At 40.7% G+C, this 288,358-nt stretch overlaps 1 protein-coding gene, 2 long non-coding RNA genes and 1 other non-coding gene across 15 annotated transcripts; 3 read left to right on the plus strand and 1 right to left on the minus strand.

Annotated features, from left to right (window-relative positions):
• The first annotated feature begins 3,981 nt into the window (after positions 1-3,981).
• Positions 3,982-6,215, plus strand: LOC126108714 (uncharacterized). 2 transcript variants are annotated; one of them, XR_007523611.1, is made up of 3 exons: positions 3,982-5,612; positions 5,774-5,856; positions 6,034-6,215. It is a non-coding gene; the product is annotated as an uncharacterized LOC126108714 (long non-coding RNA). The 2 variants fall into 2 exon arrangements; XR_007523612.1 differs by having other exon boundaries at positions 3,982-5,565.
• A 2,460-nt stretch (positions 6,216-8,675) lies between these two features.
• LOC126108463 (myoneurin-like) lies at positions 8,676-140,450 on the plus strand. Of its 11 annotated transcripts, none has more exons than XM_049913694.1 (12): positions 11,602-11,749; positions 23,148-23,397; positions 29,915-29,965; positions 49,533-49,657; positions 87,775-87,855; positions 91,171-91,245; positions 91,328-91,447; positions 107,588-107,668; positions 111,903-111,977; positions 112,060-112,191; positions 118,153-118,190; positions 133,678-140,450. In XM_049913694.1, exons 4-12 carry the CDS (start codon positions 49,595-49,597, stop codon positions 134,504-134,506), a joined length of 1,494 nt encoding a protein of 497 aa, XP_049769651.1. In that variant the 5' UTR covers positions 11,602-11,749; positions 23,148-23,397; positions 29,915-29,965; positions 49,533-49,594; the 3' UTR covers positions 134,507-140,450. The 11 variants fall into 11 exon arrangements, with proteins under 11 accessions (XP_049769655.1, XP_049769657.1, XP_049769652.1 ...); XM_049913696.1 differs by lacking the exon at positions 23,148-23,397 and adding an exon at positions 28,473-28,634; XM_049913697.1 differs by lacking the exons at positions 11,602-11,749; positions 23,148-23,397 and adding exons at positions 28,047-28,341; positions 28,473-28,634.
• A 77,767-nt stretch (positions 140,451-218,217) lies between these two features.
• On the minus strand, positions 218,218-218,292 carry Trnas-uga (transfer RNA serine (anticodon UGA)). Its single transcript has one exon. It is a non-coding gene; the product is annotated as a tRNA-Ser (tRNA).
• Positions 218,293-274,171: 55,879 nt separating this feature from the next.
• On the plus strand, positions 274,172-274,863 carry LOC126108560 (uncharacterized). The gene is made up of 3 exons (XR_007523551.1): positions 274,172-274,350; positions 274,509-274,619; positions 274,791-274,863. It is a non-coding gene; the product is annotated as an uncharacterized LOC126108560 (long non-coding RNA).
• Positions 274,864-288,358: the final 13,495 nt, after the last annotated feature.

The following is a 288,358-nucleotide window of genomic DNA, read 5'->3' on the forward strand; positions in this document are numbered from 1 at the left end:
AACTTGACTAGAAGAAGGGATCGGTTGGTAGGACATGTTTTAAGGCATCAAGGGATCACCAGTTTAGTACTGGAGGGCATTGTGGAAGGTAAAAATCGTAGAGGGAGACCAAGAGATGAATACACTAAGCAAATTCAGAAGGATGTAGGTTGCAGTAGGTACTGGGAGATGAAGCAGCTTGCACTGAATAGAGTAGCATGGAGAGCTGCATCAAACCAGTCTCTGGACTGAAGACCACAACACCACCACCACGCATGAAATATTTCTGAAATAACAAAATAGAGGTGATTTGTTGTCAGGTTGCTACATAAAAATGTACCCCGGTGCGGACACACTGACAATTATTAAAATGTTTGCACAGTATATCCAGATGTTACCATATTTAGGAAATCCACTATTAATCTGCAGTACAACTCGGGCCCTCAGGCCTTATTTAATAAAAATCTCTCCATAACGGTGTACAAAATGAAATTTATTTAAACATTCGTATTACGGAGATATTCGATTTAGGATACTATTTCTGTACAAGTGAAAGACTTTTGTAATTAACAAGACCTCGTGTATTTCAAACTCACTTATCACTACAATACTTCGTCTGCTGGTTGTTGACAGTTATTTGACCTCACAACACTGCACATTCAACCCATTTATGGAGTTGTTTTAAAAAATGGTTCAAATTGCTCCGAGCACTATGGGACTTAACATCTGAGGTCATCAGTCCCCTAGAACTTAGAACTACTTAAACCTAATTACCTTAAGGACACCACACACATCCATGCCCGAGGCAGGATTCAAACGTGCGGCTGTAGCGGTCGCGCGGTTCCAGACTGAAGCGTCTAGAACCGCTCGGCCACACGGCCGGCGAGTTGTTTTATTTAGATATTCCAGCAGATGGTGCAATTTGAAAGAAAGTGACAGTATGAACGTGTTCTAAAAATTTCAGGATGGTATCTACACTACTTTGTGAGACATTGTTTCGGGATTTATACTTCTGTTGTTCGCCGTAATGCTTATTTTCCTTTTGATTTGCATATAGTCATGCACGAACCTTGATCAGTGTTGTAACTGTTCCACATAAAAATTAAAATTTTTGTATACAAGGCATGAAAAGTATTACCTATTTTGAGAGGTTGTAGCATGGATGAAAACCAGAAAAAAGTTAGTAAACGAGCTCTGAAAAGCATAACTTACGAGCTGTGACCACTTTTTCATCTTCTCTACTGTGAAACACACCTCTTCTACTGTAAGCTCTTCGCCAATCCTTAAGACATATCTTTAGAACGAAGTAAACAATTGACACATCCCTCGATTATTTTGCATGGATACGGCCATGCAGTACACTCATTAGCGTCATTACTGTAAACTGTATTCGTGGTTCTCAGTAAGTGCAGTGCGTATATTAGTTCTAATGGAACAGGTTTGTGTTTCCACTGTGCTGGAAATTCAGAGATGAAATAAGGTGTAAAAGCTTTTCACAAACTTATCAAAACACAAACTGGTTTCATTAGACCAGTTGTTCTGATACTTTCTGGGAATTCCCGCTAGACGAGATCGTGTAGAACCCAATACCCTCAACAGAGTTTATCAAATAACAAGTCTGGATTGGGAAAACATTTTTTTGACGACCCCTATTTTTAAAATTAATGAGAAATGCATAATATCTCATTAATGTTCTTGATTCTTAATGCTTTTGCTTTGCTACCCCAATTTTAGTTCCTGCTTTGTCCATGGGTGACTGGACACAAACTTATGGGGATCTAACAGCGTTTACATACGACCAGAATTTCTTTGTAAGAAAATGAAACGGCTACCTCCGTCCTTGTGATCTCAGGCCTATTTATTGTGTAGCTACCAGTTTCGGCACTTCTATGTACAATCCATCTTCAGGCCTTATGGGTGCTGAAGGGATTATCACAAACCATATACAGGGTGACTGCAGGTATTTTGAAGTGTTATTCTGCATGCAAAACTAAAGAAAAAATTTCAATAAATATAGCTCCGCAGTTGTTTAGTTACGAAGTTATGGCTAATAAAAGATTTTGTCTGAAATTTAGCAACTTCGCTAATGTGAAGCCATTGCAAAACTCTATTTTGTTATTGGTCTGGTGAATCTAATCAAACATGACCCAGAAGTGTATCTGCAGAAGTTTTCCAGAACATTCATAGAAACAAACACTATTGTACAAGTAAGTTTGTTTAATTTCCGTTAAGAATGTAGAAACGTCTATGTCATTGTTGGGAACAGTTGGAGTTGTTTAAGAAGTTTCTCAATCTTGAAACGAGTAGAGTTTTCTGTATTGTTCAATGAAAGAACATAACAAAAGTGTGTTTAAGTGAAACCATATAATAACTGTTGTTTGTCTCACGTGTGCCATGGTATTGATAAAAGCAGATTATCTGACACATCCATACAGTTTCTGTTAACGTTATTGCCATCATTTTTCCAAAATTAAATTCTCTACAGCTTCTGTTGAAAACTTTGTGCAGTTGTCTGGAATTTGAAAAGCAGATTGGGCCAAGTAGATAGTGAATTAAAAATTTTACCAAATTACTTTTTTGCTTCTCTGGATGTTCTGGAAAAAGTACTGCAGATACACGTTTGAGATAAGTTTTATTAGATTCACTAAAACAATAACAACAAAATAAATGGAAATCGTGCTTTACTTTACCCTAGTACAGTTTTGCAACGGCTTCATTTTAGTGAAGTTGCTAAATTTCGGGCAAAAATATTTTATTAGTCGTAACTTCGTAACAAAACACTTGCGCACTTATGTTTATATGAAATTTTCTTTAGTTGTTTTTTTTTTTAGTGGTAGCCTAACAACGTGAATCGCCCTCTATCGCTCGCATCAGTGAGTGGCCAACATAACTGGTTTCGCAGACTGTGTGCAGCTGTGGTATCACCCATCATCTACCACGAGTTTTTAGCCAATCGGCAGCACATGTGTAGAGCTACCAGTCAATCCCGAGGGCAGCGTTTACGAACAGGCCAAGGAACCGAACCGCACATGTCAGCATTGCCAGGGAAATAGAGAAGTGAAGGAGGTAGTGATGCAATTTGCATGCCGCCGGCAGTGTTCTGCCGTCTGAGTAGTGCTAAACACGACAGACAGATGGCACGGCGCGCAGTGACTCACTTGCTTGACGCCACCTCTTCCAGTGCTCTGCTCTCCTACTACCCGCACCGGCTCGGCGAATTCGTCACCGTCAAATTGACAGGTGTTAAATGGGCGCGCGCTCAAACACATCAGTGCTGTGATGGTCCCAGTAACTACGTTTTCTCAAGTGCGGGAATTTCCCGCAACGTGCTGCGTAAAACGCGTGCAGTCGCACAATGTAAACAAGCCAGACGGTTTTCCCAGGGGGCGGACGTACAAGGATGCGCCGCTGCGGGCTCCTTCGGTTGTATCCGGTTTTTTGTTGTTTTTTTTTTCCTCCACAAGTTTAATCTGACCGTTAAAACCGCTTAAAGTAACCAGTTTGTGAAATAACCGAGCTTCGATTTTTGATTCCTATTGTTTCCTGTAAGACACGTAGAAATCGAACAAAATTTGAAAAAAAAAAATATGGTTCTTTTAGTTTCAAGATTATACAGAAGTATCAAAGTATTAAATTAAATAGGCAAATAAACGAAAATTTAGTCCTCCACCGTTCGCTGCTTTCCTTGAAAAGTGACAACGTGTTTGCATAGTACTAAAAAAGTATTCGATTGATCCTAAGTTTTTGAGACGGTGCTCAAAAATCATATTGTAATTGTGTATCATACCGTTCTTGGGGCATTACAAATAGTCAGTGCTGAAGGGTGAAACGTGAAGTCGAACTGTTTATCGTGTTATAAGTTCGAAGGCTTCCACGCCCGGTGTCAATTTGAATAAAACAATGTAGGGTATTCGGCCGCGTCAAGGTAAGCAGTTCACGATGACCCAAAATTATTTTATCGAAAATGTTTTTCATGTTAATTTGTCAGTCTGGGCTACAAGCAAACAGAAGGCGTATTATGTAGACAGCAGTTCAGTTACTTTTCATTTTTAGTGTATACTTTCAATCAGTTGTTGTTAACAATCAGTTTTTGATGTTATACAATAATTTTTAAATCAACACACTGCCAATTGTCTGTATTGTTGTTTATTTAGTTAAGACTCAAGTTTCGGCTTTTTTTCCAAATTTCAAGCTACTGAGTTTATCATTAACATATATTGCAGGACATCAGGCCAATTTTGAGCTTCATATCCTGCAATGTACGAGCATGTTAATAACATAAACTCAATTACTTGAGAGTGGCACAAATTTTCACTGTCACCATTATCGTAAACAGCCTAAGGTAGTCCACATTCCTAACTGCAAGCGCATTTCATCAGAAATTATCGTGTTCACGAAGTGTTTCAATTTGCGAATGACCACTGAGTTGAGACGGGCATTCGTATGGAAAAAGGAAAAAAAAAATTACGCTTACATAGGCGGCGGCACCAGGAACTGAGAAAACCGCGCAACAGATGTCAGATCGTTCTGCTGTTTTACAGCCCAAAAATGTGATTAAAACCTCAGAAATGGAGCTTCCCACGACTGTAAGAAGTTTGGTTGAAGATTTCTGCCAAATGCCAAAGCTCTAAAACAAGTGTCTCTGATTCCACATCCATAATGTTCTTGCAGTTCGTGAGTGGATGTGTTTCCCAAATCCGTTCCATCCTCACTGTGGCGTTAAGATTTTTCTTAGCTTTGTTCATTCCGGTAACGTGGCGCGTAACAAAAGTACCTCAATACTCAAAACTACGAGGAACGTTCAGCAAGTAATGAAACACTTTTTTTCTGAAACCATGGACCGCAATGTGATGCTAAAGTTCACTTGAGGTAATACGAAATAATCGTAAGAAAGAAAAGAAATAGCTCGCAAAATCATTATAGACACGGAAACAGTTGAAAAAGTCTTCCAGACCATATAATACTGGTTTCGTACGTGTTACCATACGTATCGCTCAAACAGAACTTCCAGCCATCTGGCGACCATCTAGGGAAACGGGGCAAATAGTTCCTCACGCAGCCGCTGTTGAGCGCTGCATGTATGTGCGTTTTACACCTGATGTGAAAAGAAGCTGGAAATTAAATCATAAGCGAGACATCGCTTTATCAACTTCTCATTGTAGCAGTAATCTTAATTTTAATTGTTTTTCGGGTAATTGATTTTATTACTGACGCCAATCAAACTGTCAGTGACAGGACGTTCTCACTTTGTGTTTTATCACATCGAAGTAATATTAACCAGAGTGCGACTTTGAATTTATTTTCAGCACAAGATTAAGACCACCAAAAGCAGCAACATTTTTATCAATTTTTGACGGCATTGCTGGTAAACCAGCAATGCTCATATATCAGTAAAAATTGTACCTCAGGAAGTGATAATCTGAACTGCGATTTTCCGATGTCAGTGAAGTGCGAATGCTAACGTTCAGTATCTGATATTCTTAATCGTGATTTGTCGCAGGCAGCACCACCTATAGAGGATCCAGGTCGTGTATCCCTCCGCACTCTACCACTGCGATTTCTGTGACTTACCACCGTATGAAAAAGGTAAATCTGTCCACACAGAAAATTGCATCTCAACAAAACTGTCATTAGTGAGTATGTTTTACGTTTGTTCTTCCGTTGGCTTTAATTTTGTATTAAAGAAACAACTGTGAAAATATTAATAGTGTAATTAATATGTATTAATTAGCCACACAGTATCGTAATAGTTCGTGTTTAGAAAATGAATTCTGACATATAGTTATGTTCACAGGTACCCGAACTTCATTTCAGTCACTCATTGTCAACAGATCTGCAGAAATTGCCACCCTGTAGACTGTCTTCGTCAAACAAGAGGTTAGTTTCTAAGTGTTTCGATAAACTCAATTACTTAAGCGAGATTGTTCTTGCAAATGTGAAATATACCCCATTGAGTGGCTTTCATTACAGCAAATATTAGCAATCTACTCTGTCAATTACATTGCTTGTAATTTGTGACAGCAAAAATGTTTGATAATCCTTGTGATTTTGCAGACGCAGTTCTGACTCTGATTACTGGTTACTGTACGTATCTATCCATATCAAGGCTCTTGAGAGAGAATCGTGAAGATTCACGACAGCTCTTAGAGGATTTGCAGCTTAAAAGTGCCATAATTATGAAATAAGTGTGCAAAATGAGTGAGTGAACTGTGTTGTATTGAAGTTGTTATGCGATTTTAAAGGAATAATAAATATTCAATACAGTGAGTGAATAATGAAAATCTCATTTTTCTCATATTAAGCCGTCCTATACCCGTAAATTTTCCGCCATTTATTTACTGGTAAACACTTGTTGGAGAATGACATGCTCCCCCCCCCCCCCCCCCCCCCTCCCCCACAATATTGGTGTGACACTGACCTGTAACATATCCCGAAGTCTGGAATATGTATTTTGAGGCTGTTGATATGAAAGTGGCAAGTACAGATTTTTCTGTTAAATCGGGAATAGTTTAAGTGCATTACTTGAAAGTAGCACAGGAAAAGCTTTCTTTATGTAGGTGGTGGTAGTGTCGGCAAAAAGTTCTTGTGTGTGATGTTGCCATGTAGGACACCAGGTGTAAAACTTTTCTACAGCGACTTGAACTGTGTAGGAAGAAAAGTGAGGTGTTCATATGACTGAGTACTACTGTTTTCATTTCACTACACTTACAAAGATGTCTGAGTTCTGCTGTGTTAACATAGCAAAGTCCTGTAGGCATGTGGAGCATTAACCAAAACTGTCATATTGGAAGCAGAATCAAACACATTTTTTTAGGTTACTTGATATTTTCAGGAGAAAAAGGCAATGTTTCTTATTATTCAGAGAAGGGAAGTCAACAAAAACAGCATCAACAGATATAATTGAGCACATTCTTAATTTACTTGACAGGCAACAAAAGACTAGTGGGATTTTTGTGGACCTATCTAAGGCATTTGATTGTGTGAACCACTCAAATTAATGATGAAATTATATCAGTATGGAATCAGAGGAAAATGCTATGACATACTTAAATCATACATTACAAATAGGAAACAATGTACAGAAATCAGACATACTAGTGGGGGAAATATAACAAACTACAGATCAGAATTACAATCAGTTAAACACGGTGTGCCGCAAGGGTCTGTGCTTGGGCCAATACTATTTATACTCTACGTAAATGACTTCCCTAGCTATATAAATCGGAAACTTATAATGTATGCTGATGACACACAATCATTTGCACAGCTGACACAAAGGAGGAGCTTGAGAAGGAAGCACTCCTGACTATCGAAAATGCAAATAAATATTTAACACAAAACAACCTGTTTATGAATCAGTCTAAAACAATGAATGTAGTATTTCAGACCAAGCATAGTGAAAATTATAATATAAATGGAAAGACTATTAAAGAAGTAACCAGCACAAATTTTCTAGGAACTATAATAAACATTTGGCATGGGGGGAGCACATTGATGCACTGTGTAAAAAGATAAACAAACAGATCTTCATCATGCATAAAAAGCTAAGACTGTGGATGATAAAGTCCTCAGATCAATGTATTATGGACTTGTCTTCCCACATTTGTCTTATTCAGTTCATATATGGGGAAGTGCAGAAGCTGGCTACCTAAAAAGAATATTCACAATTCAGAAAAGGGCAGTGAGATGCATTGCAAAAATACCACCAAGACAGACCTGTAGGCAAGCTTTTGTATACTATAATATTATGACAGTATATTCACTGCACATATACCAAAGCATAATGGCGGTAAGGTCAAGTGATAAATACCTCCTAAATAAAGATGTACACAAACACGGTACAAGAGGAAATGAAAATTACTACATGATAAACAGAAATCTAAAACTGTCTATGACTGCCCCAGAAGAAGCAGGCAAAAGGTTTTTTAGTAAACTCCCCAAAATCATTAAAAAAGAAACAGACCTAAAATGTTTTAAAAATCATTTGAAACTATATCTCACAGAGAAATCTATATATGGTTTGAGTGAATACTAAGATGGTGTTTAATATGTTATATCATTACTGAAATGTATCTTTTAAAATTATCATGTATGTTGTTTGGATTTGTGTGTACATATAATGTGAAACATGTAATACCTTTGTATGGTTATGGACTATTTCTGTTTAATCATTTGTTTCATTTATATATAATGAAAGCAAGTTTGATGTTAATAGCCTATTGTATGACACACCCAATACTCTCAGCTGGATTTTCAGCTGGAGTCCATGGGCAAAGAATAAATAAATATTACATTCAGAGTTACAGCTGTGTTTGACCAACCATAACTGATGCTGAATGTGCATGCCGTCATATAATATGAAGGGCTTGTTTCAATAGTGGTACAAATCCATTACCTCCACCCTTCTGTCTATAATGCTTCTGAAATTAATGATCCAAACAAACAGAATGAAAGGTTCATCTCTAGTAAGACGCCATAAGCTTGAATATTTCAGGTATCTCAACTGCAGATTTTTCGGCGCTCATTTAACTTTAGGACTCTGTATCTCAAAATGAACAAAACTAGCCTTGTACCACTATTGAAATAAGCCCTTCATATGAACACACGGCATATCGATCTCGTGAGGCACAAGGCTCTCAGGGAAGTACGTACGTCGGTCAACAGATGGCACTGCGCTCTTTAGTTGCTACTTGCGACTTCTAGCCGCGACTTGTCACTGAACTCGCAGCTAATTCCATAGAATGACGCCAAGTTTACAGAAAGCAGTACGAAATCTGGCCAACAGATGGTAAATGTGATATCCGTGACTTTTCAATCAGTGTGATTTCTAATAGATACGCGATTTCCCGCCCACCACTACCTGAAAGCTTTCAGTTTCATTTGGTTAGTGGGAGAGCGTAACGATAAATTAATGTTATGTAATTGCAATAAATGAAGTTTCCTCGGAATCTTAGCTAAATGGACGTCAACGGTTTTGTTAGTTCTTGGGATAGGGTGGTAATATAGTGCGTGTGGGTTAATTACAGCCGATCACGAATTTAACAGAGCGCGTTAAAGGTATTTTCTGTTTGTTTTAATTGTGATCCCGGGTGACTGTAAATTGACGAACCCATCGAAGTATTGTCAAGAGGATTATTTTCACACATTCGTTGAGTACTTTGTTCTCCATGTTATTGATGATGCCAATCAGACGAGTGTCTGCTGGTTCAATGTTTCCGCGACTGTAATTATGTGTATGCCATCATTTCGCAATGATGTCATTAGTGTATTTTTGAATGAATAAAAATTAAATTCATGAAGTTTTTTTCAATTAATGCGACTCTGTGGGTCGTGAGAGGAATAAAGGTAATTTTGAAAATGTTTTGAGCTGTGATACTTTGCGGCCATCTTTGTTCTGTCACCATCATGTAAGAAACAGATTGCCCGATCGCTTGGTCTAGCAGGCAACCCTTGTCAGGGAACGGCCACCAGGCGGCAACAGCGTCACACCCTTACTTGTGGAATCAACCACTAGACGGCACTCCGTTCTGTGAAATATGTGGCAACATCGGCCGAACGCGTGCAGCTTTCCACTATTTGGCGACTGTGAAGTACAGCTGTTTCTGACATACCGGTGGTAGTGAAACGAGTCATCATGCCGAGGGCCTGCGAGTATATCAACTGTAGGAGTAGTAGACGAACAAATCCTGAATTAAAAATGTTCAGATTTCCTGTCAAAGGTAAAGAAAGGTTACACGAGTGGATTTTAATTTCAGGTAAATCAATAAATTAGTTACGAGTAAGAACTGATAAAGAGCCCTTAGCATTCGATCCTATCTAAATTTTGTCGATCTTATATTCTGATATAACGTGGCAGCCCTTCCTGTACAAGAATCATATCATATAATTTTTAAATGAAATCTTTGCTGCGATTTGGACTTTTTTAAACTGTTTATTCACTTCACTATCGTAATTTTGGCTGTAGAGGCATCTTTGTGTGCAATGTGAAAACTGAAACCAATATAAGATATGGATAACAAAATGCAAAGCATAGTGTGGTGACATTTGGTAAACAATTTAAGAAGCATTACCTTACAAGACCTTTCCCTTGGCACTTTAAAATGGCTCTAGAGCTGAAATCGCAACAGTGGAATAAATGAATAATAGCGATCATCTAACTGCTAGGTCATCGGTCCCTCTAAATCCTGGTATATACTAGAGCGAACGAAGGGAACGAGTGTAAAACCTCGTTTACACTGCTGCAAAAGAATATTCATAGATAATTCGCCAATGTTCACTGCCATTCGTTTGTACTTGTGAACAAGCGTTTATACTGGAATGAAGGGAGGAGAATAGAAGAGAACGAGCATAACATGCAAACTATAGACGCTGCCTATTTTAATTGTTTTTATCTGTGCGCTAATAATCCTCACACAGCTTTCACTCGAAAACAACACTACTTACAGTAACAGGTCTGCGCGAGTGCGGATATCCCTAGTAGTAACTGCGTTGCAGATAAAAGCGTACGTCTGTTGCGGATATTTGAGGGTTATCTTTAAACTGTACAAAGTAAATTTTTAACGTAATTATGGTTTGCCGTCTGTGGCTCTTCAAAGTTGACACCGTCAAAATATGTTCTAAAAACACGCTTTCATTTGTATATTACCGCGTTTGCAGCCCCCTTTCAACAACAATCCAAAATTCTTCGTTTTGTGCCACTCTTATATCATTTACCATAAGTTACATGCAAAGTAAAAGAATTTAAATTTGAAATGACTGTCACTGAAATATGTCAAGCCTTAATTCGCATCACAACCGAGTGCGGACATCAGCAGACAAAAATTCAGGCCAGGCACAAGTCTCTTTTCAGAGCAGTGGTGGGTTAAACTGCGTTACAAAACGTTAATATCTCAGAATATGGATAAGCAACTTGGCAGGTGTGGATAATGATCTTGTGGATGCGGTGCACATACGGACGGCGGCATTTTTCCTGTCCGCACAGACTTCTAGTTACAGCTACGATGTAAATCTTTGATACTGAGATAAGATTATTTTGCCCGCTGGTTTTGACATAGCAAACAAATGGCGCAGGAAAATAATTATGTTGGTAACGTCAGGACGCGAAACCCACTGCTCAGTGCAATATTTGTCAGTAAATTAACGAATTATATTTCAAAGACGTTGAGAAGATTTTGAAAATTTTCTAGTGTTAACCTGCACGTGGAGATCTTTTTTACCACCTAATCCGTATCAGAAGAGCTGTATAACAACGAGGAAAGGAAGGCGAGTGTAAAACCTATGCGACTGCAGTACAGTCTGCATTTAAACAGAGAATTATTTGTGTGTTACTTTCCATTTATTTCATTTCGCATATGATTGTGAGAAGTATCCCTACAGTAGAAATGAACTTGGTTTGTAGAATTACAGGAGCTAATCTACATTCTTCGATTGAAAACTCGGGAAAAACCATAGCCGATCATGGTCTACAGTCAGCTGTGTGACGAATGTAATTCGCGCGCAGCGCTCTATCCGAACACAAATCAGCGTCATTCACGTCACCGAAGATACAGCGTTGCCAATTCCGCGACATGGACAAGTCAGTTAGCATTGTAGCGTCGCCCGCGACATCTATTGACCGACGGGAAAACTATTTTTACGGTTGCCTGTTCCGTCGTAAGGACGGTCAATCTGTTTCTTACGTGATCCGGGATACTGCCATAGTATTTAATTTATAAATGTACTTGGCTGCGTCGGCGTTATTCATATGACACGTCAATATTTTTACCTGTTGGTAAGTTTTTTGGTCCCTGCAGACTGTTGTGTTGTTTGTCTTCAGTAGTTGACGCTATTAGTGTTTTACGAAATCATGATTTATGTCCAAGCTGAATGTGACAAGAATTTAATGAAGCATTTAAGGTTTTGGATATGCGCAACTACAATGACTGCAGTGGAACATATTGCATTGTATGCACCCACACAGGATCTGTATTGGTAGTTTATTGTATAGCAGTGGATCGTATTTGAAAAAATTTAAAGCGAGGGAAATACACGTACTGTAAACAGATTATTTATTAACGTCATTACGGTAATTCATCTGTAGGCAATTTTCGCCGTATAGATGCAGTCAGGGCATACAGTTTCAATTGTATTTATGCGTATGTATAACACAACACTGACATATCTAGTTTAATCAGTACTTAAATTTAATCGGCCTTGTACAAATGCGTGATTTCTTTAACTTATGTTGGATGACGTTTCAAAAATGTCATATTACCACCTTGCGCTGCTGGTAAACTGCGTTATTTACTCACCCAGTTTGTTGCTTGACCATCATGAGGTAGGCCTACATAAAATTATTCACAGAATCATGTTAGACGAAATGTAAAATCATGAATAATAATAATAATAATAATAATACACTATTGTTTCATAACAGAAATTACTGTGCTAGGTTGCGTGCTCATTCATCTTACAACTGTGATAGATGTTACGACCATTATACAATAGTGTATAATGCATGATTTTATATTTCGCCTATGAAACTGGTTGTGTAATAAAGTCTTGCATCAGCAGCTGAAGGTGGTAATGGCATGTTTCAAATTAAGAACTATGGAGCCACCACCTCCTGAAAATCAGGTGGATGAGATAAAAACATGAAATGTAAGCCCTTAATGTCGACACAAATTGACCCACTTATTTTCACAGTTTTGCACTTCCACCATTTCACTTTTGTAATGTACATCATGCACCCATTAAACTTCTATCTTGCAATCTGGCAGTGTCACCTTGTCATGCCTTGTCTGTCTATGGTACTCGGAGCAAACAAAAAGAACGATCAGCAGCAGGATAATTGGCCTAAATCTTTCATAGTTAACTTGAATGGCCTGTTATGTAGACAGTAACCATCCGTATTTCTCATATTCTAATTTTGTATGTGTATTTAAATGCACATTATCATATGCTTTTAAGTGCATACTATTGTTGCAAATATATGTAGTGAATGACAGTTATGATATTAAGCTCTCTATTTATGCTGGATTATCTTAGGGTCAAATTTGTAACTCATCTAACAGTCTTGTTTTGAAAGCACAAGTGGGTTATTTCATGTTAAGTGGCCTAAACTCCCCACTCGACCATCTCCAATTTCGATGAAATTTTTACAGGATGTACATATAGACGTTACGTGAAGCACTGCCAAATTACAGCTTCATAAGTAGTATGGTGGGACCGCTAGTCACATTTTCGTAAAGGCTCGTTTTTTACCATTGCAACTGAAATGAGTAAATGATCAATTTTGTTTTACCATTGTTGAGGATCTAAGAGACCTGTTGTGCTGAAACTTTGTGATCCTGTTCAACTTTTTTGGGTACAGTATCTTAGCTGTAAAACAAAAGGTCAAACTGTGGTAAATTCATCATAGTGTGCTATCAAAGTGGCCCATAAATCTTGTCGTACCAAATAAACTTACATTTATATTACATTAAAAAATACACGTACCAGTCTTACTCTTTATGGTTCCCAAGCCAAATATTTCAGTTCTTATTAATTCATTTGCTAAAATTTGTTACTAATAGCAATTATAGTTGATTCGAACAAGCTACAATATCGGTCCATTCTTGTTGCTGGTGGAGCTGGAATGACAGAAATAATGTATTTGTTTGGAATCCAACAAGCATCCTTCCTAGCTGGCCAATAGAATGAATGTATAGGTCCATTATGGTGCATGAAACCGACTAAAACATCATTTTCTTCTTCTGAAACTTCAGACACATTACCAATCCACCATTTTCCATCATATAGGCCTATATAGGCAATGTATTGGCTCAGTTGTAAGGCTGTAATACTTCTGAATGAAGCTGTTGCTTGACTTTGGTCAACATTTGCCACAAAAAAATTAATTTGTATCATTGGATACTATTCTAATACAAACTTGCTTTTCATTTAATGGCACAAAATGGTGATTCTCTCTTGTTCCTGATACTGTGCATCCATTTTTGAACTTTGCTTTCTGCTCAGTTTTTAATGTTTCAGTTTCTTCTTTTAAAACAAAAATTAATTGGATTCCTCTGATATTCTTTGTACAGTATTTAAACAAATCAGTTGGTGTCAAAATCTGGTCCTCAGATGGTCTTTGAAGGCTTGCTCTTGCTGCCAGGCACTTTACAGTTCCTCCAATTTCATTACATGGATATTTTCCATGGCTTGTAGCAAAAAAGTTCCAAAGTCATTTTGATTGTGGCAGAGATTCAGAAAATTTTTGAAGTTTTTGTGCTGTGCTGCTGACCCATCACTGAAGAAGTAAATGTGTGTGATTTTTCCAAGGAGACACTTTAGATCTACCATTAATTACACTATAAAAGCAAGTACAGTAGTTGGATCACGTTTCAGGCTGTCGCTTATTATACAGTAGCTGATGCCGCTGATGTCCAAGTTATTTCTGAAGTACACGACAAATGGGTGAAAAGTTCCTTGGCTGTTATTCCAGTGAAAACTTCATCCTGGAAAACTGCATCCTGGACAATGAAGGAATAATTGTCAGTAAAGTCCATTAATATGTCAGTTCAGTCGGCTTACAGCTTTCTTTTATGCATTTTAGGTGCTTGCTCTGGTGCTTTGCAGACATAATGATAAGTGGAAAGTTTGTCAGTTTTTGAAATCAGATCTTCAATAAAATCCTCCGTGGTCATCTGCTCGGTTTCTAATGTATCTCTATCAGTGTGCACACCACTGTTCTAAGTCCCATAGTGCTCAGAGAGCACACCACTGTTTGAACAGGATTTAACCTAGCTTCCTACTTCTGCAGAGTAGATATGGATGGAGGAGGAGTTGCTACATTTATTAAAAACTGCCATAAATTCAAGAACATTGACATTAATAAATTCTGTTTAGAGCAGCATCTAGAAGCATGTGCAACAGAAGTAGAGTTCCATAACAGATCCTATATAATAGTAACTATTTACCGAGCACCTGCAGGAAATTATAATCTATTCATAAATCATCTAGAAGCTCTTTCGGGTTATTTAACAGGAAGAAACAAAGAAATTTTGATTGCTGGTGACTTTAATACAGATCTTCTAATGCAATCTTCCAGTAAACATTTACTGCAGTTAGTAATGTTGTCTTCCAATCTAACTCACACTGTAAACTTTCCAACTAGGATCACTAAATCCTCAAGGACAGCCATTGATAACATTTTTATAGACAAATCAAAGGAACCAAATCATATCATAAAACCTGTAATAAATGGACCATCAGATCATGCCATGCAGCTCCTTGTTTTAGATGTAAATTCTAAGCAGATTATCCAGACTGCTAAATCTGAGTACAGGAGAGTATTCAATCAACCAAAAGTTGAGTGTTTTAGAAAACTGCCCAAAGATATGAACTGGAAAGATGTTTATAGTGCTCATGACATGAATGAAAAATACAACACATTCATGACCAATGTCAGTACCATGTTTGAAAACTATTTTCCTCTAAAAGTTACTCAAATTAAACAGAAGTCTATAATAAAACCATGAATCACACAAGGAATAAAGATTTCCTGTAAGACAAAAAGGAAAATGTATCTGTCGACCAAGAATAGCTCCAATGCTGATGATTTAGCTAAATACAAGGAATACTGTAAAATATTTAAAAAAGTAATTCAGACATCTAAGCAAATACACTACGAGAAGAAGATAGCAATGACAGGGAACAAAATAAAAACAATATGGGATAGAGTGAAAGAGGAGACTGGTAGAACCAGAAAGGAACAGGAGCAAATAGCACTAAGGGTAGATGACGCATTAGTAACTGATGGGCATAGTGTGGCAAATCTATTTAACAAGTACTTTATATCCGTTAGTGATAGAATGGGATTGTCAGCATCAGTAAATAATGCCCTTGAATATCTGAGACTAGCCTTTACAAATAGCTTCAGCTACATGAATATGTCACTCACTTCACCAAAAGAAATAACTTCCATAATAAAATCTTTAAAAACAAAGCATTCTAGTGGCTACGATGAAATATCAACAATGTTAATTAAGGCATGTTCTTGTGAGTTTAGTACAATTCTAACTTACTTGCGTGACCAGTCAATTATAACTGGGACATTTCCTGACTGGCTGAAATATGCAGATGTTAAGCCTCTATTAAGAAAGGGGATAAAGAGATGCCATCAAACTACAGACCGATTTCACTTTTGCCAGCATTCTCAAAAATTTTAGAAAAAGTAATGTACAGGCAGCTTCTCAACCATCTGACCACAAATAACATATCAAGAACACAGTTTGAATTTCTGAAGGGTTCTGATACCGAAAAGGCTATTTACACCTACAGTGAAAATGTACTTAATTCATTAAATAACAAGTTACAAGCAGCAGGTATTTTCTGTGATTTGTCGAAGACATTCGATTGTGTAAACCACAACATCCTTTTAAATAAATTAGAATTCTATGGTGTCACGGGCAGTGCTGCAAAATGGCTCAAGTCATACCTAGCTAACAGGAAACAAAGGGTGTCAGTGCAAGGGACTAGTGAATTAAGTCATCTGTCATCATCAGAATGGGAATAAATTACATGTGGTGTCCCACAAGGATCCATCTTAGGGCCATTGCTTTCCCTTGTGTACATTAATGATCTCTCATCAGTTACACTGCCAGAAGCTGAGTTCGTTTTGTTTGCAGATGACACAAGTATTGCAATAAATAGTATGTCGAGTGTAGTTCTAGAAAGATCTACTAATGATATTTTCATGGATATTAATAAATAGTTTAAAGCCAACTCACTGACATTAAACTTCGAAAAGACTCACTATATGCAATTCAGAACCTGTAAGAGGTTTCCATCCAGCATAGGCATAAAGTACAAAGAAGAGCAGATAGAAGAGGTTGACAGTCTTAAATTCCTGGGATTACAACTTGATAATAAATTCAGTTGGGAGGAGCACACTACAGAACTGCAGAAACGCCTTAACAAATCTGTATTTGCAATTCGAGTGTTAGCAGACATAGGCGACATAAAAGTGAAAAAGCTTGCATACTTTGCCTACTTTCATTCTGTAATGTCATATGGTATAATATTTTGGGGTAACTTTTCCAAGTCAAACAAAAGTTTTCAGAGTCCAAAACCGTGTAATACGTATTATTTATGGAGTAAACTCACGGACGTCTTGTAGAAACTTCTTCAAAGAACTGGGTATACTAACTACTGCCTCTCAGTATATTTACTCCTTAATGAAATTTGTCCTAAATAATATATCTCTTTTTCCAACAAACAGCTCAGTTCATCCATACAATACCAGGAACAAAAATGATCTGCACAAGGACTTAAAAGCACTTACTTTAGTTCAAAAAGGGGTCAACTACTCAGGAACACTCATCTTCAATAACTTGCCAGCAAACATAAAAAATTTAGTTACAAATAAAGATCAGTTTAAAAGGAGCCTGAAAGACTTACTAGTGGCCAACTCCTTCTACTCCATTGACGAATTTTTTAATAGAAACAAATGATGTATTGTATATATTCATACTATTAGTATTGTTATTTCAGCTTAAAAAAAATTTGACTTGTTCCACATCCACGAGGATCTCCTCAACACGGATCTATGGAACGAAAAACTAATCTAATCTAGTCTCATCTCAGTCGCATCATCTGGATCACTGTCTTCAAAACTACGTTCTAAAAACTGTTCCAGTAGTTCTTTTCCCGGACAGATTTCACAGTGATGAAGCGTGCAGTCTTTGGATTCCAAATTGTATGCTGTTTTAGCAATCAGATCCTTATTATCTTCTTTAATGGGAGTGCTTGCAAGCATCAGTGGTGCACCATTTTGGACTCAGTTCGCAAAATTTGGAAAATCCAATTTCAGGCCCATGCTGAAGATGAGGTGCAGCAAACATTTCTTTCGAATTATTCAGAAGGTATTTTTGCATCAAAACTTTCCTTCCTTCTACTCTAATTGATACAGTCTTTCTTTTACCTGGACAAATTCAGCTAAATTCTTCGTTCTGAAAAAATGTTACCAATCTTTCTTTTACAGCACCTTTAATCTTCTTGTCACACTTACTCTTTGGCAGAGCTAATACACCATTTGGAAATACGGAAGCGTCCGATCCCGCCCATCTGCTTTGACCCATGACGTCACAAATATGGCGGAAACAACCATAAACCACAATACCAATATGGCGCATATAATATCGTTACGTACTCATTATGAGGACGAAAATACATCGAAAAACAAACACACGCACACGTTCCACAAAAAGCCTAATGACACTTAATGGGACAAGCACGGGACATGAGGGTTTTTGGGTGGGGACAAACTAAATATAAACAAATGTCTGCTTGTGTCTTTGTGTGTGTGTGTGTGTGTGTGTGTGTGTGTGTGTGTGTGTGTGTGTGTGCATACCTGTCCTTTTTTCCCCCTAAGGTAAGTCTTTCCGCTCCCGGGATTGGAATGACTCCTTACCCTCTCCCTTAAAACTCGAAACAAAGGTGGTCCATTGTAATATGAGACACAATTTAGGTCGAATGAATGACGATACAGCTACAGTAGTTTGGTTCGAGTCGTAAGCTTAGCAGTTAAGCTTCACCAGGTAGCCAGTGCTATGCGTCAGGCGCTCCGTCCGTATTTATACGGGTACCCTTCCTTTTTCACGTGCTTCGTCTGGTTTGAATCGATTGCTTATTTTTCTTTGATCTGATAAGTGCTGTTTTCTTTGTTATAGGTGTTTGCGTCACTCTAAGCTGAAAATGCATTACTGTACTGTGTCACGCATTGTTTGTCGCATTCTGATAGTGCGTGTTAACGGCCTGTCGCCGCTCGCGGCATGGCTTGCTTTTGTGCGCGCTACCGCCGCTTACAATAAAAAAAAAAAAAAAAAAAAGAGAGGAATCGTCTCATTAGCGAAACAATGGCAAGAGACTGGTATTTGTTGTTACTTACACTGCTGCTTTCTTTGATAATGATCAACAAGAATCAAATAACAGACTGCGTATGATAGAACATGTTCTGAACGAGAGTTAGGCGAAAATGTTTCTCCGTTTGAAAATCTTTGCGGCCGCTTCTTTAGTACATCAAATTCTGCACAGAAATTAGAGTCATCTTAGAATTAAAAATCTAGTCAGTTGCCGTGCTTCATTTCTGACTGTATCACTATTAGGCATAAGAATATAAACATGACACGATACGTATATTCTTCCGCGTTTGCTGTTGTCTCATTCTAGTTTCGTAGTTTATTAAGCAGGCAGGATTTAAATGAGATAGCAGCAAACACGAAAGAATACATGACAAAATGTTGATATTCGTAGTATTCTTATGGTGAAGAGAATACTGCATGTGATTCACATTTCATCAGGTTCCTATTAGCAACCATCTCTTCTCACAGGTAGGAAAAAATTCAGAAAGTAGAGTTGGCCATATTGACAAACATCCCAAACAGTCTTGCATGTCGGATTTTCATAGTACATCGAAATTCTGCTACATTCGAAGATGAACAATACGGAATTCGTATTTAATTCGTTGGATAATGTATGAAAATGCAGTGGTCGAAACTCGGGGCGGAGAAAAAAAGCTCGTCTTCCACCTTTTTTTTTTTTTTAATTTATTTACTGACGCGGAGGTTTTGGCGCCAGTTTTTATGTTTGTGCCTACAAAGCATGCCTGTGTAGCGCTACATATATTCGACGGCAGAAGTTAGTTGTGGTGGAACCTACCAACATTTTTCAGAACTTCCACTTGCTTTGCACTCGATTCTAAGCCGCAGGCGGCTTTTTGGATTACAAAAACCGGAAAAAAAGTGCGGCTTAGATTCGAGTAAATACGGTATCTCTATCAACATAACAACACTTTCGTTTGGTAAGTTACATCATCTTTGTTTTTAGATATAAATATAAACAACTTTAGACACCCACCACCATACAAAACCACGCAAAATGACGAAAAAAACAGACACCACAAAACTCCCCAAATACCTCTATACACAATATCATCTGGAATCGGACACTTCCCTTGACCTATATAGCTCAACAGCAGCTCTCGATCCCATAAGTTAGGATCAAACACTTCCCTTGCCCTATATAGCTCAAAAACATATCCCAATACCAATACCAACATGCACAGCCACACATTAGGATCGAACACTTCCATTGACCTGCACACTGTTAATTTTATCCGTCGTATCCATTCCTGAACATAAACAACAACCGATTAATTTTACTAAAATTACCACACGATGTAAAGCGAACAACACTAAATTAACCTTTACACAAAGTCATTAACTCACTGAAACGAATTCCACTACAAACACAGCCGACACTCTAAAAATTCTGGATAATGAGCAAAAGCAAACTGAGCCCATTACACCACACAAACGAAAAGCTTGAACATACCACCAGAGAGCACAACAAACCACAACACGACGACATCTACAAACACGCCACACTCGCAAACCAAACTCCGCGCCGTCATGAGTGACGTCACACAAGACAACACCCTTACGTCACGGGTCAAAGCCGATGCGTGGGATCGGACGCTTCTGTCAACCCCAATCTGTAAACCCTTTTTAACAGAATGGTTCTTTGCACCAAAAGGATTACAAGATCTCTTTAGAAAGTCATATTTGTCCACAAGTATTGCTTTGTGATGAAAGCATATTTGTGCATTTTCAGTAAGACATATCTCGCTTCGCTGCTTTATTAATTCCTGTTGCGCTACTGAAAATTCTTTGATTGGAATGAAGCCTTGTTGATGATATGTGTGTATGTTTTCAGATGACATGCAGAATTATCTGCAAGGCCAATTAAGTATGGTACCGAAACCTTGTGGATATCCGTTACATTACAATTAAATTTATGCTTCCAATTGCCGTTTGTTTCAGTATTAGATAAAGTAGAAGTAGTGCATATTTCCAACTGAAAAATATTAAACAATCATAGATAATGGGAACTTCCTTGAGAATACAACAGAAAAAAATTAAATAACCTGATAAACATTTCTAGAGTGTCATCCCGTACCTCGAAATAATGTTTACTTACCGAAAAAAGATGTTTATCCAGTAATGACAACACACTTTACATAATTTAAAAAGGCACACACAACATCTGAACACCTCTTCACTGCACAACAGTGTGCTTCAGACTCATTGTTGAAGCATGTTACCAAACTCCATCGTTTACACTAAAATTGTCTGCCTGCAAAATAAAAACAACTTTTTCTGATCGGACAAGGTGAGCTCAGATAACTCAGTTATTATTTGAGCAATCTGGATGCCACTTGCAGAACTTTGACATGCTGACAGGTTGCGGATAACTAAAGTATTAGCTTCAGAAAGTTACTCTTTCAGTAGATACAATGCAATAAAATATAGCCAAAATTTGGTACAACAAGATTTATGAGCCACTTTGATAGCACACTATGATGAATTTACCATAGTTTGACCTTTTGTACTACAACTGAGCTATTGTACCCTAAAAGTTGAACAGTATCACAAAATTTCAGCACAACAGGTCTCTTAGATCCTGAACAGCGGTAAAACAAAGTTGATCATTTATTCATTTCAGTCGCAATGTCAAAAACGAGCCTTTACGAAAAGGTGGCTAGTGGCCCAACCATACTACTTATGACGCTGTAATTTGGCAGTGTTTCATGTAAGTCTATATGTACATCCTGTAAAAATTTCATCGAAATTGGAGATGGTCGAGTGGGGAGTTTAGGCCACTTGATATGGAATGACCCCCTAATTTTTTTCCTTATTTCTTTGGACTGTAATGCAATATAAGTGGGAGTAGATGATGTCATAGTATATTAACTGCGTGTCTGTCTATACTGTTCTAAATAGCTCTCTCGTGAAGAATGTGTAGTACTTGTTTTTGAACATACTTTGCTAGTATGGTCCTACCATATCAAAGGTTTATCAACAATAACACCCAGGAATTAGTAATTCCCGGCCTGCCCCCAGTAGCTGAGTGGTCAGCGTGACGGACTGTCAGTCCCGAGGGCCCGGGTTCGATTCCCAGCTGGGTCGGAGATTTTCTCCGCTCGGGGATGCGCGAGTCGCCGAAGTGGTGTCAAATTGAAAGACTTGCACCCGGCGAGTGGTCTACCCGACGGGAGGCCCTCGTCACGTGACGTTATTATAGTAATTCCCTATTTGACTGAGATCTGAGTTACATAATTCTAGACATACATTGCTAGCGTTTGTAGTTTTATTTGCTTGTAATTGTATCTAATCTAATCTTATTTGCACTTACAAAGAAGTTGTTTTGCGATTACTGGAGACTGGGATACCATCTGTCAGCTCTGACCGATAATGTCATCACAGTGGCGAAAACCCCTGTTTCGAGCATATCCGACACGGAAACCGAAACGTAGATCGTAATGCCTGCAAATACAAATGCTGTGCGAACCAATATGCAGACTAAAGCCAATTAATTTAGTGGGGCACCCATGGGAAAAGGTTTTCTCTGGGGACAGACTAAAAATTCAATAATAATAAAACACCATTCGAGACCCGACACAAGCAAACGACGAAACAATCTAAACTGCCAAAAAAATAAAATCTAACAAAACTATACTAAACACACCATAAGATAATGGTATCCGAATCCCCAGTTCTGCTATATAGCTCAACCGTAGAGTGAAAGTGCAGTTGCAGTGTTAGTGGCTTTTCTGTTGCATACTGCAGTCATGCATGGTGTATGATGGGAAGTGAATGTGATGAGTAGGATAGAACAAAGAAACCCGTGAGAAAATAGTTTTGAATAATCTTTGTAATTGGATCAGTGTTTATTAATGATAGTCACATGTTTGATATATTAAGAAACATTTATCCACATACGTTCTCCCATGATTTAAATAAAAAGTGATCCACTCACTCAGTGGTGTGCTACCATGTAATTTCACACACTTTGGCACATCGTGATGACTGTAGCACACCAAATGACACAATAACGTTCCTCACACACACATCGCCACCACGTAATTAAACTGCTAGAACACACCAGCTTTTCATACACAACATTATTTCACTTCCACTCTGAAACACACACAACGTGACTTGATAATGTCACACAAAACCTCGCATCACGCCACAAGTACGTCAACGGTCAGAGCAGACGGGTGGTGCCTCACAACCGGTATGCCCGCTGTTTTCACTGAAATATTTATAAACCTGCCTCGGATTCTCAGAGATGCACGATTCCAGGTCTTCTGCTGGGTCACTTTTTCCTGTGGCTGAAGTATCGTATGCAGACCTGCTCGAACAGCCGTGAATGTTAAAGTACCGCTTCCGGGATGGGGAGGTGTACTGGCCCCGGATCGAATCTGCCTGTCGGATTAATGACGGGGAGCGGTGTGTCGGTCAGCCCGGGTCCTGGATACGGTTTTTAGGTGGTTCCCCACATCCCACTAGGCTACAACTGATAATGCTTCAGGCACTCGAAACTTTACTGGCCGTAAGTTATAGTATTTGTTTACGGAGTTCCATTTATTTTATGCTTTACTTCTACACACTGCTATCTGTTTTCCACAAATGATGATATGTCATCTGATTTTCCCCGTATACTGTAAGTTTAGTTTGTGTATTTGTCTGTAGTGACACGCACAATCGGTGCCTTTGGAAGGTCCAGGAAAACTACACAGGCTCTTCTTTGCTCATCTAATGCCCCAATAACATAAGCTGCAATGTTAGCTGTGACTGTAATGGTAGCTTTACAGCTTCTAAAGCCGTGATGTGCCTCATTGATAGCGTTACTCTTCTCTATATAAAGCAATATTGTATTTTATTCTGTTCATCTTATATCATACATTTTGCAGATAAGCTGATCATATTGTACACAAAGCATGTCGGCTGTTCTCTTATGGTGTACATAATTACTTAATTCTCTAATGTTATTTTTTGAAGCACAGCTACATTAAATTGTTTTTCTTATAATGTACGAGCACTAGGTATCTAAATTTCCTGGACATCAAACATTCACTCTGTTCAAATGATCATCCTATTATTCATAAATTCCTCCATTGAATAGTAGCATTTTTCCACCAGAAGATCATGTAGTTTCCTTGTCAGTGAACCCCGTCTCCATGTCCAGTACATCCCTACCCTCAAGTTTATTATAGATTTTCAGTCTCATGTACTGGTGTGTGTGTGTGTTTTTTTTTTTTTTTTTTAGTTTCAGGTGGTGTTTTGGAAGCATGAAATCTCCTTTGTGTCCGGTGTTGAACGTATGTTTGAAATGATTTTCTGCAGTTATGACTGCTGGTGATTTGACAGGTCAACGTATGGGCAGGGATTGCACTGTTTCCACCTCCTAGCAAAAGTTGCAGTATGTGCACACACATGCTATGCGCTTGAAGAAAGTGTGCATCCTAAAATTATTTCCTTCACTCACGTATGTAGAATTTATGACTTAGCACGACAATCGGAGATGACAACTTGCAACAGATGGAATAGAAATTCACCAAATAATGTGCTACGATCACATTTAATGCTTACATTGGCAGTGACATTCACAGCAGATTGCGTTGAACACTACTGAATGCTCATCGGCTGTCAGAAAATGCTTGACGTACATGCAGAGAACAAGCCTTAAGGGGACCACAGCCTGCCTATCTAACCCATGTTAATTTAGGCAAGTATATGACCCATTTCCGAAAAAACTATTTGATGCAGGACCTTAATATTTTTACTGTATGTTACATGATGCTAATAGAGTCAACTGTACTAAAATCTACTTTATTCTTTTTATAGTTGTTAAGAAATACTTTTTTAAATTTATTAACAAAAGATATTAAGTTTTCTCTACAGAAAATATTTTTTTTTTTGTGGACTTCCTAATGGGGTAATATTAATGAATGTAGTACCTGAGGTGGCTTTTTATGTTATGCAGAGTCTCTGAAAATTTCATTCATTTGTCTATGATACTTTCTGATATAATGGGCATATGTACTGAAAATTTTAGTTTGTGGTAAATTCACTTAAAAGAAAAAACTTTTTAAATTTGTTACTTACAGTTAATTAAAACTGTCCTGTTGCATATGATGGTCCTTCTTTGGCCTCTAGCAGGTATTCCAGCTTCTTTTTCACCTTCCTCGATGTCTGTCTTGCTTTCTTGGCCATATTAGATGCAGACCTGTCTGCATCGTCCTCATTTTATCACAATGTTGCAGCTCAGTGATCATATTTTTGCCAGGATTAATTCCCAGCTTTTTCAGTACCCAACACTTACCAATATTACCGCAGTTGAATGTAACAACAGAATCATGAACTCCTAGTTTCATTGTATGCATGCCTACAAAATACAGTTTTAGGAAGGCAGTTCCAAATTATGCTGTTGAAACATTCATTTGGGTTCTATGTCTGCCCATGCAGACATTTCCTTAGGAGGTCAGGATGAGCCAAGTCTATGAAAACAGGTTTAACTGCTGTAATAACAGCAGCAGGAAGAGAATACTGGTGAGAATAAGATTCTCTAGTTGCCTGAGCCCTATTGTATTTGCACCCCGGATTTTCTCCTGATGGACACAATCCGTGACATGGTTTATCATCAGTAGAGGACGTATGGAAGAATATGGCTCAATCATCTCTCTTCATTGCCTCCAGATTTACTTTATTTTTCCTAATTGCCTGCCCCTTGAACAAAACTAACCTCGTGTTTGAAAGCATGTTATTTGCAAACAGGAGAAACAAAAAAATACCGACCGTTGCATTCCAAGGATAGTCAACACACTCGGGAATCCCTAACATGTAATGTAGGGGATATAAAGATTTAAAATATATGTAGAAAAGTGGGCGAGGCACATAAACACACGTGGTAAGAAAATGCTCTTTAAATGCTCAAAAAAAAAAAAAAATTCATCATATCCTTTCCAGAGTACTTAAATAAAACCTTAATCTATCGAAATATGATGAAAACTGAAAATAGATTTTTTCGACCTGAACCACAGTGTGGTCCCCTTAACTTGATCGCCATTGTTCGCTGCTCCAATTACAGCTGGGAATTACTGTGTAAAAACAATGATCGTCTGAAATGCGAACAACACAGATACGTGTAATATTTTTATGTTCTTGAAAATTGGTCTACAGGATGTTTTTAGAGAGATATTACACGTATTTCTAATGATTCTTCTTCGAAGTGGCAGGATTCGTGATGTGACATGAATTCCCCCCAAAAATTAAACCATATCTAATGATGGCTTCAGAAGTTACTGTTGTACATCACTTCCTTACTGCAGACAGTATGCACATTGCAAAAGCAAGGCTGTCTAATTTAGTAGCTAAATAATCTGAGTGTTTGCCAGCATAGCATTTTTGTCAAAGTTTAGTCCCAAGGATTTGATGGACTGAGCTGCTCCCATAACTTGATTTTTATGTAGGGTACTGATGTCACCGATATGTGATTGTTTGGTTTTAAATTGTGTAGAGTGTCTTTGAGATGTTAAGTTTAAGATTGTCCTATTGAAGCTGTGCACTTAGATTGTTTAGTGTGTTTGACACTGTACAGAATTTCTCCCCCATTTTCTTATTCAATAAGTAATGCGGTATTGTTGGCAAATGTGAGTGGTCGGACAGGTAACTCGTTTCTGTTAGAGGAACAAGATTGGCTCTGAGAGATAGAGCCCTAAGGAACTCTGTGAAATTGTATTCCACTGATTTATAATTGAAGACTTGAAATAAAAAAGGGCTGTAAGTGCCAAAATCATGAATTTGAGGAAAATGAGTTTTAAGTATGCTAGATAATTATTGGTCATAATTGTAATACCCTGTTAATGTATTTTATTTGGAAGTTTAGTGTGATATGGATTTAGTTTCCAAAGGAAGTTACAAACCTTGTATTATAAAAGTATGGAAAAACATTCTGAAAGTAGAAATGCAATGAGAAGCTCTTAAGTGCCACAGTTCAGTATTCAGCAAAAAGATTGTAAAAGTTCATTCCGATTTTATAAAACAGTGTATGGTAATTATTTGTCAGGTGCGGCATCATTTCAGTCAAATATTTCTTCTTTTCTCTGCAGATGTGGCTTGTACATCCAGGGCAGGTAGTTCCAGTTTTTCGACGTCTTGCAGTCGTTCGACTTGTCTCAAAATAGGGATGTCTTCCCGAGCCTCACTTTCACTTAAGCTTCTCCTGGTCTTAACTGCATGTGCCTTATGTTTGTCTAACTGCAGCCACTGTACTTTAAATATTTTTAGATTGCTGTGTTTGTGCAATATGCTGCTATCTAGGAATATAAGAAATCAGATTACTTTATTTTACTGACGATAAATGGTATCGTGCTCTTTACGTCTTCTGGAACAATATATTTGTTATCTCAAGAATTAACATTCTGTCCAGTTATTGTAAGTGTAAGTTAGTGATTAATAATGGGACTTACCTTCTGTGCTGTGTGAGCTTTTGCAGGAATACATTTATTACGTTGACTTATGAATTCATTCCATCCCTCGATTTTTCACCTTTTTCCTCATTGCTGTGACAGTTCTTTCTCCTTTATACATCTTTCCTGTCCACTCAAACTGTTACAAACATCCACTGTCTCTGTCATTTTATCTAGCACAGAGGAGTAAACGCATAGACCGTAGAGCCTGTCATATGTTAACAGCAGTGGCTGTTAAACCCATACCATCTGTTGATTGCATTTGGTACTACTTTTTCAATGTGGCAGCGAGCTTTTTATATGTTATTGAGTTTGAAATGTCCCACTTCACACTAAACTTCAAAATCCCTTATTATGGCACTTGGTGCCTGTTATTTAAATTCTTCAAGCTGCAGTATCAGATTATATTCGATTAGTGCTTGTTCCATAGATCATGAATACGACACTTCGTAATGATGTGGAACATGTCAGGTTAATAAAAGGTGTCTATACAAGATATTACATTACACAAAATATTACACGACACTTAATATTTTAATTGTTCTGAGGCACCAAGGGATCACCAATTTAGTATTGGAGGGCAGCGTGGAGGGTAAAAATTGTAGAGGGAGACCAAGAGATGAATGCACTAAGCAGATTCAGAAGAATGTAGGTTGCAGTAGGTACTGGGAGATGAAGAAGCTTGCACAGGATAGAGTAGCATGGAGAGCTGCATCAAACCAGTCTGTGGACTGAAGACCACAACAACAACAACAACAACAACAACAACAACCCAATACAACTACTGCCTGATACCAGAACGGATCTTATATGTGTTCTTGCCAGTATACATCTGTTCATTGCATTTTTCTATTACAGTTCAGTGCACTTAAACAACCGTACACATTTCTAAGACTCAAAATGCTGTGTGGGCAACACAACAGCTAACGGTATTGTATAAGTCTGCAGCTGCTGTGAAACATTTTGTCAAGTTTTAGAGCATTAAATCTGTTCTTGGAGCATGTACTTACAGCCCACTCATAAATGTAAGTACGCAATTGATTCACAAACTGCATTCGTACTGACAACCTACAGAATTGCACTTTTTCCATATCTTTGTAATTTCATTGCCCTAAAGTGGCTAGCAGGTAGGAGCCTCAGATTTTCCCTTTCACAGTAGTGCAGTCCGCAAGATGCGTTACAGATGTCTGAGGAGCCCAGTCACTGAGCATCGAGCCCTGTCTCGTGCGTCACGTCAAAATGTTCCACGGTGGGTCGTGTGAATAAACGTGAGAGTATTATCCGGAAGAGACTCTCAGGGCAAAAGAACATTCTCAGAGTAAGTTTTTAATTTCGTACAAATAAAAAGTTCGGAGCATATTTTCTGACTAGGGAGTGCTTCTTCATTTCGAGTCAGTTCTCAGCGAGGTGATTAAAATCTGACCTCTTTGGTTCTCATGTTGTTTGCATTTGTATGCCTTAAGTTTGTTGTGATTGTTTGTGAAGTGAAAGTGTGTGTTGTGTTCACAAGTTGGAGGACTCGGAATTGCACTGGTTAGCATAATAAAAGATTATCCAGTTATTGTCCCCAAATCTCAAATGCCTATTGCTAGGAAAAAGGAAAATCTGATAGCTTTACATAAATTCAATGATGACACGTGTCAATTAAATGAAACAACAAGTTCACTGTTACCAGTCACCGTTTTATTTATTTCCACGACGCGTTTCGAAGGTTTAAACCTCCATCATCGGGTGGATTTACATTAGTAAGTATTACATTTGTGTGTGTGTTGTGCTACGATTTTTGGAGGAACTTGTGGCACTGCCTTCAGTGATCACAGGTTCCTTTTGCTGTCGTAACACATAACATGTATACTGCCACATTTGTAAACAAATATATTTGACATTACAGATAGTCACATATTTTTTTAAAAAAAGTGCACAGCATGGAGCATGATTTAAGTGTAAAATGGATTCAAAGAAGACAAGGAATGTGAAATAATATTAAAAAAGTGGGAGGACTTTTTTGATGGGATTGACTGCAACCCTACGATATACCGTTAGCATTCCTGATAAGTTCTTCCCCCCCACCCCTCATTTATTATTATGTGCTTAACACATTTTTATTATAAATTAGCAAACTATTTGTTTTTATTCTGCATAAGTGAAATGACATTTGGTAAAAGTTGACAATCTGTGATGAGGGTTAACAATCTGCATCACACCTAATCTTCGAATGCATGGCACTGGAGAGCAAAAGATACAGAATCTTCGGTACAACTAGACCTGAAGAAATTGTGTCTAACAAAAAACTGGTAAAGGGGCTCCTTGCACAATTTGAGGGCATTGGTTGGCTTTACCGGATATACAGGGAGCAATACCGCACAATAAACTCAGTTTCAGTGTGGGCAGTGGCAGGTTACACCTAAGCTGTTTTAGCTTCCCTGTCAAAATCAAATCAAAAGTTGACTATATTTTCAGTAAACCTAGTGCATTGGAGCATGCATGAAATTGGACAGACCCCTCCCATGTTCTGCATAATCCTGCTTGCTACATGTACTCATTTCAAAAAAAGTTGTGACACACACTACTACTGTTTTCCTTTTTTGTTTGTTTCAGGGGCTTTTGCAGTAGGGGCATCGTCATTGAAAAGTGTGCCGTACCCAGATGGTAATTTCAACGTTGTGGTATCCCACAATTCTGATACTATTTTCTTTGATCCGCACTCATTTTTACAAGTGTCACCAATTGTAGTTGAAGATCTGTCAGATGTAGTGGGCTCTGAGGTGACAGCCATTGCTTTTTCTCCTCTTTTGGCTACAAAATGATGGTTATTAACTACAGAGACTGAGAAACCCAAAAATTTATCAGATGTAGAACTATGGAGACTGGTTTTCTCTACCTGCTCGATGTTTTAAATCGAAAACAATGAAAATTCATGTGAGAGGAAGAAAAAGAGAAATAGTGGTTTTCATTTCCTTATGTAACAAAGAACAATTTTATTTTCTTCACATCTGATATTTTGTTATGTAGTATTTATAAAATTAAAAATTAATTTTTAAGTTAAATGTTCGTTGTACATCGTCATAAATCTGTATCCTCGTGCAGAAATGATTTGAGTTCAAATTTCTTTTCACTGACGCCATAAGAATAACATGTTCCATATTGAAATGTTAAAAGTTAAATGATTTGTGCTTTTATTTACTGTGATTTCTAACAATTACATTCACCACACCTTTGAAACAATTTATGGTAAAGTAGAACAAAAAGAGTAATATGTTTCTGTCTGAAATATTAATTAAAGGTTAAACAGTTTGTACAATTATTTACTGTAGTATTTGGTAAATACCTTCACCATACCCTTGACACAATTTTTGGCAAAGTAGAACTGTAAGAATAACATGTACCTGTTGGAGAGGTTACAGCTTCAACAATTTTTGATGAAAGTAAAATAAGTGAGAGAGGAGGAAGAAAACACTAAATTGCATATTCTTATGTGAGAGCAGAACTCTATTTTTTTATTTCCATGAAAATGGTATTTTGTTGTATTTGAAGAAGTAAAAATTATTTTATTTACAAAAAACACATGGATTATTTTTATTTGTACAATGTTTGGAACAAACTCCCGCACGCTACAGTTGACATATTACACTAATAATTTCCAGTTTTCTGTTAGTATTGTGTACATGTATGATTGCTGTTTTCTCTTCTCCCTGTAATGAAAGATTATCTTCACTAAGTGCCTCAGTATTATCATCCCCAGTTTGTTTTGCTACAGTGTGCAAAACAAAACACGCTATGATCGCTTTGGATTTTTGTTTGGGCAACACTTGTTTTGTTTTGCAGACCTGGGAATGCCTTTTCAGCTGTCCAAAGCACCAGTCAGTTATCACCCTTCCCGTAGAGTGTAGTCTGTTGTATGCCCTCTCATCAGATGTTTCAGGATTTTGGAGTGGTGTCATAAACCACAGTGCTGCACCATATCCTTCAGCTCCTAAAAGTAAACCATTGCACATTTTCTCATGAGGAATACATCTGAGTTTCTTATTTTTACAAGCATCATGTACTGTGTCAGGTCATGAAGCAGCAACACTAGTGAACATTTCACTATAACCACGTGTCACCTGCACGTTTATGGAAGGAAAACCTTTTCAATTAAGGTGACATTGTATGTCCTATGCCGCCAGTGTTAAGTTATCGAATTTTGTGACCCATTATCTTGGAAACTTTTTAAGACACCAACTTACAATTTTCCATAATTATTGAATGCACCTTTCTAGATACACTGAACTAGAATTATTACTAAAGTTGTCTCACCATCTGTGACATGGTTGCGTATACAAACAGTGATCCAATACTGTCAAATGTTTTTTATTCCAGTCTTTGATCACAATATGAATTCTTTAGACAATGACCGGTTTCAGTCCTTAATGACAATCCTCAGATATTTTTTACGCCATGTCCTAAAGTGATAAGGCCATAATGGCTTCGTCAAAACGTGTATATATAATCGGCATAGTATAGTCTCGTAGATCTAAAATAAGGTGTAGAATAGGCTGCATCGTCCACACAGTCATTATTGCAACTGCAATAATGACTTGCAATAATGACTGTGTGGACGATGCGGCCTTTCTACACCTTATTTTAGATCTGTATGACGGTGCTATGCCGATTATATGTTTTGACGATGCCATTATGGCCTTATCACTTTAGGACGTGGCGTGAAAAAGATCTGAGGACGGTCATTACGGACTGAAACCGGTCATCGTCTAAAGAATTCATATTGTGATCAAAGACTGGAATAAAAAACATTTTACTGAAATTGTATTGTGAGGTACGTTATCTTTTTTTCAAACACTCAACTTTTTGACAGAATTTTGTAAATAAATGAACACGAAAACAAAACAACTCGGGATACTTCAATTATTGTAGTTCCATATGTGTTGAATCTCGCACTTGGCATGCTGTGAAAATTTCACGTCTCTACTATCGATACCTTTTTACAAAATAGGTCATATATTGCAAAAAATTTATTTCAGAGATATTGAGGTTTAAAACTCTTTTATTACAAGTTCTTACACAGACGTACATTTCTGCGTCTTTTATGCACTAGAATTGCCCCAGTCCATAGTCTGTGTCACAACAGCCCAGTGTTTGCCTCCTCCTTTTCTTTGTTGCTTCTTCTGTCATTTGCTGAGCAGCTAACTCTGCTTCACGTACATGGAGCTCATCTAGTTCCCGCAGTCCTTTAGCTGTGTTTTGTCCAAATCTTACCCCTAACTTCTCCACAACCTCAAGTCTTTCACAGTTCCCACCATTAAAATTTATTACTGCATCAGACACTGCTACCTTTAGAGTCACAAGGCCAACAAGTATATTTTTAGGCACATGCCACCACACATTATTGAAGGTCTCATTCACATTCTGTCTCTTCCCATGAAAACACCTGTTTTGTAGCTCAGGATTTGCCAGATCTCTGTAAATAGATTTTATTGCCTCCATTACTGCCAAAGGAAGAGAATGTTTGTGTGTAAATTCATGCAGAGTGCCAGAAAATCCAGCTTGCCTGTATTTACATCAAGTGTTTGGTGGAGGTGGACACAAAGTATGACATGGCTTTTCATCGGTTATATTCGATGAAGGAAAGTGCTCCACACAGTTCTTTTCATCTTCTCCGAATTGTCACAGTTATCTCTAATGGCCTTCCCATAATATTCCTGTAATTTGTCAATTACTTTGTCCGTTAGTCTTCCAGCACATTTCATTGTCTTGCCATCAGACAGTTTTGTGTTACCCAGCTTGGTTTTTAGGTTATGCAGACGTGTTCCCATCCTTTCCTTGACATGTTCTACACACTCAAGTTTTTGTACGAGGTGCATTCAAGTTCTAAGGCCTCCGATTTTTTTTCTATTTAACTACTCACCCAAAATCGATGAAACTGGTGTTACTTCTTGACATAATCGCCCTGCAGACGTACACATTTTTCACGACGCTGACGCCACGATTCCGTGGCAGTGGTGAAGGCTACTTTAGGAGTCTGTTTTGACCACTGGAAAATCGCTGAGGCAATAGCAGCACGGCTGGTGAATGTGTGGCCATGGAGAGTGTCTTTCATTGTTGGAAAAAGCCAAAAGTCACTAGGAGCCAGGTCAGGTGAGTAGGGAGCATGAGGAATCACTTCAAAATTGTTATCATGAAGAAACTGTTGCGTAACGTTAGCTCGATGTGCGGGTGCGTTGTCTCGGTGAAACAGCACACGCGCAGCCCGTCCCAGACTTTTTGTTGCAGTGCAGGAAGGAATTTGTTCTTCAAAACATTTTCGTAGGATGCACCTGTTACCGTAGTGCCCTTTGGAACGCAATGGGTAAGGATTATACCCTCGCTGTCCCAGAACATGGACACCATCATTTTTTCAGCACTGGCGGTTACCCGAAATTTTTTTGGTGGCGCTGAATCTGTGTGCTTCCATTGAGCTGACTGGCGCTTTGTTTCTGGATTGAAAAATGGCATCCACGTCTCATCCATTGTCACAACCGACGAAAAGAAAGTCCCATTCGTACTGTCGTTGCGCGTCAACATTGCTCGGCAACGTGCCACACGGGCAGCCGTGTGGTCGTCCGTCAGCATTCGTGGCACCCACCTGGATGACACTTTTCGCATTTTCTGGTCGTCGTGCAGCATTGTGTGCACAGAACCCACAGAAATGCCAACTCTGGAGGCGATCTGTTCGACAGTCATTCGGCGATCCCCCAAAACAATCCTCTCCACTTTCTCGATCGTGTCGTCAGACCAGCTTGTGCGAGCCCGAGGTTGTTTCAGTTTGTTGTCACACGATGTTCTGCCTTCATTAAACTGTCGCACCCACAAACACACTTTCGACACATCCGTAAGTCCATCACCACATGTCTCCTTCAACTGTCGATGAATTTCAGTTGGTTTCACACCACACAAATTCAGAAAACGAATGATTGCACGCTGTTCAAGTAAGGAAAACGTCGCCATTTTAAGTATTTAAAACAGTTCTCATTCTCGCCGCTGAGCGGTAAAATTCCATCTGCCGTACGGTGCTGCTATCTCTGGGACGTATTGACAATGAACGCGGCCTCATTTTAAAACAATGCGCATGTTTCTATCTCTTTCCAGTCCGGAGAAAAACAATCGTAGGCCTTAGAACTTGAATGCACCTCGTATAGGAACATCATATGGCTTAGTGTTTTGTACTGCAATGAAAGCCTTGCTGTCTCCATCATCTAAGCAATTCCCACATTTGACACCCCTCTCCTTCTGCGAATGCTGGAAAATATTCACTGCTCCTTGTACCTCTATTCCTCCACTTGTGCCATCATAATTTATTATACACTGCTGCTTATGAAGTAATCTGTTCTGCTTCACTGTACAACCTTGGCAGTACTTGCTGAGAACTTCAAAATCCAAAACTTTTCCAGTGTCGATACTTACTGCAGATGATTTTTAGAACTAAACCCATGCTTTTTCCAGAATCCGTCCACAGCATTGCTGATGTCTGTGTCACCTTCATTTTGTTAAACAGCTTCTGATGTAGCAGCGACCTTCTAGAATCTGTAGTTCCCAAGATATGACTGCTCAACTGTGGCAGTCTACGCGTAGCTGCAAAATTTGACAGTCGCACATCAACATTCAAAATATTATTTGGAGGTCTCACAATTGTGTGACTTTAATGTATTATATACCAAAATGTTCAGGAAAGTCCAAAGTACATTATGGAGTAGAAAACAGAAAATATCAAATTTCTACAAATTTCACGTACAATGTCCCCTTAATTTATTAACCTCCAAGTGCAGAAGGTTTTATTATTGGTACGTTGTGCCCCCACCACCCGTGGAAACTGCCGCTTAACTTTTGCTGTTTTTAGTTCGTTTACGTTTCTCTGAAATTGGATCTGCAACAGGGTTTTTTCTGTTAATTTTGCTGAAGAACATATGAAAATGTTAGCCACACAGTTGTCTAGTGTGTTCCTAAGTCTTCTACACAAGTCTGAAAACTCAGGTCTGCTAAATAGCACAAAAATGTTTTCATTTTACATTCGTTGGAAAGGCACACCTTTTTTCGTGATTTTCATATAGAAAGTGATTTGTGAATCGAATAAAGTTTTCACTGTCAAATCTGTATAAACTACAGTTTTTTTCTTCTGTGTTCCTTTGTGCTGTGTGTGTGTATGTGTGTAAATTTTTTTTTTTTTTTTTTTTTGAGCACCATAAAGTTTGCTGTTTTCACTAAAAACACTTGGTAACACTTAAACAAAACATAACTTACTCAGCTCGAAGTATGCTATGCGACTCACGTCAGAAAAATGGAGAATGTTCTCCACTTGTGAGAAACTTTTGTAGTTTTATTCATATGAAATTGGAGAATGATCTCAATGTTGAGCAACTTCCCCCCCCCCCCACCCCCACCCCACCCTTTTACTCGAGCTGAGAACGTTCTCGGGTGGAGTATATTTGCAGACTCACTTTATTTGTGCAAACCTAAGAATATTCTCTGAAATTCAGAGTATAAAGTATATTCTCTGTTTTATTCGTGTGACCCGATGTATTTCAAGTAGCAGTTTCATAGAAGATTTGACCAAAAGGAATATAAATTCTTTTCGTCAGAAAGGGTTGTGCAGATCCAGTGATACCAGTACAGATTACTGAAGACTTTTTGTATCATTTCAACTGTTGGCATTGCATGTTTTGGTCCAGATATTCAAGCACAGAACAGTTGAATGCATTGGAACTTTATTGTGAATTATCCAGTCAGATGACCTCTTTTTTTTTTTTTGTTTTGTTTTGTGACTGAGCTGGCTGTGGATTTAAATATCGTCACCTAGAATGTATTTAATGCTGTAGGACCTCTGCAAGTGTTTCATAATGGACTTGTGGAAAATGCTACGTTTATAAACAGCTCGGTGATATTTTACATCCTATAGGCGAAAGGCCTCAGATACGACCGACCGATTTGGCTCGTATTTGGCAGGTGACTTGTGCACAACCTAAAATAGAAGACTCAAAGATATTTTGGCTGAACAGCTGCATTTTTTTTATTAAACTGCACTCGGAGCTCGTGATGCGTGATCGACTCAGAACTGACAGGATAAGTAGATAATAGACTACTGAGCATTTTTCATCACCATATACACTGACAGAAAAAGCGTCGCAACATCAAAAAATGTAGAGTAATGAAATTTCAGGAATACATTTGTGTAGGTAACATCTGTAAGTGATCAACGTTGCAAGAGCACACGTTAATGTAAGCACAATATAAACCACTGTAAATGTGAATTCCTGGTACATTAATAACAGGTTTAACCGCCAAAATTTTGAATGTGAGAATGCAAACGTGCATGCGTCGTGTTGTTCAGGTGCCGGATGTCAATTTGTGGGCTGGAGTTCCACGCCTGTTGCACTCGATCGGTTGATGTAGGGACGGTTTGTGCCAGTTGTCGACCACTCTGGAGTCGTCGTCTGATGACGTACCATATTTGTTCCATTGGAGACAGATCTGGGGTCGAGCAGGCCAAGGCGACATGCTGACACACTGCAGACCGTGTCGGTGTCGCACATAGCGGTATGTTGGTGATATCGTGTCGTATAACAGCCCCTGTAATGCTGTTCACGAATGTCTATATCCACATCTATACTCTGCAAGCCACTGTGAGGTGCACGTCAGAGGGTATGTCCCATTGTACCGGTTATTTGGATTTCTCCCTGCTCCATTCATGTATCCTCACGATCGTTGTGTGTGCGATACATAGAGGTTTGTAAAATATTCCTAGAGTAATTAAAATTGCTACACCAACAAGAAATGCAGATGATAAATGGATTTCAATTGGACAAATATATGAAACTAGAACCGACATGTGATTACATTTTCACGCAATTTGGGTGCATAGATCCTGAGAAATCAGTACCCAGAACAACCACCTCTGGCCGTAATAACGACCTCTATGCGCCTGGTCATTGAGTCAGACAGAGCTCGGATGGCGTGTACAGGTACAGCTGCCTGTGCAGCTTCAACACGATACCACAGTTCATCAAGAGTAGTGACTGGCGTTTGGTGACGAGCCAGTTGTTCAGCCACCATTGACCAGACGTTGTAAATTGGTGAGAGGTCTGGAGAATGTGCTGGCCAGGACAGCAGTCTAATATTTTCTGTATCCAGAAAGGCCCGTACAGGACCTGCAACATGCAGTCATGCATTATCCTGCTGAAATGTAGCTTTTCGCAGGGATCGAATGAATGGTAGAGCCACGGGTCGTCATACATCTGAAATGCAACGTCCACTGTTCAAAGTGCCGTCAATGCGAACAAGAGGTGACCGAGACGTGTAACCGATGGCACCCCATCCATCACGCCGGGTGATACGCCAGTATGGCAATGACGAATACACGCTTCCAATGTGCATTCACCGTGATGTCGCCAAACATGGATGCGAACATCGTGATACTGTAAACAGAACCTGGATTCATCCGAGAAAATGACGTTTTGCCATTCGTGCACCCAGGTCTGTCGTCGAGTACAGCATCGCAGGCACTCCTGTCTGTGATGCAGCGTCAAAGGTAACCGCAGCCATGGTCTCTGAGCAGATAGTCCGTGCTGCTGCAAACGTCATCGAACTGTTCGCGCAGATGGTTGTCGTCTTGCAAACGTCCCCATCTGTTGACTCGGGACTCAAGACGTAGCTGCACGATCCGTTACAGCTGTGCGGATAAGATGCCTGTCATCTTGACTACTAGTGATACGAGGCCATTGGGATCCAGCACGACGTTTCGTATTACCCTCCTGAACCCACTGATTCCATATTCTGCTGACAGTCATCGGATCTCGACCAACGTGAGCAGCAATGTCGCGATACGATAAACCACAATCGCGATAGGCTACAATCCGACCTTTATCAAAGTCGGAAATGTGATGGTACACATTTCTCCTCCTTACACTTGGCATCACAACAACATTTCACCAGGCAACGCCGGTCAACTGCTGTTTGTGTACGAGAAATGGGTTGGAAACTTTCCTCGTGTCAGCACGTTGTAGGTCGCGCCACCGGCGCCAACCTTGTTTGAATGCTCTGAAAAGGTAATCATTTACATATCACAGCATCCTCTTCCTGTCAGTTAAATTTCATGTCTGTAGCACGTCATCTTCGTGGTGTAGCAATTTTAGTGGCCAGTAGTGTATTTCAAGCCGTTTCTTGAAACTTGGTTAACAGGCACTCTCGGGATAGTTTGTCTATCTTCAGGGATCTTCCATTTAAGTTCCCTCAGTATCTCTGTGACACTTTCCCACGGATGAAACAAACCTGTAACTATTCGTGCTGCCCTTCTCTGTATACGTTCAATATCTCCCGTTAGTCCTATCTGGTATGGTTCCCGCTCATTTCAGCAACATTCTAGAACCACTTGCACGAGTGATTTGTAAGAAGTCTCCTGTGAAAACTGATTGCACTTTCACAATATTCTACCAGTAAACCAGAGGCTACCACCCGCTTTTCTCACGACTGAACCTATGTGATCATTCAATTTCATATCCCTACAAAGTGTTTCACACAGGTATTTGTATGGGCTGGCAGATTCAAACTCGTCGATATTATAGCTGTAGGATACTACTTTTTTTGTTTTGTGAAGTGCAAAATTTTACATTTCTGCACATTTAGAGCAAGATGCCAATCTCTGCACCACGTTGAAATCTTATCAAGATCCGACTGAATGTTTATGCAGCTTCTCTCAGATAGTACTCCATTATAGATAACTGCATCATCTGCAAATAGCCTGATTATACTGTTAAGATAGTCTGCAGTGTGATTAACACATAACACGAACAGCAAGTGTCCCAACACACTACCCTGGGGCGCACCTGAAGTTACTTCATCCGACACTTACACTCCATCCGAGATGACACGCTGCATCCTCCCTACCAAAAAGTCCTCAGTCCAGCCACAAATTTCACACGGTATGCCATATGATTGTATTTTTGACAATAAGTATTGGTTTGGTACCGTGTCAAATGCTTTCCAGAAGTCAAGAAATACTGCATCAATGCGGTTGCCGTGAGCCGAAGATTTCTGTGTCACGTGAGAAAAGTGCAAGTTGGGATTCACACGATCAGTGTTTTTGAAATCCGTGCTGGTTGTCATTGAGAAGGTATTTCTGTTCAAGATACCTCATTATGTTTGAACTCAGAAAATGTTCTAAGATTCTACAACAAATCTATGTCAAGGATATTGTAGACGGGTGCGACCCTCTTTTGTTTGAGGGATCTACGCTAGATTATATTTAGAAGAGGGGCTAACTGGTCTGCAAATTCAGTATAGAGACTGACTGGGATTTCATTTGTACCTGGAGCTTCATTCAAGTTTAACGACTTCAATAGTTCCCCAACACCAGTGACAGTAATAGTGAGGGCCCATTCTCCTGGGTTTTCCTTTGTAAAGCAACATTTGAAAACGGAGTTAAACATTTCTCCTTCTGCTTTTGCTTTGCTACCCACAATTTTAGTTCCTGTCTCATTCATAGGGACGGCACACTAAGTTTGGTGCCACTAACAGTTTTTAAGTAGGAGTGAAATTGCCCGCCCCATTAGCCGTGCGGTCTAACGCACTGCTTTCTGCGCGGGAAGGCCGGTCCCCGGCACAAATCTGCCTGGCAGAGTAGTGGCGAGGTCCGGTGTGCCGGCCAGTCTGCGGATGGCTTTTAAGGCGGTTTTCCATCTACCTCGGCGAATGCGGGCCGGTTCCCCTTATTCCCCCTCAGTTACACTATGTCGGCGATTGCTGTGCAAACACTTTCTCCACGTATGCGTACACCGTTATTACTCTACCACGCAAACACTGGGGTTACATTCGTCTGGTGTGAGATGTTGCCAGAGGGGGGGGGGGTGTGCACTGGGGGCCGAACCGCACAATAACCCTGGGTTCGGTGTGGGACGGCGGTGGGGTGAGTGGACTGTCGTAGCCTGTCGTGCGGATGTGAACCACTGAGGGCTATGGCAGGGACAAAGCCTCTCCGTCGTTTCTAGGTCCCCAGTTCCGTGCAATACAATATAATGACTGGTATTTATTTGGGTTCTGTGAAAGATCACTTGACAGTATTATGCTACGGTAGTTATGAAGATATCACACATTTCACCCTTGACAGCCAAATGTGATTCATTTAGCTTGTCTCTATCTATTGCCTTATGCTTCCTTTTACACGTATCGTGCAGTAATCTCAGTTTCCTCAGAAGTTTCTTTACAGTGACAGTATACCGTGGAGGTTCCTTCACATTATGAACTCTTCTACTGGGTACATACCTGTCCAGTGCACGATGAACTATTCTGTTAAACTCGAGCCAGAGCTCCTGTCCTCCGCTGAAAGTTTCTAGTTACTTGTTGAAATATGACACTACTGACTTTTTATCTAGTTTTATGAACATACCTTTCCGATTCTTTTAGCCATCCTTTGTACTGTGGTAATCATTGTTGCCACAGCTGCGTCACGGTCACCGATACCAATTTCGATGTGGACTCCTCGACGAGGGCAGGTCTCCAGAATGAGATTTTCACTTTGCGGCGGAGTGTCCGCTGATATGGAACTTCGTGGCCGATTAAAACTGTCTGTCGGACCGAGACTCGAACTCGGGACCTTTGCCTTTCGTGAGCAAGTGCTCTACCATCTGAGCTACCCAAGCACGACTTACGCCCCGTCCTCACAGCTTTACTTCCACCAGTACCTCGTCTCCTACTTTCCAAACTTCACAGAAGCTTTCCTGCGAACCTTGCAGAACTAGCACCCCTGAAAGAAAGGATATAGCGGAGACATGGCTTAGCCACAGTCTGGGGGATGTTTCCAGAATGAGATTTTCACTCTGCAGCGGAGTGTGTGCCGATATGAAACTTCCTGGCAGATTAAAACTGTGTGCCGGAACGAGACTGAAACTCGGGACCTTCGCTTTTCGCGGGCACGTGCTCTACCACGCACACGCCCGCAAAAGGCAAAGGTCTCGAGTTCGAGTCTTGGTCCGGCACACAGTTTTAATCTGCCAGGAAGTTTCATATGAGGGCAGGTCTATTTATCGCCATTAGATTCAGTATATTTCCATCATGAGTGGGTTCCTATCAGTTACAGATAGTTTCTGGGCAGGCATTTAGTAATGTTTCACAGAATGACTTGTCACACCCACCTCTGCCAAAACTGCAGTTTTCCCCAGTAATTGTTGGATGATTAAAGTCTCCGTCAATGTTTACTGTATGATGGGAACTTACATGCAAGTGAACTGAGCTTCTCTGTAAAGTTTTCGGTTACATCAGAAAATGAATCTATTGAGATATGAGGTTCCAATTATCATTTTATGGTCACCTGTGATACTGAGTCTTGTCCAAACACTGTCACATGTAGCTTCAACTTCTACCTTGGTGGTTTGATTTTCTTGTCTCCTGTGACAAATACACCACCTCTATTCCACACCTCCCTATCCTGTCGATATACACTTAAAATTTTCCCAAAAATCTCACTGCTGTCAGTTTCAGGATTCAACCAGACGGCAGCACAACAGCTCGAATCATCAGACTGGTGTACAAATTTGCAGTCAGGGTGTATGAGATAATGACGAGAACATTCCAGCTGTCGTACGAAATCGCACCCTAGACGGGGCGCAGGTCCGACGTGTCGAGCAGGCAGACAGGTCGGCTGCAGGCCTTCCCTGACCGACAGTAGGCTATTACTGACGCCGAGGCAAAACTGGCTCCGATCCGAAAACACGACAGACCCCCTGCCTGCCCTCTAATGGGTTCTTACTTGATGCTACTGAAGTATAGACAGTGGGTGCGACCACTTCTGACACCAAATCTGTTGGCGGTGGGCACGACCACTTCTGACACCAAATCTGTTGGCGGTAGGCACGACCACTTCTGACACCAAATCTGTAGGCCCGGTCGCCTACGGTGGACTGGATGGCCGAGCAGTGACCTCTACAGTTGTCAGGATGCTAGGAAATGTCTGTAGAAGCGTCAGAAACGCCAAAGAAACATTATAATTCCTAACACCTTTATTTCTGCCGAGTACAATGTGGCTTGGTGATATCGATATCGACGACCTTCCCCGAGTCCTCGCTGACTCGTAGCGATGACACCAGATCCGGGCCGCACCAGTCTCGCTAGCGCAGCGCCGCGTGCCGTGACGTAGGGGAGGAATGTCCTCACTCAGGCCGCGCGTGGCTGGCGGTACGCGGCTGGCCGGCCCGCTCAGCGGCGGACGGCAAGTGGCTCCGGATTGGAGTCCCGGTGCTGTCTGCACGAGAGGCGTTCTCGTAGTGCGGAGTGTACTCCGTCCCACCCCGTCTTCTTCCCTGCTCCTCCCGGTGGCTCGTCCGCGGTGGACGGGCGGAACGGGCCGCAGTCCTCCGGCGTCGTCGGCTCACCCGGTCGAGACGGCGGATGCACGGGGCCTAGGCCCCGCACGATCTCGACGACGGCTCACCGGTGTGGTCGGCATTGGCGGCGAACGAGTCTGCCGCGATGTCTGCTAATCCCGGGTCGACGATTGACGGCGGAGCAGAGAGGACCGGAGCTGGTACTGTCCCCTCACGTCTGCTGCCGGACGGGCCGCCCTTACTGCAACATCTGCTTAATAAAGATTAACATCTCGATTACCGAGCTTATGCAGCGACCCGGTACACATCTAACTGCAAGTCTAGCTGCGAGTGCGAGTGCCTCATTACTATCCGAGCTGGCGTATTTAAAGGAAGCACGAGCGACATCCTGACGTCGTGCTCGTTTGTAATGACCGCATTCGTTCCCACTCATACTGCCGATTCATCTGTCGTACTCGCCCCTCAGGTGTTCTCGCGACAGAGTCACGTGTTGTTATGGCAGAGTTACGCGAAGTTGTGAAATGCAGTACAGCTGACGCTATACCTCTGCCTTGCACTCTACGAAAGTCTCCGTCTAACACGGACCCGCGCGCTAAGCAATTCTCTCTCGCCTGTCGTGTGTAACCGGGCCGTTGCCCCTGCGTGACGACACATTCCGATATATGTGAAATCCTCCTACCTCTTCCCTAACTTACTGCCTCTGGCTCTCGGCATAGGCAACGAAACTTTGACAATATTCCACGTTTCCAACTCTTTACTATTCCGCGACACTACAGAAGTTGTAGACAGTGGCGTTTGAGGTCGGTGGGATGCACGCTGCAGGGCATCTGCCCCGGAGTTGACCTTCGAGTAACCGATTTGCAATAGTTCGTTGTGTCACTGTGGTGTCAACTGCTGCTCGAATTGCTGATGTAGCTCGAGAACAACACGCCACAGCCGCACGCTGAACGCGACGGTCTTTCCGCTCAGTAGTGCCACGTGACCGTCTGCGGTCCGGTCTCCTTGCAACCGTACGTTCTCGTAACCAGTGCTGTCAGCAGTCGTTACAGTGCCTACGTTCCTGCCGGGTCTCACCGCAGTAGTGCAGAAGGATTGTGCAGCTTCTCGTAGCCCTACTACGCGACTTCGTCCAAACTCGACGGAGTGTCGACAGTGGCATCTTTCTCATCTTAAAGGCATTCTTCATAACATGAACTCACCGTGTGCAATATCAGAGGTAACTAACACTTAACAGCTGTTATACAAATGGTGCAAAATTTGGGCAGACGTATAGAAACAGGTCCACCGAGCAGAGAACCTGTTAGATTCTTGGACATAATTGGCAGTTGTTTTTTTCCCATTTGTGTTTTTTCCACATCCAGATGGGTAGTGATAGGAGGGTTAATAGAACAATAAATCAATAAGGAGTTATAACAAAGTAGACAGCATGAATTAGTGAAGAATTAGAATTTTAAGGCCTATTGTATGAAAACAGTTCAGAGTACGGTTTCAGCGAATAGGAGCATTCTGTGCGTATTATCGCATAATGGAGAGAAACTGATGGTTGTCACAGTTTGTAGTATACATCAAATTGTGCATTCATTGGAATGTTACCACTGGTGTTTGCTGTTGGGAAGTTTTTAACTGGAGTATCAATTCAGTGATCTGCCAGTCGTATGTCTATCTCCCAGTCATATGTCTGTAATTACCACCAGATCTTCTCTTTCTGCGCTTATGTCACTCCTCGATGTTGTGGTCCTGCCATGCATTGCCACTAAACCAAACTTCTTTACTGTCTAAAGCAGCGGTCTCCAAACTACAACCTGCGGGCCGAAACCGGCCCGCGAGGGCCGGCAAACTGGCCCGCGTTAGCTGGCTGGACATCCCCAGTACCTGGCCCGCCAAATACAGGGCTATTACAAATGATTGAAGCGATTTCATAAATTCACTGTAGCTCCATTCATTGACATACGGTCACGACACACTACAGATACGTAGAAAAACTCATAAAGTTTTGTTCGGCTGAAGCCGCACTTCAGGTTTCTGCCGCCAGAGCGCTCGAGAGCGCAGTGAGACAAAATGGCGACAGGAGCCGAGAAAGCGTATGTCGTGTTTGAAATGCACTCACATCAGTCAGTCATAACAGTGCAACGACACTTCAGGGCGAAGCTCAACAAAGATCCACCAACTGCTAACTCCATTCGGCAATGGTATGCGCAGTTTAAAGCTTCTGGATGCCTCTGTAAGGGGAAATCGACGGGTCGGCCTGCATTGAGTGAAGAAACGGTTGAACGCGTGCAGGCAAGTTTCACGCGTAGCCCACGGAAGTCGACGAATAAAGCAAGCAGGGAGCTAAACGTACCACAGCTGACGGTTTGGAAAACCTTACGGAAAAGGCTAAAGCAGAAGCCTTACCGTTTACAATTGCTACAAGCCCTGACACCCGATGACAAAGTCAAACGCTTTGAATTTTCGGCGCGGTTGCAACAGCTTACGGAAGAGGATGCGTTCAGTGCAAAACTTGTTTTCAGTGATGAAGCAACATTTTTTCTTAATGGTGAAGTGAACAGACACAGTGTGCGAATCTGGGCGGTAGAGAATCCTCACGCATTCGTGCAGCAAATTCGCAATTCACCAAAAGTTATCGTGTTTTGTGCAATCTCACGGTTTAAAGTTTACGGCCCCTTTTTCTTCTGCGAAAAAAACGTTACAGGACACGTGTATCTGGACGTGCTGGAAAATTGGCTCGTGCCACAACTGGAGACCGACAGCACCGACTTCATCTTTCAACAGGATGGTGCTCCACCGCACTCCCATCATAATGTTCGACATTTCTTAAACAGGAGATTGGAAAACTGATGGATCGGTCGTGGTGGAGATCACGATCAACAATTCGTGTCGTGGCCTCCACGCTCTCCCGACTTAACCCCGTGCGATTTCTTTCTGTGGGGTTATGTGAAAGATTCAGTGTTTAAACCTCCTCTACCAAGAAACGTGCCAGAACTGCGAGCTCGCGTCAACGATGCTTTCGAACTCATTGATGGGGACATGCTGCGCCGAGTGTGGGAGGAACTTGATTATCGGCTTGATGTCTGCCGAATCACTAAAGGGGCACATATCGAACATTTGTGAATGCCTAAAAAAACTTTTTGAGTTTTTGTATGTGTGTGCAAAGCATTGCAAAAATATCTCAAATAATAAAGTTATTGTAGAGCTGTGAAATCGCTTCAATCATTTGTAATAACCCTGTATTTGAGCTGGTACCTATACTGCCAACAATTGAGTTTCGAGGCCTATCGCGACCAATACACCGCAACATTGTCGGAGCTCTATCTTTACAAAGCGGAAGGTCACGGTTAAACTTGTGGCTATCCACAATAAACAGACAGACCATTCTCCGTCCGATAGTGAAAAAAAAAGAACAGTTAACACACTAGTTTGGTGAAAACATTTTGAGTAAAAAAATTCTTTTCATTTTATTCTACTCACGAGTCTGGTGCAAGTCTTTCAAATGGACGCCACTTCGGCCACTAGCCTTAGTAATCAATCATTATGGGAGATGATTCTTAAGCGAGGTTTCACTTTCTTTTGATTACGTTGTAAATTACACATAGCAAGTAAATCGTATAAAATATTTTTTTTAGCTGTTTCCACAACCTTAGATTTTTGCGATTTCATCTTTCCTTTAGCCTTACATTACAGTGATCGTGGAGTGCTAGGTTGCTTTAATCCCACTAGGCAGATCTTGGCCCTTATGACATCGTGGAGGAGTCAATGTGGCCCGTGGACTAAAAAGTTTGGAGACCCCTGGTCTAAAGGAAAGCACTGTGATAATGGAAGATTACGTTTGCTACCTGCTACAAAACCACATAACTACTACTTTTCAAAATCCTTACGTATTTTGACAGTCCCAATAATACTTTCAACATACCAGTTAAACATTCTTATTTGAGCTTTTAATAAGCAGTGTTGTTGACAGATTGTTATTATCCAAAAATCAAGACATACGTATGTAATTAATCCACTCACTTCAAACCATCTTCTCTGGAACAACAGCCACTGCTTCGTCGGCATCCACGGACCCCCGAGTTGCGACGTCAAAGTGTAAACGGCTCCTCCCCACCAGTGAAAGACTCGCCCTCAATTGTGCCTCGTGGCTGTACGGTACTCACATTTGCATTTCGTATCTGCGCATAAATAAAAGCTGTGCGCACAGTATATGGTCTTTCCTCTGTCACTACTACCATAAATTAAGGTTCCTACACATCTTTCACGGCACAGCATAAAGGAAGTGGGACATGTTACTACCTTGAGTAGCGGCATATACCACCGCCTCATACATGGCACAATGTTCCAGCACAGCATCCGAAAAATTGTTGTATAAAGTCTTCTCGTGCTTGTAAGAAACTGACGATTAATTTGGTCCTCGGCAGATCGTATAACTGACTTGCTGAAAAATTCAGTATCTTGAGAACATTGTAAACCCATACATTGCTGATAACGAGTTTTGTCTGATATTGGATACCTGCAGTGGACAAACTAATAGTGTAATGTGTGACGGCATGTCAATAGATAGCAAAAATCAACTGTCTCGCACCATTGAAGGTCGACACTTCGAAACTGCAGTGTGCAGCAGGAATTGCACGGCTGCAGTGATAATTGGTAGCTTAATTCGTGATCAACTTTCAGCATTGATTTTTCAGGCAGTGCATGATAAGCATCAAAAGTAATTCTCAAAACAGAAATATTTTTAAATGTCAACAAAGACTTGTTTTCTGCCAAATCTTCGGAAGGAGCAATGTAGTTGCGTGAAGACTGCAGTCGTTACATATTCTCGGTGCTGCGAGTGTGTTCGCTTCGAACGATTATGGCAAGTACCGTCCGCATAGTTCTCTGAAGGAAACTGAGGACACGTAACGGAGTGAGTAAAAGAGCTGTTGCAAAGAACCCGGGATTAAATTTTTAATTCTTTACTAATTAAAGTCGTTTGAGAAATTTGTTTGCCTATGTTGTTGTTATTTCTTATTAGATTAGTTATGTTGTTAGACCTCCTATTACTACCAGTTTAGAATTGAGGGGTGGGGGGGGGGGGGGGGGGGGCGGCAGCGCACACTGAAAAAATACCAGTAGATGCTTTTAGAGGTTTCAAATTCACTCAAGATTCATTGTTGCAATAGTGCATATGGAGTACATAAAATGATCACATTTACAGATCAGTAGCAGAGCAGTTTTTGGGTACCAGACATTGACCCGTGCCGAGTCATCCGTATTAATACACGGTGTAGCCTCTGCACGTGGCAGTGTAGGTGCCGACTGTGGCATCCAGTCAATTGTACAGAGAGCGAATACTGTCCTGGGATATGTTGTGCCACGCCTGCTCAACCTGTCCGTGTAGTTCTGTACGAGTTGCCGGACGACGACTCCCGAGAGTCTCACTACGGACGAGGCAGTGGTCAGCAGCTTTCACTTAACTGTGTTTATGTAGTTGTCAGCACTAACAGACGAGCGATGCTGCGTCAAATGCCCACAGAAATCCGTGAGACGTAGGATGTCGAGGTCTGTGGTGGCCCCGGTGTGTCTCGGACGAATACGCTGTACGACACGACACTTACCGGGTCTGTGTGGTACGTGCAAACGACCGTCACTCGCTCGCGGGCAGAATACGCTTTTGTCGCCGAAGACCGAGGCGCGCCGTTCCGTCTATCGAGCGATCCTCTGACGGCAGCTGTGGAGCCGTGCACGTCGACGCTTTGGGACGAGTCGAAGACGGGATAGAGATGTGCGGGTCCGTAATCTCACTGCTAGTAGATATTTCGCAGCAATTCGTGTCGACTCGTCTGGGCTTGCGAGCTCACTCACCTGTGTCGTGGTAGCTGTACGGTCTCTCAGTACGACCGTCGTGCCAGGTGTCTGTCTCGTGTGGATGTCCGGAACCTCATCTACAGGTGTGAGAATTTTCACGTGACCACTGATACCGGCATCATTGTACGACTGACACACCACGTCCAGCTTGTGCGGTAATTCTCCAAAAAGACCGTCCCGTTACTCAGAAGGCCACAGTTTGACCCCTTTGAAACTTGCTCGTTTGGCTGTAGTAATCTCGAGTTTGTCTCCGTGGCTCGGTTGCTTCGCACATTTGCACCACGCTGAACCTTCTGGGTGTGAGCATCCCCTGTCGAACGGTAGACGCAGATAGCGCCCCAGTATGCCGGTATGCTATCTGTTGGCGGATGACATTCGAATCGTTATCGGTACATCTACTATCTCCCAGGCAGTGTATGCCGTCATTGGATCAAAATCAATTTTGTCTTTCAACGTGTACTATTTCTTTTTGATTTTCAGGGCAGCATATATGTGAAAATCAAATGCGGGTTCTCTGCTCCGTAGCCAGATGCCTCAGATGCTACGACAACGGCACTTTCCTCATACAGTGTTCACCTTTTAGGTGCATAAGCAGCAGTCGTAATAGTTCCTTTTCCTGATTTCTATGGAGATATGTGTGTGAGAAACCCGTATATGATGAAAAATGCTCAGTTTTCAATTACCTATTGATTCTGTCAATTCTGAGGCGATTGCGTATGGTGAACTTCAGATGTGGTTTTCTCAAAAATGGGGTGTTGAGCCAAAATATCTTAATCATTCATTTTAGGTCGTATACAAGTGACCTGCCAAATACGAGGCAACTCTGTCAGCAGTATATGAAGCCTCGCCCTCTCGGAAGTACGTGTGATTGGTCGTACTCGGTCAAATTTGAAACAAAATTATGATAAATCCGTGTCTACTGGCAATTTGTAGTTATGAAATCTACGTGATTTGGTTTTAATCTTTGTTACAATATATAGTTTACTTCTTGTATATGGAGTTGATGATTCAACTGTCTGTTCGTATATCAACAGTTCCTACAAACACGTACCAGTTCTGAGAGGTTGACACCCGTGAACATCAATCATCTGCCCACATGTCGTCTCCTCGTGTTCCCGTGAAGGAAGAGCCACTGGACACTTTGACAGCGGTCGACACGGTGAGACGCATCCCTTTTCTTTACATTTTCTCCCATTCGTAGATCTCATCGAGAAGGACAACTTTCAGAGATGTGTAACGAATCAAAGTACGCAGCAACAAAAGAAGGAAGTCATGGAAACTTAATATGTGCCTGTATTGCTATAGTGGATTGGGCCACTTTGCATTTTTGAAAGTATATAAGCAATATGCATCAAAATACTCATCATAGACCCGTGTATTACGTAATATAGAAGGTATCAGATAGATTATATAATGGTAAGACGGAGATTTAGGAACCAAGTTTTAAATTGTAAGACATTTCCAGGGGCAGATGTGGACTCTGACCACAATCTATTGGTTATGAACTGTAGGTTAAAACTGAAGAAACTGCAAAAAGGTGGGAATTTGAGGAGATGGGACCTGGATAAACTGACTAAACCAGAGGTTGTACAGAGTTCCAGGGAGAACATAAGGGAACAATTGACAGGAATAGGGGAAAGAAATACAGTAGAAGAAGAATGGGTAGGTTTGAGGAATGAAATAGTGAAGGCAGCAGAGGATCAAGTAGGTAAAAAGACGAGGGCTAGTAGAAATCCTTGGGTAACAGAAGAAATATTGAATTTAATTGATGAAAGGAGAAAATATAAAAATACAGTAAATGAAGCAGGCAAATGGGAATACAAACGTCTCAAAAATGAGATCAACAGGAAGTGCAAAATGGCTAAGCAATGATGGCTAGAGGACAAATGTAAGGATGAGAGGAAAATTAGAGAGACCTTTGGAGATATGAGAACCACTTACATGAATATCAAGAGCTCAGATGGAAACTGAGTTCTAAGCAAAGAAGGGAAAGCAGGAAGGTGGAAGGAGTATACAGAGGGTCTATACAGGGGTGATGTTCTTGAGGACAATATTATGGAAATGGAAGAGGATGTAGATGAAGATGAAATGGGAGATACGATAGTGCGTGAAGAGTTTGACAGCACTGAAAGACCTGAATCGAAACAAGGCACCGGGAGTAGACAACATTCCATTAGAACTACTGACGGCCTTGGGAGAGCCAGTCCTGACAAAACTCTACCATCTGGTGAGCAAGATGTATGAGACAGGCGAAATACCCTCAGACTTCAAGAAGAATATAATAATTCCAATCCCAAAGAAAGCAGGTGTTGACAGATGTGAAAATTTCCGAACTATCAGTTTAATAAGTCACGGCTGGAAAATACTAACACGAATTCTTTGCAGACGAATGGAAAAACTGCTAGAAGCCGACCTCGGGGAAGATCAGTTTGGATTCTGTAGAAATACTGGAACACGTGAGGCAATACTGACCTTAAGACTTATCTTAGAAGAAAGATTAAGGAAAGGCAAACCTACGTTCCTGGCATTTGTAGACTTAGAGAAAGCTTTTGACAATGTTGACTGGAATACTCTCTTTCAAATTATAAAGGTGGCAGGGGTAAAATACAGGGAGCGAAAGGCTATTTACAATTTGTACAGGAACCAGATGGCAGTTATAAGAGTCGAGGGACACGAAAGGGAAGCAGTGGTTGGGAAGGGAGTGAGACAGGGTTGTAGCCTCTCCCCGATGTTATTCAATCTGTATATTGAGCAAGCAGTAAAGGAAATGAAAGAAAAATTCGGAGTAGGCATTAAAATCCACGGAGAAGAAATAAGAACTCTGAGGTTCGCCGACGACATTGTAATTGTGTCAGAGACAGCAAAGGACTTGGAAGAGCACTTGAATGGAATGGACAGTATCTTGAAAGGAGGGTATAAGATGAACATCAACAAAAGCAAAACGAGGATAATGGAATGTAGTCGAATTAAGTCGGGTGATGCTGAGGGAATTAGATTAGGAAATGAGACACTTAAAGTAGTAAAGGAGTTTTGCTATTTGGGGAGCAAAATAACTGATGACGGTCGAAGTAGAGAGGATATAAAATGTAGACTGGCAATGGCAAGGAAAGCGTTTCTGAAGAAGAGAAATTTGTTAACATCGAGTATAGATTTAAGTGTCAGGAAGTCGTTTCTGAAAGTATTTGTATGGAGTGTAGCCATTTATGGAAGTGAAACGTGGGCGATAAATAGTTTGGACAAGAAGAGAATAGAAGCTTTCGAAATGTGGTGCTACAAAAGAATGCTGAAGATTAGATGGCTAGATCACATAACTAATGATGAAGTATTGAAGAGAATTGGCGAGAAAAGGAGTTTGTGGCACAAATTGACTAGCAGAAGGGATCGGTTGGTAGGACATGTTCTGAGGCATCAACGGACGACCAATTTAGTATTGGAGGGCAGCGTGGAGGGTAAAAATTGTAGAGGGAGACCAAGAGATGAATACACTAAGCAGATTCAGAAGGAGGTAGGCTGCAGTAGGTACTGGGAGATGAAGAAGCTTGCACAGGATAGAGTAGCATGGAGAGCTGCATGAAACCAGTCTCAGGACTGAAGACCACAACAACAACAGTGTCGTCTTACATTTAGCGACTAAACTATTGCTGTCGAGGTCAACTTTTTTTACATTCTTTAATAGATTAATACAGGGGTCGTCTTACATTTGCAGACGAAGCTCTGAAGATTTTGTACAAATTCATTTTGAACAACCCTGAAGAGACGAGCACAATCAAACAATATTTGTGTTCGGATAAGCTCGGGATTTCCCAGTACACTGAAGAGCTCGATACAATTTTTTGGAACACAGTAGGAAGTAACATTACATTCTATCAACTTACAAAGTTTTGTTGTATTTGAACAGGTCTGCAATAAAACTTCTCATAGATGCACGGATACTGATACACACACTTAAGTTGCTTTTTAAGTAAAAGTAACATCCGCATGCGAAAATCTTGTCCTTCGATAATCATTACTCGATTCTGAACCCGAGTCAATATTTTGTTTGGTTATAAGAAACTAACGATTTACCGAGTGGGTTGCAAGTGAGAAATTCGCTTGCAGTACACCTATTAGAATGCCAGATTGTTATGAGCTTTTAATCAGCTATAGAACAATATATGACATTCCGATGAAACGAGAAGAATTAATCCACAATGAAATGTCTAACAAACAACATAAATCATATTAAACTGACTGTAATCATTGTCACGGGAATACAATATATTGGAAAGTACCACCGTGAAGATAGTACGAACACACTTTGCGAAATCACCGGATGTGCAAAAGTTTGAGAATTGGACTGAATAGTGATTGCGATCTTTCTTTATATATTAGTCACTGTTTACATATACGACCTGAACCCTAGAAGGTATTGCCGTCCATGATTCACTGTTGCTCAAGCACAACACTATGGAAAATTGGAGGGTGGGAGTTCGAGTCTCGGTCCGGCACCCAGTTTTAATTTGCCAGGAAGTTTGAAGATTCATTTATTATATTACTAGTTTTTTATAATTTTATGTATGACAGCGGCACTGCACACAGCCCAATAATCGTAACATGTCACCCTCGGCTACACAATTTCGGAAGACGCTTGTGTTGCTCGTGTGAAACATAAAAAAAAAAACAAAAAGTTACGTGCAGCTCGTGAGTGTTCTAGAATTTTAACTACTTAATAACACAGTAAAAACAATAACTACAAATAACGAATTTAAATCCGACATTACAGATGTGTTCAAATTATTAAACTAAAGACATTTTTTCCCCAAACTTTACATTTATTACACATTTACATCCACATACAGATTATATTTGTACATTCAATACTTTGTATGCGTGCCTTTGTTCTTAATCAATGTTTTGATCCTGTTTGGCATACTTTTTATTAACTTTTCACACGACATTTTAATATCATTGTCATGGTACCACATTTCCTCTAGTTTCTCCATGAGATCTCGTTTGGTGGTTATTGTAAATTTCCTTATCCTCCGTTTCACAGTGGCGCATCAACTTTCAGTTGGGTTCATATTAGGGCTATTCCTTGGTCAGGGCAACACTTCCAGGTGCTTTCCTTCCGAGTACTTGGAAACGCTTTTGGCTCTGTGTCAAGGTGCCCCATCAAGCATAAAAATGGCATCTTTATTAGGAAACCACTCATTTATTTGGGGGAAAAGTTCCTTTTCATGTATTTCTGTACATTGTTCTTGCCTCAGTGTCCCTTCAATAAGGTGTAATCTGCCAGGACCTTTTGCAAACATCACACTCCAGACCATACCGGAAGTCGGACGCTTCACACATTGCTGCACACACACACTCAGCTCTGAACTGTTCTCCATGTCTGCGACGAACGTACTGGCTGCTTTCTTCCGTCACAGTGAATACAGATTCGTCACTGAAGCATACCTGAAGCACGTGTACAAAATTGCAAGCTAGAGAAGCTGGGAATAGTAGCATAGGAGACGTCAACAGTCCCAAAATTCGAGTGTGTATTTCTTCAGTATCAGTAAAACATTGCAATTTCTAGCCAAAAGTCCTCATTTAGGGACCAGACCCACTTCATTTACCATATCGTTGTACATACCTTAGCCAAATCCTGACTTGTCCACTCCTGAAGTTGTTCAGCCCACTGCAATCTTTCGGTTTTCGTGGCAGGTGTGGTTTTCTGTTTTTTTCCTCGGTCGGCGTGCCTTTAAACCACATTCAGACAGCCTCCTCCTCACAGTCACAGGTGAAACTTCAACACCCAAACCTGTCAGCTGATGGCTCGTGTCTGCAGAAGTAAGTTTACGGTTCGTTGTCGCTATGTTTGTAAGTGTTCTCATTGTTCTGGGACTGAGTTTTCTTTTATGTGCACATTTTTCTTTCCTGTTCGGCTTGTATTCACCACCTTTCTACACTGAAAGTTTGAGTGTTCTGACAGTTCTTTGTGATTTTCTCATTCCGTCAGCAATTTCTTGCCATGTATAGCAATTTTCAGCAAGAAGTATTACCACAGCCGAAACTTTCCGAAGTGAAACATTATTTGTCTTCCCTGTAACTTCACTTTATTTGAAAAGTCCGCGATTTATTGCTTTAGCTAAAAAATGTGCAAGTTCAGAAGCTTTATAACGCCTTGTTAATGTAGCGAGAAGTTGATAGAATAAATAACAACCTGAACTACACCACAGAAACGTAAAACATTAGTGTAAACACAGTTTCAGAGTGTGTACAGAGACAACTAACACCAACACGATTTGCAGTGAAAATGACAAATGCTACCAACTGTGAAAAATTCAGTGGTCTGCGAGTTGCTTGGAACGGTACCATTAAAACCAATCAATTAAAGAGTATAAAAAATAATCATTTAGTCTAATAATTTGAACACATCTGTATAGCGAACACTCTTTTTAAAAAAAAAAATCTGAAGTCAGATTCCTACTGTAGCCCATGATCAAAGAGAGACCAAAAGGGAAGCTGTGCAGTTAGTTGTAGTAGTTGTAAGTGCGTCGGTCGTGACTGGTATGACAAACTGAGAACAGTGAAAATAACATAATTCACATACCGGGTGTGTCCTCTACGGGTCGTCAGGTGTATTTTCTCTGATGTTTCGACAAGTATTTGCAGTTTCGTTTTGGCAGTGTATAGCCGGAGCTGACCCAAACGAATCCCATTCGTCGCGTATTTCATAAGACACCGAGCGTCGAAGGAAAGCGTCAGTTTGTTTCCCATTACAAATGAGGTGACTATTAAAGCAGAATTGTATGTGCCCAATCAACAGTGTGCTCCCAAATTCGTCTACTACGTTATTCGTTTTATAGACACGTGTTAACAGGACCAGGAAAACACAGAGGACCATCAAGATCTCCAGCAGCAACTGGCACAGTGGTAGTGGTCAGTGCGGCGCTGTCGCCAGAGCACTGGTGATCCTTTCGCGTTTTACTGTTCCTGTTAACAAACGTCAATAAAACTAATATCTCACGAGACTAATTTTTGATTCGAACAAATGATTCTAGCTTCGTCATAGGTTGCACTGAGAAGTATCTATTTCTTATTTCCCGACAGTGACCGGTTTCGGAGACCTGTGTCTGTTTTCAAACCGTCCTACAAAGAAGATTATACAAACGAGGCACATATTTGTAATACTATTGTAGAACACTAATATACGTGAAAGTTATAGAAATTTGTCACAGCTCTATTTTACAAGTTGCCTTACCTTTTATGTACCGTGCTGTAAGTATAACCGACACAGGTGCACAGAAACTGTCCCTGCAGTTGTCGGAGCAGTATGTGGCTGACTTAAGGGGAGGTTTACTATGTTTTGGTTAAAAAAATTGATTTTTTAAAATTGCATTTTTGGATCCATAAAAGTGTTTAGAATCCACCCCTGAAATGGTTTTTCCGAATATGGAACATAAATGTTTGTTACTCGTGGTTGAACAAAAAAATGCAACTGCCTGAAATCGGCGTTTTTCACGCACCAGTTTTTTTCTTTCGGAGGATGAGTTATTGTACCGGTGCTTGGGAGGGAAAAAAAAGGCACTCTATCGTCGGGCCACAAGTGGCCTACCGGGACCATCTGACACCCGTGTCAACCTCAGAGGAGGATGCGGATAGGAGGGGCGTGGGGTCAGCACACCGCTCTCCCGGTCGTTATGACAGTATTCTTGACTGAAGCCGCTACTATTCTGTCGAGTAGCTCCTCAATCGGCATCACGAGGCTCAGTGCACCCTGAAAAACGGCAACAGTGCACGGTGGCCGGGATGGTCACCCGTCCGAGAGCCGACCACGCCCGACAGCGCTGAACTTCGGTGATCTCCCGGGAACCGGTGTATCCACTGCGGAAAGGACGTTGCCCACATGGGAGGAAACACACAAAAATTCAAATGAAAGTTTGAACGCGTGTGTCTGGAAGTTAGCCCCCAAGCATTTACATTCTGGTGCGAAGACTGTGGAGATTGCGGCTTTCCCGGCAGTGAGCAGCTTCGACGAAGGGTATTCGGCAAATCGGAAGACCGTGACGACGACGGATGTCAACTTGGGACTCTATTCGAGGCAGTTTGCCGAGCATTCGGATGACCACCGGATTCGAGCGGCCGAAAACTGCTCGTCACCGGCCGTACGAGCGGCTCTGGAGCAGCACAGGATGTCCCGGATCGAGCAGAACATTCTCTAAGAGGAAGAGGAAGGACTAGTTTATTGGTCCAGAACAGCAGATTGAACGTATGTTGCATAATATTGCATTTATATGTAGTCAAAACTTCAAATGTGTTTTTCTCTAAATGACTTTTTCAATCGTGCGAGATGGTGACTTCAGACCTACTGAACCGATTGGGACGATTCTTTGTTTCTGGTGAAGCTAACTACATTGTCTAGGAGTTGTACCATCAGATCCATCAATTATAAATATTTTTACTTGGCCGATGAAGTCGGAAAACTGATGAAAAAAAAAATTTGTTTCCTATGGTCCAAATAACTCAAGCGAAGTACAACTCCTAAAGTATCTTATATACTTCGCTAACGTCAACTCAATTTCGATTTCAGACGAGCCGGCTGACCTGTGACGTACCGCGTGTGGAGGTCTACATCGAAATTTTGTTTCGTTCCGACGGCACTTCCACCATTGCTCTTCTACATTTCTGGTCGAAAAAATTCCACTTTGTAGAGGAAACACCAATAAACATTTTGACCCAATTTGACATTGATATCTATAACACATCACAAGAAAAAAAATTCTCAAATATCACGCTTTTTTCGGGCCAAAGATACTAAACCTCCGCTAATGACACCTAATTGTGCCACACAGGATGTGCATTAGGGAACTGGCATGCACACACACCAGTGGTTGCCACGTAAAACTGCAGAGGTCGCCGACAGCGGCATGTGTCAAGTATAAAATATTTACTGACTGAACACTACGTTATTTTTCTTTTTACAAACTTAATATAGTTTTTAAAATCCTACAGTACCAAAAATTCTTTTTTATACAACCACTTGTCAGTCCCCGTCGAGTCGAATCGCACCAAACTCCTGTGCGTTACGTCACTTGGAGGTGCCGCAGTTGCCTGAGCTATGCTGGGTAGTTATACTGTTACACATAAAGTGTCCAGTCCCTAAAAAACTACATGTCTGCATTACAACCCAAAACCAAAAAAATGCAGCAGCCCCCACTCCAAAAATAAATAAATCAACCTGCCAGTCTACAAGAAGACTGATCACCGCCACAGTAATTCGTGGTACTGCTGAGTGAATAAGTGCCGTCATTTATGCCACGTACACAGCAGGTTGGGTTGGCCTTTAAGTGTCTTTACTGAAAGCAAATTAGCTGCTGTTAAGTTGGACATATACCTCTTGATCAGTACAGGCCAGTTCCAGTGCACGGGCTATCGCCTGTATTTGTAGCACTTACACCACGGTATGTAATTGGTTAGACAACGTGTGAAACAGATCCGGGACAAATTTGTATACCTTACACGTATATTAGTGTAGACTGATGATTATCAATCTATTCTGAATTACAAAGTTGCTGTTTCGAAGCCATGTCTAAGATTTTGGTATATTAGTGTGTTAGTTAGACAGGGTTGTAGCCTCTCTCCGATGTTATTCAATCTGTATATTGAGCAAGCAATAAAGGAAACAAAAGAATAGTTCGGAGTAGGTATTAAAATCCACGGAGAAGAAATAAAAACTTTGAGGTTCGCCGATGACATTGTAATTCTGTCAGAGACAGCAAAGGACTTGGAAGAGCAGTTGAATAGAATGGACAGTGTCTTGAAAGGAGGATATAAGATGAACATCAAGAAAAGCAAAACGAGGATAATGGAATGTAGTCGAATTAAGTCGGGTGATGCTGAGGGAATTAGATTAGGAAATGAGACACTTAAAGTAGTAAAGGAGTTTTGATATTTTGGGAGCAAAATAAGTGATGATGGTCGAAGTAGAGACGATATAAAATGTAGAATGGCAATGGAACGGAAAGCGTTTCTGAAGAAGAGAAATTTGTTAATATGGAGTATAGATTTAAGTGTCAGGAAGTCGTTTCTGAAAGTATTTGTATGGAGTGTAGCCATGTATGGAAGTGAAACATGGACGATAAATACTTTGGACAAGGAGAGAATAGAAGCTTTTGAAATGTGGTGCTACAGAAGAATGCTGAAGATTAGATGGCTAGATCACATAACTAATGAGGAGGTATTGAATAGAATTGGGGGAAGAGGAGTTTGTGGCACAACTTGACAAGAAGAAGGGACCGGTTGGTAGGACATGTTCTGAGGCATCAAGGGATCACAAATTTAGCATTGGAGGGCAGCGTGGAGGGTAAAAATCGTAGAGGGAGACCAAGAGATGAATACACTAAGCAGATTCAGAAGGATGTAAGCTGCAGTAGGTACTGGGAGATGAAGAAGCTTGCACAGGATAGAGTAGCATCTAGAGCTGCATCAAACCAGTCTCAGGACTGAAGACCGCAACAACAAACAGTTAGTTAGTTAGTTACGTGTTCCATTGATCAATCTCACGGTAACTGTGTGGAATGTGTCAATGTGTAAGAAAAAAAAAAAGCTTAAAGATTTTATTACCTACCATATTCCCTTAAATGGCACAAAATGCATATGTTATACCTATAGATATATGTATTCCTATTCAAGAATTCATCTGTTGTATAGAAGGAGTTGTCAAGGAGATGTGATTTCAGTTTATTTTTGAAACTATTACTGCTGTGTGTCAGACATTTTACTTCACATGGTAATTTATTAAAAATTTGTACAGCAGCATATTTTACCCCTTTCTGTGCCAAAAATAGGTTAAGTAGAGGATAGTGTAAGCCTTTCTTTCTTATAATCATGAATGTCACTGTTGTTTTTAAACTGGTCCGTGTTGTTGCGCACAAATTTCATTACTGAGTAAATGTACTGTGAGGCTGTTGTAAGATTGTCTAACATTTTAAACATGTGCCTACAAGATGTGCAACTATGAGGCCAGCACGTTATTCTAACCACTTTCTTTTGAGTTGTGGATACTTTTTGCCTGAGTGTTGAGTTACCTCGAACTATTATTTTGTGTGACATCAGAGAGTGAAAGTATGCAAAGTATGTTAGCTGGCTAATTTCGATATGTTCAAAATTGGCAATTATTCTGATTGCAAAAGTTGCTGAATTTGGTCACTTTAGGAGATCCAAAATATGAATTTTCCAATTAAGATTCTCATCTATATGTACACCCGAAAACTTAGTTGCTCTGCCCTGGCCACTGACTTCTATTGATGTGTTATATTTATGGTAGTCTATTAGAAAATTGGATTACTTTGTCTTTTCGAAGTTCAGAGCAAGCCCACTCGCAGAAAACCAATCAATAACTGTTCCAAAGACATTATTTGTATCATTTTCTATTGGAGTCTCTTTTACTGGATTAATAATGATGCTTGTCCCATCAGCAAACAGTGTCATTTTAGGTTCTTGTTTGAGATAAGAAGGGAGGTCATTCACATATATCAAGAACAGAAGGGGACCCACGATTGAACCGTGTGGAACACCTAATGTAATTTCACCCCAGCTAGATGAAGTGGGAAACATCCTTAACTCACTATAACCATATAAAGAAACTTTTTGCTTCCTGTTCCATAGATATGACTTAAACCACTCATATGCTGTTCCATTTGTACTGTAGAATTGTAATTTCTCTGACATAATGTCATGGTTCACACAATCAAATGCTTTGGATAAGTCACAGAAAATTCCTGTTGATGACATTTTACTATTTAAAGACTCTATTATGTGCAGTAAAACTGTATATTGCTGTTTCAGTAGAACAGCATTTTTAGATCCAAACTGTGATTTACTAAGTATCCCATTACTGTTGAGATGGCTAACCACTCTTGAATACATTACTTTCGTGACGATTTTTGAAAATGCTGTACGCAAGGACACTGGCCAGTAATTGTTTACATCTGTGGTGTCCCATTTTTTGTAGAGAGACTTGACAATGGCATATTTTAACCTGTCTGGGAAAATACCTTCAGTTGGTAATGCATTACATATGTGACTCAGAATATCACCTGTGACTGCTCCACATTATTTTAATATCTTGTTAGAGATGTCATCTACTCCAACAGAACATTTATATCAAAGATTTGTTTAATGAAAATTAATCTGACAAGGATTTCTCAAAACTGACTCTTCCGTGGACTGCTTGGCTTTTTCTTTTGAACTATTCTCACCAATTGTTTCATGTACACTTAAGAAATGGTTGTTAACTACATTAACTACTTGTGTGCTGTTGGTTAAGATGGTCTCATTCTCTTTAATAGTAATACTACCTACCACAGTAGTTACTTTTCCTGTGTCTCTTCTAACAACGTTCCTTATTGATTTGATTTTATTGCCCGAGTTGTTAATTTCATCTGTAATATACATTTTCATTTTATTTTCTGACAACTTTTCTCAGTATGTTACAATAGTTATTATAGTGTAAAATTACTTTTGAGTCTTTACTAGTTCTTGCTGACTCATACAATTTTCTTTTCCTTTCTGAAATCACTGTAACACCTGTAGTAATGCAAGGTTTCTTTCAAAACTGTTTAAGTAATTTTTCTGGGGTAACAATGTTCAAAAAGGGGTATAAATTTGTGAAGAAATATGTTGCATTTATCATTAGCTTTTGGTTCATTATGTACATCTCCCCAATTAAACTTTTTCTAAAGTGCTCTATTGATACCGTGTTCGCCAGCCTTACACTTTTACTTAATGGTTTCTGAACTGTGCACACTGCTAGATTTTGTAAGTTAATCAATTGTGCATCATGGTCTGATAATCCATTATCACAGGGAAAGCATGTACTGGTTTTACATCCTCTTGTGGTACAAATACATTATCTATTAGAGTGATACTATCTTGAGCTATGAGTGTAAGGAAGTTGATCACTAATATGAAACTTCCTGCCAAATTAAAACTGTGTGCCGGACCGAGACTCGAACTCAGGACCTTTGCCTTTCGCGTGCAAGTGCTCTACCATCTGAGCTACCCGAGCACGACTCACGCCCCGTCCTCGGAGCTTTACTTCTGCCAGTATCTCGTCTCCTACCTTCCAAACTTTACAGAAGCTCGCCTGCGAACCTTGCAGAACTAGCACTCCTGAAAGAAAGGATACTGCGGGGACACGGCTTAGCGTTTACCCGCGAAAGGCACTTACCCGCGAAAGGCACTCACCCCCGAAAGGCACTTACCCGCGAAAGGCAAAGGTCCCGAGTTCGAGTCTCGGTCCGGCCCACAGTTTTCATCTGCCTGGAAGTTTCATATCAGCGCACACTCCGCTGCAGAGTGAAAATCTCATTCTGGAAGTTGATCACTGATTCTAAGTTATATGTCATTAATAACATTTCTAATTCACTTTTCCTTTCAGAATTGTTTAGAAAGTTAGCATTGAAATCACCACAGATTAATAACTACTTCTTTTTGTCTCACAGACAGCGTAGTAGGGAGTGAAACTTTTTTATGAATAGCTCCCAATCTCCTAATGGGGACCTGTACCTCTTGCTAATATCAACACTACATTATCTAGCTGAAGTTCACACACAAAAGTGCTGATCGACACAAAATTTGCTTAGTTCAACATTTCTGTATTTGTACCCTTGTTTTGTACAAAGGGCAACCCCTCCTTTACCCATGCTAGATCTGCAAGTATAAGATGCTAAATTATACCCATTTATGCCGACACATTCCATCCCCACAATTACATGGTGTTCAGACAGACAAAGTATATCAATCTCATTCTTATTTTTGAGGTTGTCTAAACAAACTAACAGCTCATCTACTTTATTTTTTATTCCCCTAATATTTTGATGAAGTAAATTGATACTATCACTATTTAGTATACATGAACTTCTCTTATTCTATTTTTCTTGAATGTGGTCTGTCTGGACTTTGGCTTTTGCTTTAACCTTAAAAAGCTGCCTGCCTGGTCCCTTGTGTGATGGTGGCCCCGCTCACAGTATCTGCTAATGTTGTTGTTGTTGTCTTCAGTCCTGAGACTGGTTTGCTGCAGCTCTCCATGCTACTCTATCCTGTGCAAGCTTTTTCACCTCCCATTACCTACTGCAGCCTAAATCCTTCTGAATCTGCTTAGTGTATTCATCTCTTGGTCTCCCTCTACGATTTTCACCCTCCACGCTGCCCTCCAATGCTAAATTTGTGATCCCTTGATGCCTCAGAACATGTCCTACCAACCGGTCCCTTCTTCTTGTCAAGTTGTGCCACAAACTCCTCTTCCCCCCAATTCTATTCAATACCTCCTCATTAGTTATGTGATCTAGCCATTTAATCTTCAGCATTCTTCTGTAGCACCACATTTCAAAAGCTTCTATTCTCTCCTTGTCCAAACTATTTATCATCCACGTTTCACTTCTGTACATGGCTACACTCCATACAAATACTCTCAGAAACGACTTCCTGACACTTAAATCTATACTCTATGTTAAGAAATTTCTCTTCTTCAGAAACGCTTTCCTTGCCATTGCCAGTCTACATTTTATATCCTCTCTACTTCGACCGTCATCAGTTATTTTGCTCCCCAAATAGCAAAACTCCTTTACTACTTTAAGTGTCTCATTTCCTAATCTAATTCCCTCAACATCACCCGACTTAATTCGACTACATTCCATTATCCTCATTTGGTTTTGTTGATGTTCATCTTATACCCTCCTTTCAAGACACTGTCCATTCCGTTCAACTGCTCTTCCAAGTCCTTTGCTGTCTCTGACAGAATTACAATGTCATCGGCGAACCTCAAAGTTTTTATTTCTTCTCCGTGGATTTTAATACCTACTCCGAATTTTTCTTTTGTTTCCTTCACTGCTTGCTCAATATACAGATTGAATAACATCGGGGAGAGGCTACAGCCCTGTCTCATTGCCTTCCCAACCGCTGCTTCCCTTTCGTGTCCCTCGACTCTTATAACTGCCATCTGGTTTCTGCACAAATTGTAAATAGCCTTTCGCTCCCTGTATTTTACCCCTGCCACCTTTAGAATTTGAAAGACACTATTCCAGTCAACATTGTCAAAAGCTTTCTCTAAGTCCACAAATGCTAGAAACGTAGGTTTGCCATTCCTTAATCTTTCTTCTATGATAAGTCGTAAGGTCAGTATTGCCTCACGTGTTCCAACATTTCTGCGGAATCCAAACTGATCTTCGCCGAGGTCGGCCTCTACCAGTTTTTCCATTCGTCTGTAAAGAATTCGCTTTAGTATTTTGCAGGTGTGACTTATTAAACTGATAGTTCGGTAATTTTCACATCTGTCAACACCTGCTTTCTTTGGGATTGGAATTATTATATTCTTCTTGAAGTCAGAGGGTATTTCGCCTGTCTCATACATCTTGCTCACCAGATGGTAGAGTTTTGTCAGGACTGGCTCTCCCAAGGCAGTCAGTAGTTCCAATGGAATGTTGTCTACTCCCAGGGCCTTGTTTCGACTCAGGTCTTTCAGTGCTCTGTAAAACTCTTCACGCAGTATTGTATCTCCCATTTCATCTTCATCTACATCCTCTTCCATTTCCATAATATTGTCCTCAAGTACATCGCCCTTGTATAGACCCTCTATATACTCCTTCCACCTTTCTGCTTTCCTTTCTTTGCTTAGAACTGGGTTTCCGTCTGAGCTCTTGATATTTATACAAGTGGCTCTCTTTTCTCCAAAGGTCTCTTTAATTTTCCTGTAGACAGTATCTATCTTACCCCTAGTGAGATAAGCCTCTACATCCTTACATTTGTCCTCTAGCCATCCCTGCTTAGCCATTTTGCACTTCCTGTCGATCTCATTTTTGAGACGTTTGTATTCTCTTTTGCCTGCTTCATTTACTGTATTTTTATATTTTCTCCTTTCATCAGTTAAAGTCAATATTTCTTCTGTTACCCAAGGATTTCTACTAGCTCTCGTCTTTTTACCTACTGATCCTCTGGCGCCTTCACTACTTCATCCATCAGAGCTACCCATTCTTCTTCTACTGTATTTCTTTTCCCCATTCCTGTCAATTGTTCCCTTATGCTCTCCCTGAAACTCTGTACAACCTCTGGTTCTTTCAGTTTATCCAGGTCCAATCTCCTTAAATTCCCACCTTTTCGCAGTTTCTTCAGTTTTAATCTACAGTTCATAACCAATAGATTGTGGTCAGAATCCACATCTGCCCCTGGAAACGTCTTACAATTTAAAACCTGGTTCCTAAATCTCTGTCTTACCATTATATAATCTATCTGATACCTTCTAGTATCTCCAGGATTCTTCCATGTATACTACCTTCTTTTATGATTCTTGAACCAAGTGTTAGCTATGATTAATTTATGCTCTGTGCAAAACTCTACCGTGCGGCTTCCTCTTTCATTTCTCTCCCCCAGTTGATATTCACCCACAGTTTCCTTCTCTCCTTTTTCCTACTCTCGAATTCCAGACACCCACGTCTATTAAATTTTCGTCTCCCTTCACTACCTGAATAATTTCTTTTATCTCATCATACATTTCATCAATTTCTTCATCATCTGCAGAGCTAGTTGGCATATAAACTTTTACCACTGTAGTAGGCATAGGCTTCGTGTCTGTCTTGGCCACAATAATGTGTTCACTATGCTATTGGTAGTAGCTTACCTGCACTCCTATTTTTTTATTCATTATTAAATGTACTCCTGCATGACCCCTATTTGATTTTGTATTTATAACCCTGTATTCACCTGACCAGAAGTCTTGTTCCTCCTGCCACCGAACTTCACTAATTCCCACTATATCTAACTTCAACCTATCCATTTCCCTTTTTAAATTTTCTAACCTACCTGTCCGATTAAGGGATCTGACATTCCACGCTCCGATCCGTAGAACGCCAGTTTTCTTTCTCCCGATAACGACGTCCTCCTGACTAGTCCCCACCCGGAGATCTGAATGGGGGACTATTTTTACCTCCGGAATATTTTACCCGAGAGGACGCCATCATCATTTAACCATACAGTAAAGCTGCATGCCCTCGGGAAAAATTACAGCCGTAGTTTCCCCTTGCTTTCAGCCGTTCGCAGTACCAGCACAGCAAGGCAGTTTTGGTTAGTGTTGTAAGGCCAGATCAGTTAATCATCCAGACTGTTGCCCCTGCAACTATTGAAAAGGCTGCTGTCCCTCTTCAGGAACCACATGTTTGTCTGGCCTCTCAACAGATACCCCTCCATTGTGGTTGCACCTATGGTACGGCCATCTGTATCGCTGAGGCACGCAAGCCTCCCCACCAACAGCAAGGTCCATGGTTCATGGGGGTAGATCTGCTAATAGAGAAGCTAATTTATCTTTCCCCTTCCTGTTTAGGTGCAAGCCATGTGTAATGTACCGCCACCTACCAGGAGCGTCAACAGGAACAGTGCTTAACTATATCTTGGATCCATTGACAGGCTGTTTCCTGCTAACTCCCGTAGCCTACCTGATCTTCTGTCTCAAAGTCTGCGCATAGCTGACCTAAGTTTTCTGTCGCATAGCTAAGACTCGCTCTTGGTTTCACAAAACTTGTGATGTGGTAGCCTGCACCTAATTTCTCCTGAAGCTGCTGGCCTACACACCTCCCATGACTGCTGCCTAGAAGCAGAATTCTTCTATTCCTATTCTGATTTGATCCTGACTTGTCTTTTTTTCTTTAAGCTAATATTCTGCCTCAAACGACATTCAACTACATCTGGGTGAGGCCCTCCCACCACTACTTCAGATAGCAAGCCAAACTGATTTACTAACTGAATTTCTAAAGTTTTTTCAACAGTTTCCCTTTTTTGCCCTTTGCTTCCAGCCTTTTCCCAGCACCCGATCTTTTCTTCGTCCCGTAGCCTACATAATTCCAAATTCATGTTTTCTAGTTCAGCCTTAAGGACACAAATTTTTGCCTCTTGTTCAGCGATTTTTCTGTCCTTTCTTCATAACCTACACTGTCACGGAAGTGCCTCATTATCTACCCCTGTATCCTCACCGCTACATTTGCCCCGGTGAAACCGTAACTTACAGTCTTCGCAGAACACTCCCTCCTTCAGATTTCTGTGGCAACCACCACATTTATTGCACGTGGTTTGATAAAAAAAAAATAATAATTATACAAAATTTACACAGAAGTGGAGAATAACTTGGCACAAGAGCTCTGAAGTTTTGTAGCCTGTACTAATATGTAACTAAATGCTAATGTAAGCAAACTTCAAACTTACTTTCGAAAGTTTTAATCAACTACCTAAATTCTATATGACAGATATGAATTAATTTAGCTTTGAACCACCAAGTCTAGTTTAAAAAAAAGTATTAGAGAGGTACACTCGCATGAAATTTATGCCAAAAATGTAAACAAAACTTATGACTGTCGGGCTTAATGAAATACTTTCTTTTCACTCTAAATACATTCAGAAAAGTGAAATCTTCAATAAATAGCCTTGCGAAGAAGTAAATGCAATAGTCTAAAATGTAATATTAACTAAATTAGCTCTTATTTCAATATTAGTCACTTAACCTAGCGAAAGCTTCGTGGACGTGCGTCTGCCAGAGACATTAGACCCACTGCCTGTAATTGTATTATGAATACCGTATTTACTCGAATCTAAGCCGCACTTTTTTTCCGGTTTTTGTAATCCAAAAAACCGCCTGCGGCTTAGAATCGAGTGCAAAGCAAGCGGGAGTTCTGAAAAATGTTGGTGGGTGTCGCCACAACTAACTTCTGCCGTCGAATATATGTAGCGCTACACAGACATGCATTGTAGGCACAAAGATAAATACTGGCACCAAAACCTCTGTGTCAGTAAATAAATTAAAAAAAATAAAAAAAAAAAAAAAATGTGGAAGATGAGCCCAGACTTTCGACCACTGCATTTTGGTACATTATCCAACGAAGTAAATGCAAATTCTGTATTGTTGATCTTCGAATGTAGCAGCATTTCAATGTACTAAGAAAATCCGACTGGCAAGACTGTTTGGGATGTTTTTCAGTATGGCCAACTCTACGTTCTGAATTTTTTTCCTACCTGTGAGAAGGAACTTTTATGAATTGTGAATCACATGCAGTATTCTCTTCGCCATGAGATTAATACGAATATAAACATCTTGCCATGTATTGTTTCGTGTTTGCTACTATCTCATTTAAATCCTGTCTGCCTAATAAACTACGAAACTAGAGTGAGACAACCGCAAACGCGGAAGAATATGCGTATCGTGTCATGTTTATATTCGTATTATTCTTATGCCTAATAGTGATAGTCAGAAATGAAGCATGGCAACTGACTAGATTTTTAAATCTAAGATGACTCTAATTTCTGTGCAGAATGTAATGAACTAAAGAGGCGCCTGCAAAGATTTTCAAACGGAGAAAAATTTTCGCTAAAATTTCGTTTAGAACATCATATATCATACGCATCTATTATTTGGTTCTTGTTGATCATTATCAAAGAAAGCAGTAGTGTAAGTAACAACAAATGTTTCGCTAATGAGATGATTCCTCTCTATTTTTTATTTGTAAGCAGCAGTAGCGCGCACAAAAGCAAGCCATGCCGCGAGCGGTGACAGGTCGTAAACACGCACTATCAGAATGCGACAAACAATGCATGACACAGTACAGTAATGCATTTTCAGCTTAGAGTGACGTAAACACCTATAACAAAGAAAACGGCGCTTATCAGATCAAATAAAAATAAGCAATCAATTCAAACCATACGAAGCACGTGAAAAAGTAAGGATATCCGTATAAATACGGACGGAGCGCCTGACGCGTAGCAATGGCTACCTGATAAAGCTTAACTGCTAAGCTTACGACTCGAACCAAACTACTGCAGCTGTATCGTCATTCATTCGAGCTAAATTGTATCTCATATTACAATTAGACGGACTTTGTTTCGATTTAGAGGTGCGACCTAAAACTTTTTTCTCCCCCTTGAATTTCGAGTCTCATATTTCAGGTGCGGCTTAGATTCGGGAAATTTTTTTTTCCTTGATTTCGAGTCTCATTTTTCAGGTGCGTCTTAGATTCGAGTGCGGCTTAGATTCGAGTAAATACGGTATGTGCCTTGTTTGTATAAGATTGTCATGCCCACTGTAATCATCCTTGTAAAATGGCTTGAAAATGGACGCAAGTGTCCGAAACTAGTCACCATCGAGAAATAAAAAGTAGATGCTTTTCAGTGCAACTTATGTTGGAGTTCCAACCATTTATTTCAATTATAAGACAACTTGGAAACCTACTTTTCACCTACAGCATACTGAGAGCTCATAATTTGTTATCGCTCTGTCGAATAGGAATGTAAACCCCCGCTTTAAAAATCAATTTATTTGTAACAGGATACAAACTGACACTTCCTGTCGACGCTGGGCGTCGCGTGAAAGATATGATGAGCAGTATTTTTTGGACTGACAACAGCTACACATTGCTAAAACAAAATTGCAAGTACATGGGAAAAGATGAGAGAAATTATGTCTGTCGACTCGTAGGAGAGAGAGCCTGTATACAGTATACACATTTACATTCTTGAAAGGCGTAGTTTGACAGCGATGGGACAGGCAACTATCCCGGCATTTGTCTGAAGTAATTTAAGAAAACTACAGAAAACCAAATCGGAATGGTTGGATGGAGCTTGTAGCCCGCACCTTCAGACTAGACATTTTAACGACGACACAACCTCATTTGGTTCATCCTTACTGTATGATACTGTTTTGCAGAGAAGTTGTTTAATCCCTTAACTTAAAACCCTCAATTATCTTGTTTTTAGTACTTTGACAGCTCAAAATCTCAAGTATGCTCGAGCAACTTAAGAAAATACCTACAAAAATATGAAAACTCGCTTATGTGTGTTTCAGCACTGATAGTGGAGTGTTTGACTGCTAGAGAGCACCTGGTACTACATCGGTGGCCTGGACCGAGCGAGGTGACGCAGAGGTCAGCGCACTGGAGTCTCATTTGAGAGGACGACAGGTCAAACCGGCATCCGGCCATCCCGATTTAGGTTACCCGTGATTTCCCTAAATAACTTCAGGCGAACACCAGGGTGGTTCCTGTCAAAGGGCACGGCCAGCTTCCTTGCCCGTCCTTCTCTAACCCGACTGGAGCGATAACTTCGCCGTTTGGTCACCTCCTCTGAATCGACGAGTCATTTATAGACTGCCTGTCATATTTTGTTTGATGGGGTTGCCATCAGATATAGTCTTTATTGCGTGCAGCTTAAATACTGAACAGCAAAATGTGTGCCTTCAGTACTGTCGTTCAAGCAATGCTTTCAAAAAAGGATGGCTGTAGTGATCCTGCCGTCGGAGTGGCCGAGCGGTTCTAGGTGCTACAGTCTGGAGTCGCGCAACCCCTATGGTCGCAGGTTCGAATCCTGTTCTACCGTATTTTCCTTCGTCGTCGGCGTTGTTGTTGTTACCGTGAGACACCGTTATACCGAGAGGAAAGGAGCGTCGATCTTAGAGCATGAGATATGGTAACCTTAAGTCACTGACAACACACCACGGTCACGGTAGCACCTGATTCCAGAATAGCTGCAGTAGTTAGGATCTACCAACAACCCCTCTCGACCGGGTCCCCAAAACTTAACTCGTAACGAGATCCCTTCGAAGCAAATTGTCATAACGATCGTCTATAAAGGCTTCGTACGACGATAAGAAATGTTACGGTTTATGGAATAATAACAGATACGACAAAACTGTTTTGTTTCTTCTGTTTTATTTAACATAACTTTGTTCACAGTTTTATTTCGCATTCACCACTCATTCACACTCTGATTTCGAGTATATGCGGGTGCCTGAACCCTAACTCCCAAGTTCCAACAGTTTTGCTTGCTAGACACCAACAGTCAATGATAATGATACAGTATTTTGTTATTGACTCTTCTAGTTCAGCCACCGCCCTCCACGAATATTTGTTAGGCATAAGACAATTACAGACTTTTCTCCCCGGTCCACTATTATTAAGGGTTCACATTAAAGTTAAAGTTTTTCTCCTTTTCATAAATTGGAGCCCACTCTCCGCGATATAATAACAAAAAATGGTCTCAATACCGCGTCCCTCGTGAGATGCGTACAGATTTATCCTGGAATTGACCGCCCTGGAGGTGTACTCAATTTAATGATCACACTTCGCTATCCGCGATTTCGTGTAACTAAATGTCCTTTTGTAACTCTGATCGTATACCGTAGTAATTTAAAACTCGCGCCTATATTGCTTCACAACACACAATTAGCACTTCTTTACTTGTTTATTTCTAAGAGCAAACGAAAAAATGACGCCGTATCATCGGCTTCGTCGATATAGAGCAAAACAGCTCAATATGCCCAATTTTACCTCTTCTTATAGGATCGACTACCTTACTCATCAATTTACTACATATTATTTCCAATAACATTAAACAGGTATCGCCGTTATATTTTAATTGTATTCAAAAGCATGTTATTATTATTATGACCGACCAAATCATAACGAATCGCGCGGCGTGCGTTTCTAACGATAGCTTTACACTCGCCCAGCCTTTATTCGTGCAATATTATATATAAATATACAGACAGGACTGAAAGATCAATCTCTTTACCGTAACCAATAGAGGCAAATATGCTATTCAAGTTCCGTTACATCTGTGTTCACTCGTATTGTTATACTGCCTCTGGCATGGATGTGTCTGTTGTACTTAGGTTAGTTAGGTTTAAGTAGTTCTAAGTTCTAGGGGACTGATAACCACAGCAGTTAAGTCCCATAGTGCTCAGAGCCATTTTTTTTGTAGTGATCCTGAGTTTGACATTAATTTAGTGCCTCAGAGAGGGAAGAAGAATGTGGTGTGTTACTGCCTTAGAGACTGGAAGTGACGGCAGTTCATCTGTGGAGAGATGCGTGCTCACCCGTGGTGTGAGGTAAACACGTCCACTGTGCTCCAGCCAGATCATCAGAGATTTATATTCACAGGAACCTGTTGCCAGATACACGGTTAGACTTAACGACTATTGTATTTACTCGAATGTAAGCCGCACTTTTTTCCTGTTTTCGTAATCCAAAAGACCACCTGCGGCTTAGAATTGAGTGCAAAGCAAGCGGAAGTTCTGAAAAATGTTGGCGGGTGTCGCCACAACTAACTTCTGCCGTCGAATATATGTAGCGCTACACAGGCATGCTTTGTAGGCACAAAGATTAATACTGGCGCCAAAACCTCTGCGTCAGTAAATAAATAAAAAAAAAAAAGGGTGGAAGACGAGCTTTTTTCTCCGCCCCGAGTTTCGACCACTGCATTTTCATACATTATCCAACGAAGTAAATACAAATTCCGTATTGTTCATCTTTAAATGTAGCAGAATTTCAATGTACTACGAAAGTCCGAATGGCAAGATTGTTTGGGATGTTTGTCAATATGGCCAACTCTACATTCTGAATTTTTTCTTACCTGTGACAAGAGATGGTTCCTTATAGGAACTTTTATGAATTGTGAATCACATGCAGTATTCTCTTCACCATAAGAATAATACGAATATAAACATTTTGCCATGTATTCTTTCGTGTTTGCTGATATCTCATTTAAATCCTGTATGCCTAATAAACCACGAAACTATAGTGAGACAGTAGCAAACGCAGAAGAATATACATATCATGTCATGTTTATATTCGTATTATTCTTATGCCTAATAGTGATACAGTCAGAAACGAAGCGCAGCAATTGATTAGATTTTTAAATCTAAGATGATTCTAATTTCTGTGCAGAATGTAATGTACTAAAGAGGCGTCTGCAAAGATTTTCAAACAGAGAAAAATTTATGCTAAACTCTCGTTCAGAACATCTTCTATCATACGCAGTCTATTATTTGATTCTTGTTGATCATTATCAAAGAAAGCAGCAGTGTAGTAACAACAAATTGCAGCCTCTTGCCATTATTTCGCTAATGAGAAGATTCCTCTCTCTTTTTTTCAAAATTGTAAGCAGCGGTAGCGTGCACAAAAGCAAGCCATGCCGCGAGCGGCGACAGGCCGTAAATGCTCATTATCAGAATGCGACAAACAATGCATGACACAGTACAGCAATGCATTTTCAGCGTAGAGTGATAAAGCTTAACTGGTAAGCTTACGACTCGAACCAGACTACTTTAGCTGTATCGTCATTCATTCAACCTAAATTGTGTCTCATATTACAATGGACCAACACTGTTTCGATTTGGAGGTGCGGCCTAAAACTTTTCTCTCCCCTCGAATTTCGAGTCTCAAATTTCACGTGCGGCTTAGATTCGGGAATTTTTTTTTTTTTTCCTTTATTTCGAGTCTCATTTTTCAGATGCGGCTTAGATTTGAGTGCGGCTTAGATTCGAGTAAATATGGTACACAGAAACTAGAAAATGACTTGAAGTTTCAGGATATTTTAGTCAAAGCTCAGTGCCCTAGTATACTGGTGTTTTATTACTGTTGATCTTCAAAATTTTGTAACTCAATATTTTGAGCTTCAAAAGCTATCTTTATGTCTGTATACAGGGTGGAGAAAAATGGTGTCACGAAATTTTATCCCGGGGTAGATGATGCCAGTAGGAACCAAAGTTACTAATGTTGTATAGGTCAACAACGCACCATTTTTAAACTAGGGAAACTTAGCGCCACACGCTCCTATTGGCTGCGGGATTGCCCTGTAGCCATTCGTCGGTTGTCGGGCAGTGCTACGGTGGTCGGTTCACACGTAAGAACGTCCCTCGCCGTGTCACTGCCCCAATGTGATACGCACACGTGTCGAATAGGTCTTGCTGTTTGTCTTCACCTCACGTCAGAGGCAATCAATCACACATAAGCTTTGCTTCGGAGCACACACACGTCACCTGCGATTTAGTCGTACAGTAAGCACGGCGGCACAGTATTCGTTTGAAGAACAGCGAGATGTGGGTTTTCTTTATCGACTAGCCAATGGTAATGTGCAAGAAGCTCGGCAGTCGTACGAGGAGCGGTACCCGGCAAGTCGCCACCCACACACTGCAAATGTTTACAGCAGTTCACCGGCGACTTGGCGAAACAGGCTCGTTAGTGGGATATCGTGGTAAGGCCGGTATTACACTATCAAATTTCTTTGTCAAAGATTTGATCAAAAATGTGTTCAAATATTCCGTCAAATATATTTGACAAAGATCTTTGACGTAGCGCTAGAAGGGGTATTACACTGTCATCAAATTTTTCGTCAAAGTTCAAGATGGCTGACAACAACTTGTTATTAACCGCAGCAGTTGCACTTACCGCAATTACATTGTGTGCACATGCGGAAAAGATGTGGGGGAAAAAATGGAACCATACATACGAGGTTGACAGTCTTAAAAGTCCTGGGATTACAACTTGATAATAAATTCAGTTGGGAGGAGCACACCATAGAACTGCAGAAAGGCCTTAACAAATCTGTATTTGCAATTCGAGTGTTAGCAGACATAGGCAACATAAAAATGAAAAAGCTTGCGTAATTTTATTCCATAATGTCGCATGATATAATATTTTGGGGTAAATCGTAAAGTCAAACAAAAGTTTTCAGAGTCCAAAAGCGCGTAATACGTATTATTTGTGCAGTAAATTCACGAACGACCTGCAGAAACCTCTTCAAACAACTGTGTATACTAACTACTGCCTCTCAGTATATTTACTCCTTAATGAAATTTGTGGAGGAGAATCTCACAGGAGCCTTAACAGAACTTGCTACCTATTACGACGGCAATAATCTCAAACCAAACCCTAGTAAATCTCAAGTATCCGCCTTCCATCTTAGGAACAAACAAGCCAAACGGAAACTCCGAGTAATGTGGCAAGGGGAAGAGCTGAAACATACAAACAGCCCAAAATACCTGGGAGTAACATTGGACAGAGCACTTACTTTTAAGCAACACTGTCACAACACTAAAAAAAAAGGTCTGTGCCAGGAACGACATACTGCGGAAGCTAACAGGTTCATCGTGGGGAGCTTTTTGCGCGTTTTGCACACCACGGGTCTGGTGCTGAGCATCTGAGCAGCGGAATACGCGGCGCCAGTTTGCAGGAACTCTGCTCACACTAAGCGAGTGGACGCCGCCGTAAACGAAACTGTACGTATTGCCCACAGGATGCCTCAGACCAACACCCACAGACATCATTTATGCCATCATAGGCGTAGCACCACCCACTATCCGCAGACAAGTAGCCGCCGAGATCGAAAGATCAAAACAAAAGAATGATCCTCGACAGCCGATGCGTGTGCACCGAAAATGACGCGTCCTGCTGAAATCCCGCAGGAGTTTCACTGAAACTACTGAAGAGCTCGCCACCGAGCCCGCCGTAAGGCGGCCTATCTCTTCGGAGAGAAATGGTGCCACACTCCACAGTGGAACTACTTGAGGAGGGATCTGCAGGATTTCAACTACCTTCTACAACTTGGAGGTCATTAAACCGGCTGCGCACTAGAGTAACTGGGTGCAAATCAAACCTATTTAAATGGGGTTACAGTGATGGCGACAGGTGTGAATGCGGAGCAATACAGGACTTGGACCACCTACTGATCTGCCCAGATATGTCTATAACATGCACTAAAGATGATGTTTTGAAAGTCAATGACAAAGCAATCTACGTTGCTAATTACTGGGAAGGGAAGATATAATTGGTGCATCCGGACACGGAAGAAGAAGAAGAAATGAAATTTGTCCTAAATAATACATTTCTTTTTCCAACAAACAACTCAGTTCATACATACAATACCAGGAACAAAAATGATCTGCACAAGGACTTAAAAGCACTTACTTTAGTTCAAAAAGGGGTCAACTACTCAGGAACACTCATCTTCAATAATTTGCCAGCAAACATAAAAAATTTGGTTACAAATGAAGATCGGTTTAAAAGAAGCCTGAAAGACTTACTAGTGGCCAACTCATTCTACTCCATTGACGAAATTTTTAATAGAAACAAATGATGTATGTATTCATACTATTAGTATTGTTATTTCAGCTTTAAAAAAAATTGACGTGTTCCACATCCACGAGGATCTCCTCAGCACGGATCTATGGAACGAAAAACTAATCTAATCTGGGTGAAGCCCTGGGTTTTACGACGACACGATAAAAGCATTCAACAAAACTTGTTAGGTGAGCTTACAGTGGAAGACGTCAAGTCGTACATTAATTACTTAAGAATGGATGAGCATACATTCCTGTATGTGCTCAGTGAAGTGTATCCTCATATCACAAAGCACAATATTCACTCAAGAACTGCTGTATCTGCAGAAGACAGGCTCACTGTAACACTGGGATTCCTTGTTACAAGAGAGGGTTATGTTAGGTTAGGTCACGTCAGGTCTCCAATCTTCTTAATCTGTTTTTGTATTCAGGGTGCCTCACATTGTGAAGCGCCTCATCAGCTTCATACTCTACCGTATCTTCATTCGCCGTCACCATATCGAGGTTTACCTCTAGCACAGTAAGTATCTCTTCTATATTTATTATAATCATTGTTTTTATTGCAACCATAGGATGAAGATTGTCCACGCTCCGGTGATGCGGGTTTGGTATTATTATTATCATACGCTAAATTATTATTATTATTATTATTATTATTCGTATTACTATGAGTGTGAGTCGACATTTGATTACCACTCATTTGTCTTGCGTCTTCCATAATCATATCTATAGAGTCAATCACCGACAAGAACTGTTCTACATCGTGGTCAGGAACATTTATTAACTTTTCACGTATATTTATGGACAACCTTCCCTTCAAAATTCTGATCACTTCCTTGTGAGAAATTGGATCACTCCAATAACGTGTCTTATTTATGTACTTTTCAAAATATTGCCTTAAAGTACTCCTTTTACTGTTAAAATACTCAGGTTGGTAAACCTCTTTTCTTAATTTCTCTTGTTTACTCGACGACCAGTATTTAGCCAATAACAGTTGTTCAAACTCAGCGCAAGTATGGCAACTTTCACTTACTTCAGCGGCCCATAATGCGGCTTCTCCGGTAATTTTGGATACTATAAATTGAAGTCGGTCGTGTTCTGACCAGCTACGTGGAAAATTCTTTTGAAATTATTGATAAAGATTTTCGGATGCAGGTTGTTCTTTTCAGTGGAGAATGTTGGGAATTGTCTACTTTTAAAAATGCTGTTCTCCACCTTTAAAGAAGACAAATATCCTCGCTGACCAAAAGAATCGTCATCTTTACCAACCGAATCATCAACTTCCCAATGCAAATTTTCACCACAATTGTACTTCGTATTATCACATGTTCGGTTGTATTTCGACCTATTCTCCGAACGTTCGTCCTCTGTCAACAAATTTTGAGATGACTTTCGTTCTAACTCCGCCAATTTATGATTGGTTTCCTTTTGCCATTTAGGTAACTCATCAACTATTTTCTCTTTTATTTTCTGAATTTCACTAGTGAAGAGCTTAATTAATTCATCATTTCTACTTAGGTGCTCATTGATATTTTCATTTGGCTGGGATCCAATAGTAGTCTTAACCTTGTCTACAATTTCATTTCCTTTTATTTCTATCCATTCAGATAGATCTTTGTCAAGTCTTTTAGTTTGATCTACTAAATACTTGTCAATCCCCTTACGAGCATCGGACTCAAACTCGACTGTTTGTTTCGAAAGCTCTTCTATCTGTGCGCTAGCATTGAAACAGCTGCTTTCACACTTAACCATCCTATTGGACAGGCCATCATAACTCTTCGAAACTAACTCATATTTCTTTTCTACGTCATGAAGTTTTCCCATTAAATTATTATCTTGCCTTTCTAAGGTGTTAGAAAACTCTACATCTAGTTCTCCAAATTTCGCATTTAATTGAGTCTCCCAGTCCGCCTTTAATTCTTTCTTAGTATTTTCCAGTTTATAATCAAAGGTGTTCAGTTTGCTTTCCAAAGAATCCATTTTAACTTCTAATGAACCAAATTTGGCCTCAAATTTTTCGTTTAACTTTTGATTGTCCTCTTTTAATTGCTTATTATCTTTTTCTAGTGAACCAAGTCTCCCATTCATTACACCCATTTGAGTATTTATTGATACCAGCATATCAAACATTTTTTGATTAATATTTCCATTTTGAGGATCAACTTGCTGATCTACTTCCGAAACCTTAAGATCTTTATGTTCTCCCACGCTGCTTACCTCACTTATCATTGTATTTGAATCTCCTAACGGCTCTAAATCAATAACTGTATTATTATCTGTACATGTCTCCTGTCCCAGATTGAGCTCGTGGGATGCATCATCCATATCCTCTTCACTTTCCTCTCTCTCTCTACTCATTACTCTACTCAATTCGTTCGTTCGTTTTGACATGATTATTCACTACCAAGACATACACTTATTTTCACTATGTATTTATATATATTTATCTACCGAAAACACAAGTCTCAACTTATTTTTTTTTATAATTATACAGTTATTTTAATCATACCTGGTAGTATCGCTGACTTTTAGCGATTATTGAAGAATACCTCTTTCATTGGACAGACTCACTGGCTGCTACAATATTTTCCAACTCTAGGGTTCGTGAATCCGGATGACACTTGACTCGATGCAGCAATCCTCCTCGATCGAGCCGCACGTTGTGGCGCCACTTCTACCGTATCTTCATTCGCCGTCGGCGTTGTCGTTGTTACCGTGAGACACCGTTATACCAAGAGGAAAGGCGCGTCGATCTTAGAGCATGAGATATGATGACCTTAAGCCATTGACAACACACAACGGTCACGGTAGCACCTGATTCCAGAATAGCTGCAGTAGTTAAGATCTACGAACTATCCCTTGTTGACCAGGTCCCCAAAACTTAACTCGTAACGAGATCCCTTCAAAGCAAATTGTCATAACGATCGTCTAAAAAGGCTTCGTACAACGAGAAGAAATGTTACGGTTGATGGAATAATAACAGATACGACCAAACTGTCTTGTCTCTTCTGCTTTATTTAATATAACTTTCTTCACAGTTTCATTTCGCATTCACCACTCATTCACCGAAACCCTTTGATGAACAGTTTTGATTGCTTAACAGCAACAGTCAATGATAATGATACAGCTTTTCTCCTTTTTATAAATTGAAGCCCGCTCTCCGTGATATAATAAGAAAAAAACCGGTCTCAATACCGCGTCCCTCGTGAGATGCGAATAGACTTATCCCGGAATTGACCGCCCTGTAGGTGTACTCAATTTAATGACCACACTTCGCTGTCCGCTATTTCGCGTAACTGAATGTCCATTTGTTAGTCTGATTATACACTGTAGCTATTTAAAATTCGCCCCTATATTTTTCACAATGCACAATTAGCACTTCGTTACTTATTTGTTTTTTTTTTCTAAGAGTAAACGAAAAAAAAAGACGCCGTATAATCGGCTTAGTCGACATAAAGCAAAACACCTTAATATGCCCAATTTCACCTCTTCTTATAGGATCGGCTACCTTACTCATTAATTTACTACATATTGTTTCCAATAACACTAAACAGGTATCGCCGTTATATTTTAATTGTATTCAAAAGCATGTTACTACTATTATGACCATCCAAATCGTCAAAAATCGCGCGGCGTGCGTTTTTAATGATAACTTTACGCTATTCAATTAAATCGCGCGGCGTGCGTTTTTAATGATAACTTTACGCTATTCAATTTCCGTTACAGCTATCTTGACTCGTAATGTTACAATACATCTCTATTAATTTTGTAGTTGTCGGCACACACCAATTGTATTTACCGGCAATTTTTATAAAAACACTACAGACGACAGAATGCTGTAGCGATGCTAGCGCTCCATGTGGTAACATGTCACATTGCAGTGAACAGAAGACAAGCGATTTCTTTGATCAAATCTACAGCGAGGCCCTAGGTTTGATCAAATATTGGACGACATTTGACAAAGTCCCTATTACACTATCAAATATCTTTGACAAAGATATTGGACAAAGAAGTTTGATAGTGTAATACCGGCCTAATGCTGGAAGACGGTGGGATGCTGCATTTGAAGAGACTGTTCTCGAGCGCTTCGAGGAAGCACCTATGACAAGTACTCGAGCAGTTGGATACGACACGGGTGTCAGTCGTCGGTTAGTCTGGGAGGTGAAGCATCCCCAACTCTCTTGTGGTTCCCTTTTTATGTCTCCACATCGACGTCTGCTCGTAGATACGTATCGTCGGTAGGTTTTCCGGCTTCACTTCCCGACGTGAGAGCGACGACTCTCCGATGAGGTGCGGGCCTCGTGTTTCGGTACTACTGCGAGTCTTGTAAATATCGCTTTTATTTAGTAATTTGCCCGGCTAAAACTCTCCCCTCTTACGATTAAGACAGCGTGCGCCACCTTTCGGAGGGAGTGGGGACGCCACAGAGTCACAAAAGTTCATTTTAAGCAGTCCGTAAAACACGAAAATGTTCACTTCAGTTAGCGTGTTAGTTAATGCCTACCCTTTCCGCTAGACGGTGCTGACTTACTGCTGAATAGCTTTGGTTTCGTAAAACCTTCACTGATTAGTACTAGGTAAATGAAATAAGTACAACACTCTTGTATTTCATTTTCACTCTATATTCGAGGATTAAGATGGTGACGGATGGTGGTGTATTTAAAAGGTTCCTACCCTGGAGGAATCTAAATAGTCCGCAAATGCCAATACGCACACGCTCCACGTCCAGATTCGCAACTAACGGCACGCGACACTTTCAAAAGTCCACACGTTAATATCTGAATACCGGTACCTCTGAATTCACTCGTATCAGCAGATAATTTGAGTTTCTGTCGTCTATATGTCTGTAAAGTTCCAATCTAGCACTAAAGTCCTAAAATCCCCTTAATACTCCGTTTCTACTGACAGTCAGAGATCATACACTACATTACTTTTAATCTCCATATTATTCTAACAGTTTATCGTGAATCTGAACACCCTAAAGTCTAATCTAATTATTGTCTCGCTGACTGACACAGGTTCCCCGCCCTTTAACGAAACAATCGAGGAGAAAAGGCGGCAATAATGACGATCGGGCCTTTTTATAGGTTTTTCATCACGAGAGTTTAACGTCGCTGCCTCCTCCGTGACGGAGCTTCCGTGGCTTTGCTGTACTTAGTCGTTAAACTAGTTGCTGATATACTATAATTTTGATCTGAAATTACCGAAGTCTGATTCTACACTATTTCCCCCCTAAAAATTCTATTCTTAATTTTAAATTATTCTTTCTATAGCTTTTATCACTGCAAACTGAACCGAGGTGTTACAACGGCCAGCGTCCATTTAGTTTTCACCCTGTCCTAGACGTAAATCCTATGGCAGACTGCAGACACAGGCTAGAGTTTTGTCGGTGGATTCTGCAGCGTGTTGCACGACATCCTGATTTCACCTCCATTGTGTTGTTTGCTGACGAGTGCACCTTCATCGGGACAGCCTTTACACCACTCGAAACGTCGATTACTTGGCAAGGGGAAATGCTCACGTCGCGTACATCTCCGGACACCGGGCACGATTTTTGCTCCACTTTTGGGTAGGCATTGTGGGTGACCATCTATACCTCCTCGACTTACTAGGGCAAATTACCTTCACTTTTCGCAAGAAACTATAGCCGGCCTGCTGGAAGATGTTCCCGTGGACGTACGGCTATGCATGTGGTTGCAGCACGATGGGGCACCTGCACATAACAGTCGTGCTGTGCGCAGATATTTAAATGAACACTTGACGGAGGTAGTCATAGAACGTGGCCACCGCAATCACCAGACCTCACGCCAACGGGCTTTTTCCTGTGGGGATACTTCGAGGTTCTATTTCACCCATTGCATGCAAACTGTGTAGAAATGAAGAGGAATTAATGGATCACATTCAGCATGCTGCCAATCGCATCAGGGCAATGCCAGGAATCTGATTTCGGCAAAACACCGTTCGTTGTTACATAGCTCGTGTCGTGTCAGAGGGTCGCCAGTTCGAGTACCTGCTTTAAGTGAACAATGTCCGAGCCACAAAACAGGCCCTTTTCAGGGCTGACACAATTTGTAAAAGACTTCGTGTATGCGAACTAACAGCTGTTAGTTTGTTCCCAGTATGTCTTATTATGAAACTACAATGGATGTGTCGAGACCCCGTCAGATTCGCCCCCTATGCCCCGAGTGGAAGGCTGGCGCGCTACCACCGAGCGTGCGGGCCGACTCGGATATATTGCGATCTCCGGCAGGCGAAGCATTTCAGATGGAAACCCAGTTTTAAGCAAAGAAGGGAAAGCAGAAAGGTGGAAGGAGTATATAGAGGGTCTATACAAGGGCGATGTACTTGAGGACAATATTATGGAAATGGAAGAGGATGTAGATGAAGATGAAATGGGAGATACGATATTGCGTGAAGAGTTTGACAGAGCACTGAAAGACCTGAGGCAGTTAAATAAGTCACAGCTTCAAAATACTAATGTGAATTCTTTACAGAAGAATGGAAAAACTGGTAGAAGCCGACCTTGGGGAAGATCAGTTTGGACTCCGTAGAAATGTTGGAAAACGTGAGGCAATACTGACCTTACGATTTATCTTAGAAGAAAGATTAAGGAAAGGCAACCCTATGTTTCTAGCATTTGTAGACTTGGAGAAAGCTTTTGACAATGTTGACTGCAATACTCTCTTTCAAATTCTAAAGGTGGCAGGGGTAAAATACAGGGAGCGAAAGGCTATTTACAATTTGTACAGAAACCAGATGGCAGTTATAAGAGTCAAGGGGCACGAAAGGGAAGCAGCAGTTGGGAACGGAGTGAGACAGGGTTGTAGCCTATCCCGATGTTATTCAATCTGTATATTGAGCAAGCAGTAAAGGAAACGAAAGAAAAATTCGGAGTAGGTATTAAAATCCACAGAGAAGAAATAAAAACTTTGAGGTTCGCCGATGACATTGTAATTCTGTCAGAGACAGCAAAGGACTTGGAGGAGCAGTTGAACGGAATGGACAGTGTGTTGAAAGGAGGATATAAGATGAACATCAACAAAAGCAAAACAAGGATAATGGAATGTAGTCGAATTAAATCTGGTGATGCTGAGGTAATTAGATTATGAAATGAGATACTTAAAGTAGTAAAGGAGTTTTGCTATTTGGGGAGCAAAATAACTTATGATGGACGAAGTAGAGAGGATATAAAATGTAGACTGGCAACGCCAAGGAAAGTGCTTTTGAAGAAGAGAAATTTGTTAACATCGAGTATAGATTTAAGTGTCAGGAAGTCATTTCTGAAAGTATTTGTAGGGAGTGTAGCCATGTATGGAAGTGAAACGTGGACGATGAATAGTTTGGACAAGAAGAGAATAGAAACTTTCGAAATGTGGTGCTACAGAAGAATGCTGAAGATTAGATTGGTAGATCACATAACTAATGAGGAGGTATTGAATAGAATTGGGGAGAAGAGGAGTTTGTGGCACAACTTAACTAGAAGAAGGGATCAGTTGGTAGGACATGTTCTGAGGCATCAAGGGATCACCAGTTTAGTATTGGAGGGCAGCATGGAGGGTGAAAATCGTAGAGGGAGACCAAGAGATGAATACACTAAGCAGATTCAGAAGGATGTAGGCTGCAGTACGTATTGGGAGAAGAAGAAGCTTGCACAGGATAGGGTAGCATGGAGAGTTGCATCAAACCAGTCTCTGAACTGAAGACCACACAAGCAACATAATATGAAACAAGTTTCCACTCGGGGAACTGAGGGACAGATTCCGATAATCTTTCCAACACATATTTTCGAGGAAGATATGAGAATATTTACTGACTGACATAACTGACACAGCATGCAGAGTGAATGAGTAATTACTTTTTCACAAGTGAAGTCAGTAGTGTGACAGGCATAAGAACAAAAGAAATTTTACGTATTTTTATGGCTAGGTGTCAAACTTAAATAGAGTGCACAACAAAATCAATGAGTGTAACTGTTGAAGACTGAAGACAAGTTTTAAACAAAGTCCACAATGAAAGCGCATCAGGAGTCTTTTTATAGTTCCTTTACCAGCCGAGCAAACCTAACTTAGTCTCAGATTACATAATATAGATTTATGTTGTACTTTTTATTTTTGAATGAAGTAATATTTGAAATGAAATAATAAGTGGTACTGACCCAGTTAACCCAAAATATTGTCTTCATCCTCTCTGTCTGACTCGGACAAATCAGAATCCTGAAGGTTAGTTACGAAAGGCTCCATTACCGAGTCTGTGTTACTTTCCTTTTCAAAATCACCTTCCTGCAGTGTTTCCGAATGTCTGACACAGTCTGCCCACACAGTGATAGTTACATTCTTCAGTGCTTCACGGGTGAATCTTTAGACATCGACACTCCGGGAGGTGCTACGTCGTTCCGCATACGGAACTTTAACTTGTGCCGTACCACTCGATGGGATTGCAGCGGCAGTGATACGGTGTAAACCCAATTGCCCGGTGACCGTCCTGTTTTGCAATTTCATCTGTGTCGTAAGGGCAGTATTCGGGCTCGTATGCATTTACCGGCACGAGTAGCTCTAGCCCGGTTTGTGATGCAGTGTGAGGAATTTCATTATACGACAGCCACGAAATAATTTCATCCTTTCTGGTACTTGAAGTAGGAGTGTTATTGACTTGCAGAGAGTGCACACTTGCATTATCTACGAAAATAATAGAATTCTCCGCCAGGTACAGAAGCAGCTGGTGTTCAAACCACCTTGAAGGTGACGTAAGTCATTTCAGAGTGATAGTCGTGTGAAGGCTTTAAATATTAATTTACTTTTCTGGCGTGAAGCTTGTCTGCAGAACCAGTGTGAAGCAGTATAAGGCATCTCCCTTTGCCCACAGGAACCTTCAGGCCTCCCACAGCCTCACTTGTCTTCCAGCACATTGGTCTCGAATGGTTCATTGAGATAATAAATATGTGATTTCAGGGCTTTTTTAATCTTGTGCATTGTTCTCAAAAACAGAATTTTTGCTGGTACAATGTCATTTCTTTTGAAGAGTAGTTTTCTTCTGTCATTGCTCTTCCCGTATATAAATCCCATGTCCCTTAATACTCAGAGCACGATTGATTTGCTAATATCGAAACGGTCGGCTTCTTTTGTGTACGATCGTAGTTCATCTACTGTAGCATATTCACCTTCACTATACACGTCAAATATTTTGTGCCGTAATACTTTTGTGCCGAAATCGTCGAGCTCACTTAGAAATTTCTTTCGATTTTGGCTCTTACCGGGTGACATGAAAATAGGTAATGCGTTCCCTCCAGCAGACCCGTCGGCTTCACTCGCAATCTGTAGAACAGTTCTCAGCCTGATACCGCTCAACTCAGCCGTTCATTCTCGACACTTGGCAACACCGGGAGATACTTTGGGACAAGATCTGGATGCTGCTTCTGACTCCTGCCAATAGAACTGATACATATGAAACATTATTTCTGACACCTGCTCGTGTAATACTGGGTGCGATTTTATTTTGCCACTCGTATCGATCGTATTTCCTCGAAAGAACACTGCGCAGAATGCTGAAAATGGTCATAAACTTGCTCTGCACACCACAAAATGAATTTGGGCTCTCACTACGACTGACCGACTGCTAACGGTCGGCAGGTGACGTGGTGTATCTGTGTTCCTGTCCGTCCGGACCTCACCTGCCAAGTTATGTGGGGCGCACTCTAGCCTTACGTTATGGCAAGAAAGAAAATCTGGTTGTACTTGTAACAGAGAGTGCTGCTGGTAAAGCTTGTACTTCCTGTAATAGTTTTTTGCTAAATCTTGATGTAAATGCTGGCAGAATACCAGAAATGTGGAGGCTGATGCTGAAACCACCTAAAATCCACATTTCCAGGCTGGCATGCACACCCACTGCTTGTCAATAATTTGCTGGGCAGGAACATGGGGGATTGTACAATCTGAATGTGGTTGGACATGTGGTCCCATGTTTTGTGAATACATGACAAGTGTTTTTCTGCCTTGTATAATTCAATAAGAAATCCAGTGCCCTGTCATATCTTTTGTTGGTGGTCACGTTTATCACTAAACTTTACACTTGTCTGACTTCGGTTTTCTGGTTATTGCATTGTTCCATAAATCATCACACATTTTCATATCTACATCTACATACATATTCCGCAGTCCACCATACGGTGCGTGGCGGAGGAGTAACTTGTACCAAAACTAGCATCTTCTCTCCCTGTTCCACTCCCAAACAGAACGAGGGAAAAATGGCTGCTTATATGCCTCTGTACGAGCCCTAATCTCTCTTATCTTTGTGGTCTTTCCGCGAAATATAAGTTGGCGGCCGTAAAATTGTACTGCAGTCAGCCTCAAATGCTGGTTCTCTAAATTTCCTCAGTAGCAATTCACGAAAAGAACGCCTGCTTTCCTCTAGAGACTCCCACCCGAGTTCCTGAAGCATTTCCGTAACAGTCGCGTGATGATCGAACCTACCAGTAACAAATCTAGCAGCCCGCCTCTGAACTGCTTCTATGTCCTCCCTCAGTCCGACCTGATAGGGATCCCAAACGCTCGAGCAGTACTCGAGAATAGGTCGTATTAGTGTTTTATAAGCGGTCTCCTTTACAGATGAACCACACCTTCCCAAAATTCTACTAATGAACGGAAGACGACTATCCGCCTTTCCCACAACTGCCATTACATGCTTGTCCCACTTCATATCGCTCTGCAATGTTACGCCCAAATATTTAATCGACGTGACTGTGTCAAGCGCTACACTACTAATGGAGTATTCAAACATTAAAGGATTCTTTTTACTATTCATCTGCATTAATTTACATTTATCTATATTTAGAGTTAGCAACAGCAACAGAAAGACTTAGAATATTATAGGTGTTTTTTCAGGTAAATGCCAGTGAGTGGTACACCTTAGTGTCAATGACTGGTGCACATGAAAATGTTAAGTTGCGGACTGATTCTACTGCTGTGGCATAACCTTATAGCAAATACATTAATCTCCCCACTATAATGTGAAAGACAGGTGGATCTACCTAAAGATATATTATTGTTGTTGTTATTATTATTATTTACATTATTATTTGTGTTTTTTATGTGCGATGTCCCACAGACATTGTGTGTTTTCTCAGACAGCACATCTATCTTCACCACACCACAAGTAACATTTTGCCCCCCCCCCCCCCCCCCACCAAAAAAAAAAAAAAAAAAAAAAAAAAAAAATGCCAAGCTGCCAGGAGGACACCAACTCTCACAATTGCCTTTCTTGTATCCTTGTTTGCTACAAACGTGTGAAGAGTAATACGTCTTCTTTAAATGATTTTACATGGTAATCCACTTCCTCTTCTTAAGACATGTTAAAAAATGTATCACCCTGTAGCATTAACGTACACGTGACATTACTAAAACACAATACGAGATTGACTCTTCTCTACTAGCACTATCGAGGCTAACATAATTTGTCAGCTGTTTGGAAGTGACTGTACACGAATGGAAAAACATTGCTGAGTATTGATAAGATTTCAGAGTGAAGCAAAGACTGGCAACCGGCTTTAAATGTTCAGAAATGCAAAACTGCTCACTTCATCAAAACTGCTGCCCTGTGACTACGCTCTATCAGAGAGACACAGTTGGCAGCAGTCAACAGCACACGTGTTTTGTAAACAGTCTCCTCGCAGACCGATTGCGTCGCCTTACTATTCCACCAGTGAACCGATGTACGCCACCAGCTTTCCCTGTGGCTAATCGTATGTGACGGTTTTACTTCGTATCCCCACAAATTCTTATACAGATATCTCGGTATTTCTGTGAGTTACCCGATTCCAGTCGCGACTCGTCGGTGTTGTCGGCATAGAATTCTATTTTTTTTCTTTTTGTGAAGTGCAAAGTTTCACATTTGTAAACCTTCAAATAAAGTTGACAGTCTTTTCACCACCTTGTACATTTATCAAGATCAGATGGAACATTTGTGCAGGTTTCTCATACTGTACTTCATTATAGGTAACCACATCATTTGTAATGAGTCTGAGGTTGCTATTCAGTTGATCCGCCAGCTCATTAATGTACAATACGAACAGCGAACAGCGAGGGTCCCGACACACTTCCCCGTCGCGTTACAGGAATTACTTCACCCATCGATGACCCCCCCGTGTAAGATAACGTACTGCATTCTTCCTGCCGAGAAATCGTCAATCTAGTCACAAAATTAGAATTATATACTTGTCTACGTGAAAGAAGGGTAAAGACAGTTCAGCCTGCAGTATGTTTGTTAGTAGCATTGCTATTTGTATCCACTGCTCGACTCCGTTTGGAGAAGACATTAATTTTTGCATTGCAGTTTTCAGAGTGTGATTTTTTTGTATTGTGTGGTTCTTTACAGCAAAGTAATATCTTTTGCAGGATCCTGTACGTATCAAAATTGAACCGGAACACGATCAGTGTGCAGCTACACATCCGGACTCAGAAGCGACAAAAATTAAGGTATGCACCACATTCCTGTTACTGCTTCCTGGCACGGAGAGAGAAAGAAGGCGAAGTGATTTTCACACCACTCTGTTCACTTCATTGGTTCCTTAGTGCCTCTCCTCACATATTAAATACTTGTCCTCATTCTAAAACGACAGTGCCAGATTTCATACGTGCGGCATCTCGACTGTGCCTTTGCCTGTCACCAAATCGTTCTCCAGTTGCTGCATTTCTTCCGTGTGGCTGTGCAACAAATTACCCTGTAAAATGTGTCTTACTCAAAAGACCTGCACATCCAAGAGGAGGATAAAGCCTATTTGTCCTCTCACTTTTTGTGCACTTTTACTCACAAATAAATGTATTTTGTTGAAGGTTTTAATCTGTAGTCCTCAGTCTAAAGACTTGTCGTCTGCAGCTGTCTGTGATTGTCTCTCTTCATCTCTATGGTTGTGGTTTGTGGTCTACTTGTGCAACCTTTATCCCCACCCCCATCCCCTTTCCCTGATTAAAGTGACTGTTTGTTGATGTTTCAAGATGTGTTGTATCAGCTGATACCTTCTGTTAGTATGTGCTGTAATTCTCGCCATGCCCCCCCCCCCCACCCCCCACCCCCACCCCAACACGTTCAACAGATACCTTCTGTTAGGATGTGCCATAATAATTCGCCTTCAACTGATACCTTCTGTTAGGATGTGCCATGATATGCACATCAAAGAGTTTTGCATCACCCCGGTTCCCAGAACTCCTGAAGACAGACGTTGACTGTGGATATTGTACCACAGACACAGTCCCTTTGACTGTTCAAGAGATGTCACTAAACCCGCCCAAAGAAGTAAACAACAATGCATGAGCAGCGCTTATTAGACGGAGGGCGTCTGACAGCCGGTCAGTTCCAGTCATTCCACCAGGAAGGAGGTACACGGCTCGTGTTGTCTGTAGTTCAACCGTGCCTAGACGGTCAATACCGGGGTTCGATCGCGTCCACATTGTTACTTTGGACCAGGAAGGGCTCTCAACAAGGGAATTGTCCAGGTGTCTCGGAGTGAACCAAAGCGATGTTGTTCGGACAGGGAGGAGATACAGAGAGACAGGAACTGTGGGTGACATGCCTCGCTCAGGCCGCCCGGGGGCTACTACTGCAGTGGATGACCGCTACCTGCGGATTATGGCTCGGAGGAACCCCGACAGCAACGCCACCGTGCTGAATAATGGTTTTCGTGCAGCCACACGACGTCGTGTTACGACTCAAACTGTGCGCAATAGGCTGCGTGACGCGCAACTTCACTCCCGACATCCACGGCGAGGTCCATCTTTGCAACCGCGACACCGTGCAGTGCGGTACAGGTGGGCACAGCAACATGGCGAATGGACCACTCAGGACTGACATCGCGTTCTCTTCACCGATGACTGTCGTATATGCATTCAACCGGACAATCGTCGGAGACGTGTTTGGAGGCAACCCGGTCAGGCTGAACGCCTTACACACACTGTCCGGCGAGTGCAGCAAGGTGGAGGTTCCCTGCTGTTTTGGGGTGGCATTATGTGGGGCCGACGTACGCCGCTGGTGGTCACGGAAGGTGCCGTAATGGCTGTACGGTATGTGAATGCCATCCTCTGACCCATAGTGCAACCATATTGGCAGCATATTGGTGAGGCATTTGTCTTCATGGACGACAATTTGTGCCCTCATCGTGAATAACGTGCTCGACTAGAGTGGCCAGCATGTTCTCCAGACATGAATCCTATTAAACATGCCCGGGATAGATTGAAAAGGGCTGTTTACGAACGAAGTGACCCACCAACGATTCTGAGAGATCTACGGTGAATCGCCATTGAGGAATGGGACAGTCTGGACCACCAGTTGCTTTGATGAACTTGTGGATAGTATGCCACAACGAATACAGGCATGCACCAATGCAAGAGGACGTGCTACTGGGTATTAGAGGTACCGGTGTGTACAGCAATCTGGACTACCATCTCTGAAGGTCTTGCTGTATGGTGGTGCAATAAAAGCAATAAAAAGGGCGGAAATGATGTTTATGTTGATCTCTGTTCCAATTTTCTGTACAGGTTCCGAAACTGAGGTGATGCAAAACTTGTTTTTGACGTGTGTAATTCTGCCTCCCGGTGCACGATAGAAGTTATTTCATCCGTCAATGACTCCACGTGGAAGATAACGTGCTGCATTCTTCCTGCCAAGAAATTGTTAATCTGATCACAAAATCTGAATGATACATGTGTCTACATGAAAGAGGGTTAAAGACATTTCAATATGCAGTATAGTGATAGTCTACACCTCCTCATAAGCTATACAATCTACCCATTCATTCTTCTGAATTCTTCTGTTACACCGCATTTTAAAAGCTTCTGTTCTCTTCTGCTCTGAACTCTTTATCATCGGTGTTTCACTGCTGTAGAAGGCTGGAATTCAGACAAATACCTTCAGGAAAGACTTCCTAATATTTAAATGTATATTAGACATTAATAAATTCCTCTTCTACACGAATGCATATCTTCTCAGTGTCAGACTGCATTTCACTTCGTATATCCTCTCTACTGTAGCCATTATCAGTTACTTTCCTGCCCGAGTAGGAAAGTTACTCATCTGTAATCTCAGCATCGACTTATTAAATTCGAAATACCACTGCATTCCACTACCCTCGTGTTACTTTTACATGTAATCGCTTTTCGAGATAATGTCTATTGCATCCGACTGCTCTTGCAACTGTTTAACTCTTTTGCCGTTGTAGGCAGAATTACAGTCCCAGGAAACCTTAAGCTTATTATTTCTTCTTGCTGAAGATTGGCCCTCTTCCAGATTTCTCCTTGGTTCTCTCTCTCTCTCTCTCTCTCTCTCTCTCTCTCTCTCTTCCACACCTTGCTCAATGTACAGATAACACTGAAGATGGGGTACAACTGTGACTCACTCCCTTCTCAAATATAGATTCCCTTTCATGTGCTTTGGACATTATTGTTATTATTATCACTGTATACTTCCCATGTACTATAAATATTGTAATGTTGACTCACTAAAGACATTGGTTAGATGTAAGAGATGGTTTGAAGATCCCAATCGTGCTATGTAAAGTAAATGCATAAATACCTAAATAAAGGCTCTGAGCACTATGGGACTCAACATATTAGGTCATAAGTCCCCTAGAACTTAGAACTACTTAAACCTAACTAACCTAAGGACATCACACACACCCATGTCCGAGGCAGGATTCGAACCTGCGACCGTAGCAGTCCCGCGGTTCCGGACTGCAGCACCAGAACCGCTAGACCACCGCGGCCGGCAAATACCTAAATAATAAATGGTTTGTGTTGCAGGTATTTCATTTGGAAGGTGTGAAGAGGGAATGGATTGAAGACAATGTGAAGAAATGTGGCTGGGATGGAGCTCAGGTCGGTCTTCGCACTGTCGAGTGTTAGCTGGGTGTTTAGTCTCCCCTCGGTTTAATGCAGAATTTCACGGATTCTGTTACAGGTGTGTGAAAAAACAGCTCCAGAGACAGATGGGGTTAAGTTACACGTGTTTGAGAAAGCAGCTGCAGGGAAAGATGTGGTTCACGCCAAAAGAGGGCCGTGCAAGCTGTGCATATCAGAGGTAGGCTGGTTGGGAACCTTGTGTTTCCAGGTATTTTCTTGCTGCTATTAGTGCTATTATTATTATTATTATTATTATTATTATTATTATTATTGCTATTATTGCTATTATTATTATTATTACTATTACTATGTGCAATTGAAGCCATATTGGATCACAGTAAATGAAAATTGACATTGTGCACGAATTCTGTGCTTAAAATGACAGTGGCCGTGAAATATTAAAAATTCTAAAATACCGAGGAGCTATCTTGTTGTTTTTGTGATCTTCAGTTCGCCTCTGTGTAACTACTGCAATCTGCCACTTCCCTCCACTACGAAATTCACTTTGTTTGTGTACAAAAATGTAAATAACACACAACAATAATATAGAAAGGGTAGATTCCTACTTGCCACATAAAGGTGCACTGAGTTGCAGACAGGCAAAGTCATTGTCTCTGAGCACTAAGGCCACACCTTTTTGTACGCAGTATGTAGCAATCTATCGTTTCCGTATTATAGGGTGTCCCACTCAAACCTCCCTGATTTCAAAGACCATGGAGAGAAAAACCACAGTAGATACGACAATGAAAAATGCACCACATTGTAGAGCATCTCATAGAATTTATTCATTTATCATCAGTACACCTCTGCATGTGAACCGTTTGTAGCACGAAGATTATTGGTGTATTCAATTTGTTGCCAAGTTCTTTGTAACATTTCATCTGTTATTGTTGTAATCGCGTTAGTGATAATATGTCGCAATGTAGGAATATCGCCCACATGCGATCCTTCACGACTCTCCACATGAAGAAATCGAGCAGCGCAATGTCGGCTGTACGTGGTGGCCAGGCAACGGGTCCTCCACGTCCGATTCAACGATTAGAAAATTTCCTATCCGGGAACTTGCAAACAGCCGTTGACTAACACGGTGGAGCTCCGTGTTGTCGAAAAATGATGTTGGGTTGCAGGTCTTGTATCTGAGGGTACACAAACTCCTCCAACATGTCCAGATACACTGACCCATTCACTGTTTGTTGCGCAAAGAACTGTCCTATAATCCCGTCGTGCATTAGCCCGCACCGGACATTAATCTTAGGGCTGTCACAAACATGTTCAATGACAACGTGCAGATTTTGCAAACCACAAATCCAAACATTATGCCTATTAACCCTTCCTGATAGATGAAAGGTTGCCTCATCTGAGAATAAACATCTTTCCAGGAAGCTGGCATCCATATCGATACGCTGCAGCATATCCGCAGCAAATTGTTGTCAGCGTGGTTTGTCGTTCGGTATCAGATGTTGCAGAATGTGCACTTCGTAAGCACACACACGAAGATGCTGGTGGACTACACGATGCAATGTTGATGGAGGTACATCAAATTGCGTAGATGCTTGACGAATTGACTTTTTTTGGCTTCTGAGATATGTTTGTCTGATGCCATCCACTGTCTCTTCTGAAACTCCATAATGTGCCCCGCCAGAATGTTTCAGAACACTTCCCGTTGCCAGAAATTCCCTATACCATTCCTTAACTGTTTTCACGTCAGGTGGATCACATTCATACACAGGACTATAATTTCTTTGTACAGTAATCAGCAATTTTGTTTCTTCAAACCACACTACTGCTTGCATGCGCTGCTGTGGAGTTGCCATTTTCACTTTGTGCGACCGTGCTGCACTCTGGTGACGATACTTGGCACTTCTGACATGGGAATATAAATTCTTTGAGATGCTCTACAATGTGGTGCCATTTTCATTGTCATATCTACTGTGGTTTTTCTCTCCTGGGTCCTTGAAATCAGGGGAATTTGAGTGGAACACCCTGTATTGTTATTCCATCCTGGACTCTCCATAACACGTAAGTAGATATGATACATAAAAATATGTATATCATTGAAAATAATCAAATTTTGAAAATATAGTGTAATTGGAGAAATAAAAAATCTGCTCTCCAAGCAGTGGCAGTAGAACACATGTGCTAAGGTACTTAAATTTGCAAGCTCTTGTATCCAGTGGCTCCTTCTGGCAGATGCGTTGAAGAGGAAGGAAGAAGAGTAAATGAAAAGGAGTGGTAGAGTTTAGGGAATTTTTAGAGTTCAGAAAGGCCGTCCAGAGCCCCAGCTCAGGGAATACTTACTGGACAGGATGAGAAGGAATGACTGATTGTAGGAAACAGCACTGGATGAGATTTGAAAACCTGAGGGCTTACAGGTGGTAGATTTACTGCCAAAACGTCATGCATGAGTTAATAAGAGCAGAAAGCAAAGTACATTGTATGTTGGGGGGGGGGGGGGGGGGGGGCAGGAGAGGGAAATAGACAGAGCATGTTGTGCAACAGGATATTGTGTGTTGCCAACATACACCCTCTGCCTATGCCCATTTGTTGTTGTTTTGATAGCTTGGTGATAGCCGTGCTGAAGGTTAAAGGTGGAACTGCATTTACATAACAATTGGTATATGACGTGTCGTTTCACAGTTTTCTCTCCCTTTGGTAGGCTATGTTTTGCCACTTACTACGGGGCTGGTATAGGTGGTGGTAGGAGGGTGGTAGTGCAAGTCTTGCAGTGGGGGTGGTCACAGGGGTAGGAGCTGTGGTGTAGACAGATGGCTGGCACGGGATTCAGAATAGGGCGACGTGAAATTTAAGTGCGAGAATGTGCTTGTAGATTCCAAAAATTTTTACAGGTCATGCTCACCACGAGTCCATATATCAGAGACTTTGTCAATGTATCGAAACCAAACCAGGGGCTGAAGGCTGGAGACCTGGAGCCAAACAATCATCTCTCTTTGTGTATACGTCGGACTGTTTGTAACATGCCGGGACGTGTCCTTGTTTATGGTGCCTCTTTAAGTTCACGTCACAACCGGATGTACCGGTCTTGAAACGTTTTCCTCACCCAGTAGATAGTGCGGAGTTGTCTCGACCTACCTTGCTTTGCTTATTCAATATTGTCTTCCCGGTAGCTGCGTCCGTCTCACCTAAACACACTGAAATTAAGAAGCCAGGATCCTAGATTAAGTTTTACAAAATCAAAAGTCAAGACCGTATTCATTGTTGAACATTTATGTCAACTAATGTCCGATTTATTTGTTATCACTCAGACACACAATATTCATGTGACCGGGCCTCTTACACTTAATAATCTTCACATTAGGTAGGTCAGAAACTTCCAGTCTTTAACGGTGTTCACAATTACAATTACCAAAAAATTAACCAACTTACCGCACTTTTGCTCCGTGAGAATCTGACTGAGAACTAACTTAGAACTGCACCAGCTCAGACCTTATATAGACGAGCGCTTGAATATTTGACTATTTCTGTTAATATATTATAGTTTATAGTTTCCCAGGGTTAAAATGACCCTTTCTAACTGGTTTTGAAGTTAACTATTGGGTTTTATTATTTAAATAACACGAGTGAGCTGTATCAATTTAAATACGCGGAACTAACTTGTGCATCCGCCTTGGGAATTCCCGACTTATAACCGTGGCAGCCCTCTTGAACAATAATTTTTACATATTCAAATTTCCTTAATTCTTGATTAACCCACTTACAAAGTTGAGACTGGAGTCATTTTACATAGAAAAATATAGGCAGCAAAAGTATCAAAACACATCTCAGAATTATACAGTAGTTCGGTCACAATTGGCACTGAAAGTCATACAGGCTACAGGTTTCAAGTCTTAATATCTCTTTAACTAATAGACTTTAGGTTAATGTAAACACTTTGCTGGAATCAGTAAAATTTAGGCTTTCTTTTGGATGCAGTCTTATACGAGGTGCATTCAAGTTCTAAGGCCTCCTATTTTTTTTCTAATTAACTACTCACCCGAAATCGATGAAACTGATGTTACTTCTCGACGTAATCGCCCTGCAGACGTACACATTTTTCACAACGCTGACGCCATGATTCCATGGCAGCGGCGAAGGCTTCTTTAGGAGTTTATTTTGACCACTGGAAAATCGCTGAGGCAATAGCAGCACGGCTGGTGAGTGTGCGGCGACGGAGAGTGTCTTTCACTGTTGGAAAAAGCCAAAAGTCACTAGGAGCCAGGTCAGGTGAGTAGGGAGCACGAGGAATCACTTCAAAGTTGTTATCACGAAGAAACTGTTGCGTAACATGAGCTCAATGTGCGGGTGCGTTGTATCGGTGAAACAGCACACGCGCAGCCCTTCGCGGACGTTTTTGTTGCAGTGCAGGAAGGAATTTGTTCTTCAAAACATTTTCATAGGATGCAACTGTTACCGTAGTGCCCTTTGGAACGCGATGGGTAAGGATTACGCCCTCGCTGTCCCAGAACATGGACACCATCAGTTTTTCAGCACTGGCGGTTACCCGAAATTTTTTTGGTGGCTGTGAATCTGTGTGCTTCCATTGAGCTGACTGGCGCTTTGTTTCTGGATTGAAAAATGGTATCCACATCTCATCCATTGTCACAACCGACGAAAAGAAAGTCCCATTTATGCTGTCGTTGCGCGTCAACATTGCTTGGCAACATGCCACTCGGGGAGCCATGTGGTCGTCCGTCAGCATTCGTGGCACCCACCTGGATGACACTTTTCGCGTTTTCAGGTCGTCATGCAGGTTGTGTGCACAGAACCCACAGAAATGCCAACTCTGGAGGCGATCTGTTCAACAGTCATTCGGCTATCCCCCAAAACAATTGTCTCCACTTTCTCGATTGTGTCGTCAGACTGGTTTGTGTGAGCCCGAGGTTGTTTCGGTTTGTTGTCACACAATGTTCTGCCTTCATTAAACTGTCGCACCCACGAACACACTTTCGACACATCCATAACTCCATCACCACATGTCTCCTTCAACTGTCGATGAATTTCAATTGGTTTCACACCACGCAAATTCAGATAACGAATGACTGCACGCTGTTCAAGTAAGGAAAACGTCGACATTTTAAGTGTTTAAAACAGTTCCCATTCTCGCTGCTGGCGGTAAAATTCCATCTGCCGTACGGTGCTGCCATCTCTGGGACTTATTGACAATGAATGCGGCCTCATTTTAAAACAATGCGCATGTTTCTATCTCTTTCCAGTCCGGAGAAAAAAATCGGAGGCCTTAGAACTTGAATGCACCTCGTAGGTGAATTCGATCTATTAGCTCACTTAAATTTCATTTAATATCTATTGCACAATATACGTCATTGTTCATAACTTTTAATAGGATAAATTTCCAATAAAACTAATTAGCTCATTACTTTCAGAATAGACATTAGAATGTACTGAAATAATAGATTTTACTAGGGGAATTTTATTTAAACTATTTCTGAATTCTGTACTATGAGTCTGAAGGCCACAGAATCTGTAGTCGGAATCTGAGTGGTGAAAATGAAAATAAATAAATAAATAAATAAATAAATAAATAAAAGTTCCTTGCTTAACTAAGTTACTGAAGGAGTGTGAAACCAAAACAGGATAGCAGTGGGCAACCCTGCTTCGTTACACGTTTTCCAGTGCTCGTTAAAAGTCCTTGCAGTGAGCAGGTGAAGAGGGCGCCCACTTGCTATACACGGCTGTCGTGTAGGGTAGTACAGCCGTTGTCATTAGTCTTATGTTGTGGCAAGAAAGAAAATCTGATTGTACTTGCTACAGAAAATGCTGCTGGTAAACCTTGCTCCTCCTGTGATGTGTTTTTTTAGTCTTGTTGTCAAAGCTGACAGAGTACTGACAGTATGGAGGCAGATGCTGAGTAAGTGCTTAAGGAGACCAAACAGAGAAAGTCATCGGTCAACCTGCCCCTCGCCACACCTGCCCACGTCTGCCCCCAGTCTGCTTGTGTATAGAAAAGAGTGATAAAGTGTTCTAAATGTTTGTGTAGTACATGTTTCCAGTGGAACATGGGAACTGGCCTAGTACTCACCAAAAACCACCTAAAAACCGCATCCAGGCTGGCTCGCACACATTGAACACGATATTTTATACAATCATTATGTAAATTGATATCACATACAATTCTAGCAGTATACACTCCAACAAAGATCTTTGTACTCATTTAGAATAAACTCTGGCTAATCTTTCACATATTCTACTCTCGCTCTATTTTGACATCAACCCCGAATATTCCTATTTGACCTGGTAAGTTTTTCTAATATTTAGGATTCGTTAGGACTCTGTCTCAATTTTTAATTGCAAACTCCAAGTTTTCCGGACACTTGTGTACTTTATTCTTTATTCTAATTCTTTGCACTGCTTCTTTAGTACGCAATAATCTTATTATTTATAATCTTTTTGTAGTCTGGAGGAACTCTGGGCAAAATAAAAGTGTTCCTACTGACACTCATAAAACATATTAATGCTAATGAAGTATGGAATTCAAACTTACCAGAATAATTTCTACAAAATTTTGTGGCTTTTGTCACGATACTGCCATTTCCCCTGTAGAAACAGTACCTATACCTCCCATACGGGTTGATCATATGATTACCCTTTCTCCTTCCGTTTTGGTAGGCACGCCCCATTTTTAATTCCTGTTTTCCAATGGTACAGGTCTCTTGGTGCCCCTGTCTGCACAGTATAGGTCAGCCTTTCTTAGGTCTGCCTATCTGCCCTTTTCATCCAATACATGCTGGGTGCCCCCCCTTATCGTTTATGAGTAGGCCTCATGGTTCATTTCCCTACTATACATCTTTATGAACACTATAATTAAATGTTTTCTGGTAAAGTTACAAATCTATTTTACACCTCAACTCCACTTCTCGATACTTCATTCAGTACCCCGCAGTCCTCCCCTACTTTTTGACTTATACATACTTGATATATTCTATGTCTCTATACACCATTCAATATATAGTATGTTTACTTAGGTTATTAGAGTCCCACTATCCCACAAATCATCAGAATATTTGTTAGACAGACATTCCTTAATAATTATCACAACTAGTTCCTCCCTGACTTATGCTCATTAGTTATGCTCCTTATCAACATGATAGTTTTTTTTTTTTCTCCAAGTACCTAGACGATGTAGAACCGTCACAATGAACAACGATAAGTGCGTATTTCTCTATGTGCAGTATGGCCTTGATATCAATGACTTGCAGTAGCCTTTGCTTGTCGGCCAAGTAAAGACGAGGATGCAGAAGCAAGAGAAAACTGATCAACTTATATGTCTCTCTAAAGGTGGATAATAGGATAGTATAAGAATTCAAGAATAGATTACAGAATAGTTTAAGATTTGAAGGGAATTTGGTGCAGGAAAAATAGTACAGAAGAAACACCGAAAACGACTAGGGATCTGACGGTCGTCACTCCACCTGTTAAGACGGAACATTAACATCCCTGGGAGACAGATGTGACTCCGCCCGGATCCCACGGACCTAACCTTAACCTCACTCGATTACTTACACACCAATACTTCTCGTTAAATTTGGTGTGAAAGTCCCCCTACAGCAAAACAATTACCACTTTAATAGGAAACACAACATTAAGTAAAGTTATTCTATTTTCTACCCTGTCACGGACAAGTTTGAATTCTTTGCACAAGTCGTCCGTAACCTTGCTAGCATCACTAAGTCCAGAAAAAGCAATTGACGAAATGTTTCCGGAGATTATACTCTCGGTAACTTCCCAATCTTTAATTAGTTCGAATGGTTCTGCCAAACTACGTACATTTATAATATCAGAGCTGGATATATTCTCTTTGAAATTGTGTCCTACATTATCTACTCGTGAACTGACAAGTCGGTACTGACACCTGTAATTTGCAATTGAACAATTGACATTAATCGCACAGGCTGTTTTACACTCTCTTTCAAAGCATTCAGTTCCTGTCTTACATTATTGTATTTAACGTTACACACATTTTCACAAGATTCTAACTTTTCATTAAGATCGGGTTCTTTATTATTATATTTGACGTCGCATTCAACCTCCAAAGTAACTGTGCTTTCGCATCGATTACTAGATTCTTTGTTCTCGGCGTGTATTTTGACGGGCCGTAAACCTATACTTGTCTTTTGGATAACTGAGGTTTCATTCTGAGCCTTTAATTTAGAATTCATTGTGTTTATTAAGTGTAGGTTTTTTTTAACATCTGACCTCGAGCATTCAATTTAGAATTTATTGAATTCATCAAGTCTAGGTTTTTCTCGAATTTATCGTCTCATGTTTTATTCGAGGCCACGAAGCGATTGTCTAAATATTTCCTAAAAGCATTAAAAAACTCATTATGGGCTTTGAATTTGGCATCTGGTTCCTTTCTTAAAGAAGCATTTTCAGCATTTGACTGTGTTCTCTGGCCATCTAACTTAGCATCTAATCTAGAATGTACTGAGCCTATCTCCTTTCTTAAAGCGGCACTTAGAGTGTTTACAGCTTCAGAATCTGCTCGCTGGGCCTTAATTAAATTCACCGATTCAGACAGGTCTTGCATTTCCCTAGTCACTTTAATAGCTGTGACTCGTTCTGCTAGTTGCTGTTCTTGATCCGTATTTGTTTTACTATTAGCTCTGGTGATCATTAAAAAAAATTCACCTCTATGTATAATAACTGTACTAACAGTTTATCGTTCAACAGTTCCCTCAACTTTACCAAATAATTGTTGTTTTTCGGCGTCGGTGGCTGGTTACTGCGTCGGTGTCGGCACGATGTACGTGTGTGAAGACTGCTTACTGTCCACACTCAGTCGAAAGGCTGAGGCCTTTTCCCCGGTTTTTTGCCGCTATCACCTTCTCTCGTCTTTTACTGTGGCGCACTCGACTTTCTTCCGTAGGTTTATTGGACTCGATACAATTACTGGAAACAGTTCTCGTATCTTGTTAGGCCCGGTTGCTATGGCAACTCATAATATCTTTTTCCCGTTTCTGTCTTTAAATCCCTGTTTTCTTCGGGTCCTATCACTCGGGCCGCCACATTCTAACATTTTTCAGCGACTGAAAATAGTATCTCCTTATTTCTGTAATCTGTTGATCACGTATATGAACTGTAGTGTCAACGTACTCGTTGATTAACGATGTACTAGAACTGCTGTGCTGAACAAAATTCTCTTCTTAGACATATAAATATCTTCATCGTCTCACTCGTGTCTCGAGCTTTAGAAATAATTAAGTACATTGAGACACAAGAGTTGGTTTAAAAACCGTATGAAAATATGAACGTGCGTCTTCTCCGAGTCCAGGACGTGAAGTTAGTTCAAAGTCTCTAGTCTAAAAAAAGAGTCCAATACATGAACGAACATAGAAATCTATATTTGGTTGTTCGTTAGTCTTTTTACAATCAACAGAGACACTAAAGAGCACAGAATACTACATAAAGTTTCCTCGTTCTTCTCGACCCGTACACGGGAACTCCGTGGACCGTACGGCAGGTACTCGGCTTCCACCGTTCGGCCGCCGGGTCCGTCTTTTCCTCGTAACAGTTTTTTTCTACCTGCACATACAAATAGACTTGTGCAGTAGGGTGTATTCGTTTCTCCCACTCACTTCTAAAATATCGGGTGGTGAAAATGCTGGAAGACAGAGTGGTTCTAGAATTTGCTCCAAAATTCTCGAAGCACTACAATTTGGCCTAACCTTATAGGAAATTCATTGCTGTTCTCAGTGCGTTGTGAAAGTTAGTGCATCTTCCTTACAAAGGGAGGCCACAATGTTTGGAATGCAGATTTACTTCAAACTTTGTACACTCGTAGTACTCCATGAGGACAACAAAATGTGTGAGCAGTAGCGCCTACTTCTCAAGTGTTATTGAGAAAATCGCAAGATAATTTCGGTCGTCTAATATATGCCTATGCGTGGCCATTTTTAACGTGAAGCGGCAGAAGCCGAGTGGTTAGCGTTCGAGCCCCGTAGTCGTGGGATCGCTGGATCGAGTCCCGTTCGTCAGTTTTTTTTTTTTATTTTCGACACGGTAATTTTCTTTACTATTTATATTGCAATTGATATAATGGGAAAAATACGTGTAATCGGATGAACTTGTATTAATTTTACAATGTTATTTGGCAGTCTACAAATTTTTTTACTATCACAAGTAATATAATATTCATAACTATCGACTAGTAAACGACCAAACGCATAAAGTGATACTGAAAATGTATGCTTTCCCGTGTCTTCAAAATTGTTCATATTTAATCGAAAGAGAACGAGAAATTGCTTCTCGTGAAGACGCTATTAAAATACACTCGATCCTGCACGACCAATTATCAGCACCTATATTTTAGGAAATACTGCGTTATGCATGGTTTGCTTCCAAATTATCAGCTGAAAGAGACGTTTTTGAAAATGTTAACGAGGTTTGTTTTTCCATGGAAAACCTCAAAAGACCTTGCGTATGCAGAAACATAGCATTTATTCAGTGCAGCTGGTGCCGTTTAACTTTATGTTTTCCATGTTTTTACGAAAAATAACCTTGTGCAACTTGTACTCATAATGTCGAAAGCGGCAATTAATTGTACATCTTTCGAAAGCCGGTCAAAACTTGGAGGTAACAAGTGGCTACGGGCTCCTTCCAGGTGTGAGGGATTTCTCAAATCACGGACAGGCATACATTTTCAGTATTACTATATGCGTTTCGTCGTATACTAGTCGGTAGTTATGAATATTATATTATTTGTGATAATAAAAATTTGTAGTTCATCCGATTACACGTATTTTTCCCATTATATCAATTGCAATATAAATAGGAAAGAAAATTACCATGTTGAAAACAAAAGAAAAACTGTCTAACGGGACTCAATCCAGCAATCCCGCGACAATGGGGCTCGAGCGCATATTTTTTAAATTTTTTATTTTTATTTTATTTTATTTTTTTTTTAATCTAATTTTGTTCATTGTAACTACTCGGGGTGGACGTGGAAAGACACCCGTTTCAGTTCGTTGTTGATCCATTAACTCAGTTTTTTTATTACGGAGGGCAGCTAACCCTCTGACCGAACACGCTGAGTTACTGTGCTGGCTCCCCTTGGCTGCCGCCGCTTCATCTTAAAAATGGCCACGCACAGGTGTATATATTTGACGACCGAAACTATCTTGCGATTTTCTGAGTAACGCTTGAGAAGTACGCGCTACTGCTCACACATTTTGTTGTCCTCGTGGAGTACTACGAGTGTACGAAGTTTGAAGTAAATCCACATTCCAAATGTTGTGGGCTCCTCTTGTTAGTGTTGTACATTTCAGAGCTGTGGACGGAAGATTCTGCAGGAAGAGGGGAAAAAAAAATTCAAAAGCTTTATGTGAAATGATAGATATATCATTGCTATTACTATTATTTACTTGAGCTTTCCCTATGTCCAACAAACATTTTGTAGATATTTCTACAGTTCAAAGAATAATTACCTCCTGTTAAAAAGTGAAAAGTGGCATTCATAAGATCATACACTTTGTTAAAAAAGGTAACGGGATACATTCTAATATCGTGTCTAACATCCTTTTGCGTGGCATAGTGCACCGACTCGACGTGCAGAAATATTGAGGCGTGCTGCATCTCAAGCTGTCTGCAATTGCGAAAGTTTTGGCTGTGCAGTACTTTGTCCACAGACTGACCTGTCGATTATGCCCCTAAGGTGTCGGACGGTCGGATGGTGGCCGTATCGTTTGCTCGAACTGTCCAGATAGTTCTTCCTACTGACTGCAAACAACTGTGGCCCAGTAACACGATTCACTGTCATCCGCAAAAATTCGATCATCGACCGGAAATGCGAAGTCCACGAATGCCTGCAACTAGTCCCTAAGTAGCCGAACGTGATGAAGTCAGCCACTGATTGGTTCAGTTGGACCAGAGCCCGTTGCATTTAGCTCAGCGCACACCTATATCGAGCCAACACCCACTGGCAAAGTGCCCGTTGCATGGTGGGATCTGTGCCACACTCGAACCCTGCCGTCTCGAACCGATACGGTCAGGAGCAGTGGTTGGGAAGGGAGTGAGACAGGGTTGTAGCCTCTCCCTGATGCTATTCAATCTGTATACTGAGCAAGCAGTAAAGGAAACAAAAGAAAAATTCGGTGTAGGTATTAAAATCCGTGGAGAAGAAATAAAAACTTTGAGGTTCGCTGATGACATTGTAATTCTGTCAGAGACGGCAAAGGACTTGGAAGAGCAGCTGAACGGAATGGACAGTGTCTTGAAAGGAGGATATAAGATGAACATCAAACAAAATCAAAATGAGGATATTGGAATGTAGTCGAATTAAGTCGGGTGATGCTGAGGTAATTAGATTAGGAAATGAGATACTTAAAGTAGTAAGGAGTTTTGCTGTTTCGGGAGCAAAATAACTGATGATGGTCGAAGTAGAGAAGATATGAAATGTAGACTGGCAATGGCAAGGAAAGTGGTTCTGAAGAAGAGAAATTTGTTAACATCGAGTATAGATTTAAGTGTCAGGAAGTCGTTTCTGAAAGTATTGCTATGGAATGTAGCCATGTATGGAAGTGAAACATGGACAATAAATAATTTAGACAAGAAGAGAATAGAAGCCTTTGAAATGTGGTGCCACAGAAGAATGCTGAAGATTAGATGGGTATATCGTGTAACTAATGAGGAGGTGTTGAATAGGATTGGGGAGAAGAGGAGTTTGTGGCACAACTTGACTAGAAGAAGGGATCGGTTGGTAGGACATGTTCTGAGGCATCAAGGGATCACAAATATAGCATTGGAGGGCAGCGTGGAGGGTAAAAATCGTAGAGGGAGACCAAGAGATCAATACACTAAGCAGATTCAGAAGGATGTAGGCTGCAGTAGGTACTGGGAGATGAAGAAGCTTGCACAGGATAGAGTAGCATGGAGAGCTGCATCAAACCAGTCTCAGGACTGAAGACCACAACAACAACAACAACACAGTCAGGAGCCCGGGAGAGGCACTGCCGGTGACGTCGTGCCGTTAGCAGAGACACTTGTGTCGGTCGTCTGCTGCCGTGGCGTGTTAATGCCAAATTTCGTCGCACTGTCCTGTCGGGTACGGTTGCCGTGTGTCCCAAATTGATTTCTGCAGTTATTTCGCACTACACGGTGAGAGGTAATGCCCGGAATTTCATATTCTCGGCACAGTCTTGACACCGTAGATCTCGGAATATTGAATTGCGTAACGATTTGCGAAGAGGAATGTCCCGTGCGTGTGGGTCCGGCTACCAAACTGTGTGAGATGCTGTTAATTGCCGTAGTGCAGCCGCAACCACATTGGAAGCCTTTTCACAGGAATCACCTGAGTACAAAGGACAGCTGTGCCAATGCACTGCCCTTTTATACCTGTTGTACGCCGAACTAATGCCGTCTGTATGTGTGCTGTCCCATGGCTTTGGCCATCTCGTTCTGTGACGAGAGTGTCAGTGCTGTTATAAATACTGTCTCATCTATCTTGACCACCACAAATAACTTTATGTCCAGAAACGAAATAAAAAAAATATGTGTCTAGCAAATACCACTTAGCTGCCAGTAGGTACTGACCGTCTCGATTGCCTTTCTTGTATTGTTCTTTGCTAGAAATATGTGAACAGCAATACGTCTTTTTTAAATGTTATTATTTGGTAATCCGCTTCCTCTCCTAAAGACATGTACCTTTCATATAAAAGTGACATTACTAAAAAATGGTACTGAAACAGAGGATGACAGACTAAAGGCTGAAATACTAAATGTCTTTTTCCAAAGCTGTTTCACAGAGGAAGACTGCACTGTAGTTCCTTCTCTAGAGTGTCGCACAGATGACAAAATGGTAGATATCTAAATAGACGACAGAGGAATAGAGAAATAATTAGAATCGCTCAAAAGAGGAAAGGCCGCTCGACCTAATGCGATACCAGTTCGATTTTACGCAGAGTATGCGAAGGAACTACCCCCCCTTCTTGCAGCGGTGTACCGTAGGTCTCTAGAAGAGCGTAGCATTCCGAAGGACTGGAAAGGGCACAGGTCATCCCCGTTTTCAAGAAGGGACGTCGAACAGATGTGCGGAACTATAGACCTATATCTCTAACGTCGATCAGTTGTAGAATTTTAGAACACGTATTATGTTCGAGTATAATGACTTTTACGGAGACTAGAAATCTACTCTGTAGGAATCAGCACGGGTTTCGAAAAAGACGATCGTGAGAAACCCAGCTCGTGCTATTCATCCATGAGACTCAGAGGGCCACAGACACGGGTTCCCAGGTAGATGCCGTGTTTCTCGACTTCCGAAACGCGTTCGATACAGTTCCCCACAGTGGTTTGATGAACAAAGTAAGAGCATATGGACTATCAGACCAATTGCGTGATTGGATTGAAGAGTTCCTAGATAAAAGAATGCAGCATGTCATTCTCGATGGAAAGAAGTCTTCCGAAGTAAGAGTGATTTCAGGTGTGCCGCAGGACCGTTGCTATTCGCATTATACATAAATGACCTTGTGGATAACATCGGAAGTTCACTGAGGCTTTTTGCGGAAGATGCTGTGGTGTATCGAGAGGTTGTAACAATGGAAAATTGTACTGAAATGCAGGAGGAACTGCAACGAATTGACGCGTGGTGCAGGGAATGGCAATTGAATCTCAATGTAGACAAGTGTAATGTGCTGCGAGTACATAGAAAGAAAGATCATTTATCATTTACCTACAATATAGGAGGTCAGCAACTGGAAGCAGTGAATTCCATAAATTATCTGGGAGTAGGCATTAGGAGTGATTTAATATGGATTGACTATATAAAGTTGATCGTCGGTAAAGCAGATGCCAGACTGAGATTCACTGGAAGAATGCTAAGGAAATGCAGTCCGAAAACAAAGGAAGTAGGTTACAGTACACTTGTTCACCAACTGCTCGAATACTGCTCACCGGTGTGGGATCCGTACCTGATAGGGTCGATAGAAGAGATAGAGAAGATCCAACGGAGAGCAGCGCGCTTCGTTACAGGATCATTTAGTAATCGCGAAAGCATTACGGAGATGACAGATAAACTCCAGTGGAAGACTCTGCAGGAGAGACGCTCTGTAGCTCGGTACGGGCTTTTGTCAAAGTTTCGAGAACATACCTTCACCGAAGAGTCAAGCAGTATATTGCTCCCTCCTATGTACATCTTGCGAAGAGACCGTGAGGATAAAATCAGACAGATTAGAGCCCACACAGAGGCATACCGACAATCTCTCTTTCAACGAACGATACTAGACTGGAATAGAAAGGAGAACTGATAGAGGTACTCGAGGTGCCCTCCGCCACACACCGTCAGGTGGCTTGCGGAGTATGGATGCAGATGTAGATGTAGACTCTTCTCCGATTGCACTATCCCGGTAGCATAACTCGTCAGCTTGCTAGTGGTGACTGTAAGCAAATGAAAAAATCCTGTTCAGTATTGGTAGGATTTCAAATTGAAGCAAAGACTGACGACTAGCTTCGAGTGTTCAGAAATACAAAATTGCACACTTCACAAAACGTAAAAACCTGGTATCCTGTGACTACAATATCAAAGACACACAGTCGGAATTCGTCCACAGCACAAGTGTCGTGTAAACAATCTCCTTCACAGACTGACGGCATTGTCTTAGTTTTCTACCGATGAGCCAAAGTCTGCCACCTGCTGTCCTATGACTGATCCGTGTGTGACGGTTTTACTTCACATCCCCACAAACTGTTACGTCTCAGTATTTGCACGAGTTGCCCGATTCCATTTGTCACTCATTGATGTTTTTGTCATAGGATGCTATGGATTTCTTTTCTTCTTTTTTTTTTCTCTCTTCCTTTTATGAAGTGCAGAGTTTCATATTTCTAAACATTAAATGAAATTGACAGTCTTTACACCACTTTTAAATCTTAAAAAGATCAGATTTAACATTTGTGCAGCCATTTTGTACTGTACTTTGTTACGGCTAACCACATCATTTGTAATGAGTCTGAGGTTGCTATTGACACGATCTGCCAGCTCATTAGTACAGAGTAGGAAGAGCGCAAATGTCTGAACACACTTCCCGGTGCATGACAGAAGTTACTTCACTCGTCGATGACCCCCCGTGTAAGATAACATGCTGCATTCTTCCTGCCAAGAAAGCATCAATCTAGTCACAAAATTAGAATTATGTACTTGTCTACATGAGAGAAGGGTAAAGACAGTTCAGGCTGCAGTATGTTTGTTATTAGCATTGCTATGTGTATCCCCTGCTCGACTCTGTTAGGAGAAGACATTAATTTTTGCATTGCAGTTTTCAGAGTGTGATTTTTTTGTATTGCGTGGTTCTTTACAGCAAAGTAATATCCTTTGCAGGATCCTGTATGTATCAAAATTGAACCGGAACACGATCAATGTGCAGCTACACTTCCGGTCCCAGAAGCGACAAAAATTAAGGTATGCACCAAATTCCTGTTACTGCTTCCTGGCACAGAGAGAGAAAGAAGGCAAAAAGTCTTATAACTTGTTTTGTTCAGTCATCTCCTTACTGTGCTGTTATTGGAGCCAATGAACATATGTTAAAGAAAATACACAACACAGTAGGAAATTAATTTTGATGTATTCCTATTTATTGCACAGAGTTTTAAACATAAAACAGTAAGTTACAGTAATTAACAATCATTCACTCATGTCAGACTAATGTTTCTCACAATTCTGATAAGACAAATGGGTTCAAAATTTAAACAGTCCAGTAGTGCATGACTAGGAATATGTGAGGTTGTATAGAGTAATGAAGATGTGGAAATTGCAAAAATTAAGTACAAGGAAATTACATAACCCCCCCTTTCTCTCTCCCTCTCTCTCTCTCTCTCTCTCTCTCTCTCTCTCTCTCTCTCACACACACACACACACACACACACACACACACACACACATGTGCACCAATTTACCAAGGCAATCACAAGTAATGTATCCTCACAACCATTGAGAAGAAATATTTTTGAACACAACTACAATAACCTACTATACAAATATTAAAAGATAATTATGAGAGTAGTATTGACAGCAGAAAATAATATTCAAATAATTATACAAATAATTGCAGTAAGATAATAGAACAGTAACAGATGTGTTTCACGAATCAGATGTCAAACTGTACCACGAATATGAGCTGCACTGCAGACAGACAGTTGCAGTGTGTGTCTTTTGGTAGATATTTCATTAAAATGTTCTAAATATAATGACTACAGTCGCAGCAATTTACGTCATGTTATGCATGTATTTAGCTTTTGCTCTACACAAAATAAAATGAACCCATTGATGGTGGTGAATCTCCAACAAAATATGAATGGCTGAAAAAAGAAACAGTCTTATTTGTTCAAGGCAGAACCCTCCTCAAAAGCTTTATTGCGTATCAGTGATGTAGCTCGCTTCTCGAGGTTTTGGAGCTGCCTTCCTTCTGTGTGACAAGAAACTTGCATTCCTGGCATACTGTAAACTATCTGTACTTTTCATATACCTTGCTGTTTTTGTTTTCCTCCTTCTATATCATCAGCTAATCTAAAGCTGTTATTTCTCATTCCTTCTCCGACAAGTCAACTTTTTCATGTCACTGTTCATTCTGTGCTGATGACGCATGTTGGACAGGAATATGATGTGGAAATTTTGTAACACAATGTTTATAAGACAGACATTTCTTAAATTCTGTGTAAGTAGAGGGAAACATTCCACGTGGGAAAAATATATCTAAAAACAAAAATGCTGTAACTTACGAAACGAAAGCGTTGGTATGTTGATAGAGACAATAAAAAAACACACAAAACTCTTTGCCTTTACAAATGTCTGCTTGTGTCTGTGTATGTGTGGATGGATATGTGTGTGTGTGTGCGAGTGTAAACCTGTCCTTTTTTCCCCCTAAGGTAAGTCTTTCCGCTCCCGGGATTGGAATGACTCCTTACCCTCTCCCTTAAAACCCAATCCTTTTGTCTTTCCTTCTCCTTCCCTCTTTCCTGACGAGGCAACTGTTGGTTGCGAAAGCTAGAGTTTTGTGTGTATGTTTGTGTTTATTTGTGTGTCTATCGACCTGCCAGCGCTTTTGTTGGGTAAGTCTCATCATCTTTCTTTTTAAATATATTTTTCCCACGTGGAATGTTTCCCTCTATTATATATATATATATATCCGCACATATACAGACACAGGCAGACACATGTAAATGCAACTATATGGAACTAAATCTATGTGTCTACTCTGATCCCTGTGAGAGCTTAGAGTTTGAAGCATATGCATTTCAGTGCAAATGAATGAATGTTAATGTGATAACTCATGTCTCATGTTTTAATGAATGGTATTTGCGGATCCTATTCCCAATTTATTTTTGGGGTTCAGTATTTTGATTTGATTTACATAATGCCCATGTGATGTCATATCCATATCCCAATTTATTACATTTTGGCATCCAATGTAGGGCGTAATTTAATGTACACAGTAAATTCTTTTTTTTAATTTTTTGTTACTGGATACTTTGTTGTTTTGTGTGACCTGATTCTTTGTTGTTTTGTGTGACTTTTACTAAGCTAAGCAAATTCTGTTTTTCAGTTTTAGATATATGTGTCTGTATATGTGCGGATGGATATGTGTGTGTGCGCGAGCTGTATACCCGTCCTTTTTTCCCCCCTAAGGTAAGTCTTTCCGCTCCCGGGATTGGAATGACTCCTTATCCTCTCACTTAAAACCCACATCCTTTCATCTTTCCCTCTCCTACCCTCTTTCCTGATGAAGCAACTGCAGGTTGCGAAAGCTTGAAATTTGTGTGTGTGTGTTTGTGTGTTATCATTGTTACTGTTTTCGAGGTGCTCAGTCCAAAGACTTGTTGTGCAGCTCTCCGTGACACTCTGCTGTCCTGTGCGAGCACCTTCACCTCTACAGCTGTGCTCTATCCCTGCAATCTTTACGCCACATACTTGCCCCTGCCCTTTCCATCAGCAACGCGACTTATTTGCCGACGTCTCGTTACGTGTCGGCATCGACTGACACTTTTTGTCAGGATGTGCCCTGATTGTTCCCCCCATCCCACCTCATTAGTTAATTCATCTACCCATCCAATCTTCTGAATTCTTCTATGGAACATTTGAACAACTTCTATTCTAATCTGGATTTTTTGTTGCCAACGCTTCACTTCTGGACGAGGCTTCAATTCAGACAAATACCTTCGGAAAAGACTTCCTAACATTTAAATTTGAAACAATGGAAAATCCAGGATGGAATGTAACAATACCAGAAAAGGAAAGTAGCTACTCACCATATAGTGGAGATGCTGAGTCACGATAGGCACAATAAAAAGATTCACACAATGAAAGCTTTTGGCCATTAAGGCCTTTGTCAACACACACACACACACAAATATGCAACTTGCACGCACATCTGCATCAGATCTGCATCACAGGCTGTGAAGCAGTCAGTAAGGTGAGCCTGTGCCATATGGATCCTTCCCACCAACACCAGCTTTTTCGGAATTGTGCAGGTGGGAACTTTCCCTGCAGTACATCCTACGTTTCCGTAACCCTCCCGGCCTCGACCTTCGTCAGTCACTGTCCTCACTCATCCAGCCCCCTCCCTGTCCCCATTCCAGCACTACACAGCCGTCATTTCACGGTCACACCCAGTCTATTAATTTCTTTTATTCCTCCCCTTTTCGCTACTTACCCCCTCCCACCTCCGCACCTTCTCTCCTGCCCTCCGTCTAAACTGCAACACTTGACTGTCCGACACTCTCGCCGTACTGTCCCTCCCCCTCCCCGCCCCAGCCTCCTCCTTACCCCCAGCCAGTCGCCACTCCCACTGGTGCTGCTGTTCGCAGTCTGGTCTCAGCTCTCTGAGACTGCTGAGGTGTGTGTGTGTGTGTGTGTGTGTGTGTGTGTGTGTGTGTGTGTGTGTGTGTGTGTGTGTGTACTGCTGACAAAGGCCTTACTGGCTGAAAGCTTTAATTGTGTGAATCTTTTTATTGTGCCTGTCGCGACTCAGCATCTCCGCCATATGGTGAGTAGCAACTTTCCTTCTCTGGTATTGTAACATTTAAATTTATATCAGACATTAACAAATTTCTCTTTTACAGAAATGTGTACTTGTATACCCTGTCCACTGTGGCTGTGGTCATTTATTTTGCTGACCAAATAGCAAAACTCGTGTACTGTTTTGTGTGTCTCATTTCCTTGTCTCAATTTCCTCAGCATTGACTTATTTAATTCCACTACATTCCACTGCCCTCGTTTTATTTTCTGATCATCATCGTATGATCTCTTATCGAGACAGTCTCCATTTCATTCAACTTCTCTTCCAAGTCCTGTGCTATTTTAGACTGAATTATAACACTGGCAGGCTTCCGAGCTTTGATATTTTGTTGTGAGCGTTAATCCTCTTTCCAAACGTGTCCTCAATTTTTTTCCACAGTTTCCTCAATCTACAGATAACATGGGAGATGGATTACAACCCTGCCTCACTCCCTTCTCAGTCATCGCTTCCCTCTCGTGGACTTTGAAGATCATTGTTATTGTTACCACTGTGTGCTGCCCGTGCACTATACATATTCGAATGTCGACTCACAAAAGATATCGGTAGATGTAAGACAGATCCTAATCTCGCTGTGTAAAGTAAATGCATAAATACGTAAATAATAAATTGTTTGTGTTGCAGCCATTTGATTTGGAAGCTTTGAAGCAGGAATGGAGCGAAGATGATGTGGAGGAAGATTTCTGGGACGTGGCTCAGGTGGGGCTTCACACTATTGAGAGGTACACAGGTGCCTAGTCACCCCTCGGTTTAATCCAGAATTTCATGGAATCTGTTACAGGTACCTGAGAAAGCAGCTGTAGAGAGGGATGGGGTTATGTTACAGGTGTGTGAGAAAGCAGCTGTAGAGAAAGACGGGGTTCGTGCCGAAACACCCAAAACAGCACAGTCATCTGAGCAGTGCGTACAGGAGGTAGGGTAACGGGGAATCTTGTGTTTCCGTGTATTTCTTGCCATTATTATTATTATTATTATTATTATTATTATTACTTTTACTACTGCTACTGCAGTAGTACTATTGTTATTAGGTACAACTGGAACCTTATTAGATCACAATAAATGGAAATTAACGTCAGCCTTCTGCAGAAAGTTCGTGCCAAAAATGACAGCTGCCATGAAATATAAAAATGCTTAAACACACAGTGGCTATCTTTTTGTTCTTGCGGTTTTCAGTCCAATGCCGGTTAGATGCAGCTCTCTATACTAGTGTGTCTTCTGTAAGCCTCTCACCTGTGCATTAATGTCATGACTTACATCCATTTGAACATGCTTCCTACTCAAACACCGTGATCTCCAATTACAATCTCCTTCCCCCCTCTCCCCCCTGTTTCCCTCCATTATGAAATTATTGACTTTGTTAATATACAAACACTGGAAAGTCCAGGTTGGAATATAAGCAGTATAAGGAAAGGGGAGATTGCTATTCACCATAAAGATGACATGTCGTGTTTTTTGTGTCATCGTTGCCGCTGCAGAGTCTCGTGTCGTGGGTAGCGAGGAGAGGATGTTGTTTGGTGGCCGATATTCTCTTCCTACAACACAGGGTTCTTTATTCGTAATAATACTGGGTGTATACGACATGGAAAATCCGGCGAAAACCCGGGAATTTTTTCATTTAGGAGAATACCGGGAAAAACTTGGGAATTTTTCGGAATTCTGGGAATTTTTCATTGTTTTAGCTTTCAGTTAAATTTTTTTAGTTTTGACTGGTAAGAATTGATTCTCTACCAAAGAATGTTACTGTCACCTGCTACTGGAGAAAGATACTGCAGCAATAAAATATAAATGAGGGGAAAAAGTAAAACTTTAGTGGCAAAGGAAACGTGCCATTTATTTCGTAACAATAAACTGCTTTCTATGGGTGTGACATCACAACTGTTTACATTAGCAGTGGGTACTAAAAGAAATCCGATAAAATTTTGGGTGTACGATAAATCGCATAAATCTAAGGGCTGTCAGTTCGATTAAATACCTAGGAATTACAATTACGAACAACTTAAATTGGAAAGGCCACATAGATAATATTGTGGGGAAGACAAAACAAAGACTGTGTTTTGTTGGCAGAACACTTACGAGATGCGACAAACCCACTAAAGAGACAGCCTACAATACACTTGTCCGTCCTCTGCTGGAATATTGCTGCACGATGTTGGTATCCTTACCAGGTAGGATTGACGGAGGACATCAAAAAAGTGCAAAGGAGGGCAGCTCGTATCGTGTTATCGCGCAATAGGGATGAGAGTGTCACTGATATGATACGCGAGCTGGGGTGGCAGTCACTGAAACGAAGGCGGTTTTCTTTGTGGTGAGATCTATTTACGAAATTTCAATCACCAGCTTTCTCTTCCGAATGCGAAAATATTTTGTTGACGCCCACCTGTGTAGGGAGAAATTATCGTCATAATAAAATAAGAGAAATCAGAGCTCAAACGGAAGGATCTAGGTGTTCCTTTTTCCCATGTGCCATTTTAGAGTGGAATGATGGAGAAGTAGTATGAAAATGGTTCGATGAACCCTCTGCCAGGCACTTAAGTGTGAATTGCAGAGTAACCATGTAGATGTAGATGTAGATGTAGATGTAGCAGCAAGCAGCGAAACACCTAGGGCGAGGTTTCAGTAAATTCACCGGCCCTTTTACATATCTACGTGGCTTTCCACGTGGCCGTGTACGCACTCATTGCTGGGGCTGCTCGGGGTGGTCGCGACCGAGGGGCGACTCGACCCGACAGACTGGGGCCTCGTCAGACTTATTGGCCGCTGTGGCACCCGAATCGTATTGCTCTGAGATTTGCTATACTTGAGGAAGTGATGGGTCAGAATACTTTAAGATCTGTTCCTGTATTCTACTATCTGGGACACTGAATGTTATCGCATCTCTAATCGTTAAATCACTGTAAAAGTTGCCACAACTACACTTAAATTTATGCTCCCTAGTCGTGGCCATTAGTTCTCTGTACCACTGGCAGTATGTCTGTTCCGATTTTTTCTGCAGACGAAAAAACTTATATCTGCTTGCAGCTACTTGGAATTACTGATCATTGCTCACGGTTAATGCACCAATTACCTCATCGTAACTCGAGTCTGTTGGGAGACGCAGTTGGCAATAGTTTTTGTATTAACCTGAACACTCAAAATGCCCCAATCGAAAGAAAGTATTGTATCCGTACAGTACCTCGAACACGATGAATTTCACAATGTGCTCAGATCTGTGTTAGGTATTTGAGCCATTCCTCTTCTGTGTCATTAACTTTCCGGTACATCGGTACACTGGTCGACGGCACTTGTCACGCCGATTTGTTGGTCTGTTGTGCGGCCGACACGGCTCGTGCAGCCAGTAGTTGTTGTGCCGTCGTCAGTAAGGTAGCAATTTGTCGGTTCTGAAACTGAAAAGCTCGTGTCCGAGCCGTCACATTGTCCATCTGCGGCTGTAGCGTGGGGGCAGGGGGAGGAGGTGGCGGGGAAGCCGTGGTTTACACAAAGACGTTATAGCGAAAAACAGGCGAAGCGTCTGAAAAGAGAAATTTGATTACTTTTGCGGCTCCCCTCGTGGAATACGTGCAAGAATACAACAACAGATTAGGAAAATGATCACCCCTGCAAGTTAAAACACAAGAGAAGCAAGCAAAATCAGTGACCAAGTTGATTGACTCGGATCTGCACTGAATTATACCGAGTGGAAAGGTGCGTCGATCTTAGAGCACCAGATATGGTAACCTTAAGCCACTGACAATACACAACGGTCACGGTAGCACCTGATTCCAGAATAGCTGCGGTAGTTAGGATCTACCAACTACCCCCTCTTGGCCAGGTCCCCAAAACTTAACTCGTAACGAGATCCCTTCAAAGCAAATTGTCATAAAGATCGTCTATAAAGGCTCCGTACAACGAGAAGAAATGTTGTAGTTTATAGAATAATAACAGATACGACTAAATTGTCTTATCTCTTCTGTTTCATTTAATGTAACTTTGTTCACAGTTTTATTTCGCATTCACCACTCATTCACACTCTGATTTCGAGTATATGCGGGTGCCTGAACCTAACTCCCAAGTTCCAACAGTTTTGCTTGCTAGACACCAACAGTCAATGATAATGATACAGTATTTTGTTATTGACTCTTCTAGTTCAGCCACCGCCCTCCACGAATATTTGTTAGGCATAAGACAATTACAGACTTTTCTCCCCGGTCCACTATTATTAAGGGTTCACATTAAAGTTAAAGTTTTTCTCCTTTTCATAAATTGGAGCCCACTCTCCGCGATATAATAACAAAAAATGGTCTCAATACCGCGTCCCTCGTGAGATGCGAATAGATTTATCCCGGAATTGACCGCCCTGTAGGTGTACTCAATTTAATGACCAAACTACGCTATCTGCGATTTCGTGTAACTGAATGTCCTTTTGTTGCTCTGATTGTATACTGTAGTTATTTAAAACTCGCCCCTATATTTTTGACAATGCACAATTAGCACTTCTTTACTTGTTTATTTCTAAGAGTAAACGAAGAAAATGGGTATCATCGGCTTTGTCGACATAAAGCATAACACCTCAGTGTGCCCAATTCTACCTCTTCTTATGGGATGGGCTACCTTACTCATTAATTTACTACATATTATTTCCAGTAACACTAAACAGGTATCGCTGTTATATTTTAATTGTATTCAAAATCATGTTGTTATTATTATTATTATCCGACCAAATCGTAACAAATCGCACGGTGTGCGTTTTTAACGATAGCTTTTCACTCGCCCAGCCTTTATTCGTGCAATATTACATATAAATATACAGACAGGACTGAAAGATCAATCTCTCTACCATAACCGATAGAGGCAAATACACTATTCGAGTTCCGTTACATCTATCTTGACTCGTACTGTTAGTCTGGTCAGAGGGGGCGGAAACTGTGGGGTAACCCGGATCGTCTGGATCCTCCCCTCCACAGCCGGGCTTTTCTGAAGTGCACAGATGGGAGTTATCCTCAAAACAAATACTCCACTCTCGAAACCGTACCAGCCTCGACCTACAGTGACCTACTGTCCCCACTGCCTCCGCCCGACAGTTTTCGTCCCCTCTGACGTATCGTCTCCACCCTACTCTCGTCCTCTCACTCCCGTCACATGTCACCCTCTGCCGACACCCCTGCCCGTCTTTGCCCGCTCCTCTCCTGTTTCGCTCCTTCCCCCCCCCTCCCCCCCCCCCCCCCACCTCCTTGCCCCACAACCTCCTGACACTGTGCTCGTCGGCATTCTAGTCCTCGTACACTATGCCGGGCATTCCTCTCCCCACCACCTGTACACCACTATTTCTTCCAATTCCCCTTCCCAGCCCGCTACATTGCTGCTCCCATCCCAAGCGAAAGGTGGATTTTGGCCCGTGGTGCCGGAGTCGGCGGTTGTGTGTGCGCGAGGTGTGCTCGTGTCTGTCACTGAGTGTGTGTCTTTCCTTTTCTGAAGAAGGTTTGGCAGAGAGCTAAATGTCTAACTGTCTTTTTGTTGTGCTCGTGTGCAATTGACGCGTCCTCATTACGGTGAGTAGCGATGTATGTTTTGTCGATATACAAAAAAGTAAACAATACGTAATGACACGTAACAACAGTATGGAAAGGATGGATTGCTACTTACCCCATAAGTGAGGTGTTAAGTTGCAGACAGACACAGTGAAGGAGAATGTTAGAGATATTTCAGCTTTTGAACCAAATCCTCCTCTAGAAGTAGAAAATTGACACACATTCGCCGAAGAACAACTCACACACACATGACCACTGTGTCTCTGTCTCTAGGTACTAAGGCTACACATTCTCTATGTGTTGTTGTTGTTGTTGTTGCCGCCGTCTTCAGTCCTGAGACTGGTTTGATGCAGCTCTACATGCTACTCTATCCTGTGCAAGCTTCTTCATCTCCCAGTACCTACTGCAGCCTACATCCTTCTGAATCTGCTTAGTGTATTCATCTCTTGGTCTCCCTCTACGATTTTCACCCTCCACACTGCCCTCCAATACTAAATTGGTGATCCCTTGATCTCTCAGAACATGTCGTACCCAACCGATCCCTTCTTCTAGTCAAGTTGTACCACAAACTCCTCTTCTCCCCAATTCTATTCAATACCTCCTCATTAGTTATGTGATCTACCCATCTAATCTTCAGCATTCTTCTGTAGCACCACATTTAGAAAGCTTCTATTCTCTTCTTGTCCAAACTATTTATCGTCCATGTTTCACTTCCATACATGGCTACACTCCCTACAAATACTTTCAGAAACGACTTCCTGACACTTAAATCTATACTCGATGTTAACAAATTTCTCTTCTTCAGAAACGCTTTCCTTGCCATTGCCAGTCTACATTTTATATCCTCTCTACTTCGACCATCATCAGTTATTTTGCTCCCCAAATAGCAAAACTCGTTTACTACTTTAAGTGTCTCATTTCCTAATCTAATTCCCTCAGCATCACCCGACTTAATTCGACTACATTGCATAATCATCTATGTACTGAATACTAATCTATCATTCCCATATTCTTGTCGTTTCATCCTGGACTGTCCATATCACACCAACAGGTTGTGATACATATAAATTCATACATTCTCTCACTCTCTTTCTTTCTATCTGTTTCTTACACCCAAAGTTACAGACTGGCCTTCGGCATACTTAAAGGGTTTTCTAACAGTAGATGACACAATTCTTAAGGAAACTCGAAAAATTTTCACATTTCTTTTTGTATCAGTAGGGAGCCAGAGATTGTGACAATAACCACATGTAGAAGTACCAGAATGTTTTGTCACTGGTTATCACACTCTGATAGTGCAGTGCACTGTTGATGTAATTTGTTTGTTTTACAGCTCAGTGTCAGCTAATAACATTATAAATCTGTTCCAGGGACTGGAGAGTGCAAACACAACAGTGGACACTGTAAGGTAAGAGGAACATTATTTACAACACATACACAATTCTCTTCACAGGAAAACTTTTAGTCCAAACAAGAAATAGCTTCTTCATCTTTGTGCAATATTCCTTTTCATGACAAAAAAATCACATCGGACAAAATACTTACGACTCCACTAAAAGAGCCACCTGCTCCCTTTGGCGCACAGTAGACGGTGCATAACTGCTACTGGGTTGTCGTGTGACCCTCCAGAGCTGACAAGTCGTGGCAGGCGAAGTGTTCTGCGTGTGACCGTCAGCTGTACAGGATCGGTGCAGTTAGACGAGTCGACGTGGTCGTGTGGCGGAACGACAGAAAGGGACTGCGCTGTGACCCTGCTTTTTATGCCCCAGAATTAATGTTTTCTAACCGTCCGTGACATTTTTTTATCGCTTCTATCAAAGTTCCTTTGTTCACAATGTCAGTTTGCACCTGATTTTGCATTTACACATTTCTAATTTTCCTGCGACTCACGCTTCACGCACCGATGTTTGCGGAGGAAAAAACTGACACAAATGGTGCCAGTACGGCGCGGGTCTTCGAGTAATGTACGCAAATGTTGTGCGGTAAGTTTGTTGACACCGGAGCACTCTGTTCGGCAGATCTGAATTGGTAAAAGTGAGAACAGTTGGTGCTGCTCCCGAGCTGTACTCGGTGTCGTGGCTGCTGGGTCCACTCGAGTAAGGGTGTCGCGACTCATCACAATTGTTTTCATACCGTCTCTACTGCACACGCACAGCTTCGTCACTGTTGTCATTTGCATAAACTCGAAGGCTTATTTTGTGTGTTTCAGTGGTCGACCACTTGTAACGCTAGCTCACACCTTTGCTCTCTCTCAGCACTGCCCAAATGTTTTTGGTTTCAACTAACCTCCTCTTTGGTTTAAATTGTGAAACACAGCACCAGGTACATATTTTTTCAGACTTGCCAAGATGCATTTTGAGAATTTATTCTCCTTGTTGAATGCAGATATTTACGTAAGTAGTTCTTGTGATGGTTTACGCGCGCACAAATATCACAAAAAAATACTTTTGTAAATACTAGTACTCGACAATGGGAGTAAATTCTCTAAATGTGTCATGCCGAGCTTGAAAAAATATGAAACCTCTGTAATGTTTCATTATTTAAATAATGAATGATTTACAAAAATAACTGTTGTGATGCATGAAGCTAAGTCAAATGTTTCTATATCTCAGACAGTGATCTATTCCAGTTACATCAGCAGCTGAACAATACAAAATTCAGATAATGGAAAATCCAGGATGGAGTAATGATAATATTATGAAAAGGAATGCAGTTCACTGAGTCGCCGTTTCGCCTCTTTTTGCAAATGGTGTGAGGGATCCGTAGTGACAATGCCCGGTGAGGTTTTTTGTGGGGTTCAGGCCGGAGGTGGTTGTGTGGTGTTTTTGGGGTGTCGTCTATGCGACCATAAAAAGAGGTTGTAGCAGTGGTTTTTATTACTTATTGAAAAAGTGTTTGTTTAGTGTGTGTAATTTAAATGTTCTTTGCAAACTAAATGAAAAGGCTGATTTCATGTTACTGAAAATTAAAATTTTACTTAACATTATAGAAAAATTAGTTTTCTTAATGTGACTACTATTTATCTGACCCTTAGAAAGGAGTGACTCCGGAGTTTAACTCGCCCCTTTTTATCGTAAACTAGCTGTACGTGGCTGTGTCTCAGGTCTGCTTAAATTGAAAAGAAAGGAAAGAGGAAGCGCACATTTTTGGAGTACATCCTAATCTCCTCCCCTCTTCCCTCTCTCTGTCCATCCCCTCCTTCCTGTTTTCTCTGTCACCCCTCTTCGCATCTCCTCTTCACACTCCTCTCTCACCTCAAGTCTCATTTATTGTTACTGCAAATTCAGATTCTGTAGTAGTATTCTAATCATAAACCAATAAGCGATAAACACAACTTTCCTCTTTGCTAACAATGTGAGAAACTGTGAATGTCCGTTAAGTGCAAATCTCTGAAAGATTTTGACCAAATGCTGTCAAGTTTTAACACGACATTCCATTAGAATGGATGTGAGTTAATATGCCTGTTGTTTTTTTATACAGGATGTACATAAAGTCTGGGGACACTTTAAATTATTTATTGCAGAAGAACCAATCATTATACAGATATCATACATATGTCATTTTGAAGAGAAACCCTGAAAGTTTCTTTTTCATGTATACCGCCACACCATAGTTTGGTAATTTCCCGATAGTCAGCACTAGTTGCAAATGTGGCGAGTTCAGGTGCAGAGTGAGCTTTCTGTGTGTTGGAGTTCAACAAAAACACCAGATCTCAGTTCGTGTGACTTTTGTACCACCTCTACCACGTGATGTAGCAGAGCTCCGGGAGAGAATACTGGAAGCTGCAGAGTGAAAATCTCACTCTGGAAATATCACCCAGGCTGTGGCTAAGCCATGTCTCAGCAATATCCTTTCTTTCAGGACTGCAAGGTTCGCAGGAGAGCTTCTGTAAAGTTTGGATGGTAGGAGACGAGGTACTGGCAGAAGTAAAGCTGTGAGGACGGGGCGTGAGTCGTGCTTGGGTAGCTCAGTGGTAGAGTACTTGCCCGCAAAAGGCAAAGGTCCCGACTTCGAGTCTCGGTCCGGCACACAGTTTTAATCTACCAGGAAGTTTCATATGAGCACACACTCCGCTGCAGAGTGAATTTCTCATTCTGGAATACGGGAAGCGACTGCCATAGTCAACGAAGGACAGGTATGGCAAGAATTTGATTACCGTATTGACGTTTCACTCGTGGTTCGCATATCGAAAGTTTGGGGGGGGGGGACGACTTTCAGAGTTTCTCTTCAAAATGCAATATGTATGACATTTGTACAATGTTTAGTTCTTGTGCAATAAATAATTGGAAGTGTTCCCAGACTTTATGTACACCCTGTATATGCGATTATAATTTTTTATAAATTTAATAGTAGGCAAACATAGTTATATATATATAGACAAACACACACACACACACACACACACACACACACACACACACACACACACAGTTGCATCAAAATTTCAATGTATTCAGGCAAGAACTTTCAGAGGTACACAATTTTGAACAAATAAATAGTTACATTTTTATTTGTATAGATTTGTAATTTTTGAACATCACAGTCACCGTATTTTCACAAAGCTGAAGGCAAAACATTGTGAAACTTGAAGACTCTCTTCTGCTCAGTTTCGTTGTCACCAATACCTGCAACTTAATCCCTTGTTATTCAATGTTTATGCTAGAACAACTGGAAATCACGCACAGTAGGTAGGTGCAGTATAGTGCCCTCCGGGAATATTTAATGCTGGCTTCTGATTGAGAAAAAAAGTTTTACTATTTATAGGCAATTGTGTTGAAAAGGGATCTAATTTGTTGGAACTGGCCCTTTAAATAAACTTCTAGGCGTAAAATTTCTGTGCACGAGAGATGTAGTCAAAAAATAACTCTTTGTACCACAGAGTTTATACGCCGTTTCTCGCAGTCGGGTTTCTTTTTTATTGCTGCTGCAAGTTAAGTGGGAACTGCTATATAAATCACTTTTCTATTTAACATTTTCGTAATGGCACAGACAGACGTGCTAGCTGCACAGATAATTGTCAGTTACCCAACACAGTTGAGGTAATGCAATGACCCTCGTGGGAACATTTTTAAAAAAGAAAACAACTTTCATTACCACTCGGACTGTTTAGAGACTAGCAAATTTCTTAATGCTGCACAGGAAGCAGTAACAGCAATAACGATTACGATACTTTAGTAGAGGTAGCACAAATTAACGGACTACCTGTTATGCGAGGTCGACTGGACTAGTAGTCTGTTTAACGACAGAACAGCTAGTTCACCGGAGCGCAGTTATTCTCAATTCTACCCATTTGGGCAAGTGTCGAAGGAAAACCGTGGGAAACATTGAAAGAGATTTACCGACCTTATGATTGTCCTCTTCAGTTACTAATTTTAGTGAGTAAATGAAATCTTTTGAACATTTCCTAATGCCACAAACAAATAGGTGCCCACCGCACAGCTGATCGGCAGTTACCCGAAACAGTTGAGCTGTTAGAATGGCCTGAGCCAACTCATTCAGTGTTACTCTAAACTCAAACGGGAAGATTACAAACACTCGGCCACCGATCACGTTTCCGTTGGCCCACTGCATCAAAAATGGCTCTGAGCACATTTGAGGTCGTCAGTCCCCTAAAACTTAGAACTACTTAAACCTAACTAACCTAAGGACATCACACACATCCATGCCTGAGACAGGATTCGAACCTGCAACCGTAGCAGTCACGCGGTTCCAGTCTACCGTATCTCCGTATCTTCCTTCGTCGTCGGCGTTGTCGCTGTTGCCGTGAGGCACCGTTACACCAAGTGGAAAGGCGCGTCGATCTTAGAGCGTGAGATATGGTAACTTTAAGTCACTGACAACACACAACGGTCACGGTAGCACCTGATTCCAGAATAGCTGCAGTGGTTAGGATCTACGAACTATCCCCTGTTGACCAGGTCCCCTAAACTTAACTCATAACGAGATCCCTTCAAAGCAAATTGTCATAACGATCGTCTATAAAGGCTTCGTACAAGGAGAAGAAATGTTACAGTTTATGGAATAATAGCAGATACGACCAAACTGTCTTGTTTCTTCTGTTTTATTTAACGTAACTTTGTTCACAGTTTTATTTCGCATTCACCACTCACTCACAATCTGATGTGGAGTATATGCGAGTGCGTGAACCCTAACTCCCAAGTTCCAACAAAACCCTTTGACGAACAGTTTTGGCTGCTCGACACCAACAGCCAATGATAATGATACAGTATTTTGTAATTGACTCTTCTAGGTTAGCCACCGCCCTCCATGAATGTTTGTTAGGCGTAAGACAATTACGCACTTTTCTCTCCGATCCGCAATTATTAAGAGTTCGCGTACAAGTTAACGTTTTTCTCCTTTTCATAAATTGGAGCCCGCTCTCCGCGATATATATATAAAGCCATGTCAATACCGCATCCCTCATGAGATGCGTATAGATTTATCCCGGTATTGACTGCCCCGTAGGTGTACTCAATTTAATGACCACACTTCGCTATCGGTGATTTCGTGTAACTAAATGTCCTTTTGTTACTCTGATCATATACCGTAGTTATTTAATACTCGACCCTATATTTTTTCACTACGCACAATTAGCACTTCTTTCCTTTATTATTTCCAAGAGTAAACGGAAAAAAAAAAAATTATGCCGTATCATCGGCTTTGTCGATATAAAGCAAAACGCCTCAGTATGCCCAATTTTACCTCTTCTTATAAGATCGGCTACCTTACTCATTAATTTATTACGTATTATTTCCAGTAAAACTAAACAGGTGTTTCCGTTATATTTTAATTGTATTCAATAACATGTTATTATTATTATGACCGACCAAATCATTACAAATTGCGTGGCGTGTGTTTTTAACAATAGCTTTACACTCGCCCAGCCTTTATTCAGGCAATATTATATATAAATATACAGACAGGACTGAAAGATCGATCTCTTTACAGTAACCAATAGAGGCAAACACGCTATTCGAGTTCTGTTACATATATCTTGACTCGTATTGCTACACCAGACTGAAGCACCTAGAACCGATCAGCCAGTCCGGCCGGCCCCGTTGCATCACCTAATCCTAGTGTCTTAGAAAATGCGTGGGAATACTTGGAACGATGGGTGAAACATAGCAATAAACATCCTCAAAATTTGATAACTGCGTGGGATTTGGTGGTCAGTGAGTATTTTTAGCCAGTGGTCAATGAGTATTTTTAGTTGGTTACGGCATACCTTGAAGGCACTCTCTTCTCCGCCAAATTGAGGCCGTTATCGAGGCTCTTTGTGGTGCTACACGGTACTCGTATTAGTGGGAAGTCGAGTGGGCAGTGGCTGTTTGTGCAAAATTTTACCAATGCACTACATACAGTATTACAAAAATAAATAGATTGTGAACTAAATAGATTGTGTTTCACTACGTTGTCACGAAAACCGTGACTTAATATTGTTGCATACTGCCTTTATCTAATGCACTGAGATCGAGTATGTGTTTATATGTTCACGATTTCTGCTAAGTGTTTGTATTACTGTGTCGATATGTCCTAGATCTTCTATGCCCCTGTACCCCCACGTCGTTGGCGATTTCACAGTTCAGCCGATCCACCTCTGTGTTGCAAATGTTTTGAGTGAAATGCGCAGTCAATGTACTGCTGTTTTCACGTCAATTCTACCACCATTGAGAGTTATTTAGTTCTCGGGGATTTGTAAAATACCCGGATTCGTGTCTCGTCGCTGTGCAGCGTATGGAAAGGATTGCGGAAGACTCCCAAATAAATTCCAAAGCACAGTGCAGTTTTAATACCGATATATTTCCAGGACTCTTGTGTCCGAGCCCGGTGAACTGTACCAGTTACATCAGATGTACCCAAAGTTGACATCAAACGACACAGAGTTCACAACAATCAACAAACGAGTCAGCCTACAATACATTTGCTCGCAACCATAGCCAAAAAACGACTTGCTCAAGGCGCCTGCGCGACTTCTATTTATACTTTTGTTAACAATTACATACATTGAAAATTACAGTTCTATGTAAAATCACAATTAGAAGTTAAACAGAATACGAAATACACATTGCTAAAAATTTACAATCTCAGTGCTGAACAAGGTGAACCTATTTTCAACTTAGTTACGAGTTAATATAACACTATCCGACCAATTATGTTACAGGTAACAATTACATTTCTAAATTAGTTTATAACAAATCAACTAGTGCTCGAATTTTAGTGCTAACATATACCGGAGATTCAATTAACGTGCTTTATTTGTATGTTCTATTTAACTTGCTGTAGTGATTTTATAATTATATGTTTACTGGTACATCCTGACTGTGTGCTCGATTTCTTTAGATTAGTTACAGTATTAATTTCACATTTATATTGTGTTTCTCACATAAGAACAATGTTAAATGCTTTTGGCACATTCAAAATGCACACGGTGGCTTTTACACGTACGTTTTCAGCAAAGCATCGTTTTCGAATTATATGTATGCTGAAATAGAATATTGTGTCTGGCCAATTTTACCTTCCACAAATGCTATATTACACATTAGACATTTACATTTATCATGACAGTGTTGTTTTATTTATGACGGTGGTTATTTATGTATGTAATTTGGAAACGGGTCACTTTACGTTTTGTGCATTTGAAACAGTTATTTAGTTATTCACATTGGACAATTACGACTGGTGTTTATCTTTAATGCTTGTTTAGCATTTGAGAAATCTTTCATGCAGGAGGATCGTACAAAAATACCGCCATTTCAGTCTCGTACAGATTCCTGTATGGAGGACACAGTGATAGACATCCCTGGGGTTGTGAAGCAGCTGAATGGGTTGAAAATAAATAAATCGCCAGGTCCTGATGGGGTTCCAGTTAGGTTTTACAGAGACTACTCTACTGCATTGGCTTCTTACTTAGCTTGCATTTATCGCGCATCTCTTGCCCGACGTAAAGTCCCGAGCGACTGGGAGAAAGCGCAGGTGACGCCTGTATACAAGAAGGGTAGAAGGACGGATCCTCAAAAATTACAGTCCGATATCCTTAACATCGGTTTGTTGCAGGATTCTCGAACATATTCTCAGTTCGAATATAATGAATTTCCTTGAGACAGAGAAGTTGCTGTCCATGCATCAGCACTGCTTTAGAAAGCATCGCTCCTGCAAAATGCAACTCGCCCTTTTTTCACATGATGTTGTGAACCATGGATGAAGGGTATCAGACGGATGCCATATTCCTCGACTTCCGGATAGCGTATTTGGGCGTAACAGTGCAGAGTGAAATGAAGTGGGACGAGCATGTAATGGCAGTTGTGGGGAAGGCAGATAGTCGTCTTACGACCTATTCTCGAGTACTGCTCGAGCGTTTGGGATCCCTATCAGGTCGGATTGAGGGAGGACATAGAAGCAATTCAGAGGCGGGGTGCTAGATTTGTTACTGGTAGGTTTGATCATCACGCGAGTCTTACGGAAATGCTTTTGAACTCGGGTGGGAGTCTCTGGAGGAAAGCAGGCGTTCTTTCCGTGAATCGCTACTGAGGAAATTTAGAGAACCAGCATTTGAGGCTGACTGCAGTACAATTTTACTGCCGCCAACTTACATTTCGCAGAAGGACCACAGAGATAAGATGAGAGAGATTAGGGCTCGTACAGAGGCATATACGCATTCATTTTTCCCTCGTTCTGTTTGGGAGTGGAACAGGGAGAGAAGATGCTAGTTGTGGTACGAGGTACCCTCCGCCACGCACCGTATGGTGGATTGCGGAGTATGTATGTAGATGTAGATGGGTTCTGATAGGTAGCAGCGAGATACAGTAATATTTCAAGTGACACAATGAACTGTACAAATAGGTTACTTCGAGATCAGCTCCGAGCCAGACACCCTGTCATAGCTCGCATTCCGTCGACAGCTAACTGCCACCATTTGCGACTTCAGTGGTGTCGAGCGAGAGCTCACTGGAGGTCCGTCGTGTTTTCTGATGACAGCTGAATCTGCCTCAGTGCCAGTCGAAGGCCTGCAACCGGCCTGTCTGCCTACTAGACAAGCCGGACCTGCACCCGGAGTTACGGCCCGGGGTGCAATTTCGTATGACAAGAGGAACACCCCGGCTGCAGATTTGTACATCAGTCTGGGTATTCAACCTGTCGTTCTGCCATTTGTGATCAGTATTCCAGGGAGTGTTTTCGAATGCTTTTGACTGTGTTGACCACAAAATATTACTGCAGAAGTTGGACCATTATGGAGTAAGGGGAGTAGCTTACAGTTGTTTCTCCTCTTATTTTAAGAACAGAAAGCAGAAGGTAATTCTCCGCAATATTGAGAGTGGTAGTGACGTTCGGTCCCAATGGGCACTGTTAAGTGGGGCGTTCCCCAAGGGTCAGTGCTGGGGCCACTGCTGTTTCTTATTTACATAAATGATATGCCTTCTAGTATTACAGGTGATTCAAAAATATTTCTGATTGCTGATTACACCAGCTTGGTACTGAAGGATCTTGTGTGTAATATTGAAACAGTAACAAATAATTTAGTTCATGAAATAAGTTCGTGGCTTGTGGAAAATAATTTGATGCTAAATCACAGTAAGACTCAGTTTTTACAGTTTATAACTCACAATTCAACAAGAACTGATGTTTTGATCACACAGAATGGGCATATCATAAGCGAGACGGAACAGTTCAAGTTCCTAGGCGTTCGGATAGATAGTAAGCTGTTGTGGAAAGCCCATGTTCAGGATCTTGTTCAGAAACTAAATGCTGCTGTATTTACCATTGGAACAGTATCTGAAATAACTGACAGTTCAACACGAAAAGTAGTTTACTTCGCATATTTTCGTACGCTTATGTCGTACGGTATTATTTTTTGGGGTAATTCTTCTGATTCAAAAAGAGTATTTTTGGCTCCAAAACGGGCTGTTCGAGCTACGTGTGGTGTAAGTTTATTTTCTTTAATGTCGTTTGTTGTTAGCTTATTCCCAAGAGTTAGCAGCTTTCACTCAGTTACTACTAGGCAGAAATCAAATCTGCATGTGGAATGCACTTCCTTGACTCTTGTGCAGAAAGGAGTGCAGTATTCTGCTGCATCCATTTTCAATAAGCTACCACAAGAACTAAAAAGTCTTAGCAGTAGCCCAAACGCTTTTAAGTCTAAACTGAAGAGTTTGCTCACAGCTCACTCCTTCTATTCTGTCGAGTTCCTGGAAGAGCTGAAAAATTAAGCAAATTCCAGTGTTACATTGTTGATTTTCTTTATTTAAACTTCATGTTATAATTTCACATATTGACTCGTTCCATGACTATGGAGACTTCTCCTTAATTTGGTCCCACGGAACAATAAATAAATAAACAAAATACTGCTGTCGTAATCGTACACACTGTGGGGTCTCGACATTTCCGTCGCCCTGCTCATTTCGCGAGATCTGTCTCCGGTTGAACACGTATCAGACTTCGTCGGGTGACAACTCCACTGTCATCTGTAGACAGCATTAACTGTCCCCGTATTGACCGACCGAGTGCAACAGGCGTGCAATTCAATCCCACAAACTGACATCTGTACAACAAAATGCGTGTACGTTTGCATTCTCACACTTAACATTCTCACAGTTGCACTGGTTATTAATGTACCGGCATTTTACATTTCCAGTGGCTTTTCTCGTGCTTACATTACCATGTGATCTTGCAGTGTTAATCACCTAAATGTGTTACTTAGACAAATTTATTCGTAAAATTTCATTACTCTACATTAATTATCTTTTGGTGTTGTAATCCCCCTCCCGCCTGTCAGTGTATCTACAGTCGAGGTGAACTGACAGTCTCTCTACGGCTCGTCGATGGTCCACAAGTCTTGCTGTGTTTTGCTACTGTCTTGTAGTTTTACCGTCTTCCTGTAGGCAGCAGTGTCTTCTGCATAAAGCCTTCTGGAGCCTCCAACAGGCCAGTAATAATTTGTAAATAGTAGTATCCTCTACAACACTGTTGGCGTACTCGAAAAATTACTTAACATATCTTTCCATTGAGAACGTTGTATCGAGTTCTGTCTGTTGTGAGGTTTCAAATTCGGTCGTAAATCTGGTCCAGTACTCGCTAAGGTTGTATTTTGTTCACTGAACAACAGGAACACTACCGAATGTCTCCCAGGTGTCTAGCAACACGGCACGAACACACGGCATCCTGGATCATGTGGGCAGACGGAGCTAGCCGAGTTTTGCAAGATCTCTGTTTGTGGAAACTGTGTCGATTTTTATAGAAATTTTCATTCTGTGAAGATAAACATAGCCAGCACCTTGCAGACAAACGACAATTACGCGAAGCGAAATGTAATGTGAGGAGGGCCATGCGAGAGGCGTTCAATGAATTCGAAAGTAAACTTCTACGTACTGACTTGGCAGAAAATCCTAAGAAATTTTGGTCTTATGTCAAAGCGGTAGGTGGATCAAAACAAAATGTCCAGACACTCTGTGACCAAAATGGTACTGAAACAGAGGATGAAAGACTAAAGGCCGAAATACTAAATGTCTTTTTCCAAAGTTGTTTCACAGAGGAAGACTGCACTGTAGTTCCTTTTCTAGATTGTCGCACAGATGACAAAATGGTAGATATCGAAATAGACGACAGAGGGATAGAGAAACAATTAAAATCACTCAGAAGAGGAAAGGCCACTGAACCTAATGGGATACCAGTTCGATTTTACACAGAGTATGCGAAGGAACTTGCCCCCCTTCTTGCAGCGGTGTACCGTAAGTCTCTAGAAGAGTGTAGCGTTACAAAGGATTGGAAAAGGGCACAGGCCACCCATGTTTTCAAGAAGGGACGTCGAACAGATGTGCAGAACTATGGACCTATATCTCTAATGTCGATCAGTTGTAGAATTTCGGAACACGTATTATGTTCGAGTATAATGACTTTTCTGGAGACCAGAAATCTACTCTGTAGGAATCAGCATGGGTTTCGAAAAAGACGATCGTGTGAAACCCAGCTCGCGCTATTCATCCACGAGACTCAGAGGGCCAGAGACACGGGTTCACAGGTAGATGCCGTGGTTCTCGACTTCCGCAAGGCGTTCGATACAGTTTCCCACAGTCGTTTAATGAACAGAGTTAGAGCATATGGACTATCAGACCAATTGTATGATTGGGTTGAAGAGTTCCTAGATAACAGAACGCAGCATGTCATTCTCAATGGAGAGAAGTCTTCCGAAGTAAGAGTGATTTCAGATGTGCCGCAGCGGAGTGTTGTAGGAGCGTTGCTGTTCACAATATACATAAATGACCTTGTGCATGACATCGGAAGTTCACTGAGGCTTTTTGCAGATGATACTGTGGTATATCGAGAGGTTGTAACAATGGAAAATTGTACTGAAATGCACGAGGCTCTGCAGCGAATTGACGCATGGTGCAGGGAATGGCAATTGAATCTCAATGTAGACAAGTGTAATGTGCTGTGAGTACATAGAAAGAAAGATCCCTTATCATTTAGCTACAATATAGCAGGTCAGGAACTGGAAGCAGTTAATTCCATAAATTATCTGGGAGTACGCATTAGGAGTGATTTAAAATGGAATGGTCATGTATAGTTGATCGGCGGTAAAGCAGATGCCAGACTGAGATTCATTGGAAGAATCCTAAGGAAATGCAATCCGAAAACAAAGGAAGTAGGTTAAAGTACGCTTGCCCGCCCACTGCTCGAATACTGCTCAGCAGTATGGGATCCGTACCAGATAGGGTCAATAGAAGAGATAGAGAAGATCCAACGGAGAGCAGCGCGCTTCGTTACAGGATCATTTAGTAATCGCGAAAGCGTTACGGAGATGATAGATAAACTCCAGTGGAAGACTCTGCAGGAAAGACGCTCAGTAGCTCGGTACGGGCTTTTGTGGAAGTTTTGAGAACATACCTTCACGGAGGAGTCAAGGAGTATATTGCTCCCTCCTACGTATATCTCGCGAAGAGACCGTGAGGATAAAATCAGAGAGATTAGAGTCCACACAGAGGCATATCGACAATCTTTCTTTCCACGAACGATACGAGACTGGAATGGAAGGGAGAAACCGATAGAGGTACGCAAGGTACCCTCCGCCACACACTGTCAGGTGGCTTGCGGAGTATGAATGTAGATGTAGATGTAGATTTTGTAATGGGTGACAATAAATCACATTCTACTCCAGACTGACGTCTGCGACATACGACTGTAATTGTGTGTGTCTTTATTGGAATACTCTTTGAAAACTGAAATTAGCAGCACTTCTTTCCAGATATTTTTCTCTGTTGCTGTCACCGGTCATTAATCCGAAGACTATTTTGATGCAGCTCTCTGAGTTAATCTATTCTGTGCAAGTTCCTTCATTTTTGCATGACTACTGCAACTTTAATTTCCGTAATGTTCTCGTGGCAAGCTTCTCACTAAATACACTGCTCTTTCTTGGATCTTCTCTGCCTCTCCTGTTAATCTGACTCGGTCAAGGATGCTGCATTTGTCCCGTGGACTGCTCCCTCGTTGCCAAACTGACAATTCCGTAGATGCCTCGGGATGGTCCTGTCGAAAAGTAATAGTTTTTGTAACCGCACCAAACTGTTTTTAGATGACAGCTTCTAGCATATCCTGCTTTGTCAGAAAATCACTAAAAATTGATCCTTTCGTGAAAAATTAATTCGGAGGGCAATTTACCTGGCCAGACGACACAAAACACATCGCCACCTGCCGGCAGTGAAGTGGACGGTGTCAGATTAATCGTGAAAGACTTCTCGTAACTGTATTGTGTACTTACTTAATGCTGGCTCGACAGGTCTCGGGTACTTAATTTGTTTCATCCGGACACACGTCCTTCCCAACTTTTATTTTATTGTTTGGAGACACAAACCAAAGTTGTAAATGTCAGACACTGCTGTAGATACATTACCCACTAATATACAAAGTCTGACTCCTGTATTGACTGCAACACTCACTCACTGGCAGTCTCACCCACCTGCCTGTTTATAAGAAATCTAACTATCAGCTTATTATGGTGTGTTGTTGTTTAGATTGCGTACCACTGCTTCTGTAATTTTACATCAGTTTTGTATTATTTGCTATATTCAGTTCTTTTTTTATGAATTTTAAATTTGTTGCATCACTTAACATTTTCTGGAATATTATAACTTTACCGAGCGAGGTGGTACAGTGGTTAGCGCACTGAACTCGCATTCGGGACGACAACAGTTCAATCCCGCGTCCGGCCATCTCGATTTAGGTTTTCCGTGATTTCCCTAAATCACTCCAGGCAAATGCCCGGATGGTTCCTTTGAAAGGCCACGGCCGACTTCCTTCCCCGTCCTTTCCTGACCCCGTGAGACCGATGACCTCACTGTCTCGTCTCCTTCCCCAAACAACCCAACCCAACCCATTATAACTTATTTCATTACTGTCCAGCTTGTACAGTTACCCACATCATTTTGGTTATTTAACATTGATTGGAACGTGAAAGTAATTTTGTATTTAATACTAGAGCTCGAGTTTATGCTAAATTTGAAATTTAGTTAGAAATTTAGTTAAAGTAAACAATGGACTGCCCCACGCATCCGTATTTTTACTAGACGTTATTATTTTAGTCGATTATTGCATTCGAGATTGTTGTTGTTGTTGTGGTCTTCAGCCCTGAGACTGGTTTGATGCAGCTCTCCATGCTACTCTATCCTGTGCAAGCTTCTTCATCTCCCAGTACCTACTGCAGCCTACATCCTTCTGAATCTGCTGCTTAATGTATTCATCTCTCGGTCTCCCTCTACGATTTTTACCCTCCACGCTGCCCTCCAATACTAAATTGGTGATCCCTTGATGCCTCAGAACATGTCCTACCAACCGATCCCTTCTTCTAGTCAAGTTGTGCCACAAACTCCTCTTCTCCCCAATCCTATTCAATACTTCCTCATTAGTTACATGATCTACCCACCTAATCTGCAGCATTCTTCTGTAGCTCCACATTTTGAAAGCTTCTATTCTCTTCCTGTCCAAACTATTTATCATCCATGTTTCACTTCCATAGATGGCTACACTCCATACAAATACTTTCAGAAACGACTTCCTGACACTTAAATCTATACTCGATGTTAACAAATTTCTCTTCTTCAGAAATGCTTTCCTTGCCATTGCCAGTCTACATTTTACATCCCCTCTACTTCGACCATCATCAGTTATTTTGCTCCCCAAATAGCAAAAATTCCTATACTACTTTAAGTGTCTCATTTCCTAATCTAATTCCTTCAGCATCACCCGAATTAATTGAACTACATTCCATTATCCTCGTTTTGCTTTTGTTGATGTTCATCTTATATCCTCCTTTCAAGACACTGTCCATTCCGTTCAACTGCTCTTCCAAGTCCTTTGCTGTCTCTGACAGAATTAGAATGTCATCAGCAAACCTCACAGTTTTTACTACTTCTCCATGGTTTTTAGTACCTACTGCGAACTTTTCTTTTGTTTCCTTTACTGCTTGCTCAATATACAGATTGAATAACATCGGGTAAAGGCTACAACCCTGTCTCACTCCTTTCCCAACCACTGCTTCCTTTTCATGTCCCTCGCTCTTATAACTGCCATCTGGTTTCTGCACAAATTGTAAATAGCCTTTCGCTCCCTGTATTTTACCCCTGCCACCTTCAGAATTTGAAAGAGAGTATTCCAGTCAACAATGTAAAATGCTTTCTCTAAGGCTACAAACTATCTATGTAAAATTGAAAGACAATGCAAAGGCTGAGGAATTAAATTATAAATATGAAATACTGTATATGTATCAGATTGTATATTAGCTTTGCATATCCTGTTGCATTACTACTACTACCACTACTACTTCACATTGCAAGTTACGTTACAAGCAGAAATATGAAATATGCACATGTTACCAGATTTTCTAATGGACTTTCTCCGTAATTTTTCAGGTTAATCGTGCAAGACCAGGATAGGCCTCCTCCTATCGACAAATGTACCTCGGTACGGACCAGAATTGACGGGACTGCGGGCACACGAGGGATCGGTGGCGGCCAGCAGGTACGCGAGAGGAACAAAAGGAACACGCGCGTACTGTTGGTAAAGGTAGTGTTCGCACAGAAGCGGGGTCGAGTCGATACCCCCGAGGAGACCCGTCCCGCACCGAGTGCCGCGGTAAGTGACCGGAGGCGCGGGGAGGCGTCCGACACCTGTCGCGGGCGCCATCCGGTCGACAGTGGTCGCGAGGTACCGTCCCGGTCGGAGAGAGACGCGGTTCCGCCTGCCGGACGCGAGACGTACACGTGCACCGACGAGGAGGTCCCGAGTACGCCCCCTACGCCCACGCGGCGGCACCGGTGGACCTGCGAGACATGCCACGCGCCCTGTCGCAGCTTCCACGAACTCAGGGTGCACTGCTGGAAACACCAGGGGAAGCAGATCTACGGCTGCGACCACTGCACCAGGAAGTTCGCACGCCGCAACAGCCTGAAGCGCCACTCGCTCCAGCACATGCTGCTGTGGCCCTACGAGTGCGGCGTGTGCTACAGGCGGTTCGTCAACAACACCCACCTGGCACACCACTCGCTCGCCCACGAGGGCAGCCGTCCCTACCAGTGCGACTCCTGCGGCAGGACGTTCTCGCGGAGCAGAGACTGCAAAATGCACTACCGCGCGTGCGTCGGCGAGCGGATCTACTGTTGCGACGTCTGCGGCAAGAAGTTTGCCAGCGAGAGCGGCCTCCGGCACCACGGGCGTCTCCACTCGCTACGGCAGTGTTGAGACCGCCTCTCTAGTATCTCCGCACCGTCGGGAAGGCGACCGTCGGGGGAGTCTGGCGTTCTGCCGACGGTGCAAAAATGCGCACTCGTAAACTTGCCGTGCGCGTTCGCACTGTAACGTTCCCTTTCGTATAGCCGTTGTTGTAACAATAATTCTGTAGTAGAGTCAAATTGTACCGAACTAATGAATTACTTCGACAAAAATAATCAATTTTTGAAAATATCGTGCGATCGGTTATATAAAATAATCTCGCCGAGCGGCAGCAGGCGAACACGCCATATAAAAAGTATTACAGTTTGCGAGCTTTAAGCGCGAGTGACTCCTTCTGCAGAGGGGTTGAAGGGGAACCGAGAGGGGTGAAGGAAAGGGACCTGTGAGGTTTAGGAAAAGGGGCAGTGTTTGGAAAAGTTGCTCGGACCGACGGACTCTGAACAGATGGGATGAGAAGGAAAGACTGATTGTTGGGGACTGCCAGTACTAGAAAAGATGTAGGAGCAGCCTGTCAGTTAATATAGGTGGTACAGACAAATAAACGAGTGGACTAGCACGTAATGTAGAAAACAGACAACACAGACAGACGAGAGGGTTACATAAAGGAGGAACGGTGGCCACACGGGCTAATACGTCGATGGAAATAATCAATTTTTGAAAATACAGTGTAATTGGATAGATGAAATACTCATCGAGGAGTGGCGGGAAACTAAAACTAAACTGAAGTCCGCCCGAACGGGCCACGAAGGCCCGACAGTACCGACGGGTTGCCGTGTCGTCCTCGGCCTGCAGGTGTATTTGGATGCAGGTACGGAAGGGCACGTGGTCGGCACACCACTCTCCCCAGCCGTACGTCAATTTACGAGATCGGTGTCGCTATTTCTCAGTCGAGTAGCTCCTCAGTTTGCCTCACGAGGGCCGAGTGTAACTCCGCTCGCCGTCAGCCTTCCGCAGACCGCACGGTCGCCCGTCCGAGAGGTAGCCCGGCCCGGCGATCTGTCTGGAAGCGGTATTACTACTGCAGCGAGGCCGTTGGCGGTGGAAGGAAACGCACGTTTAAAAAGTATTACAGTTTGCGAGCTTTTGGAGCCAGTAGCTCCTTCTTCTGGCAGAAGGGTTTATGGGGGGTAGGACGTCAAACGGGCCGACTTGGAGCAGGAGAGGCCCCACAGGACATTTTAATGTCCACTATCTGTACTTTTACAAGTAAATTCCTAAAACTTTGCCAGCATGACCAGGAAGGATTCAGGATTCACATTCGTAGCAGCAGAAGTTCAAAAACATAAAAAAATAATTTTTTTTACATGTGAAATTTCATCAGTTTTTTCACTTACTAATGGCTGCATTTGTTGCAATAGGTACACTTTTCTTCTTTGTATGCTGTGCTGTTCGATGATTTTTGCACGGCATACAAACCCTACTTACAGGTGTCCGAAACCCTAGAATCTATTTAATTTATGAAAAAATGAATGAGCTGTTACGTTTTAAACTTTATGTTTAGAAAAAAACACAAATTTGGTAGTTAATTACCTCAATTTTTACCTCAGTTTTTAATAGATTTGGAAAATTCTAGAGTTTCATTCACCTGTAAGTATGGTTTGTATGCTGTGCAAAATTCATCAAAGCATCTCTGTTACTTGTGAAGAAAAATGTACCTATAGCAACAAATGCAGCCAATAGTAAGCGAAAAAATGATGAAATGCCACATGTAAAAAATGTATTTTGTTATGTTTTTGAACTTCCACTGCTATGAGTGTGAATCCCGAATCCTTCCTAGTCGTGCTGACAAAGTTTTATGAATTTATTTGTAAAAGTATAGACAGTAGAAAATAAAATGTCCTGTGGTGCCTCTCCTGCTCCAAGTCGGCCCGTTTGACGTCCTACCCCCCTTAAGGTGAAGAAAGAGTCTTTCCTTCTCATCCTGTTTGCCAAGTCTCCCCTGAAACGGGGTTCTGGCCAACTTTTCTGACTTCTGCCGCTTTTCCTAAACCCTCACCAGTCCTTTTCCTTCACTCCTCTTCCTCCTCGACCAGAACAAGGAGCGACTGGCTCTGAAAGCTTGCAAACTGAAATGCTTTTAAATGTGTGTACTTCTTGTCACCACTCGGTGAGTAGATTTTTTAATCTATCCAATTACAAATTAATGAATCGTAATTCGTGTGAAATACAAATCTTATTTGCAAGTTTAAATTTTTTTAGAACTAGAGATGTCACACTGTGATCAAAACCACTTAGCTTTGTATGTTCAGGTGTGTAATAATGTTGATGATCTCATCTGCTCACTGTTAAAAAGAAAAGTCCTAAGTTCTTTCTGTTTGGAGCATCTAAGTTTGCACCCGCAAGACTCAAATGGCATTTTAAAATTCACTTCTACACAGACTGACTGATACACTGTGTCTGTCCCGTAATGAAACGAACTGAACTGCTGGTCTGCAGTGTACTTTATTGGCCGTCAGTCTGCAGCTCGTACTGTAGCGGTAGAGGTGCCACTTCTAAACCGTGGGGTCCAGGGTTCGATTCCCTGCTGGGTCAGAGATTTTTCTTTGCTCGGAAACTGGGTGTTTCTGGCGTCTCAATCATTTCTTCTCGTATTCGGCACAGAGATGCAAAATTTTCCGTCACGGCGTAAAATAGAACAACTTGCACCGGGCAGTCGAACGACCCCAGACGAGATCTCGAGACTGGCAGTGTTGTGCTGTCATTTTATTTCAGTTCATCTGGTCGGTGGACACAGCGTACCGGTTTGACAGGCAGACGTGCATTATTACAGGGTGTATACGCCCCAGGACAACTGGTAAATCTGGGAAAAACCCAGTGATTTTGTCATCCAGGAAATACCTGGGAATTTTTCATTGTTTTAGTTCCCAGTCAAATTTTCGTAATGTTGACTGGTAGGTCATGTTACATAAATGAGAGAATAACTCCAAAGGAAAACTTCAAATGCAAAGAAAATGCACCATTCACAACAGCAAAACACAGTGCGTGCACAAGTGTCTGCCGACAGCAAAATGTGTCAAAGACTGTGCAGTACTTGGTAACAACAGACTGCTTACGATGAGCGTGACGTCACGACTGCTTACATTCTGAACAGGTCACTTTAAGATGTTGCAAATCGTTTTTTGAGGAGTGTTACTTTGAAAGCAAATTTCTGTTTACACAAGATGAATTACGTTACACGTGAGAATGTGGGATGAATTTCTTAAATCGTGGAGTGTTTGATTCTCATTCAAAACGTAACACTTCGAAGACCGGCCACTTAGAAATTTCGAGCCCGGAAGACCAGCTATTTGTGCCGTTATTTAAAAGATTGCTGGCGCATTTGTGTTTGATATATCTTAAAGGGTGACACGTGCTAAGAAAGACCAAGTTTCAAGATTAGTTTTCCATTTTTATTTTAGTTCTTCCATAGGTTACAAATTATGCAATACTGGTAGCAAAAAGTATAATTATCCTACAAAAAAACAGCGCAAAGTGAGTTCTCGGGCAGTTTCACCCGTAATTGGCTTTTCTGTGGAAAAGTCGCTACCGTGGTCTCGCGGTAGTGTTCTCGCTTCCCGAGCACGGAGTCCTGGGTTCGATTCCTGGCGGGGTCAGGGATTTTCACCTGCCTCGAGATGACTGGGTGTTGTTGTGTCGTCATCATCATCATCATCATCAATCATCCCCGTTACAGTCGGAAGAAGGCAATGGCAAACCACCTCCACTAGGACCTCGTCTAGTACGGCAGTGCGGGTCTCCTGCATCGTTCCCCTACGCTCCGTCACGGAGTATGGGAGTTCATCATCATCATCATCATGGAAAAGTCAAAGTGCCCCAAAGAACTTATATTCAGCCAGGTAACACACACAATTTTTGGTGCACAGTAGTGAAATTTATAATTGTGCTTGTCAGAAAAATTCAGCTGCTGCAGTTCAAGCTGGACTCCAAGGATCCTGCCTAACTACACACTCGGAAAAAAACAGCAAAAAATTAAGTATTGTCACACATTAAAGATTTTTCCAAAATGGGATATTTTTGCTGCTTTTTATTTCTCAAAGTGTGTAAAACCTTCACCATTCAAAGGATTGACAAGTTTTACAGTTCCAATGGAAAGTACATTGTCACTTACTTCAGAAAAAGGTACTTTCACCGGGGGTATAGTGTACTAAAGCCCAAAAAAAGTGTATCTATATCTGGGATATGCGGGAAAAATCCGTGATTTTTTTTTTCCTGTCCGTGTATAAACCCTGTATTAACAATAACATTTTAATGATTCACAGTTACAAGTAGTAGTTATAAAGTCATCTAAATGCTGCATGACAAAATATAATTGCAATTTATGACAAAATATAATTGTAATTTATGTACTAGAGTTTAATAAATTTCCATGCCTTCAAATTGTAAGTGTAAACAATTAATTTTACAAAAGTTAATTTTAAACATAAATTATAATTTCACTTCTCTCCAAGTATAATGATTTCTTATGATGGTTCACATTATTTTATATAAATTACTTTGTTTCACTTTGTACTGAAGATAATGCGATAGCTGTTTACATAATAAGCAATTATACATGTCCTTTTACAAAATTTGGTTGGTTATAGATTCAACTAAAGAATTTCTGTGTGCGGCTATAAATATCAATAATAATAATTAGTGAAAAATTGAAAATGTAGAAATACAACTATACGTGTACTGGAAGTAAATGAGATCGTGATGCGTACTCAACTGATGTATCGTACACTACAATACCTGTCTCAATCTGTTACGTTACAACACGAGTGAGCACTCGGACGAAGTTCAGATTACGGAGTGCAGTGTTACAGAATAATCGGTGGTCGGTTTGTTCCCATATTAGGATTCATTTGATTTTACAGGTTTTTTCTAGAAGTTTCGAGAATAAAGTTTTCCAGTGAACCAGAATGGTTGAAGTGACATTTCCAGAGCGAACTGTGAAGAGTGGTCTCGGATAACACAAAACGAGACGGTTGCCATCTGTGCGGGTGACACCACCACCGTAGTGCGCAGTCGGAAGCCGTCTGACACGAACTCACGACTACAGGTAGAATTCGGAACTGCCGAGCCTCGGTCGGAACGGTGGTGTATCGAGGTAAAAGTCAACAATTGTGAAGTGGTTCTCTTAACCTGTAGACTGAAGCAACTACAGAAACACCGACACTGCAGACATATGACATTACACACATACCAAATAGATTTCTGTGAGAAAGTCAGTTACCTAGGTGTCCGGCTGCACCAGAAATATATTGCCGACAGAGCACGTGCGATGCTCCGACAACTTTACCTGATACTTAACAGGCAAAGCACTCCGAATAAGAGGGTGCCGGAGTCCGTGTACGTTACACTAATTAGACCGCTGATGACGTCTGCAGCTCCAGTCTGGAAAGACACGGCTCCAACACGCCTGCAGTTCGTACAGAACGTGACTATTGGAACTTAGAGACACTCGAACGACGCATCCGTCCGAAAGCGGGGAAACCTCAGTCGCTGCTGTAGGTGGAAATGCAAGCGCCCAAAGGAGCTACTTACTAGGGACGCTTAGCCACCTACGGCAAGCTAAAGAAACACAAACAGTGCAAATACTGGCGAACCCCCGAACTCGGCAAAGTTGACTGGAACTACTGGATGAAAGAACACAGCCGGACAACCGGCAACAGCAGGAAAGCAAATTTGCACTCTAAAAATAAAGAAAACGCACACAGCCTCCACACTGTTTACGACCTATCGGCCACTCGAATGACGACTGTGGCACGTTCGTTACAGCCACGCAGATGCTGCAGCTGGCCCAGGAGACGTAGTCGGTGCCCGGTGCGAGCAGTATCTCTCATCGATTTGGACCGATACTCTTTATGACGAACCTAAGATGTGACATCGGTACCGAGCTCGCACCACTCCCAATAATTAACCGTAACCTTACCGTCGCACAACCTCTCGCATCGAACTAGAAAACGCATTACTGCCCTTACGTCCTGTCGAGACTGCAGCGGAGTTTTTTTTTTTTTTCGTGTGGCAGTTTCCCCTCTGTCCTTAAAAGTGCTGCTCCTCGATCATTTTCGTTCACTTCTTGTCACCTGTGTGAGCCCGTGTTAGTGGGTGATCCTAAACAGACACACAGGCAACATAACTGAACAGCATCCTGTGAACTCCTCAACTAAAATTACCTAACGCAGAGGTGACAGTGAAACATCTGTGGCGGTCACTGTGATTGTGTGGACACAGACGGGCAGAGACAATGTGAGGATCACGTATCACTTATAGGGCATTTTGGTGACGGCGTCGAGATTCGAGAGGCAGCTGTTAATCGAGCAGTGGAAAAACATAAATAAAAAGCTCTGAGGAGGCAGTTGTGCCCCAGTTGAGAATTTACAGTGGACACAAGATAGATGTTCCAGGAGAGCCGAGAAAATGTTGATGACAAAAAGCATTTAGGGCCTCGGTCGGTGTCCCAAATTCACAAAAATGAGGAGAAAGTGTGAAAAAGTTTAAACAGTGTGAGACACTTAAATGTAAGAATTATAACTGAGGTTTGCAACATGCTGAAATAAAATATCTATCACATTTTGGGAGACTAATTAGGGATGAGAAAGGTGAGTACATAGATGGTCCCAAGTATCTACACCGAAGGAATTCTCTGTGCCAAATTGTCGAGACTTGTCGGAATGCTGCAAAGGAAACCCTCCTTTTGGCTGGTGACGAGAGACAGATTTTCGAGTACGATCCCAAATCGAAATGACAGAGCAGTGAGTGAGTGGCACAAGATAAAATCACCTCATACAAAGAAGGTCCGCACCATCAAATCTGAAGTTGAGACATAGGTCATTATTTTTTTTTTTTATTGCAAAGTTGTGACTCGCAGTGAAGTAAATGCGTGGATGACAAACAGTTAATGACCATTTTTACACTTGTGTCCTCACCTGCTTGCGGAACAGAGTCAAATGCCTAAGGAAACACGTACCGAAGAACTGGATTTAGCAGGGGCACCGTCACGGGTCATTGCAGGTGTAAAAAGAGGATTCGGTACACTACCTCGCGAAGGATCCCGGCGGTACATTCTGGGAAGCCTGTGAATGCTGGGTGAAGCTTCTGCAGTGATGCGTAGATAAGAAAGGGATGTTATTTCAAGATTTTTAAGGATTTAATGGTAAAAAGCCATAAATCTCTTTAGAAAATTATTCTCAAACACTTTGGGACAGAAAGTGTAAACTTGCTGAGCACCTACAAACAAAATTGCTTCATGTGAGCATTTCCGAGAGGCAACAATACCTTGCATGTCGCATAATACTTGGCAGCCAGTTGGGACCCGTGCTGGGATTCGACAGACGTACACGACGGCCTGACACGAAAACTAACTTGCTCCATATGAAAGTTAGCCTTTTGTATATGTGGATCCATAGCTGCAGTAAACTTCGTGATGGAAATCATTTTTCTGTGTAGGCTGCTGTTTTATTTTCAAAATAAACACTTTATTTCCTACTGTAGGAATTAATCTTGTCCGTTTGTGCATTATCTATCAACTTATTTATTTTTTGAGTCATCAGTTTTCTGACTGGTTTGAAGTGACACGCAATGAATTCCTGTTCTGTCATCTCTGAGTAGGGCTTGCAACCTACGTCCTCAACTATTTGCAGGATGTATTCCAGTCTCTGTGTTCCTCTACATGTTTTACCCTCTACAGCTCCCTGTAGTACCACGGAAGACATTCCCTGATGTCTTAACGGATGTCCTACCATTCTGTCCCTTCTCCTTATCAGTGCTTTCCACACGTTCATTTCCTCTCCGATTCTGCCCAGAATCTCCTCATTCCTTACCTTATCAGTCCACCCAGTTTTCAACATTCTGCTGTAACTCTACATCTCAAATGCTTCAATTCTATTTTGCTCCAGTTTGCCCACCATCTGTGTTTCACTGCCATACAATGCTGTGCTCCAGATGTACATTCTCAGAAATTTCTTCCTCATATCAAGGCCGATATTTGATATTAGTAGACTTCTACTGTCAAGGAGTGCCCTTTTTGCCATCGCTAGTCTGATTTTGATGTCCTCCTTGCTCCGTCCGTCATTGGTTATTTTACTGCCTAGGTACCAGAATTTCTCGACTTCATCTATGTCGTGACCATCAGTCCTGATGTCAAGTTTCTCCCTGTCCTCATTTCTGCTACTTCTCATTACTTTCATCTTTCTTCGATTTACTCTCAAAATCATTTTCTGTACTTACTAGACTGTTCATTCCATTGAGCAGATTGCATCATTCTTCTTCACTTTCACTCAGGATAGCAATGACATCAGCAAATCTTGTCACCGATACCCTTTCACCTCAAATTTTAATTCCACTCTCGAACCTTTCTTTTATTTCCATCATTGATTCTTCGCTGTATAGATCGAACACTAGGGCTAAGAGACTACATCCCCGTCTTACAGCCTTTTTAATCCGAGCACGTCGTTCTCGGTCTTCCACTCTTATTGTTCCCTTTCGGCTCTTGTACATGTTGTATATTACCCACCTATCCCCTCCTTTCCTCAGAATCTTGAACAGCACGGCTGCACTTTTCCCATTTTTACATACACAGTTCATAAATGGGATAGCGTGCCAGTAGAAAATCTGGGTGTGTAAAACTCTCTATTAGGGATTTATCACATGCTATTCTGTGCACACCAATGTGATAAGGACTATATCGTGCTGTTCTGTCATACTGTTCGATAATGCCCGAGGAGTTAAAATCGGCTAATTGCTACGTAATGCAGTGTTTCGTCTCAAAATAGAGCAAAAGCCTACACAGGGAAATGACTTCACTCGAGAAATTCCAAAGTCGCTATTCACGGTTCGTTCGCAACTGTTCTTCATTGTCAGTGATAAAATCCATTACAGGTGTAAAAATTATTTATTTCTGAAAAGTTGGAAGGAAGAGAAAAAGGGGGGCTTCGGGTGTGTCGTACAGGTCTGATCTGTTTCTGTGACGCAATGTGTTCGAAAGACCGCCGATCTGTCTACTTGTGGATCCGCGTGCGGTGCGTCTCCGACCCTGGACCGTTGCCCCCCTCTGCAAGAGCCCTTCTGGCAGGCCGAGTACTGAAGAGGACGTTCTCTTGCGTGGAGTGTACCGGGGATATGCACCTCAGTTTTGCATCCTTGTGGTCTCACATTTTAATATGCTCCTGAAGATGGAACATATGCCCTAAAACTGGATAGCGCTTTTCTTTCTAGAAATAAATAATTTTTACAACTGTAGCAGATTTTATCATTGAGTCTAAAGTTAACCAATATCTTTAATCACAACTGAAAATAACAGTCTGATACAAAAATTCACTTTCAAAAATATTTGTCTCTAATCACAAAATGGAACGCAGCGTAACAGTTAGTACTGTACCGTCGACAAGAATAAAAAAAATAAATACGGAAATAAAAATCCACATTTAAACAGGAAATGGAATATGGCAAAGCACAACAAAAAATACAGAGCAAACAGTATTTAGTTAAGTCCATACACTACTGAGAGAGTATCCAGTACACAACACTCATCTGCCAGGAAGTTTCACAATTATTCATCACTGGCTGCGTAGCAGCCACTAAGTTTGTAAATGGAATATGACAAAGTACGTGTCACTTTTAGAGGGAGCAGCACTCTATCTTCCGTAATATTGTCGGTATTCCGACCCGGTTTCTCCGTTGACACATTTAATCGAGCATGAAGTTGCTGTATTGGCAATGTTTGGAAGTTGTGACATCCTTTTTTATGCAAATAGTTTGACAATTTATGCAGAAGATGTGATTCTCTCACTGTGACATTTGTCTGAATAAGGCAATTACTACGGACTGCAGTGTTACCGTAGCGGTCAGATGTTGCGGTGGGCAGCGACCGGGTGCGGCAGACCCGAGGATGAGGTTCAGAAGACGACATTGTCAGCCGTTGGATGACCTATCTTAATGATCGGGTTACATGAAACAGTTGTAAATTGTAATTACTACTATGTAAAGCATTACCTATACAGGTCATACTGAAAGAAATACTTGTAAAGACACAAGCAAAATATTTACATAATTATAAATAACAAGTTATAACTTTAAAGTACTGGATGGATCCGTGTTTAGCACGGGGAGGCGGAGATAGTATCACATTTTATTTTTTAAAGCATTTAAAGTCCATTCCGCATGATTTAAACTACTGTAGAGTATGATGAATGAGTTTATTAGAGAAAAATCACTTTTGAAACTGATGTTCTCAACATGCACAGTGTGTGCGTGTGTCTGCTGGTCAAGTTTTATTCTTTTAAACAAATAGTTCAGTTCAATAATGACGGTGTGATGAGCATTTGTAGCTTCAAACAGGACTTGCATTCTGCCTCATAGGACAGTTGGAACATGCCAATGTACCGTACACTTAACTCGCGTCAAAATTGTGAACTATTTAGCTTGAGGATTTGTAAAGTGTGTGTGAAACAGGCGTCAATTTCGCACCCTGATAACTTCGTCACCCTGCACCACACCAGGAGCGGTTAGCGTTTTGGTGAGTTCGTCCCGAGGTAAGTGCAAAATTCACTGTAGTGGGTGTGCTAGCATTTTAGTTTTGAAGTGTATATCAGCATGCTGCAAGGTTTCCTTAAAAAATAATACTAATAATAACGATAATAATAATATTTGTACGGTCTTTAAGGTAACTGAAACTGGCTAGGATCAAATATTTGAAAGTCAATTATTGCACTGAACTTTGTGGTTCCTTTTCATCCTTTTACCTGCACCTACCTGTGAACTCGTCACAGCAGATTGCCGGTAGGAAAGCCGAGCAGAAACCTACAGTACTGTGACTCGCATCAGGCTGTATACGACGTAACTGTCCTAAAAATCGGGAAGAGGTCTTAATTTTGAATGAAAGGTGGAAATACTGGCAAAACTTTGGTGTAGTCTGAAGTTGAGAGTTACAAATTCAATGCCGAGCCCACGCTAATACTAACTCAGTCATGCACAATCTCTTACTGGATTACCTTCATATAATGCTGTAATAAAAAAATTCTGGAAGCTATCCAGTTAAATATCATGAGTATCTGCACAGAATGAAGAGGCAGTTGAACATATACTGAGTATGCTGTTATGGAAAATCTAAGTCCAAATCTGGGTATAAAAACAGCTGACCAGTATGTGTGATACAAACTTACACAATCAGAATCCCAGCGGCATAAACATTTCTTTGAAACTTTACTGTGAGCAAAAGATGGATTGTAAGTTTCTAAATTGGGACAAACTTTCAAGACACACTGGTGTACAAAACATTAAGTATTACATGAGATGTATTTTACTTTCTCAACTAATTCAGGTGCACTGGTACAAATCTTAGCCCTTCAAGACAGAAAGAAATAAACTTCCACATTTCCAGTTTACCAATATGATACAAAATTGAAAGCAGTGATGACAGTATTTAAGACAAAATAAAGTATGATTAGTGGTAATGTTTTGCGTAAACAGGTCTACAAGTAATAATGCAATAATACACTTACAAATAGTAAGGAAGGATTTCACAAAATAATATATTATGTATGCAGTTCCTCAGTTGCTAATTAGATTTCAGGTAATATATGCCACTGTAGCTCAATTGACAAGACATTTCAATATGCTAACAAATACAAATGTTAATTGTAAAATAAATTATTCATAGTTATGCAGTTTTCATAACATGACACAGGTAATATGTCCTGACACAAATGAAAGCAGTAGTTCAATTACTGTAGCCAAAATTACACTATTTTACTCACTAATTATGATTCCCTTTCTGTACTCATTTTTGAATCTTTGGAGTCTGACGAGGCAAAACTTCTAACTATGACTTTAGTCACTGGTCATCTGTAACATTTCATTATACATCATTAGTCCACACATTTATGAAGTGTATTTTTCATCTGCAGAATGTATATTCATCCTCCACGTAACAGTACTTTGACTACCGTGCCTCCGCCACAGCAAAGATGTGATTTACGATCGCGCATGCAGAAGAGTACTGCGCCAACGACAGATTTTCATAAGTAATTTTGATCTTTTTTTTTTTTTTTTACTTTTGCGTAGGTGCTTGTTTTAACAACTAGTTCATTACTCTCCTGTTATCTTGTCTTCATACGTTTAAGACGTGTATTTTTTGGCGCTGATGTTAAAGAATGATTTTAAGTGGAAATTAAAACTATATTATGAAACGAACACACGGCGTCTTCAAGTTATTTCAGTAGTGATTTGCAATGGTTATCCTCAAATTTATAAATTTATCCAGACAGTGAGAACATCAAGAAATTTTCATCAGACAGAGAACAAGAGGACCAGCGAACAATAAAAAAAAGGACATCCTACAAGAAAATCGAGAAGTATTCCAGATGCAGCCGCGAAGACTATATTATAATAGATGCTACGTTTCTGACAGAATTATAAGGTAAATTTCAACTTATTTCTGATATGCTATTTCCTTACAGTCGCTTTTTGTAGTGTTACCGACCCGGTCTGCCATTCACGGTCAAATTACAGCACTCAGTAATACGAAGTCCGCCTTATCCATAACTTATTCCATCAAAATTCAAAACCCAATCAGATTTTCTATTTTGTATTTTCACGGCAGAACCCCAAGGAAAGGAAACACTACACCAAGTATAATTGCTGAACTAAATATTACATACTTAAACAGGTAGGTTTTCACGTTATATCCTAATAGTATCTTCTTCAAAGTGATGCTGTTGCATAATACACTATGTGATCAAAAGTATCTGGACACCCTCAAAAACATACGTTTCTCATATTGGATGCATTGTGTTGCCACCTACTGCCAGGTACTCCATATCAGCGACCTCAGTAGTCATTGGACATCGTGAGAGAGCAGAATGGGGCGCTCCGCAGAACTCACGGACTTCGAACGTGGTCAGGTGATTGGGTGCCACTTGTGTCATACGTCTGTATGCGAGATATCCACACTCCTAAACATTCCTAGGTCCACTATTTCCGATGTGATAGTGAAGTGGAAACGTGAAGGGACGCATACAGCACAAAAGCGTACAGGCCGACCTCGTCTGTTTACTGACAGAGACCGCCGACAGTTGAAGGTCGTAATGTGTAGCAAGCAGACATCTATCGAGACCATCACACAGGAATTCCAAACTGCATGTGATCCACTGCAAGTACTATGACAGTTAGGCGGGAAGTGAGAAAAGATTTCATGGTCGAGTGGCTGCTCATAAACCACAAATCTTACAAGTAAATTTAAAATGACGCCTCGTTTGTTGTAAGGAGTGTAAACATTGGACGATTGAACAGTGGAAAAACGTTAAGTGGAGTGACAAATCACTGTATACAACATGGCGGTCCAATGGCGGGGTGAATGCCCGATGAATGTCATCTGCCAGCGTGTGAAGTGCCAACAGTAAAATTCGGAGGCGGTGGTGTTTTGGTGTGGTGGTGTTTTTCATGGAGGGGGCTTGAACCCCTTGTTATTTTGCATGGCACTATCACAACACAGGCGTACATTGACATTTTAAGCACCTTCTTCTGTTGAAGATTAATTCGGAGATGCCAGTCGCATCTTTCAACACAATCGAGCATCTGTTCATAATGCACAGCCTGTGGTGGAGTGGTTACACGACAGTAACATCCCTGTAATGGACTGGCCTGCACAGAGTCCTGACCTGAATCGTATAGAACACTTTTGGGCTGTTTTGAAATGCCGAATTCGTGCCAGACCTCACCGACCGACATCGATACCTCTCCTCGGTGCAGCACTCCGTGAAGAATGGACTGCCATTTTCCAAGAAACCTTCCAGCACCCAATTGAACATATGCCTGCGAGAGTGGAAGCTGTCATCAAGGCTAAGGGTGGGCCTACACCATACTGAATTCCAGCATTACCGATGGAGGGTGCCACGAACTAGTCATTTTCGGCGAGGTGTCCGGATACTTTTGATCACATAATGTATATCCCTTTTAAATTTAAATCAACTTTTTCCGATCATGGGCAAAATTCAAATATTTCCCTACTTCTATTATTCTGATCATTATTTCTGGTCAGACATGGCTTAGGTCAAATCAAACTTCACTTCTTTCAGTATTTTACTTTCATCATAGTGACAATCTCAATCAGTACAGACACACAGTGTATTCATTCACACTCTCCTGGTGCAATGACAAATGTAGAAATGCAATGACATGTTTTAGTCAAGTTTGAATTTAGCAAGAAAATATCAACGTAGACATCAGAGCGTACAAGTTAAGGCAATCCTATTGTGATAAGTAAACATAAAATTATATGATTTTTTAAGCATTTATACAAATAATGTTGCAATTTCTCAATCCAGTATTTCACTTTCAACTTGCAATTGTGTAAAATTGCTAAATACAAATCACATGTGCGCATCAGCAAGTATGATTCTTGTGTGTAATATGTACAAGCAATATGGAAATGTTCATAAATTCTTGTATGTAATGAAAAATGGTTGGTTTAAAAGGGGGGGGGGGGACCAAACTATGAGGTCGTCAGTCCCTTGATCCTAATAAAACAATGCCAAAAGTGTGAGAATAAAACAGACGAGACGTATAACACAAAATGGAAAGAAAGGAAACTCCACAAGAACGAAGGAAAGGAAACGTACACTAAAAGAGGACAAGAAAACAACAGAGATTCAAGGAACAGTTAGAAGTGAGCAAAACAAGGAAGCAGATTACAGTGGCTGGCCGACCACGAAAATAAAAAGGAAAAGCCAGCCACCCTGCAACAAATTAAAACCCACTTTAAAAGCACTAGGGTGGAGGACACAGAGGGACAAAAGACATGCGCTAAAACTAAAATTGAGTTATAAAACCCACCCTGACGGACGAAATGCAAAACCAAATCAGCCGGTGAGGACACAGGTCAGTTGTGGGGATGCCGGTCTCCAGAAGTGGTCTCCGTTTGGCCGGCCTGTCAGCAAGTTCATTTTCCTGGGATTCCGACGTGACCAGGGGTCCAGGCAAAGACCACTGAATGACTGGACCATTCCGGGGCACAAATAGACTCCCGGGTGGACACTAACGGAAGATGGCGAGGGTAGCACTGGTCGGTAGCTTTCAGGGTGCTCGAGGAGTACATAAAAGAAAAGACTCCCCACGGCACGAACAGATGTACTGAAGTTCACGAGAGATGGCCACCAGCTCTGCAGTGTACACACTGCTGCCATCAGGCAAGGCATACTGTTCAATACAGCCACCGTGAGCGTACGCAAAGCCGACGCGACCGTCAGTCGACGGGCCATCAGTGTAAACCTCTTCGGAGCCCCGGAACACGTCAAGAATCGAGAGGAAGTGACAGCGGAGAGCCACAGGGTTAATGCAGTCCTCAGGGCCACGTGAAAGGTCCAGACGAAGCTGCAGCTGAGGTGTACACCGTGGAGGCGTACGTGAACGGACCGCAAGGAGACGCGGTAAAGGGAGAGACGCCAGTTCGGAGAGAAGGGACCGCAGGCGAACCGCAGTCGTCAGCCCCGACCTGGATCGCCGACACGGGAGACGGACTGCCACGGGTGGGAAAAGGAAACGGTAATTGAGATACTCGGGAGAACTACATATGTGTGCTGCGTAACTGGTGAGCAGTTGCGCACGTCTGATCTGCAACAGAGGGACCCCAGCCTCCCCCAGTACACCGGTCACCGGACTCTTCCTAGAAGCCCCTGTCACTACTCGAACCCGACAGTGGTGTACAGGGTCGAGAAAATGTAACGGAGAGGGCGCTACCAAACCGTAAACCACACTCCCGTAGTCAATTTGGGATTGGACGAGGGCTCTGTAGAGCTGCTGCAGCGTAGAGCGATCTGCACCCCAGTTGGTGTTGCTCAGGCAACGGAGGGCATTGAGGTGCCGCCAGCACTCCCGCGTAAGCTGACGAAGGTGAGGGAGCCGAGTCAATCGAGTGTCAGAAACCAGTTGTAAGAATCGATACGTCTCCACTACAGTGAACGGATCGTCACGAAGGTAAAGTTCTGGGTCCGGACGAACGGTACGACACCGACAGAAGTGCCCGATGCACAACTTTGCGACCGACAACCGGAAACTGTGGGCTCTGTGGACGACTCCCCGTAGGCGACGTTCAGTGACAGCAGTACCGGAGCAGCAGTAAGAAATGCAGAACTCGTCTGCATAAAGAGAGGGTGAGACGGGGCGGCCCGACAGCTGCTGCTAGATCGTTCATGGCCACTAAAAATAGAGAGACACTCGATACGGAGCCCTTCGGGACTCCATTCTCCCGGATACGGATGGAACTGTGGGGGCCACCAACTTCGACACGGAAAGTACGGAGCGACAGGAAGTTTTGGATCAAAATCTGGAGTGGGCCCCCGAGACCCCACTCGTACAATGTGGCGAGGATACGATGTCGCCAGGTCGAGTCGTATACTTTACAGAAGTCGAGAAAGACGGCAACCGGGTGTTGCCGTCTGGAATAGGCTGTTCGGATGGCAGACTCGAGTGACGCAAAATTATCAGTGGTAGAGCGACCCTGGAGGAAGCCGCCCTGACGCGGAGCCAGTAGGCCACGTGACTCCAGGACCTAAACCGACCACCGACGTACCGTACCAGTAGCTTACAAAGGACGTCGGTGAGGCTGATAGGCTGACAGCTATCTACATCGAGAGGGTTTTTTCCGGATTTGAGCACCAGACCCACGGTGTTCTCCTGCCATTACGACGGAAAGACGCCGTCGCACCAGATCCGGTTGAAGACGACGAGGAGATGTCGCTTGTAGTCAGATGAGAGACGTTTAATCATCTGCTTGTGGATCCGATCAGGCGCAGGAGCAATGTGCGAGGGCACTGAGGAGCTCCCACTCTGTAAATGGGGTGTTACAGGATTCACTGTGGTGTGTAGTGAATGAGAGGGCAGTCGCTTCCAGCTGCCGGTCGAGAGTGCGGGGGTAATTCTCTGATGCAGGGGCTCTAGCAAAGTACTCGGCAAAGTGTTCGGCAATCGCGTTTGCGTCGGTAGATGACACACCATTTATGGTAACACCGGGAACACCTGTCGGGGTTCTTGTACCCAAAAAGACGTCTGATCTTTGCAGAGACTCGGGAAGGTGACATACGACAGCCAACGGTCGAGACGTATCTCTCCCGACACTGCCGCTTCTGTCGTTTGACAAGTTGGCAAACACGGGCACGGAGCCGTTATAGGCTGCGAGGTGCTGCAGGGAAGGTTGCTGCTTATGCCGCTGTAGAGTTCGCCGACGCTCCTCAATTGCTTCAGCGACCACCGAGGGATTGCTTTACGCCTCGGGCACCCTAAAGAGCGAGGGATCGGGTTTACTGCCGCAGAACGATTGTTGTAGCCACCTGCTCGACCGTCACATTGACTTTACCTTGTGGCGGAGATTGAGTGGTGACAGCAGAGGTGGAAGTTTCCCAGTCCGCCTCGTTCAAAGTCCATCCGGACAGGCGTCCGTGGGCCTGACGCCGGGGCAGTGACAGGAAGATGGGGAAGTGGTAACTACCACACAGGTCGTCATGTGCTCTCCAGTGGATAGGCGGGAGAAGTCCTGGGCTGGAAACTGATAAATCAATGACCGAGTAACTACCACGAGCCACACTGAAACGTGTGGTGGCCCGGTACTTAAGAGGCAGAGGTCGAATTGAGACACTAGAGTTTCGACATCTCTGTCTCGGCCAGTAAGCACGGTGCCACCCCACGAGGGGTTACGGGTGTTAAAATCTCCAAAAAGTAGGAAAGGTTTAGGGAGTTGATCAATCAGTGCAGCTAATACATTCAGGGGTATTGCACCATCTGGAGGAAGATACACATCACAGACAGTTATTTTCTGTGTCGACCTTATTCTGACAGCCACAGCTTCAAGAGGGGTTCGAAGGGGTACAGGTTCACTACAGACTGAGTTTAGGACATAAACGCAAACTCCACCTGACACTCGATTATAGTCGGACGGTTCCTGTAATATCCCTTACAGCTGCGGAGGGCAGGGTTCTGTATTACCAGGAACCAGGTTTCCTGGAGGGCAATGCAGATAGCAGGTGTAAAGCTTAACAGTTGCCGTAGCTCGGGCAGGTGGCGGAAGAAACCACCGCAATTCCGCCGGAGGATGACATCATTGTGAGACTGGGAAGCCACGGAACATTCGATGAGGTAGTTTACGCCTCAGAGTCACCTACTGCCACTGACTTTTTGCCCGAGCAGTCTATATCCGTCACGTCTGAGGGTCTGGCGAGGACTAGGTCCTCAACGGACGCCAGAATCTCCACCCCATCCTCAGCCGCAGAGCTTGTAGGCAGTGGTGGTGTGGGTGCCACTGCAATTTCCTCGCTCTTAGCGGTTTTCTTCTCGGATTTCTCTCTCTGTTCCTTGGGTGTCCCTGGCAGGGAGGACTTCACTGGCTCAGTCTCCGGGATTGAGGATGACTACGACCACCTGGTTTTGGGGTCTTCAGCCACTGACGGGTGTCATCTTTCCCACTGGCAGAAACGTGGGAAAGGAGTGACTCGAAAGACCCCTTCCTAGCGAGAGAAGCCAAAGAAGACTTACGCTTCTCTGGCTTAGAAGTGGGGACAGACGTCCCCGACGGTTGGGGGGCAGTGTTCCCGAAATAGGTGGTGCAGGGGCGACAGGGAGGGAAATGCCCCCCACCATCAAGTGGGCGGGTGGCGTCTTCCGGCTCTGAGAGGTTACTGGGATTGGCGGAACTGACGGTGCCAGAACTGTCGTAGCGGCGGCGTAAGACGATATCGTACGCACAGGATGCAGGCATTCAAATTTTCTCCTAGCCTCAGTGTAGGTCAGTCGGTCCAGGGTCTTTTACTCCAAGATTTTCCTTTCTTTCTGGAGAAACCTGCAGTCTGGTGAGCAAGGCAAATTGTGCTCTTTGCATTTGACACAGATGAGAGGTAGGGCACGTGGAGTTTTGGGACGTGACGCGCGTCCGCAATTTCGACACGTGATGCTGGAAGTACAGAGGGAAGACATATGACCGAACTTACAGCACTTAAAGCACTGCATCGGGGGAGGGATATAGGATTAGATTAGATTAGTTATCCATTCCGTAGATCCATAAAAGAGGGAATCCTCCAAGGTGTGGAACATGTCACATAAACACATTACAAAAATGTAATTAGAAAAGCTTGAGTTTCATTAATTTTAATGATCCTCCGTCAATAAACAGTAAAATTATGTACACAAATTAAATTTAAACCTCTAATATTTGCATGTTTAATACTTACATCTGCTTTCATTAAACCTATCATTCAGACATTTGCTAGTTTCTTGGCTGTTACAACCAAGTATTATCAAAAATTAAAGTACAATAAATGTTCATTAAAATGGTCAACTGCACTTGTTGAGAAACTCATGGACGAAATAGAAGGAGTTGGCCACCAAAAATTCTTTTAAATTATGTTTAAACTGTGCCTCGTCTGAAACTAAACTCTTAATGGGTGCTGGTAACTTATTGAAAATATGTGTTGCTCAATACTGGACTCCTTTGTGGGCAAGAGTAAGTGATTTTAAATCTTTATGTACATTGTTCTTATTCCTAGTATTGATAGTGTGTACTAAGCTGTGGGGCTTGACATCATAGCAGTAGACCACCATCTCAACCTTCTCAGGCAACGTATCACACTCGAAGGCCGAGACGAATGCACCGGTGGCAACCCGAATATCCCTCAGACGCCAGTGGACACGCCCGACAAAATGTACCCCTCACCGCTCTAAATTGGCGCACAGCTCACTGTCAGACTGCAAAAGAAGGTCTTGTGAAGTACGATACCCTGGACCATATTTAATCTCTTATGGGGCGTGACGGTTACAGATACATCCCCCAGCATGTCACAATCTAGTAACGCCCGTGACTGGGCAGAGGATGCTGTTTCAATTGAGACTGACCCAGATCTCATTTTGGACAAGCCCTCCACCTCCTCAATCCTCTACATGCTCAACAAAAAACTGAAGCTTCATCGTCACGAAAGATTCCCCATCAGCTCCCAAACATACCAGGTACCGGGGCGAATACGTCTCGCTGTCATTCGTAGCCTTCTGTTCCTCCCACGGTGCGGCCACGGAGGGGAACGATTTGGGGTCATACATCTTTGCATTAAAGTGAGCCCTCAAACGCTTAGAGACTACTGGTGGTTGGCCACCAGCAAGAGAAGGTGTGCCACACTTCATTGCGTGTCATCCACCCTGATGCCACCTACTTCAACCGAGGGCCCTCCCCACGGGTGCCACCCGGCCGCAGCGAGGGCCACCTGGCAGGACGGCCATTGCCGGGAGTCCCGATGCCCCGCGGAGACGGGCATCTACCCCTCGGCACACGTGGGGAGTTAACGGTGCAGGCATCAGTTCCGTGCTGCTTTTCGCGGATGATGCTGTAGTATGCAGAGAAGTTGCAGCATTAGAAAATTGCAGCGAAATGCAGGAAGATCTGCTGCAGATTGGCACTTGGTGCAGGGAGTGGCAACTGACCCTTAACATTGACAAATGTAATGTATTGCAAATACGTAGAAAGAAGGATCCTTCATTGTACGATTATATGATAGCGAAACAATCACTGGTAGCAGTTACTTCTGTAAAATATCTGGGAGTATGCGTGCGGAATGATTTGAAGTGGAATGATCGTATAAAACTAATTGTCGGTAAGGCGTGTGCCAGGTTGAGATTCATTGGGAGAGTCCTTAGAAAATGTAGTCCCTCAACAAAGGAGGTGGCTTACAAAACACTCGTTCGACCTATACTTGAGTACTGCTCAACTGTGTGGGATCCGTACCAGATCGGGTTGACGGAGGAGATAGAGAAGATCCAAAGAAGAGCGGCGCATTTCGTCACAGGGTTATTTGGTAAAGGTGACAGCGTTACGGAGATGTTTAGCAAACTCGAGTGGCAGACTCTGCAAGAGAGGCGCTCTGCATCGTGGTGTGGCTTGCTGTCCAGGTTTCGAGAGGGTGCGTTTCTGGATCAGGTATCGAATATATTGCTTCCCCCTACTTATACCTCCCGAGGAGATCACGGATGTAAAATTAGAGAGATTAGAGCACGCACGGAGGCTTTCCGGCAGTCTTTCTTCCCACGAACCGTACGCGACTGGAACAGGAAAGGGAGGTAATGACAGTGGCACGTAAAGTGCCCTCCACCACACACAGTTGGGCGGCTTGCGGAATATAAATGTAGATGTAGAGCGATCCCTGTGTGGTCAGGGGGCTACAGCCGACAGGGTACATGGCGGCCCCACCACAACGGACTGTCTACTGTGCTGGATATGAGGTGCAAAGAAGGCCACGGTCATCGTCTATGCAGAAAGTGAAACTGCATATTTCATGGTGGAAAACACACCCCGGAAACTGTACTCACGCAAGAGATGGAGGATGGGTGGGACTGCAATGCAACGATGAGAAAGTGGGCTAAAGATCTCAATGCGTGATGGACACAATGCACCGTGTAAGGCACCCTTCCCCAATTGGCTTGTGCTCTTCATGAAAATTTTGAAGAATGGAGATCAAACCCTACATGGGACCATCACATAAAGGCCCAAACGTGTGAAACTCCTTTTAGTCGCCTCTTACGTCAGGCGGGAATACCTTGGGCCTATTCTAACCCCCGGACCCATAGGGGGTTGCAATGAAGGTGGCAAAAGCCCATTCATAAAGCTATCAACATTCCACTTAAGCCCAATTTTATATCATTCAAGTAAATATCCCTGCACTGTAACAAATGTAAGTTTTTGCAAGTAGGTTCATAATTAACAGGGACATTAGGACAAACAGCAAGTGTAGGTTCATATAAGCTACCCAAATGAGAAATGTAGGTCTGACTAACCAAGAATGTAAACTAAACAACATGGGTAAGTTCTCATAAGCTTGTGAATAATAAGAAAATTGCTACTGAACTGAAATGAAATGTTGTGTGGCTATGGCCCTCCATCGTGTAGACCAGTCGCCTGGTGCAAGTCTTTTGGGTCGATGCCAGTTCGGCGACTTGCAAGTCGATGGGGATGAGATGATGATGATGATGATAATCATCGTGTGGAAAACACAGCCCCCAGTCCCTGAACAGAGAAAATCTCCAATCCAGCCGGCCATCAAACCCAGGCCCCTTTGCACAGCATTCCATTGCGTCGATCACTCGGCTATCGGGGTGCACATTACTGAATTCATTTAACCACATAAATTGACTAACAATAAGCAAAGTGCCAAGTGTTGGTTCCTAAAGACAATGTAAAGAATAAGCAAAGTACTGTTGAATCCATACAACCACACTTATAATAAATAATGAGTGACAATAAGCAAAGCGGCCAGTGTAAATTTATATAAGCATGTGATCAATAGATGTTGCAAACTGTTTACCAGACACTTAGGTCGGTAAGTATAAATGGTTTATTGTTAAGTTTTCTCATGTCTAAAGGGAAATACATCAGGAATTTTCTTCATTCTTGACACAAATAGCATACCAGCAGTTTACATCCAAAGGAATACAGAGTTTGGTGTAATAAGTAGGCTGATAGTATAGGTGGGAAATGAATGTTAGGAGTTTCAAATAGGTATGTACATGACAAAATATGTGTATGTAAATTGTATATTGCAAGTTTTGTATGCGATGTGAACTGTTTGTGTATAGAAAGGCTATAAAGAAAAGAATAGAGGAATGTGACATCAGAAACTGTGTTTATGTTTAAGAAAATGTCACATGGGTAGAGTCCTGCTCTTGCCACACACAATGCATAAAGAGTATGCATCTCCCTGAAAGTACTTTTTCCATTCTCTACAGGGTGTACGTAATTATCAAATGTGCCTGAAACAAATTTCAAATGGGTATAATGTCTGAATAAACAAATTGGTGAGTAAATAGTATCAGCCTAGTCTGAATTCCTGTATTCAAAAATTTCGAAAGGCCCAATGTAAATATAAAAAAAAATCTTAATTTCACTATTTACTGCTTTAGATTTAATACAACGTTTTGCTAGAACTAAATCTCCAATTTTAAATTGTGTGCCCCTGCTTTCTCCTATAATACTGTTTTATAGTTTCTCTTACAATATCATCTCTCAGTGACATGCTTCTCCATGCTGGGAATTCAGTGAGTTCATTGAGATAAACAGGTTTCTTGTTATACAAAAGTTCACAGGGTGAGAATCCTTTTGTGCTATCTTGTAAGCTATTTAACACGTCTCCAAAATAACTGATACATTCTAACCGATTTGAATGATCCTTGCTGAGTAGGTTCTACACAAACGGTTTATTTCTCTCACGTATTGCTCAGCTGGATTACAACTTGGTAGGTACAAATGATATTTTATGCTGTAGTCTTCAAAAAATTCTTTACATATTTTTGATGTTAATTGCCTCCCATTGTGAGAAAAATGTCTTTCGGTATGCCTACTGCGTGAAAATAGCCCTTTGTGATTTTAGTAACAATTTTCTTGCTGGCTGCTTTCTTCATAGGCTATAATTTTACACATTTTGAAAATTAGTCTACCATGGCAAATATGAGGTCTGTTCAAAAAAATCCAGAAAATTTGTAATTTCGCAGCTACAGTTTGTCGGAGCGAGATGCAATTGGCATCCCTGCACACGCCTGTATTTAATACGTAGCTGCCGGCAGTTTTACAGTCGTATACCTGTTAGTTATTGTTTTGCTTTTTTGATGGAACATTGTGACTCAGTTTGTGAATTTTGAAATGGTAAGAGTTAGAGGAGCAACGTGTCTACAGTAAATTTTGAGTGGATCTCGAGAAAGCCTTTACAAATACGCACCAAATGATGCAGGAAGCCTACGGTGGTGAGTGCTTAAGCCGTACTCAGTGTTACAAATGGTTCACATGGTTTAAAAATTGCTGGACCTAAGTTAAAGATCACCCACATTCGAGAGGGCCTTAGACATCTAGTGACGACACTCGTGTCAAGAATGTCAGTGGCTGTCTGGCTGTGACAGAGATGGCAGCAGAACCTAACATTTCAGCACTGCCTGCCGTATCCTGGGACATCTGCTGCCAGTTCTTCCTTACTTCGACATCGGCACCCGACTCCTTCAGTTAATTCACGGCCACGGTGTCACCACCGTTTGCCATCCCGTGCAGTGCAGTGTAGCCATTTTCACAACGGCTGTCGACATTTATTCCCCGCGCCAGGATCTCGAGAAGTTCGGCAACGTTTCCGCACTCGGCAGCTTCCCGCGTCCACTTCTCGGCAGCGCGCTCCTTTGCGGCACTGTGGCAAAAATTGGGATTTATTATTTTCCACAGAAATTAACTACCACAGTAGATAATCACAAAATCAGTAACTACACCAACTGAGTAATATAAACTTCAACGATTAGCGTGCAATGTGTATGTAAGGCTTACAGTTTGTTCCAGTAATGGGAAGGAGATTTTGAGGTTACACAGAATTATTTTACAACATTTTCAGAAAAGAATCATCAGGGGGTCGTGTACTTCATTAGATCTGACACGGGAAGCACGCGTGTGACAGGTCACTAATTTTGTCGAACTTTTGCACTGACTTAGTCTGTAGAAATGTGACAAATATCCCTCCAGTAGAAAATACTGCTCGAGCAATTTTTAGAAATTGACATTCAAAATTTCACCAGCCTGTCAGGTACAATGCAAGAAAGTCAGCCACCTGACAGTCATATTAGCACAACCAGTTATGGCAGCATTTCCTCATACTGCATATCAGCCTAGTCCTTTTTCATGCTACTCTTCCACCAAACATATTCCTACAATGAATGAAGTTTCACGTTCAACCTGGAAAAGGCACACCTATGTACGAAGTGCGTCAACCGTAAACGACACTGTCTTTTACCGTTCAGTCGGCATTTATAATGGCGAGCCCGTATCTATTTCTCAATTATTGCTTCACCTAACGCAGTGGTAAGTTGTGTCGTCTTATGTCCAAGTGAGCAGTAGTAATATTACACAAATGGTGAACCAGGTGAGAAAACATTTAGGAACTGTTCGAGAAAATTTCTCAGATTCTGAGCTAACAACACAATAACACTATGAGTACATTGTGTATGAGGTAATAAAAAATAAAATAAGTTCTTGGCTGCAATCTGATGCAAGTGCACTGTTTAATGGTTCGAGTGGTTCATTTTCACTACAGTGGGGCAACACTTGTACATGGTAACAGTGTTGCATCATGAAAGTCTATTTTATCATTGTTTGGTTAAATTAAGATTGAACTGTGATTGCGCTCATGCACGTTTATCTTGTACTATATGAACAGCCATTATTTACATGTAAACAAATTATGCCACATGCCTGCTCATGTTATGAATATCAGCGTGCCACCTCGAGGGTTAAGTGATCACAATAATGAATCAGTCGCCCTGGGGGAGTTTCTGTTTCCCTACCAGGCAGTTAGGGGAAGGCTCTGCAGATATGCAGGGTAGGTGGCGAGTCATTCCGTGTCAAAACACAATTTTCTATGGAAATTTACCTTAACATCTCAAATTTTGATGAAACATTTTATACCTAGTGCTCCTACATAGTTATTAATGAAAACCATGAAAACATTTTTCGCAATTTAATTAAATATTTATTAAGCCATGAATTTTCAAATTTTTGATAAAAATTGCTACACCCTCGAGTAGTAGAATGCCATTTTCTCAGGAACCAGATGAAATACAGACCTGGCAAATGTGTGATTTTAAATCACTCTAGATAGACTTGCATTTGGTATGCATCTTTGTGTTTAAAAATTAATTCTCTGAAAAATTTAAATTTTATATCTGTTTTTTCTAATAAAGCCATATTTTTAAAATTTTGAAAAATCACACAATTTCCTTGGCCTATACTCTTACAGCTCCGAAAGTTTCATTTTCGGATCATTCGATCAGTTCATACAAGGAGTAAATCTACTATGTTAACGCCTGCCTCAATCTCGTCAGGTTTGATTGATTTATTGATTGATTTCTTTCTTTATTAATCCATGTTACAATTTACATTGTGTGGATTTCGTCAGCAAAATCATGTACAATATACCTACAATTTATACACATAAAATTAATATTTACAAACATTTTTAAAGTATGAATAAAATAGAAAGGAACATTCCACATGGGAAAAATATATCTAAAAACAAAGATGATGTGACTTATCAAACGAAAGCGCTGGCAGGTTGATAGACACACAAACAAACACAAACACACACACAAAATTCAAGCTTTCTCAACCCAAGGTTGCTTCATCAGGGATGAGGGAACGAGAGGGAAAGATGAAAGGAAGTGGGTTTTAAGGGAGAGGGTAAGGAGTCATTCCAATCCCTGGAGCGAAAGACTCACCTTAGGGGGAAAAAAGGACGGGTATACACTCGCACACACACACACACACACACACACACACACATATCCATCCACACATATACAGACACAAGCAGACATTTGAAAATACGTCTGCTTGTGTCTGTATATGTGTGTGTGTGCGAGTGTATACCCGTCCTTTTTTCCCCCTAAGGTAAGTCTTTCCGTTCCCGGGATTGGAATGACTCCTTGCCCTCTCCCTTAAAACCCACTTCCTTTCGTCTTTCCCTCTCCTTCCTTCTTTCCTGATGAGGCAACAGTTTGTCGCGAAAGCTTGAATTTTGTGTGTATGTATGTGTCTGTTTGTGTTTCTATCGACCTGCCAGCACTTTCGTATGGTAAGTCACATCATGAACTAAGAGGTTACGAAGGTTAGGTGGAGGGCGGAAAGACACTCTTGGTGGAGTGGGGAGGATTCTGAAATGAGATCCATCCTTCATGAAATCCTCCCCACTCCACCAAGAGTGTCTTTCCACCGTCCACCTAACCTTCGTAACCTCTTAGTTCATCCCTATGAAATCCCCAAACCACCTTCCCTACCCTCTGGCTCCTACCCTTGTAACCGCCCCCGATGTAAAACCTGTCCCATGCACCCTCCCACCACCACCTACTCCAGTCCTGTAACCCAGAAGGTGTACACAATCAAAGGCAGAGCCACGTGTGAAAGCACCCACGTGATCTACCAACTGACCTGCCTACACTGTGATGCATTCTATGTGGGAATGACCAGCAACAAACTGTCCATTCGCATGAATGGACACAGGCAGACAGTTTTTGTCGGTAATGAGGATCACCCTGTGGCTAAACATGCCTTGGTGCACGGCCAGCACATCTCGGTGCAGTGTTAAACCGTCCGGATTATCTGGATACTTCCCACTAACACCAACCTATCCGAACTCTGGAGATGGGAACTTGCTCTTCAATATATCCTCTCTTCCCGTTATCCACCAGGCCTCAATCTCCGCTAATTTCAAGTTGCCGCCACTCATACCTCACCTGTCATTCAACAACATCTTTGCCTCTGTACTTCCGCCTCGACTGACATCTCTGCCCAAACTCTTTGTCTTTAAATATGTCTGCTTGTGTCTGTATATGTGTGGATGGATATGTGTGTGTGTGTGTGTGTGCGCGAGTGTATACCCGTCCTTTTTTCCCCCTAAGGTAAGTCTTTCCGCTCCCGGGACTGGAATGACTCCTTACCCTCTCCCTTAAAACCCACATCCTTTCGTCTTTCCCTCTCCTTCCCTCTTTCCTGATGAGGCAACAGTTTGTTGCGAAAGCTTGAATTTTGTGTGTATGTTTGTGTTAGTTTGTGTGTCTGTCGACCTGCCAGCACATATACAAAGATGATGTGACTTACCAAATGAAAATGCTGGCAGGTCGACAGACACACAAACTAACACAAACATACACACAAAATTCTAGCTTTCGCAACCAACGGTTGCCTCATCAGGAAAGAGGGAAGGAGAGGGAAAGACGAAAGGATTTGGGTTTTAAGGGAGAGGGTAAGGAGTCATTCCAATCCCGGGAGCAGAAAGACTTACCTTAGGGGGAAAAAAGGACAGGTATATACTCGCACACACACACACACATATCCATCCGCATATACACAGACACAAGCAAACATTTGTAAAGGCAAAGAGTTTTTACTTCAACAATAATAATAATAATAATACCCTTTTCTCATCTTATATTCCATTTACCTCCCTCCCTATTACTATTTATCCTCTTATTAAACTAAAATTACATTCACTCATCTCATTCAGTCACTCACATCACTCATATCAACATTACTATTATCACATGCCTCCTAAAGAAAATAATTCTGTTCAGTTCTCTGCCTCCTCTAATGTGTATATGGCTCCTCTAATGTGTATATCCCTCAATAGCAACTCCTCTTATAACAAAATATCTTATTAGCTGTTGGATGGTTCACATTGCTTTCTAGACTTACCTGCATTCATTAGATTGTAAGTATCTGTATAACTTAAATGTAGGCTCATCATAACTGTATATCATATTAATTATCTTCTCCTCAGTAGCTAACATTTTACTGTATGTATTTTTTCAAATGTATGTGTGGATGTAGACCTCTGGGTTTATGTGTTAATGGATATTCTAATGAATAACAGCCGGGGTATGGAATATGTGCAATTCGGTATGGTCCAGAGTATAAGATCTGCCATTTCCTGTTTAAATGTTTCAGTTTTGTGGGTTTAGGATGTGTTCTTAGTAAAACTAACTCATCAACTTGAAATGTTTGTGCTTTCCTGACACCTCTGTCATATTTCTTTCTTTCCTTAGCTTTGCCACATAATGTTGTGTAAGCTTGTCTTACCTTTTCTTCTAAACTAACATGATTTGTTGTTGCTGTAAATTTAGGTAGAGGGTCTGTCCATTCGTTTCTTTCTGTTTTATCCATAATTAATTCAGTTGGTGTGTATCCAGTAGAAATGTGAGTTAAATTGTTCACTATTTGTTCAAATGGTGCTAGGTATTCTACCCATTTTGTGTGCTTCTCTGGTGTGTGTGTTCTCATAAACTGTCCAAATTCCCGAAATGTCCTTTCTACTGTCCTTGCCTTTACAAATGTTTGCTTGTGTCTGTGTATATGCGGATGGATATGTGTGTGTGTGCGAGTATATACCTGTCCTTTTTTCCCCCTAAGGTAAGTCTTTCCGCTCCCGGGATTGGAATGACTCCTTACCCTCTCCCTTAAAACCCACTTCCTTTCGTCTTTCCCTCTCCTTCCCTCTTTCCTGACGAGGCAACCGTTGGTTGCGAAAGCTAGAATTTTGTGTGTATGTTCTTGTTTGTTTGTGTGTCTATCGACCTGCCAGCGCTTTTGTTTGGTAAGTCTCATCATCTTTCTTTTTAGATATATTTTTCCCACGTGGAATGTTTCCCTCTATTATATATATATATATATATATAAAATGCTGAGGAATAAGTATATGTTATTTTATGAAGAATGAATAATGGATAGGTGAGAATGTTATGAGTAATTGAGAATATGTTGAGAGGGGAGAAACTAGATTTGAATGCTATATCACATGTACTCATGGAATACAGAATGAAAGTAGTGGAAAGAATATTATTTATTGAAAGATTGGTATGCCTGAGATAATAACTTATGTGATGTCTTATATATTCTTATAACTAAAGGTGAAAGTATAGATTTATGTGGAAAGAATTATTTACAGCAGCCACTGTTGGAAATATACCAGAAGATTTAAATCTATAACACTTTAACACTAATCTAATGCGAACTTGTAATGAAATTTTTGGTGTTATGTAGGCTTGCACTTCAGATTGGAAGAATTATTTAAGAGAACACATTTAGCAGTCATCTAATGACATAATTAAAACTCATCTACTGAACTGAAATAATGCACCATTAAATAGAAAGGAGAATAAGGAGAAAACAAAACGTCAGTCCTCTGTTGCGGCTCATACTCTCATCCCTCCCTTAGAAAAATTTATACATGTTAATGAAATATTTGACATTATATAATTCGTGATTATCTGACAGTATGGAGAGACATACACACATATTTATTTATGAATAGAATTTTACAGGTACCACAAGGTAAATACAGAATGGATATACAGCATCGAACGCAGCAGCAATTATCTAAGATTTATTTATTTATTAAGTAAAACATTTATTTATATTGCTTGATACTCATGAAAGGAAGGAGATGAACTACACAAACTCTATAGGAACTTGATTGACTTGAACTATATATATATATATATATATATATATATATATATATATATATATATATATATATATATATATATATATATATATATAATAGATGGAAACGTTCCACGTGGGAAAAATATATTTAAAATATATTTAAAAAGAAAGATGATGAGACTTACCAAACAAAAGCGCTGGCAGGTCGACCTGCCAGCGCTTTTGTTTGGTAAGTCTCATCATCTTTCTTTTTAAATATATATATATATATATATATATATATATACACTTACCACACTGATGTACATACTTGTAGGATCCTAAGATATTTAGAGGGGCACCGCTCATAGAAATGGTAATTGAGGGGTACCACTCTTAGAAACAGCAATAGTGGGGACACCACACTTAGAAACGGTATTAGGTATAGGAACTTTTACACTATAATGAGTTAACATGTATTTTATTTATCATATTTTATTTTGTGTAGGCCACTGTTGGAAATGACTTGACTAGTATTTATGAAGTAGTTAACAACCATCCCATGAACCTATCCTCCTACAGAGGGCTGTCTTGAGGCTTGAAATATGTGTAAATTTTATTCCAGTAGGCGAGATGAATTTTTAGTTGAATATTCTAGCGAGTTGCCACAATTATCTTCAAATGTTGCAAGTGTAACGGGAAAAAAAAAGAGGAATGAGCTAACAAATAAAATAAATAAAATGTATATTTCAATCTGAATGTGATGTAATTCACATGTCAGCACAATGATATTGAATGTAACGTACAAATTTACTATATTTTTCATTTAATTCTGTATATGTACTATATGACAACAATGTAACTATCTCATGTAATGATTAATTGTAAATATTTGTATATTTATGTACTTACTATATCAAGAAATGTATTTTAAGGAGATGTTAATGAGCTGCAAAGGACTTGTGCATGTAGCACATGATTCATATAAATGGAACTGAAAATGCAAAGAAGAAACCAACGTGATGGAACACTGGTCAAGAAATATTTATGTAGTGTCAATATGCCTTCCTTGAAGTGTGTGGTGTAGTGGAAGCCGGCAGGTCTTCAGGTTGGTGTAAAAGACAAGCTCATCACCTGTCATAGCCAGTGAGGTGTTTCCTGTGCCCTCATTGACCATTTATGCCCCGGTGGACGCCACCAAAATTCGACTGCTGGAGATCACAATTTCGTGTTGACAGATTGAACAAACTTTGGATTTTCTTCAAGTCACACGTAAGAGAGCCAGGCAGTACACACACACTCAGAAGCCAATGCTACGTTTAAAGACACTGAAGCAATATAATAGAAACGACGACTCCTAAAGAAGATACACACCAAAAAGACTGTATACAAAGACTGATATGCAAAGAGCATTGTGCTCAGAAATATTGTTTTTAATATGTAAATTACTTATTTTCTCATCTATATGTATCTATGTAAATTATCTATACTGCCACGCTCGCTTGCAGAGCGTGTCAGTAGAGGAGGCATTGTAATGGTACTTTGACTACCGCGCCTACGCCAATACAAAGATATAATTTACGATCGCGAACGCAGAAGAGCGCTGCGTCAGCGACCAAATTTTATAAATAATTTTGTTCGTCTTTTTACTTTTGCGTAGGTTTTTGTTTTTAACAACTAATTGATCACACTCTCTCTCTTGTCTTCATACGAAAGACGTGTATTTTTCGGCGATGTGTTGAATGTGCTTTTGTGTGGAAATTGAAATTACATTACAAAGCGAGGTTGTTTCAATAGTGATTCGAGGTGGTTATCATCAAATTTGTAAATTGATCATGACAGTGACAACTTGAAGAAGATTTCGACAGACGGAGAAAAGTGAAAGACGGGTCGTCCTACAGGAGAAATTAGGAGGACAGCCATGAAGACTACATTGTAGTTAATACTGCGTATCTAACAAGATTATAAGGTAAATTTCAATTAGTTTCTGATGCTATTTCCGTACAGTCGCTTTTTGTAGTGTTGCCAACCCGGTCTGCCATGCACGGTGAAATTACAGCACGATCTCAATCAATAATACGAAGTCCGCCTTATCCGTAACTGAAACCACCAAAATTGCAAACCCAATCAGATTTTCCTATTTTATATTTTTCACGGCAGAAACCCGAGGAGAAGGGTACACTACAGATGGTATCTGCTCTTTCGGACATGTCCGAAAGAACAGATACCATCGGTGACCATGCAGCTCGTTAGAATGAGATTACAATGAAATGAACACCCTCAACTGCTTACAGGCGTTGACATACGTCAACAAGGACAGATGAAAATGTGTGACCCGACCGGGACTCGAACCCAAGATCTCCTGCTTACATGGCAGATCATCTATCCATCTGAGCCACCGAGGACACAGAGGATAGCGCGACTGCAGGGATTTATCTCTGGGACACCTCCTTCGCAAGAGGCTATCCTCAAGAGTAAAGTATTGTCCCATACCTGTGCAGATAGTATTGTACGGGTGGGTACAGTGGAAGTGGTGGGGGTTTCGTTGCGTGTGAACACTATCTGGCAGGGGAGATTCAGTTCAATGCAAAGCAGAACTCCTAAGCTACAGTTAGTGAGTCTGCAAAAGATCTCAAGGACATCTCAGCCCAGTATGACTAATAATATAACTGACTGAAGTGGCTAATAAGAAAAATCAGTCCATTAACAATTAATGCAACTGCTGATAGTGTACTAAGCACATTGCTCAGCAGATTACTGCATACTAAGATGGTCACCCCCTCGTAACAGAAAGGTAGACACACCTGGGGCAGTGTCACTGCCAAGCTATTTTGAGCTAGATGTAACATATTGATCTGTAGAGCAGCATGATGTCTATGTTCATGCCATATTTAGTGCATTTTTTGTTATAAAAATGAACTGTAAGGTAAATTCAGAAAGCACATACGGGTTAACAAACAAGTATCTTGTGAGTGCACGACATACATTGTACGTATTCTAAAAATAAAAATAAAAATAAAAATAAAAAAAAGCATGTGATACTGTCATTTAACCACATACATTGTACGTAATCTAGTTTATTTCATGATAAATAGTTGAGGAGGTCTAACTGGTACATGACTTCAGTATATCACTGTTTGTTTATCTTCCATGCAATAACTAAAAATTTAAATATTACATTCTTTGGTCATGTTTTCATATTTATTGTTACTGCTACAAATTCATAGAGAAATCCATGAAAAAGGAAACAGTTACAGTCCTTTCATTGCACACTTTTACAAATGTTCAATTATATTAGTAGGACATTGCAAAAAACAAATACGCAGAATTTGGATGAAAACAAAGAAGTCATTGTATGAGAGTCTGCCAGAACAAGAAGGAAACAGTGATCTTTTTATGGGTGGTTCTGAGCAAATTATGTTGCTGGGAGCATCTGGATTCAATGCAATACAGGAGCTAGCTGCTGCTGTTTGTATGCAATGTCCTTATAACAGATGACTATGTATAAAGTGGAGACAATGATGTGCTGCTGTCTGTCTTTACCCCTTTGTGGCGATGACTCACAATTACTCTTATATATTAATGTCAGGTCATTAAAAAATAAAATTGGTATTCTTAGTATTCCGTTAGGTGTAAACAAGAAGACTGCATTATGTGTTAATAAACACTGGCTCAGTGAAGATAAGCTACAACTGTACATATCACAGGGGACGGTCCTGGCATACTGTGGCACCCATCCCTTACTCTAGTTACACCCCAACTACTACCAGTAACTTTTTCTCTCCTTTCTGTCTCTGGGTGTCTTTTGGTTCTGATTTTCAGTAATATTTGTATGTGATATAGGCATAAATCTGCCCATTTGTTATTTAGTTCAGGTTTCATTGTTACCGTTGTAGTCTCAGTGTCTGACAGCAAAAATACAATAAGTTTTGTTTAAACTGTGTTAATTAAAGTTTATGTCTGATTAAAAATTTTACTAAAGTAAATAGCAGTGAAAATATTTTGAGCTAATAAATAGATTTGGTAGCATTCCTACTTTTCATTAACATAGTTAAAATTTTGTGGAAAAATTTAACTTACAAGATAATCATCATTAAAGTTTAGAAGTAGACACATTTTACATTGCAAATTTTGACTCTGTGCTTATTAGATTTCATCTCCGAGTGCTGTACTTCTGTTACTCCAATTTTTATGCATACGGTGGCTTACTTCATTAACTGATTAGTTATGAAAATTGTGTAATCTCCCATGATGTTCAGTATTGCGCTCGTACCCATAAATGGATTAGTGCCAACGCAGATGCGTAAAATGATTCCACATACTGTTCCAAAGTCCTAGATCACTACACTTTTTACTGACCAAATTATTGTTAATAATTATAGTCTATACTGGGTAGTATATTTTTTTCACATGACGATAAGAAATTGGTCATCATCCAACAATTGGACCTTGAAGACAACATATGAAAAGTGAAACAAAAATTGTGGCAGTGTGTACATTTTCGAGCAAACACCATCCTGAACTCATTAAGATTTTCCACTTTATGACTTCAGAATGGTGTACTACCGAAGAGGCATCATAGAAGAGACTACATAATTGTCCCATGGGGCTTATCCTGTAATAGATGCAAAACCTGACCCATATCACAACACACTCCAGTCCTGTCCCTGACATCTCCCATCCCATGGAAGGCAGAGGCCATTGTGAAAGCAGTCATGTGATCTACCCAGTTATCTGCAGCCACTTTCTGTCACACTACACGGTCATGTCCACTGCCAAGTTGTGTCTCCAAATGAATGGCCAATGCCAAACTGGCCGAGAGACAGCTGGATCACCCATTTGCCGAGCATGCCACCCGACACGATATGCTCGAATTCAGTGACTTCTTCACAGACTGGATTCTTTCCACCCACACCACCGCCCTCATCTTAACCTTCCCTGCTCCCACTGAGATTCTCCAGTCCTACACAACCTTCTACCCCACCGGCACACTGGCAATATGTTTTTCCCTTCTCTACTTTACTCCACTTCCCCCACAACCCCAGCATAGCCTGCAGATGTTGCAACTAGCAGCTCACTATCCTGTCTCTACTATGTCCCAGCATCCTCCACTCTCTCTGTCTCTCTCTCTCTCTCTCTCTCTCTCTCTCTCTCTCTCTCTCTCTCTCTCACCTGCTCAGTTTCCTTTTTTCCATGACTCTAAAATATTGTTGTTCACATTTCACAAGTGGCATTTCAAAATGTTTACACAAACAATTTTTGTAAGTTCTACCTAAGTACATAAAATGCACATAATTTGATTTTCATTGTAAGTGTCAATCACTCATAGTGATATCTGAAACTGAGATCATGATTTAATGTATAGTTTACTGCAATAGGTGTGCAACTGGTGCCACTTGCAGAATAGTAAGATTCAGTTTTTGGATTCTGCTATCTCTTAATTGTACAATCACACTTCTTTTATTTTGGACTATACAGTACAGTACTGAGAAGTTTACAATCCATGTTGCTTATTCACTACCTGTATAAATTTCAGTTACTGCTATTAAAATATCTTGGCAGGCTGTTCTACCACTTGTGTTTATTCATAAATTTTTCTTTGTCTGAAGTAATGGTATGGTGATCAGGTATCTTATTACAAATATTTAATTAATCTTAATGGCACACAGAAAATAAAAAGTAACTGTGAAAGTAAATACCTTTTTCATGTTTTCTTGTATCATGTCCTGACATGAGGCTTTCCTATGCAAGATTATACCTACTTAACCCAGAGTCCTTTTTTGTAACTCTTTGTCTTAGGTACATATCACAAAATATTTATGCTGGATAGCACCTTTGTGGATGTAGACCTGCTGCAACCGTTACTGCTCTCATTTACAACAGCAGTGTTCTGTTACTGTGTGTACTAATCCATAGAAGTACTATTATTAGAACATGCTACCATTTTGTCAAAAGGAAGGAATTATGATTGATCCAAGTGCTATAATGCTTGTCCCTGAATTAATTAAAATTTTGGTGATTAACACAAATTGAATTCAATATTATTCATCTGAGAAAGATAATTTTAATCCAGAAAGTTATGCAAATGGAGTGAAAGGTTTCATGTACTTTTTTATTCATTCTGTTTAGCCTTCAGCAGTATAACACTATTTAGCCAATGTTACCTGTACTTGGAATGTGTTTATTGTTTATGGATTCATCGCCTCAACAAACTCATTGCATTAGTATGTAGACTACTCCATAATTTAATTGTAAGATATGCATATTAACACTATGTATAGGTATCTATCCCCCATTTGAAATTTTAGTTTTCCTTAATTTGCCTGATGAACTTATAATTGACATAACAGTAACTCTTACAGGCATATATTGTATATGAAGAATAGAACTATTTACAAAATGGACTCATTCCTCATACGATTTCTTACTTCACTAAATGGAAACAAACACTTCAAGTGTCAACGAGCACTCTGTATAGTATAGCATTTAGTATTGCAGTTCCAGGCAACCTGTTTTTCCAGTTGGAAAGGAAGTTGCTACGGGCCTTTCTGGATGCAGAAAGTGTTCGACTGCTGCCCTGGCCAGCACATTCTCCAGATGTCTGACCAATTGAAAACGTCTGGTCAATGGTGGCCGAGCAACTGGCTCATCACAATACGCCAGTCACTAATCTCGATGAACATGGGCAGCTGTACCTGTACACGGCATCCGAGCTGTGTTTGACAGAATGCCCAGGTGTATTGAGGCCATTATTACGCCCAAATATGGTTGTTCTGGGTACTGATTTCTCAGGATGTATCCACCCAAAGTGCTTGAAAATGTTAACACATGTCAGTTTGTCCAATGAATACTCGTTCATCATCTGCATTTCTTCTTGGTGTAGGAATTTTATTAGCCAGTAGTACGTGAAATATATAACATTTCTTATTCTCTCTCCAACAATTTTGCGTTGCGCTTTTCGTCTCTTAGAAACCGGTACAGTACAAAGCCTGTTGCTGTGTTACTACTACAGTTCAACGCTGCATCAACTTATCTCGCCGCGAACAATCACAAACATGGATATTTCTGCCCGCCAAAAATTTCGTCTTCAAAGATAATACTCACGACGCCTTCCACCGTGGTAACTCGTGTGAACAACGTCACTTCCCATGTTTTATTGCCGCCAGCCTTGTCAAAGACTCTACATCTACGTTTATGTACATACTCCGAAAGCTACTGTACAGTGTGTAGCGGGGGTTACCCTGTACCACTACTAGCCACGTTCTTCCCTGTACCACTCACAAATGGAATATGGAATGAAGGAAATGCGGCTGTCTATATGCCTCTGTACGAGCCCTATTGTCTCTAATCTTATCCTCGTGCTCCATATGGGAAATTTATGTGGGCAGACCTAGAATCTTTTGGCAGTCAGCCTCAAGTGCCGGTACTTAAATTTTCTCAACGGTGCTCTCAAAAAGAACATCGCCTTCCCTCCAATTATTCCTGTTTGCTTTCCTGAAGCATCTGCACAACACTTGCATGTCGTTCGAACACACCGGTAACAAATATAGCAGCCCGCCTCTGAGTTGCTTAGAAGTCTTCCTTTAATCTGATCTCGTACGGATCCCAAACACACGAACAGTACTCGAGAACTGGTCTCCTTTACAGATGAACCACATTTTCCTAAAATTCTCCCAGTCAACCAAAGTCGTCGATTCGCCTTCCCACCTACAGTTCACACACGCTCCTTCCATTCCATACCATCTTATGCCCAGATATGTAAACGACTGTGTCAAGCAGGGCACTATTAATTCTGTGTCCGAACATTAAGGGTTTCTTCTTCCTACTCATCGCCTAATCTACTGCTCAGGGTACGTTGACTTCAACATAGACTTTTTTTTTGTTAATTCTTACTGTGCAGTACTGTTATGTACCAATTCCCATCAGGTTCATGTCTACGCAACGCTACAGAAAGCTAGTAAAAAGGATTACGAATTTCTAGTAAAAATTAAAAATGTAATAAGGCAGTTGCTCATGTATACCAGATCTAAGGATAATAACTTATTCATGAGAGTTTGGCGGGGAGGGGACGAGACCTTGGTGTATGGAAGTATTATTAATACCTTTGGAGATAAATGACGACTTGTAAGTAGCCATAAAGTGTCTGCACAATACCGACTTTTAAATCATTTTCATGAAAGAAATTCACCTGACTACGTTATGTTTCCCCGAGTATGGATCCCCCTTCCCCCCCACCCTTCATTGTATTTCAGTTCCCCATTGGGGCGGGCTGACAACAGCATATGCGCTGCTCTTCAGCCGAGAGACATAGGAGAAAACGTGGCGAACATAGACATAAAAAAGGGGGAACATCATGGAAGACAATAGACACAAATGGGGCGACTGTAAAATGGAGACAAAACCCGTAAAAGAGTATCGCACACAAAAAACCACACACTGGGACAATTAAACGAACACAAGGCACAGTATGAACGGCGCATAGTGGATCCCCCTGTATAGGTATCAATATAAAGCCATGTGAGGAGCTACAACGGTAAAAAAAAAAAAAAAAAAAAAAAAAAAAACGTGTGCTGCCAGTCCGTAATTTGTCAAAGATAGCATCCTGCAAATTTCACCTTAGCTCTGCGCATGCGCGTGGAACCGCCGGAGACTGCTTAAACGAACCTAAAACTGTACGCCGCCAATGCAACTCGTTTTCGGCCAATCACGAACCGTAGACCGCGATAAGAGACGGGGCTGAAAGGATCGCCGTATTATCTGAGGCAGCGTCTTTAGCTGACATCTGTTGGCAACACCGAACAACACTACAGTATTGAAGCGCTGCATATTTCACTTCGCATTGACAAGTTTAACACGAAAATGATCGAATTAACATAGATTTTTTTTGCAGGTATATCACGTCCTTATTTGTAGTTTGGTAACAGAATAGCAAAAAGCGCCCACGTTTTTCTATTAATTGTGAACAATGTATTCCATACCCACAAAGTTTCTTGGTAAGACGTGCTATAAATATGGTAACTTGCGCAAACATATTATTATTATGTGACTACAAATACAAAGAATTTTTGAAAGGCTCTGATTAACATATCAGAGCTTATGAGTTTAATGAATACGTGAGGAAGGCTACTGTAGATTAAATTTATCGCGCAGAGTGATACTAGTTTCAGTAGTGGAATTGCCGTACGCAGAGTTTTCCGTTCGTTACACGTACTTAAGAGTGTAGCCAGGAATTTCCTCGGTCGCTCTTTTAGTTTAGTTTTTTGTGTCGTATTTCAAGCATACTTTCCAACTTGATGTTTTAGGGTCTTACTTCGACTGTACTCCAGGTTTATTTGGACTAGATATAGACAGCGCAATGCCGTCAGCCAAAGCAGGGTGCTTCAAGTAAAAATTCTTCCCACGTTTAGTCATACCCAGTGGAACTCCCGAATTATGACGAAAAGTGCTGCTTAAACGCCAAGAATGTCTGTTTTGGTACCATCTGGGTCGGGATTAGTCTTCCCTCTCTCCGTTATTGATATGACAATTTTTTCGTTCGCCTACGGCGTCAGACTGTCCGTTGCACTCGGCATTTTTTTTTCTTCTGGTTGGCGCAAACGCCATCCCAACTTTCAAAAGTTATGCACCAGAAGGTCGCGCTTTTTATTTGGTAATTTATTTATTTATTTATCAAGCTGCACATAGTGTACAGAAATGACGCGAGAGAGCAGCAGAATAGCTGGAGCCGTGTAGCACGGACTGCCACCGACAGCTACCTGCGTCTGGGGGACGCCAAGGAATTCGGTTTGCTGATTGGCCATGTCGTGCCATGACGTCGACTCCCACACCAGCCAATCCAGATCGTTGCTACTTTCTGAAACGCGCTGTTCTTTAAACGAGGCGATTTGTCTGTCGATACGTCGTGTGGCTAACTCGATATACTACTTCACCGTTGTGTGTTCTAGGCCTATGTTTATAATGGCAGATCCCAACACTTGTTTTGTGTGCGATAAAGCATTTCAGCTGCGAAAAACTTTATACGCGCACATCAGGAAAATGCATGATGTAGATCCAAATACGGAAAGTACGATTAAGTGCCCACAAGACAACTGTATCTATTCCTTAAATACATTGGCTAGTTTGAGAGCACACATGGAGAAAAAGCACATGGTTCAAACTGCGGATGAAAAAATTGTATTCCAGTCAATGCATGGTAAGAAACACCGTAGAATAATTAGTTTTTACTACTCAATAGTAGGAATGTTTCTGGTAAAACTGTAGAATTTCATTCTTTGTGCATTCAGTAATCTGGTGCAATGTTGTACTGCAAAGCTTCTTTCAGTTCGTATGAAAGGATTATTCGTATTAACGGCCTAGTCTTAGAAGACATTAAAGTCACAATCATTTAATAAACTCTATTTTTACTGTCCTTAAATTGTGTAGCAACTATTTTCTTTTTTTTTTTACATATCGCTCAAATATTTGCTTTCAGTAACATTCTTGCACTCATGAAAACTGTTGAATGTTTAGAATTACAAGCCATTTTAGCCGTTCTTTTTTACAGCCAAATAGGTATGAACGATTTATAGTGAACAACCAAGGCTTGCAAATAGTACAATGTTTTTCGTATTTGATGTTTCAGACTTTCTAAAATGGAAGTCCAAAGAGGAGAAGTTAGCGAGATGTAGCTTTGTGATGCATGATGGTGCTAAGCATGTGAAGGGTGGCACCAAAATCACTTATGTGTGTCACAGATCAGGGATATTCGTATCTCGGTCAAAGGGCAAGAGGCTACTGAAGTCTGAAGGCAGTAACAAAATGGATGGCCACTGCACGTCTGTCATTGAGGTCAGCCAAGATAATAATGGAACGTGTACTTGTGTTTATTTTAAAACACATTTCGGTCATGAACTGAATACTGGTTTTCTGCACCGTAGTTAATCTGAAACAAAGATTACTGCGGGTGAGTTCAACATTAGAATAAATGTTTTTGCTACAGCAGTTTTTATAATTTTTAAGGCAATTAAATTTAGTTGCCTATCTGGAATCAACCTTGTGTAAAGGTAATGTGTTGTTATTCATTCAAAAGAGATTTCTGTGGGTTCGCATGTATTCATTATGTAATGTTACCGTTATTGGATCAGAAACTGTGAATTATTTTCGTAACATATTTTGCTGGTGGAAGTATTACCATCTGATATGACATAGTGATTCGCATTCCTGCTTGTGGAATTCACATGAGGAATGTAGATAGTGATAAGCTTAAATTATTGTGTGATGGTAATGCTATTTTCTTGGAAATGAGTAGTTCCCGTTTTCTACCGACGGGAAAATTCTGGGAACACACTTTGAATAACCTTTTAGGCTACTTGAATAGGTTGTGGGACTAAGTTTTACAGTGAGCGATTCACGCTCAATCCTTGCTTGTTGACTTCAACTTGTAGTGACAAACTACCTTGTAGTGTAGTCCGAGTTATAGATAGGTTGGGTAAAGAGACTATTTTGTTGCAAGTTGGCAACGCAAACGAGTGTGGTAACAAAATTGACTTACTAGTGAAGCCTGCTGCAATAGAACCTCATTAATCAACAGATGCTCAGATGACATTAGTCATTTAAGCTCCTTGCCTTTTAACTGGTAGTATTTGCAACTGTTATGTAAATAAAATGTTTACCTTTTTTGCATGGTTTCCTGCATGTACTAAGATGGAGTAAAAAAAAAACACGGATATATCTTTGTTTATAGATGACAAAACAGTGACAATACTAGTTCATCGACAGACTAGAAAGAATAGGTGCTGCACATGCCATTATACAGTAAAATTATGTAATGTCGCAATGATACTGCTCTGCAAATCCATTTGCTAACCAAATGCTAAACAAAATTCTGAGTAATGTTACAATGCAGGTGTGGAGTCAGAATGAAATACATTGAATGTGTGAAGTTGTTAATATCTTTCTCTTAAAATATTGCCAATTTTTTGATCATGAATTATTCATAAACTTCCATCACATTTTTACTATTGTAATTATTACCAGTTCTGTAGTTTCCTCCACTGCCATACAAGAATAGGCTACCTGGTTCCTCCTCTTGCACCCATGTTTCCTATAATAACAAATTCCTGCCTCAATTTTTTCTGCTACTTCTTGGAGAGATGTACAGGAAGTGTCTTTCTACTAGTCTTTGCCTTTCTGTGTGCATACACTCAAATAATCCCATATTCCTGGAACATATTTAGTGATCAGTTCCCATTTTTTTGATATTTTTTCCTCTATCTTTGATATAATTAATAATTTCATATACATTGCATGGTAACCTAATATATTGTGCTAATTCAGAATGTAATAAATATTTAATTTGAGGTGACAGAAGTGAAAATGTCCCTTGTGGAAGTTATCTGAACAGTTGGTTTTAAAAGTGCAGCTGACTGGCAATACTAACACTGCGCCCTGACTCAATGTGCCAGCCTGTGTATAATAAAATGTTGGTAATGAACTGTTGCCTGATGTTTGGGGAAATAATTTGTTGTTGTTAGTGAATGGATGTGCATTTCATAGTAGGTAGGAGATTTCCATTGTTTGTGTTGTGCACACGTAATCACTTTTCACTAAACACCTGTTGCAGGACATTTTTAGTTCATCCACCTTGTAGTAATTAGGTGCTACTGTGACCTTAGAAGTTTTGCCCACCACCTGTTGTACTCTTCACCTGTTACATTATACACAATTGAATACATGCTGTCTGGATACCTTACCAACATAATTAGAAGTAAAGATACAGTTTAGATCTGTGAAAGGTGTAATTTCTATATACTTGAGTTGTAATGACTGTTTTTGTGACTGTAACAACATAAATTGCAGCAATGATGATGCATTGTGTTAACTGTTTATTTACTGGCAACCAGTATTTGCCCTGACGGAATTGCGCAAACATTGCTATAGGTACACTTTTCTTCATAAGTTAGAGATAGTCTTCGATGAATTTTTCGCAGCATACAAACCATACTTAAAGGTGTATGAAATTCTAGAATTTTCCAAATCTATTAAAAACTGTGGTAAAAATTGAGGTAATTAACTATAAAATTTGTGTTTTTTCTAAACATGAGGTTTAAAATATAACAGTTCATTCGTTTTTTATGAAGGAAATAAATTCTAGAGTTTCATACACCTGTGAATATGGTATGTATGCTGGGCAAAATTCATCGAAGAATCTCTCTAACTTATGAAGAAAAGTGTAACTATATCAACAAATGCAGCCATTAGTAAGTGAAAAAATGATGAAATTTCGCACGTAAAAAAAGTTATTTTGTTATGTTTTCGAACGTCCACTGCAATGGGTGTGAATCCTGAATACTTCCTAGTCATGCTGGCAAAGTTTTATCAATTTATTTGTAAAACTGTAGACAGTGGGGATTAAAATGTCCTGTGATGCCTCTCCTGCTCCAAGTCGGCCCGTTTGTCGTCCTACCCCCCTTAATGCGAAGTGAAATAAACGGCTCTTGTGTGCTGCACTTTTGGAGCTTGTGGCTGACAGATGTCAGCTCGAGACACAAGGTTTGCCAAAACTTAAAGGTCAGTGAAATATGGGAAGTGTCGTTCACAGAAGTTACCACATCCACTAGAAGGTGTGAGTATTAACTTTTAGGCCGAAAGTTCTGACGGGCAGAAAGGTCAGTATTTGTTGTTGTTTCAAGACTCTAGATACTGCATTGAACTGTAGTAGTAACTCAGCAATAGGCTTGTAAGACAAGAAACAAAAATTGTTACAAAATTGTTGGAGCAAGAATAGGAAACATACTACTCATTCACATTCTCAGAGATTAGATTAGATTAGATTAGTTTACGTTCCATAGATCCATGCTGAGGAGATCCTCGTGGATGTGGAACATGTCATTTTTTTTGTGGCTGAAATAACAATACTAATAGTATGAATATATACAATACATCATTTGTTTCTATTAAAAAATTCGTCAATGGAGTAGAATGAGTTGGCCACTAGTAAGTCTTTCAGGCTCCTTTCAAACTGATCTTTATTAGTAACTAATTTTTTTATGTTTACTGGCAAATTATTGAAGATAAGGGTTCCTGAGGAGTTGACCCCTTTTTGAACTAAAGTAAGTGCTTTTAAGTCCTTGTGCAGATCATTTTTGTTCCTGGTATTGTATGTATGAACTGAGCTGTTTGTTGGAAAAAGAGATATATTATTTAGGACAAATTTCTTAATGAATAAATATACTGAGAGGCAGTAGTTAGTATACCCAGTTCTTTGAAGAGGTTTCTACAGGACGTCCGTGAATTTACTCCACAAATAATACGTATTACACGCTTTTGGACTCTGAAAACTTTTGTTTGACTTGAAGAGTTACCCCAAAATATTATACCAAATGACATTATGGAATGAAAGTAGGCAAAGTATGCAAGCTTTTTCATTTTTATGTCACCTATGTCTGCTAACACTCGAATTGCAAATACAGATTTGTTAAGGCATTTCTGCAGTTCTGTGGTGTGCTCTTCCCAACTGAATTTATTATCAAGTTGTAATCCCAGGAATTTAAGACTGTCAACCTCTTCTATCTGCTCTTCTTCGTATTTTATGCATATGCTGGGTGGAAACCTCTTACAGGTTCTAAATTGCATAAAGTGAGTCTTTTTGAAGATTAATGTCAGTGAGTTGGCTTTAAACCATTTATTAATATCCATGAAAATATCATTAGCAGATCTTTCTAGAACTACACTTGACATACTATTTATTGCAATACTTGTGTCATCTGCAAACAAAACGAACTCAGCTTCTGGCTGTGTTACTGATGAGAGATCATTAATGTACACAAGAAAAAGCAATGGCCCTAAGATGGGTCCTTGTGGGACGCCACATGTAATTTCTTCCCATTCTGATGATGACTGATGACTTAATTCACTAGTCCCTTGCACTGACACCCTTTGTTTCCTGTTAGTGAGGTATGACTTGAACCATTTTGCAGCACTGCCAGAGGCAACCAAGTTGATTGGTTAATATGATTGCACCTGGAATATTGTATTTTAATGATTTATTTAATACTGTGACGAGTGTATTCACGCTGCAAGTGCAGTGCAGTAGTGGTGAATTTTATAAACTCCAGATTTAGTTTCACAGCTGTGCTTAATGCTGTTGTAATGATTATTGGAAGGCTTCTACAGAGTTAACTCTCATTTAAACATTTTGAGTTTTTAAGTCATTTATTTTATTTTTAGCCACTGAAGTATTTAACGATGAAACTTGCTACACGCAAAAGTAGACACGCAGCAGAACTGGTGATACTGCTGTAAATTCGAATTTGGAAAACAAGGTGCTCAGATAGAAAGGAAGGGTTTATATGAATGTAAATGCATTCGAATGTAAGTATAAGAATTTCAGTATCCCTGAAGAAGCTTCTGCGAGGCCTTCATTTATCAAATTTGTTATATATCTCTTTAGCACACTTTTTTAGATTGGACAATTTTTAGATCTTACCTGCATTGCTTAAAAACATTATGCTGTAGGACATACTGAATAAAAGTATGCTCTCAGTCCCATTTGTGGGTCAATGCAGTAAAGAAGATTGTGAAGCAGGCAGCATAGACCTCTTTGGGTAGTACCACACACACACACACACACACACACACACACACACACACACACTCTCTCTCTCTCTCTCTTTCTCTCTCTCTGTCGCTCTCTCTGAGTAAATATTCTAAAACTTGTAATTAAACTTCATTCTGTATACTTGAGTCCTATTTTCTTGCCATTTGGCAAACATTGTCTCAACACTATTTACTACCTGAGGCTAATACAATTATACCCACAGCTGATACTGATGCTAGTGCTTCTATTTTGGGTCTCACTTTAGTCACTGCTTTTATCTCAACTGACAGACACTACAGAAGTAAGTAGTCTCTCTTGAAGCAAGGCTACATTCCAAGATATGGTATGACCAAAGAATCTGGTACCTGTCACTCATTCTAGAATGTTACTACTGTGGGATAACTTCAGCAGTAGTGTTCCTCTTACAACTACTGGCTCCCAGAGTATTGAGTAACTTTGCTCCTGTAGGCTCGGCTCAAGATGATGTGGCTCATTGAGGTTCTGTTATGTGTGGAACAACCTCTATCCAATGCAAACATTTGCTTTAGAATTGTTAGCCCTGTTATGGATAAACAATTATTGATGAGTAGGAGATGAATGTACGGGATCAAGTGAAAGTTGCAAATACGCCGATCCACTTTGACCTGTGACGCAACTGTGATGTGGTGTTTGACATCTTACAGTTTTTTGGAAACACTATGTTAGTGTTTGTTGGGATCTAAATATAATTGGTCACCTACAATTTCAGTTTAGTATATGGCATTACTTTTCCCTTTCATAGTATTAAGAGCATACCTGGAATATTATCACTCAGATTATGGATTTGCTACTGTCCCTTGAAACTAAGATTTTAGCATCTTATGAATCTTTAAATCACATACACAACCTACTGAGATACAATTACTGGCAACTTAAAACCATATTATAGTATTAAATGCTTTTTTATTTTTGGAGATTGTAATATTACAAATTTGTGTTCCAGAGGTTGGAGAGCCTTCGAATGTCACCAATGACATCAGTCCTGCAAAGAACTTGGACCCAATAGAAGATCAAGTTACCACCCTTAAGAACAGCAGCTTCAGGTGCAATTGAAGCTTTAAAGAGAAAACTCAACCTCTCTCAGACAAAGGAGAGAAGAGCGTGTTTAGAAAAAGACGACCTCCTTGCCAGTGTGCATGGTTTATCGGTGCAGATCAGTTTGCAGTATGAACAAAGGGGACACGTAAAGGTAGAAAATGGTCACTGGAAACACTGCGAATGGGCTATAAATTAGACTAGTTTGTTGTGGTAGGGGGTACAAAGTCCTGCTGGAAAATAAATTACCATTTCCTTCAGACAGAACCCCGATATGTTCGCTACAGAACATTCAATTTAGACCTAGTGTGCTGAGGAAGCTCGTGAGTTATCTGAAAGTCGAGATTTAGCTCACGTTACCAGAGGAAGAACTTGCTGTTCTCATTATGGATGAGGTTAGTATCACTCCATCTTTGGAATGTGATTGAAGCATTGGCTGCACCATTGTTAATGATACCATACCTCCATCAAATCTTGCCCTTGCAAGCTTCTCATGCATTAGTTGTTATGCTGGGTCGTAATACCTCAAGATGGAAACAAACAAAACGTTATCATTACACGGTGCCATTTTTTTTCCAGATCTCATTCCAAAGACGTCATTATAAGCATTATTAGGGAATCTGAGGAACTCAGTATGAATGTCCACTGTGTTCTGTCAGATATATGCTGCTATTTTTATTTATCTTCATAATCTAGCAATTTATGTACAAATCCATGAATATGTGAATGGAAATGCAGTCAACTGGGTTAACTTTGCACCACTTTAGACCATTTTTTGAAAATACTGCCCACAAGATATGTTACTTGTTGCAACACGCGTTGTAGTTAAAGTTACTGAGTGCTTTTGATAGTGAAAATATAAATAAACTGACATTTTGCTGTAATATTTTAATATTTATACTGATAAAGTTACACTGCCATTCTGACTAAGTTTAGGTCAGTTGCGGACAACACATTATTTTATTTACATAAAATACTCTGGGTAATTTTAAGCCATTCCCAAAGTAAATCAGTGGTTAATAAGAAGCCTAAATAAATTGTTCTCGTCCAGTAATGCAGGTTTACTTTGAAATTTAAAGATATTTATATAGACCTGTTATTGACAGCTATTAAGCTAAGGGGGTATAAATGTAAAATAACACATTCTTTCAGGATGTTTTTAATGACACATATTACAAATAATAGTGCACACATTGTCTTCAAAGTAGAACAACGCTTTCAGTTATACCATGTAGTAAATACATTCCATCAAACATTTTCAGATATTGAGTGTAGATGTTCAGTGCTATTATGGCCCGTGCCCCTTTCTGTTAACAGGTATTGGGCGAGATTCAGATTTTCTACTAATACACTGTCTTTACAGTACAAAACTCCATCCTAGCTTTCAAGCCAAAACCTATTTCTTTTTTCCTTTCTTGGTCCTGCAATTGCAACTTATTTTAAATGAGATATACTTGCATAAAATATCTGCTGCAGTGACATTTCCAGCGTATGATTTACCTTCATACAGTCTAATGACAAATCATTTATTTGGAAGCTATATTCAAAGATAAATGCAAATTTAACGAACAAATCTATCAGCAAACCTAGTACCATGCTCCCTTATTGGTAGTGACAGAAATGACGTTTATAAGTTCCCTGTGAGACTGCTGTTTACACCTAATTCGGCTAATTTCATGCTACCATCAGGAGCATCTCCAGGCTAATTATTTTAATTTCAATGTCTGAAGACTGGAGCTAGAGTTTTTATACATTTTCTTGGTTTTGGGTTTATCTTGGTCCCAATGGGAAAGATTGCAGGAACTCGACTTAACCATTTAGTTAATTTTATTCATTTCCACCCTTTTGTCTTCTTTTACATTTCTGTTACTTGCTTTCCAATCCATTTGAACAGCAAAGAAAATACAGAAGAGGTAATAGGATGGTTTATTAGTAATTTAATTACAAAATAGAAGTCTTAGAGACAAAACTGCCTCGGCTAGCAGATAAAACAAAAAATAGTGAGTGGGACCATACAAAGTTATAATGACTCGTAAAAAATTTGATCTGACTGACTGTAGAGTATGGTTTAAATGTATATTTAGGATGCTCACAAAAATAAATTGTACTTTCCTTCAACACAATAAAAAAGTAAAAAAAGAAACATTTATGCACGATGCAAGTACAACCTTACATGTAGTAAACATTAACGTTACTGGGAAATTATTATTTCTGGTGCAACGTTGCCGAAGATCTGTAGTATACTAATAAAGAGTAGACTTGTTACTGTTTCCTACAGCCTACTTTTGATGATACGACTAGTTTTATTTGAACAAATTTCAAAAATATTGTATTCTCTGGTACTTTCGTAATCATTCTCCTAATGCCATGAAGAAGTATATGCAGAAAATATTTTGTGAGGTAGACCTGGCAAAAATATAAAGCATGCGTAATCATAATGGCATGTTTATAGATTCTATTTACTATATATGAATGCAACGCTTTATTTCGTATAACAAAAGAGACATTTGGCGAATTTTCGTACTACGGAGTAGCAGCTACAAGAAGTAAGTTGATATAGAACTTTAAATTAGTGATTGTTTTTACCCTGCACTTGCGACCTAATATTGGTTCCCTTTTGTCCTTACTATTGGGTAGGACCAATTTAACGCTAATTACGAAAACAGGTGTTGAAACTCGATACCGCATCACGAACTGCGAAATCTGCTTTCGCTATTAATAAAGAATAGCAGGTAAAAAACTGTTATGGTCCCAACAACAAATGCTTTTCTACACATTTAGCTTTAATTTGTTGAGATATTTTGTAGAAAAATATCCGACATGTTCCGTTTGAAGCCACTGATCAGTTGTAGCACTGCATTAGAGAGCTAAGTGTACTTCTTTAATAAACACGGGCCTCGGCTAAATACTCTGCAGCAGTCAATGTAGCAGCAGGCGGCCATACTTTCCCTATACAGAGATTCATGCTCTGCAGCTCGCGCCTACCATCTGTCGGTGGCAGTCCGTACTACTCGAGTCCGGCTACTCTCCACTGCGCCCAGCTGCTGCTCTCTCGCGTCACTCTTGTACACTACGTGCAGCCGGATGGGTTCGAATCTCCGCCATACAGCTCCTGCCGTCATCTGCTTGCTTGGATTTCCGAAGTATCCATTTTGTTTCCCATTTTTCATTAGAGTTGTCCATTTTCTCTTTACTTTACTATATGATACACTTATTTCAATTGGTTTAAATTTCACAACTCATACACGTATCTTTAGGGTAGTTGCCAAAAGTACTCTGTGAAAAATTTGTCACACTTTACAATTGTCTTTGTTTTTAATTCTGCTTTCTTTAAAGGATTTCGATTCTGTATAATATTGACATGCACCCACAATTACATCTCTTGTCATGCATTGTTGTAAAGATGTTATGTTGTAACATTAATAAATAAATAAATTACATAAAAAGCTCGACCTTCTGGCGCATAATTTTTGAAAGTCGGGATGGCATTCGCGCTAACCTGGAAAAAAAAAGAAAGAAATGCTGAGTGCAACGGACAGTCTGACGCCGTCCCAGATGGTACCAAAGCAGATATTCTTGGCATCTAAGCATCACTTTTCGTCATAATTCGAGAGATCCGCTGGGTACGACGAAACGTGGAAAGAATTTTTACGTGAAGCACCCTGCTTTCGTTGCGTCACTGCGCTGTTTACATCTAGTCCACATAAACCTGGAGTACAGTCGAAGTAAAACCCTAAAAGTTGGAAAGTATGCTTGAAATTCGATACAAAAACTAAACTAAAAAAAGTGTGTAATCAAGCACTAAAACCGACCGAGGAAGTTCCTGGCTACACTCCTAAGTACGGGTAACGAACGGAAAATTACGCGTACGGCAATTCCACTGCTGTAACTAACTTCACCCCCAGCAGTGCATTTGATGTACGGGACCCCCATCAACCGAACCTTAAAATTAAACTGGCAGGCTCCGATATAAACATCAAAGCCGTCCAAAAATGAGCCGACACAAAATTGGCGACGAGGATGATAACCTGTGGCAAGTTACCATATCTACAGCACACCTTACCAAGAAACTTTGTGGGTATGAAGCATATTGTTCACAGATAATAAAAATACGTGGGCGCTTAATGCTATTTTGTTAGCAAACTACGAATAAGCAAGTTATATATCTGCAGAAATGAATGTTAATTCGAACGTTTTCGTGTTGAACTTGTCAATGCGAAGTGAAATATGCAGCGCTTCAATACTGTAGAGTTGTTCGGCGTTGCCAACAGATGTCAGCTGAAGACGCTGCCTCAGATAATACGGCGATCCTTTCAGCCCCGTCTGATATCGCCGTCTACGGTTCGTGATTGGCCGAAAACGAGTTGCATTGGCGGCGTACGGTTTTAGGTTCGTTTAAGCAGTCGCCGGTGGTTCCACGCGCATGCGCAGAGCTGAGGTGAAATTTACGGAATGCTATTCTTTGGCAAATTACGGACTGGCAGCACACGGATTTTTTAACATTGTAGCTCCTCACATGGCTTTATATTGATATCTATAGAGGGGGATTCAATATACATTCACGTTCTGGGAGGCAAACACACTACTGGCCATTAAAATTAGTACACCAAGAAGAAATGCAGAAGATGAACGAGTATTCATTGAACAAATATATTATACTAGAACTGACATGTGATTACATTTTGAAGCAATTTGGGTGCATACATTCTGAGAAATCAGTACCCAGAACAACCTTTGGGCGTAATAACGGCCTCAATACACCTGAGCATTCAGTCAAACACAGCTCGCATGCCGTGTACAGGTACATCTGCCCATGCAGCATCAACACGATACCACAGTTCATCAAGAGTAGTGACTGGCGTATTGTGACAGGCCAGTTGCTCGGCCACCATTGACCAGACGTTTTCAATTGGTCAGACATCTGGAGAACGTGCTGGCCAGGGCAGCAGTCAAACATTTTCTGTATCCAGAAAGGCCCACAGCAACTTGCTTTCCAACTGGAAAAACAGGTTGCCCAGAACTGCAATACTAAATACTATACTATACAGAGTGCTCATTGACACTTGAAGTGTTTCTTTCCATTTAGGGAAGTAAACAAATCATATGAGGAATGAGTCCATTTGGTAAATATTTCTATTCTTCATATACAAGATATGCCTGTAAGAGTTACTGTTAAATAAATTATAAGTTCATCAGGCAAATTTAGGAAAACTAAAATTTCAAACGGGTGATAGATACCTACACATAGTGTTAAAATGCATATCTTACAATTAAATTATGGAGTAGTCTACATACTAACGCAATGAGTTTGTTGAGGCGATGAATCCATAAACAATAAACACATTCCAAGTACAGGGAACCTTGACTAAATAGTGTTATACTGCTGAAGGCCAAACAGAATAAATAAAAAAGTACATGAAACCTTTCACTGGATTTGCATAACTTTCTGGTTTAAATTATCTTTCTCAGATGAATAATATTGAATTCAATTTGTGTTAATCACCAAAATTTTAATTAATTCAGGGATAAGCATTATAGCGCTTGGATCAGTCATAATTCCTTCCTTTTGACAAAATGGTAGCATGTTCTAATAATAGTACTTCTATGGATTAGTACACACAGTAACAGAACACTGCTGTTGTAAATGAGAGCAGTAACGGTTGCACCAGATCTACATCCACAAAGGTGCTATCCATCATAAATATTTTGTGATATGTAGCTAAGACAAAGAGTTTCAGAAAAGGACTCTGAGTTAAGTAGGTATAATCTTGCGTAGGAAGGACCTCATGTCAGGACACGTACAAGAAAACATAAAAAAGGTATTTACTTTCACAGTTACTTTTTATTTTCCATGTACCATTAAGATTAATCAAATATGTGTAAAAAGATATCTGAGCACAATACCATTACTTCAGACAAACAAAAATTTATGAATAAACGCAAGTGGTAGAACAGCCTGCCAAGATATTTTAATAGCAGTAACTGAAATTTATACAGGTAGTGAATAAGCAACATGGATTGTGAACTTCTCAGTACTGTACTGCATAGTCCAAAATAAAAGAAGTGTGATTGTACAATTGAGAGTTAGCAGAATCCAAAAACTGAATCTTACTATTCTGCAAGTGGCACCAGTTGCACACCTATTGCAGTAAACTATACATTAAATCATGATCTCAGTTTCAGATATCACTATGAGTGATTGACACTTACAATGAAAATCAAATTATGTGCATTTTGTGTACTTAGGTAAAACTTACAAAAATTGTTTGTGTAAACATTTTGAAATCCCACTTGTGAAATGTGCACAACAATATTTTAGAGTCATTGACGAATCTAGAACATGGAAAAAGGAAACTGAGCAGGCGAGAGAGAGAGAGAGAGAGAGAGAGAGAGAGAGAGAGAGAGAGTGGAGGATGCTGGGACATAGTAGAGACAGGATAATGAGCTGCTAGTTGCAGCACCTGCAGGCTATGCTGGGGCTGTGGGGGAAGTGGAGTAAAGTAGAGAAGGGAAAAACATATTGCCAGTGTGCCGGTGGGGTAGAAGGTTGTGTAGGGCCGGAGAATCTCAGTGGGAGCAGGGAAGGTTAAGATGAGGGTGGTGGTGTGGGTGGAAAGAATCCAGTCAGTGAAGAAGTCATTGAATTCGAGCATATCGTGTCGGGTGGCATGCTCGGCAAATGGGTGATCCAGCTGTCTCTCGGCCAGTTTGGCATTGGCCATTCATTTGGAGACACAACTTGGCAGTGGACATGACCGTGTAGTGTGACAGAAAGTGACTGCAGATAACTGGGTAGATCACATGACTGCTTTCACAATGGCCTCTGCCTTCCATGGGATGGGAGATGTCAGGGACAGGACTGGAGTGTGTTGTGATGTGGGTCAGGTTTTGCATCTATTACAGGATAAGCCCCATGGGACAATTATGTAGTCTCTTCTATGATGCCTCTTCGGTAGTACACCATTCTGAAGTCATAAAGTGGAAAATCTTAATGAGTTCAGGATGGTGTTTGCTCGAAAATGTACACACTGCCACAATTTTTGTTTCACTTTTCATATGTTGTCTTCAAGGTCCAATTGTTGGATGATGACCAATTTCTTATCGTCATGTGAAAAAAATATACTACCCAGTATAGACTATAATTATTAACAATAATTTGGTCAGTAAAAAGTGTAGTGATCTAGGACTTTGGAATAGTTTGTGGAATCATTTTATGCATCTGCGTTGACACTAATCCATTTACGGGTACGAGTGCAATACTGAACATCGTGGAAGATTACACAATTTTCATAACTAATCAGTTAATGAAGTAAGCCACCGTATGCATAAAAATTGGAGTAACAGAAGTACAGCACTCGGAGATGAAATCTAATAAGCACAGAGTCAAAATTTGCAATGTAAAATGTGTCTACTACTGAACATTAATGATAATTATCTTGTAAGTTAATTTTTTCCACAAAATTTTAACTAAGTTAATGAAAAGTAGGAATGCTACCAAATCTATTTATTAGCTCAATTAGCTCAAAATATTTTCACTGCTATTTACTTTAGTAAAATTTTTAATCAGACATAAACTTCAATTAACACAGTTTTAAACAAAACTAATTGTATTTTTGCTGTCAGACACCGAGACTCCAACTGTAACAATGAAACCTGAACTAAATAACAAATGGGCAGATTTATGCCTACATCACATACAAATATTACTGAAAATCAGAACCGAAATACACCCAGAGACAGAAAGGAGAGAAAAAATTACTGGTAGTAGTTGGGGTGTAATTAGAGCAAGTGGTGGGTAACACTGTATTTCAGGACCGTCCCTTGTGATATGTACAGTTGTAGATTATCTTCACTGAGCCGGTGATTATTAACACATAATGTAGTCTTCCTGTTTACACCTAATGAAATACTAAGAATACCAATTTTATTTTTTAATCACCTGACATTTATATATAAGAGTAATTGTGAGTCATCGCCACAAAGGGGTAAAGACAGACAGCAGCACATCTTTGTCTCCACTTTATACATAGTCATCTGTTATAAGGACATTGCATACAAACAGCAGCAGCTAGCTCCTGTATTGCATTGAATCCAGATGCTCCCAGGAAAGTAATTTGCTCAGAACCACCCATTAAAATATCACTGTTTCCTTCCTGTTCTGGCAGACTCTCATAGAATGACTTCTTTGTTTTCATCCAAATTCTGCGTATTTGTTTTTTGCAATGTCCTACTAATGTAATTGAACATTTGTTATACTGTCCAATGAAAGGACTGTAGTTGTTTCCTTTTTCATGGATTTTTCAATGAATTTGTAGCAGTAACAATAAATATGAAAACATGACCAAAGAATGTTATATTTAAATTTTTAGTCATTGCATCTAAGATAAACAAACAGGGATATATTGAAGTCATGTACCAGTTAGACCTCCTCAACTATTTATCATGAAATAAACTAGATTACGTACAATGTATGTGGTTAAATGACAGTATGACATCCTTTTTTTTATTTTATATTTTTTTAGAATACGTACAATGTATGTCGTGCACTCACAAGATACTTGTTTGTTAACCCGTATGTGCTTTCTGAATTTACCTTACAGTTCATTTTTATAACAAAAAGTGCACTAAATATGGCATGAACATTGACATCATGCTGCTCTACAGATCAATATGTTACATCTAGCTCAAAATAGCTTGGCAGCCACACTGCCCCAGGTGTGTCTACCTTTCTGTTACGAGGGGGTGACCATCTTAGTATGCAGTGATCTGCTGAGCAATGTGCTTAGTACACTATCAGCAGTTGCATTAATTGTTAATGTAGTGATTTTTCTTATTAGCCACTTCAGTCAGTTATATTATTAGTCATACTGGGATGAGATATCCTTGAGATCTTTTGCAGACTCACTAACTGTAGCTTAGGAGTTCTGCTTTTGTGTAGGCCTCATTCATTGAACTGAATCTCCCCTGCCAGATAGTGTTCACACGCAACGAAACCCCCACCACCCTCTGGTTACACTACAGATCAGTCACCACAACAAAACACGTATTCAGTCTTGTTAACGTCAGTGTTCATTTAGGGTGATAAAGTAGGTGTTTACACAACCTGAAAATTAATTTACATAAGAATAAAGCGTATGAAATGTAGGGTTACAGAAGAATGGTGAAGATTGTGTGGGTATACCGGATAACTAAATAGATGGCACTGAATAAATCTGGTAAGAAGAGAAATTAATGGCACAACTAAAAAATGGGACTGACTGTTAGGACACATCCCGAGGCATCGAGGAATCGTCAAGTCAATTTGCTACTGAAGGGAAGTGGGTGGGATAACAATTACAGAGGTGCAACCTAGCGTTTCACTACTGTAAGCAGATTCAAATGGATGGAAGTTGTACCTCATAACAAAATGTTATTGGAAACTGTGCCTTATAACAAAATGTATCCCAGTTTCGCAAATAAATTAATTACAGTTACATCCAATGCTTTTAAGTGTGATATCCTCACAGATTTTTGCATCAGTACAAATTGTCAGAATTGCTTCTAAAGGGTATCAAATATCATTAGTATCATTATTATTTTTCCATTAACTATTCTCAGATCCGATATTTACTATCAACAAACATTTGATATAATAGTCAGTGGATGTAGACCCATTTATAACATGGCTCCAGCATGTACAAGAAAGTATTTAAAAAAAGAAAGAAAAAAAAGAAAAAAAAAGAAAAAAAACATCTGAACTGCCCTTGAAGGCCCAACGGTACTGCCTGCCTGCTGTGTCACCCCTCAGCCCTTAGGCATTACCAGGTGCAGATACAGAGGGGCACGTGGTCAGCACACAACTCTCCCAGTCATTGGCAGCTTTCGTGGCCAGTTTTGCTACTTCTCAGTCGAGCAGCTTCTCGATACGCCTCACAAGGGCTGAGTGCACCTCGGTTGCCAACGGCACTCGGCAGACCCGGATAGCGACCCATCCGAGTGCTGGCCGAGCCCGACAGCGCTTAACATCGGTGATCTGACGGGAACTGGTGTTACTGCTGCAGTGAGACCACTGGCCGAGAGAAACGTCGGTTTCATTTTTTATTGAGTTCTGAGCAAAGTAAACTAGGATGCAATTGTCTTTCACGTGTTCCTCGCTGTATTACGTAACTCACAGACTTCAACATGTTTGCACAAGAAACATTAAACACAAAATAATATTTAATTATTACGGGCTCCAAATATTTATGTTTTCTGTGTAGTATTATCACTCCTAGCATATTTGTGGGTTTGTGATATTTTTTATTTCAATGTTACAAAACCACTGATTAAAAAATTGGCTAATTAGAAATTGCTTTCCCACGAATAAAGAGTATTAGACATGTATTTGAACACAGGAAGGAAGCTGTACAGGATACTCCCTCAACACAAGTTTCACATCCTTTGCTGTACTTTGTCCGTGGTGTTACTAATGCCCTTGGACCCTGCAAACCAAGTTGGACCTGAAATATTAGACAGTGAGTACCAATGTAATAAAGTCTCAATCAATACTGTAATGTTTAATATAATTATAATTGCACATTTTGCTCATCTTTACTCTCGGTGCATTTCCTTTGCCACAGCTGAATAATAAATCTGTAAAAATGTAATTGTAATGATCACAGTACAGTGTGTAGATATGCCATCAATACTGTACAAATTACAGTGAGTACTGTTATTAGCTAACAAAAATAGACACTACATTAACCATTGTTCATTAGCATGTTTATGACTTTAATGTAGAATAGAAGCCAATTCTTCAGAAAATGAGGCGTTAATACAAAGAAAAATCTTTATACACACGTCAAAATAAGACTTTAAAACTGCATCGGAATAATGGCCACAGAGGATGAAACTCAAGAAATGCACCCAGAGCAGTTCTTCACTTGTTTATAGGAAAAATAAAACTACCTTAAATGCATACATTGTAAGCTATTCATTTTACAAATCTTATATATTGGACTTACCATCCCACAATTGGAACACATTGATTTTTTGAGCACTGCTGTAATGTACTCTTGCTGCCCACGTATCTCAAATAAGCCAAAAAACTGTAGCCATACTTAAAGCACTTAATGATGTCTTTTGCTCTATTTTATGCATGTTCCTCAAGCATGCAGTATCAGTATTTGGGCACAGTCTGACAGCATTGAGACAATACTCAGTAGTTGAAGTCGGTGGGGTAACTTCTGTGAATGATGTTACTTCCCTTATTTTAGTGTGGGAACAGGCTTTTGTTGATTTTATAAATTTCTGTCAAATCGTAGTTAAAATAAGTCACCTCTTTTAAATTACATATTTCTAGTTCGTTACTGAAGTTACTATAGGTGAACGTGGATTCGACATATTTGCAAAGAGAATCATCACATTTGTTGATGTTCTTCATTGGGAATCATATACAATTTCATTGTGAGGAGCATACAATCTGCTGAATTGGAAGCAGCCTGGCCCCTACTGAAGGACGCTTGCCATCTACTGATTGGCCCACCATTGGCGAGCACGAGCAGAATCGTGATCAATGGAGGTCAGTGCGCAAAAATGGGTGTCACGACAGCCTCCCAGATTAAAGGTCACTCTCAACAACACGGGAGACACTGACACCCCAGGTGGACATCCACAATGGTCACTCTGATATGAAAGGCAAAAAGGTGGCATTGGCCAACTGCACAACACGAATGACGGGGGCTACCTGAGAAGATAAAATCGGATCAGCTCGAACAGCGAAGATTGTCAAAACAGTGATAACTGGTGAAGTAATGCACCACAAAGGGTAGCTGGCACAGCAGGAAGAAATGAATCATAATATTAGCAACTTCGAAGAAGATAAAAGACACCAAAGACTGAGTCATCTGTGAGACACCGTGGTAGACCATTTTGGCTACCATACTGGAAAGAAAAATGATTAGTCCCAGCTAAGGCTGGAACCCGAGAAAAACCCCAATGTGTAATATTATTTACTTGCAATATTCTTATAATATTTTCTTTAGCTATACATGTACCATATATAAATTCATTGTTCCTGTCTTTTTTTTAGTTATATGTATTATTTGTGTGTAAAATTTGTAGCAGCAGCCTAAAGAAAGAACTTAAAATGGTAAGACTGAACAACGCCCACTTTTTGCAAGAAAAGTGATATAAATGCAATAAAAATAAAAGTTCCTAAAAACCTATGGCTGGAAAGGGTAGTTAGCATGCTCTCAAACAGCTTGCTCTTCCCCTTGATGGAGGAGCCTGGAGAGCGGGGGAGGGGGGTGGAGGAGGGGGGTTAAGGATGATAATGTCCTTACCTTGAATTTTGGGGGGGGGGGGGGGGGGCCTTGGATAGCAATGGAGCAATTTGTGTTTGCTAATATCAATAAAAGTAAGATACAGTGTTAAGCCATGTAGTTAATGACATGCCATACCCATGGTTCTAAATTTGTGTTACTCAGGGAATATAGTTGATAGTTATTTATCTGTCTTATTTCTTCAAGATAACATTATTTTTTCTAAGACAGTTAAGAATAATCAATGGACAAACTGTGCTTGCCGTCTTTCTTATACCCCTAGAAAATTAAGAAAAATGGGAGAAATTATTTATAAGCGTTTGAAACTTTTGGAAAATACTCATACTGGATATAGCAGTGAGAACCAGAAAAGTTTGTTCCTCTAGTTGGTGAGCGTCTACCTCCACCACACTATAATTCAATTTTTTGAACTTCATTCTTTTGTTTTTATGAAAAACAGTTCATCTTTCGAAGACATCTATTATGGCAAAAAATATTTCTAGTGAAATTCTGCTCAAAGAAACTCATATGCATGTTTTAACCAAAACAAACACTTTAGGATTACAGGAGGCCGCTCACTGAGAAACAGAAGTATTGAGTTGTTGATAGGCACAAACAAAAGAGAGAAAAACTTGCTAGCTTTAAGATTTATTCTTTGATGAGCTAGACTAACAAAAACAAACATTCTCCCTCTCACTGAAGTATACAGTGATGAAGCTCGCTTAAAACAGGAAAAAATGCAACAAAACTGGACATACAATGCGTAATTTGCACTTGCAAAACAAGATGCCTAAATAGCAGGGAAGGATTCATATGAATGGCTCGCCTGACATTCAGAAAATTCGCAAATCAAATAAATGTCTAGTAAATTCACTCTTCATTGTTAATCGTAAGTACCACTAGGGTGTAAATGGTTTAGGATGTAAGTATTAGAATTTCAATGTTAAAATGGACAATTTTTTGATCTAGCTGTGCTGCTTGGAAAGAAAATGCTGTAGGATAGATTGAATAAAAGTATTCTGTTTGTGAGCCAGTACAGTGAGAAAGATCTCATTAAGTGCAAAGCAGGTAGTACTGGCCTTCTTGGGTCGAACCAAAAACATGCAAACTCTGAGCAAATGTTCCAACAGTAATTAAGTTTCATTCTTGACAATTTAGCCCTGGTTTTTTTCCCCCAATTGGCAATCATTGCCTCATCACTATTTTGTACCTGATGCTAACATGAGTTTATTCACATAAGGTCAGGTGCTGACGGTACACCCATCTGCTTTGACATGTGATGTCACAGTGAGCTGAGTCTTTGTGTATGTAGATTGTGTGTTGCAGTATTTGGAGGCTCTCTGTTGAGCTGCATGTTTGTTAGTGATTAGTTTGACATTAATTGAATTTTTTATGTTGGTACTGAAAGAATTTGTGCTGGCTTTCTGGTGAGTTACTTTGAAATTGCATATTTTAGCTGATGGTTTTATTTTAATGTTTGGAAATATTAGTGTCGTGTGTTTGTTGTGATCGGAGATTTAATATTCTTCTTTTTTCTTCTGTTGTGAAGAAGATATAAATATTTATGAGTAGCTCAAAGGTTGTTGCAATGAGTGTAGTTGTTTGCGTATATTGAAATTCGTGGTGGTGGAAAGTCTTCACGAATTTTCGGGATTTCCTTGTTGTTGTTGTTGTTGTTGTTGTCTTCAGTCCTGAGACTGGTTTCATGCAGCTCTCCATGCTACCCTATCCTGTGCAAGCTTCTTCATCTCCCAGTACGTACTGCAGCCTACATCCTTCTGAATCTGCTTAGTGAATTCATCTCTTGGTCTGCCTCTACGATTTTTACCCTCCACACTGTCCTTCAATACTAAATTGGCGATCCCTTGATGCCTCAGAACATGTCCTACCAACCGGTCCCTTCTTCTAGCCAAGTTGTGTCACAAATTTCTCTTCTCCCCACTTCTATTCAATACCTACTCGTTAGTTACATTATCTAACCATCCAATCTTCAGCATTCTTCTGTAGCACCACATTTTTAAAGCTTCTATTCTCTTCTTGTCTAAATTATTTATCGTCCACATTTCACCTAAGTCAAAACAAGGCCCTGGGAGTAGACAACATTCCATTAGAACTAATGACAGCCTTGGGAGAGCCAGTCCTGACAAAATTCTACCATCTGGTGAGCAAGATGTATGAGACTGGCGAAATACCCTCTGACTTCAAGAAGAATATAATAATTCCAATCCCAAAGAAAGCAGGCATTGACAGATATGAAAATTACTGAACTATCCGTTTAAAATGTCACGGCTGCAAAATACTAATGCGAATTCTCTGCAGGCGAATGGAAAAACTGGTAGAAGCCTTGTTAGTGTTCGATAATTGTTGGATTGTTATTGGTAGGTATCATGGGTACTGATGTACCATCATTGTTTAGGATACATTTCTGATATTAGTCATATGAGCATCGTTTGGTCTTTTGTACTGAGAACTTTGGTTCAGATAGAGTAAGTGAAAGTGTTGTATCTAGGGCTTTGTTTGAACTATGTGGGTGAAGTGAAATTTGAAACACCATGTTTTAGAGTGGTTGGTTCCTGGTATTGGAGTTGTGTAGCTCAAGTGAAAATTGTGTTGGGTTTTTGAGTTCTGTATGGGTTACTGGTATTGAGGTCTTCATTTGAGATATATAGGCCCTGTGAAATTTACAACAGAAATAGTTTTCATTTTTGTAATTTTTTTTTTTTTACATTTTGAGTATTTTGTGTGTGAATAGTTGGGTGAATAGTTTTTTGCAGTGATGTCATTATTGCCAGTGAGTGGAAGAAATCACTATTCTTTTGAAATTGTGATTGTTTGTTTGTCATGCCACATTAGTAATGTATATATTGTGAAGTGTTGTGAGAATGCTTAATGTCTTGAAGATGCACCCACAAAATGACAGTTGTTAAACACTAGCGTCTATCTACAGCTTCTCACTTACAATTTGATGCAATATGTGATCAGATTAGCTGGATATGTGCTTCAGCATTTGACAACTTAATATTTGTTCAGATGTAGAAGATTTTACTCATAAGTACTTCATTGGATGTTGATTTGTATCTCATTGGCGACAGAGTGGTGTACTCTACATACAAAATTCATGTTACTAATCAGTACGTGTTTAATACTTTTCTAATTTGACCTGTTGTGATGATATTCTACTTACTATTGATCTTTTCTGTACTGGCAGGTTCTATCACAAAGTATTTGATAATTCATTCAGTATAGCTTTGATTTATTTTCAGAAACACATCACAAATCCAGTACCACACCAGAAATACAGGATTGTACAACCAAACCTTTTCTGCCACCACCCTATATTTTTTTGGGATGGTTACTAAGGATGGGCCATAGCATATACCAATGATCACTGTTTTATATTTTACCATCTGTGCCAAATTAATGTGTCTGTTAATATATTGATGTTAGAGCACTGTCAATAGTAGTATCACAGATACACTTTAAGAAAATGAAACAGTTTACATTCCCCTGTGAAAACCCACTATCATGTAATGTTTATTGAAGTAGATGACACTTGTATCTCTTGTGTTGGAGTTACTGTTGCAATGAATGTGATGTTTTAGTATGACATGTTAAAAACAACTGCAGTAAAATAAATTTGTTTATTGCAAAAGGAGTTATGTCTTTTACATATGTTGTTTTGTCCCATTTTATATGAGTGTGTGTTCACAATCCCTTCTCCCATCCCCACCCAGGGAAAGTAATTACAGAATCATTGCATAATGTTACATCCTGTGTGTGTATGTATTGGAAGGGGGGGGGGGCGGGGGGAGTGCAGACACTTTGAGAATAGTTTATTGTTCCATCCACTAATGATTATAGGTCCAAGGATAATATTTTTTGACTGAGTTGCTTACATTTCTTCAAAAGTAAAGCTGTGAAAAATATGAAATTAAAATATTTTGTGATTGGGTCTGCATGGAATGTTGAATGTTTTGTTATAATATATTCAGTTGCTCAACATTTATTCGATTACTGTGAACTGTTAGATATCAGCAGTAATAGGTACACATGTAATACGTATTAGTGACATGAAAATTCCTGCCGGACTGCGACTTGAACCTACATTTTTCTCTTGTTGTGAGGAAATATTCCATGAAGTTCTGGGTTTGCAGTCAGATGTTACTGAACCAGTCTTTTGACTGCATAACTTCCAGCAATGTGAATGGAATGAAGAGATACTGAATATTCATCTGTCTGAGAAACCTCAGCAAAGATTCAGTGTGTATATGTTTAGAATAAAGTATAAAAAGCCATTTGTAACACACAGAGCCAATGATACACAGCTTCTTATTTGTCATGTGTTCAGTTCTTTTCCTTTAATTATTTCCACACGTCACCTCTCCTCTGCTTGTATCTTCAGATTGATCAGTCTGTGAGAATACATAATGGGCTCTGAAAATGCACACTAAGTTCTTCTACATATTTTGTTTGGTTTGTCATTTTGGATATGACATGATCTTGAAGAAATAGAACAAGCAGAAGTAGCAGCTGTTATAACCAGTGCTTGATTTGTGAAAAAGTAGTGCTTCCAGTAACTGTGACCTACCACTGAATGTTTCTCATTAATGTCTTTATATCATAATTTTAATGGTTTTTTATCAGAGGTAACAGTATGGTATACCATCACAAATCAATCACTGGTTATAACAACAAAAGCAATTGTCTGGTTTAAAATAGTCACACTGACAGTACCTGGATTGCTTTGTCATATCACAGCAATAAAAAAGGAAGTTTGTTTGACAATATTATAAAAAGGATAGGTGCTACTCATCATATAGTGCAGATGCTGATTCACAGTTAGGCACAACAAAAAGACTGTCAAACAAAGCTTTCAGCCAAACAGGCATTCATCACAATTAGACAACATATATTCAGTATCTCTGCTATGTGGTGAGTAGCAACTACCCTTTTCATAACATTGTCACTATTATGTAATGGATTTTCCATTGTGTGAAGATTAGTGTTTAATGTACCATTGACCACAGGAGTAAGGACAGACTATCAGGATTCTACCAACAGACAGAGCTTATCTCTTACTACGTGGTCTCTATCAAGGTGGACACAATCTTCCTCAAGGCTTTTCACATCAGATCTGCGGCTGAGCAGCAGGCAACTGAATATTACCTCAGACTGAATTAGTGGTAAGTAAAGAAAATAAACAGAGAGGAAATTTGTTCAGTGCATAAACTTGAAACTGATATTCAGTTGACAGATTTTTTTGACCGAAAGTTGGCTTACACTACCCAAAGTGTTTTCACAGTAGAAGTTTTCTTCTTAATTGAAAGTCATGACAGTTTCTGTTCATCATTATGTTTGAGAATTATTCCCAAACTATATGTATATATAAAAAAGCTTTTAGTTGCGACTGAAGTATAGTGAGTTTGATATCGTGACTATTATTTATTTCCATTTATCAGCTTTCCTTTCCTGATTTTCTTCAGCTGCCATATGTGACACAGCTGTTTCAGCCAGAATGATGGATTTTCATTTCCTTACAATGCAAATGAAGGTGGAAAATATACTGCTTAAGTCAAACAAGGTAAAAAAAATGGAAATTCCTTGTACATTGCAAAAGAATGAAATACTGCGTAACTGGAGCTCCAGTAGTTATGGGAGACTATTTGTCTGTATGGAGGCTGACAAGCTGGAAGACTGCAGCGAAGTGCGGGAAGGCTTGCAGAGAATCAACAATTGGTGGAGTGTCTTGCATTGTGAATAACTGTCAAGGCAGATCTCCACGTTGATGCACCACTTTCTAGTGACTAACAGTTTGTCACTGAAGAGATTATTCCAATTTCCATCAGCTGAAGTCTTGGTACAAGAACTGCTCTCCAGACAACAATGACCTGTGCCTCTGCACATTTTTGCATTTATGCAAAAGCAAGGTCAGTTATGTTGTATTTGTTTCTTCAGTGACAGTACGTCTATAGGTAATAAGTTTCCAGTAACATTACAGTGAGAGAGTTATAGAAGATGAAATGGGTTGTTGCTAAGACTGAAAATTCGTTTGCTTGTCAAGTTCATAGTACAATGACGTAAATCTTTATCAGAGGCCATCCACTGATTTGGACATAAACCTACAAGAATGAAGTCACTTCTTTTGTCTTGGATTAATACAGTTTAAAATAATGTAACATATCACACAGCTATGTTACTTACCTGGTTTATGCTTCAGGAGCACAGCTTGTGAGAATTTCAGGTCTTCTGATGCAATAAATCCATCATTTTTGGATGATCTGGGCAATAATTTACTTATTTCTGCAAACGTGTTTGGGAAAAATAACTTCTTAATAGAGACTCTGCTTGTGTGTATTTAACAAGATAATACTGACAAATTTTCTGTGACTGAAATGGAAATGTCTAGTTGGGGGCACTGCCTTCATTGTGTAACTTAAGCCATAGCTATTGTAAATGTAAATGATGTGGCTGAGAGATGGTTCTGTCACTTCACTTCATGGTGTATGGCTGGTGAGTAACATGTCTAGACTTCTGTGAGGGGACCGTTTTTTTTTTTTTTTTTCTTTTCTTTGAGGGGGGGGGGGGGGGGTTTCTCATGTGGAAGTTTACACTGTCATCTCATATCTGTGTAACTGAGTAGGCTGACGACCAAACAAAGAGATAGCACTACTGTAGTTTATTTGTTGCAGTAAACACGATGCAGCCACAGGGTTTCAATGTCTGCCTAATAGCTCTCCTGCTATGCAGTGCTGTGATGGGAGACCTCGGCAATATCGTTTGACACACTGCTGGTGTTGGGCACTTTTCCAGGTCATTGAACCTCATTCTCAAGAGTTTCACTAAGATATTGATGGCAATGATACAATTGACGTTGAAACACACACTGCCTGAGAAAGCACAGAAATGTAATTATGATTTTTGCAGAAAAATTGCCAAACATATCAACAATGTTTTGTGTCCAGTAGCTGCAGAAGACTGTTATCATCAAGACTGCTACGCTAAATTAACGTCAAACCCCTGCTCTGTTTGAAGCGGGGGCCACACTCTTGATACCAAGTTTGATGCCACTATGCAAGAATTATTAAATTTTCTAGATTCTTCAGAGAAATATCAATTTTCATTGTAGGATTTATTTCCAGAAAGTCAATGAATGACTCCCACAGTGAGATACAATTACTATAAAAATGTTTAGAATACAAATTGACTGTACATTACAGTTATGGAGTCATTTCACAAATATTCAATGATCTGAACTCAGGGCAAAGGCAACCTATCCACATTCCTTCAGAACCTCAATACCATTTCTCCTATCTGTTATACCTGGTCCTCCTCTACACAATGTACCACCTTCCTGGAAGTTGACCTCCACCTCTCTGATGGCTCCATCCACACTAACCACCAACATTTCGACAGCTGCCATCCCTTTCACACAAAAAAAATTCCCCCACATACAGCTTAGCCATCTGTGGATGACATATCTGCTCTGAGGATAACTCTCTTGCCCTGTATGCTGAAGGGCTCACAAAGGCCTTCGCAGACAGCAACATTCCCCCAATCCCGTTCACAAACAAATTTCCACTGCCATATCCTCACACACCTGCAATCCTGCCACCATCCTCATGAACCGGCTAAAAGGAGTGCCCCCTCATCACCCAATATTACCCTGGACTGGAACAACTGAACCATATCATCACCAGGGCTTTATCTCTCTTCCTGCCTCGAAAGAAGGACATCCTACCTGAGATGCTTCGCACCCCTCCTAAAGTGGTGTTTCATTGCCCACCCAAACTACACATCATCCTAGTGTATCTCTGTGCCACTCCCACTCTCATCAGCTTATTACAGAGATCGTATACATGTGGCAGAGCAAAGTACAAGATCTGCCTAATCCACACACCCAGCACCTACTAGTCTAGTCATGTCACTGACTTTTCCTACCTCATCAGAGGCTGGGCCACCTGTGAAAGCAGCCATCATATACCAGCTCTGGTGCAATCACTGCACAGCTTTCTGTATTCTATGACTATCAAGCAGCTGTCCGCCAGGATGAATGGCCACCCCCCAAACTATGGCCAAAAGCAAAGTGCACTGTACTTGTGGCACGACGTGCAGCTGAACATAAAATGATTGATTTTAATGTCTGCTTCACATCCCAGATTAGATAGATCCTCCCCTCCACCACTAGCTCTTCTGAACCACACAGACCAGAGTTATCCTTACAACATATTCTCTGTTTCTGAAACTGTCCCGGCCTCAACCTACAGTAACCTGCTGTCTCCACATCCTCAACCCTACAATTTCTGCCCCCTCCATCCTGTCACCCCTCCCAAGTTAAATTGCTTTCAGTATGTGCCCCTTCCAAACTGCTGCTACAATTGTGCCGGCTCATATACCTGCCACTGCTCCCTCCCACATTCCTAGCTGGCAGACTGGCCATCTCTGTCCGAGCTGCTAGCTACCCGTTACCAACTCATCTCCCTGCCCTCCCCTCCCCTTTCCCTCTACCCACCCTGCTTGACACTACCACACCACTATCAGCCCACCTGCCACAAAATCAAAATAGCACTGACGCTGTCAGCCTAGCTGTCAGCATGGAGAGAGGGGGGAGACAGAGAGAGAGAGAGAGAGAGACAGAGAGAGAGAGAGAGAGAGACAGAGAGAGAGAGAGACAGAGAGAGAGAGAGAGAGACAGAGAGAGAGAGAGAGAGAGACAGAGAGAGAGAGAGAGAGACAGAGAGAGAGAGAGAGAGAGAGTGTTTTTTTTTTTTTTTTTTTTTTTTTTGTTAGTTAGTTCGTCAAAGAATAAATCTTAAAGCTAGAAAGTTTTCCTTCTTTTGTTTGTGCATATCAATAACTCAGTATTTCTGTTTTTCACTGAGCGGCCTCCTCTAATCCTAACGTGTATATTTTGGTTAAAACATTCTTTGAGCAGAATTTCACTAGAAATATTTTTTGCCTTCTTCATAAGAGGAACTGTTTTTCATAAAAACAGACAAATAAAGTTCAAAAAATTGAATTAAGGGGTGGTGGAGGTAGATGCTCACCAACTAGGGGAGGGAACTTTTCTGTTTGTCATTGCTATATCCAGTATGACTATTTTCCTAAAGTTTCAAAAGCTTATAAATTATTTTTCCCTATTGTTCTTAATTTGCTTGGGGTATAAGAAAGACGGTAAACACAGGTTGTCCATTGATTATTCTTAACTGTCTAAAAAAAATGTTATCTCCAAGAATTAACACAGATGAATAACTATCAACTATATTGCCTGAGTAACACAAATTTAGAACCATGGGTAAGGCATGTCATTAACTACATGGCTTAACACTGTATCTTACTTTTATTGATATTAGCAAACACAAATCACTCCATTGCTATCCAAGCCCCCCGCCCCTTCACCCCCAAAAATTCAAGGTAAGGACATCATCATCCTTACCCCCCCCCATCCACCCCCCCTTCCCCCGCTCTCCAGGCTCCTCCATCAAGGGGAAGAGCAAGCTGTTTGAGAGCATGCTAACTACCCTTTCCAGCCATAGGTTTTTAGGAACTTTTATTTTTATTGCATTTATATCCCTTTTCTTGCAAAAAGTGGGCGTTGTTCAGTCTTACCATTTTAAGTTCTTTCTTTAGGCTGCTGTTACAAATTTTACACACAAATAATACATATAACTAAAAAAAGACAGGAACAATGAATTTATATATGGTACATGTATAGCTAAAGAAAATATTATAAGAATATTGCAAGTAAATAATATTACACATTGGGGTTTTTCTCGGGTTCCAGCCTTAGCTGGGACTAATCATTTTTCTTTCCAGTATGGTAGCCAAAATGGTCTACCACGGTGTCTCACAGATGACTCAGTCTTTGGTGTCTTTTATCTTCTTCGAAGTTGCTAATATTATGATTCATTTCTTCCTGCTGTGCCAGCTACCCTTTGTGGTGCATTACTTCACCAGTTATCACTGTTTTGACAATCTTCGCTGTTCGAGCTGATCCGATTTTATCTTCTCAGGTAGCCCCCGTCATTCGTGTTGTGCAGTTGGCCAATGCCACCTTTTTGCCTTTCATATCAGAGTGACCATTGTGGATGTCCACCTGGGGTGTCAGTGTCTCCCGTGTTGTTGAGAGTGACCTTTAATCTGGGAGGCTGTCGTGACACCCATTTTTGCGCACTGACCTCCATTGATCACGATTCTGCTCGTGCTCGCCAATGGTGGGCCAATCAGTAGATGGCAAGCGTCCTTCAGTAGGGGCCAGGCTGCTTCCAATTCAGCAGATTGTATGCTCCTCACAATGAAATTGTATATGATTCCCAATGAAGAACATCAACAAATGTGATGATTCTCTTTGCAAATATGTCGATTCCACGTTCACCTATAGTAACTTCAGTAACGAACTAGAAATATGTAATTTAAAAGAGGTGACTTATTTTAACTACGATTTGACAGAAATTTATAAAATCAACAAAAGCCTGTTCCCACACTAAAATAAGGGAAGTAACATCATTCACAGAAGTTACCCCACCGACTTCAACTACTGAGTATTGTCTCAATGCTGTCAGACTGTGCCCAAATACTGATACTGCATGCTTGAGGAACATGCATAAAATACAGCAAAAGACATCATTAAGTGCTTTAAGAATGGCTACAGATTTCTGGCTTATTTAAGATACGTGGGCAGCAAGAGTACATTACTGCAGTGCTCAAAAAATGACTGTATTCCTATCGTGGGATGTAAGTCCAATATATAAGATTTGTAAAATGAATAGCTTACAATGTATGCATTTAAGGTAGTTTTATTTTTCCTATAAACAAGTGAAGAACTGCTCTGGGTGCATTTTTTGAGTTTCATCCTCTGTGGCCATTATTCTGATATAGTTTTAAAGTCTTATTTTGACGTGTGTATAAAGATTTTTCTTTGTATTAACGCCTCATTTTCTGAAGAATTGGCTTCTATTCTACATTAAAGTCATAAACATGCTAATGAACAATGGTTAATGTAGTGTCTATTTTTGTTAGCTAATAACAGTACTCACTGTAATTTGTACAGTATTGATGGCATATCTACACACTGTACTGTGATCATTACAATTACATTTTTACAGATTTATTATTCAGCTGTGGCAAAGGAAATGCACCGAGAGTAAATATGAGCAAAATGTGCAATTATAATTGTATTAAACATTACAGTATTGATTGAGACTTTATTACACTGGTACTCACTGTCTAATATTCCAGGTCCAACTTGGTTTGCAGGGTCCAAGGGCATTAGTAACACCACGGACAAAGTACAGCAAAGGATGTGAAACTTGTGTTGAGGGAGTATCCTGTACAGCTTCCTTCCTGTGTTCAAATACATGTCTAATACTCTTTATTCGTGGGAAAGCAATTTCTAATTAGCCAATTTTTTAATCAGTGATTTTGTAACATTGAAATAAAAAAATATCACAAACCCACAAATATGCTAGGAGTGATAATACTACACAGAAAACATAAATATTTGGAGCCCGTAATAATTAAATATTATTTTGTGTTTAATGTTTCTTGTGCAAACATGTTGAAGTCTGTGAGTTACGTAATACAGCGAGGAACACGTGAAAGACAATTGCATCCTAGTTTACTTTGCTCAGAACACAATAAAAAATGAAACCGACGTTTCTCTCGGCCAGTGGTCTCACTGCAGCAGTAACACCAGTTCCCGTCAGATCACCGATGTTAAGCGCTGTCGGGCTCGGCCAGCACTCGGATGGGTCGCTATCCGGGTCTGCCGAGTGCCGTTGGCAAACGAGGTGCACTCAGCCCTTGTGAGGCGTATCGAGACGCTGCTCGACTGAGAAGTAGCAAAACTGGCCACGAAAGCTGCCAATGACTGGGAGAGTTGTGTGCTGACCACGTGCCCCTCTGTATCTGCAGCTGGTAATGCCTAAGGGCTGAGGGGTGACACAGCAGCCAGGCAGTACCGTTGGGCCTTCAAGGGCGGTTCAGATTTTTTTTTTTTAAATACTTTCTTGAACATGCTGGAACCATGTTATAAATGGGTCTACATCCACTGACTATTGTATCAAAAGTTTGTTGACAGTAAATATCGGATCTGAGAATAGTTAATGGAAAAATAATAATGATACTAATGTATATTTGATACCCTTTGGAAGCAATTCTGACAATTTGTACTGATGCACAAATCTGTGAGGATATCACACTTAAAAGCATTGGATGTAACTGTAATTAATTTATTTGCGAAACTGGGATACATTTTGTTATAAGGCACAGTTTCCAATAACATTTTGTTATGAGTTTAAAACTTCCATCCATTTGAATCTGCTTACAGTAGTGAAACGCTAGGTTGCACCTCTGTAATTTTTATCCCACCCACTTCCCTCCAGTACCAAACTGACTTGACGATTCCTCGATGCCTCGGGATGTGTCCTAACAGTCGGTCCCATTTTTTAGTTGTGCCATTAATTTCTCTTCTTACCAGATTTATTCAGTGCCATCTATTTAGTTATCCAGTATACCCACACAATCTTCACCATTCTTCTGTAACCCTACATTTCAGACGCTTTATTCTTATGAAAATTAATTTTCAGGTTCTGTAAACACCTACTTTATCACCCTAAATGAACAGTGGCGTTAACAAGACTGAATACATGTTTTCTTGTGATGACTGATCTGTAGTATACGGTAACAGAGGATTAGGTTAGGGTGGCTAGGTGACAGTTCAGTTACATGTGGCCAAGCTGAAATGTGAAAGCAGTGTGTCAAAAATGAAGTACTGTCCCATACCTGGGCAGATAGAATGGTACGGGTGGGTACAGTGGAAGTGGTGGGGGTTTTGTTGTGTGTGAGCACTATCTGGTAGGGGGGATTCAGTTCAATGAATGAGGCCTACTCAAAAGCAGAACTCCTAAGCTACAGTTAGTGAGTCTGCAAAAGATCTCAAGGACATCTCACCCCAGTATGACTAATAACATAACTGACTGAAGTGGCTAATAAGAAAAATCACTCCATTAACAATTAATGCAACTCATAACAAAAAGGTGGACACACCTGGGGCAATGTGGCTGCCAAGCTAGTTTGAGCTAGATGTAACATATTGATTTGTAGAGCAGCATGATGTCTATGTTCATATCATATTTAGTGCACTTTTTGTTATAAAAATGAACTGTAAGGTAAATTCAGAAAGCAAATATGGGTTAACAAACAAGTATCTTGTGAGTGCACGACATACATTGTAAGTCATAAAGAATGTCATACTGTCATTTAACCACATACATTGTACATAATCTAGTTTATTTCATGATAAATAGTTGAGGAGGTCTAACTGGTACATGACTTCAGCATATCACTGTTTGTTTATCTTCCACACAATGACTAAAGATTTAAATATTACATTCTTTGGTCATGTTTTCATATTTATTGTTACTTCTACAAATTCATAGAGAAATCCATGAAAAAGAAAACAATTACAGTCCTTTCATTGGTCAGTATTACAAATGTTCAATTATATTAGTAGGACGTTGCTAGAAACAAATTCACAGATTTTGGATGAAAACAAAGAAGTCATTCTATGAGAGTCTGCCAGAACAAGAAGGAAACAGTGATTTTTTTATGGGTGGTTGTGAGCAAATTACTTTGCTGGGAGCATCTGGATTCAATGCAATCCAGGAGCTAGCTGCTGCTGTTTGTATGCAATGTCCTTATAACAGAAGACTATGTATAAAGTGGAGACAATGATGTGCTGCTGTCTGAGAATCCACCTTTACCTCTTTGTGGCGATGACTCACAATTACTCTTATATATAAATGTCAGGTGATTAAAAAATAAAATTGGTATTCTTAGTATTTCATTAGGTGTAAACAGGAAGACTACATTATGTGTTAATAATCACCGGCTCAGTGAAGATAATCTACAACTGTACATATCACAAGGGACGGTCCTGAAATACAGTGTTACCCACCACTTGCTCTAATTACACCCCAACTACTACCAGTAATTTTTTCTCTCCTTTCTGTCTCTGGGTGTATTTCGGTTCTGATTTTCAGTAATATTTGTATGTGATGTAGGCATAAATCTGCCCATTTGTTATTTAGTTCAGGTTTCATTGTTACAGTTGGAGTCTCAGTGTCTGACAGCAAAAATACAATTAGTTTTGTTTAAAACTGTGTTAATTGAAGTTTATGTCTGATTAAAAATTTTACTAAAGTAAATAGCAGTGAAAATATTATGAGCTAATTGAGCTAATAAATATATTTGGTAGCATTCCTACTTTTCATTAACTTAGTTAAAATTTTGTGGAAAAAATTAACTGACAAGATAATTATCATTAAAGTTCAGAAGTAGACACATTTACATTGCAAATTTTGACTCTGTGTTTATTAGATTTCATCTCCGAGTGCTGTACTTCTGTTACTTCAATTTTTATGCATACGGTGGCTTACTTCATTAACTGATTAGTTATGAAAATTTTGTAACCTTCCACGATGTTCAGTATTGCGCTCGTACCCGTAAATGGATTAGTGCCAACGCAGATGCATAAAATGATTCCACATACTTTTCCAAAGTCCTAGATCACTACACTTTTTACTGACCAAATTATTGTTAATAATTATAGTCTATACTGAGTAGTATATTTATTTCATATGAGGTTAAGAAATTGGTCATCATCCAACAATTGGACCTTGAAGACAATATATGAAAAGTGAAACCAAAATTGTGGTGGTGTGTACATTTTCGAGCAAACACCATCCTGAACTGATTAAGATTTTCCACTTTATGAGTTCAGAATGGTGTGCTACTGAAGAGGCATCATAGAAGAGACTACATAATTGTCCCATGGGGCTTATCCTGTAATAGATGCAAAACCTGACCCATATCACAACACACTTCAGTCCTGTCCTTGACATCTCCCATCCCATGGAAGGCAGGGGCAAAAGTGAAAGCAGTCATGTGATCTACCCAGTTATCTGCAGCCACTTCCTGTCACACTACACGGTCATGTCCACTGCCAAGTTGTGTCTCCAAATGAATGGCCAATGCCAAACTAGCCAAGAGACAGCTGGATCATCCTTTTGCCGAGCATGCCACCCGACACGATATGCTCGAATTCAGTGACTTCTTCACTGACTGGATTCTTTCCACCCACACCACCGCCTTGATATTAACCTTCACTGCTCCCACTGAGATTCTCTGGCCCTACACAACCTTCTACCCCACCGGCACACTGGCAATATGTTTTTCCCTTCTCTACTTTACTCCACTTCCCCCACAGCCCCAGCATAGCCTGCAGGTGCTGCAACTAGCAGCTCACTATCCTGTCTCTACTATATCCCAGCATCCTCCTCCTCCTCCTCTCTCTCTCTCTCTCTCTCTCTCTCTCTCGCCTGCTCAGTTTCCATTTTCTAGATTCGCCAGTGACTCTAAAATATTGTTGTTCACATTTCACAAGTGGGATTTCAAAATGTTTAACAAACAATTTTTGTAAGTTCTACCTAAGTACATAAAATGCACATAATTTGATTTTCATTGTAAGTGTCAATCACTCATAGTGATATCTGAAACTGATATCATGATTTAATGTATAGTTTACTGCAATAGGTGTGCAACTGGTGCCACTTGCAGAATAGTAAGTTTTTGGATTCTGCTATCTCTCAATTGTACAATCACACTTCTTTTATTTTGGACTATACAGTACAGTACTGAGAAGTTTACAATCCATGTTGCTTATTCACTACCTGTATAAATTTCAGTTACTGCTATTAAAATATCTTGGCAGGCTGTTCTACCACTTGTGTTTATTCATAAATTTTTCATTGTCTGAAGTAATGGTATGGTGATCAGGTATCTTATTACAAATATTTGATTAATCTTAATGGCACACAGAAAGAAAAAGTAACTGTGAAAGTAAATACCTTTTTCATGTTTTCTTGTATCGTGTCCCGACATGAGGCTTTCCTATGCAAGATTATACCTACTTAACCCAGAGTCCTTTTTTCTAACTCTTTGTCTTAGGTACATATCACAAAATATTTATGCTGGATAGCACCTTTGTGGATGTAGATCTGGTGCAACTGTTACTGCTCTCATTTACAACAGCAGTGTTCTGTTACTGTGTGTTTATTTATTTTATTTTATTTATTTATTTATATACTTGTTCCTTAGATCTGTACATGTGAGCAAGTCACTCAGATGTGGAACGTGTCAATGTACATAATAAAATACATAGAATAAAGACATTGTTATAGTATTAATAACAGTGCACAAAAGTCATACTTATTAGCATAAAAACTAGTCAACGTAAATGTGAAGATAGCAGTTTCATCTTTAGGGCATTATTGCATCTATTTTAACCTTGAACAGTAATCAAAACTTCCCACTTTGGGTTTAAAAGTGACCCAAAAATGGAAATGAGAAAAACAGGAATTTTTACATTAGGGCATTATTACATTAGTTTAACAGTAAACAGTGTCAAAAAATTAAAAACATCTTTCCAATCTAGGTTTTACTTATTTCTCTGAAAGAATTCCTCTAGTGAATAAAGTGAGGTCTCAAATAAATAATTTTTCAAGCTACGTTTAAATACTGATGTACAACTCCTTATACTTTTGATGCTGTTGGGTAGGGAATTGAAAATTTTCGTTCCAGCGTACTTTACCCCTTTCTGAATAAGTGTCAAGTTCTTTAACTCACAGTGGAAATCCTCTTTTCTTCTGGTGTTATGTTCACGATGTAGGCAATTCGTTTCATACAGAGTGGGCTTATTTATTATGAAGCACATCAGTGAATGTATGTACTGAGATGTCGCTGTCAGTATTTCAAGTCGTTTAAAAAGATTTCGACACGAGGTTCGTGGTGGTACACCACAAATGATTCTTACTGCTCTTTTTTGTGCCGTGAGGATTTTCTTTGCGGCAGGTGTATTGCCCCAGAAGATGATGCCGTAACATGTGACTGAATGAAAATAGCCAAAGTAAGCTGACTTTGAGATGGCAATGTCATTGAAGCTCGTAAAGCAAATGTTGCCGACATCAGCCGTTTTAGTGTTTGTAGAACGTGATGTTCCCAGTTCAGCCTACTGTCCACGTATACGCCTAGGAATTTTGATAAGTACACTGGCTTTATCATCTGATTATTCTGTGTGATAACTATTTCTTTTCGGGTTTTGTGGGTTGTCTGGAACTGGATAAAATTGGTTTTTTTCAGGTTTACTGAAAGGGAGTTAATACTAAACCAACACAGAACTTCTTTAAGGATATCATTGACCTCGGATTCTAAGTCAGTAGTCGACACATTATCCACCACAATGCTCATATCATCAGCGAACATTGTAAATTTACACTGCTTATTGATGGATAGAGGCAGGTCATTAACATATATGAGGAACAGCAAGGGCCCAAGCACTGATCCCTGTGGCACTCCATGCTGCACAAATTCCCCACTCAGAGTCCACTATATATTGTGACACACTCTCTGAAACATCTGGAATAATCTTCTGCTTCCTATTTTCGAGGTACGATTTTAACCAGTTCCCTACAGGTCCTGTAATTCCATAATGACAGGCCTTCTTGAAGAGTATCTGGTGATCTACACAGTCGAACGCCTTCGATAGGTCGCATAAGACACAAATTGGCAGCCTCTTGCTGTTTATAGACTCTAGAACATCATTTGTGAATGAGAAAATTGCGTTATCTGTTGAAACTCCCTTTTTAAAACCAAACTGCTGACTGTTAATGATGTTCAGGTCACCAAGGTGTGCCACAATCCTGTTGTACAGAGCTTTTTCTAGGACTTTTGAAAATGTTGTTAATAGAGAGATAGGGCGATAGTTTGACACATTTGTAGCATCCCCTGCTTTGTACATCGGCCTGACAACAGGGTATTTCATTCTGTCTGGAAACACTCCTTGTTGCATGGATGTGTTGCAGATGTGAGACAAAACTTACTAACCCAAAGAAATTCTATTATTAGAACATGCTACCATTTTGTCAAAAGGAAGGAATTATGATTGATCCAAGTGCTATAATGCTTATCACTGAATTAATTAAAATTTTGGTGATTAACACAATTTGAATTCAATATTATTCATCTGAGAAAGATAATTGTAATCCAGAAAGTTATGCAAATGGAGTGAAAGGTTTCATGTACTTTTTTATTCATTCTGTTTAGCCTTCAGCAGTATAACACTATTTAGCCAATGTTACCTGTACTTGGAATGTGTTTATTGTTTATGGATTCATCGCCTCAACAAACTCATTGCATTAGTATGTAGACTACTCCATAATTTAATTGTAAGATATGCATATTAACACTATGTATAGGTATCTATCCGCCATTTGAAATTTTAGTTTTCCTTAATTTGCATGATTAACTTATAATTGACTTAACATTAACTCTTACAGGCATATCTTGTATATGAAGAATAGAACTATTTACAAAATGGACTCATTCCTCATACGATTTCTTACTTCACTAAATGGAAACAAACACTTCAAGTGTCAACGAGCACTCTGTATAGTATAGCATTTAGTATTGCAGTTCCAGGCAAGTTGCTACGGGCCTTTCTGAATGCAGAAAGTGTTCGACTGCTGCCCTGGCCAGCACATTCTCCAGATGTCTGACCAATTGAAAACGTCTGGTCAATGGTGGCCGAGCAACTGGCTCATCACAATACGCCAGTCACTAATCTCGATGAACATGGGCAGCTGTACCTGTACACGGCATCCGAGCTGTGTTTGACAGAATGCCCAGGTGTATTGAGGCCATTATTACGCCCAAATGTGGTTGTTCTGCGTACTGATTTCTCAGGACGTATGCACCCAAATTGCTTGAAAATGTTAACACATGTCAGTTTGTCCAATGAATACTCGTTCATCATCTGCATTTCTTCTTGGTGTAGGAATTTTATTGGCCAGTAGTGTATGTGCCTACCAGAACGTGAAATATATAACATTTCTTATTCTCTCTCCAACAATTTTGCATTGCGTTTTTCATCTCTTAGAAATCGGTACAGTACAAAGCCTGTTGCTGTGTTACTAGTACAGTTCAACGCTGCATCAACTTATCTTGACGCGAACAATAACAAACGTAGATCTTTCCGCCCGCCAAAAATTTCGTCTTCAAAGATAATACTCACGACGCCTTCTACCGGATGTGGTAACTCGTGTGAACAACGTCACTTCCCATGTTTTATTGCCGCCAGCCTTGTCAAAGACTCTACATCTACGTTTATGTACATACTCCGAAAGCTACTGTACAGTGTGTAGCAGGGGGTTACTCTGTACCACTACTAGCCACGTCCTTCCCTGTACCACTCACAAATGGAATATGGAATGAAGGAAATGCGGCTGTCTATATGCCTCTGTACGAGCCCTATTGTCTCTAATCTTATCCTCGTGCTCCATATGGGAAATTTATGTGGGCAGAACTAGAATCTTTTGGCAGTCAGCCTCAAGTGCCGGTACTTAAATTTTCTCAACGGTGCTCTCAAAAAGAACATCGCCTTCCCTCCAATTATTCCTGTTTGCTTTCCTGAAGCATCTGCACAACACTTGCATGTCGTTCGAACACACCGGAAACAAATATAGCAGCCCGCCTCTGAGTTGCTTAGAAGTCTTCCTTTAATCTAATCTCGTACGGATCCCAAACACACGAACAGTACTCGAGAACTGGTCTCCTTTACAGATGAACCACATTTTCCTAAAATTCTCCCAGTCAACCAAAGTCGTCGATTCGCCTTCCCACCTACAGTTCACACACGCTCCTTCCATTCCATACCATCTTATGCCCAGATATGTAAACGACTGTGTCAAGCAGGGCACTATTAATTCTGTGTCCGAACATTAAGGGTTTCTTCTTCCTACTCATCGCCTAATCTACTGCTCAGGGTACGTTGACTTCAACATAGACTTTTTTTTTGTTAATTCTTACTGTGCAGTACTGTTATGTACCAATTCCCATCAGGTTCATGTCTACGCAACGCTACAGAAAGCTAGTAAAAAGGATTACGAATTTCTAGTAAAAATTAAAAATGTAATAAGGCAGTTGCTCATGTATACCAGATCTAAGGATAATAACTTATTCATGAGAGTTTGGCGGGGAGGGGACGAGACCTTGGTGTATGGAAGTATTATTAATACCTTTGGAGATAAATGACGACTTGTAAGTAGCCATAAAGTGTCTGCACAATACCGACTTTTAAATCATTTTCATGAAAGAAATTCACCTGACTACGTTATGTTTCCCCGAGTATGGATCCCCCTCCCCCCCCCCCACCCCTTCATTGTATTTCAGTTCCCCATTGGGGCGGGCTGACAACAGCATATGCGCTGCTCTTCAGCCGAGACATAGAACTAACAGTAGAAGACATTTAGAAATAACAAAGGAGAAAACGTGGCGAACATAGACATAAAAAAGGGGGAACATCATGGAAAACAATAGACACAAATGGGGCGACTGTAAAATGGAGATAAAACCCGTAAAAGAGTATCGCACACAAAAAACCACACACTGGGACAATTAAACGAACACAAGGCACAGTATGATCGGGGCATAGTGGATCCCCCTGTATAGGTATCAATATAAAGCCATGTGAGGAGCTACAACGGTAAAAAAAAAATAAAAAAAGGAAAAGCGTGTGCTGCCAGACCGTAATTTGCCAAAGATAGCATTCTGCAAATTTCACCTTAGCTCTGCGCATGCGCGTGGAACCGCCGACGACTGCTTAAACGAACCTAAAACTGTACGCCGCCAATGCAACTCGTTTTCGGCCAATCACGAACCGTAGACCGCGATAAGAGACGGGGCTGAAAGGATCGCCGTATTATCTGAGGCAGCGTCTTTAGCTGACATCTGTTGGCAACACCGAACAACACTACAGTATTGAAGCGCTGCATATTTCACTTCGCATTGACAAGTTTAACACGAAAATGATCGAATTAACATAGATTTTTTTTGCAGGTATATCACGTCCTTATTTGTAGTTTGGTAACACAATAGCAAAAAGCGCCCACGTTTTTCTATTAATTGTGAGCAATGCATTTCATACCCACAAAGTTTCTTGGTAAGACGTGCTATAAATATGGTAACTTGCGCAAACTTGTAATTATTATGTGACTACCAATAAGAAGAATTTTTGAAAGGCTCTGATTAACATATCAGAGCTTGTGAGTTTAATGAATACGTGAGGAAATTCATCGCGCAGAGTGATACTAGTTTCAGTAGTGGATTCATCGCGCAGAGTGATACTAGTTTCAGTAGTGGAATTGCCGTACGCAGAGTTTTCCGTTCGTTACCCGTACTTAAGAGTGTAGCCAGGAATTTCCTCGGTCGTCCCGAATTATGACGAAAAGTGCTGCTTAAACGCCGAGAATGTCTGTTTTGGTACCATCTGGGTCGGGATTAGTATTCCCTCTCTCCGTTATTGATATGACAATTTTTTCGTTCGCCTACGGCGTCAGACTGTCCGTTGCACTCGGCATTTTTCTTTTTTTTCTGGTTGGCGCAAACGCCATCCCAACTTTCAAAAGTTATGCACCAGAAGGTCGCGCTTTTTTTTGGTAATTTATTTATTTATTTATCAAGCTGCACATAGTGTACAGAAATGACGCGAGAGAGCAGCAGAATAGCTGGAGCCGTGTAGCACGGACTGCCACCGACAGCTACCTGCGTCTGGGGGACGCCAAGGAATTCGGTTTGCTGATTGGCCACGTCGTGCCATGACGTCGACTCCCACACCAGCCAATCCAGATCGTAGCTACTTTCTGAAACGCGCTGTTCTTTAAACGAGGCGATTTGTCTGTCGATACGTCGTGTGGCTAACTCGATATACTACTTCACTGTTGTGAGTTCTAGGCCTATGTTTATAATGGCAGATCCCAACACTTGTTTTGTGTGCGATAAAGCATTTCAGCCGCGAAAAACTTTATACGCGCGCATCAGGAAAATGCATGATGTAGAGCCAAATACGAAAAGTACGATTAAGTGCCCACAAGACAACTGTAGCTATTCCTTAAATACATTGGCTAGTTAGAGAGCACACATGGAGAAAAAGCACATGGTTCAAACTGCGGATGAAAAAATTGTATTCCAGTCAATGCATGGTAAGAAACACCGTAGAATAATTAGTTTTTACTACTCAATAGTAGGAATGTTTCTGGTAAAACTGTAGAATTTCATTCTTTGTGCATTCAGTAATCTGGTGCAATGTTGTACTGCAAAGCTTCTTTCAGTTCGTATGAAAGGACTATTTGTATTAACGGCCTAGTCTTAGAAGACATTAAAGTCACAATCATTTAATAAACTCTATTTTTACTGTCCTTAAATTGTGTAGCAACTGTTTTCTTTTTTTTACATATCGCTCACATATTTGCTTTCTGTAACATTCTTGCACTCATGAAAACTGTTGAATGTCTAGAATTACAAGCCATTTTAGCCGTTCTTTTTTACAGCCAAATAGGTATGAACGATTTACAGTGAACAACCAAGGCTTGCAAATAGTACAATGATTTTCGTATTTGATGTTTCAGACTTTCTAAGGTGGAAGTCCAAAGAGGAGAAGTTAGCGAGATGTAGCTTTGTGATGCATGATGGTGCTAAGCATGTGAAGGGTGGCACCAAAATCACGTGTGTGTGTCACAGATGTGGGATATTCGTATCTCGGTCAAAGGGAAAGAGGCTACTGAAGTCTCAAGGCAGTAACAAAATGGGTCGCCACGGCACGTCTGCCATTGAGGTCAGCCAAGATAATAATGGAACGTGTACTTGAGTTTATTTTAGAACACATTTCGGCCATGAACTGAATACTGGTTTTCTGCACCGTAGTTAATCTGAAACAAAGATTATTGCGGGTGAGTTCAACATTAGAATAAATGTTTTTGCTACAGCAGTTTTTATAATTTTTAAGTCAATTAAATTTAGTTGCCTGTCTGGAATCAACCTTGTGTAAAGGTAATGTGTTGTTATTCATTCAAAAGAGGTTTCTGTGGGTTCGTATGTATTCATTATGTAATGTTAGCGTTATTGGATCAGAAATTATGAATTATTTTCATAACATATTTTGCTGGTGGAGGTATTACCATCTGATATGACGTAGTGATTGGCGATACTGCTTGTGGAATTCACATGAGGAATGTAGATAGTGATAAGCTTAAATCATTGTGTGATGGTAATGCTATTTTCTTGGAAATGAGTAGTTCCCATTTTCTACCGACGGGAAAATTCTGGGAGCACACTTTGAATAACCTTTTAGGCTACTTGAACAGGTTGTGGGACTAAGTTTTACAGTGAGCGATTCACGCTCAATCCTTGCTTGTTGACTTCAACTTGTAGTGACAAACTAACTTGTGGTGCAGTCCGAGTTATAGGTAGGTTGGGTAAAGAGACTATTTTGTTGCAAGTTAGCAACGCAAACGAGTGTGGTAACAAAATTGACTTACTAGTGAAGCCTGCTGCAATAGAACCTCATTAATCAACAGATGCTCAGATGACCTTAGTCATTTTAAGCTCCTTGCCTTTTAACTGATAGTATTTGCAACTGTTATGTAAATAAAATGTTTACCTTTTTTGCATGGTTTCCTGCATGTACCAAGATGGAGTAAAAAACACACTGATATATCTTTGTTTATAGATGACAAAACAGTGACAATACTAGTTCATCAACAGACTAGAAAGAATAGGTGCTGCACATGCCATTATACAGTAAAATTATGTAGTGTCACAATGATACTGCTCTGCAAATCCATTTGCTAACCAAATGCTGAACAAAATTCTGAGTAATGTTACAATGCAGGTGTGGAGTCAGAATGAAATACATTGCATGTGTGAAGTTGTTAATATCTTTCTCTTAAAACATTGCTAATTTTTTGATCATGAATTATTCATAAACTTCCATCACATTTTTGCTATTGTAATTATTACCAGTTCTGTAGTTTCCTCCACTGCCATACAAGAATAGACTACCTAGTTCCTCCTCTTGCACCCATGTTTCCTATAATAACAAATTCCTTCCTCAATTTTTTCTGCTACTTCTTGGAGAGATGTCCAGGAAGTGTCTTTCTACTAGTCTTTGCCTTTCTGGGTGCATACACTCGAATAATCCCATATTCCTGGAACATATTTAGTGATCAGTTCCCATTTTTTTGATATTTTTTTCTCTATCTTTGATATAATTAATAATTTCATATACATTGCATGGTAACCTAATATATTGTGCTAATTCAGAATGTAATAAATATTTAATTTGAGGTGACAGAAGTGAAAATGTCCCTTGTGGAAGTTTTCTGAACAGTTGGTTTTAAAAGTGCAGCTGACTGGCAATTCTAACACTGTGCCCTGACTCAATGTGCCAGCCTGTGTATAATAAAATGTTGGTAATGAACTGTTGGCTAATGTTTGGGGAAATAATTTGTTGTTGTTAGTGAATGGATGTGCATTTCATAGTAGGTAGGAGATTTCCATTGTTTGTGTTGTACACACGTTATCACGTTTCACTAAACACCTGTTGCAGGACATTTTTAGTTCATCCACCCTGTAGTAATTAGGTGCTACTGTGACCGTAGAAGTTTTGCCCACCACCTGTTGTACTCTTAACCTGTTACATTATACACAATTGAATACATGCTGTCTGGATACCTTACCAATATAATTAGAAGTAAAGATACAGTTTAGATCTGTGAAAGGTGTAATTTCTATATACTTGAGTTGTAATGACTGTTTTTGTGACCGTAACAACATAAATTGCAGCAATGATGATGCATAGTGTTAACTGTTTATTTACTGGCAACCAGTATTTGACCTGACAGAATTGCGCAAACAGTGAAATATTAGAAAATTTCTGGCATATTAAAACTGTGTGCCGGACCGAGACTCGAACTCGGGACCTTTGCCTTTCACGGGCAAGTGCTCTACCAACTGAGCTACCCAAGCACGACTCACGCCCGGTACTCACAGCTTTACTTCTGCCAGTATCTCGTCTCCCACCTTCCAAACTTACTACCAGTTGGTAGAGCACTTGCCCGCAAAAGGCAAAGGTCCTGAGCTCGCGTCTCGGTCCGGCACACAGTTTTAATCTGCCAGGAAGTTTCATATCAGCGCACACTCCGCTGCAGAGTGAAAATCTCATTCTGGAGTGAAATATTAGGTATAGGTAGTAGTATTTGTTTAATGTTATGGTTGTAGCTTTATTCACAGTAGAAATGTTGCAGGGAAAATGGCTGAGGGTGTGACATTCCAGAGGATTTTGGATGATGTGAGAGATTCCATACATTGTGAGGAGGTTGAGAGACTGCACCTCCTTACTCAGAAGGATCTCCAGAATATCAAAAGGGAGTTTGTAATTGATCCTCACCAGTACCATTCCAGTGATGAAATTAGTGTGAGTATTTTTTTAGAGATAATGAAAGACTGTGTTCTGATGCACAAACAAGCTGGTCAAAACATGGGAAATTTATCAAGTGAAGACCCAATGATAGTGTTAATGACACCATTACAAAGTGAATTGCTTAGAAAATTCGGTTCCGATATTGCTTGTGTAGACTCGACACATTGTAAAAATTATTAGTGACAACATTGTTGGTTATAGATGAATTTGGGAGTGGTATTCCAGTGGCATTTTGCATTTCTAATAAAGAGAATACAGTCATAATGACACAGTTCTTTACTTGTGCCAGGGAGAAAGCAGGAGTGATCAAATCAACTGTGTTTGTTGGACGACACAAATGTTTTTCAATGTGCTTGGGCTGGTGTAATGGGTCTGGCAGAGCATAATTTGCTATGTACATGGCATATTGACCGCAGCTGAAGAAGCAACTTGAGGAAAGTGCATGGTGGCCCAAACAAGCAAACGCAGGTTTACAAAGCTTTGCGTTTGCTGTTAGAAGAAGCAGATATAGAAAAGTTCAGCAAGTTGCTAGAGTTGTTGGAGAGGGAGCTTCAGGAGGATGAAGACACAAGAGAATTTGAAATGTATTTCACAAATCATTACAGATTCAGGCCCCAACATTGGGCGTATTGTTATCGCTGTAATTTAAACATAAATACAAACATGCATCTGGAAGCCATGCATAGAGTATTAAAGTACTGCTACCTTGATGGCAAGACCAATAATAGACTGGACAAGTTGCTGCTGGTACTAACAAAATTAGTAAGAGACAAATGTTTTGAAAGAATTATTAAGCTTTACAAGGGTGGACATACTCATCGAATAGAGCAAATTCAAGAACGGCATAGAGAATCCAAAAAGATTGACACAGGCCAAATCACGGCCAATAGTGATGGCAAATGATTTTATGTGAAATTTCAATCGACAAGTGGCATCACATACACTGTTACTTTAAAAGCACTAGAATGTAACCTCAGTTGCAGACTTTTGTGTTGCACTTGTAATATTTGCATTCACAGTTTCTCTTGCCGTTGTCCGGACAATTTAATAAATCTGAACATCTGTAAACACATTCATGCTGTATCAATGACATATGACTTACATTTCAGAAAAAAAAGGCAAAGATAAAGAAACCACTTCCATAGAACAGGCATCTGCTATTTTGTCCTCAATGAAAAAACGAAATGATGAGGCAACTGCTTCACAGGGAACACAGTTGAAAGCTAAATTAAAAGCCCTGCTAAACCATGTCGATTCATTTGATACTGAAACGGAAGAGACAGTGGAAAAAGCAGTTGACCATTTGCTGTCACTTGTTAATTCTCGCTCCAAGAAAGAAGGTCCACACTGTGCCAGCAATGAGAAGGCGCAAGTGCAACGAGCATCTAATAAACAGAACTTCAGTCAAAAAAGTGTGTTTGGTAAACCAACCCTGGCTGAAAGTCGAATGTTGCAAGTGCTTTGGTGCAACCTGACATTGAAGTGTTGAGTGTACATGTTGGCTTTGATCACACATACTCTAAAAATTAAACTTTTACAGTTGTGTGTTCATGTTTGTGTATCATGGTTTATAGGCCTACTGGGGAAACTCGCCATGTAAAACAATGAGTAACGCATCATACTCGGTACTTCAAGGTGATGTGGAAATCCGAGTGTTCTTAATAAAGAAAATGTCACTGTTTGTGTGTTTCTTTTGACTCATCTATCCTATTGCATATGGTTAACAAAATGTAACTGAAATATCTACTAAACTATAACATTAATTGGACTTTGTACATAGCCATTTCAAATGGTTTTGCTATTTTTCACAGGTAAAGTATGAGTATTCACCAGAATCCTCCAGTACAAATGCTTTCCAGTTGACAACTGAATGAAGTCAGAAGGCAAAATTTGCTTGGACAAACTGAAAATTGTTTATTCAGTTCCAGTTATTATTTTTTGTATTAAAACAGTCCCCTAGAATTTATTTTGCTGAATTTCTTGGTCTAATTTTCTGTATTTAACATGTCAGTTACAAAATGCTTGGTGATGGATGTTTTGTCACCAGGCATATGGCATCAGGTGTGTGGCTTCCAGTGATAAAACTGCAGTTGATGCATTAACAGCTTTTTGGGGCCTTGAGAATGAAGTATATGCATCTAGAAGTCTTATTTAAAAAGTGCATCCGAAATTCTAAAGTCAGTCTGAGGAATTTTCATTTAGTGGAATGTTTTTGCCCAATAATTCAGTTAATGTCTGCTAATTACTGAACATGGTAAGTGCTGTGAGGCCAACACCAGCCACAGCAGAGCCATCTGCCATGGCTGCTGGCAACTTTGTGACAGTTAAGGGATAATATACAAAAGTGGGCCGTGCAAGAGGTTCAACCTAGTTTTCTTTGGTTAAAGCAATTAAAATCAAACTTGTGAAGCATGTTAAAAATCACATACTCCTCACCATAATTTAAATGTTTACATTGAAATGGTTCTGACATGTGCATAATATATGGAAATGTTATATTTTCTTGAAACCTTAAGAACCAAACCTGTCGGTTGGATTAACATATGAGTAAACCCATCACAATAACACTATGTTATGCATCAATTAGCTGTAGTTACAGGATAAGTAAACATGTACAGAAAAATTTTCGTGTAAATTTTATTATAAAGCTTGCAAAAGTTATAGAAAAGATGGACAACAAGATAAACTTGTGTAGTCATCATTGTAAAAACATTTTTACTTTAAGAAAGCTGAATAGGATAATAATCTCAAGAGTGCCTTAAATTGCATGACATATATCACCAATCAGGTATTTTCTGTTGGAGAAATAGTCTGGTTTTTCAGAATTTTTTCATTTGTTCTTGTGAAAACAGCTGTTTTTCTAAGACCAATCCATTATTACATGCATGCATGTAGTTTCGGTGATCCAATGGCAGCCATCTTACGGCTGTGTGCAAACCACCAGATAAACATGTCTACATAGTTGGTCTGCATTGTGCAGGTCCCAGCAGTTTTGTTATTAGATTCTGTGAATGTCTCCTTCAGTTCCATGTGGATGCCTCTGACATAAAAGTATTATGGTAATTTTGTTAAATGCTTTCCTGCAGTGTTGTTGACCTAGATCAATGGTGACACAAGAAAATTTTTTAGTGGATTGGGATTTGAACCCGTGTCTCCTGCTCTCAAGGCAGTTACACTCACTACTTCACTACCCAGACACAGTGCCCATCCCGACTATGTGGATTACCTCAGCAAGTCTCCCATCCGACCCAAAATTCCATATGTCACTACTACAGCAGTAGTACCCTCACTACAGCAGTCCACCTCACTCGCTGTATCCATGAGATATTCCTGCAAATGGCTCTGAGTATATGAGTGCATCTGAACTGAAGAAAGTTCACCAATGCCAAAGCTAGGCTATGTTTAGATACAATTGTATGCGTGGTGACTGTTCTTTTGGCTGTCTGAAAGAATGGATACCATGCATATAATTGCAGGTGTCCACGTCAGTCTGAAGAAGTCTGTGGAATATAGTAAAAAACCTGGTGGCATCTGCACAATGCAGACCAACTATGTGATATATTTATCCGGTGGTTTATGTATAGCCTTAAGATTAATGGGATGCCGAAACTAGTTGCATATAGTAAAGAATTTATAAAAAGTAAAACAGCTGTTTGGTACAAGGTTACACACACACACACACACACACACACACACACACACACACACACACACACACACACACACTCTCTCTCTCTCTCTCTCTCTCTCTCTCTCTCTCTCTCTCTCTCTCTCTCTCTCTCTCTCTCTCTCTCTGCTCTCCGAAAATATTACCCATTACATGGAATGACCAGATGCTGCATTCAGAACAAGAATTTTCGAGACCTATGCAGGACCAATGCCTGATAAGTGCTAGATCAAAATATGACCTCTCCCAACACCTCTTTATTTTCTACCTCGTGTTCATTTTCTTCTTCTTCACCTAACTCTGAATTATGGTCACGGCTGCTATATAATACAGATAAAGGTCCAACTCAGAGTTGTAGCTGGTTACTTTCTGTAGAAGAGGGCAAAAGGAAGGCAGAAGTCCTAAATTTTGCATTTAAGAACTCGTTCACACAGACATACTTGATTTTGCCCATCACGCAGACTGGCATGTGATTGAACTTGAACAAGGCATCAGAGCTCATTCCCCAGAATTTACAAGAATTAGGAGACTTGTGTGCACAGATGTGGTGCCAACTCCCTCCAGCGACCATCAAGGCTTCATTGATTCCATGCAAAAATGCACTGTGACTGTTATCTGTGCTGGAGACTGACATACTGGCTATTAGGTAGGTGGTCAAAGTGTTCTGGTTAATCGGTGCGTGTAGCTATACTTAGTCAAGGATAGACTGTAGCCATTCATCGAGTTGATCACTTACTTTCATTTCTTTATGAGAATATAACATCGTTTGAATCTATAGGAGCAGGAAACAGTTTGCTAGAGAAATCCCACAAGCAGTATGGTGGGGTCAGTCTGGCCCCAAACTTACCAGCTCTAAAAACAACCACTTGGTTTTACAGTTCAGAGTGAGAAGTATGCAAAGTATGCAGACCTACAGCATTACAATTTTACAAGCATTCAATCTAAACATAAGCCAAATTCCTTGGCATCCGTATGACCCAACCAAACTGGTTATGGGTTAGATAGGCTACGCCTGATGACATGGCAGACATTTGTAAAAGAATGAAAAGAAGGAAGTTAATTGAGGTGATGGAAAAAAGAGACAAGTGAAAGTAAAGAGTAAGTACCATTGAAGTAAAGATGCACTTAAAAATTACATAAAGGAAGTAAATTTTGTGAATTAATTGGAATATATTTCAAAATCATGCAGTGTACAGAAACAACTTACTTTCAGTTTATTTAAATATTACTATTTGCCTAAATAAACACTTGCACAATATTGTACATACATTTTCAATAAAAATATTTTGGTTGCCAGCAGCTTTTCAAGAAGTAATGTATCTTATACAAATTCATCCCACCAAATACAGTAATACATTGTAAAGTGAAAGAATTAAAATGATTATTCTGATAGTTTTCTGTAAAGTGATTGGAATAATGGTGTTAACTCATTCTACAGAAATTCTGAAAGTGTTTCTTAGTATTCCTGCGGGTTATATGATTCATGTTTTATATACTTTTAAATTATTCATAATTTAAGTGAGCACTCAAACCAGCAAAAAAAATTATAATAATTCAACTAAAAATAAATAAAATAAATACAAACTGAAACACTAGCAGAACCATGAAAAAAAATATTGAATTTCCAAGTACAATGTACCATTATATATGTATAGGAAGTTACTTTTATTTTTTTAAATTAAATGCAAAAGGAAATAGTGTGCAAGGATTAAATTATGGGTAAATCACCAGGAAATGTTAAGCAAACAGTATACGTTTCAGCCACTTTTGACCAGTAATTAGTAATGCGTTTCAGACATTGCCTATCATCGGAATATCTGTCCAGAAACATCACAAAATATGTATGACACATTAAGTGTTCTTAGATTCACAGGCAAATAAGTTAACATACCAGAGGAAAAAACTTTACTTCAGAGTATCATGCCAAGTGTTATCTATTATAACATTGGAGCTCTCAACTCACAGCATTCTGCCATCACATAATTTGCTGTTATAACATACCACTGACTGACTTGGTAGTAGAAGTGCTGAGTTCATTTGTCATATCCCACAATAACTAAAATGCAAAGGCAATTTAATGATGATAATATAAGGCCTTTTAACTATCTGTTAAGGGCTGAAAATTGGGAAGAGGTCTATACAGAAAATGATGTAAACTACATATTTAATTCCTTCCATGAAACATTTTTCCACCAGTTCAATACTGCATTTCCACTGAAATCCAGGAAAATCGGAAACAAACACACAAACTCATGGGTAACAAAAGGGATAAGGATTTCCAGCCAAAAAATGCATGACTTAAAAAATCACATGAAACACCATGAAGTCTATGATCAGTTTAGGTCATATTGTAAGACCTATTTTGCAATCTACAGAAAAGTAATCCAACAAGCAAAAAAATTATACAATGATAAATTTGTAAAGGAATCTAACAATAAAATGAAAGGCTTGTGGACAGTTGTAAAAAATGAAGCAGTAAGCAGCATATTATAAACAAAACATTAAAACTAAACCTAAACGATGAAGTCACGTCAGATCCCCAAAAAATAGTAGATGGATTTAATGACTATTTTAGAAAAATAGCTGAAAACCTGATAAAGAAAAACTGCCACAGGCCAAATACTCAACACCAAACACCAATAGAAACCATACCAGTATAGGCATAAATGTTTCTTCAGAAAGTCTCCAGTACAGCTATAAAAGGACTAAAGAATAAGTACTCCAGTGGCAGTGACAACATTCCTGATTTAATTGTAAAGAAATGTGGAGAATCCATTGCAGAACCCCTAACCCACATAATAAATTCATCCTGTACAAATGGAGTTTTCCCTGACATACTAAAGACTTCTAAAATTACCCCACTTCACAAAAAGGGCCCTAAAAATGATGTAGCCAATTACAGGCCCGTAGCACAACTCAGCTCATTCTCAAAGATATTTGAAAAATTATTTTACACCAGACTGGAAGACTTTACTAATAAACTATCCTTATTAACAAAACACCAGCATGGTTTCAGAAAGCAAAACACAACTACCACAGCTATTTATGAGTATCTCAACAAAACCTCAAAAGCACTGGATAATAAGGAAATCACTACTGGTATCTTTTTAGATTTATCCAAAACCTTTGATGTAATTGACCAGACCATACTCTTTAAGAAGTTAGCAAATAAAGGTATAAGAGGAATTGCAAACAAATGGTTAGAATCTTACCTGTCAAACAGATTTCAAAAAGTTGAAATAAATTTTGAAAAAAAGAATACAACCACCCACCAATCTACTGTCCACTCCTCTGACACAGTGCCTATTAGATATGGTGTGCCACAACACTCAATCCTGGGATCCATACTGTTTCTGCTATACATCGATGACATAAGCACGAAGCTTGCAACAGGACATACCACACTATTTGCCAATGACACAAGTATACTAATAACAGGTTCTGATACAGAGGACCACAACCAAAAAAATTAAACTGCTTATGTCATCCCTCAGTAAATGGTTCAATGAGAATAAACTGATTATAAATATACAGAAAACAACGTACATCAACTTCAGACTCTCATCCCAAAAACGAGAAACGCCCGATGTGATTCTAAGTAACCAAGAGCTTATGTGTGTGGACTCTGTCAAGTTTTTTTGGTATATGGCTTGAAGAAACTTGAGTGGGAGGCTCACACAAATTATATCTCAAAAAAGCCATCAACTGTGTGTTACATTGTAAGGATACTCAAAAAATCAGTCACAAAATCTGTTCTCATACATGTATATTATGCTTACTTCCACTCTACATTACAGTATGGAATCATATTTTTGGGGGAACTCACCTGGAGGTAGATAAATTTTCAAAATGTAAAAAAAGGCAATACGCATAATATGTAACCTAGGACATAGCGAAGCATGCAGACAACATTTCAAAACAAATGGCATTATGACACTGCCCTCTGCTTACATTTATAATATCATCTCATTTGTCAAGTCATACCTGTTAAACAATGACTGCACATTAAAATTCAATGGAGATATTCATAACTATGCAACAAGTCAGCAATCTGACCTACATATGATTCAGTCCAGAACTACCTGCTACCAAAAAAGTGTTTTAAATGTTGGGATAAAAATGTATAATAATTTACCAAATGAAATCAAAGCAACAAAGAACCCAAGAGCCTTCACACATAAGTTAAAAAATATCTCTTGGACCATTGCTTTTATGCAGCTGATCATTTTTTTGAAAGGGGTTAAAAATGTACACAATTTTATGATAAATGTTCAATCAGGTCTGAAAATTATATACTGTGCATGCCTATGAAGTATACTGGATTATTATACACTGTGCATTTCAATGAAATATACTAGACTATTTTACTATTACATTTGTATTGGCTGTTTGTATTTTACTATACAACATTTGTATTTACTGTTTTGTTGTTAAAGATAGCTAACTTCCTCATTACAAAATAATGTAAAATCAATTTATTAAAATTACTTGCAAATATGTTCTCTTGACCTGTCCAACATAATATGTACAATTCTACAATTTGTATTAACTGTTTTGTTTAAGATAGATAATTTCCTTGCTACAGAATAATGTAAAATTCAATTTGTAAAAATAACTTGTAAATAGCTCTCTTGACCTGTCCAGTATCATATGTACAGTTGTACAATACTATGATTGCCTGGATCAATAAAAATACAATACTATATTTTGACAGATAATTAACAAAAATCAACTGAAAAACCATAAAAACAGCACATAATGCTAAATGATTTTTTATTCCTTTATGAAAACTAATAATCACAGTTGAGAGTGCAAAGATCACATTAGAACAAAAGTACTGTATTAATACAGGCATGCAAGAGACAATGGGAAGGGACAAGGGGGATGTGGTGAGAGGGTTCCAAATTAATCTCCTCTTAAGTAAATGAGAACCAGCAATCTCTGGTATTAATAAACTTAAAATAGGGAATAGAGGCTTACTGTAAATCTATTAGGTATTGTGCATACACATAATAAGCTGAAGGTGAAATTTCTTTAAACTGCATAGACAGGTTATTAAATTATTCCCGCACTTAGGTAAGAACACACAATATATTCAATATAATGCTATTTTAGTGGGGAGAAGCCATCAGCCTCTGTCAAACAGTAGTAAGTCACATATTTAGCTTTTTTTGGTTTGTTTTCATAGTTTAATTCTTAAGTTAGAAACGGTAGGATGGATAGGATGTGTGTTGGACACAAAAGGAGCTGGCTGCAGTTCATGATCAGCTGAAGGTGCTTTTAACTACGGTCAGCTGTCTTCAGGCTACTGCATTCAGGTGTAGTGGTGGTGGAGAAACTGCTGCATTGCTTGGAACCACTCAGGTATCATTTGTTTCACCATAGGCTCTGCTGCTGAGGCACCTTCTAGTGTATCTGATGTGGTGGGTCTGCCCTGACCATAGGGTGAGTGGCGGTCGGTAATACATTTGCATCGCCAGAGGCAAAGGGTCAGCGTTGAAAGAGATCATTGAGAGAGGGGTGGGGGTCGGATAGCACATGGTAAAGTGAGCATTCATGATCAAGGAAAGATGTAAGCAGAACACGGATTAAAGGGTCGGTGGAAGGAGGGTTGGGGCATGGAGGTGTAAAAAATAAGAGCAGAAGAGAGGGATATCTTTGTTTGGTTGTGGAACTACACTCCAGAAAATACCCTCTATATGTTTTGATGGCTATCAATGTCAACACTAATAGGTAAATTTTGATATAATCTTATAGTGATTGGTATTGGCAGTCATTAGGTGTAGTATGATGGTCTTTGTGATACTAAAGTCTGCCCTATGATTTTGGAATCGGCTGAAGGCATTTTTCCTTCTACACTTGTTGTGATGTGTGTTTCAATGTTTTATATCCTCATGATTATTATTGAATTGTTGTGTGTGTGTGCATATTCAGCAAAGCGTGATATTGTTTATAATGTTTGCATTCTTTGCAGTATTAGGTATGTAATATATGTATTGGCTATCTATGCAAATTCCCAGTTGGAAGTGAGTTTGCTATTAATTCAGATAGAACACTGCTGTATAAATTGGGATCATGCCTTACGACATGTAGTCTGTGGTCTTGTCATAATGCTACAACATAATCTCTTCTGGTTTTGTATTTATTACGATTCCAAACCATCCCCCGCCCCCTTACTATTACCATTTAGTCACTATTTATCTTACTTATATCCTTGACCATACCTCATCACCTACCTATTGCTCCTGCACAATCCAACCCCCCCCCCCCCTCCTCCCTCCAAACAAACATTCTGTATATGAAATTAGGTCAAATCTGTTGAAGAAATCATCAGCCAAGTCATGAGGACAAAGACACAGCATGGCTTCCATTCTGTGGTGCAACAGGTAAGTTAGAGTGTAAACAGGCAAGGAATCAGAGGAGTCTTTTTGTCACCAAGGAAAATTAAAGAAAAGTTGTGACCTAACAAACATACTCTCAGGCTCAGTGTACCAGGGATTTATAATATTCCTTGTGAGTGTGGTATCAGTTATATGGGAAAGCCTATACAAACTACTGCTAATTGCTGTGTTGATAATCATCATCATCATCATCTCAAGTATGAAAAAATGAAAATCAGCAGTTTCCGAGAACTGTTTAGTGAGTAACTACAAGATAGCCTTTAAGCAGATGAGAATCTGGCCCATATTTCTAACTGTTGGGTCTCTGTAATTATGGAAGCAGCTGAAATTAGACTGTACGATCACAATAATACACATGCTGGCTATGTATTTATCAGTTTATTTATTTGCTATTTTCTAATACAAGAACAGACTACATGTTGCACATGAGGCAGTATATAGGAATATAACATAATATTTTCACACGATTTCAAATTAATTAGTATAATTAAGCAATGCATGGAAGCATACACTTTGGAAAGAAAAATTACAGAGAAAAACTTCATATAGTTCACCATCTGTTACAAGTGATGGCACTGCGAGCTATGCTGGACAGCTTGCAAAAATGTGACCTATGGATGCAGAGAGTTTTGCTTTAGCATATGCTTTCTCCATTATGTAATTTAGCCAACTGCATTGTGTCCACTGGGCATAAGTGTGAACCTCATTAACTTTATGACAGTCAGACTTGGCTCCTGACAATAGTGATGGAGGCAGTAATCAAAAGCATGGGATTCTATTCAGATCTGATGTGGAATCTTATGAGAGAACTTTTTATCCATGTGAGTAAGATTATTGTGTAAAAGTTATAGTTTGACATCTTACAGAAGCCTCCTCATTGTCTTTGAGTTTTACACTCTCGTGTCAATATATTAACCCCCTAAATCTATTTGCTGTTAATAAGAAGTGTGAATTTAGGATTATTTGTGAAATTAAATGCCATAATACTTGCATAGACTGTTTCTCTGCCTGGGATTCAAAATAGAAATTTACATTCTGGTGCAAAATCAGAATTTTATCCGTGATGGATGGTGCTGATCTCCATGACTGTTCCTTTATTCTACATCCTGCAGTCTAAAAGGTTGCTGGCAGGCATCAGACAGAAAACTGGAAACTCCAGATATTAAATAAATGTAATTACTTTTCCAACAGTGATTTACTGCCATATGGAGCTCTGCTCCACAGGCAGCCACTGCCAATGGGTCTGAAGATGACCACATAAGTGATCGAAGCCAGTCACCACAAATAAATTCAAATTGTGATCGAGAATGATTTAAAGTAAATATCCAAAATAAATATAAAGTAAAAGAGTACCTCATTAGCCTCCTCTCCTATAATTAATCATGTTTGGACTCAAGGATGCATGTACTGGATAACAGTAATGTTCATATTAAACAGATATTTAACTTTACAGTTATATGAACACCTGATGGTGCTCAAGACCACAAGTTGAGAGAAACCCACCTGTATTGAACACTGATGGAATTCATTCTGGAGTACCACTTGAATCTTTGGGATCCCCACCAGGCCAGTTTAAGGAAGAAACCCAGCAGTTCAGAAGTGGGTTTCTAGATTTCTTACTGGTAGGCTCAATCAACATGCAAGTATTATGGAGATGCTTCATGTACTCAAGTGAGAAAACCCTGGACAAACATGTTCTTTACATAGAACACTATTGAGAAAATTTAGAGAAATGTCATACATACCACACACCGTATTGTAGCTAGCAGACTAGGCCCTATGTAATACAGAATACGGAAAAGAACTATGAGTGAATGTGTAATACAATAAAACATACGGTATCACTCTAACACTTTGTGATTTATTTCAAATGTTTTGTTACACATTTCACTATAACTGATAAACTGTGATTACCAGTGACATACATCTATAACAGTCTCATGATTTGAAGATGTGAGTACTGTCTAGACCTATTAATAATTCCTCATTCAGCTTTGTTTATCACAATGCCATATGAACATAACCGATTCTGAAAACTAGATAAGGTATAGGAAGATGCAGTTCGTGCGTAAAATTGATATATAGTTCTTTGTTTACACAACGACGACCAAAATTGAAGCATAATGAGACCTAGATTAGTTGAAGGGTGATAATTTCGCTAGTTGTGGAACTCGTTAAGTCTGAGTGCGGAATAATTGTTGTGACAGACGGACATGGCATTGCCTAATATTTATGTTTGCGTTATATTTCAAGGTACCGTATTTATCGCACTTCTCGCAATAAAACCTAAAAGAAAGAGGTAAAAATCAGAAAATATAGTAAATGAATAAGCATTCAAAGAATATTTTGATACATATTATGAACAATAACGTACATTAACTGCAGAAAATGCAAGGAATATGTGTGTAACTTTTACACATGTTTGGTCCGCTTTTCGGCATTTGCTAGAGCTGCAACCGGGTTAGTCTGTCACCGCATTCGCGATTATTTGCATTCGAACCAGGGTTTTACATTTAACTCCCATAAATTAAGCTCCATTGAATAATCTGGACTTATTTAGCGTTCCAAAATAACAGCTGTGTGCAGATCTACATGTACTGATTTATTAAACTACAGGTGAGCGACGTCGTCACATCACAAATGTCAATAGAGCTCGTTACAGTTCTCGTCACCAGGTGGCAGGTGGCACTGCTACAAAAGTTCTGTCTCCCTGATGATGTCATGAGCCTCAACCAATCAGCAGACCCAATTCCTTGGCGACCCCCTAGACGCGAGGAACGATAACTACCAGAGGAAAATACCGATCTCTGACAGTTATTTCCATAGTCGCTCGAATTCCTTAAGGTACCTCTCTTTATACTACCCGTCCAAGCTAAATTGACATATGAGGCGGTGGCTCAAGGGGACGACCGTACTTGTTAATGCCTGTACTGCAGCTCCTATCAGCCACCGCTCGGACATTAACTTTATTTAATTGTTTGTGCTAAAAGTAACGAAGGCGCACTATATAGTACACAGTTCTTATCAACAGGTGCCGCGCAGTCTCACAGTTATTCACATGGCCTATAGAACGCCTTCCAAATGGTCTACCCTCTCCTTCGTTCCTAGCCAGGTCTCCGATGAGTTGACGGGAAAGCGTAGTACGATCTTCGGTCAACAGATGGCGAAAGGCACTGTTGACATTAGACAGTTATTGAAATAACTGCCTGTGTCAGAGAAACGGTTATCGCAGTAACAGTTACTTCTCAGTAACCGGTTATTTCTATCAGTTACGTTTTTTTGCCACCTCTAGGCGGGACCAAAGGAGGGAGAGGAAAATGCACTGTGTAGAATGGGGTCCCCACCTATCATCATTGTTTCCTTCCGCAACAGTACGCTCCTTCTGGTCTATAATGCAATTGACAGTGACTTGGTCAATATATACTAAAATATTTGTGTGCACCGAATGTGATAAATCACCCACCAAAGCTCTCAATGGAAAACATTGAATGCCGCCGCAGAAGCGTCTCGCGGGCCCCGAGGAATCATGACGTCACATCATGACATGACGTCGTCTCTCACGCTAGCCAATATTGCTGGTAGTTTTCGAAACGCGGATATTCTTTGAACATGACATGCTAATGCCTTGTGGGTGTATGTGTATAATGGCGGGTTTTGTGATTTGTGTGTGCTAAAGCTTTTCAGTCACGGAAAAAAATTGATAATACTTGCTGCAAAAGCAGATGTCTGCAGAGGAGAAAGGATAGTTTATATTCCAGATAAGGGACGGTATGTAACTTCCGTTAGTAATCTTATAATGCTCAAGAAAAGTAAAGTGTGTGGTAAATCTACATAAATTTAATTCTTTGTGCCTGTAGTGTTCTGATGCATTATGTTACCCAGTAAAGTTTCTTTCAATGCTTCTATGTGGATTATTTGTAGTAACGGCGTATTCTCATAACAAATGGCTTCGGTTTTTTAAGTTGCACATTTGAAAACTTTTGAATGTTCAAAATTACATCATTCATCATAGTCAGTATTTTTTACAGTAAAATAGATATGAATTGCAGTGACTGAATTCAGATTTGTGAGTGATGTAATCTGTTTTTGTAATGGATGTTTCAGTTTCTGAAGTGAAAATCCAAAGAAGAGAAGACAGCGAGAAGTAGCTTTTTGTCAGTTTCATGGTTTATAGGCCTACTGGGGAAACTCGCCATGTAAAAAAACGAGTAACGCATCAAGCTTGGTACCTCTATGGTGATGTGGAAATCCGAGCTTTGTTAGTAAAGAAATTAATTCAGTGTGTATGTGTGTGTTTCTTTTGATTCCTTTATCATGTTGCTTATAGTAGACCAAATTTAATTAAAATACCCAGGTGATAATTTCAACATAAACTGGACTATGTGCATAGCTGTTTCTAATGGCTTTGCTGCTTCTCAGAGTCAAAGTATGAATATTTACCATCCTCTGGCATGTGCATTCACTAGTCATTTATGGCAAAAGAAATCACTGACTGAAAGCATAATTTGCTTGGTAGACATAACTGGAAATGGCCTTTTTAGTTATAATTTTACGTTGTTAGATTATAGTACCCCCTGACAGATTATCTTCTGCATTTCTTGAGCCTGACATGATTAGTAGTGGATGTTTCACCACCAGGTCAGGCATACAGCATTAAGTGTCCTGCTCTGCTGTGAGCAGCATGGTAGTCAATCTGTTAAGCAGGCATTTAGGAACTTTGAATGTGAAGTATATGCATCTGTACAGTCGTGGCTAAAAAGAACAGCTAGAATGCTAATTACTGTTTCATGAATTATCATTTACACAGTTAAATATGTATCTAAAAATGAATTCATGAATAACTTTGTAGCCATTTAATCATTTGGTTTTGTAAGACATTTAAATAAAAATACTGCAGACCCAAAAATAGTCTGGAAATGGCAAGGAATATCAAATATAAGTAAATATTTTTCCTCAGTAAGATTAAAGTGTAAAATTTCTGATACCTGGTTGTTACCATATCACTGCTGGCCCCAGCAGAGCAGTCTGCTCTGGCCACCGGCACCTTCATGCCAGCCAATGGGTTAATACACAAAACAGGGCAGTGCAAGACTTGGTCCGTAATTCTCATTGGTTGAAGCAACTAAAATTAAATTTCTGAGGTGTGCTGGAACTGTGTCATTGGTATAATCCCCAGCATGATTTAAATTTTTTGCATTGAAATGGCACTGCCAGTGCATAATATATTTTGCAACTGAGAATAGATACTAAAAATTTAATGTGGGAATATATTTCAAGAATCCCTTTCATACCAAACCTGACAATTATATTGACACACAAGTAAACCCACCTGAATGGCACACAGGGTTACACAAGCATTAGCTGTAGGTGTAGAATAGGTAATTTACACAGAAAACTTTTCATACAAATTTTATTGTAAAGCACACTAAAGTTAAGGGAAAGGTGCAATGCCTAGATGAGATAAACTTGGACGCGCAAGAACTGGTTTTGCTCAGATATATGGAAAATTAACTGTAGTATTATATGACATACAACACATCTGAGGTGCAGATTTGTGGAGAGGAGAGATTGCATTGAACCTGTTGTGTATGGTGCACATTTTGTTACAGTGCTGGGATGATGTCATCCAGATTTCAAAATTAGTGGTCTAGTAATGAAACTCTCATCAGTTTTAATATTTAAAAATAAACGCCTGAAAAAGAAAGCTGAATTAGGACTTTCAATTAAATTGCAACAATGTTCTTGTTTTGCACATTCACTGCGGATGACACTTAAAAGCATGGTGTTAGTAGCTCTTATTGAGCTTTGTGTCAGCCACAGTGAACATGCTGAAGGTTTTAAAGTAACACAGTAGTTGTTGACATTGAGGTATTAATGGATGACAGCAGGAAACAGCAATGAAATAATGTGAATTACTTAAACCAGGAATTAAACAAGTCTACATAGCTTTGAACACAGTCAAAAAATGGTTGGTTCAATTGTCTCTGAGCACTATGGGATTTAACTTCTGAGGTCACCAGTCCCCTAGAACTTAGAACTACGTAAACCTAACTAACCTAAGGACATCACACACATCCATGCCCAAGGCGGGATTCGAACCTGCGACCGTAGTGGTTGTGCGGTTCCAGACTGTAGCACCTAGAACCGCTCGGCCACCCCGGCCGGCGAACACAGTCATTTCACATTTCTTATTCACGGCATATTTGTGTGCTATAACTAATACAGCAACCTTTTATTTTCTCATCTTTGATCTGGAACACGTGTCATATCTTACTTGTTTTCCTAGAGCAATTCTAGGTTTACAAGATCCACATTTCAGAATTCTAGTAATTGCTAGTCCTACCTCATGCTGAAAGTGTGGGTTGATAGCTGTCTCTTCAGATATGATCTCATCAACTGCCATTTCAAAAACTTGAAGCAAAAATGTGATTATTCAATTTTCTGTCAGTGATGAATATATCACTAATGTATAGCTATATTCATGATGGTATAGAACAGTGCAGGGCCATCTTCTGGAACACCTGCTGGGTAGACTAAACTGTGCACTTCACATCCAGTGCATCAATTTCTTCATAGGTAGTATCATAGTACACTACTATCTCAGACTTGATTGTTGCGATGCTCAATGAAACAGCATTATGCCTTGAAGACACTAAACTAACAACCTTCTTAAGTTTTTGAATGAAGAGAAGTAATATATCCAAAAACAATTAAGTTTTACATTTTGCTGTCAGGAACTCTTTTGGAATCTTTCCGTTTATTATTATTTTGTACATGTGTGGCCTTTTTGTTTCCTCTTCCCAGTTTGACAAGCACATCTGATTTGCTTAATGGGGATATTTATGGTTACAAAAAAATAAATAAATATGTGGATACAATGCAACCTGCAAACCAAGATCATCCTCCAAAACTTTACGAGCCTAGGAAATAGGCACAATGATTTGGACATAATAGCATGTTTTAATAAACCACATGTTTCAGTTATTACTGAGCACTGGTATACCAAAAAAGAATCTTATTATGCACCCATTAACAAAGAATTTCTGCTCATCTTTCAGTAGGGATATCAAACCTTATGGTGATGTTGCAAAAAGTGGCAATAATTGGTGCTCAAAGATGTAATTCCTACGTGTTGAAGGTGTTACTCAACTTTCTGCGATAAGCTATAGATGGGAAAGGAAACATAATTTTAGATATAGACAGACCTCCATCTGAAATTAGAGATTTGTTTTAGCTAATCTCTATCAGTTGCTTGTAGAAAGAGATACTAGATACTAAGGGAAAATTGCTGGTAATTATGCTGATAATTGTTCACAGTTTAATAAAACCTTACCTAACACAAATCAGTTTTCACTCATAAGGATGTTGAGTGGCACACACAGATCTAACATTACTGATAGGTAATACAGGATACGCAAGACTTTGTACTGGGATACTTTCTTTTGTTGATTTGTGTAAATGACAAAATACTGCTCCTCAAATTCAAGGATAGTTCTGTATGCTGATGCTACACCCATTGCATGCAAGTGTAAAGATCATGAGCAACTACAAAAACTATGAAACTGTATTACAAATGAAATAACTCAGTATTTCTATGAAAGTCATCTCGTTGTCAGCACAAGATAGCAGCAGTAACGGATTTTCACCCCACAAGACAGATTTTCAAATTCAGTTGTGCACTGGAACTGATATTGTCATGAAAGAAAACTACTGCTTGGTTACAGTTAAACTTTCTATATTTAACATGTTACAACATGGAAACTAATTACCGTACAAGAATGTAACTTGGTAGCATTAATGTCAAGGACATGGGGAAAGGAAATAATGCAGAATCAATTCAATTGAAACACTTGTAATGTGCTGCTACAGTACACCATACCATTACATACCAGTACCATTACTGGTGACGGTGATGGAGGCTGTTATGAAAAGCTTGCGATATTATTCAAATCTGATATGGCAAGTTAACAGAACTTTTGATCCATGTGAGTAAAATTATTGTGTAAAATCGATAGTGCAGCTTCTTACAGAAGTCTCTTCAGGGCCTTTGGAGTCTTTCACTTACATGTCAACATATTTACTCCCTAATAGTATTTGTTGTTCATAATAGGGGTAATTTTACTCTGTTCAGTGAAATGAACTTGCAAAATACTGGAAGGAAAAACAATATCCATGTAGACTATACATCCCTGCCTACGATTCACAATGGAATTTCACATTCTGATCGAAAGTCTTTAACAGGTTGCTGCTAGACATCAGGCAGAAAACTGAAAATCCTAAGATAATAAAAAAATTATTTTATTAGGCACTCCTTCTATAATTATAATTAAACGTAATGTTTCGACTCAAGGATGCATATGCTAGTTAACACTAAGTTTCAAATTAACAGGGTTTTAATGTTACCATTATATGTAGGGCTGCCAATACTCATTGTAAAATTCTGAAATGCTTTGTACGAAGCATGAGAGAAAAACAGCACTTGAATAAAAAAAACCATTTCTAGCTTTCAGGGTCATTACTTTCTTCCTCTGGGAAGATGAATACGTTTTGTGACTGGAAATGAGGGGAAGATCACTTAGACCACCCGTATAGAACACTTATGTGACACATTCAGGAGTACTGCTCCAAAGTTTGAGATCCAGGTCAGATTTAAGCAACACACTGAAGCAACTCAGAGGCTGGATTCTAGATAAGTTACCAGTAGTTTCAAACTATGTGCGAATATTATTTTGTACAACACTATTGAGAAAATTTAGAAGGCATGAGAAATCAGGGCTCGGATGACAGACAGCCTTTCTTCCCTCTCTCTATTTGCGAGTGGAACAGTATCATATGGTTGCTTGTGCAGTATGTATATACATAAAAATACGGAAGAAAATTGTGACTGCCTACTACATTAAGAAGTAATAGTTGAACTAAGCTAAAGCTTCGTGATTTACTTCAAATGTTTTGTCCCACTGACACACTCTGACAATCAGTGACTTGCATCTATAGCAGTCTTACAATTTGGAGATGTCAATATTGCTTCGATCTATTAATATTCCCTCATTGAGCTCTTTTTATCTTAAGATCACATAAACTGGATTTTTGAGAAACTACATACAGGAAGATGTGATTGGCATATAGCTGTTTGTTTACAGAAAAACAACGATCAAAATTTAAGCATATCGGTAACACACACAGGGCAAGAGCACATATCTGGGTAAGAGCACTATACTGGATTTCGCCCACTCCCCCCTTTCTCTAGAAACGTTGTCTGTAGTAATAAGTTTATTTGTAGCATAGTCTGAGGTCTACATTAGGTTGAAAAGCGATAATTTCGTTGACAGTTGTGGAACACAGCGAATGAGAAATAAAGGTTGTGGTAACAGACAGACGTGTCTTTGCCTAATATTTGTTTGCGGCATATTTAAATGCACTTTCCCACATTTAACGCATTTCTCATAATAAAAAAAATAAAACTACTAGGTCATCCCCAAAAAACATATTAGAAAATGAACAAGCATCCGACCTGTTTTGATGCATATTACGTACAGATATCGTACACAAACTGGAAAAATCCAATGGGCGTTCCACTACGCATCCTTTAACATATTTGGTTCGTTTTTCCGCATTTGCTGCTGCTGGTATGGGTTCAAAGACAAATTCATGGTGCAAACGTCTCAGTGGTAGTTAGTCTACATTAGTAAGCTGCAGTTAATGCGTTAAAAACATTTAGACACATTGTCCGCAATGCGTAATATGTGTTATGCTATAAATCACTCTGCCTTTCGACCAATAATTTGTAATCAGTTGGCTTCAATCAATCACGTACGACTCTAATATGTCACTTTGATTACGCTGCGGATTTATCATGTCACCATAATCCAGATTATTCACATTTAAACCTTCTGTCTACATTTTATTCTGCTAACGGAAGCTTCATTCAAACAATCTGGATTTATTTGACATTCCTCAACAGCTGAAGGCAAGTCTGTATAAACACTATAGCCAACGTGTGACGTCACTTACGTCAACAGAGTTGTTTACAGTTATAGTCACCAGGCAGCGCTGTCACACTTTCAGCCTTTTTGATGACATCATGAAGCTATTCCTCGGGGCCCGCGAGACGCACGTATGCCGCCGCCGTCTTGAAAGGAGTGTACCCGCTGCCATCTACCGGCGACGTGGGAAAATAGATTAGAGGTTAATGAAATGCCGCCTGTTGTCCTAATAACTTACGGTACTTTACTTCAGTATATAACTGTCAGTCAGACTCACAGGTATAATAGAGTGTTATACAACTCCATCAAAATTACAACTTTGTATGAAATAAAACCTGTAGCAGGTTAAAAAGAGATGATTTTATCAAAGAATTTGGAAAACCCAAGACTGTTCTCACAATGCATACTATCAATGACGTCTTTAAGTAAACGTGTTCATAACATCGCTCGAAATTTTGTTAATTCATAACATCGCTCGAACCCGAACGTTTTGTTTGGGCGAGTTTCCCAATTTTTGAAGGGGGAAGTGCGATTGCATGTCCTCTTATCAAAGGCCGACTACGCGAAGTAATTTTAACGTTAAATCGGAGGCCATGGCTTGGCATGGGAAGTAGACGTGTTGAAGATCTCTGGAAGATGGATTGCATTGGCATATTGCCGTCAATCATCCTAAAGAGTTCCGGACATGAGTATATTCATTCGCAATTTTTTGTGCCAGCGATAGCATTACATTATTATACACCGGTACCGATAGTTGTTGTCCCCTTCGAAAGCGTTGAAAATTTGTTTAAATGAACATTTACCATAAAATGTTTTTAGTAAACCAGATTTTCGTGTATCTGGAGCTACATGTTTCTCGTATCTTTTAATCCAGAAAAAAAACATTACGGTTTTCATTCTCAAACGACGTGCTCTTTAAAAAAAACACGCCGGTTTACACATCGTGGCCACCACAAGAAAATGGGCAGAGGCAGGAATGCGAGGTGAAGCGTGCATTGCTTGTATAGATGGCATCTGAGATACCCCACACGCGTGCTAAAGCGTATGTAGTTGCAAGAATACGTAAGTACACATCAATCACACTGTGCATACATCTCATAAAATTAATGTAGTTTATAAAGCGTTGGTGAAACAGAACTCTTTACTTGCATTTAATGATTCCCATCTGATAATCTTCGTATCCATGTGATAGCCAGTAGGGAGTACAAACTGAGTAGGTATCGGTACAGTTCATCCACATGAATCAGCTATGCATGAAATAGTGTGTATTTAATTTTATTTAAATATGATAACAAACTAAGTGCAGATATGGGTCCTTCAGAAGGTTCAGGCACTTGACAACAAACCAGTGACCGAACACGATAGTCATTTCAATTTTGATTTTAATAAATGATTCATGACCTGTGCTTCTTCCACCTAACACCAGTTTTTCTGGCCTGTGCAGTACCTACTGCCCCTCGATCCTGACCTAAATAACTGTCAGTTTTGGCCTCGCCTCTCCCATCCACCCATCTTCCTTTACCAAAAACTGTAACTGTTTCAATAATCTTTCCATCCTACGTCTCATACACATTCTTCATGTACCATCGTTTGCTTCATTGTAATATAATTGATTGTCAAATGGTAGTGTGGCTCCTGAGAAGACTCAATCTACAGTTTTTTTGTTTGTACCACAATGAGGAATGGAATTTTGGGTCTTCTGGGATGAAAGTGTAGAGATAACACTTGTCAGAGAGCTACACAGATTTTGCTGGTGTCCTGACAACAAAACGTTTACCCTAAGGGTTGTGTGTAAAAAAAGGACTAAAATTGGTTGCTTCGTCATTATTTTTATACGTGATTTAACTGACTTATTCAATTGGCCTACCTATTTGTATATATATAACTGAATCTCTGTGTCTCTCATCAGCCACTAGTTCTTAATGTTATTGCTGCTTTCATCATCACAAATATTATTCCAGTAGCTGTTCTCCACCTTTTCACAAACCTTTCTATGTGGTTGACACACACTCTTCCAGCTGCCCTCCATTCTTACCCTGTGCCATTCCTCTGCTAACACTGAGGTGATGCAGTGCCCAACATGCTCTGGCAGCAGTTGGGAGGCTCAGTGATGGTTCTTCGACCGGCCATCCAAATTTAGGTTCTGTATAGTTCTCCAGATCTCACCAGTCAGGTGATAAACCTTGTAGCATGTGATAGCCAAGAGGGACTACAAAATGAGTATCAGTACAGTTCACCCACATGAATCAACTATGCATGAAATACTGTGTATTTAATTTTACTTAAATATGACAACAAACCAGTTGCAGGTATGGTTCCTTCTGAAGTCCACATCCACTTATTTTCCCAAAAGGTCTGACCAATACCTGTCTCTAACGACCATGGTGATCAACAGGACATACAACATTGCACTTACTTCCATTACTAAAACAATAATATAAATCTGTGATGATATTCTCATAAATTTGGCGGAGGAATATGCTAGTGCAAAGATTTACCCCTAAGGACACCCTTACCTGGGAGCAAGGCACCACCCCTCCCCCAGCTCTCATCAAAAGGAAAAATATGGTATAGTCAGGTGTTTTTCTTTCAAGAAAATGATTTAAAAGGTGGCATTACTCAGATTTCTGGCAGGGATGGACCTGGAACTTTTCTATGGCTACTTAAAAATCGCCATTCGAAAAGTTTACTTCAGCAGCTCTGACATTTTCGTTGGCATACAGAAGTGCAGGGATAGCAAAGTAACAGATTTATAGCATACCTTTTCTCTTGGGTAATTCCAAATATTTTATCAGCTCATTGAATAAAGAATGATGTGTGCTTGGTAGAAATCATTTCTCTCTCTCTCTCTCTCTCTCTCTCTCTCTCTCTCTCTCTCTCTCACACACACACACACACACACACACACACACACACACACACACACACACAAACACACACACACACACACAAACACGGATTGTTTGATTTTTTCCATAATTAAATTTTAATCATATCTTCCATGTTAGCAAAAGCCATTATGTTAAAGAGTGTTTCATACATACACTACAGAATACAGAGAATGTACTGCAATGGGATCTTTTATTGTTGTTATAGATGCAATACTATGTGCTTAGCCCTTAACTGCTGGTGTTAAAAGTACCCCACAAACTGGAATTGAAATCAATGAAATTTGCTCATTATGATAGGCAGCATCCTAAATTTTGCTGAAACACACTGATACATTGTAGCAGATACAGAGAACATCCAAGTGTGTTAAAAAGTAACAGCTCACACTCAAAATTTGCAGGCCATGTAATGGCAGAGAATAACTACTCAACAAAAATAGAAAACGATTTACAAGTTCTTAAAATTGCCAATAGCTTACATAAGTCAAGTTTCTGAATATAAATAAACGTTTTGAAATTTGCTTGCCAGTGAACAAATAAAAGCACAATGAAACAAATAAACAGCACAAAACCTTTCTCCGGTCTACTCACACGATAGCACCTCCCCGTATACCCTTCACCGCATGAACAATCCCCTTCCTGTTGCGCGTGGCGGAGTTACCATTGGCCACCTCCGCCATCTATCTGTTCGACGTCTACCTCTCTTCAATGGTCCTACTGAACACCCGATCCTCAGTCTCTTCTTCCCTGGCCTTACCGTCACCTGTGCCACTATTTATATCCACCCGAATAACCCAATCCCATATCATTTCCTCACCCACGTAGACCGCACCTCTGACGTGATTGCCGCCAACCTCAACATCCACAGCCACACCTGCCCAGTTAAGGTAGTGGCATTGGTTTATTGCCACCCTCCAAGGTGACCTCCTCCCTCTCCCTCAAAGTACCCACCCAGAATCCAATACAACTCCTGATGTAGTCCTTGCCTCCTCAAACCTTCTTTGGCGCATTACTGCTGACATCCTCGACCCTGTAGGTACCGATCACCTTCCCATCCAGCTCAGCATATCAGGCGGAGATCGCCCTCACTCTGCCTGTGACTCAGACCTGCCGCCATGACTCGTCCACGATTACTCTCGTGCTGATTCGGATAACTACTGGAATACAATAGGTACCCAGGTCGGACGCCATCCTCTCACCTACCGACACCCAGACGACATCACCCGTGCTGCCTCCTTTCTCCACTGGACTTTGTCGGAGGCTGTTAAGGCGCACATCCCCACCAAAGTCATCCACCCTAACCGTCCTACCTTACCACCACAGGCCGTACTCCTCCTCCACGAATCCCATCACATTTACCACTCCTTCCTCCGTACCTGGGACCGGGGCACACTCCTCCGCCAACGGCAACTACAACGCAGTATTATAAACTCGTCCGTGGCCAAAAAAATGCCGGGCCTGGCGACAACGTGCACCCGTCTTAATGCTTCACTGCCTGTTAACTCCTCCAAGCACTGGTCAGCCTTCCACTGCCTTACTGGCACGAAACCTTTTCCCCACTATCTTCTCCTACACTATGACCAGCCTTTCCCACATGATACCCGTAAGGCCAATCATTTTTCCTCCCAGCTGTCTGACATCCTTTCCATACCTGACAATCCCCGATTTGATTACTCCCTCTTCCCTGACATCCAGGTCTGCACTGACACCTCTCTCTCCCCACTTGCCCCTAGCTTGCAGTACTCGAGGACCACACCGCTGTCCAATCCTAACACCCCCGTCGTCACACAAGACATCGTCACCACACTCTGCACCGAACGCAACACGGCTCCCCGGTCACAATCGTATAACATACTGCCACCTCAAAGAAGCCCCCATCTCCTTCCTTACAGTCCTAGCCACCCTCTATAATGTCACTCTCCCCACCGGCTTCTACCCCGACCTGTGGAAGACTTCCCGGATCCTTATGTTTCCAAAACCTGCTAAACCCCCTTCCAAAACCTCCTCCTATCACCCTATCAGTCTCACGTCAGTCTTCAGCAAAGTCCTGGCATCCTTACCTGCCCAATTCACCACCACCTCCACCAGCACCGCCTCCTTCCCTTGACCCAATGTGGCTTCCGACCTTCCTTCTCTGCTGACGATCTCCTCCTCCACCTGACACACCTCCTTTCCACTGACCTCAGTTCCCGTCACTCTGCCATATTTGTGTCCCTTGACCTCGAACGTGCCTACGGCCGGATAGGCATCCCGGCCTTAGCCCTACAGACTTACGCCCTCCTCGTCAAATATGTTTGCCTGATAGCCTTCTTCCTCTCTCACCGCCCCTCCTACGTTATCATCAACAACTCCAACTCTTACACCTTCTACCCCTCAGCAGGCATGCCCCAAGGCTCCGTCCCTTCCCCTCTCCTCTCCCTCTTATACACGGCGGATGTGCTGCAGCCCCATCACCTGCCCATCCCCTGTAATATGCCGATGACACCACCTTCCTTGCTCTTGCCCCCTCCCTCCAACATTTCCAGCGCTTCCACCAGTCCCACCTTGACCTGTTCACAGCATGGTGCAACCAATGGCTCCTCAAGATCAAACCCTGCAAGACCCAGGCGATCATCGTCGGCCGTATTAGCCCCTCCTTCCGCCTCTTGGATTCTACCTTACCACCTATGGCCACCCCATTGCCCTCTCTCCCACCCTCATGTACCTTGTCATCACCCTCGACCGCTGCCTTTCCTGGACTGCCCCGTCTCCTCGCAGTCCGAGCCAAGGCACGTAGCCGTCTCCTTCTCCTAAAGCTCCTCTCTGGTCAAACATGGGGATTAGACCCTTCCACTATCCTACATACCTATAAGTCCCTCATCTGCTCCATCGTATGGTTTTTTTTTTTTTTAGGGCGCACAACTTCAACGGTCATTAGCGCCCAGACTACGTTAGGAATGCACCGCGAGTCACAAGTTTAAAACAGCAACGAAACGGAAAACACGATAAAAGACAGACTGAGGCATAGGATTAAAAAAAGAAAACAGCATAATCAAATGTCCTTAGAGAGGGTTGTCAAATTGATAAAATGAAGAACGCGAGCAGCTGCTCGTGGGTCATCCGCTAAAATGGCTTCTAGAGTACATGGCAGGCCAAGATCAAGATGGAGTGTGTTAAAATCTGAACAGGACGTTAAAATGTGGTGGACCGTCAGCAATTGCCCACATGGACAGAACGGCGCCGGCGCAGCCGTCAGCAGATGGCGATGGCTGAACCGGCAGTGTCCAATTCGTAACCGGGCCAAAACTACCTCCTCCCGCTGAGAAGGGCGTGAGGAGGACGTCCAAGCCATGGGAAGAGTGTTGTGCCCACCCCGCTTGGATCTCCGCACACCCCCCTCCCCCCCCCCGCCACCTACTAAAAATCCCTCCAAATCCTCAAGCGCCATGCACTTCACCTCACTTATTGCATGTCTTCCATCCCCCACACAGATCCTTTATGGTCTGATTCCCTTCCTCCGTTTCCTCCTGTTCCTTGAATAAATACGGATCCTACATCTCCCCCCCCCTCATCCTCTCCCACCCTAGCCCCCTTCCGCGCCAGTACCACACTGTCCCGCCTGGTCTCCATCTCCACACACTCCATACCCTCTCGCCAAAGCTGGCTTCCGTGAACCCCCCCCTCCCAGATGATGTCCTTGTGCCTTGCATCTAGCTCTCCTACCAGCTCTAATCCCTCCTTCTTTCCCCCCCTCCCCTCCTCAGGGCTCACTCTTTCTCTCCCTGCCCCACTTCCCCTCTTCCTCCCTTTCTCCTGCCGATCACCTTCTTTCTCCCTATCAACCTCCCTCAGGCTTCTGGCTCCTTCCTTCTCCCCTCCACCACCCCCTCCTCCCCCTCTTGGTCTCCCCCTACCGTCTCTCGCCCCTCTCTTTTCTCCCCCCCCCCCTTCCTACCCTTCACCTAGTGGTAGGTGCAGTGATTTTTAACATTTTCATTGTGGTGTCAGTGTTTCTCCAGTACTGTGTTCAGTGCTACGTTCCACCAGCACCAACAGTGTCCCAAGTATCATTCATTTGCGATACCACTGTGGTGTTTCTTTGTTTTCATATAGACTCACAGTGCTCATTCTCCACATGTATACGTTGTTTTTAAATCTACCGTTCATACTCATCTGTTTTTGTTGTTGTTTATTCACCAATTTATATCATTCTATGTTATGCGTTCTTTTCTCATTTGACTATGTTTCTGTAACTATCTTGGCTGAAGAGCGGCGTATTGTGCCGCTGCCAGCCCGCCACATTTTGGGGAGTGAAATAACAATAAAGAAAAAAAAATTAACAGCAAACGGTCGTACTAACATGCTATATAAGAACAGAAGCATTTTATGCATTCGCTACGTAGATAAAGTAAATATGTGTCATACCATAAGAGTATTGCTTATAAAGACAATAAGTCCCGTAACACATCCTAAATAACGGAAATAGACCGGAAGAAGCAAAAATCATAAGTAACAGTATAAATAATGCGAGTTTCAATCTGCAATGGAAGAGGAAAAGAAGCCGTTTGTTTTGTGTTACGTATGACAGGTTGTAAGAAAATGTCTGGTAGTTACAAATTTACCAAAACAAGTGCACCTCATTAGCATCATATAAAGTATGTACAGAACTGTGTAAATAGTTATTGGTTCAAATGGCTCTGAGCACTGTGGGACTTAACTGCTGAGGCCATCAGTCCCCTAGAACTTAGAACTACTCAAACCTAACTAACCTAAGGACAACACACTCATCCATGCCCGAGGCAGGATTCCAACATGCGACCGTAGCGGTCGTGCGGTTCCAGACTGTAGCACCTAGAACCGCTCAGCCACTCCGGTCGACAGATATTTATTATCAAAATCTGTATTCTGTGCCTAGTATTCGTCACAACAAAAACATTCAATGTGTCGTGTATCGGGTAAGTGCCATTGTGTAATTGCCTGCATGTATAAACCAACACAAATTTGATGCCTGATGATTACCCCTTCATGTGTACATACATAAATTTTTAAGACTGGAAAATACAAATATCTCACTGATGAATGCACAGAGAGAGAGCATACAAACAGTGTCTTGCATAAGGCGGAATTTTTATCAGCAAACACGGAAAGAAGGACAGCAACATGAAAAGATGAGCTAAAAATGAATTCACACAGTATGCAAGAATTACGTAAGTTAGCTCTTCACTGTCCAAGAAGTAGGAAGTCTATGGAGGAGAAATCTGTTGATGAAGAATGTTGATGAGGGCTTAAGTTGTAGGTAACGTAAAACAGCAAAATATCCGTACAGTAAGGATATTTTTTTCCCTTAACACATTCGTAACATCATAAAGGTTGCAGTTAACAACAGATGAGAATTTAAAACCCACTTTCATTGAAGGTTGTGGGCAGTGTAGATGATATTGTATATGTAAATACTACTAAACACATGTTGTTTCCCATTTACTGTGTACTTCGTAAAATACAGTTTACTTGACAATTAACAGGTACTGAAATTGCGTTGTTCTGACACTTTGAGTAGAAAATTTGGAACAGGTTTTTTGAATTTATCTTTCATTTTGAGTGTAAGCAATGGGTGAGCTACAACTTCTACGTACAAAAGATATGAATCTTTACTAAAAACATGGACACATGGTATTGCTATTTATGGGCAGTTTATTGCCATAATGTATGTAGTATGGTTGCTGACAGATACGATTCACAAATACATACAAAATTATAATTAACTGTCCCCAGCCCACTTACATATACGTACACTGATGATGGCTCAGTGCTTAATTGCTAACCTGCCATTGTCTTTACATTAACGCACTCCTTGATAATGTCTGCAATATTGATATGCAATACACTTTATAATGTTTACTTAGGTGTGGACCCTTAGCATTGAAATAGTCCATTCTCTTGTGCCCAACTGTCTTTTTTGCCTTCTAATCTGAAAATTTATGGACTCGGCTTTTGGCAGCAACTCTCAACTTTATGGTTTTGAATCAGTGGCAAGAGTATGGCATCTTGATTAGTAATACAAAATAAAATAAAATAAAAGGAGAACAAAAGGATATGAAGTGAAGCTAATGCTGGAAATAAGGTAGTAACCTTTGCCTTCATTTAGTTTGAGTAATTAAGATCTTTTGTAATAAAATTGTTACTGAAGTGGAATACCATATTTTGGCTAATAAGACAGCGGAATTTAATAGCAATTATTGTTTTATCTAAAAGTCCTCAGTGAAACAAACCTTATTACGTTACTCAGTTATTGAGAAATAGATATCTTTAATTGTACCTTGTAAAAAGATGTTGGACAAGAATGACTGAAAGTGGTTTTAATTATTACTATACTATAACAGAAATATTTCAGAAGCCTTTTCAATCAGCCTGTAGGCAGTATGATGTAAGCAAAGTCTGTGCCCAAAATTATTAAATGATGTACCACTGATGATTTAGTACATGATATAGGTCAAAAATGAATCATGGGTTATCTAAATCTCATGTCCATAAGAAATGTGTCAATCTTACAATAATTCCTTCTGCTAACTGTGACAATAGGATCAGATTGTGAACAGTGTTATTTCCAAATGATGCTTGCTGTCCTTTTCGTATGACTACCTACTTGGAAGGACAGTGTAATAAGTAACTGTGTTAATGATACATGAAAACTTTTGGGGCACCTCTATGTTAGGATACTGCACCGGAACAATCATCATTGTTACTCAAGTGTAGTACATGGCTTACCCTTTATCAGTGCTTAAATTAAAGTGAATGAGACCCGACCTTGCCACAAAAAACAAGTTGTTTGGTAATGAAGTGCAGTTAGTGTTTTGAGCCGTAAACCTGTTGTGGACATCATCATTTGAAATAGCCTACTTTTGATAATCACTTTCAGCCAGATTTGATGGATGCACAGCAACCAAAGGCATATTATCACAGGTAAAAAGGGTAAGGTTACAACTGGAAAACAATTGACACAGGAGAAAATTGACAGTATTTTTTGTCCAAAATAATTATGATGTTTCTTTAATCAAGTTAGCAGTACAACACACCCTTCGATAAATTTGATTACAGTTGATATTAGTTATGATTAGGTGAATTATCTGAGTGATTTGTTTCAATTAATGTATTAGATGTCTATTTGTAAATATCTTTGATAATAATGAAGTTCAGTACTTTGATTCCTAGAAGACATTACAAGATACTTAATGGCAATACTGGCATCAAGCTGTGGAAAAATGACATGCAAAATAAGAAAAGTGCATTAAAGTTCATTTGAAAGAGAACAAAGATCATTGCTGAGACGTCAAGGAACTTTAAAGAAACCTGTTCTGATATTCCACCTAAAAAAATTCATTCACACAATTTCATAAATTTTCATTCAAAAAAATGTTCAGTGACGAAAAGGTTCAATTAATGTTAGACATTTGATAACTGCAGCTTATATGCTCTGTGGCCTTATAATGAGTCAAGTAACATCTTTGGATTATGATTCTGTAATAACAGAATCATGGATCCCCCCTGAATTGATAACAAACTTGCAAGAAAACAATAGCGGAGAATTTGCTGTAACAAATACCATGATAAACTGTCCCTTTGGGAACCTTAGGTGGCAAATATGGATTGGGTTATTAGTTCAACAAAGAGATAGTTGCTCAGATGTATCAGTACTACTATATGAAGCCAAGGCATTGTTTAACATTGTTACCAAAAAAAGGTATTGACTTATTTACACACACACACACAACACACACAACACACACACACACACACACACACCACACACACACACACACACAGCCCTAGCCTGTCTTCCACTCACTCCACAGCATCAACATACATGACTCGGCTGGTGTCATCAAAGGATCACTTGGAAGATGGATGGCACAGTGTGGTCTTCAGTGACGAAAGCAGATTCTGCATGCACACAAGTGATATTGTGTGCGCATATGACATAGATCTGGCGAGCGCTGACTTGTAGAATGCATTAATCACACGCACACTGGCCCCGCCCCAGGACTTACGGTTTGGCGTGTTTACCTTTGCTGTTTCTGGAGGGAACGCTAACCATCACTCGGCAGGTGCAGAATGTTGTTAGACCGTTTCTTTTGTCAGTCTTGCAACAGGAAGGTGATGTGTTGTTCCAACAGGATAATGCTTGCCCACACATTGCCTGTGAAACTCCATGTGCTCTGCAAGATGTGCAGCAACTGCCCTAGCCAGCATGACCTCCAGACATGTCTCCAAGCAACCCCGTGTGGTGTACGATGGGAGAAGAAGAGACTTGTGCATCTCATCGACCAACAACTTTTACAGAACTATGTGAAGAAGTCGAGCAGGCATGGCATAACATATCCTATCTGTATGATCACTTGGATAGAGGCTACACCGTGTACTAATGTGGGTGTTTCAGTGTGGGTCAATACCTGATACCTCAGAACAGTTTCTGCTGTTGACCTGTAATCATCTCACATACCCCATATGCAAAGGTGCTACACTAAGTATTGAGTGAATTGGAAACCTGTAAAGGGGTGTACTGATTTTTTTCTGGCAGTGCATTAACCCCTCCATTATCATGCAGAGTATTCACAAATGTGAACGTACTTCATTTTATTTATTTCTAGGTATTCTTCAAATTTCTTGGAGATTGGGTGATGCTCTTACGTTTTGGCATGAACCACGTACCTTTATCCTTGTTTGACAGGCTGTTAAAAATTCTTGCAATTTGCCCGTAATTTTGTAGTGCATAATTACTGGGAAACTCCTTTCATTCTTTTACTCTCAGTTTTACTTTAACAACATAATATTGCACAACATATTTTCATCTAGGCTGATTACAAGATTTGAAATAACATTTCACCACATAAACATTATTGCAATCATTTTGATGTCTGATATTTCTGCACACTGTACTCTCCTTTACTGCTATTGTGTACAACAATGTCAGTTCTTTGCTCTTTCTTCATCGCTCTTCTGAATGCAACTTTCTCGTAAACCCTTAGCATCCCGGTCAAGGTGCCTTCTACAACATGTTGCTTCTCATGTACATCTATAAATTCATTGCTGAACTGTTGTAAATATGTTGTCAACCGTATCGCAAAGCTCATCTAAAGCTTGTCAGACTCACTCATGACCTTATGGTCTAAACACTACAGCCTTAAGCTCCTACAATCAGTACTCCAAATAAAGAAGACTATGGCCATGATTTTCCAGATACTTTATACACAAAACATTGGAAATGAATAATGTGGTTATAATAGAAGGAAACATTTCACATAGGAAAAATATACCTAAAAACAAAGATGATGTGACTTACCAAATGAAAGTGCTGGCAGGTCGACAGACACACAAACGAACACAAACATACACACAAAATTCAAGCTATCGCAACAAACTGTTGCCTCATCAGGAAAGAGGGAAGGAGAGGGAAAGACGAAAGGATGTGGGTTTTAAGGGAGAGGGTAAGGAGTCATTCCAGTCCCGGGAGCGGAAAGACTTACCTTAGGGGGAAAAAAGGACGGGTATACATTCGCACACACACACATATCCATCCACACATATACAGACACAAGCAGACATATACAGAGGCAAAGAGTTTGGGCAGAGATATCAGTCGAGGCGGAAGTGCAGAGGCAAAGATGTTGTTGAATGACAGGTGAGGTATGAGTGGCGGCAACTTGAAATTAGCGGAGATTAAATGGTGGAGAAAGGATGTGGCGCGAGTCATAGACTTGAACAATTCTGCAATGGCACCTACCTGCTCTGACTGGGGCACAATAAAATGTGGAGTGCCATAGGTCTTTGTGCTGGGTCCCTCACTCTTCCTCATCTTTATCAATGATCTGCCATACTGCTTGAGGCAAAAAGCACACTTTCCCTGTTTGCTGATGCCACAACCATTATGATTGACAAAACACTCAATTGAAGTCTAGAGAACACTGTGACCTCTGTATTCAAAAAATGTCTAGATTGGTTAACTTCAAATGGAATGACACTCAATGTGAACAAGACTCAACTCATACAGTTTCAAACAGCAAATAACAGACAGGAAAATGTAGAAATAAAATATGGTGACAAAAAAATATTGAGAGTTGAGTCTTCCAAATTCCTGGCATTACACATAAACAACAATCTAAACTAGTCAGTTCGCATTAACGACCTATGTAAAAGACTCAAATCAGCAGCATTTTCCATTTGCTTAATGTCATCTCTTTGTGACTTGGAAACAATTAAAGCTGTATACCTGGGATGTTTCCATTCACTTATGGCATATGGCATCATATTCTGGGGTAACCAGTCATGAACAAAACAAGTCTTTGTTGCTCAGAAAAGAGTCATCAGACTTTTGGCTACAGTGCACCCGAGATGCTCTCGCAGAAACTTATTCAATCAGCTTGGGATCCTCACCATGCCATCTCAGTAATTTTTTTTAACTAACGTGCTTTGTGAACAATAATCATACAATTTACAAAACAAACATTGAATATAATGATGATGATGCAATAAGTAAACATGATTTTCACAAATATATAAACAATGTTCTTGTGTATGAGACTACACTGGGTTAACACAGAAATTTATTTTTGTAGATATACATTTACTATGTTATAAGCAGCTGATACAATCATTGGGGATATGACTAAACTCAAAAAACATCTGAATCTTCATCTTTTGAATAGTTCTTTCTATTCTTTACAGGAATTTTTTGACAGTGTGTAACAATTAGTACAATATATATAATTGTAAGCATTTCTATGAGAACTGGTTATATAGTCAATTGATGACAGAACACTCTTTATATGTATTAGAATGTAAGACTTATAGTTAGTTTGTGTGATCATTATTACTACAATAATCTGTGTTGTTGTTTAAGCTCTTGAATATCATGTATCTGTTTACATATTTTTTATTTTGTAAGCCTCATGACCATTTAGATTTGGCTGTTGATATACTTTCCGGGATGTGAGGTTGTGGTCCAAGAACTTTTCTGCTCCTTACGTTTCGTCCAGGACTGCGCTGGACTTCGTCAGAGGCGCTGCTCCGCTGAGTCTTGCCGACTCTTGCATGACTCAGCAGAGCAGCGCCTCTGAGGAAGTCCAGCGCAGTCCTGGACGAAATGTAAGGAGCAGAAAAGTTCTTGGACCACGACCTCACATCCTGGAAAGTATATCAACAGCCATGTCACCCGGTCGTGAAAGCCTTCATTCTACATTTAGATTTGGTCATTACAGTAATAATCTGACACATTCTCCATCATAGCAAAACACTGGATTCAAGGATCTATGGAACACGAAAATAAATAAAGATAAATCTGTAGTTGGCCTCCTTCTCTTCCTCATCTTTATCAATGATAAATGATGTGTAGTGCCTCTAAAACTAATTTTACTATTTTCACTGATGACACCTCCATCCTCATCAGCCAAACTCCCAACCACAATCTTGAGGAATTTGCCTACATTGTATTTAATGAGGTACTTACTTGGTTTAAAAATAATGGGTTATCACTAGATGTTCACAAGACCCAGTCTGTTCATTTCCAAGTAAATAAAAAAGTAGAGGATCAATTAAGTATTAAATGTAATGGTAGTGACTTACTACAAGTTGAGCCATCCATGTTCCTCGGTGTACACATTGACAACCATCTAAAATGGTCTGAACATACTTCTACAACTTCTCAAAAAACTCAGCTCAGCAACATCTGCTATTCATATTATTGCCACTGTCTGTGACTAAGACACCACAAAAACTGCTTATTTTAGTTACTTCCATGCACTATTGTTGTATGGCGTAGTTTTCTGGGGTAATCAGCCACTCTCCAAACACAAATTCACTGCCCGAAAGAGAGTTATTAGGATAATGAGCAGAGTCCATCCTAGATATTCTTGTAGAAACCTTTCTAGAAAATTGGGGATACTGACAACTCCAGGTCAATACGTCTACTCCCTGTTATGTTTAATTGGAGAAAATGAGAAACTACACAAAAGCAATACCAGGAGGAAGATGGACCTACATTATGAATTAAAGAACCCTAGTACTGTATGAAAAGGGATCCATTACAGGGGCTGCAACGTGCTCAATCCTCTTGGACCATCAATGAAATCACTTGTGCATGAGCTTCACAAATTTAAACAACAGCTCAAACGCTATCTCACACATAACTCCTTTTATTCAGTTGAAGAATATCTCAATTGTGTCAACACTAATTTATTTTTTCCTTTTAACTAAACCTGATGTACTCTTATGCATTACAACAGTTGGAATCATAGTTAACATTCTATCTCTTTTAAGTAGCTATCAATATCTACCTTTATTTTAACTTTTTAAATGTAATTTAGCCTATACATCTTAATTCATATTTTCTCTTACTCCTATATCTCCTCTTGCAAGAGGAATTTTTTGTGTGTTCCTTTTGTATAATTTGTAATAATCTGACTTGTCCCACATCCATGCGAATGTCTCACTGTATTGTATTTATGGGATCTAAATAAATAAATGCTAAAAAATATTTACACAGTTCTATACATACATAATGCTAATGAAATTCATACAATCCACCCCAACAATTCCCTCTATCATCCCCCTTAGTCTGAAGACATCAACCAGTTCCTGATCATTCTCCTGTAGAATATCCACCCCTTCCAACATCCCCACACGATCCAGCAGATCTCCCTTGCTGCCTGCTCTGTTTTCCATTTGAATGCTTATGCCACCTACTCCCACAACCAAGCCCACTTTACCTTCACCCACCTATACATCCTAGTTTAAGACCCTCTCTCCTCCCCTGTCACTTCCTTCCCCCATCCCAACACCTGGCGCATCAATACAATCATCTCCTCTTCCTAAACATTCACTCCCTCCCTGCCAACAAATACCTCTTCATGCATACCCTGTCCCAGAACCAGGACAACTCATCCTTAATGAAACCTTCCTCCAACCTCACCACGTTGTCTGCACCTATCCCTATCTCCTTCACCGCACCAACAACTCCTTTCCCTTCACATGAGGCAGGGTTGCCATTGACCACCTCAATCATCTCCCTGTATGGTCATAACCCCTACTCAATGACCCGACCAAACATCTTCTACATCTACATCTATACTCCGCAAGCCACCCAACAGTGTGTGGCGGAGGGCACTTTACGTGCCACTGTCATTACCTCCCTTTCCTGTTCCAGTCGCGTATGGTTCGCGGGAAGAACGACTGTCTGAAAGCCTCTGTGCGCGCTTTAATCTCTCTAATTTTACATTCGTGATCTCCTCAGAGGGTATAAGTAGGGGGAAGCAATATATTCGATACCTCATCCAGAAACGCACCCTCTCGAAACCTGGCGAGCAAGCTACACCACGATGCAGAGCGCCTCTCTTGCAGAGTTTGCCACTTGAGTTCGTTAAACATCTCCGTAACGCTATCACGGTTACCAAATAACCCTGTGACGAAACGCGCCGCTCTTCTTTGGATCTTCTCTATCTCCTCCGTCAACCCGATCTGGTACGGATCCCACACTGATGAGCAATACTCAAGTATAGGTCGAACGAGTGTTTTGTAAGCCACCTCCTTTGTTGTTGGACTACATTTTCTAAGGACTCTCCCAATGAATCTCAACCTGGTACCCGCCTTACCAACAATTAATTTTATATGATCATTCCACTTCAAATCGTTCCGCACGCATACTCACAGATATTTTACAGAAGTAACTGCTACCAGTGTTTGTTCTGCTATCATATAATCATACAATAAAGGATCCTTCTTTCTATGTATTCGCAATACATTACATTTGTCTATGTTAAGGGTCAGTTGCCACTCCCTGCACCAAGTGCCTATCCACTGCAGATCTTCCTGCATTTCGCTACAATTTTCTAATGCTGCAACTTCTTTGTATACTACAGCATCACCCGCGAAAAGCCGCACGGAACTTCCGACACTATCTACTAGGTCATTTATATATATTGTGAAAAGCAATGGTCCCATAACACTCCCCTGTGGCACGCCAGAGGTTACTTTAACGTCTGTAGACGTCTCTCCGTTGATAACAACATGCTGTATTCCGTTTGCTAAAAACTCTTCAATCCAGCCACACAGCTGGTCTGATATTCCGTAGGCTCTTACTTTGTTTATCAGGCGACAGTGCGGAACTGTATCGAATGCCTTCCAGAAGTCGAGGAAAATGGCAGCTACCTGGGAGCCTGTATCTAATATTTTCTGGGTCTCATGAACAAATAAAGCGAGTTGGGTCTCACACGATCGCTGTTTCCGGAATCCATGTTTATTCCTACATAGTAGATTCTGGGTTTCCAAAAACGACATGATACTCGAGCAAAATGCATGTTCTAAAATTCTACAACATATCGACGTCAGAGATATAGGCCTATAGTTTTGCGCATTTGCTCGACGACCCTTCTTGAAGACTGGGACTACCTGTGCTCTTTTCCAATCATTTGGAACCTTCCGTTCCTCTAGAGACTTGCGGTACATGGCTGTTAGAAGGGGGGCAAGTTCTTTCGCGTACTCTGTGTAGAATCGAATTGGTATCCTGTCAAGTCCAGTGGTCTTTCCTCTGTTGAGTGATTCCAGTTGCTTTTCTATTCCTTGGACACTAATTTCGATGTCAGCCATTTTTTCGTTTGTGCGAGGATTTAGAGAAGAAACTGCAGTGCGGTCTTCCTCTGTGAAACAGCTTTGGAAAAAGGTGTTTAGTATTTCAGCTTTACGCTTGTCATCCTCTGTTTCAATGCCATCATCATCCCGGAGTGTCTGGACATGATGTTTCGAGCCACTTACTGATTTAACGTAAGACCAGAACTTCCTAGAATTTTCTGTCAAGTCGGTACCTAGTACTTTACTTTCGAATTCACCGAACGCTTCACACATAGCCCTCCTTACGCTAACTTTGACATCATTTAGCTTCTGTTTGTCTGAGAGGTTTTGGCTGCGTTTAAACTTGGAGTGAAGCTCTCTTTGCTTTCGCAGTTGTTTCCTAACTTTGTTGTTGTACCACGGTGGGTTTTTCCCGTCCCTCACAGTTTTACTTGGCACGTACCTGTCTAAAACGCATTTTATGATTGCCTTGAACTTTTTCCACAAACACTCAACATTGTCAGTGTCAGAACAGGAATTTTCGTTTTGATCTGTTAGGTAATCTGAAATCTGCCTTCTATTACTCTTGCTAAACAGATAAACCTTCCTCCCTTTTTTTATATTCCTATTAACTTCCATATTCAGGGATGCTGCAACGGCCTTATGATCACTGATTCCCTGTTCTGCACTTACAGAGTCGAAAAGTTTGGGTCTGTTTGTTATCAGTAGGTCCAAGATGTTATCTCCACGAGTCGGTTCTCTGTTTAATTGCTCGAGGTAATTTTTGGATAGTGCACTTAGTATAATGTCACTCGATGCTCTGTCCCTACCACCCGTCCTAAACATCTGAGTGTCCCAGTCTATATCTGGTAAATTGAAATCTCCACCTAAGTCTATAACATGCTGAGAAAATTTATGTGAAATGTATTCCAAATTTTCTCTCAGTTGTTCTGCCACTAATGCTGCTGAGTCGGGGGGTCGGTAAAAGGAGCCAATTATTAACCTAGCTCAGTTGTTGAGTGTAACCTCCACCCATAATAATTCACAGGAACTATCCACTTCTACTTCACTACAGGATAAACTACTACTAACAGCGACGAACATTCCACCACCGGTTGCATGCAATCTATCCTTTCTAAACACCGTCTGTACCTTTGTAAAAATTTCGGCAGAATTTATCTCTGGCTTCAGCCAGCTTTCTGTACCTATAATGATTTCAGCTTCGGTGCTTTCTATCAGCGCTTGAAGTTCCGGTACTTTACCAATGCAGCTCCGACAGTTTACAATTACAATACCAATTGCTGCTCGGTCCCCGCATATCCTGACTTTGCCCCGCACCCGTTGAGGCTGTTGCCCTTACTGTACCTGCCCGAGGCCATCTAACCTAAAAAACCGCCCAGCCCACGCCACACAACCCCTGCTACCTGTGTAGCCGCTTGTTGCGTGTAGTGGACTCCTGACCTATCCAGCGGAACCCGAAACCCCACCACCCTATGGCGCAAGTCGAGGAATCTGCAGCCCACACGGTCACAGAACCGTCTCAGCCTCTGATTGAGACCCTCCACTCGGCTCTTCTTCTCAGCATCCTTTTTGCCTCCCTCACCATCACCTGTGCCGCTATCTATATCCAGCCCACAGCTCCTCTCCCCCATGACAAGGCGTTCTCAGCTTCAATCCAGATAGCAGAGATGTGATCAATGAATCTGAAACAGGTGAGGGGTTTTGGATTCTGGGTCTTTAGGGAGGGGATTACTACACAGCCATCATTTCACCACCACACCGTCTTTTAATTTCTTCTTATTTCTCCCCTTTCCGCTACTTACCCCCTCACCCTTCTGCACATTCTCTCCTGCCCTCCGTCTAAACTGCAACACTTCACTGTCCACCACTCCCACCATACTGTCCTTCCCATTCCTCACCCCAGTCTCCCCCTTACCCCCACCCAGTCACAACTCCCATCATGCACTCGTGCTGCTGCTGCTCGCAGTGTAGTTTCAGCTCTCTGAGACTGCAGACGTGTGTGCAAGTTGGGCTTGCGTGAGTGCGTGTGTGTATGTGTGTGTGTGTCTACTGCTGACAAAGGCCTTAATGGGCGATAGCTATGATTGTCTGGATCTTTTTATTCTGCCTATCGCGACTCAGCCTCTCCGCTATAATGGTGCGTAGCAGCTTTCCTTCTTTTGTATTGTTACATTCCATCCTGGATTTTCCATTGTTTGATTTTTGCCTGACGGCTTTTTTTCGATCCTAACCCTATGCTGTTTTGCTGTTGTCCTTTGTAACTACTTTCTTTTGCATCGCTATACTCATGTACAGCCCTCTCTCTTTTCTTTCCTGTGTTTCTCTTGTTGCCTTACGATCTGCACTGCATGCACTACTTACGAGCCACACTGTATCAATGTACTCGGCCGCGTGCAACAGACGAAGCCAAGAACACGCTGATTGTTGGTGCAGTATATTATGTGCCACATTACTCCCGCCGATATATTAAGTCTATACCTTCAAACTGATCATGCTCACTGAGTCAGTTCCTGTAATTTTGCGTCTTATCTCCTGCACTTTTCCGGTGCAACACTATCTTACATCTCTCACTACAAACTCCTCCCCACCCCCCCAAACTTTCTCCGTTCTATCCCTGTTTGCACCCACTAAATCCACCTCATCCACTCACATCTGGCACTCCCCTTCTCTACGCTTATCCGCCCTCAAACCTGCTACCCACAGTAATGTTGTTGTTGTTGTTGTTGTTGTTGTCTTCAGTCCTGAGACTGGTTTGATGCAGCTCTCCATGCTACTCTATCCTGTGCAAGCTTCTTCATCTCCCAGTACCTACTGCAGCCTACATCCTTCTGAATCTGCTTAGTGTATTCATCTCTTGGTCTCCCTCTACGATTTTTACCCTCCACACTGCCCTCCAATGCTAAATTTGTGACCCCTTGATGCCTCAGAACATGTCCTACCAACCGATCCCTTCTTCTAGTCAAGTTGTGCCACAAACCTCTCTTCTCTCCAATCATATTCAATACTTACTCAGTAGTTATGTGATCTACCCATCTAATCTTCAGCATTCTTTTGTAGCACCACATTTCGCAAGCTTCTATTCTCTTTTTGCCCAAACTATTTATCGTCCATGTCTCACTTCCATACATGGCTACACCCATTCAAATACTTTCAGAAACGACTTCCTGACACGTAAATCTATACTCGATGTTAACAAATTTCTCTTCTTCAGAAACGCTTTCCTTGCCATTGCCAGTCTACATTTTATATCCTCTCTATTTCGACCATCATCAGTTATTTTTCTCCCCAAATAGCAAAACTCCTTTGCTACTTTAAGTGTCTCATTTCCTAATCTAATTCCCTCAGCATCACCTGACTTAATTCGACTACATTCCATTATCCTCCTTTTGCTTTTGTTGATGTTCATCTTATATCCTCCTTTCAAGACACTGTCCATTCTGTTCAACTTCCCTTCCAAGTCCTTTGCTGTCTCTGACAGAATTACAATGTCATCGGCGAACCTCAACATTTTTTTCTTCCCCATGGACTTTAATACCTATTCCGAATTTTTCTTTTGTTTCCTTTACTGCTTGCTTAATGTACAGATTGAATAACATTGGGGAGGGGCTACAACCCTGTCTCACTCCCTTCCCAACCACTGCTTCCCTTTCATGTCCCTCGACTCTTATAACTGCCATCTGGTTTCTGTACAAATTGTAAATAGCCTTTCGCTCCCTGTATTTTACCCCTGCTACCTTCATAATTTAAAAGAGAGCATTCCAGTCAGCACTGTCAAAAGCTTTCTCTAAGTCGACGAACGCTATAAACGTAGGTTTGCCTTTCCTTAATCTTTCTTCTAAGATAAGTCGTAAGGTCAGTATTGCCTCACGTGTTCCAGTATTTCTACGGAATCCAAACTGATCTTCCCCGAGGTCGGGTTCTACTAGTTTTTCCATTCGTCTGTAAAGAATTCGTGTTAGTACTTTGCAGCTGTGACTTATTAAACTGATAGTTCGGTAATTTTCACATCTGTCAACACCTGCTTTCTTTGGGATTGGAATTATTATATTCTTCTTGAAGTCTGAGGGTATTTCGCCTGTTTCATACATCTTGCTCACCAGATGGTAGAGTTTTGTCAGCACTGGCTCTCCCAAGGCCGTCAGTAGTTCCAATGGAATGTTGTCTACTCCGGGGGCCTTGTTTCGACTAAGGTCTTTCAGTGCTCTGTCAAACTCTTCACGCAGTATTGTATCTCCCATTTCATCTTCATCTACATCCTCTTCCATTTCCATAATATTGTCCTCAAGTACATCGCCCTTGTATAGACCCTCTATATACTCCTTCCACCTTTCTGCTTTCCCTTCTTTGCTTAGGACTGGGTTTCCATCTGAGCTCTTGATATTCATACAAGTGGCTCTCTTTTCTCCAAAGGTCTCTTTAATTTTCCTGTAGGCAGTATCTATCTTACCCCTAGTGAGATAAGCCTCTACATCCTTACATTTGTCCTCTAGCCATCCCTGCTTAGCCATTTTGCACTTCCTGTCGATCTCATTTTTGAGACGTTTATATTCCTTTTTGCCTGCTTCATTTACTGCATTTTTATATTTTCTCCTTTCATCAATTAAATTCTATGTTTCTTCTGTTACCCAAGGATTTCTACTAGCCCTTGTCGTTTTACCTACTTGATCCTCTGCTGCCCTCCCTACTTCATTCCTCAGAGCTACCCATTCTTCTTCTACTGTATTTCTTTCCCCCATTCCTGTCAGCGGTTCCCTTATGCTTTCCCTGAAACTCTGTACAACCTCTGGATTAGTCAGTTTATCCAGCTCCCATCTCCTTAAATTCCCACCTTTTTGCAGTTTCTTCAGTTTTAATCTACAGTTCATAACCAATAGATTGTGGTCAGAGTCCACATCTGCCCCTGGAAATGTCTTACAATTTAAAACCTGGTTCTTAAATCTCTGTCTTACCATTATATAAACTATCTGATACCTTCTAGTATCTCTAGGATTCTTCCATGTATACAACCTTCTTTTATGATTCTTGAACCAAGTGTTAGCTATGATTAAGTTATGCTCTGTCCAAAATTCTACCAGACGGTTTCCTCTTTCATTTCTCTCCCCCAATCCATATTCACCCACTATGTTTCTTCTCTCCCTTTTCCTACTCTCGAATTCCAGTCACCCATGACTATTAAATTTTCGTCTCCCTTCACTAACTGAATAATTTTTTTTTATCTCATCGTACATTTCATCAATTTCTTCATCATCTGCAGAGCTAGTTGGCATATAAACTTGTACTACTGCAGTAGGCATGGGCTTTGTGTCTATCTTGGCAACAATAAGCACTCTTTTTTTTTTTTTTACTCATTATGAAAGCTAGTTCAAGTTTATATGCCAACTAGCTCTGCAGATGACGAAGAAATTGAAGAAATGTATGATGAAATAAAAGAAATTATTCAGATAGTGAAGGGAGACGAAAATTTAATAGTCATGGGTGACTGGAATTCGAGTGTAGGAAAAGGGAGAGAAGGAAACGTAGTAGGTGAATATGGATTGGGGCTAAGAAATGAAAGAGGAAGCCGCCTGATAGAATTTTGCACAGAGCACAACTTAATCATAGCTAACACTTGGTTTAAGAATCATGATAGAAGGTTGTATACATGGAAGAACCCTGGAGATACTAAAAGGTATCAGCTAGATTATACACTCCTGGAAATTGAAATAAGAACACTGTGAATTCATTGTCCCAGGAAGGGGAAACTTTATTGACACATTCCTGGGGTCAGATACATCACATGATCACACTGACAGAACCACAGGCACATAGACGCAGGCAACAGAGCATGCACAATGTCGGCACTAGTACAGTGTATATCCACCTTTCGCAGCAATGCAGGCTGCTATTCTCCCATGGAGACGATCGTAGAGATGCTGGATGTAGCCCTGTGGAACGGCTTGCCATGCCATTTCCACCTGCCGCCTCAGTTGGACCAGCGTTCGTGCTGGACGTGCAGACCGCGTGAGACGACGCTTCATCCAGTCCCAAACATGCTCAATGGGGGACAGATCCGGAGATCTTGCTGGCCAGGGTAGTTGACTTACACCTTCTAGAGCACGTTGGGTGGCACGGGATACATGCGGACGTGCATTGTCCTGTTGGAACAGCAAGTTCCCTTGCCGGTCTAGGAATGGTAGAACGATGGGTTCGATGACGGTTTGGATGTACCGTGCACTATTCAGTGTCCCCTCGACGATCACCAGTGGTGTACGGCCAGTGTAGGAGATCGCTCCCCACACCATGATGCCGGGTGTTGGCCCTGTGTGCCTCGGTCGTATGCAGTCCTGATTGTGGCGCTCACCTGCACGGCGCCAAACACGCATACGACCATCATTGGCACCAAGGCAGAAGCGACTCTCATCGCTGAAGACGACACGTCTCCATTCGTCCCTCCATTCACGCCTGTCGCGACACCACTGGAGGCGGGCTGCACGATGTTGGGGCGTGAGCGGAAGGCGGCCTAACGGTGTGCGGGACCGTAGCCCAGCTTCATGGAGACGGTTGCGAATGGTCCTCGCCGATACCCCAGGAGCAACAGTGTCCCTAATTTGCTGGGAAGTGGCGGTGCGGTCCCCTACGGCACTGCGTAGGATCCTACGGTCTTGGCGTGCATCCGTGCGTCGCTGCGGTCTGGTCCCAGGTCGACGGGCACGTGCACCTTCCGCCGACCACTGGCGACAACATCGATGTACTGTGGAGACCTCACGCCCCACGTGTTGAGCAATTCGGCGGTACGTCCACCCGGCCTCCCGCATGCCCACTATACGCCCTCGCTCAAAGTCCGTCAACTGCACATACGGTTCACGTCCACGCTGTCGCGGCATGCTACCAGTGTTAAAGACTGCGATGGAGCTCCGTATGCCACGGCAAACTGGCTGACACTGACGGCGGCGGTGCACAAATGCTGCGCAGCTAGCGCCATTCGACGGCCAACACCGCGGTTCCTGGTGTGTCCGCTGTGCCGTGCGTGTGATCATTGCTTGTACAGCCCTCTCGCAGTGTCCGGAGCAAGTATGGTGGGTCTGACACACCGGTGTCAATGTGTTCTTTTTTCCATTTCCAGGAGTGTATAATGGTAAGACAGAGTTTTAGGAACCAGGTTTTAAACTGTTATACATTTCCAGGGGCCGATGTGCACTCTGACCACAATCTATTGGTTATTACCTGTAGATTAAAACTGAAGAAACTGCAAAAAGGTGGGAATTTAAGGAGATGGGAGCTGGATAAACTGAAAGAACCAGAGGTTGCACAGAGTTTCAGGGAGAGCATAAGGGAACAATTGAAAGGAATGGGGGAAAGAAATACAGTAGAAGAAGAATGGGTAGCTCTGAGGGATGAAGTAGTGAAGGCAGCAGAGGATCAAGTAGGTAAAAAGAAGAGGGTTAGTAGAAATCCTTGGGTAACAGAAGAAATATTGAATTTAATTGATGAAAGGAGAAAATACAAAAATGCAGTAAATGAAGCAGGCAAAAAGGAATACAAACGTCTCAAAAATGAGATCAACAGGAAGTGCAAATGGCTAAGCAGGGATGGCTAGAGGAAAAATGTAAGGATGTAGAGGCTTATCTCAATAGGGGTAAGATAGATACTGCCTACAGGAAAATTAAAGAGACCTTTGGAGATAAGAGAACCACATGTATGAACATCAAGACCTCAGATGGAAACCTAGTTCTAAGCAAAGAAGGGAAAGCAGAAAGGTGGAAGGAGTATATAGAGGGTCTATACAAGGGCGATGCACTTGAGGACAATATTATGGAAATGGAAGAGGATGTAGATGAAGATGAAATGGGAGATACGATACTGCGTGAAGTGTTTGACAGAGCACTGAAAGATCTGAGTTGAAACAAGGCCCATGGAGTAGACAACATTACATTGGAGCTACTGACGGCCTTGGGAGAGCCAGTCCTGACGAAACTCTACCATCTGGTGAGCAAGATGTATGAAACAGGTAAAATACCCTCAGACTTCAAGAAGAATATAATAATTCCAATCCCAAAGAAAGCAGGTGTTGACAGATGTGAAAATTACCGAACAATCAGTTTAATAAGCCACAGCTGCAAAGTACTATCACAAATTCTTTACAGACGAATGGAAAAACTAGTAGAAAAACTAGAATGGAAAAACTGTCAGAGACAGCAAAGGACTTGGAAGAGCAGTTGAACGGAATGGATGGTGTCTTGAAGGGAGGATATAAGATGAACATCAACAAAAGCAAAACGAGGATAATGGAATGTAGTCGAATTAAGTCAGGTGATGTTGAGGGAATTAGATTAGGAAATGAGACACTTAAAGTAGTAAAGGAGTTTTGCTATTTGGGAGCAAAATAACTGATGATGGTCGAAGCAGAGAGGATATAAAATGTAGACTGGCAATGGCAAGGAGAGCGTTTCTGAAGAAGAGAAATTTGTTAACATCAAGTATAGATTTAAGTGTCAGGAAGTCGTTTCTGAAAGTATTTGTATGGAGTGTAGCCTTGATGGAAGTGAAACATGGACGATGAATAGTTTGGACAAGAAGAGAATAGAATCTTTCGAAATGTGGTGCTACAGAAGAATGCTGAAGATTAGATGGGTAGATTGCATAACTAATGAGGAAGTATTGAATAGGATTGGGGAGAAGGGAAGTCAGTGGCACAACTTGAGTAGAAGAAGGGATTGGATGGTAGGACATGTTCTGAGGCATCAAGGGATCACCAGTTTAGTATTGGGAGATGAAGAAGCTTGCACAGGACAGAGTAGCATGGAGAGCTGCATCAAACCACTCTCAGGACTGAAGACCACAACAACAACCACCTTCAATCCAGATAGCAAAGACGTCATTAATGAATCTGACCTAGGTGAGGGGTTTAGGATTCTGGGTTTTTAGGAAGGATTCCTCAAGATGGCCGATGGACAGGTTAGCGTAGGATGGTGCCGTGTGGGCGCCCATAGCCGTACTGGGGATTTGTTTGTAGGTAATGCCTTCAAAGGGGAAGTAATTGTGGGTGAGAATATAGTTGGTCATGGAGACTAGGAAGGTGGTTGTTGGTTTGGAATTCATAGGGCGTCTGGAAAGTTAGTGTTTGATAGCAGTAAGGCCTTGGGCATTAGGAATGTTAGTGTACAGAGAGCTGGTATTTATAGCGACGAGCAAGGGCACCGCGTGGTAAAGGGAGAGGAACTGTGGAGAGTCGGTCGAGGAAATGGTTGGTATCCTTTATATAGGAGGATAGGTTCCGGGTAATAGGTTGAAGGTGTTGGTCTACTAGAGCAGAGATTCTCTCAGTGGGGGCACAGAAACTGGCTGCAATGTGGCGTCCTGGATGGTTGGTTTTATGGACTTTAGGAAGCATGTAGAAGTTGGGAGTGCGGGGAGTGGTAGGGGTAAGTAGAGAGATGGTGAGGCACAGTTCATGGATAAGAAATTCTTGAAAGTTAACAGGGGGTGATTTGGGGGCAGTGGGGGTGGATCACGGTTGGATGGAGGAGTGCACTGAGTTAGGCAAGGTTCAATGTTGGTCTTTGGTTGAGTCTGATTGGTCGGGTTGGTGGCGAAAAGTGTTTCCGCTGTAGGGACCGGGAGAAGGAGAGAAGGTCTTTAACTAGTCCTGCATGGTTGAATTTGGGAGTGTGGAAAAAGCTCAGGCCTTTGGAAAGGACTGATATTTCTGTGGGACTAAGGCTTCTGGAGGAAACGTTTATGACGGTGTTCCAGGTCTGTTTAGGTTTTGAGTTCTGTGTGGTGGTGGGAGGGAACTTCAGAGGGTGGGATAAGTGTAGTAGGTCTGCGAGACAAGGTTTGTCACGTATGAGGGGGCATGGGGGAGGTTTGGAGGTCGCTGTAGACATGGTGGACAGTGGTACTAAGAGGCAGGAGTAGGAAGTGAGCAGGATGGAGAGCTTTATGAGGTGGCGTTGTGCATGTTGCTCAAGTTCCTGCAGGGCAACAGTTTCAATGTATGTTATGGGTTTCAGGAATTTGGGATTGCATAGCAAGAGAATTTTGCGGATGGAGAGAATGTACTGAAATGAGGATTGGGCTTGGTTGATATGGTTTTGCAGGACTATGTTGGTGAGGGCTAAGGATTGGCGGAATCTGAACAGGTGGCGGTCATTGTAGAAGGAGGGGTGGCAACCAGAGATGGGTAATTTGATGGTAAGGCCATTAGAGGGGATTTCATGAGCCAAGCAACAACGCAGGAACAGTATGTGGGACTGGGATCTGCCTAGGGATAAGGAAACTTTTCTGTATTGACACAGATGGAAGGAGTATGGATCCATGGCGGTGCAAAAATGCGAAAAAATACTTACAAAGGTAGAATTACGTCCGAAAAATTACACAAAAATACACCAAAATACGTGTGAAAAGTACGAAATGGATGCACAGGGGGAATAAGAGAGATGAAATCTGAGGAAGACAACGATAGTGGAAGTCGAAAACTCACTAAAATAGGCGAGAAGTCACAAAGGTCAAAGTAGAGAATAACTAATCACTAATAAATATATGTATATTACTGTGGGTCCTACCCCCATGAACCATGGACCTTGCCGTTTGTGGGGAGGCTTGCGTGCCTCAGCAATACAGATGGCCGTACCGTAGGTGCAACCACAACGGAGGGGTATCTGTTGAGAGGCCAGACAAACATGTGGTTCCTGAAGAGGGGAGGCAGCCTTTTCAGTAGTTGCAGGGGCAACAGGCTGGATGATTGACTGATGTGGCCTTTCAACACTAATCAAAACGGCCTTGCTGTGCTGGTACTGCGAACGGCTGAAAGCAAGGGGAAACGACAGCCGTAATTTTTCCCGAGGGCATGCAGCTTTACTGTACAGTTAAATGATGATGGCGTCCTCTTGGGTAAAATATTCTGGAGGTAAAATAGCCCCCCATTCGGATCTCCGGGTGGGGACTACTCAGGAGGGCGTCGTTATCAGGAGAAAGAAATCTGGTGTTCTACGGATCGGATCGTGGAATGTCAGATCCCTTAATCGGGCAGGTAGGTTAGAAAATTTAAAAAGGGAAATAGATAGGTTGAAGTTAGATATAGTGGGAATTAGTGAAGTTTGGTGGCCGGGGGAACAAGACCTTTGGTCAGGTGAATACAGGGTTATAAATACAAAATCAAATAGGGGTAATGCAGGAGTAGCTTTCATGTTGTTGTTGTTGTTGTGGTCTTCAGTCCTGAGACTGGTTTGATGCAGCTCTCCATGCTACTCTATCCTGTGCAAGCTTCTTCATCTCCCAGTACCTACTGCAGCCTACATCCTTCTGAATGTGCTTAGTGTATTCATCTCTTGGTCTCCCCCTATGATTTTTACCCCCCACGCTGCCCTCCAATACTAAATTGGTGATCCCTTGCTGCCTCAGAACATGTCCTACCAACCGATCCCTTCTTCTGGTCAAATTGTGCCACATACTTCTCTTCTCCCCAATCCTATTCAATACTTCCTCATTAGTTATGTGATCTACCCATCTAATCTTCAGCATTCTTCTGTAGCACCACATTTCAAAAGCTTCTATTCTCTTCTTGTCCAAACTATTTACCGTCCATGTTTCACTTCCATACACGGCTACACTCCATACAAATACTTTCAGAAATAACTTCCTGACACTTAAATCTATACTCGATGTTAACAAATTTCTCTTCTTCAGAAACGCTTTCCTTGCCATTGCCAGTCTACATTTTATATCCTCTCTACTTCGTCCATCATAAGTTATTTTGCTCCCCAAATAGCAAAACTCCTTTACTACTTTAAGTGTCTCATTTCCTAATCTAATACCCTCAGCATCACTCGACTTATTTCGACTACATTCCATTATCCTCGTTTTGCTTTTGTTGATGTTCATCTTATATCCACCCTTCAAGACACCATTCATTCCGTTCAACTGCTCTTCCAAGTCCTTTGCTGTCTCTGACAGAATTACAATGTCATCGGCGAACCTCAATGTTTTTATTTCTTCTCCTTGAATTTTAATACCTACTCCGAATTTTTCTTTTGTTTCCTTTACTGCTTGCTCAATATACAGATTTAATAACATTCGGGAGAGGCTACAACCCTGTCTCACTCCCTTCCCAACCACTGCTTCCCTTTCATGTCCCTCGACTCTTATAACTGCCATCTGGTTTCTGTACAAATTGTAAATAGCCTTTCGCTCCCTGTATTTTACCCCTGCTACCTTCATAATTTAAAAGAGAGCATTCCAGTCAGCACTGTCAAAAGCTTTCTCTAAGTCGACGAACGCTATAAACGTAGGTTTGCCTTTCCTTAATCTTTCTTCTAATATAAGTCGTAAGGTCAGTATTGCCTCACGTGTTCCAGTATTTCTACGGAATCCAAACTGATCTTCCCCGAGGTCGGGTTCTACTAGTTTTTCCATTCGTCTGTAAAGAATTCGTGTTAGTACTTTGCAGCTGTGACTTATTAAACTGATAGTTCGGTAATTTTCACATCTGTCAACACCTGCTTTCTTTGGGATTGGAATTATTATATTCTTCTTGAAGTCTGAGGGTATTTCGCCTGTCTCATTCATCTTGCTCACCAGATGGTAGAGTTTTGTCAGGACTGGTACTCCCAACGCTGTCAGTAGTTCTAATGGAATGTTGTCTACTCCCAGGGCTCTGTTTCGACTCAGGTTTTTCAGTGCTCTGTTGAACTCTTCACGCAGTATCATATCTCCCATTTCATCTTCATCTACATCCTCTTCCATTTCCAAAACATTGTCCTCAAGGACATCGCTCCTGTATAGACCGTTTATATACTCCTTGCACCTTTCTGCTTTGAAGGTGAGGACACCTTATTCGCATTCCTCCAGATCTTCTCCACAATTTGTTTCACCTGGTCCTACTCAACTCAACAAGCCACCTCCCTAGATGTTGACCTCCACCTCAGAGATGGCTACATCAGTAACTCCATCCATATCAAACCTACTAACCACCAGCAATACCTCCACTTCGACAGCTGCCACCCATTCCATACCAAGAAGTTCCTTCCATACAAACCTAGCTACCCATGGTCGTCGCATCTGCAGTGACGAGCAGCCCCTCTCTAAGTATACCGAGAGTCTCACTGACCATAATTATCCTCCCATCCTTGTACAAAAGCAAATCTCCTGTGCCTTATCTTCCAAGTCTCCCACCACCTTCCAAAGTCCGCCCACAAAGGAGCATTCCCCTTGTAACTCAGTACCATCCGGGACTGGAGCAACTGAATTACATTCTCTGTCAGGATTTCGATTACCTCTCGTTGTGCCCGTGAAATGAGAAATGTCCTGCCCACTATCCTTCCCACCCCTCCTACCGTGGTATTGTGCCGTCCACCGAACCTACACAATATACTCGTGCATCCTTACACAACCCCTGCTCCCAATTCCTTACCTCACGGCTCATACCCCTGTAATAGACCTACATGCAAGACCTGTCCCATACATCCTCCTACCACCACCTACTCCAGTCCAGTCACTAACATTACCTATCACATCAAAGGGAGGGCTACCTGTGAAACCAGTCATGTGATCTACAAGCTAAGCTGCAACCACTGTGCTGCATTCTATGTAGGCATGACAACCAACAAGCTGTCTGTCTGCATGAAAGGCCACCTTCATTAACTGTGGCCAAGAAACAAGTGGACCACCCTGTTGTTGAACTCGCTGCCAAACATGATATCCCTCATCTTAATGACTGCTTCACAGCCTGTGCCATATGGATGCTTCCCACCAACACAAGCTTTTCTGAATTGTACGGGTGGGAACTTTTCCTGCAATCCATCCTACGTTCCCGTAACCCTCCTGTCCTCAAACTTTGTTAGTCAGTGTCCTCACCCATCCAGCCCCCTCCCTGTTCTCATTCCAGCTTTATACAGCCGTCATTTCACCGCCACACCCAGTCTATTAATTTCTTTTTTTATTATTATCATTATTATTATTATTATTATTATTATTTTTCTCCATTCCACTACTTACCCCCTCCCCCCACTGCACTTTCTCTCCTACCGTCTGTCTAACCTGCAGCAGTTCACTTCCCACCACTCTCACCATACTATCCCTCTCCCTCCTCGCCCCAGCCTCCTCCTTACACCCACCCAGTCAGCACTCCCATCATGCACTGGTGCTGCTGCTCGCAGTGTGGTTTCAGTTCTCTGAGACTGCAGAACTGTGTGCAACTTGTGTGTGTGTGTGTGTGTGTGTGTGTGTGTGTGTGTGTGTGTGTGTGTGTGTGTGTACTTCTGACAAAGGCTATGATTGCATACCAGTAATTATAGTCCACTTATCTTCTTTGGCTATGTTAAAAATGGATGTAAGTAAATAGTTAACATATATGTTGTAAATAATGTTGTTGGTAAAGCACATTTTCACCTGTTCTGAAGCTACACATTTCTTATATCTCTTAATCCTCGCAAAACATTAATGTAATTACACTTTTCATTCTCAAACAATGTGCTCTTTAAAAAAATAAAATGCACCAGTTTATGCATCATAGCCACCACAAGAAAATGGGCACAGGGAAGGAATATGAGATGGAGCATGCTTTGCTTGTATAGATGGCATCTGCAGTACCCTACATCTGTGCTAAAGCAAATGTAGCAGCAAGAATATGTAAGTACAAATTAACTGCACTGTGCATACACCTCATTAAATTGATGTGCTTTACGTATCAAGCGTCGTTGAAACAAAACTCTTTCCTTGCACTCAATGATACTCAAACAAATAAGCCTCGTATGCATGTGATGGCCAGCAGGGACTACAAAATTAGTATCAATACAGTTTAGGCATATAAATCAGTTGTGCATGCACTAGTATGTAGTAACACACACGTGGGTGAACATTATTCTCAACCTGTGCTTCTTCCACCTACCACCCGTTTCTCTGGCCTATGCAACTGCCAGTAGCCCTCCAACTGAGCTAAATAACTGGCACTTTTGGCCTACCCACCAGTGGTGGCTAATGAGTATACATTCTGGGTGTTAATAAATTTTTAGATTCAGATAAATATGAGATTGTGAAATTAATAGCATCGCAGTATAATAGGTTATCAACGTATTTTTATAAAAATTACAGCCACTGCCAATAATGATAATAATAACAGTAATAATAATAACAATAGGTAATAATAATAATAATAATAATAATAATGGTAATAACACGTTTAAGTTTTGATACCTTCAGTTTCGCATTTTCGTGTAAATGGGAGTTTTCATGCTTTTTAGTTTTTTCATACCAATGTACAGTATCCGTAACACATGTCTTAGTTTACGGATTATTGTCTGGGCTGAAAATCAAACATTCTTACATTGCACACAGACAATAACTTACACTTTTTATACAATTCTTTGTTAAATGATTCATATTAATCATTAGCTGCAAGTATTTCATGATTCATGCATGGCCATTGTAGTAGATCATGACGATACGAGATGTTGAGAACAACAACGTTAGTATGAGTTAAATGACCCAGACATTCCTTTGTTCCTGACAGGCATTTGATTTTTCGTTTTCTAAAGATATCCCTTGATCCTCCAATTAGCACAACATAATCATTTGTGGGTAACTTACCGACTTCTGTCGAGTTTGCATGTTTGTGAAATTCAGTTAAACCTGCACCTGGTTTGATGAATCCCGTAGCAGCAATCGTTGTAGATGCCTCATATAGTATCTGAGAGGCGATTCCGCGCCCATGGCTGTCGGTAATGAGCATCAGTTTCCTTCTTGATTTTTCTTCCTTGGAGCTTTGAGACTGTGGGTGACGGTGTTGGGGAGCACCTGCGTGTTGATCGGACTGGTTATCTTCAGCGCTGTTATTCACCTAAAGCACCAATTATTTGAATGTCCGTCGAACGCCGATTAAGTGTGCCTTCAATGATAAATTGTGATGGAAGGGTTTCGTAACTGTAAACACTATAATCCTTAGAAATGTTTTCACTTGTATGACTGGTGAGCATTTATTTGCGATGTTTACATCAGAAGTCTCTGAGAGATCTGGACTGCTGTTCTTATTGAGTCTGCATAATTCACACTTCCACACTAGTACGTAATGTACATTATTCTTTATTGACGGGTCTGGGTTGCTACGTCCATAATGAAATGTGCTTTTGCAGCACACACATACGCCACCATTCTTCGTCTTTTCGGAACACTCTCTGCAAAGATTTGCACAAACACTTTCGTTTCCATTCTATTTTACCTTGGGTTTTACCGTTATTGAATTCTTCCGATGCACTAAATGCTTCATGCTGCATTACTTCGGTTTTAAGTGTGATATTTTCTGAAGTAGCACTGAAATAATTTCGGTAATGAATCTGTATTCATTTAGCTTTAGGCCTAGTTCTTTACTTTCACATTTCGATCAAAACCAGATCTCACAAATATTCTTCACTTACTCCTTTTTGCTTCACTATCCTATAATCAATTATTGTCGAGTAGTACTGTGGCTCCTGGGAAGACTCGGTCTACATTACTTCCGTTTGCTTGTTTGTGCTACACCAAAGATAGCAATTTCGGGTCTTGTGGGATGAAAGTTTCGACATAACACTGGTCAGACAGATCTCAGAACAAGAGCTATTCCCCCTATGATAGCTGATGTCCCACTGTGTGTACAAACTGAATAGAATTTGGACTGATTGACAGTTCCATTGGTTTTTGGTACAATATTTTATACATTATGAATGAAAAAACACTCAAATAATTACTTCGTATAATCACAGTTGCTTCACGTATCTACTTGATCTCACTAGTGTATCTTATCTGTTTGTAATTTAGGACAGCTTACAAACAAGTTTGTTTTGTTCAGCCATACCTTTGGAACATGTCAGCAGAGTTTACTGTTCACTTCATTTCCTTGTATGAACCTTCATTCGTTAATGTTTCATATTTTGTTTAAGTTAAAGCCGAAGGTGCAATATGATTTAATAAGCTTTGTAGGTACTGGAACTCAGCACCTTGGTTTATCTCTCGAGATGACTGGAAAGCAGCTTTGATACGCGCACCCTTGAAGTAAAGCTAAGTGTTTAACATTCTTTCACGAACGGATGGTGGGGGGGGGGGGGGGGGCAGGCAAGGCAGGGGATTTGGATATTATTCAGTTTCCTAACAGTTTTAGCAATAGCGAAGAATTGTCTCGTTCGCTACTTTGATGTGGACACGAAATGCACTGTGTAACTACATCGAATCTAGAATGGGGTCCCTCCGTAACAGTACGCTCCTTCTAGTCTATAATGCGTTTTACTGTGGCTTGGTCGATGTATACTAAAATATTTGTGTGTACTGAATGTGATAAATCACCCACCACACCACAGCTCTCCATGGAAAACATTGAGAGCCGCCAACCTCCTGCAAGGAGTGTACGCGCTCCCATCTACCGGCTACGCGGAAAAATAGGTTAGAGGTTACCTTAAATGCCGCCAGATGTCCACATGAGTTACTATAATTAACTTCCGTATATAATTGTCAATCAGGCTCACAGGTAAAACAGATTGTCACACAATTCAAACAAAACTACAAATTTGTGTGAAATACAACCATTGGGAGGTTAAAAAGGGATTATTTCGTAAAAGAATTTAGAAAATGTCTGATTGTTCTCACAATGCACACTGCCAATAACGTTTTTAAATATGAGGTTGTACGATCAATGGTTTACAGGTCCCCATGGACTTTCACGTCTGCAGGCATGATTCTAACCCGAGTCTGTCTAAAACCAATTTTTGAAGAGAAGTGCGTAATGCATCTTCTTACTATGTTGTTCAATACACACATCTAGTGAGTTAGGATCCAGTGCGGAGGCGAATCCATTTGGGCGTTGTTGAAGGTGCAATGCTTTCAACTAGTGATGGGCTAAACTGCGATTTTCCGATATCAGTGATTTCTGTGAATGCTGCTTTTTAGGATCTGTTATTCTTAACTGTGATTTCTCGCAGTTAAGGAACCTAGGTCGTGTATCCCTCCACCACTGCTATTTCTGTTACTTCCGCGATTTCTGTGACTCCTGCGATTTTTGCGCCTTACCACCGTATGAAAAAGCTACATCTGTCCACACAAAAAATTGCATCTCAACAAACCTGTCATTGGTAAGTATGTTTTAGGTTTGTTCTTCCGTTGGCTTTAATTTTGTATTACAGAAACAACTGTGAAAATGTTAATTGTGTAATTAATATGTAAGTAGCCATACAGTACCGTAATAGTTCGTGTTTAGAAAATGAATTCTAACATATTGTTATGTTCTCAGGTACCCGACCTACATTTCAGTCACCCAGTAAAGTAATAACTCAAAATATCATTGTCAGCAGATCTGGAGAAATTGCCACTGCGCCTTTAGATCGTTTTCGTCAGACGAGAGGTTAGTTTCTAAGTGTTTCGATGGACTTAAGTGATATCGTTCTTGCAAATGTGAAATATACTCCATTGAGTGGCGTTCATTACAGCAAATATTAGCAATCTACTCTGTCAATTATATTGCTTGTAATTAGTGACAGCAAAAAATTGTTTAATAATCCTTGTGATTTTGCAGACACAGTTCTGGTTGCTGTACGTATCTATCCACATCAAGGCTGTTGGGAGAGACTCGTGAAGATTCAAGAGAGGATTTGCAGTTTAAAAGTGACATTATTGTGAAATAAGTGTGCAGATGAGTGATTAAACTTAGTTTTATTGAAGTTGTTGTGCGATTTTAAAGGAATAATAAATGTTAAATACAGTGAGTGAATAATGAAAATCTCATTTTCCTCATGTTAAGCCGTCCTATACCCGTAATTTTCCGCCACTTATTTATTGGTAAACACTTGTTGGAGAGTGACATGCCGCCCCCCCCCCCCCTCTTTCTCCACAATCTTGGTGTGACGCTGACCTGTAACATATCCCGAAGTCTACAATATGCATTTTGAGATTGTTGATACGAAAATGGGAAGTACAGATCTTACCGTTAAATCAGGAATAGCTTAAGTACATTACTTGAAAGAGGAAAAGCTTGCTTATGTAGGTGGTAGTAGTGTCGGCAAAAAGTTCTTGTGTGTGAAGTTGCCATGTAGAACACCAGGTGTAAAACTTTTCTCCCGAGTCTTAAACTGTGTCGGAACAAAAGTGAGGCATTCATATGACTCAATAATACTGTTTTCATTTCACTACACTTATACAGATGTCTGAGTTCTGCTGTGTTAACATTGCAAAGTCCTGTAGGCATGTGGAGTATTAACCAAAACTGTCATATTGGAAGCAGAATCAAACACATTTGTTACGTTACTTGATATTTTCAGGAGAAAAAGGCAATGTTGCTTCTTATTAATATAATACATTCAGAATCACAGCTGTGTTTGACCAACCATAACTGATGCTGAATGTGCATGTCATCATATAATATGAAGGGCTTATTTCAATAGTGGTACAAGTCCATTACCTCCACTTTTTTGTCTATAATGCTTCTGAAATTAATGAGCCAAACAAACATAAATAAAGGTTCGTCTCTAGCAAGAAGCCATATGTTTGAATATTTCTGGTATCTCAACTGCAGATTTTTCAGCACTCATTTAACTTTACGACTCTGTATCTCAAAATGAACAAAAGTGGACTTGTACCACTATTGAAATAAGCCCTTCATATGCAGTATTATGCACACAGTCACACACAGCACGTCGATCTCGTGAGGCACAAGGCTCTCGTAACGAAGTAAGTACGTCGGTCAACAGATGACACTAGGAAAAGAATGTTAACTGCGCTTTTTAGTTGCTACTTGCGACTCTTAGTTGCGATTTCTCACAGAAATCGCAGTTAGACTCGATAGCGTTGTCGCAGAGATGAGCGTAGTACGAACTTTGGCCAACAGATGGCACTGATAACTGCGCTTTTTAGATGCTACTTGCGACTTCTAGCCGCGATTTGTCACTGATATCGCAGAAAGGAGTACGGAATTCGGCCAACAGATGCCTCACGGCGTTGAATGTGAAATGCTACTTGCGACTGCTAACTGTGACTGAAATCGCAGTTAGATTTTGTAAAGTTGTTATTGTGATATCTTTGACTTCTAAATCACTGTGATTTCTAACAGATACGCGATTTCCTGCCCACCACTACTTTCCACCAACCACCCAAAAATTTTGCGGACCTAACGGAACTGGTTCGTATTTTCTTATACTAGGGACTTACTACATACCGGTTGTTGTTATCCCCCTCCACTGCGTTGAAAATTTGTTAAATAACTAGTTACGGTATATTGTTTGTTGTAAAGCAGATTTTCGCGTTTTCTGGAACTACATGTCTTATATATATTAATCTTCAAAAAACACCGGTTTACACATCGTGGCCACGACAAGAAAATGGGTAGAGGAAGGAATACGAAGTGAAGCATGCATTGCTTGTATAGATAGCATCTCAAGTAGACCACATCTGTGCCAAAGCATACGTAGCTGCAAGAAAATGTAAGTACAAATCAATCACACTGTGCATACATCCCATAAGATTAATGCAGTTTAACCACATAGCGTAGAGGTGGGCCAAACGGTTATTCTGAGTAACCGTTATCACAGTTCCAGTTATTCTTTGATAACCGTTATCGTTATCGGTTATTAATAATTGCCAAGTTATTTTTCGCTAGCGAATACCGAATACTCCGACAGTTAAATAACGACATAGTTGGAATCCATCAGTTTAGTTATCACTGATAGCGTTGGTGAAACAGAGGTCCTTCTTACAATTAATGATTCCCATCTGATAATCCTCGTACACTTGTGTTGGCCAGTAGGTAGTACAAAATGAGTATCGGTACAATTCATCCACATGAATCATCTATGCATGAAATAGTGTGTATTTAATATTATTTAAATATGATAACAAACCGCCGGCCGCGGTGGTCTAGCGGTTCTGGCGCTGCAGTCCGGAACCGCGGGACTGCTACGGTCGCAGGTTCGAATCCTGCCTCGGGCATGGGTGTGTGTGATGTCCTTAGGTTAGTTAGGTTTAAGTAGTTCTAAGTTCTAGGGGACTGATGACCTAAGATGTTGAGTCCCATAGTGCTCAGAGCCATTTGAACCATTTGATAACAAACCAAGTGCACAGGTTCACAGCCACTTGATAACAAACAAGTGGCCGAACACGCTGGTCGTTTCAGTTTTGATTTAAATAACTGATTCACGACTTCTTCCACCTACACCAGTTTTTCTGGCGTGTGCGGTACCTACTGCCCTCGATTATGACCTAAATAACTGTCCGTTTCGGCCTTGTCTCTCCCATCCACCCATCTTCCTTTACCAAAAACTATAACTGTTTCAATAATATTTCCATCCTACGTCTCATACACATTCTTCATGTACCCTCTTTTGTTTCACTGTACTATAATTGATTGTCAAATGGTAGTGTGGCTCCTGAGAAGACTCAATCTACAGTTTCTTGTTTGTACCACAATGAGGAATGGAATTTTGGGTCTTCTGGGATGAAAGTGTCTAGATAACACTTGTCAGACAGCTACACACATTTTGTTGGTTTCCTGACAGCAAAACTTGTCCCCTTAGGTTACATGATGGCTTGTTTTGTGTACAATTGGACTAAAATTGGTCGGTTTGTCATTATTTTTATACGTGATTTCACTGACTTATTCAATTGGCCCACCTATTTGTATATATATATATACAACTGAATTCGTGTGAGACTCTGATCAGCCACTAGTTCTTAATATTATTGCTGTTTTCATTATCACAAGTATCTTTCCAGTAGCTGTTCTCCACCTTTTCACAAGCCATTCTACGCGGTTGACACACACCCCTCCAGCTGCCCTCCATTCTTACCCTGTGCCATTCCTCTGCTAACACTGAGGTGATGCAGTGCCCAACATGCTCTGGTAGCAGTTGGGAGGCTCAGTGATGGTTCTTCGACCGGCCATCCAAATTTAGGTTCTGTATAGTTCTCCAGATCTCACCAGTCAGGTGATAAACCTTGTAGCATGTGATAGCCAAGAGGGACTACAAAATGAGTATCAGTACAGTTCACCCACATGAATCAACTACACATGAAATACTGTGTATTTAATTTTACTTAAATATGACAACAAACCAGTTGCAGGTATGGTTCCTTCTGAAGTCCACATCCACTTATTTTCCCAAAAGGTCTGACCAATACCTGTCTCTAACGACCATGGTGATCAACAGGACATACAACATTGCACTTACTTCCATTACTAAAACAATAATATAAATCTGTGATGATATTCTCATAAATTTGGCGGAGGAATATGCTAGTGCAAAGATTTACCCCTAAGGACACCCTTACCTGGGAGCAAGGCACCACCCCCTTCCTCTCCCAGCTCTCATCAAAAGGAAAAATATGGTATAGTCAGGTGTTTTTCTTTCAAGAAAATGATTTAAAAGGTGGCATTACTCAGATTTCTGGCAGGGATGGACCTGGAACTATTTTATGGCTACTTAAATGTCGCCATTCGAAAAGTTTACTTCAGTAGTTCTGACATTTTCGTTAGCATACAAACGTGCAGGGATAGCAAAGTAACAAATTAATATTACTACTCATTCTCTTGGGTAATTCCAAATATTTTATCAGCTCATTGAATACAGAATGACAGGTGCTTGGCAGAAATCATTTCACACACACACACACACACACACACACACACACACACACACACACACAGTGTTTCATTCTTTCCAGTAATCAAATTTTAATCATACCTTCTGAGTTAGTAAAAGCCATATTGTTAAAGCATGTTTTATAGATACACTAAACAATACAGGCAATGTATTGGAATGGGATCTTTGTTTGCTGTTGTAGTTCCAAGACCGTGTGCTAAGCCCTTAACTGCCGGTGGTACAAGTAACGCGCAAACTGGAATTGGAAACTATGAAGTTTGCATATTATGATAGGTAGCGTCCTAAATTTTGCTGAAACACACTGAAACATTGCAGCAGATACTGAAGGATTAAGAAGTAACAGTTCTCATTCAACATTTGCAGGCCATCTAATGGCAGAGAATCACCATTCAACAAAAATACAAAATGATTTACAAGTTCTTAATAGTTTCTGAATATAAATGAACATTTTGAAATTCGTGCGCCAATGAACAAATAAAAGCACAACGACACAAATAAACAGCAAATAGACACACTAATGTGGTACACAAGAACAGAAACATTTTATACATTCACTATGTTGATAAGTAAATATGTCCCATAACACATTGTAAATAACGGAAATAGACTGGAAGAAGCAAAAATCGTATGTAACAGTATAAATAGTGATGCAAGAAGAAAAGAAGCCGTTTGTTTCATGTTGCAGGTGACAGGTTGTAAGAAAATGTGTCATAGTTAGCAATTTACCAACAAAATTGCAATTTGTTAGCATATTGTAAAGTATGTACAGAACTATGTAAGTATTTGTTATCGAAACCTGTATTCTGTGTCTAATATTCATGACAACAAAAACATTCAATGTGTCGTGTGTAGGGTAAGTGCCATTGCGTAATTGCCTGCATCTATAAACCAACGCAAATTTCATGCCTGATGATCACTCCTTCATATGTACACACATAACTTCTTAAGTTGAAATTTGATTGCAACCAGAACATAATAATTTTCAGAGTGGAAATTACAAATATCTCACTGATGAACGCACAGAAAGGGCAGCAATTTGGGAAAGGTCAAACAAACAGTGTCTTGAATAAGGCGGAATTTTTATCAGCAAGCACGGAAAGAAGGAGAGCAACATGAAAACATGAGCTAAAACTGAATTCACACAGTACGCAAGAACTACGTAAGTTAGATCTTCACTCCTCAAGGAGCAGGAAGATTATAGATGAGAAGTCTATTGATGAAAAATTTTGATGAGGACTTGAGTTGTACACTATGTAACGCAGAAAAAAAACTGGGGGAACTGTAAGGATACTGTTTGCTTTAACACATTCTTTACATCATACAGGTTGCAGTAAACAACAGATGAGAATGTCAGACTCACTTTCACTGCAGGTTGTGGTTAGTGTAGAAGATTTATTGGGTTTTACCATTGAACATAATGAATATGTATACTAAACACATGTTGTTTACCATTTACTGTGTACTTCATGAAAAACAGTATACTTCACCATTTACAGATACTGGAATGTGTTCTTCTGACACTTCGAGTAGAAAATTTGGAACAGATTTTTTTAGATTTCTCTTTCATTTTGAGAGTATGCAAGTTCTATCTACAAAAGAGATTCCAGTTGCAGACTACCTTCTGAAGCCTCAACATACGTTAGCAACTGCATTAATTCTTAATTAAAATATCACTTGTGGGTAAAGCCAATAAAAAATAAATGCTATTGTATTCCTCCTTAAGTCACACGAGTCATTTCTGCCAGCAGAAGAGAGGCGCCGTTGTCTTCACTGTCCTCTTCCTCGCTCACAAGGAAAATGTAATGCACACAAAGAAGATTACTGTTGTTCATTACCTGGTTGTGTAACACTGAGGTATGTTAAGAGAGAACATTTATTTGCATCAGTGCGTATCACTTTGACTCAAATGAACATCTTCAAGATGCAATAAACAGGAGCACAGCACAGCTAAACTCATGGCTTAAATCAAATAGACTACAGAACTCCTGAATATATAAAAAAAGACAGCTGGAATTACTTTCCACACAGTCCAAAACAAAAACCCACCAGTACCAAATATATCACTGACTGATGATAAAATCAACTATGTAAAGGAAACCAAATTTTTGGGGGTTACCATTACTGACACATTTACATGGAAAAGTCATATTGATATAACCTCCACCAAATTGAGTAAAGTATGTTTCATGATTAGACAAATAAGGAATATTGTTAATACCAGCACCCTCACATCTACTATGCTATTTTCCAGCTATATTATTCAAACAGCAGAAAGAATCCTGTAAACCACTGTTCCAGATTCTGAACATATTACCCCTCCCATGTCATTACATACTGTAACTACTATGTTTCACCAAGAAAAATATTAGCAACTTAGATATAAACTCAAACTGGCACCAACATGATGCAAGGTCACAGAACTCTCTACGAGTAATTCCACTTTCAACAAAACTATACAGTAAAGATGTCAAATTTATGGGAATAAAATTCTACAATATCTCCCAAAAGCAGTGAAGAACATTAAACAAGTGAAGGATCTTAAAGTAAAACTATGGTCACTCCTAATTAAACACTGCCTCTATAGCATAAAGGAATTCCTCAAAAACAACCTGCTATAAGGACTCCGCAACAAAAACATCAGATAATGGATCCCAAACTGCTGACCTTATGTAACATAACTGAATTTAAGTTTTATTGGTATAAATGCTAAATTCTGGTACAGAATAAATATAAGACCTAAGTACATTACACATGTGATATAAATATGTAATCATTTTATAGATTCATAGACATGTACCTCATCTTGTAAATACCTAATATGTATCCAATGACCTGTACACTGTATGATTCAGAGGATCAAAACAAATAAATATAAATTAAAACTCTTTAAATAATTGCCATAGCAATATGCTGACCAAAGTCAGACAAAAGATAAAAAAAAAAAAAAAAAACTATGCTTCGTATTCGCTTCTTCCTGCCTTTAAAGACTTATACTTTAACAACCACGCGTCATTGAATTTGCATTTTTGTTTCGGCATTTCGGCTTGTAAAAAAAGGACTGTGAATTAACTGCCGGCTTTCCACAATCTTAATCATCAATAACCAAACTGAAAAGGGAAGAGAGAGAAGGACTGTCATGTCTATTCTTCCCACCGACATCAGTTTTAGTGGTTGTGCAGATGGAAACTCTCCCTGCAAGAAACTCTCCCTGCAAGATAGTCTTTGTTTCCATAACACCACTGGCCTCAACCTTTGCTAGTCTATGTCATCCACCTACCTATCCCCATCCCTGCTCTCACTCAAGCTTTACATGTGCCTTCTATCCACAAGGACAGCTACACAGTCATTTTCCCCTCTTTACTTTTCTCCTCTCCCCTTCCTCCCAAGCACAGATGAACCTAGCAGCCCATCTGTTCTGTTTGCATCAGATCCCTGTAAACTCCCACATACTGCACTAGGATCTCCTCTAACCCTGCTCTTCCTCGTCTTGCTCCCAATGTTTGCCTCATAGCTAATATTGCTTTAATAGACCTAGATACAAGACCTGTCACATACATCCTCCCACCACCACCTGCTTCAGTCTGGGCTTAAGTGTCACCTATCTCATCAAAGGCAGGGTTACCTGCAAAACCAGCTAAGCTGAAACCGCTGCACTGCATTTTATGAGGGCATGACAGCCAACAAGCTGTCTGTCTGCATGAACGGCTGCCAACAAACTGTGGCCAAGAGACAACTGGACCACCCAGATGCAGAACACACTGTCAAACACAATGTGCTTCACTTCAGTGACTGCTTCACAGCCTGTGCCATCTGGAGTCTTCCTACCAACACCAACTTTTCTGAATTGTGCAGCTGGAAACTTTCCCTGGAATATATCCTATTTTCCTATAACTGCCCTGGCATTGGCTCTTCACATCTGTATTACGATTCGTTGTCTCGATTTCCCGTCATTCATCGCACCGTTACCAATATCTGTACCGCATGCCGACACTGAAGACCATTTTAACCCAGACTTCAAATGCTGTGTAGCCACATCCATCATTCTTTGTTACTATGGAATTTATATGCTCTATCACTGTAGGTGTGTTGCCGTAGTGACTTGCAGTTGTGGCTAATAACTAGTTATTCATTTCTATTTTCACAGCTGCCAGTTCATATCTAATGATCACTGTTTGTTTCCACAAATGTACGACATTAGAAACTTTTCAAAAATTCTCCCCAAATGCCAGACAAAAGGTTAAAATGTAGGGCACATCCAGGAATTTCCGGACGTCTGGTAACCCTAATTATCACACTCAATAAACACATATTTTAGAGTATATCGAGCGAGTCACTGTAAACTAAATTATAGAGCAGAAGGGGAGCATGCCTGATGCTACCTGAGACCCTATTCCCGTTTAAGTGTAGTTACACTGTGTACTTTGTGTTCACATAGAACTAGTTTCCCTCCCATGTCCTTCCCTCCCAGGCCCTCTTCAGAGCCCCCCCCCCCCCATCTCCCTCCTCCTCTTCTCCTTCCGCCCTCCCTCCTACCCTCATCCCTCATCTGTATGCCCCTGAGATCCCTCATCTCTCTCCTTTCCACTACCTACTCCCTCCCCCCTCCGCACCTTCTCTCCTACCCTCCGTCTAAACTGCAACACTTCACTTTCTGCCTCCCCGACTATACTATCCCTCTCCCTCCCCCTGCCTGCCTCCTCCTTATCCCCCACCCAGTCGCCACTCCCATCATGCACTGGTGCTGCTGCTCGCAGTGTAGTTTCAGCTCTCTGAGACTGCAGACGTGTGTGCGAGTTGGGCTTGCGTGAGTGTGTGTGTCTACTGCTGACAAAGGCCTTAATGGCCGAAAGCTACGATTGTGTGGTTCTTTTTATTGTGCCTATCGCGACTCAGCATCTCCGCTATATGGTGAGTAGCAGCTTTCCTTCTCTTGTATTGTTACATTCCATCCTGGATTTTCCATTGTTTGATTTTTGCCTGACGGCTTTTCTTCGATCCTAACCCTATGCTGTTTTCCTTTGTAACTACTTTCTTTTGCATCGCTATTCTCAATGTCCATCCTTCTTTCTTTTCTTTCCTGTGTTTCTCTTGTTGTCTTACGATCTGCACTGCACGCACTACTTATGAGCCACACTGTATCAACAGACTTGGCCGCGTGCAACTGACGGCGTCAAGAACACGCTGATTGTTGGTGCAGCATCTTATGTCCCACATTACTCCCACCGATATATTAAGTATATTCCTTCAAACTGATCAAGCGCTCTGTATCAGTTCCCGTATTTTTGCGTGTTATCTCCCGCACTTTTCCGGTGCCACACGATCTCACATCTCTGACTACGAACCCCTCCCCACCCCCCACACTTTATCCGTTCTATCCCTGTTCACACCCACTAAATCCACCTAATCCACTCACATCTGCCGTCCCCCTTCTCTACGCTTATCCGCCCTCAAACCTGCTACCCACAGTAATATACATATATTTATTAATGATTAGTTATTCTCTACTTTGACCTTTGTGACTTCTTTGCAAAAACAGACATAATGTCTTATGGGATAACAGCAATCAGTGATTTTATAATGTTACTTAAAATCCGTCTTGATTGCAAAAATTTTTTTTATTATTCATATGACCGGTTTCAGTTCATTCAGAACCATCTTCAGATCTGATATTTCAGTTACAGGAGTAACCCGTCCAAATCCAGCAACTTTCACATGCTACGTCACGTGTGATCTTCAGATCTGAAATTTCAGTTACAGGAGTAACCCGTTCAAATCCAGCAACTTTCACATGCTACGTCACGTGTGACGTAGTATGTGAAAGTTGCTGGATTTGGACGGGTTACTCCTGTAACTGAAATATCACATCTGAAGATGGTTCTGAATGAACCAAAACTGGTCATATGAATAATAAAAAATTTTTTTGCAATCAAGACGGATTTTAAGTAACATTTGTGACTTCTCGCAAATCGCCTTCCACTATCGTTGTCTTCCTCCGATTTCATCTCCTTTCTCCCCCCCCCCCCCCCCCCTGTGCATCCATTTCGTAATTTTCACACGTATTTGGGTGTATTTTTGCGTAATTTTTCCGACATAATTCTACCTTTGTAAGTATTTTTTCGCATTTTTGCACCACCATGGATCCATGCTCCTTCCATCTGCGTCAATACAGAAAAGTTTCCTTATCCCTAGCCAGATCCTAGTCCCACATACTGTTCCTGCGTTGTTGCTTGGCTCATGAAATCCCCTCTAATGGCCTTACCATCAAATTACCCATCTCTGGTTGCCACCCCTCCTTCCACAATGACCGCCACCTGTTCAGCTTCCGCCAATCCTTAGCCCTCACCAACATAGTCCTGCAAAACCATATCAACCAAGCCCAATCCTCATTGCAGTACATTCTCTCCATCCGCAAAATTCTCCTGCTATGCAATCCCAAATTGCTGGACCCCATAACACACATTGAAACTGTTGCCCTGCAGGAATTTGAGCAACATGCACAACACCACCTCATAAAGCTCTCCATCTTGCTCACTTCCTACTCCTGCCTCTTAGTATCACTGTCCACCACCTCTACAGCAACCTCCAAACCTCCCCCACGCCCCCTCATACGTGACAAACCTTGTCTCACAGACCTACTACCCTTACCCCACCCTCCGAAGCTCCCTCCCACCACCACACAGAACTCAAAACCTAAACAGACCTGGAACACCGTCATAAACCTTTCCTCCAGAAGCCTTAGTCCCACAGAAATATCAGTCCTTTCCAGAGGCCTCACCTTTTGCCACTCTCCCAAATTCAACCATGCAGGACTAGTTAAAGACCTTCTCTCCTTCCCCTGGTCCCTACAGTGGAAACACTTTTTCGCCACCTATGCGACCAATCAGACTCAACCAAAGACCAACACTGAGCATTGCGTAACTCAGTTCACTCCTCCATCCAACCCTGATCCACCCCCACTGCCCCCAAACCACCCCCTGTTAACTTTCCAGAATTTCTTATCCTTGAACTGTGCCTCGCCATCATTCCCCAAATCACTCAACATTCATACTAACCTTACATCCGCAGAAAGAACTGCAGACCACAACCTAAAAACTTATCTCGATCTTTTAATTCTACCTGCAGAGAAAGGCTCCACCACTGTAGTTTTGAACCACAAAGATTACATGGCAGAAGCACTCCGTCAGCTGTCAGATACTTCCACCTACAAACCATGCCACAGTGATCCCATTCCATCAAGATCTCCAGTCACTATGCAAATCCTTAGGCCTATCCCAGAATCTCTCCCCAGAGTCCAAGTCTCTACTTACCCCTACCACTCCCCGCACTCCCACCTTCTACATGATTCCTAAAGTCCATAAACCCAACCACCCAGGACACATAATTGTGGCCAGTTACTGTGTGCCCACACTGAGAGAATCTCTGCTCTCATAGACCAACACCTTAAACCTATTACCCGAAACCTATCCTCCTATATAAAAGATACCAACCATTTCCTCGAATGACAGTTCCTCTCCCTTTACCACATGGTGCCCTGCTCGTCGCTATTGATGCCAGCTCTCTGTACACTAACATTCCTAATGCCCAAGGCCTTACTGCTATCAAACACTAACTTTCCAGACGCCCTATGAATTCCAAACCAACAACCACCTTCCTAGTCTCCATGACCAACTATATTCTCACCCACAATTACTTCCCCTTTGAAGGCATTACCTACAAACAAATCCCCGGTACGGTTATGGCCGCCCGCATGGCACCATCCTATGCTAACCTGTCCATGGGCCATCTCGAGGAATCCTTCCCAAAATCCCAGAATCCTAAACCCCTCACCTGGTTCAGGTTCATTGATGACATCTTTGCTATCTGGATTGAAGGTGAGGACACATCATTCACATTCATTCCAGAACGTCTCCACCATTTGCTTGACCTGGTCTTACTCAACCCAACAAGCCACCTCCCTAGATGTTGACCACCTCAGAGATGGCTACATCAGTACCTCTGTCCATATCAAAGCTACTAACCACCAGCAATACTTCCAGTTCGACAGCTGCCACCCATTCCATACCAAGAAGTCCCTTCTGTACAAACCCAGCTACCCGTGGTCATCGCATCTGCTGTGACGAGCAGTCCCTCTCTAAATATACCGAGCATCTCACTGACCATATTTATCCTCCCATCCTTGTACAAAAACAAATCTCCTGTGCCTTATCTTCACAGTCTCCCACCACCTCCCAAAGTCCACCCACAAAGGAGCATTACCCACATTTGCCAGAGTTTCGATTACCTCTCATTGTGCCCGTGAAATGAGAAATGTCCTGCCCACTATCCTTCCCACCCCTTCTACTGTGGTATTCTGCCGTCAACCGAACCTACACAATATACTCATGCATCCTTACACAACCCCTGCTCCCAATCCCTTACCTCACGGATCATACCCCTGTAATAGACCTACATGCAAGACCTGTCCCATACATCCTCCTACCACCACCTACTCCAGTCCAGTCACTAACATCACCTATCACATCAAAGGCAGGGCTACCTGTGAAACAAGTCACGTGATCTACAAGCTAAGCTGCAACCACTGTGCTGCATTCTATGTAGGCATGACAACCAACAAGCTGCCTGTCTGCATGAAAGGCCACCTACATTAACTGTGGCCAAGAAGCAAGTGGACCACCCTGTTGTTGAACTCTCTGCCAAACACGATATCCCTCATCTTAATGACTGCTTCACAGCCTGTGCCATATGGATCCTTCCCACCAGCACCAGCTTTTCTGAATTGTACAGGTGGGAACTTTTCCTGCAATACATCCTACGTTCCCGTGACCCTCCTGTCCTCAAACTTTGTTAGTCAGTGTCCTCACCCATCCAGCCCCCTCCCTGTTCTCATTCCAGCTTTACACAGCCGTCATTTCACCGCTACACCCAGTCTATTAATTTCTTTTATTATTATTTTAATTTTTCTCCTTTCCACTACTTACCCCCTCCCCCCACCGCACCTTCTCTCCTACCCTCCATCTAAACTGCAACACTTCACTGTCCGCCACTGCCACCATACTATCCCTACCCCTCACCGCCCCAGCCTCCTCCTTACCCCCACCCAGTTGCCACTCCCATCGTGCACTGGTGCTGCTGTTCGCAGTGTAGTTTCAGCTCTATGAGACTGCAGACATGTGTGAAAGTTGGGCTTGCGTGTGTGTGTGACTTTTTTTATTGTGCCTAAGGCGACACAGCATCTCCGCTATTTGGTGAGTTGCAACTTTCCTTCTCTTGTATTGTTACAAATGGTTTAGAAAGATACATATTTTCCCAGCAAGGGCCCTGTAAACTGCCAAAAACTGACTTATTATTTGTAGTAATTTCGATTCCACAGGCTTCAAAGTGAGAACATTATAGTGTAACAGGAAATGCTGCAAAATGGTTCAAATCTTATATCTGTGGAAGGAAACAAAGGGTGTTTTTAGGAAAGAGGCATGTATTAAGCTATCAGGAATCA

Source organism: Schistocerca cancellata, chromosome 11 (assembly GCF_023864275.1).
Source record: "Schistocerca cancellata isolate TAMUIC-IGC-003103 chromosome 11, iqSchCanc2.1, whole genome shotgun sequence".
Taxonomy (NCBI): domain Eukaryota; kingdom Metazoa; phylum Arthropoda; class Insecta; order Orthoptera; family Acrididae; genus Schistocerca; species Schistocerca cancellata.

Excerpts from the sequence above, each read along its gene's own strand:
- LOC126108463 (XM_049913698.1), top strand. The coding sequence starts at position 49,595 with ATGTCGTCTCCTCGTGTTCCCGTGAAGGAAGAGCCACTGGACACTTTG. Across the intron at positions 91,448-107,587 it reads GCAAGCTGTGCATATCAGAG|GATCCTGTATGTATCAAAAT; the intron begins GTAGGCTGGTTG and ends TATCCTTTGCAG. Across the intron at positions 112,192-118,152 it reads CTGAGCAGTGCGTACAGGAG|GGACTGGAGAGTGCAAACAC; the intron begins GTAGGGTAACGG and ends AATCTGTTCCAG.